The following is a 278,792-nucleotide window of genomic DNA, read 5'->3' on the forward strand; positions in this document are numbered from 1 at the left end:
GAAGGCATTGCGATTGTAACTGGGATTCATTGATAATCAAATGGTTTGAAATAAAGATGTTTATTTTAGACTATGTGTATATTATCAATGCTTAAATAAGATAAATATTAAAAAAAAATCCTATCCCATTTTATAGACAAAATGTTAGACGAGCTCCATGGAGCAAAATATTTCTCAAAATTAGATCTAAGATTAGAATAATATTAAATTCGTGTAAGGTTACAAGATTTGGCAAATACTGCTTTCAAAGCTCATGAAGGTTACTACAAATTTAAGGTGATATTATTCAGGTTAACCAACGCCCTTGCCACCTTCCAAGAAACAATGAATGAACTCTTTAACCTTGCCTAAGAAAGTTTGTACTAGTCCATTTTTATCGTTCTTATCTACACAAGACATGGAAGGAACATCTTAAGCATTTGGAGCAAGTACTTTCTCTCCCCGAAGAAAATCAGTTCTATGCGAAAAACATCAAAATGCACTTTTGGCGAGGAAGAATTTGAATACCTTGGCCATGTCGTATCCAAGGAAAGAGTCCATATTGATTTAACTAAAATCAAAGCAATCATGGAATTTCTAAGGCCATGTAACTTATCAAAACTAAGAGGATTCCTAGGATTAACAGATTATTACAAAAGGTCTATTAAGAACTATGCTCAACCAACAACACCTCCATCTAACTTATTAAGGAAAATTTCCTTCCAATAGAGTAACCATGTAGAGAAGTGTTTTGAAGCACTGAAAAAAGGTATGTCTTCTACACTTGCATTGGAAACACCAGATTTCACAAAGCACTTTGTGGTAGAATGTGATGCTTTAGGGGTTGGGATAGGTGTAATGTTAATGTAAAATGACCAACTAATAGCATTTGAGAGCTGAAAACTCAACAAGAGGGAATGTCTAAAATCTACATATGATAAAGATATGTTGTCCCTTATCCATGCGTTGGCTAAGTGACAACAATACCTCTCAGTTAGAAATATCCTAATACGTCTAGATCAAAATAGAGTCTAATTCTTATTACAACAAAAAACATAATCGAATGAACAACAAAAATGGATGGAAAAACTTTCCACCTTTGACATGGAAATATTACACAAAAAGGGGAAAGATAATGTAGTTGCGTATGCATTCTCATGAAAAGATGATGAAATATGTGCGACAATCATGTTGATTCCTTACTGGTTAGATGAAATTTGTATTGAATATGCCAAGGATCTTGACTCTTATTCCATAATCAATAATTTGGACCAAATTCCAAATTTTGAATGGAAAAATGACATTTTATGGTACAAGAACAAAGTTTACCTAATTCCATCGTCAAAGTTTGAATGGGCAATTTTAAAGGAGGCACATTGTCCCCCAACAACATGACACATTGGATTTTTTAGAACACGCCATGATGCACAACAACCCTTTTTATTGGAAAGGGATGAGTAAAGATGTCTGATTGAAAATATAATATTTTTGTTGTGGTCGACAATTAACTAAATATGCACATTTTATGGCAATAAAAAAAATCAATAAAACATATTTTTGATGTCTTCTATAAAATCATCTATGAATTACATGGTTTTTTGAAGGTCATTGTGGGCGATAGGGATCCAAAATTTAAAGGAAATAATTGGAAATAATTTTGCAAATAAACTGAAATATCCCTTAATATGAGCTTAGATTACCATATACAAACATATGGCAAACAAAAATTGCAAATAAATGCTTGGAAACCTACCTCCGTTGTTTTGTGGCGGATAAATAGAACAAGTGGTTCTAATGGTTCCATTTAGTTGAATTACACCAATTTAATATTTAACCTTAATCTTAAAATTAAATTATTATTATTACTAACCTAGATCCATCATAACTTTGGATCTACCAAGTAGAAATATTTCAATCTCAAGTAATTTGATCCCTCTAAAGCTTAGATCTGGAGTTGATTGATTTAGGTTGGAGTAATTCCCCCCTTTAAATAGGCTATACTCCACATGAATATCAAGGGCAGTACCATGGGTTATTTTTTATTTTAACATAGGGTTATTTTTATTTCTATTTCAATTTTATCTTAACTCTCCCACAAAAAAATAAACAAAGAAAATAATAACATAGAATTTTTAATTTAACATAGATTTATTTATTTATTTTTATTTTATATATATATATATATAGAGAGAGAGAGAGAGAGAGAGAGAGAGAGAGATATTCCTCCTGTAAGCTAAGTAGGACCTTTCTTTCATTCATTCATAATTCAAGCAGGTTACATCATGATGAATCTTCCATGGCCTCAACTTGCCCATTGGGAAACCAGGTTTGTTGGCCATCAGAAGGCATTATAATCCAACCAAAATCAGAAGTCTTTAAGTCTATCAAATTTGGCCTAGTAGGCCTTAATGTCTGAAATCCACAAGATATTTTTCATACTAACTCTAGAGCTACTTATCAATATGGACAACATAAAAAACTATTCAAAAAACTGACATAACAGAAAACGCTAACTAGTCCTCAGAGGACTCAATAGGCGCAGGATCTTTTGCGCTAGACCCTGGGATTTCAGAGTAATGAGAGCACCAGAGGTGTTGTTCAATTCGTCCCAGTCAAACATTCTATTGCTGGACTTGGAACTGGACAAGTTGAAAGTCTTTCTGGATCTCCTACAAGGTAGGATCAATCTGCATGTATTCAGAGGTGTGCATGATGGATTTGGCCACCATATTTTTCATCATCCAGTACAGGTGGATGGTCTGTTTATATTGGGTGACCCTGCCATGGGTATTTCTTGGGTTAGGAACCAGTAACTCATAGTCATCTTCTTGTGCCTCCTCCTCATCTTGGCAAGTAAGATCAGCCTCCCAACGTGCTATAACATATCAGACCTGTTTTGGAATTCCCCTTACAAAAGCATATGCAATGTCCCTATTAAGCTGAGCCTGGGATTTTCGTCCAAATTTCTTGGGTTTTTGAGAGGAGGATTCCCCTCTTATGACCTGGGATCCCATTTTCCAATTCCGCTTGTGGCCATCCACACCCGGATCTCCTTTCATAGCTTATGGTCGAGCCACCTCTGGCACAGTCACCTGGAAAACAATGGAGTATCTCATATAGAACCACGTCCAAGCAGCCACCCACACCACAACGATGGGTTGCCTCTCACGTATTTGACACCTGAGACAATATTCAATAGCAGAAACAGGATTGATAGAACATTAGTCCTTGGGTAATGGAAAATAACATCAAACGAACCAGCCAACCTCCATTAGTGTTTCCTTCCCTGCGTTACTACCCTCGCTTGAACCATTATGTGAAGTAACAGAGTTCGGAGATGAGTCAAATTGTTCTCAAAGGAAGAATCCCCAGCCCCCACCATAGGCCACCCTCCAATTTGGGACATAACAAATATATATATATATATATATATATATATATATAGATATATCATAGCAACAACAATGAGACATAGCATATGTAGCAGCCACGAGGGATTTACATAAATCCATTCATACTCGACATAATTTCTTGCCAAACCACCCAGACAAAAGCAAAAGATTCCCATTCTTTGGAGCAAGATACCATACAAGACAGAGACCGACTCCGAAAACAATAATTCAGAATAGAATGTATGCCACCTGACATTCTCGTTATGCGAAACAACAACAGTAAAAAACAAATGAATCCTTTGAATTACCAAGACCATAGACCTACAGGAAATCTCCATATTTTCAAAACTTCGGTAGGAGAAAGGAAACAACACATACCCTTTACCCTTCACCTGGTTGTCGATGCCAGATCCTCCCATCTGGTCGTAATTGATTGCAAACCACGCCCCCAGAAATCTATCCTCGAGCTGGCTATCGTGCAGAGAGAATGAAACACCCCACGCCAACAATTAACTAGGCACTCAACACTAAGTTCTCTGTATTACTCTATCGACACGAGTTGTCGTCCTTCCACACCATGCACATGTTGTTAGTTATACCCTCACTCTCGCTCCACTTGCTTTCGGTCTAACAGGGCCTCATTCCTTCATAACTCGTATTAATTATCATAATCTTTGTCCTGGATGGCACTCCTGGCTGGATCGCACCCTAATCGGGGTTCAGTTCTGCTGTCAACCGTGGGGTTTTGGGCATTTCGTTGATCATTCTTCGGGATTATGGTTAGAGATCTAGCACTTTCGGGGTACATTATTCTATTATGTTTCTAAGGTTGACCCCATATGAGCACACCCCCAATTAGAAAGAAAGTCAGCCACTTTGTTGCAATTTCTAAGGACACTCGAGGGGATGATGTACTCGAAATCAGTTAGTAGAGTGCTTACTTCTTGAAATATTCATGTTGTTCTCCAATACTGGCTTAACATTTACCAATTTTCTCCCTAATTAAGCCTTTTGATCGTGCCAATGACCAGAGACAATTCACCTTCCACTGTTAGCTTCTGGAATCCCAATCTTCTAACAATGAGGAGAGCTTGCTTTACCACATTATACTTTGCATCATTATTGCTCGCATACCCACAATCCGCTACATAGACATATAACGTCTGGCCCAAGTGATTTTGAAAAATACCCCCAAAAGCAACATCTCGAGGATTACCCTTCGAGGCCCCATCAAAATTTAATTTAATACAAAAAGACTGGAGGAGGCACTAAAATTTAGAAGGAGACGATTGAGGGGGGGTCCATAAGTTCTAGGATGTTGGAGCCAACATTTGGGGAGCCAAGTTTAAGGCTGTAAGGATACCTGCTTCATGCGGTGCCACCTGCCAATCATCCGGAAGCCATTTCTCAGATAGGATTGTTTCGTGAATGTTCTATATGATCCCTTCCCACACCACTTATTGAGGAGTACTTTGAATTTTAAAAATCCTTCAATTCCGTTTCGTCCAGAGAGCCCAAAGGAGGAAACCAAGAATGATATTCCATGCTATGTTTAAAACAGGGCTTAAGAAGAGCCCATCCCTCCCAATCTCAAGAGTTGATTTGATACTGGTGTTGTCTTTGTCCATTCGACCAAATAAATTGGCCAATTTTTTCCAGAAGTGCTCTGCATAGGAACATTGATTTAACAAGTGTTCCCCATATTTAGTGGCAAACTCACACATGCAACACTATGAGGGTCCTTGAAGACCTCGTTTCTGAAGTTGGTCTCAAGTAAGGATTCTTCATCTCTAGACCATCTAGATAAAATGAGTGACTTTCAACCAATATTGACCCGTCCACACCTTTCTCCATATGGGACTACCATAATCCTGCGGTTCTTCCATGGATAATTTATAAGCTTCTTTAATGGTAAACATACCATTAGACATATAGCCCATCTCAAAATGTCTCCTCCTTATGGGACTGTCAGCTTTCCAGATTGTAGTTCTCGATCTAACACCATCCATTGTTTCGAGGTTGGAGGGTTAGGCCAATCTTGCTTCTCTTTCCATTGTCTCCATCCATTGTTCAAATGTTATTTCCATAATTGATTCACCGTGGTGTAGTTCATGCTAAATTTTGGCTCTCTATTGCCAAGAATCCTGCCAGAAGAGGGAAGGCTTCCATCTCGTACTTCCTAGAAGGTATGAGTGTGAATAACATTTATATTAGTTGAGGTTAGATTCCATATTGATGAACCTTTCAAGATTAAATGATTTCTTAATATGCCTTCAGGAGTATGGGGCATTTGATATTTACGGGTCCATATGGTTTTCTAGATATCTTGTCCCCCTTAAATCCATCTCCACCAAAATTTGGTATCCAGGACCTGGTTCCAAACAAAGGGCTCCCGGAGTCTGAGTCCCCCTGTCAGTTTGGGTTTAGTCACTTTTTCCCATGATACTAAAGCCCATTTTTTGGTCTACTGAGCTCCTCTCCACAATATTTTTTTGAAGATCTCCACCATTTTCGCACAGGAAGCTTTAGGAGCAGCTAATGTAGACAACTAATAGATCGACATGGACTGGAGGACTGCTTTAACAAGGACTACTCTACCATCAATGTTAAGGGTCCTAAAAGACCAAGCTAGAAGATGGGATTATAGATCCTTCCAGCAAGACATTTAAGAGATAATTTAAGACAAGGGGGATGCCCAAATACTTATCCGGTAAGAATCCAATACGAAACCCAAGGGTTCTGGCCAAAAAGGATTCGGTGGTAGCGGGGGTGTTAAAAAAGTAAATATTTGACTTGTCACCATTAATCATTGTACCAGAGGCTTGCATGAAGTAGGACATGATTGACTTGAGGGTCTTGGCTTCCCTAAGGGTAACTTGATAGAACAACATGATTTCATCCTCAAATTATTGGTGGGTAAGTGGGACGTCGTCTCCCCAAAGATAGATGCCTCAGAGGGATCCCTAAAGGACTGCTAATTTGATGTATCGACAAAGTCCTTCGACAGCTAGGATGAACAAGAAAGGGAATAAAGGATCTCCTTGTCTCAATCCTATGGACAGGTTAAAGGTGCAGGACGGGGACCCATTGAGAAGAATAGAAAATATGGGGGTAGAGATGAGAGAGGAAACCCAATCGATCCATCAAGAATCGAATACAAAGGCTCACAAAACGCTAAGGAGATAAGGCTAGATAATGCGGTCATAGGCTTTTAACAAATCCAGCTTAATGAGCATTCCTTTGGACTTGAGGTGTTTAAGGGAATGAAAAATCTTCTTGAGAGGTGATAATCCCATCTAGTATCTGACGACCTTGAACAAAACCAGTCTGTTCCAGGGAGATTAAAGTTGGTAGAAGGTGTTTCAGCATTTTAACCATAACCGTGGAAATAATTTTATAAGTGACATTACATAAAGCAATCAGTCGGAAGCCTTGCGGTTCCTCCGACTGGGCTGATTTAAGAATTAAAGCAAGAAACATGGAATTAAGGCAATGATTTACCTGGGGGATTCATCTGGATTCTTCCACAGCCTCAAGGATGTCTTGGCCTATGAAATGCCAGGCCGCTTGAAAAAAATTTGCAAAGAAACCATCAAGTCCTGGTGCTTTATTCCAGGCCATAACTTTAACCACTTCTTCGACTTCCTCCAAGGAGATAGCCCCATGAGAGCCATATTTTGGTCTCTGCTGACAAGACGAGGGATATGCCTAGCAATGCGTTGTATTGCTTCTGATCTGTCCTGATCTGGTTCCAAGAGTAGGGTATGGAAATGGTCGACCATGAGGTCCTCCATTTCCTCATGTTGAACCATCATGTTTCTTGTTGGATCCTTTAAGGAATAGATTTAGTTCTGTTAGTGGTGTTGGATCATGGCTTTGTTGAAGAATTTGGTGTTTCTTCTCCTTCTCTGGGCCACTCGTCCCTAGATTTTTGCTTCTAGAAGATTTCCTCTTGTTTTCTTTTTTCTTCAATTTTAGTTAGGGTTTGTTGTCGCTTCAAATCGCACTAGCAGCATAAGTGCTGCAAGGGAGATAGAAAGCCTCCTAGAGACAACGTTTGGGTTGATTGTAGCCTAGTGCCTAGGACATCTTAAAGAGAGGAGTGCTTAAGAGATAATCTATGAGGGGTTTTCAACACTCCAATTGTCACGTAAAAAGGTAATAGGATGAGCTTGGTTCACTAAGCCTTCAGTGAGTTAGTTTCAAGCCAACACGTGGATCCAAATGCTGGGGGTATATTTGGGAAAATCTCAAAGAGAAATGACCTCTTCTTCTGGTGACCAGCACACAACAATGAGACAACTTAAAATTGAAGTTGTAGAAATGGTGGAGAGGAGGAAAGGAAGGAGGGAAGTAGATGCATAGGGCTATAACAAACAAAATCTCGACCAGCAATGTTCCAACAGAAATATGGAATTCAATGTATAGGGATGTAAACAACACAGAATCCTAAGCAAATATTTTCCAATATAAATATGGAAGAGGGAGGAGGTGGAGTGATAGAAACAACATAGTACTTTTTGAGGTTTCATGTCTATGACATGGGTACCTCTATCACCAAACAATGTGAGAAAGGTTGTGCTCATACAAGTACTGCAGGATAATCTAATAACACAAGTAAATATGTAGTTACTACAGGTATTGTAGGCTATTGAGCAACACAAGTAAATATATAATACACATAGGCATTGTTCTCTATTTAGCAGGCAGGGTAAATACATGAACCAAGGAGAAACCAACAATCTCATTACACTATTTCAAAGAAGGAAAAATGACTTATGAAATGAGGTTATAGAAGGGAAAACATATTGCACATTGATCATGCTCAGAATCATCAAGGAAAGGCCATTTATCTTAAAGGGTCCAAATAATCAGTCCATACATTCAGCACGATATCAGTGAAGCCCCCATGAAAAACAAATTTAACCAAAATGGCATCTCAGAATTCAGACCCTGCGGGTAAAAAAAATCGGAACCAGCCAACCCCTGTTAAAGTGTTGCTTCCCCATTTTTATAAGAAGAAGGGGAGCTGGAATTACAGTTTACAAAATATTTGAGCCAGAGCTCCAACTGTTTGCTAGACTAGCTATCTCAACCCATGTCAGGCATTATTACCAAAACGATTACAATTGGGTTTCAATCCCTTCTTGAAAATAAATAGAAATTGCAAACTAAAAAGAAAACTAGAGGATGATGGAGGAAGTGTCCCTTCTGTTGTCCCTACGAATGGCCTCTGGTCAAGCTACTTCTATGTTGTGATGCGTTCCTCTGCTGCGGAGCTGTTTTCTGTCATTTTTTCCTTTACTACGTGGATGACTAGTTATGTGGAATAGGGAGTGGGTCCATCCAAGTGCATGTCTTGACGGTCCTTTGCTGTGTAAAGGAGTGAGGCTCCATGTCGAGCCATTAATTCTTCCTAAGTTCCCCCCATAGTGATCTACTATTGCGCCATACTTCATTCACTGCTTTAGCTGCCGACCCATATGCCTTCAATGCCCTGTATTGTACTATCGGGGCCTCACTGTAATTGGGGATTTTTCCTTTGAAATATTACGAATCCACGGGCTATGATCCCCGTCAGCCCCTTTAGTTTAGCCCCTTTCCACTTTTATTATCATATGACCGAGGGCTATGGCCAAGGGCTTAGCCCTCGGGTGCTAAGGCCTTTAGGCTCCCGTCTTGGGGGCCTTTTTCCTTTGATACTTGGAATCCTACGTCCCGACGCTTGATATCACTTTAAATTTAGCCTTTTCCCCTTAACACTTGCGATCGTCGATCTGCGGGATAGAGTGATGAATGAGCATGAGACTTTTGAAAGGGATGTACCCGACATCTCCATAACTCCAGTGTATAAAATGTCATGTCGTGGAGTTCCCACATATCACAATCACGGACTGGGAACTTCGGCAGAAGAATGATTTTTTCTATTTGCAATCGTCGATTACCAATCTGTGTGGGGGTGATGTCATCACTTCCATGTGTCACTCGGAAATGCCCCTATAGGACCCTTCAAAATGCCAAATCTGCATGCCACGTGCCACCCGTATTGCCATGTCATTGATGACATCAATTGTCATGTCATACATATGTGCCAATGGGATTGCGCCACATGGCCCCTTGGAAGAGAGAGAAAGGGGGCCGCCCATTCCTTTTTTTGCATGCATTTCCTTTGTTAAATGATTTCGACCTTCCTCGACGATTTAACACTGGCCCAAATTATCAGTGATTTGTGCTATCGACGTGTTTCACCCCCCGCAATTCCTTAAGGATGGCCCATCGCAGGACTATGGGACTGCGGAATCACGAGACTGCGAGATCGCGGTACTACGGGATTGCGGGACTACGATATCCCAGGAATGCAGGATTTGATGTGCCTGGGGCCCTCCAATGTGCTCCTATTTCATTTCAAGGCAACATAACCCCCATCTTCAAACTGCTCTAACTTCTGATCTAGAAGTCCATTTTTGGACTTCTATATATCATTCGAAAACTTATCACAAGCTATGCAGTAGAGAGGGTCCGATTCGACCATGAGAGCTTATGTGGCTTTGGAAATGGCTTTAAAATTCACTATTTTTTTGTACTTTGGGCAACTGATAACCTTATGAAGTAGTGAGTGACAATATTGGCTCCATCTAGGGACAGTGCCTTGATGGCAAGGTGTTAAGAATGAAGAGACTAGTATCCTTCACAATTGGGCATGGAGTCAGAAATATATGAACTTACATAAAATATCCATGAAAATTTGATTGCAGGGAGTCACTTCCACCTCAAATTGAAATGCGTAAATAAAAATTCTAAGAACTAAAAAATAAATGCTCAGCTAGTGAGCTTATTATGTACATTCCTACTTATGCATAGGGCTCAATTCACCTAAATTATTTCAACCCTCCAATGGAGCCAGGCGAACATTTGAGTACTAACCCTTATGCCTTCACGCTGCTTAAAAATAAAAATTAAAACAAGAAAGCACCATGAAAAATATGCAAATGAAAAGATTGATTCATGCTCTAGGCATAACCTCTATTGCTAGCTTAAGAATATGCCCATGTACTTAGCCACAGGGTCATGGAATGGACAAGGAAAGTTTGTAGCTACCTCTTTTTCATGAGCAGTCTGCTGACCAATATCCTCTTGGTTAGGGCAACCACAATTACTTACCAGCTCCGCAATCTTAGGTCTTTCAAGAAAATCTTGTTGTTGATCTTTTACTACCCATTCTTCAAAGGGCCAACCCTCTTGGAAATTTGCAATGGAATCTTCGGCTTTTGAACTGTGAGAGTCATAAACTGTAGGGTCTACTGAGAATTCCTGGCAGTAATCTTTCTATGATAGACAGTAACAGACTCTACGTGGTCTTTCAGCTTTGTGTTCTCCTTGAAAAACCTGTTGTTGGGAGCTTTCTCCCGGCTTGCTGGTAAACATATCCTTCTAGACCTTTGTGACCATCTCATCCTCCTCTAAATAATATGCATCATAAATGGGAGGATATTTTTTTCATCTTGCTCTCCATGTGGAGGGTGTGCATTGTAAACTGGAGCCTCTTTCTTAACCTCCTGGTAGGCCTCCTCTCCTTATGCATCTTCCCATGACTGGGGTTGTGGATCTGCAACTGTTGTTGGGAAAAGTATCCAATATGAAATGACCCTATCCCACTCTAAGGGTGATAGTACCTCAGCAACAATCAAAGCAAAGCTATTTGAGATTACTTCTTTATGAGATGTAAGAGAGGGGAGAAAGAGATCCACTAACCGATGTCTTCCGCTAATGATTGATCCAATCTTCTCTCCTTGCTGCTTGCTCCCAGCTCCTTGCTCTTTCACTGGCCCAGCTACACCAAGATCTTGCAAAATGGCAAGAGAGGGAAACTACAAGAAGCATACATTCATAATTGATTCAAGGATTAGAATAAATCAAATACACAAGTATAACAATACACCATTGAGACACATGCATATAGAAGAACCTCAAATACTTTATTAATGGAAGAAGTAAAGTTCAGGAAGTAATACAACCATAAGAGGCCCAATCCAGCATCACCTCCCAGCAGAAAGAAATCTCCTCTTCACCTCCTTCAAAGCAAATCACTCAATAGTTCTATACTCAAACCAACAACAATTCTTTACATTCACCAGATTCCAGCCTCCCTAGACCTCATGAGAGAGCTCTATATATAGGAGTTTTGGAGAAAGGATGAGTCAGCTTGAGGCTGGCATGAAGCTGACTAGTGTCCTCTCCCACTTCAGTTATTCTTCAGTTCTTGAGTCCACTTGGAGGTTCTTGCTTCCACTTGGAGATCTAGACCCTCTTACTCATCACCAGTCGAATTCCTTGATCCAAGTGTCATTTTGGAAGCTTCCTGGGCATTGACACCTTGAGGAATGACTGTGCCACTTGTCCAAACTCGCCCAGCACAGGTAGCCTTCTTTGCAGTTGACATTCAGCGCAGGTAGACAGTGGAGCAATTGACATTCAGCGCAGATGCTCAGTGGAGCAGTTGACATGATCCAGAATTAGCTTGTTTTTGAGTGTTTTCAGGTGGAGAACTGCTATTCGGTGTTGTGGTTTGCTGACCTTGTTCCTCTAGGGGTAGGAACAACATGTTTAGGGACTTTGGATCCCTTAGATTATGGACATTTCATGCTTCATGCTGTAAGGCACAAAAATGTCTATAACAGCAACACTTGACTCTTCACCAGAGTCGTGTTCATCCTAGGAAGGAGGAACATCAAATTCAGTCAAATCAGACCCCTGAGGGCTTGTTGGCAGCTCAATGATATTTCCTTTTTTTCTTTCTCGCTCATTTGGTGATGCTTCTTGATGCGAGTGGATGTTTTCATGGAGCAGAGGTCCACAAACATATTTAACAGGGTCTTCGACCTCGGGAATGTCTTCATCATTAAAATGTGCACAACAATCTTCAAATAGAGCATTCAGTGGGTAAAATCTTTTGAAATATTGATAGAATGTTGTATGAAAACATTTCAAGGAAGATATACTGCCACTAGGTATCGTTTTAAACCAAACTCTAGCATCCTCTTCTAAAGACAACTTGAACAACTTCATTTGTACATCTTCAAGATAAATACCTTGTTGCTCCAAGCATTCATAAAAATATTTGAGGTGTTGGTCAGGCCTTCTCTCTTTGTTCCCACTGAATCTAGGCAAATAGGCATTCCACACATGAAATGCAGGGACATGATTGGGATAACCAACAATAGAAGAGAAATCTAGTGGGGAAAATTGGTTGGCCAGGAATGCAGGAAGGGCCATCTCAGAAACCTCCCTATATGAGTGATTTCAGTTTCAAAAGTAGGGAAATTTTCGGCTATTGTAGCATCAAAGTAAGTATTGGGCTGCTCGAAAGCGAGGATGATAAACTAGAGAAATGGATAGTGGAGTCACCAAGATGTTTACCATAGAATGAAACAGTGGAGTCGCCAAGATTTTTACCATAAAACGAAACGGTGGAGTCGCTAAGGTGAGAGATCTTCAACCCACACTACCCCTTCTCACCTAACAGAGGGAATGTAAAATTTTTTTATACCCAAGGAAAAATATTCTAATCCGTTCCCTGACAACGGCACCAAAAAGATGTTGTCGCTTCAAATCGCACCAATAGCACAAGTGCTGCAAGGGAGATAGAAAGCCTCCTAGAGACAGCCTCTGGGTTGATTCTAGACCAGTGCCTAGGACATCTTCAAGAGAGAAGTGCTTAAGAGATAATCTGTGAGGGGTTTTCAGCACTCCAATTGTCACGTAAAAAGGGAATAGGATGGGCTTGGTTTAATAAGCCTTCACTGAGGTAATTTCAAGCCAACACATGGATCCAAATGTTGGGAGTATATTTGGAGCAATATCAAAGAGAAATGGTCTCTTCTTCAGGTGGCTGACACACAACAACGAGACAGCTTAAAACTGGAGTTGTAGAAATGGTGGAGAGGAGGAAAGGAATGAGGGAAGTAGATGCATAGGGCTGTAATAAACAGAATCCTAAGCAGCAATGTTCCAGCAGAAATATGGAATTCGATGTATAGGGCTGTAAACAACATAGAATCCTAAGCAAAGATTTTCCAATAGAAATATGGAAGAGGGAGGAGGTGGAGTGATAGAAACAACGGAGTACTTATTGAGGTTTCATGCCTATGACGTGGGTACCTCTATCACCAAACAGTGTGAGAAAGGTCATGCTCATATGGTACTGCAGCCTAATCTAATAATACAAGTAAATCTGTAGTTACTACAGGTACTGTAGGCTATTTAACAACACAATTAAATCTGTAATACACACAAGAATTGTTCTCTATTTAGCAGGTAGGGTAAATCCATGAACCAAGGAGAAACCAACGATCTCATTACACTGTTGCAAAGAAGGAAAAACAACTTATGAAATGAGGTTACATAAGGGAAAACATATTGCACATTAATAATGCTTGGAATCAACAGGGAAATGATATTCATCTTAAAGGGTCCAAATAACCTATCCATACATTCAACATGATATCAGTGAAGACCCCATGAAAAACCAATTGAACCAAAATGACATCTCAGAATTCAGACCCTACGGGTAAAAAATTTCGGAACCAACCAACCCCTATAAAGTGTTGCTTCCCCCTTTTTATAAGAAGAGGGGGAGATGGAATTATAGTTTACAAAATATTTGAGCCAGAGCTCCAACTGTCTGCTAAACTAGTTGTCTCGACCCATGTAAGGCGTTGTTGCCCAAAACGATTACAATTGGAATTAGATCCCTTCTTGGAAAAAAATGGAATATGCATAACTAAAAAGAAAACTAAAGGATGACACAGGAAGTGTCCATTCTGCTATCCCTATGAATGGCCTCTAGTCAAGCCCCTTCCATGTTGTGATGCGTTCCTCTGCTGCAGAGCTATTTTCTATCATTTTTGCCTTTACTGCGTGGACAACCAGTTCTGTGGAATAGGGAGTGGGTCGCTGCAAGTTCCTGTCTCGACGATCCTTTGCTGTGTAGAGGATTGAGGCTCCATGTTGAGTCATTAAGTCTTCCTGAGTCCCCCCCCCATACTGATCTACTGCCGCGCCATACTTCGTTCATTGCTTTAGCTACCGACCCATACACCTTCAATGCCCTGTATTTTACTATCAGGGCATCACTGTAATCGACGCTTTGTCCTTTGAAATATATGAATCTGCGGGCTATGAACCCCCTCAGCCCCCTTTATTTTAGCCCCTTTTCACTTTTCTTATCATATGATTGGGGGCTATGACCGCGGGCTTAGCCGTTGGGCGCTAAGACCTTCAGGCTCACATCCCAGCGGCCTTTTGCCTTTGCTACTTGGAATCTCGCGTCCCAGTGCTTTATAGCACTTTACCTTTAGCCTTTTCCCCTTGAAATTTGCAATCGCCGATCTGTAGGATAGAGTGATGAATGAGCGTGTGACTTTTGAAAGGGAAAAACCCAACATCCCTATAACTCCAGTGTATAAAATGTCACATCCAGGGAGTTCCCGCATATCACAATCGCGGGCCAAGAAGGAACTTTGACAGAAAAATGAATTTTGCTATGTGCGATTGCCAATTGCCAATCTGCGTGGGGGTGATGTCACCACTGCCACGTGTCACCCAGAAATGCCCCTATAGGACCCCTGAAAATGTTGAGTCTGTGTGCCACATGTCACTCGTATTGCCTTGTCATTAATGACGTCAGTTATCATGTCATACATATGGGCCAATGGCATTGCGCCACGTGGCCCCTTGGAAGACAGAGAAAGGGGGGTGCCCGTTCCTGTTTTTGCACGCATTTCCTTTGTTAAATGATTTCGGCCTTCCCTAACAATTTAACATTGAGGGCCCGAATTATCGGTGATTTGCACTATCGACGTGTTTCACCCCCCGCAATTCCTTAAGGATGGCCCATCACAGGACTGCGGGATCATCAGACTGCAGGACTGCAAGACCATGGTACTGCGGGATTACAACACTGTGATATCGTGGGAATGTGGGATTTGTTGTGCCTGAGGCCCTCCAATGTGCTCCTCTTTCATTTCAAGGCAACATAACTCCCATCTTCAAACTGCTCTAACTTTTGATCTAGAATTCCATTTTGGACTTCTATATATCATTGGAAAGCTTATCAAAGGAACCATGCAGTGGAGAGGATCCAATTAGACCTTGAGATATTTTGTGGATTGGGAAATGGCTTCAAAATTCACTATTTTTCTGTACTTTGGGCAACTGATAACCTTATGAAGTAGTGAGTGACAACAAGGTTCTTCCTTCTTCGAGAGCGAGAGGGCTTGTTCTTCCTTCTATAATTATCCTCTGTTGTATTCCTTTCATGCGCTTCTGGAGGTGGACTTGCTCTTTCATGATATTTCTAGACTCTGTTTTATTCCAAGTTTTGATCTGACTTTTCAGGTCTTTCAATCTAAGTTGGAAAGTGTGCATTCAGTTCCTTGCCACCAGTTTTTTAATTTACTCATGAAGGACTGGTCTTGAAGCCAGAACGTTTCAAATTGGAAAGATCAGTTTTGAGGAGCCAGCTTTAGATCCATTTATAAGTGGATTTCCCAATGATACGATTCGAGGCAGGGGAGGATTGAGGCCTCAAGAAATATGTCTTTGCTATTGATACCTTCTGATACAAGGAACCAATCCAACCGTGAAGCAATCTGGTGCGTCCCCCCTCTTCTATTGTTCCATGTATATATCTCGTTAATGGTTGGGATGTTGACCAACTTTAGATCTGAAATAAGGTCTCTGAAGTATTCCATGTCTTGATCTTGGTGTTTGATCCCTCCTTTTTTCTCCTCCAAGTATGTGATGAGGTTGAAATCACCCCCAAAAATCCATAGCTCGTCCAGGCGCACTTCATGGAATGATCTTAGATTCTGGAGGAAGGAGGCTTTTTCTCATGGAATATGACACCCATAGACGGATGAAAGCATCACCCAGTCCTGGGTTCCAGTATGTCAGAAGCGTCCAGATATAATGCGAGGCATGCTTATCCAGTTATCAAAGAGAAGTTCAGCAGGGTTCCAAAGGATTGCAAGACCATCTGCACTTCCTCTTACATATTCTGCCATCACTTCATAGCCTAGCAGATAATTTTTAATGATTTCCTTCAGTTTCTCCTCTCACACCTTTGTTTCCTGAAGGTAGAGGATACTGGGGTTATCTTTCCTCGATCTTTCTTTCAAATAGCACTATTTACCTCGACTATTTAGGCCTCGTACATTCGAAGAGAGTATTATCATTGGGAAGGCTTATTTAAGTGGTGAAAAACCACCAACAATGGTATCACACTGCCTGAGTTCACTATTGATCTAGATGGCTCCAGAGGCACACATAGGACAAAGAGGACTCAGGAATGCTCAAAAATCAAAGTGTTTGGATTATGCTCGAACTAGGACCAGAGTGTAGATCTCGTCATCCTGATCGCGACAGTGTGAACGGTTCGTCAATCTGAGTTCGGATGAAGGAGATGGAAGCAGTCAAAGTTGGGTTGACTTTTGATCACTAGACAGGATTAATGAAGGCATAATTTGAACTTTTTCCCGCGGACGGAATCCGTCCAACTCCGGCCAGATTTCGAGCAAAATTGTTGCCCATTAAAATGACTACTTTAGTCCAAAACTGAATTTTCCAAATTCCAAAATTTGTTATTATATAGAAAAATACATATTAAAAAAAAGAGGGGTGGGGGCCACCAACCCCACCACCCCAAACTCTCATAACTGCATATATTAAATAACATTTGGTGGAGGGGTAGGCCACGACCCTCGGCCCCTCCTACGGAACTATCTGCAAACAACTCGCATCAAAATAAGTGGGTGGTGGGCAGGCTCTTGGGGCATGGACCAAACCACACCCAACCACCACGACGTAGTGGAAGCCAGGTATGGGGGCGGGCCCAACCCAACCCACGAACATTGTTAAAAAATTTAATGTGTAAAAAAAGGAGGAGGCGAGTTTTGACCACCTGACCTCCTCCCTATTAATCAGACTGCCAACAACCGCACCACAACCGTTTTATTGATTAACCTGCCCGAGAATTTATATAAACCTAGCATTTGCCAAGTGCGCCCAGGCATGGGGGAATGAGGAGTGGCCACGGAATTTGAGATGATTATTTGTTAATTAATTTTTTCATGCAGGTGGAACCATGACTAAGCGAAATTTCCATAAGGGTGAAATTTTTGCAGTGTCCAAATTGGACAAATTTTATGTCGATCTTATACCTCTCGGCGACACGAACCCGATGGCGCAATCAATTTCCTGATCTGAGCAGCCAATTTGTAGAGGACTCGGAGGAGGGAATCTTTAAGGAATCTAGGGGAATCTAAAAGATTCTTTAAGCCCCAAAATTCCACTTTCTCAGAATTCAAAAATTTGACAGTCGATTTTGCACTATTCGACACCACAAATCTGATGGTGTGTTCAAATTTTCCATTTTCTCATTCTATTTTTCAGCCACTTTTCTAAGTGGAATGCAAGTGTTAGCATTTATGTGCGAGAAACCATTTACATGCGATTGATGCCATGAGATCGATAGCAGGAACAAATTCAACAGTTTGACATCCACTTCTTGAGATGGCCCCTGGTTATGAGGTATATGCAGTATATTCATGTACTTCTTTTGCTATGCATTGTGCTACACAGATCCATGTTGATGCTTGAAGTGGGATCTTGTTTATTACTTAGTTTCATGATTTCAGATTGATGTGACGCGGAATCATATATGTGATGTACTTGTTGTCATGATTCGTCATGTTATATTTTGAGATCCCTTTGTTGTATGTTGATGGGATAATCGTGTTGTCGTCATGTGTTGAAGCCCCAAAAATCAGGTCTACAACAAGGGGGATAGCCACCGGTTTGGACCTTGAAAGCAGCTCCTTTTCTGTTTGGGATGGTGGGTCCGACTGGGGATAATGGGACCAGTTTCCCAATTTGTGTGTGTGTGATGAGAATTGATATTTCCTTTCTAACGATTTCTAAGTAAAATGCTTTTAATCTAAATCTAATTTAATAACATGCAATTGTATTCTAATGAACAGAAATATCTATTCTAAAACTAACCCGAGATTTAACTTTTCAGCTATGCGATCTCAAATAATTTCTAACAGCAATTGGTAATAAAGATCATTCAATTGCTATGAGAAGAGAATTTGATAAAAATAAATTGTTTCGTATCAAAAGTTAGCCGAAACAATTCTGAGAAGCATATCGCATAATAAGTCATTCATACATTAAGCATAAACAGAATAGTCATCAACGTACAAAAGTGCCAAATGATAACTCAAACATTCAAGCCTTCATATATAAATAACTAAACACAAATATCACTTTAACACATAAGCAGAAATCATTAAGAGATAAAAGTACCATTGATAACAGGTTCTACTCATGAGCTTCAACAATATAGATTTATGTCTTCCTAATTCAACATCTACTAAGAGTACAAAAGTGAATTTCAGTAGCAGACATTAAACACAGATATCAATAAATCTCGTTCCATTCATTCATAAAAACCTCCTCGGAGGGTGCAGAAGTGCATGTTTTGAGGAAATGTTTTTGACAAATTTCAGGACCCCTCTCTAAATGCATGAGAGGGGTTAAAATACTACTAGCTAAATACTAAAAATAGTCTATTACAAAAATATAGGAGAAGGTTTTAAATGACCGTCCTCATCTAAGGCAAAAATAAATCAAAACTAAAACTAAAACTGAATCTAGAAATTAACTATCTATGTATCTATTCTCTGAGATCGCAAGCATTCAGCATCGGCTTGAAGAGCGTCGGTTGGCTAACCTTCGATTTTAGTTGCCCTGCGAAAATAGAATCGGTAAGAGCTGGCACTATCTTCTCGGCAGAGTTCGTAAGGCATTTGAGAGTCATGCATTGATTGTGTGGTTTAACCAATTATTGCCAGTAAGAATCCCAATTCAACTTGGTTAACTTCTTGATGGACTCTGCTCTTTCTTCAGCATTTTGTCTCTAGCTTGTCTGCAGATGTTGTGCCTTTGGGAGAAATCCCGGAGCGGTCTCTGATATGAGATTTGCTCTGTGAATTGTCTGTCTATTATATCAACATTGTCCAGTACCCACTTAATCATGTCTGTGTATGGAAGAATTTTGGGTCTTGCCGCTATCCGGTGCAAGAATGAACATGCAAGTTCTATGATTGATGCCTCAGACGACCCGCGTGAGTCTATTGTTGCTTTAACCTCCATTATTCTGGGAATTTCTTCTTCGAGTAGACTGTATATGCCTTCCCAAGTAGTTATTCTGGCATCTCTGTTATAGGTGGTGTCTGTGTATAAGGGTGTCATTTCTTTGTCCTCAACAACCAGAGCTTTTCCCTTCTTTCCCATTACGCTCTAAACACTACTACTTATATTTTTCTGCTTTCTGCTCCTGCAAATTTACAAGAAAATAATAATGATAAGAGAGAAGGTGACGGGAAATCTCTTAATGCCGAAATTATATAAAATATATCACCCTACGTGAAACAAACTTTCGATCAGATCTAAATCTTATCTCATTAATGACCATCAACTAACCCATTAAATCGACATTAATGCCCATAACATGGGATCGGGTTACAAGATAAACTTTATCTAACGATGAGCCCTGCAGATCTGCGATAAGGTGATTTTGCGATTTGCTTCGCGATATCGTTAGTCTGTTATGTTAACAATCATTTATCACCACATGTTTCTGCGAGATGCGATTTGCGAGACGTCCTACCGCATATCGTTGGATCGGGATACTTTACCTTAAGTGATACTTGCGGCATATGAAAACTGCGACGCGCGATGGGTCTTCAAGGCATGCGATCTCGCATCGCGTTTTCGCAATTTCGGGAGTTTGCTTATATGATGTGCTCCATTACCCTTTGCGATGCGATGTTTTATCGTTGAGAGAACGATTTTATTAGAAACTTATCATAAAACTTATGTTCTTTGGGTTTTGCGGGTGTTTTCCTAAGTTTATGATAGTATGTTTTACTCAAAGGAGAATATAAGCGCTACTTTTATTTTTTTAGAAGGGTCCCCATTTATTTAGTATTAGTAATAAAACTAAATAAAAGGGGGTTTGTTGCTGGCCACAACAATTGGCGATTCACTTGGAAGAACCAGTTATCTCTGATTATCTTTTGAATTTTCTAAACTTCCGAAACAGAAAAGTTTTCTAGAAAATCAAACTTTGTTATAGAAACATAAAGTGCATCATGCTTTCAGCCGTTAATGGTAGTTTTTTTCTCCTGTGTTAACTCATATTATTTTCTTCCCAATGCTAGTCATTGTATTTACATTAGCCAGTACTTGGTTTATAAATATAAAAACAAAGACTTCTCTATAGATCAGTTTTAAGTATGCTCATTTGTCGTAGGTAGAGCCTCTGCTACTAGCAGGCATTCATAGCCTCGACAGGGTTACCTATTACCCAGCAATGATCTTGTATCCTACTTGGAGAAATATACAATTTTCAAAGATAAATCCATATCCACACTTATTGCTTTTGTTTTCTTTTAATTCTTAAAGAACAATGTCTTGGTTTGGTAGCCAAATTATGACAGTGCCATTCACTTGATTTATAACTTTGTTGAACAAGCTGGCTCGTGATGAGAACCCTTGTCTTTTGATTGCGACAATCTTGAGTCATTGCCCTGCTTTGGTATGCAGTTTTGGCAATGTCAGCAAGTTATAAAATCTATGATCATGATAAGTCGGCTCGTGATGAGACCTCTTATTCTTTAATTTTATAGTGTATCGTTGGATTATTCCTTGAAACTCGTAGTTCTCTAGGTGGGGAGGAAGTCATTGGTTCCTTGAGAATAGATTTGGATGACAATTATAGAGTTTTTGGAAAGAGCTTTTCTACAGAGAATTTTGTTTTGTTATTGATGCTTTTCATTGACTGATATAAAACAAATTCCCAACAAAGGTTGCTTTTTATCAAAATTAGTAAGGCTGAAACTATTAACATTTCTAGGCTTATAGCATTTGACTGTATCTTTCGATAATAATGAACAATTTTCCAAATCAGTTCTATTTATACAAGCGAAAAAACAAAATTTAAAAGAAACACTAGTCTTTTTCGTAAATTCCAAATGTAACTATTTACAACTTGTTTTATTATCAAAATAAAGCTATAAACAATAGTTTACAAAAATAGAAGAGGTCATCTCCTATGGAAAGTATTTTTTGAGGATCTACCCATTAACAAGTAAAGCTTCTCTTTTCCTTGCTAAATCTTGCAACATGAAAGTGGATGGACCTATGATTTCCACAATTTGGAATGGGCCAAGCCACATTCGTTGAAATTTTGAATGTTTGCCTTTTTCTTCGTGAGCCTTATCCCATTTTAAAACTAAATCTCCAATTTGAAAGTCCTTTCTAGATACCATGCTTGAATCAAAGGAAGCCTTCACTAATGCTTGATGATGAGTGTGTGTGATTTTAGCCTATTCTCGTTTCTCTTCTAGCTTAAGGATTTGTAGTTGTCTTAGTTGTAAAGATGAAGTTGGTGTTTTGTCAATAAATTGAACTAAGGCCAAAGAAGGAATTTCTAGATGAGTTGGGAGAACCACTTATTTCCCATAAACTAAATTAAAGGGAGAAGTGCCAATGGAGGCTTTCTGCGTTATTTGGTATGCCCAAAGAGCATACATCAAAGATTTGTGCCAATTTTTATGATTCTGATTAATGGTTCACTTAATGATTCTGATTAAGTTTTTATTCGTTGATTCGGCCAACCCGTTCCCTTGTGGGTAATAATTGGCAGAATATTTAAGATTAAATCCTCTTTTAAGTGCAAATTCAGTGATAGCATTGCCAGAAAAATATGATGCATTATCAAACATTAAAGCAGAGGGTAAACCAAACCTGGTGATTATGAACTAATCTATGAAATCGATGATGTGCTCAGCATTAGCTGTCTTGAGAGGAACTGATTCTACCCATTTAGTAAAATAATCTGTAGCTGTAAGGATATACCTATGTTGTTTAGAAGAGTGCGGAACAATCTCACCTATTATATCCAATGCCCATTGATCAAAGGGTTGATCGATATTGACTAATTGTAAAGGTAACGATGGTTTATTTTGTCTCCCAGCAGCAGTTTGACATATTTGACATTTCCTTACATAGCTATGCATATCTTTAAATAGTGTAGGCTAGTAGTATCCTGCGCGCAAAATTTTATGTGTTGTAGCATCTCCTGCATAATGTCCACCTGCTGGTCCATCATGGAGTTCCTGCAACACCTTTTCAGCTTCAGATTTCTCAAGACATCGAAGGAGAACAAAATCATAATTCATCCTAAAAATTACATCGTTTACGAGTTGATACTGCTTAGCCTTCAATCTTAAAGTTGTTTTCTTTGTATAATCCAGATTTGAAGGATCATATCCATTCTTTAGATTAAATATGATATCAGCATATATCGATTCAATATCGTTTAGGCTTACCTCATACATTTGTACTTCTTGATTTGAAGATGGCATTTTGGAAATAAGCGATGCTCCAGCCAACATTTTGCAAAAGCCTTGACCTTTTACAATATTTGTTGGCTTGATCTCAACGTCGTATTCTTGTAAGGCAGTAACCCAATTTGCTCTCTTTTCACCCACATCTTTCTGTACTAAGAGATTTCTTACCGCTAGAAACAGTACTATGATTTTTGTATGGGTTTTAAGAAGAGAGGGTCTAAAATGCTTGATCGCCTTGAAAACAGCATAAGCTTGTTTCTCAACGTCAGAATAATTTAATTCAGTCCCTTGCAAATTTGAACTGAAGAAGGCAATTAGGGATTCCACCTTGTCTTGATTTGCTTGAGTGAGTATCGCAGCATATGATTTATCAGAGGCAAATGTGTACAAAATGAAAGGATCAGAAAAATTTGGAGTTGCTAAGGATGGGGCATTAACAATCGCTTGTTTAATAAGATTGAACACTTCATATTCCTCTTGGCCCCATTTGAAGAGTGAATTTTTCTTAATCATTGCTTGTAATGGTGACACAATCCTTGAGAAGTCTAGAACAAATATTTTAACAAAATTAATCTGGCCATGGAAGGATTGCATGGCTTTCTTGTTATGAGGCAAGGGTATTTCAGAAATCTCCTTAGTTTTGTTGGGATCAATATGGATTCCAGATTTTGACACTATAAATCCAAGAAGTTTTCCTTCACTTAATGCAAAAAAGGACTTTTTTGGATTAAGTGAAATCCCGTACCTTTGGCAACGTTGGAAGATCTGCTTTAAGTCTCTAAGGTGATTACCGTGTTTTTTAGAATATACAGTTATGTCATCCAAGTAAATCACCATTGATTTGTTTACTAATCCCTTAAATGTGATGTCCATGGCCCTTTGAAATGTGGCACCAGCGTTTATCAAACCAAACGACATCTTTTGATATGCGTAAGTACCCCATTTGGTTCTGAACATGGTTTTCAGTTGATCGTCGGGATGGACCAAAACCTGGTTGTAGCCGGAGAAACCATCTAAAAAGGACATTAATTCTAATCCTGCAACCGCTTGCAATATTTGTTCCATAGGAGGCAGGGGAAAATTATCCTTTTGGCAGGCTTTGTTAAGATTTCGAAAGTCAATACAAATTCTAATGTCTCTGTTTTTCTTTCTAACGGGAACGAAGTAGGAAACCCATCTAGAATGTCGAAAAGGAAAAATGATCTTAACTTTCAATAATTTATTGAGCTCAGATTTAATCTGGCTTTCCAGATTAGGATGGATCTTTCTCAGCTTTTGTTGGACAGGTTTTTCATCAGCTATCATTGGGATAGTATGTTGAATGATTGAAGTGTCGTAAGTCTTAAGGTCATCGTAGTTCCAGGCAAAGACACTTTTGTAATGTTTCAGGAGACGAACAAAGGCTGATTTTTCTTCAGGGGCAAGGCCAAGACCTAGCTTGATATTCTGTGGCTTGGTATCAGTTCCTAGATTTACTAATTCATAGTTTAGAGTTGAACTCTGAAGTTTTAAATTGGTAGATCTCTTAAATCGGTCTTTCAGATCATATAGGTCTTTCAATTTGACTATAGATTTTGGTATAGCATTATTAGTGCTTTCTTGTTGTAATTGTTTGTCATGTTGGTCCTCATCGATTATCTGATTAGTGTAAGATCCTTCGGGTGATAAGAAGCTTACAATATCAGGATCATCATTGAAAATTCTCCAGTTTGTAACATTATCAGGGATTGAGGGCCTAAAGATCAATTTGATTGAGAATCTGTCTAGGCTATAGTCTTCTGATGGAATGAGCTTGGAAGCTACGTTTGCCAGGAGGTCAACACTAGCATTTTGGAGTCTGGGAATAGGTGAAATATTAAATGCTATAAAATGTTCAGTCAGATCTTGCACTAAGGATTGATAATGTTTTAAATGACCTGATAGACAATGTATAGTATTTCGTACTTGTTTAATAACAATCTCAAAGTCCCCGAAGACTTGTAGATACTTGATATCTAATCAGATTGCCTTGTACAGTCCTTGGACTAGGGCTTCGTATTCTGCAGTGTTGTTTGTGCAATCAAACTCGAGTCTACATGTTATCATAGTTTTGTTTCCCTTTGGACTAACTAATACACATCATGCTCCTGCTCCATCGTTAGACTTAGAACCATCAAAAAATAATTTCCAAAAGAAAGATTTATTTACAAGACTATCTATAAACTTAACACATTTAGAACTATCTGTTTGAGAAAAGTTTTCTACTTGAGACAGAAAAAAATGTTCTAAGTAAGGTGAAGTATGAGCATTAAAATTTCCTAATAAAGAGTCAACCTGAAAGTTACCAATTATATTGTTGTTGTATGCTACAGGTTCATTTTCTCCTTCTAGTTCCGCCACTATGTATTTTTGGTGTCTTTCTCGCTCAACCTTTATCTGATTTTGTTTACCATTGTAAGGGAGCTACATATGTGACCAGTCAGTCGCAAAGTATCCATGAAGCTTTTCAGACCAATCCCTACTAAGAATTAAGCCATAAAATTCGGGAATGTCTGCAACTAGAATATCAATGACTTGACATACCTTTGGATTAGATGACAACCTTATGGTAACTTGATTTAGTTCACCAATTACTTCAACCTGCGATCAGTCCAGCTGAACTATGCGTACTACAGATTATTGGGGTTGGACATTTGACTTTGCACATATTGTTTTAGGTAAGATATTAGATGAAGCTCCTGAATCTATCAAACTATTATGCAACTTTTTATTGAAAATTTCGTAAGTAAGAAGGAATGGAGGAGTATGAGATTTGACCTACCACTGATTAAAGTAATATCATTCAGATCAACTTTATTTTCCATATTCGTAGGAGGTCTTCCCATCTCATCAGAAGCTTGCGAGATTACAACAGCAGGAAGAGGTGCAACAGGAATTGCATGTAACTCTTTCAAAAGTAGCTTCTGTTGATGTTTTAGTTTGCTCAATTCATAAAGAGTAATGTTAGCCCTAGTCTTCTTCATGTCTTCAATGATATTATACTCCATCTCATCAGAAATAATCAGTGTTTTAGACGAATTTAGTGAATCGGATTGGACTGGGCTTGTTTGAGTCGCTTTTGGTGATGATTTCTTACTTGCGACTTTATCTTTGGATGTCGAGCTTGTGCTCTTTGGTTTCAGACTAGGTTGTGGAGGATCGAGCTGATTTCTACTTCTGGTACTGACTGGTGATGCCTCTTGATCCTCTTCGTCTAGAAGGATGAAGTCCCACATTCCCTATACTTCTACAACTTCATCTTCATCAGAAGGTTCCTCGTTAGAAACTTCCTCTTCTTCTCCTTCAGATTCTGCATTTGTTATAGCATTGGGTGGCTTTGAATCAGTTGAAGGATTTTTCCTATAAGGTTTGTAAGGCTTTTTAGAAGAAGTCTCTGCTACTTGTCTCTTAATTTCAACCATTTCGTTAGACATGGTTTTAGGTCTTTCTGCAATCCTTCTAAATCATATGGGTCTTTTGATTGCTTTTTCTTAAGATCATCTCTAAAAGTAACCTTCTTAGATTTTCTTTCATCGACAACATTTTTCTTTTCTAAAGCTAGATACATTTTTCTACCGCTATCGCTTCCTTCATGTTTTCAGCCAATGTTGTCTTGGCAGCCCTATCAACGAAGATCGTTATGTTTGATGTTAAAGCAGATATGTACCATTCACTTCGAACTTCTTCACTAGGCTTGGAAGTGATTGGAATTTTATTCAAAAGCTTGTTGAAACGTGAATTAAAATCTTTGATAGGTTCTCTCAACTTAGTCTTTACATTCGATATATCATTTATGAGTGTTGCTATAGATCTATCATCACCAAACTTAGTCAAGAATTTCTCTTGGAAAATGTCCCAACTAGTGATGGATCCTGATGGTAATGAAAATTACCAGGATCCGACTGCTCCTTGTAAAGTGTAAGGGAAGAGCTGGACAACAACATCTTCATTAATAACTCCATTTAGATTTACAAATAACATAAAGTTATTTATGTGTTCTTCTGCTAGCTTGCCTGCTTCAGGATTAAACTTAGGCAGCCATTTTTCAGGATGTATCGGTATTTGACTCAAGGGCGCAGGCATTAAGACTGCCCCTGGGTTATTCCATGGGGTGGCCATCGCTAAACTACTAATAGAGGAAAGTGCAGAGGATGTTCCTTGTGGTTGGGAAGATGAGGATATTAAAGTTCCAGATGATTGAGAAGCAGATGTTGAAGTTCCAGTACTCTGATGGACAACAATTTGAAGTGGAGGGGTGGATGGTTGTCTTCGCAATGGAGAAGTTGAGATGGATGATGATGATGAAAGAGTCTCACTATCAGACCCTTTAGGTGACTTCCTTGCTCTTTTCCTTTTAGGTAGAGGTAATTCAGTTGGTTCAATACCAAACTTTTCACTCTGCAATCTGGTAAGAGGATGAGAAGGATTATATTGCGAAGTCACACTACCTTGAGATATTTCAGACCTTTGCGATGATATGGAAAATCCTTGAAGTTTATGAATCAAAGACTCAACTTTAGGAGGTTCAATAGTAGATTTCTTTGAAATTTTTGGGTTTATTGTAGTGGTTGTTGTTTTATCGACTTCTTACTCAAGATTTAAAGATTCGAAGTGCGATGGAGAAGTTGGGGTAGATGTCGAGGGTGATTTACCCTCATAATGATATTTAGATTTGGATTTACTAGCCATTCATATTTCGGGGCCCTCCTTCTAGCACCAAATATGTTGACGCCCCAAAAATTGGGTCTACAACAAGGGGGATACCCACCCGGTCCGAACCTTGAAAGCAGCTCCTTTTCCGTTCGGGATGGTGGGTATGACTGGGGATAATGGGACCAATTTCCCAATTTGTGTGTGTGTGATGAGAATTGATATTTCCTTTCTAATGATTTCTAAGTAAAATGATTTTAATCTAAATCTAATTTAATAACATGCAATTGTATTCTAGTGAACAGAAATATCTATTCTAAAACTAACCCGGGATTTAACTTTTTAGTTATGCGATCTAAAATAATTTCTAACAGCAATTGGTAATAAAGATCATTCAATTGCTACGAGAAGAGAATTCGATAAAAATAAATTGTTTCGTATAAAAAGTTAGCCAAAAAAATTGTGAGAAACATATCGCATAATAAGTCATTCATACGAACTCACGAAGAGGGATGGAGCGCGTCGGTTTAGGGTAAATGTTTAGGGTTTTTTCTGCATAATATTGCAGGCCGACGCTTGTACTGTTCCTGTTTTCACTGCCTTGCCGGTGTTGTTTCGTCGTAACCACACCCGTCGCCATCCGTGTCCAACCACTAGCTGTTATGGAGGGGAATATGGAGACAGAACTCGTGGACTACACCGTGGACCCTTTTCCGGATCAAGTTATCTTCGGTAACCCTAATTTCACTATGTCGGTTTCTGATCCATTTCCGATTTTGGACCTTACCTCGCAAGCCGTTACACCCATGGTCACTTTGCCCGGATATAACTCTGCCCCCTCCTCCTCTGAGCCACCTCATGTGGACTCGTCGGGTCTTGAAGCTACTCCCCTATCTCCGGGTACTCTGCACATTCTATCTACCTACATGCCTCACTCGCTCTCATTCGATCCTCATCCGCCCCTCTCCACTGTTCTCCTCACGCCCCCGGTTGATATTCCCGCGGTTGGATCATACATTCCCCCTGTGCCTGGGCTACGGCCTTCCGGATGCTTCGAAACCCCGACGGTAAATGTTAAACCTGCTAAGAACATCTCTCCTGAGGGTGTCCAAAACCCCTTTGTTGATCACCCTTCGGCCCTCCGTACCAAGAAGAGGAAAACAAGGTGCATTAAGGTGACTGCTAAGGATATCACCATCAGGTTTGGCGAGACCTCGGCCATAGGGGAAGCTGCGGTCATGGCACGCACGGCGCTGGTCGGACATGTGCAAGGTCGTGCATACTCTGCTAACAGGCTGACGCAATGGGTAAAGGAAATTTGGGGTGCCCTACTTAAAGAATTACCAGATGTTCATGTCCTTCCCCGTGGATGGTTCTCCCTCCATTTTGCAAAGGAAATTTACACAAATCTCGTACTGGCAAAGTACTGGCATATTGAGATGGCTCTGGTTCTCCTCAAGAGGTGGAGCCCCCTTTTCGACCCGGAGTGCGAACAGATTGGGGCAAGACCCCTGTGGGTTCGTCTGCCAGGGCTACCTCTACAGTACTAGAGTGAGGATGTACTCATAAGGATTGGAAATGCTCTTGGCACTTACCTAGATCACGATCGCACCTTTGTGGAATCGAAGAATCGAACCCTTGCTCGTGTGCTGGTACACTTGGACACCCGTGAAGGACTGGAGGAAAAGATTACACTACAGTGGGGGAAATACAGCAGGACTCAGATTCTGGATTATGAAGGCGTCCCGTTTCGATGCAGACGGTGTCATCAGGTGGGACACCTCTACAAAGATTGCCCGCTCAAAAAAAAACCAGACGACTCCCCCAAGGCCACTCCCATTCCATCAAGAGGAGCTTCTCCAGTCATTTCTCGTCCACCTCCGGGGTCTTCACCTGCCGCTCAAGCTACTCCATAAAAATCTGGGACGATGGAACTCGACTCTTTCTCTCCGTCGATGACCAGGGCTCATGCTGCAGCAGAAGCCGCACACGCCTCGGGTATCGCTCTTACCCCTACCTCCATTATTCTTGATAGCTCTTCATCTATGGTTGTATCTACTGCACAGATCACTATGGCTCATTGCAACATGTCGACCACCCCCCCATCGTCACTGTTGTTCCATCTTCTTTTCCTCACTCTTCTACCTCCACCTCGTCGTCTTCCTCTGGGAAATCTACCTCCTACCCATATTTTCTCTGTCCTCGTTCCCACTCCATGGATACGCCAAGCCATCAGGTCGAGTTAGGGTTAGCTTCTCCGGGCCCGGGACCTATGACCACCAGAGGTAGAAAGACTGAACTATCCAAAGCTATTCTGCAGGCTGGGGCGGAGGTCGCCTCCGGTCGACAATCCACTCTTAATGGGGTCCTTAGAGAAAATTTTACCCCGCGAAGCGTTCCCCCATGAAATGTTTATCCTTTAATTGTAGGGGCATGGCTAGTGCCCCCAAGAAACTAGCCCTTCGGAGACTCTTTGAGGTTGAGCCGTCTGATATTATTTTGCTTCAAGAGACTCTAGGTCTGGCCGAGAATATCACACACTCTCTACAAGCTCTAGCCCCGAGATGGAAGTTTTTGGCTCTTGATGTTGTTGGGAGATCAGGGGGATTGGCTATTGGATACAACCCTAGAACTATCAGGGTTGATGCATCCTAGGGAGGAACTGGATTCATGGGTATCGATGTTTTCTCTACTGAACTAGGAAAAACCCTCTGAATTGTGAATGTATATGGCCCTTGCCACCAGAGGGAAACGTTTTGGTCTCACCTCTTAAACCTTTCCTTATTGACCCCTGACCACACCATTCTGGGTGGGGATTTAATTTTTCATTGGGCTTTAGTGAATCCTGGGGATCTTCGGCTCAGGTTGATGCCATTACTAAGTTCATGACAAACATCTTGGAACAGACCAATTTTATGGACGTCCCCATGCAAAAGCCTCTGCCCACTTGGAGGAACAGGAGAGTGGGTACAACGGCATTAGCCCGCAGACTTGACAGATTTTTGTTGAAGGGCCCGCTTTTACAGCATCTTCATCATTACAAGCAATGGGTCGGTTCGGGGGGTATATCTGACCACTCCCCTATTTATCTAGAAATCCTTGGCCCTCTCCAGAAGCCGAAAGCTCCTTTCAAATTCAACCATACATGGTTGCAGGACCCGAGCTTCATAAAATTGGTTACTGACTTCTGGGTTGCAAACCCCATCGATAGAGAGGCATCCCTGGCAAAAGGTTTTTGTAAAAACCTCACCATGCTGAAGCATCTGGCTATCAATTGGGCAAAGGATAAGCATAGCAGGGAAAACGCTCAGCTCAACCTCATTGAAGCTGAGCTATGCTCCCTTCTGGATGATCAGAATTTGGGTTTCATCTCAGGAGAAGAAAAGACACGTTTGATCGAGCTGGAAAACCAAAAGGCTCATATTCTCAAATTAAGGGAGGAAACTCAAAGATTGAGAAGCAGATCCATTTGGTTAAAAGCTGGCGATGAAAACTCAAAATTCTTTCAAAATTATGCAAAGGGAAGGAAAGTCACAAATACTATTTGGAATCTCCCTCTCCCAGAGGGAGGATATGCAGACTCTTTCAACAAGCTCTCCCAGCTCGGTACATCTCACTTCAGGAGCATTTACAGGAGTCCACTAGGCACAAATCTGGCTGAGATCATAAATGTGGCAAATCATTTTCCCAGATTTGTAAATGGGGAGGATACTGATGATCTCACGGCTCTTGTCACCACTGGGGAATTGGAAAGCACATTAAAGTGGTTCAACAAAGATAAAAGCCCAGGCCCAGATGGTTGGACAATTGAATTCTATCTAGCTTTCTATGACCTATTGGGACAAGACCTGCTGAGGGTGGTGGAGGAGAGCAGATCATCTGGTTGTCTATATCATGCTATTAACTCTACTTTCATTGCCCTCATTCCTAAGTCTGACACCCCATCCTCCTTTGATGACTATCGCCCCATATCTTTGTGCAATTGCCTCTACAAGATCATCTCCAAGATTATTGCAAATCGCCTCAGACCCATCCTATCTAAGCATATTGCCCCCCAGCAATTTGCTTTTCTTGAAGATCGACAGATCCATGAAGCTATCGGTTCTGCCCAAGAAGCCTTGCATTCCATATGGTCCAAACATCTCAAAAGCATCATCCTTAAGATCGATCTGTCAAAAGCTTTTGACCGGGTCAACTGGATTTATATCAAAATTCTCCTCATTCATCTGGGTTTACCTCTTATTCTCATCAACTGGATCATGGCTTGTGTCACCACCCCTACTTTCAGTGTCCTCATCAATGGATCGGCCTCCCATTTCTTTCACTCTGAAAGGGGTCTCAGACAGGGTTGCCCCCTATCTCCTCTCTTATTCCTCATTGTCATGGAAGGGTTGAGCAGATTAATCATTACAGCTAAGAGAGATGGATCCCTCAGTGGTCTCAAGATCACTGATGACTGTTACCTCACTCATCTGTTATTTGTGGACGATGTTCTTATCCTGCTGGATGGCAACATCAGAGACTCACTGGCTTTCTCCCGAATACTTCATCTTTTCTCGAGTGCTACTGGCATGCTTGTAAACCAACAAAAATCCACTATTACTTTTGCCCGCACCTCAGTCCATGAATCTCAGTATGCTCATCAGGTTTTCCCTTATAGCATCCATCCTATGGACAGAGGACTAAAATATCTGGGGTACTGGTTAAAGCCCTCGTGTCAAAGGATAGCAGATTGGGTCTGGCTTGTCACAAAATTGGAGAAAAGGCTCACCTGTTGGAGTCACAGATACCTATCCAGGGCAGGTCGGTTAGTGCTTATCAAAACTGTCCTGGAAGCAACCCCAGTCTTCTGGATGGCTCTTGCTTGGATCCCCAGACATATTCTAGCTCACCTTCAGAAATTATGCAACAGATATCTCTGGGATGGTAACCAAGACAAACGCATCTTCACCTGGATCGGCTGGCAAAAGATTGCACTACCTAAGAGATGGGGGGGATGGGTTCTAAAAGATCTTCCACTATTTTCACAAGCTCTTGCGACCAAAATGAGTTGGTCCCTGCTGACTAGTCAGAACCTATGGTCCCGACTATCATATCATAAATATATCTGGCCCCAAGACCTGTTGGAATGGGTCAGACTCCCTAGCTGGCAAAAATCAGGCATTTCATCTGTATGGAAGGCGTTGCTACATTCATTACCTCTAATCAGAGACAACCTGATCTGGAGGATCAATGATGGATCCCTGGCTCGAATAGGATTGGATCCTTGGATCGGCAGTGGAGGTAGGCATATCCTATCTCAAGACCTCATCAGATATTTACACTCACGAGAGATCAAATTTTTTGCACATATTGCTGACCAGCAAAACTCAGGCGTTTTTAATCAGGCATGGAGGTCGGTGCATCAAATGGACCTTCCACACAAATGGCATCAGGAATGGCAGGATTTCAGAGCTGCCTTAATTGAATCCCATATCAGAATTAAAGAGGTTCGGACGAACTTATATGGAGTCAGGCTGAGAATGGTATATACACCCCAAAGGTCAGATACATTGTTCTAAACATACATAAAAAACCGGATATCATCCCGTCTTGGTGGTACAGCATCTGGAAGCTTACGGCGCCGCAAAGAACCAAGCTGTTTTTTTGGTGTATGCTAAGGAACAAAGTACCTACAGGGGAGCAACTCTCGCATATAGAGCTTTTCAAGGACCAACCTGGTGCATACTGTGCAAAGGAGCATCAGAATCTACAGAGCACCTCTTCCTGCGCTGCAGAGCTATACTTGCTGGGAGAATAACCTGTTACGCGTTAGAATGGCCGATACTATGGCTAGACGTGTGTGTGGCTAGAGCTGAGTGTGTGTGCCTATCACGTGGGTGGGGCAAGGGGCTAATATCACGAATATGTCCAGCGAATGACTATGTGCAACCCCGGAACGGGACGGGGGGAATAATTGAGTTACCCAAGTTACCACCGGAACAGACCGACCTACACGATAAAGCCAAGACCTAGGGGCACCGAAAGCAGACCTGTGGAGTTCTCTATCAAATTCAATTACATTCAACGGGAATTGGGAAGGAGCAGACCTGAATTCCGCATGGGAATAATGGACGCAGAGGCACAAAGGATCGAAGAGCTTAAACCTTCCGATTCTCGTCAATTGGCATATTTGGAAAGCCCGTAACCGCCATATCTTTGACAACAGGCCTGTTCACTGGCCTCTGATCGAGGCTGGGATTATTGCTGCATTTAGGGAGCTTCCAGACCCCCCGCCACCCAAAGAACGCCATCCACACCCACCCCCGTGTATTGACACAAATACACCTTGGGCCTTCTTTGATGGGGCTGCTAACCAACAGGGTTTCGGTGGAGGTTTCATCTTATACATCAATGCTCGTCGTTACTACAAAGTAAAATTAGGCCTGGGTGTCGGAACCAACAACTATGCTGAGCTCATAACCTTGCGCCACTTACTACATTTCTCTCTGAGTCTCCATTGCACCAGCATAAACATCTTTGGGGATTCAAAAATTATTATAAATTGGTTCAATGGCATATCTGATTGTCACATACACACACTCAGCATCATTCTAAATGAAGTTTTTATTTTCAAAGCAACTTTTAACAACATCACTTGCTCTCATATCTACAGGGAGCATAACAGCCATGCTGACAAATTATCTAAGGAGGTCGCGCTGATGAACAGGGGTGTGTGGGAGATTACCGAGCTGCAAGGGACAAATGAATACCAGTACTATCACCGGCCATACATAGATCAAAGATATCAGCGTGACCCTGGTCACTGAACAGGGTGCATTTTGTTTTGTTTTTTGCTATCTATCTGAACAACACAAATGATATTTTTTGAAATGTCACAGAAAAAACATGTGAGCCTAGAAAGGATAAATGTATATGTATAGACACAGTTTTGACATTATATAATAGCGAACTATAGCAGATTGCCCTACGAGGTATATCTGGCTGATAGATACACATAGCTTATCATATGTATTTTTCTCTTAAGATCATTGTCCATAGTGGCAAACAGCATATGCGTAAAGCATCTACAATATGCAATTTTTCCAATCTAATGAAAAATTACGGATTTTTCCAGAGGAAAAAAAAGAAATAAGTCATTCATACATTAAGCAAAAACATAATGGTCATCACTGTACAAAAGTGCCAAATGATAAATCAAACATTCAAGCCTTCATATATAAATAACTGAACATAAATATCACTTTAACACATAAGCATAAATCATTAAGAGATAAAATTACCATTAATAACAGGTTCTACTCATGAGCTTCAGCAATATAGATTTATCTCTTCATAATTCAACATCTACTAAGAGTAAAAAAGTGCATTTCAGTAGCAGACATTAAACACAGATATCAATAAATCTCGTTCCATTCATTCATCAAAACCTCCTCAGAGGGTGCAGAAGTGCATGTTCTAAGAAATGTTTTTGACAAATTTCAAGACCCCTCTCTAAATGCATGAAAGGGGTTAAAATACTACTAACTAAATACTAAAAATAGTCTATTACAAAAATATAGGAGGAGGTTTAAATGACCGTCCTCATCTAAGGCAAAAATAAATCAAAACTAAAACTAAAACTGAATCTGGAAATTAACTATCTATGTATCTGTTCTCTAAGATCGCAAGCATTCAGCATCGGCTTGAGGAGCGTTGGTTGGCCGACCTCCGATTTTAGTTGCCCTACGAAAACAGAATCGGCAAGTGCTGGCGCTATCTTCTCGGCAGAGTTCGTAAGGCATTTGAGAGTCATGCATTGACTGTGTGGTTTAACCAAGTACTGCCAGTAAGAATCCCAATTCAACTTGGTTAACTTCTTGATGGACTCTGCTCTTTCTTCAGCCTTTTGTCTCCAGCTTGTCTGCAGATGCTGTGCCTTTGGGAGAAATCCCGGAGCGGTCTCTAATATGAGATTTGCTCTGTGAATTGTCTGTCTATTATATCAGCACTATCCAGTACCCACTTAATCATGTCTCTGTATGGAAGAATTTTGGGTCTTGCCGCTATCCAGTGCAAGAATGAACATGCAAGTTTTGTGATTGATGCCTCCGATGACCCGCGTGAGTCTGTTGTTGCTTTAACCTCCATTATTCTTGGACTTTCTTCTTCGACTCGACTGTATATGCCTTCCCAAGTAGTTATTCTGACATCTCTGTTACAAGTGGTGTCTGTGTATAAGGGCGTCATTTCTTTGTCCTCAGCAACCGGAGCTTTTCCCTTCATTCCCATTACGCTCTAAACATTGTTGCGTATATTTTTTTGCTTTCTGCTCCTGCAAATTTACAAGTAAGGAAAGAATAATGATAAGAGAGAAGGTGACGGGCAAGCTCTTAATACCGAAATTATATAAAATATATCACCCTACATGAAACGACCTTTCGATCAGATCTAAATCCTATCTCATTAATGACCATCAACTAACCCATTAAATCGACATTAATACCTATAACTTGGGATCGGGTTACGAGATAAACTTTATCAAATGATGAACCATGCAGATCTGCGATAAAGTGATTTTGCGATTTGCTTCGCAATATCGCTAATCCGTTATGTTAACAATAATTTATCACCACATGTTTCTGCGAGATGCGATTTGCGAGATGTCTTATCACATATCGTTGGGTCGGGATATTTTACCTTAAGTGATACTTGCGGCCTATGAAAATTGCGACGTGCGATGGGTCTTCAAGCCATGCGATCTCGCATTGCGTTTTCGCAATTTCGGGAGTTTGCTTATATGATGTCCTCCGTTACCCTTTGTGATGCGATGTTTTATCGTTGAGAGAACGATTTTATTAGAAACTTATCATAAAACTTATGTTCTTTGGGTTTTGCGGGTGTTTTCCTAAGTTTAGGATAGTATGTTTTATTCAAAGGGGAACATAAGTGCTACTTTTATGTTTTTTAGAAGGGTCCCCATTTATTTAGTATTAGTAATAAAACTAAATAAAAGGGGGGGTTGTTGTTGGCCACAACATCATGCATGTTTACATTGAGATCCCTCTTATGCCATGTTGGCGGGATGCTCATCGTGCATGAGTTTATGTCATACTGATAGGAGTCTTTTGACTGAGAGTTCCTGTAGTGGAACATCTCTTGGAGCCACTCCTGCGTGAGGGCATTTTCCTTGTATGATAGTGAAATCACCTCTATGTACATCTCACTATTGACAACACTTAATGCAGCGGCCTACACCATCTTGACACCGGGGCCTGGAGACGTAGTCCCTCCTGGACGAACTCCGTTATCAACGGCTTATGTTTTCATGTGCTGGTGATTGTCATGTTCCTATTCTTTACAACATGTAAATGTATTCATTGATGCTCTTTTAAAAATTCAATTTACCACATCATGAAAGTAAAAGGTATTGGAAGGGTCCTTTGTCACACCTGGACCTGGATCAAGTGGTATCGGAGCGGTCTTTGCGTGGATGTGAATTTCAGCGTGAGCAATGGAACATGCAGCAACAGAGGATGAAAAAGTGATGTATGAGACCATGCTCAAAATTTTCAAAAGGGTAGAGATAATGTATGAAACTCTACAGAAAGAGACAGAGGAAAAGGAGCAATTGCAGCTTCAATTGCAAGCCACAGAAGAGGCCATGAAAGGACTGAAGCAAAACAAACATAATCTTCAAATAGAGAACGTTGAATTGAAGATGCGTCTACATGAAGAGAAAGAGGAGAAACATAGATTGCTACGATAGCTGCAAGCAAAGGACAAGGCCTTGGAAAAGCTGCAACGTGACCCATGTGAGGTAAAATGTAGTTCTCTAAATTCATGTATGTGTCCTGATGATGATTTCGCTGTTTTTGAAAATCCTACCACAGGAATTGGCTCCAAACTGTTGAAGAGAAAGGGTTATGAAGGAAAAGGCTTGGGCATTAATGGCCAAGGCATTGTCAACCCCATCAAAGTAGAAGAACTACACTGTCAGGTAGGACTTAGGTATGTCAGGAAAGAAGTTGGGGAATGCGTCAAGACAGCTAGTGAACAACCAACAACAGATGATGAGAGGTCCTCATCAGTTCTTTCCAAGTCGACAGAGGAGGTAAAAGATGTTGATTTACTTTTAGTTTCATCGTCACATAATATGATTTCTATTGGAGATTTGGAGATCCCAATTACAGGGACAAACATGAGGCTCCTTACAAGGACGAGGCACGAGGAGGAAGAAGAACTTGGTGTTAATAACCAAGGCATAACTCAACCATTGGAGGTTGTGTAGAGATCTCAATTTGCAGACTTGAGATACACTAAAGGAGAATGCTCGAAGGTGTCAGACTCGTCCGAGACATCGTCGAAATCGTCAAGGAAAGAGAATGATGGGAAACATCCCCATCATCCCATGGTAGTTTCCATTGTAGGGAAAGATTTGAGGCAAGCTCTCATCGCCATACTTACACCAGAGACAGCAAGGAAAGGTATAATCAGTTTTGATATGCGAATGTTCATTTCAATGATAATTATGTTTTTTTATGAACGTAAAACATGGCATCGAAAAACATGTACCTTTCGTGGATTACATAATCATACATTTTCTGAGTGTTGGAAAAGAATGGCAACACACAAAAGGATGAGGCGTGAAAGACCCCTCTCAACAACAGGTAAAGAAACATGTTAAGCAGATCTAGAGGAAGAAAACCTATTGCAGTCATTGCGATAGAAGTGGCCATCAAAGAGCCACTTGTTGGAGGCTCCATCCAGAGCAACACCTTAAAGACAAAGTGTTGGTGCATGAACGAGGTGAAACAATTGTTTGACAAGAAAAACCACCACAAGGAGGTGACCCATTCACCTTGATAAGTGAAAAATGGTTTCTAGATATGTTAGCATTTCATGGTCGTACTTTTGTAAATCATTTGTTGCATTTTAAAATGTAAAAGTGATGATGTTTTTTCCATCACTTATTCAGCAACAATGATGTCTCGTCTTATTTTGTGGTGCACGATAAACTCTGAAAGTGATGTCATGTTTCCATCACTTGTCAGAGAAAAATTAGTGTTTGGCCATATTATTGTAAATCATATGTTGCATTGATGATCTGTTTTCCATCACTTGTTGAAGCAACAATGATATTTCGGTCTTGTTGTCGTAGCTGGAGTATTGTGTCCATCTTGACGTCAACATGACCACCGAGTATGTTTTTAAACTCGTGGCAAGTGCGGGATGCTTGGGTCATTAGTTGGTCATGAAAGTCAAGCATGTAATTTGCAAAAACAATGTACTATAGGTGTCAGAGATTGAAGGTGTCGGCTCATCGCTTAAGGCTCCGAAGAACAAAGGTGAAGGAGATGGAAGCGAGGCCTTTAAGGATGCTTGTGCTGCAGATAAGGTACAAAGAAGTTGCAGATTATTTTTCATGCTTTTGGAGGACCAAAAGCTCCTCATTGGGGAGGATTGATAGAGGTGGCTCCAGAGACACACAAAGGACAAAGAGGACTCAGGAAAGCGCAAAAATCAAAGTGTTTGGATTATGCTCGAACCAGGACCAGAGCATAGATCTCGTCGTCCTAATCGCAGTGGTGCGAACGGTTCATCAATCCGAGTCCAGATGAAGGAGATAGAGGCAGTAAAAGTTGGGTTGACTTTTGATGACTGGGCAGGATTAATGAAGGCATAATTTGAACTTTTTCGGCGGACGGAATCTGGCCAATTCCAGCTAGATACCGAGCAAAATTGTTGACCCGTTAAAATGACTACTTTAGTCCAAAACCGAATTTTCCAAATTCCACAATTTGTTATTATATACAAAAAATATATATATATAAAGAGGGGAGTGGGGACCACCAACCCCACCACCCCCAACTCTCATAACTGCATATCTTAAATAACATTTGGTGGAGGGGCGGGCCATGACCCCCGGCCCCTCCCACGGAACTATCTGCAAACAACTGACACCAAAACAAGTGGGTGGTGGGTCGGCTCTTAGGGCATGGAACCAACCACACCCAACCACCACGACGTAGTGGGAGGCAGGTACCAGGGGTGGGCCGCCCAAGGCGGGCCCAGCCCAATCCACGACCTTTGTTAAAAAAATTAATGTGTAAAAAAAGGAGGAGGCGAGGTTTGACCACCAGACCTCCTCTCTGTAATGCCCTACTTAATCTTATCATGCAAATTTTACTAGTGTATAAATTACCTTAAAATATTGACTTATAATTATCAAGAAGTATTGGTACATACCTACATTGGTGAAACTATAAATTTATTGCTGATATAAATTTCGTTATTATTCAATTCCCAACTTACCTCCTCAAATTTGAATTTTGATAGGATATGGTCTCCTACCATTTATTCCAAATCATATATTCATATCTCATCCCCAAAATGTCCTCTCAAATTTACTTGGGAGAAGACATGGTCCTCTCCAATTAATTACCAATTATATATTTATATCTCATCCCCAAAATGTCCTCTCAAATTTACTTGGGAGAAGACATGGTCCTCTCCAATTAATTACCAAATTATATATTCATATCTCATCCCCAAAATGTCCTCTCAAATTTACTTGGGAGAAGACATGGTCCTCTCCAATTAATTACCAAATTATATATTCATATCTCATCCCCAGAATGTCCTCTCAAATTTACTTGGGAGAAGACATGGCCCTCTCTAATTAATTACCAAATTATATATTCATATCTCATCCCCATAATGTCCTCTCAAATTTACTTGGGAGAAGACATGGTCCTCTTCAATTAATTACCAAATTATATATTCATATCTCATCCCCAAAATGTCCTCTCAAATTACTTGGGAGAAGATAAGTCAAATGTAAGGATGAGGGGGTAGTTATGGCATTAATGAGAGGTGGTTGAGGTGGAGAAGAGAAATGGGCATAAAAGGGGAAGGATGAGGGGAGGATGGGGATCCTTGGTTTTGGTTTGGAGGATTTGTATTGAGAGGAAGGCAGAGAAGAGAGAAGGGAGAGAAGGTGAGTATTGTTTACTACATCTGGTTGGACTTGGGCTTTGAGGTCTAGGGAACCTGTGGAGGTTTCCTGGGCTAGGAAATACTTCCTAGTTGAATGGGAGGTAAATCCAGTCGGTAGTCAAGAGGAGCATCCCAGCAGGATCAGGAGCTCAGGGGCATCTCAACCAGGCTATCGGAACAGGTATTCCTTTGTTTATAGATTACTCATCTGAGTGATTGAAATGAAATGCTTACTATTTAATTGTGGGAAATAAATTTTAAATGGTAAATTATTATCGATTAAATGTTTAGTTAAAAATAAGTTATTTCTCGTTTTATTGTATTTAAAATTAGAGAAATTTAGTTTAGTTAGAGGACCCTAGAAAGGAGTCTCACACGTGGTATCAGAGCCTAGGTTCAAAATCTGGACCTTGAAGGCCTAATGTCATAGTCAATGGCAAACCCTCTGGAATTGCAACTACAATGATTGTCACTGCAGTCGCAACAACAAAAAAAATTCACAATATGAAGTGCATCATCTCGACCATGATTGGTGACTGATTACCTTAGCCACAACCATCCTTCATTTTAAGACAATGAATGTAACTACAATAAAAGTTAATCCTATCTTGTCAATGATTGTTGCAACACCATTAATTTTGACTTGCAACGGAGTTTCATCTTCACCTCCTTCTGTCAACGTTGCCAACAATTTGCCTAGCCAGTTCTCATGCCAACAGTTGTGACTAACATTTTACGAGATCCATTCTAGACCTTTGTTCCTGATGAAAGGAAAGGCTTATCCCTACCCACACTTACGGGTTCGCTCTCTCCCGTTAGGCTCGATTCATTTATAAGTAGAGAATAACCTAAAATGAAAATCCCATCTGCTGGAACTAGATCCGCAATTGATAAATTCACTAAATCTCCAACCACTAAGTCATGCATGGATACCTTATGTCTACGACCATTCCTTGACACCGATACAATTATCTTCTTCTTCCCCTTATCTAAATCTCTGAACTGCAATTATTGCTGGTAATCATTGATTGCAGCCATAAGCACAACTATAAAAATGCTGAGAAGAATGCCTAATCCCTCAAAAGAACCCTTGGGCCAACCTTCAATACTAATTCCAACACCCAAGGTTACCACTGCACAGACTACAAGAATTATGAGTGTCAAATCTTGAGATGCTTCCCACACAAAGACCAAAAGCCTCGAGGTGGTTTTCATCAAATTTGTTCAAACCATAAACCCTTGTTCTTAGCTTTAAAGTATCTTCATTGGCAATAATACCATCTGTGATTGAGGTGGAAAGTTTAGCAGTTATTCCATCAACACCATTGTGCCATTATAACTTTTTAATGTCATGCCTTTTTACTATCAATGCTAATTCATCAGCATCAATATCAAACCCAGTTGCTCTAACATCCTCCGACGCATTGTAAACAATGGGGCTTGAAGGGGCAGATACACCATCAATAAAGTGGAGAGTTGCAGTTGACACCAAAGGAGCCCCTTTAATTTCTCCTGTTAGCTTCATTGTGTTACCTAACCTTCTTTACATCTCAAAATTAGGAACGTCATTTCTTATATCACAATCTTCAATGTCTAGATTTTCTTAGTGCTTGCGGACTCTTCGAATCAATGTACTGAGTCTACGGAACTTTTAAACGGTTGAATCAACCAATTAGTTTTCCAAACGTTTTTGCACGGGGATATCAACTTAGAGGATAAGAGATATCAAATTATGCTGAAATATATTATACATATAAATCGTTCCAAACATTTTTTCTATAGCGCGAACGCATTAAACTCTTATACACGCATAGCTAAGGCCCAGTCTACAGGTCGCCAACCACACAAGCTTTTGTCATCGGGCCTGACTGCTTCGTGTTGCACATAAATATCAGGTGTCAAGATTCTGAACAGTGGAACACCGACAATATGCTAACTATAGGCCGACTTCATGGCCTTGAAGAAAATCAGCTTTTGAGGGCTTTCAATGAGAAAAGTAACACAGATAGCTACAAATCTCACAAACTACCTCTTGTTTATGACATTTAAGGAACTTAAGCACCAGGCAATACACTAACTAGGGATGAGCTTCATAGTTATTTCAGGGAAAAGTCAACTTATAAGGGCTTGAAACTGAGTTTGAATGAGCAATTGACACAGACAGCTGTAAATCTTACAAATTGTCTCTTCTCTTAATAAGCTTTAGAGATCTAAAACACCGAAGAATATACTAACTATGGGATAGCTTCATAAGTTCTTCAAGAGAAATCAATTTCTGAGAGCTTGAGTGAGCAAGAGTTGCGCAAAGAACTATAAATTCTCACAAACTTCATGCAAAGATCTGCAAACTTCATTTATCATACTTTATAAAGATAAAAATTATCTTCAAAAGGAATAACGGTGAGATTAACAACCGATGTCTAGATTAAACGTTTCTGACTCTTGGAAATAGTTCCCTGAGACAATATCAATCACTTGAAAACAATCTTTAAAGAAACAAAAATATGATAGCATTCAAAGCCTTGAAACATAACCTACGGTCTACTCTACCTCGTTTCCATATAGAGTAGCCTTTAGACTGCTACAAGATTCATCACAATCTTGAAAGCACACTGTAAAACAGTCAATCTCTCCGAACTTTACTAACTTTAAGGCTTTGAAGTCAGAGAAATGAAAAGCTCAGAAAAAGCATATTTATTCTCTACAGATTTTCATTCTTGGTATACTGTAGAGCGACTTTCTCCATACTCATTGATTTTCCATGGAAGAAATGCCTAAAAAGACTTAAAGAGATGCTCATACCTTCGCACAAACCCCAAGTAGTAGTCGTCTCTGCCACCATGAATTAATCACATACCAAACCTTGCTTCTTGGAAGCTCCAAACGCTTGCGACCACAGGTGTAGAGCAACAAACTGACAAAACCATTATTGCAGAAAGCGCAGTATGAAATATCACCCATTAAACTACTTAATAAATGGAGAGCATAACATTTGGCCAAACTTGGCCGGTAAAAAATTCTGAAAAGCAACCCCAATTATATAGAGAGAGCGCACATACAACAGACTAATACGGGTCATCCGATGCCACAAATATTTTGACGCCCATTCTCTGGATACATCATCTACCGCTTAACCTTTTCGAGGCGTCGTCAAAACTAACACCAAGCTAACTGCTCCCGACGGACGAACGCGCGGCACTATGAATAGAAATATTTATTGGTGGGCAGGCAGTATCTCTTTCCAACATCATTCCCCCTAATATTAAACATAAATTGCGTTAAATAACTCTTCTTCCCTTACCTTTTAAAAAAATAAATATTTTTTTCTAATATTTAAGCGTGTTATTTAAATTCCGACTTTTTCTATGGTTGTCGTTGCATTTCGTGAAGCAAGAATAATGTGTTATGACATGACCGACACGAGAAACACTCTCAATGCATCACTTCCCTCTCCCACTTTTTTAGACTAAGCCAGAGCTAGAGATTATTATTTTAAATTATAGTTTATGTGTAGCTCCAAAAGATTAAGCTCCTAGAGTTTGTTGGAGGTTGTCCTAGTGAACGTGCAGAACCCTGGTTAGAAGGAATGAGAAGGTGCTTCGCACTAAGGGATTATAATTCCAATTCAAAAGCTAAAATAGCAATATTCAAACTCAGAGATAGTGCTCTGAATTGGTGGGGTAACTTAGAGTGTCAATTACACCTCACTCCGGACACAATTACTTGGGAGTTATTTGAGGAGACATTCAGGAAAAAGTACCTACCAACATATTATGAAGAACAACTGGTAGGAGCCTTCCATCCCTGGTACAGGGAAATCGTACGGTAGAAGAATATGAAATTCAATTCATGGAATTGGTCAAGCATGTCTCCTACATGGATACTGACCAACACCAAGCATATCGCTTTATTTATGGATTAAATCCTAAGATTAGGGCAATGGTGCGGATGTGGAAACCATCCTCAGTTGCAGAAGCTGTGGAACAGGCTCGTTATTTCAAAGAACACTTAGACTTAAAGGGTGGAAACAAAACCATTTTTCCACACCAACCAAGGTTTATGGGGAAGGCCCCTTGTACCTTCCCTAGGGAGGAAGTTTGAGGCCACCACCATATGGAAACAGGGTGGTACCCAGAGCACCGACAGTGGGGATTTCAATGGTTACTAGTACAGCTTCACCTACGGCTCCAAGGGTGCGTGCAAATCAAGGTCATACGCAAGGAGCAACAAGTAGGGGTAGGGGTCCCAAGGGAAGGAACTCTTTCCAAAGAACTCCACAACATTCGGTTCAAGGTCTACCGCGCATCACTTGTTGGGGATGCAGGGGACCTCATTACCAGCGTGACTGCCCTAAGTTACAAGCTGGTAACAACCGTAGAGAGGGAAAAGCACCAATGGGGGGGGGCAAGTAGCCACCATCGAATCTATGCAGCAGTTGATAACGAGCAAGTTGAACACCAGTCTGTTGTGGTAGAAACCTCAGGTATGATAAACAAAGTAAAAGTTAAAATTTTGTTTGATTCTGGTGCTACAGATAGTTTCATTTCACCAAATGCATTAGAAAAATGTGGGTTGGTAGCCTATGAGCACGATGACTTTAAACAAGTTAACATGGCTTCTGGGATAAAACAAGCAGTATGACCTAGTGTTGACCAATGTCAAGTAAACCTCGGGGTGTGTATGACTAAGTTGAAGGCATATGTCATGGCATTGGGGACGTATGATGTAATTATTGGAATGGACTGGCTAGAAGCTCATCGAGCTTTGGTAGATTGTTTCAAGAAGAAGGTGATTTGTTTAGATGATGAAGGTAGGCCAATTGAGATTTTTGGAATCAAGAGAAGAGTGTCGCTACGATTCATATCCATGGTGAAGTAAAACGTTGTCCCCGACAAGGTTGCAAGCTATATGTGGTCGAGGTTGTAATTGACCAGATAGGACCCTCCCTAGATCAACATCCAATTTTGTGAGAATTTAAGGATGTTTTTCCTAAGGAATTGCCTGGATTACCTCCTGTAAGGGAGATTGATTTCACAATCGACCTAAAACCGGGTGCAGAACCAATATCTAAGACACCCTATAGTATGACAACTCCAAGACTTTGTGGGTTGTAGATGTAGTTAAAAGAGCTCTTAGACTTGGGATTTATCAAACCTAGTATTTCACCTTGGGGTGCACCAGTGATTTTTTTCAATAAGGATGGCTCCTTACGGCTATGCATAGATTATAGGGACTTGAATAGAGCCACAATAAAGAATAAGTACCTCATACCTCGAATAGATGACCTATTTGATCAAATGAAGGGAGCAACGGTTTTCTCAAAGATCAATCTACGATCTAGATACAACCAATTGAGGATTAAGGAAGAGGACATCTCGAAAAATGCATTTCGAACTCGGTTTGGGCACTATGAGTTCGTAGTTGTTCCATTTGGTTTGACCAATGCAACAAGCAATATTCATGAGCCTCATGAATGGTGTGTTCAGGAAGTATTTGGACCAATTTGTGCAAGTCTTTTTGGAAGACATTCTTGTGTATTCCAAAAATGAAAAGGAGCATGAAAGGTGCCTAAGGGTTGTATTGACGTGCCTAAGGGAAAATCAATTGTATGGAAAATTGTCAAAATGTTCCTTCTTTCAGAAGAAAGTTTATTACCTTGGTCACATCATTTCAGGAGAAGGGATTTTGGTTGACCCGAAAAAGGTGAAGGCCATAATGGATTGGTGATCCGGATTTAAACAGGAACACAACAAATTACAAAGATAACCATAAACACAAAGATGCAGCAGAAATAATACTTCATTTCATTAATGTAAAACACTGAAATATGCTTACAAACAACAATGGAAATAGACCAGCTAGGGCGATGGTAGCTTATCTCTGAGAAGAGATGTGGCATGTACATGCCTCTGAATTGTGTTACAATTAGGCTCGAAGGCCTATTTATTGTTGAGAAACAATGGAAAACCCTTAACATCCAAAACCTAACCCTAGAAGATGAAACACTAAATTGTGGGCCCTGTTTTGGGTAAGTTGGTACATCAACTTCCCGGGGTCGTAACTTTGGCAACCGATCTCCGTTTGATGCGTACAATAGCTCGTTAGAAAGATCTATCCAAGCACTACAACTTTGGGAAGATCTATCCCAAAAAACATCGTTTAGCGCCTCAAAATGGCTCCGGAAGTTCAGGACCCAAAAAACTGCTAAAAATAGTAAATTGTGCTACAATTACTGAAACTGAGAAACTGAAAGAGATAGATTTGGGGGTCCAAGTGGGATAGGTGGGTGGCCACCAACATCCACCTGAATCATTCCTCCCCCCTTAGGAAGCAATGGTCCCCATTGCATTGAGTTCCTCCATCTGCTGAACTTGGTCCCTGATGAGCTGTTTTGCAATCTTGGATGCGTCCAGTAATGGTGGGAAGCATGGTCGAGGGCGATACACATTGAACACTTGGTGTAGGTGAAGGAATGGAGGAATGTTGTGCTCCAAAGCATTATTTCCCGCAGCCTTGGTAATGGTGTAAGGACCATGTGGGCGTGGTCGAAATTTCTAATGGGCTCTTGTAAGGTGTTCTTTCTGCAGATGCAACCAAACTCTGTTGCCCACCTGAAGCTTGTGTGGTACCCCTGTGGGTGAGGAGAAGTTGTTCCTGTGTTCTGTCATGACCGTATCCCTTTGCTATTACTGTTGCTTGCAGGAACCCTTCACGAGGGTCATGGATGTGGTGATGATCTTCCCCTTACTTTGGAAGCGAACCAGACAGAAAATGAATTTCCTAGTCTGGGAGATGAGCTTGCTGCCTTTCTTGGCAGTGATCAAAGAGGTGGAAGTAGGTGGGGCTACCTCCGGTATCCTGTATAATGAATTACGCAAAGAAATAATGACAGCACGAGGCCTTGACTCATACACAACATGTCGCCTCCACAAGTATGGCTGGCCTAATAGTACATCACAAACATCCAGAGGTGTAACATCACACAATACCTTGTTTGTGAAGGGCTTGATGCTGTAGGGAAGGCGGCACTGCTGGTGAACTTTGAGATCTCGTCCTTCACGAAGCCACCCAATATTGTACAACTGCGGGTGTGGTGCAGTCGGTAGGCCAAACTGCTTCACGACCTCTACTAAAATGAGGTTCTTTTGGCTGCCACTGTCGACAATGAATTGTACCAGTGAACTCTTCACCCACATTTGTGAGTAGAAAAGGCGCTCCCCCTCTTCTGGATCCTCGGGCTCATTCTTCTGGATCTTGGCGGTGGAAATAGTGACGCTAGGCTCCTCATCAATGATCTGCTTCCCTTTGCCATTCCCCTTGTCGGGTTCTAACTTAGGGTTGGAACATGCATCTGATTTGGAAGCCTTCAACTTGGCCACCAGCGACTGCTTAGTTCGACACTCACTTGTGTGGTGAGTAGGGCTCTTGTGGAACTCACACCACTTTCCTACATCCTTCTTCGACTTCGTGGTGTTGTTCTTTTCTTGTAGCTTCGACAGGTTGTCTTAGGTCACCTCGCCTTGGCTTTTTCCTTTGGTCTTTGTATTCGCAGATCCAAAGTCTCGCTTCTTCTGTTTGAAATTTTGCTTGATTTTGATAGCGTATTGATATGTCATGTCGAGCGAGGAGATGTTCAGGAACTCCATCTCTTCCTGGATGTATCTGTGTAGGCAACCGCAGTATTTCAGTACCAGATACAACTAAGAATCTTTGATACCCAACTCTGTGCGAAGGGTATGAAAAATGTTTGTGAACTCTGGCACATCTTGGTCCCTTCCCTGCCGCAGTGTGGCCATTTGATGTATTTGTCCTCATAGCTTTTGACAGGGTAGTACTACTCCTTAATGGCATCCCGAAATGAATCCCAAGTGGGTGCAGTTGAAAACAGTGAGCCCGTACTTCCATTCTTCTGCTTGCAGTAGGTTTCCCACCAGTCCTTGACGTGGGGGGCTGCTTTGAGAAGAGCAAAAATAATCTTTTCCCGACTCGAAAATTCATGAACAGAAAAATATCCTTCTAGCAGATTTAACCATTTATCTACGTCATCTGCATCTATCTGACCCTCGAATATGGGAATTTCAAAATTAACTTGTACCTTAAACGGTGTGGCATTTCCAGAGTAGTTGTTGGAAGCCGATGCGTCGCTTCTGGGTAGCCGCTGAAGGATTTGCGCAAAGTTGTCCATCATCGCATTATTTTGTCGCTCAAGGGCTTCTTCGAGCAATATTTTGATAGGATCTCTTGCCCCCTCGTCTTTCTTCTCATCCGCCATGGGAGGGTGTCGGGATTTGCGAGGCTGGTCTTGCAAAGGTTCGACTAGTTCAAGCCCTAACTCCTTATATCCCGACCTTGTTGGGAACTTGCAAAGAAAAACAGAGAAAAAGTAGACCGCTTTGATACCACTAATATGGATTTAAACATGAACGCAACAAATTATAGAGATAACCATAAACACAAAGATGCAGTGGAAATAATACTTCATTTCATTAATGTAAAATACTAAAATATGCTTACAAATAGCGATGGAAATAGATCAGCAAGGGCGATGGTAGTGTTATCACAAAATCATGCCCCTGATAGGCTGCTGATCAGGAAGACCTTATGTAACTCTTTCAAACCTACTTTAGGCTGAGGCTTAGCCTCCTCAACCTGAGAGGGCTCTCTCACAAGATTAGAGATTTGGATAATGAATAAGATGGCTAACTCTATGGATTGAAATCAAATGAAAATGTATAAATGGTTGAAATTCCAATCAACAAGCATCTATTGGGCTATGGATTCAGAGCATGTTTTAGTACAACAACTGATCAGCTTACATGGAAGTCAGGGCATAAAGAGTTTTAATCTACTAGCAAAACAAAGACATCATATAGGAAACACAGTTTATGAACACATGAAGGAAGTTAGAGCATTATCAATGAATTCTAAGTAACATGTGTTCATACCACTGCAAGTGAGAAAATGAAGAAATCCATGAGGAAATAAAACACATAAAACCCTCTCTGAATCCTGAGTAGTAAAGCCAAAGTTCTGCATTAACATAAAACATACAGTGTTCTGCAATAACATAATATGCATTGTTTCTCTTGAAATTTCCAACCCTTTGTACATCAGATGTTCTGCTATATATAGAGCTCTTTACATGCTTGGATTCCTTCCTCCATCATGAGGGGAATTCGAATTTGCCATCCTTGACACCTATTCTAACCATAAAACAAAACTTTAAATGCATTTGACAACTAACTAGTAGTCCTAGAGACCTAATACAACTAGGAGTGTAACTCCTTATTATGACTAAAACAACCTTATCTAAACATTTAAAGCATTCTTTGACACCTAACACTCCATAAAGTCGAATTTGATGAAGCCCATAACCTTCCATCTGGCCCTTGATGACTCATCCTTTTGCTGTTCCTAGAAACTAGGAGGCTGTCCCTTGCTCTGTTCTGGCTGAAAAATAGGTCTTGGGACAGAGCTCATAACTTCTCGTACAAAATGTATTTGGAAAAACTGAAGGAGGTTTTTGTGAACCAATCCATGCTGAAAAAAAACCTCTTTTGGTTTTTTGAAATACTACTCCAGCTGCTCAGAGTGTGTCTTTGAAAAACAGGTGTAAAACAGAAGATGAAAAATTGCACCTACAGCAGTTTCGTAGCGCAACTTTAGTCACCCATTTCTCCCAGCTCATAATCAATTTGAAGAAAATGAAAGAGGTTTTTCTATTTTAGTATGTTAGGAATAAAAACCTCTTTCAATTTCCAAAAATATGCTTTCCGTTGCTCTAGATACCTCCTGGAAGTTAACTACCTAAAACAGTTTTTCTCCTGAAACAGGCTGCTACAGGGGTTTCGCAGCGCGCTGCGAAACTGCTGTGTAATTTCAAAAACACAGCTTAATGCCAAAATTTGACTATATTGAGCTTCATTATCTTGAAATGTCTCTTTTCATGTGCCCTCTCTTCAATTGATCCCTCCTCATGTTTGTATATCAATAAAGAGATGTCTTTCATCAAATCACCAACTACAATAAAATCTCCACGAGATTGAACATATAGTGCAAGAATATGACCATAATGGCCACATTCAGACTGTAACTCTCTTGAACCATCATCACGGAGCCCCCATTTGTATAACTGAATCTTTTGATTGATACCAGCAAGCAACTTTTCATTAAATGCATTCAGATTGTAAACAGAAACCTTTGTCTCCTTCTCAATCACAAGTTGCAGTTTACCATCTTCAACTGAGAATACTAAAATTCGGCCTTTGTTAGGTTTGTTCTCCTCGGGCAATACATATGCTGTCCCAACACAATAATAAGCATGGATATGAAGTTTCTGAATGTCATCAATTTACCCAATAGTAAGCAGGTTCTCTTTTGCAATTGCAAGGCTGTCTGGAAAGGAAATTGAATTGAAAAGGCACGTGTGATTGACTTCCTTAAGATTCACATTGCTATACAGCAACTTCTGATTGCTACTGTAAATAATTGTCGGCCTGTCTGATGCTGCAAACACATGTGTTGTGTTCTTAGAGTGAAAAGTCCTCAAGGTGATAGCTTTTGTACCCAACAAAATCTTCTTCCATTCAGACAACTCTCCAATGCTCATATTCAATATGAAGTTGAATAGATGCCCATCCCCAAAACCACATAATAAGTATGCAATCCCTTCAAATCTTGTTTGGACCTTCAAAGAACTCTGATGTATGCTGACCCTGAGTTTGGCAATTGCTTCTTATGCATGAAAGGAGCATGAGAATGACCTAGATCAATTCTTCTTTACCTTACCCTTTTCTTTTGAAATCTTTTTAGTGATAACAGGTAGCTTATCTATGAGAAGAGATGTGGCATCTACATGCCTCTGAACTGTGTTACAATGAGGCTCGAAGGCCTATTTATTGTTGAGAAACAATGGAAAACCCTTAACATCCCAAAACCTAACCCTAGAAGATGAAACGCTAAATTGTGGGCCCCGTTTTGGGTAAGTTGGTACATCAACTTCCTGGGGTCGTAAATTTGGCACTCGATCTCCATTTGACACGTACAATAGCTCGTTAGAAAGATCTATCCGAGCACTACAACTTTTGGAAGAACAACATGGACCCAAAAAACATCGTTTAGGGCCTCAAAATGGCTCCGGAAGTTTAGGACCCAAAAAACTGCTAAAAATAGTAAATTGTGCTACAATTACGAAAACTGAGAAACTGGAAGAGATAGTTTTGGGGGTCCAAGTGGGATAGGTGGGTGACCACCAACATCCACCTGGATCAATTGGTTAGTACCGAAAAATGCTCATGAGGTATGTGTCACACGGAATAAGTCGATCTTGCGGACAAGATAGACGTTCCTAGAATCTAAAGAAGACCTAATGACAAGCAAACCAATCAGACACTATCTTTCTCTAAATATGCTTTAATAAACAATAGCAAAAAAGTGTTTTTAGGGCCTACCTTAGATCCAACGCTAGCTTGTGGATGCCCTCGCTCCTTCGATCCAAATGAGCTCCTTTTCGCGAATCTGCAAACACAAACAAGGCAAACAAATTAAATAGCACGTGAAAAGCCAATTGCATAAAACATATTTAACATGAAAGTCAAGGAGTCCATGAAACAAATAACATAAGATACTTGTTGAGAAAAATGAGTTTGATTGTATTGATTCAAAAGAAGAAGAACTTTACAACCTTTGCCTTGACGTTGTACAAGCTCCTCCCAGGGTCCAGCAAGAAGTCTCCTCTACTTTGACAAGTTTCACTCACTCCCCAATGAAGCCAAAAAGATGTGTGATCTCTCCTCTTAAGCTCAACTAGGAAGTCTTGATTTCACCAGCATTTACCCTAAAAAATGTTCAGCTTCTAACCTCTCCAGCAACCAGCCCAATGCCTGTATTTATAGTGCAATGGAGGGAGGTTACTAGGTCCTCCTTCAAAGGGATAGCTCCTCTCATCAAGGGATTAGCTCCTTCTCTTTTGGGATGCATGAACCACCTCAGAGCGAACAATCCACGTCAAAATTCCTTCTAGAAACCTCTAGAATTAACCCAAAGTGAGTTTTTTAAGATAAAACTTGCGCCTTTTGACTTTCACAGGGGTCTGCACCTACACCGTTAGGGACAGAGCGGGCAGGTCCGTAGTTCTTGTACACAGAAGGTGCGGGACCGCAGGTGACCATGAGAGAAAGTGCGGAACCAGAGTTACATTGATTTTTAATGTCTTTCTCTCATTTCCAAAGCTTGATTTGAAGAGCTGAGGTCTGAGACTTGCTTAGGAGGACAGTACAAGTGATGATAGACCCATACTGACAGCAAATAATCATGGTGACGATATTTTTGTGTAACAGATTGCCCCCTAAAGTGCGAAGTCTGTAGTAGATGAGGATTTCTTATCATTTAGGAAGAGTGAAGTACTTTATCATTTCAAGGATCATCTTGTGGATAACTCGGTTAGAACCTGTAAAAACATTCAATGCTAAATATATATATGAGATCATATCATCGCTGAGGTAGGCATTCCCATGCTCAGATCAAAACTGACTAGAAAAACTAACTACTGCTCTGATACAGGAATGATCTTGTAAAACATCACAAGTATAGACTCATGTGGACACAGTATGGACGCAGCCATCTGTTTATGAATAGTCCATTATATAATGAATACAAAATTCCTCGTAGCCTGGATTGTGGAAACTAGATCCAGGGTCTTCATTTCTACTTCCCAAAATAGTACGATTCTATCCATGTGAATGAATGTGTTGATGTCGAACATGGTAGAAACCACTTGATTACCAGTCAATGATGTAAACTGTTAACAAGTGTGAGAGAAACCACCAGTGATGTCAATGGCTCTCAAAATACTCAGTACAATCCATGAGATGCGAATAAATGTGTTGATGTCGAGCATGTCACGGAATCCTTTGATCGAAAGTCAATGATGTAAACTATCGTCAAAGGCGAGAAACCTGCCATTGATGCATGCAGATCTCAAGGTACTGACGATTCCTAGATCATCTTTCTAGATAATGAGCTGATGTCGATAGAAAGCGATCCGTCGTAGGCAAGCCCACAACACAAAATCATAGATCAAGTTGAAGAAATTTAGTTGCAAGAACTGACTCAGGGATGGTCAAGATGGATGACAGATATTTTGCAGATGAATGGCTTATTGGTAGTGACCTCTTGAACACATAACGACACGACAGATGGTTTGGTGTTAATTGACCCAAAGTTAATACCCAGAAACCGGCTGAAGACTTTCAATGTGGTTTGATCAATTGTTAGGCAAAGGATCTCCCAACCCAGGTGAATAAAAATGTCGTGTTCAAGAGTGGTTACAAAGTATGACAAACAGGCTCATTTTTCTCTCTTTTCCCCCACCATTTCTGGCAAGTACCTCTTTATTTTTGACAAGCTTGAGGAGGATAACATTTGCTTGATTATAAGCTCATCCTTCGGATGAGTCCAACTTAGTTTAAATTCGAACCCTAAGAAGGAGTGGTTCGTTCCTGTTTGTAATTGAACAGGTCCTTTACTGTGAAATTTTAACGAGTCCAGTATAGGAGAAACTCAGCGTTTTTCAATTTTAGAGAGTCTGAAAAAACTTAAGAAGACTCCAGGATTGACCTTTTTCGTAAATTTGTGTCTCCCAAGCCCGAAAAAGTATAAAATAATACTTGAGAGAACCGCTTGATCTTTTACGACGAAGGAGTACTTTTCGTCATTAGTGCCTTTGACCCGAAAAAGTAAAAAAGTGATCAATGAAACGTCGTTTTATAACCAATATCGAACTTGAAACGACAAAAATCCGGCAATCTTTTCATGTTTTTACGGTCGGAAAAGAGCTATAAGTGGACCATCTTTTAATTCCGTTTTAACGAGTTTAAAAGAAACACTCGGCAATCTTTTCATGTTTTTAGGAGTCAGAAAAGAGCTTAAAGATGACTCTACATGTTTTTCTGTCGAAAATGATAGATATCGCCTCAATAATCCTTTATTCTGCACAAAAACACAAACATTACTCATACCTGTTTGAAATGGATAAAAACGTCGCAAAATACCTTTTCAAAGTGAAACATAAACAAATTTGCGATTTATTTACTCAAAAAACTTATAAAAAGGGCCTTTGTCAATTCTTTTTTACCGTTTGAGTTTGGGTGAGAAATAGTGCTTTCTCAGAAAACTTCCCGTGAAGATTGCGGAAAATCCAACCGTCGGAATCGAGCATCGTCTTCTCCAGGTAATCCACATCATCCTATTCTTCATTTTCAACCTTTTAGTTTTTGTTTTAGTCCTTCATTTCATTTTTGGGAGGGTTTTTAGGCGCAAAACCCGCGCGCGGGGGCCCGCAGGTTTACCATTGCGGACCTGCGGACCCCGACTTTTTCTCCATTGGGAAAAAGCTCGGGGTCCGCACCTTCCGTGTAGACAAAGTGCGGTCCCACGCACTGTGTCTAACCTGGAGGGTGCGTACCCCGCTGCAAGGGTTTTGAACCCAAAAATTCTCAAAAATGGACCAATCAAAATATTTTCTAGCAATTTAATTAATCTTTATACTTGATGCAGAGAGTACATCATGCTAGATTGGCGTGAACGAGAGCATGAGGACGTGGATGCTGCCGCATGGAATCATCAGCCTTCACTTGATACTTTGAGGGCGTGCAGATTGTACAAATTCTGGGCCATTCCTGGCATGAGGGCTCGGGTGGATTTCTTACAGTGGCTGGTTGACAGATGGAGCATACAGGACCAGTGCTTCTTCATTGGCGGCCACCAGCTCGAAATCGAGCCGACGGAGATATATTTCTTGACTAGCTTGCCTAAGAGAGGCGAAGACTTGACTCTACACGGGACTAGGCCAGGTGGCCAGTCTGTCGATAGCCTCCGGCTAGAGTACTGCAACAGCCAGGCTAGAGACAAAGGGATAGACATAAAGACCATATCCCGTCCTGAACTCATGGTGATTGCGTTTACTGTCACCAGACTTTGCGGAGCTACCGCATTACATATTGCCACCGGATCCCAGATGCGTATGGCAGTTGATTGCTTTCGAGGCACCATCTTCAACTGGTGCGATGCCGTGTTGGCCAATGTGAAAGGCCAACTGACCAGGGCCAAGAACGGACGACTAAAGACCTTTGGTTATGGGGCTTTGGTCGTGAGTTTTGGCCTGCAGAGGGTTCCTATGTTGATCCCACAACACCTTATTGTTGGAGCTGGGCTTCCTCGAGAGCCCAAACTGATGCGATGGGTCGCAGTCATGGCCCGTCACCCGGACGAGAGGACAGAGGTTGCTCGCTTCAAACCTGAGTATTTCCAATGGTTGGAAAACCAGGTCTTTTCCATTCAGGATTTCCCTTACGCTGGGATAGATTTTTGTGGTGACCCAGACATGGTTCTTCCACCAGGAGAGCAGTGGGACAAGTCAGGTAAAATCCTTTTCAACATTTTTCCTATTTTAATTTATTTTATTTTTATTTTTTTCATCGTCTCAAAACTGATAGTAAAAATTTTAAAATGCAGATGTGGGTCCACAGCGACCAGCCGCTCTCCGGCCTTTTGAGAGGAGGCAACCAGTTGCACCCGCGCCAGCCCCACAGGACGAATCAGCAAAGGTTTTGGCCGAGTTGGAGGGTCATCTTGAGCGCTTGACAGGAGATATTCCTGAGACCACTATAGACGACATTCCTCGTCGACTTCAGCGCTATGTGATTGGAGTCCCGAGACCTTTTAGGAGGTTCCTTTGCAAGGTGGCCCGTGCAGTGGTTTCTTATAGAGATCATCACCAGTGATAGGATGATCGCCTATTGTGGGCACATGTGACATTTTTGTTTTTTGTACTTATCATTTTTGCCGATCATAAGGTGTTTTTCAACCTATGATCGAAGACGATGTATTTTTTGACACACTCATATATATATATATATATATATATATATATATATATATATATCACTATTACCGGCTTATCTTGTTAATCATGTTATGGAATGATTTTAAATTTACATGTATGATTATTGCAAATGTCTATTTAACATTCGAGAAGCAATTGCATCTGCTAATGTATTTAAAGACCTTGGAATATGCTGATATTCAATATAATCAAATTCACGTTCCAAGAGACGCACTCTCAACAATAATCTTAATAACACTGGATTTCTAATGGCATACACTCTATTAAGCTGTAATACAACGAGTTCAGAATCTAACCTCACTATCAAACTTCAAATCCCAAATGAAATAGATTCAGACAATAACTCAATCACTGCACTATACTCGACAATGTTGTTCGTTGTTTGACCAAGGCTTACCCCATGCATAGATACTAACTCGTCAGAGGGCGAATAGATAACCCAAGTTGCGGAAGAGATGTTCCGTGTATTACGACAAACACCATCAGCGAAACCAATGTATGTTTGGAGAGGCATCGACATCTGCAATATCAAGAGTAAAACCAAGATAAGCAGGAATAATGACGAAAAAACACTCTCTAAGCTAAGCACATTGTTTAAACTAAAACACACCAGCTATAAAGAAAAACTATCCTAACTAAAAAATCTCCATACCCATTCTTTTAAGCATAATACCTCTTCAAGGCCATTTCTGGGTTTACCCAAAGAGTCCCCATCAAAGTCTACCAATTCATAAGCCCCTTTGGCTAGCTTTCGCTTGACAACATAGGGACCATGCCACATAGGAACGAATTTTCCAGCGCCTAATTTATCATTAGCTTGATCATAAACTAAGACTAGATCCCCTTCCGAAAAATTTCGAGGGGTAACATTTCGATCATACTGAGCTTTCATCCGTTTTGCGTGAGTCTCGATCACCAATGCAGCATCACGTCGATTCTCATCTAAATGAGCCAAGTATAACAAACGCTTCTCCTCTTCGGAAGTGGCTGGAAGTAACTCGATGGCCATTTGCAGTGACGGGATTTCGCATTCAATGGGTAACACGGCTTCCAAACCATAGACTAGTTGGAAAGGAGTGAACCCTGTTGATGTTTTTACTGAAGTTCGGTACGCCCAAAGCGCTGAAAATAGCATGTTGTGTCAATTCAACCGATGAATCCCAACGATTCGTCGGATCATGATAACTAAAACTTTGTTGATGGACTCAACCAAACCATTCGCTTGTGGATAATAAGGGGTTGAACTATCATGACGTAAACCAAGCTGGCCTGTAAGTTCGGTCATCATAACGTTTCGAAAATGACGCCCATGATCAGTGATTATCGCTTGCGGGACACCAAACCTAGAAATTATATGATTGAACATGAAAATTGCAGCTGTCTTGCCGTCTGCCTCGAATGTAGGCATCGCCTCGGCCCACTTAGTAAAATAATCTACCGCAAGGATGATATACGCATGCCCCCCGGCCGAGTGAGGGTTACATGTAATAAAATCGATACCCCATTTGGCAAAAGGACCAACGACAATTATAAGGTGGAGAGGAGCAGGTGGAGCGCGCATCTTACGATAAAAAATCTGGCAGTTGTGGCATTTTCAGACCGCCGTAATACAATCTTTAAACAAGGACGGCCAGAAGTAACCAGCGCGCAATATCTTTTGGGCTGTGGCAAACCCAGACATATGACCGCCACACGCTCCAGAGTGACAGTCATTTAGAACCCTTTCAACTTCCTCGTGAGTTAAGCAACGTCGAAAAACGGAGTCCGCCCCACGACGATAAAGAGTATCTCCAATAATTCTGAATTGTTGGGACTGGAATCGAATTTTCCGACGTTCTGACCTTGAAATTTCTGGCCGAAAGGATTGGGTCTGGAGATAAACGATGATATCCCCATACCACGGATCTAAAGTGCTTATTAGAAACAACGATTCGTCCGCAATGGGCTCCTCCGCCACAGTTTCCGTGTCAGCACGCGGGAAGTCACACATTAACTCCGCAAAAACTAAAGATTTCTTAGACTTAGATTTCTCAAATTCCAAGTCGAACTCTTGCAGGATAACGATCCATTTAGAGTACTTGCCCCCTAGCAATTGCTTGGTCAAAATGTAGATCATAGGGTTGCAATCCGAAATGACTGTAGTTTTACGTAGTAGAATGTAGTGACGAAAACATTGGACAGCTTGGACGGCTACCAATGCCAATTTCTCCACATGTGAGTATTTTAGCTCAGTTGGATTTAACGTTCGACTAAGGTAATATATCACATGTTCAGTTCCTGATTCATCTTCCTGAACTAAGACCATTCCAATGGTGGAATGAGAAGCGGCGAGATACAAGAAGTAATCTTGGTTGTAGTTGGGAGGATGCAACAACGGTGCATCGGTCAACGCGTGTTTGAGTGCATCAAAAAATTTTTGAGCTATCTCATCCCAATAGAATTGAGTGTTTTGCTTCAACAACCGGGTAAAACCCTTTGTAACCTCGGCGTAGTTAGGAATGAATCGTCGTAAAAAGTTTGCTTTCCCCTGCAAACTTTGGAGTTGGCGAAGACTCGAAGGAGGAGGCAATTTGATGATAGCTTCGACCTTTGAGAGATCAACACGAATGCCGGCTTTCGAAACTACAAACCCAAGCAATCGACCTGTTTCTATACAGAAGACACATTTGTGTGGGTTCAACCGAATACGATAATGCCTACACCTCATAAAGATTGCTCGTAAATGGACGAGGTGATCAGCTCGATGTAATGAATGAGCAGGCAAATCATCGAGATACGGTTGCACAATGTTCTTGATGTCATGAAACGCATAAGACCCCTTTGAAAAGTTGCTCCGGCATTCTTAAGTCCAAAAGGTAATTTGCAATAAGCAAATGTCCCCCATGGACAAATGAAAGCCGTTTTTGGTTGATCGGCAGGTAGAATATTGATTTGATTGTATCCGGAAAAACCGTCCATAAAGGAAAATATTTCGTTGCCCGCGCAATCATCAATGATTTGATCAATATAGGGAGTTGGGTAATTGTCCTTTGGACAGGCTCGATTAATGTCCCTATAATCGATGCATATTCTTATTGTTCCCTGCTTTTTGTTAACTGGAACAATATTCGATACCCAATCTGTTAACGGGATCGGATAAATGAAACCTGCTTTCAATAGTTTTTCAACTTCTGCTTTAATTGCGGCAGCTTTTTGTGGGTGAATCTGACACAAACGTTGCCAGACGGGTTTAGCGTCCGGGTAAGTATTGATCTCATGAACAACAATCGCGGGATCAATTCCTGGTATTTCCTCATAGGACCAGGCAAACACGTCGCGGAATTCTTGAAATAGGGCCTTATATAATTGAATTTTGTCATCTGTACACGAGGCACCTATATGAATGTTCTCAACAATTCCGGGCTTAACCGAAATGTCAATAGGAATAGTTCGAGAGATGTTTCCCAAATTTAACTCTGAATCAGATGTTTCATTGGATTCTGAGGTTCCTTGACATATTCAGTTGTAAAAATTGATGAGAAATCGTCTTCAAAACGATCATCCTCAGGTAAAAACGAAGATCTGTGATGGAGATCTTCCCATGGTAAATCATCTACACATAGGATTTCACGAATTTGCTCATCAGAGCGAACAAGTTCAGAAAACGTAGTTAAATCCGAGGTTGATGTGAAAAGTGATTCCTCACGGACCACATTCACTAAGTCATTTTCGGTTGAACACGGGTTGGAAAAAGACTGCACAACTTCATAGGCAATTTCATATGGACTCAAAGGCATGGAATTACCAAATGGGTCTATCTCAGATTCAGAAGGAACGATCCAAGCGTCATCATAAATAATGGTGTCTGATGTAATCATATGAATGGTTGCAAATGAAGATGATGCGTTGATTGGAGGAAAATGAAAATTTCCCAGTAAACCGACATCTTTAACTAATCCTACTCCAACATCCTTATATGGGATAGTCGTTTTACCAACATGCTGAATACTCTCCGAAGAGGCTGGGTCGGATGAAAAGTAAGCCAGCTGGTCTATTGTTACGATCTTTCCATTGTGTGGAAACTTTATTACTCGAAAGACCGATGAAATGACCGCTGTCATAGCGTAAGACCAACTTCGACCCAAGAGAAGGTTGTAGTCTAGAGGGGCATCAACCACCTCCACATCTAGACTAACGGTTTTTCCTTCAACCCCTATAGGCAAATCCTGTAGAATGCCAAAAGGATGAAACCCACGGCCATAAAAGGCCTTTAGAATCGTCGGGGATTGATTTAGTGAAGGAGAACCAAGCGATCTCCAACACTGTATCGACATAATATACGTTGAGGCTCCCTCATCAATTACAGTCCGATGAATAGGCCTGTTTTTTACTATCACTGGAATCTGGAAAGCCATTTGATGAGGCAAACGTGGTGTACTATTTTCTAGATCGAAAATTATTAGGTTCGGGTCGCGAACATCAACAGCTCCTATAGCCGACAAAAGTAATTTACGTTGTGCTGGGCATGATTGCAGCACTTCCAAAGCCGACATTGCTAAGGGTGAAACAGCTAAATCCTCAACAATGTTATAATTCTGAGCCGCTCTCGCATGTGGATTGAAAGCTGACTTTCGAAGTATACCCTTGGCGGGCGGTTTGATTACCAAGTCTGGATTAGGTTTCTCGATCTGTAGTGGATCGGAACCGGGAGCTGAGGTTGATGGATTAGAATGAGAAGATTCTGCTTCTTTACCATCAACAGGACTCTTACTACCATAATCTTGTGATCGAGTCGCAATCCTAACATGGGACATCATCAGTATGGGTTCTTCATTGGCACTTGAGGATGAACCTGTCATCTTATTGTCTTGAGCCGAAAAAGGATCCTTCAAAACAGCAGGAGTTTGAGAACCCTTGACAATCTTCGCAACCTCTGCACGATGAGGGCAGTCTCTTGTAAAATTTTCATCGTCACAAATGAGACAAGGATAACGAGGTTTGCGCTTTTCGTCATTGGATTCTGCCTTTTCAGGTTTCTCCTTTGAACTTTTGTCCGTTTTATTCTTCTTCTTTCCTTTCTTCTTCCCACCGGATTTTGATTTGGCTGTAGATGACTCTACAACGTGAATATCGGCGGAAATCTCTGCAGAAGAATCTCCTGTTGGGGAATCAGGCAAGGTTATAATGGGAGAAGAATCCTTGGAAGACTTCTTCTTACTTTTAGTGTTAACCGTGCCAATCATACCATCAGCGGCATGAGATCCCGAAGGAGCTGCAGCGATTTGATTTTGCTTGGGAACATCGGGGATTTTTTCGTGTAATGTACCCGACTGAGTATAGACCAAGTCAAGGTATTGTACTTGAGCAATGACTTGCTCCTCAGTAACAACTCCGGCTTTAGCAACATCTTCAGTGATCTTTGGCAACAAAGATTTTACAAACCACTCAGCCAAGATTTGATCCGAAATAAATACCTTCACTAAACGACGTCGACGTCTCCACTCGTGAATATGATCTGAAATGTACGTGGATGTCGATTGTTTTAGCGAAGTTAACAATTCCGTGCCATTGTCATATCGGACTGGCAACTGAAAATGAGTTAAAAACGAGGTAGCTAATTGACTAAAATTATAAAAAGTGCCTCTCGGTAACTCAATGTACCACTTGGCTGCGAGACCAATTAGAGTGCGAAAAGTCTATCGAATCATCTGTGATGGAGTTAGACGCACACCAGAGGTGGTAAGTCATTACATGTTTTGACGGGTCCTCTCCTGATTTACCTTCGAATTTGGGAATGTCACTGGGCAACTTATTCGGCATTGGCGGCCAAAACGGAAGATAATTAATGGGATCGTTCGTTAGGCGCGACAAGTCAAGTAAGTCCAAAGTTGCGATAAACGGTAACTGCCGATTAGGATCCCTAAAACTCTGGGTCATGAGACCAGCCCTAGGAGGAGGATATCCAGGATAACTAGGAATAGGAATCGCGTTCGGGATATTGTATCCTCCCGGAAAACCAGGATTAACCGGACCGTACTGGGGTTGTTGAGGTTGTTGATAAGTGTACCCAGGATACGGTTGATACTGATAAACTGGCTGCTGGACAGCAGGACCGAATTGGTACTGTCCCTGGTACGGTTGATAGGTGAATTGTGGTTGACTTGTGACAACCGTACTTAAACCAGGTTGTCCTACAGGCATCTGAACCGAAGTTTGAATCGTAGATCTAGACGGTGGTAAAGATGTCTGAGGAGTAGATACAGGAACAGTAGAAACCGGAGCTGTCGATACTCCAGAAGTAGGTGGGGTAGATTGAACAGATGTTGCGGCAGTTGTAGCAGTCGTTTGAGGCGGAGTACGAGGTGTACTAGGCCCAGGCTGAGAAACTACCGAAGGTACAGAAGTTTGAATGTTAGACTGGAGTGGTTGCTGGGGTGTACCAGAAACTAGGGGTTGTCCAGTCTGAGATGACAATTGTACACTTGGCTGCAATACCTGTTGGGTTTGCGATGGATCCCACACTATATTCATTCCGGGGTACTGACCCATAACTGATTGAGAATATTGAGGACCATAATCGGGTTGAGGGTAGGATTGATAATTGAAAGGTACATTTCCCGTTCCTTGAACAAACGTTTGACCTTGGGGTGGTTGGAAACCTTGGTTCGAGTATTGACCTTGGGGTTGATACCCTTGAGGCACATACTGATACTGGGGTTGACCTTGAGGTATAAATTGATACTGGGGTTGACCTTGGGGTACATATTAAGTCTGGGGTTGACCTTGAGGAACGTACTGTCCCGTAGGTATGTACTGTCCTTGAGGTTGCGCCCAGATGCAAATTGTGTACCTTGAGGTTGCCCCCCAGGCGTTAATTGAGGCTGCTCCCCAGGCGGTAACTGGCCACCTTGAGGTTGAGGATTGGGAATAGAACCTGACATCATAAGAATGTCTTCTACGCTCAATGGTTTATTACCATTGCTTCCAGTTAATAACCCTTGCTCAATGGGTTGAGGAGATGCTCCCAAAAAAGTACCAGAAAGAGACTGATACCCGGAGGGAACAGAAGGACCGTCGTACAAAAAAGATTCGGGCGATTGAGTAAACATGGACGACTGTCCTGCCATATTGACGGGAGTATAAAAACCTCTAGGTGTTGAGTGATAAGGAGCACGAGGTGGTGAAAAACTTAACCCTGAGTTTTCTAAATAATTAGTCAAAGAAAGATACCAAGAACTGCTCCTAGGTGGACTGTAAAAAATTGGTTCACGCTCCCTTAGTTCAATGACAGGTTGATTTTCAGGGATAGGGATGCCTACTTCTTCTTCTTCCAGAGCAAGTTCTTCAATAGAAATAAGTCCAGAAGGAAGATCTTGAGTGATTACTCTTTCTACCCTAGGTGAACCAGGACCACTAAAGGTTGGAGAAACAAACCCCGATGTCGGAGTAGCAGCAAATTCACTTTCAGGCTCGGATATTTCAGGTTCTTCACCTATATCACTAGTAGATGAAAAGCTACCAGTGATTTCGGAGACAGACACTGACTGTGGATTATATTCTGCTACTGGCGTTTGAAAATCAGGATGTACTATCAAAGAAGATTCTCCTTCTTCCGGTGACCCAACTCTTCTGTCTCTAGGAGTTACGAGGACTTTTAAGCCTTCAAGTTGGCTCGATACTTCCTCGGGAGGTTGGCCCCGAAGTCTACGGGACTTCCTCAGTAACTCAGCCACGTTTATAATCTCAAGAAACTGGCCCCGAAGTCTACGGGAATATCTTGGTAATTCAGCCACAGTTAAAAACTTTTAACTACTTCACACGCAAACAAAGTAAAATCTCAAAGAAAAGCACCTAAAGTCTCTAAAGAACCAAACAAATTTGAATCACACGCCTAAAGAATCTAGGAGATCAAACACACACAAACAGTAACCTTCCAGACCGAAAACACTAGTTGGTGATGAAATCCAACGTCACAGAGTTCAGTACAGAAATGGCGATTGGAACAGTTACCCCGGCAACCTGCTTAATGAATAGACTGGCACAAGTTCCTCCACTTAACCGTCTCGAGTGAAGTGAACCCCCCAGAAAATCCAAGTGAGTCTAGTCGACGTCTGCTCCAGGTACAGTGGGATCTTCCCACCACTGTCACCTCAGGAAGAGTCCTAAAGAATATGGCCACTAAGGTTACCAACTGAGACAAATACACCTGGGGGAACAGTCTACGATCCGATACGCATGCAAGGGCAGAGTAGCAAGCTCAATCCCCTTGAAGGCTCCTTGACATAATCCAAGGTTTACCAACAAGTGACCTTAGGCTCCTCGACAATGGTTAATCCGAGGTTTACCATTTTTAATACGTGAATATCTGGCGTCGTTCCCAATGAGGAAGGATTGATTCCCACACTGGTTCGGACACGATCTCGTGCTTCTCCTTTAAGAGGAGCTTTCCCAGAGCATAAATACAACAATTGAATTTCTTCCCTACCATAAGATACAACTACTTGTTTGTTTTTACTGTCTTGGAGAGTTAATTACTCTCCTACTCCAAGACACTAGCCTAAGCTAAGTTGGTGTATCAGAGCCCTAGAAATAAAAATGTTACTAGGTGAATTTTACTTTAAGAGTTAATTTTAGTGGTTTTTGTTTAAGTCCAAATGTGGGGAGATGAAACTCGTGGTATGAAGACTCGACTCAAAATCACTAAAAATGCACCTAAGATCTAAACAATCTTTTTCTCTTCGATGAACTTCTAAACTAAGAAAGAGTTTGAGAATGCAAATACTTTGTAAACACAAATCTTTCTCAATTAAACAATTTAAAAGAAGAGCTTTTCCTTTCCAAAGCACTCAAAACAAGACAACTAATTATTTCACAAAAATTTCCCTTTTTCGTTTCAAAGCATTCAATCACTACAAAAAACAAACTTTTTCAAAAGAGATTTTTTTTATATTTTGTAAATAAAACACTCAAAACTAATGAAAATGACTAACTTTGAGAGCTACAAACTATAAAAACCTATTTGAAGTCAAAGCCTACTAAAAGTCTTTTTTAAGGATGTTTTACTCAGCTAGATGCAATCTAAGGACTAATTTATGCAGAATCACAAATCAGTCAAGAACAACCAATTTCGTTTTCTTTTTGAAAATGAAAATCCAAACTCTCAAATACAAGCTTTTCGAAGTTTTGTAAAGAGAAAACTCAAAGCGGATTCCTCAAACAAGGGGAGATTTCATTAATGGTCAGAATCATAAGAAAGCTAGTAGACACTAAGGTGATCTGAAGTCCCTATAGCCTCTAAGCTCAGAGCCACTACACAACCAAAATGAAAAACAAACCCAACAAGCAAAACTCCTAGGAATTTCACCTAAAACCCTAACACTAACGAAATCAATCCAAGGAAAGCTTCTGACAAGTTATATGTAGGTCTGGGCTGTGGATAACAATTTCTAAAGACAAACTAAGCTGACTGACAGAGGAAATTTTAGGGTTTTCAAAATTTTGACAGGGTCCGCAGGCCCACAGTTGGCACAGGTGCGGTCCCGCTCTGTGCTAAAAGCCAAGCTGCGGGTAAGTACGCACTGTGTCAAACAGCTAGGGTGCGGTCCTCTCCCAAAGCTATGAAAAAACGAAAAATAACCCTAGATCTACAAACTCTACCCAATTTTACACACAACAAGCCAAAAACAGAAACAAAAATAGAGTTTCTCAGGTCAAAGTAAAAACAAGGAAAACAATCAAGTTCCCCAGTGGAGTCGCCATTTTGTCACACGGAATAAGTCGATCTTGCGGACAAGATAGACCTTCCTAGAATCTAAAGAAGACCTAATGACAAGCAAACCAATCAGACACTATCTTTCTCTAAATATGCTTTAATAAACAATAGCAAACAAGTGTTTTTAGGGCCTACCTTAGGTCCAACGCTAGCTTGTGGATGCCCTCGCTCCTTCGATCCAAATGAGCTCCTTTTCGCGAATCTACAAACACAAACAAGGCAAACAAATTAAATAGCACCTGAAAAGCCAATTGCATAAAACATATTTAACATGAAAGTCAAGGAGTCCATGAAACAAATAACATAAGATACTTGTTGAGAAAAATGAGTTTGATTGTATTGATTCAAAAGAAGAAGAACTTTACAACCTTTGCCTTGACGTTGTACAAGCTCCTCCCAGGGTCTAGAAAGAAGTCTCCTCTACTTTGACAAGTTTCACTCACTCCCCAATGAAGCCAAAAAGATGTGTGATCTCTCCTCTTAAGCTCAACTAGGAAGTCTTGGTTTCACCAGCATTTACCCTCAAAAATGTTCAGCTTCTAACCTCTCCAGCAACCAGCCCAATGCCTGTATTTATAGTGCAATGGAGGGAGGTTACTAGGTCCTCCTTCAAAGGGATAAAGCCCTCCTTCAAAGGGATAGCTCCTTCTCTTTTGGGATGCATGAACCACCTCAGAGCGAACAATCCACGTCAAAATTCCTTCTAGAAACCTCTAGAATTAACCCAAAGTGAGTTTTTTAAGATAAAACTTGCGCCTTTTGACTTTCACAGGGGTCCGCACCTACACTGTTAGGGACAGAGCGGGCAGGTCCGCAGTTCTTGTACACAGAAGGTGCGGGACCACAGGTGACCATGAGAGAAAGTGCGGAACCAGAGTTACATTGATTTTTAATGTCTTTCTCTCATTTCCAAAGCTTGATTTGAAGAGCTGAGGTCTGAGACTTGCTTAGGAGGACAGTACAAGTGATGATAGACCCATACTGACTGCAAATAATCATGGTGACGATATTTTTGTGTAACAGTATGTAGTTTTATGGGGCTAGCAAGGTATTATCGTAGGTTTGTGGAAGGGTTTTCAAGGATTGCAAAACCCATCACCACATTACAGCGAAAGGGGGCCAGGTATGAATAGGCATATGAATGTGACACTGCATTCATAGAATTAAAGTGGTTACTAACTAGTGCACCGATCCTTCGAGTACCGGACATGAGAAAAGACTTCACTGTCTGCACTGATGCTTCGAACCAAGGATTGGGTGCAGTATTGATGCAAGAAGGTGGAGTAATAGCTGACGCATCTATAAAATTGAAGAAACATGAAGAGTTGTATGCTACCCATGACTTAGAATTAGCAGCAGTGATGTTAGCTTTGAAACTATGGAGACACTACCTCGTTGGGAGAATATTTGAGTTAAGAACAGATCCTCAAATCCTAAAGCATGTCTTCACTCAAAGGGATTTGAATGCTAGACAAAGGCAGTGGAGCGAATCCATGAGTGAGTATGATTTTGAGATCTCATACATCAAAGGAAAGAAAAATGTGGTGGTTGATGCACTAAGCAAGAGACCACGAACTTTCTCCCTAATAGCCTTAGAGGTAAATTTGAGGGGGAGTGTGTTAGAGAAACTCTTTGAAGATAGTTGGTATCTAAAGGTTATCTCAACACTCCAAAGTGGGAAGCAGATAGAACCAAAGTTTGAGGGATATGTCCTTGAACCAGATGGACTATTGAGATTTCAAGGGAGAATGTACATACCTAAGGAAGGGGGTATAAGAAGGACCTTGAAGAGTCACATAGAGCACTCTATTGTACACATCCTGGAGTAAAGAAGATGTACGCGGACATGAAGGAACTCTTCTTCTGGGTAGGCATTGTTAGCGCTCGAATTTGCCTCAGGCTGAGGAAGGCAAAATCCAAGGCAACATCAAACCACTTAGCCTCATAGCTAGCCCTACGAGGACAGGAGAGGGCTCTCTCCGGGTCTATCTCGGCAAAAGGTCTTCAAAAAGGGGCTGAGATGACTTTAAAAGAAACTGATTTTAGGCTAGTAAATTGATAAAAAAGGGGTTTTTAATAAAATGATAGGGTTTTTCTGGGCTGCATGGGGCAAAGAAACAGCTTGAACAGAGAAATGTAATCAAAAACACAGATTGTCTCCTGAGGCAAGGTAGGCAAGAAAGTTTAACATCAAATTGAGATTGAATGGAATGGCAAGACTGTTGAGGAGCTGACAAGGGCATAGAGGATGAATCCTTGTCAAACAGAAGAAAACATTAAATATGAACAATCTTAAAGGCAGAGCATACAAAATATGAATTCTACCTTAACACTTCATTTGTTCAATTGGAAATGATCATGAAATGAAATGAACACATAACAGGCTATACATGAAACAAAGGAGGACACAAATGTTAAATCTCATACCACAGGAATCTCAGAAGCCAGAGCTGTGTATTTTCATTAAAATATATGTCAAAGACTGTACAATGGAAGCTCTGTTTTCTCTTACATGCACACATCTCAGAATTCTCTCCCTCCCTCTTTACAAAATGTTTTATAATACCATAAACAGCTCAGAATAAAATCGATCCATGAAAAGATGGAACTGTTTCGACTGGCACTATGAAAAATAGTAAAAAGCCACTCATCGGTTCCTAAAGATCAGCGCATACATATCTGTGACCAATACAAAGGCGGACGCTGTAGTGTGAACCCTCCAAATCATAACTAAAGACTAGGATAGGCGATCTGTCCCTATTTTTCTGCTCAGGATCGATGTCTTCGTTCTAATTTTGTTTTCGACCTGGACTGCCACGTTATACTTTCCATTTCCTCTTGCTGTTAGACCAAAATGGCATGTGGAATGTGGAGGTCGCCTTTTTGACAAGCGCATTGCAAAATCAAGCCACGTTACTATTTGAAACAAAACCATTTTTACATACAGTAAATGGACCAAGAACCTTCCCCTACAGGTCGATGAAAAACCATTTTTTCTAAAAACAGAGCATCGTTTCCCTTGAATTCCTCTGATGGCCAATTAAGAGATAAATGCTGGAGCGCAGATCCCTTTGAATCGTTAACTGAAGTCTTGAAATAGGAATCGAATCCTATGTCTTCTGCTGTGATGTATATCTTCGTTCCAATTTAAAGTATTTTGGCTCCGTTTGAATAGCGCTCTTGGGCCATATTCATGAGCCAGTTGTTGCTACCCAAATCACTGCCTCTGCACACGCATAAGGTTATACAAAGATGCATTCATTCCGCACCTTTGTATTTGTTGTCAGAACGACATACTGAAATCAAACATATATGTTTGTATTCCCTATTGGAGCTTTCTTAGTTTCTAATTCGTCCAAAAAGAAGAGCCTCTAGTTCTAAGGCCAACAATATAATGACAGGAAATAACAAGCATGAATGGACGACGTTTGAAATGTGCTCTTTTGTATGCCTTAATTCGGATAGAATATACAAAGCGTTCATTGGAGCAGTCTTGAAGCAACGTTATGGTACATGGAGCAGCGTATTGGAGAGCGTTAATTTGCAAATGTTTTCTCACATATTTGGCAGCATGCTCACTTATTATCGCTTGGATTTGGCATATTATTACTTGCAGTTGGCTTATCGATTCCTTTGTACCCGCGATGGCAAACCAATTGCAGCTGACACCTATGAAATATATCAATGTTTTCGACTATTTGAAGTGTTCACCTTCATTTGCAATGACAGTGAAAAGACCTGATGCCACCGCCACCTGCAGGTCCATTGGTATAAAGAGTTTCAAATTCCTGTGTAAAATGAACTGCATGATCCTTTTCAGTGTAAAACTCGGAAGCAGCTACATCCATGCCAATAACAACCTTGCCAGTATAGCCTGCTTTCTCAATGGAAATCTTCAATAACTCGAGGCCTTCTTTATTCTCCTGAATATTTGGAGCAAAGCCTCCTTCGTCTCCAACATTTGTTGCATCTTGACCATACTTTTTCTTAATTACAGTCTTCAGATGGTGGTAAATGAACCCATCTGCATGGCCTCTTTAAATGAAGAAGCTCCAACGGGTAGAATCATAAACTCCTGCATTGCCAGTTTATTTCCTGCATGTGAACCTCCGTTAATGACATTGAAAGCAGGTACTGGCATCACCAAAGTTTTGTTACCAGCAATGTTTGCAATATGCTGATAAAGAGGTATCTTCTTAACATAAGCCCCTGCTTTACAAACAGCAAGAGATACAGCTAATATAGCATTTGCTCCAAGCTTTTGTTTGCACCAGCCCCATTGATTTTGAGTTCCATCAAGCTCCTGTACCATGAAGTTATCGATTCCAGTCTGATCTACTGGATCCTTGCCAATAAGAGCTGGTCCGATAATTTTATTTACATTTTCAACAGCCTTTGAAACACCCTTTCCCATGTAGTTCTTCCCTCCACCACAAAGCTCCAGTGCTTCATACACACCAGTGGAAGCACCACTTGGAACAACAGCTCTGGAAAGATAACCATCAGAAAGATAAATATCGACCTCGACAGTGGGATTTCCACAGCTGTCAAAAATTGATAATGCCTCTCTTCTCCTTCACTTTACATTGGCTCTCGTCATAGATTTCAACACTGGCACTATCCTGGTTAGAATAACCAAGAAATGTTTAAAAGAGAGGGATGAGTTTGGCGGGACTGAGCCTCTGCAAGCCTTGGAACTTTTTGAGAAGTTCGTATCAGAAGACTAACAATAGTTCCCACTGTGGTGCTTTCTGAATATTCCTTAAGGAAATATTTAAATTTACTATCCAGGTCTCCAATTCTGATGCACCCTTGCTCTGTCTTCCAATTACATTTGTTTTCTCCAACCTATCTGCTTGGTGAGGAACATACCTCCGGAAAAATACAAATATTAATGCTGTTGTTATCGCTCAGAAATTGTCCTGGTTGTGGAAGGAGATCTCTGAGAAGTACACTGGTAGCATGGCAGCGTATTTACAGAAGATTTGAGGAGACGGAGTCTAACATTGGCTCCAATTGGGATGGCAGCTGCCGCTTCGTGGAGGTGCCAAGAACCGCATAACTTTGGGAGAGCAAACAGTGCCTCCATCCATTGGGTAATGGAGTCCATTATTTCAACAAATCAACACAACTGAAGACTCAACTTATTAACTGGAAACTGACTGAATTGATTGAAAGACTAATTCGGCAAACTTCAAACTAAACTGTAATGAAACTGGAACAAAATGATGCCTTTTGGCTGCTTATTTATTTAAAAAATCTACCCTAATTTGCTGTAAAAACACTAGATCAGGTAATACTGAAGTGCCAGATCAACCATTCAAGTAAACCTAAGAATGATGTCGCTTGAGAATGCTTCCACCAGGACACAGATGTAATTGCTGGCAGCCCTTCATGCACGTAATGAGCATGGTTACGTAGAATACAACCTGATCTATCAGTCAAACTGAAAAACATGTCCATGTATGTTGCCATTGGATCGCGGAAGCCAGACTCTGTTGGCTGCCCCAACTCTGCAACACATACCTCCAGCTGCACACTGTCAATGTAAACATCTGTAGGCAATTCTATGATTTCTTGTTTCAATGGAGGAAGGATTTCCAAGAACTTTTTAGGGTCTTGGAAATCATATGACTGGATCTGCTCATCTAAATATTGAATCTCCTTCTCAACTCTTTCAACAACTAACTCACAAAATCTAGTTTTAGTTTCAAAAGGGAACTTTGGAGATTTCAACCAATGAAGCAAGGCACTGAAAAAATCTTCATCAAATTCAGAATCTGCTAACTCATTTCTTACTTCTTCTACAGCTTCACACAGGGCAGGGTTTGCCACATACCCTACCATTGCATGAATGGATCAGCAAGCGTTGGAATGTCTGGATCGAATTGGAGTCGCCAGGTGAATGGTTCAGCCTGCATATGTGTCTGACTGTTGTCCACCATCAGCATCAGATCTGCAATTTGATTTCATGTACTGGGACAAGACAATCAACAAGTCGAATGTTCTCCCCAGTATGGTCGCCAATATGTTAGCGCTCGAATTTGCCTCAGGCTGAGGAAGGCAAAATCCAAGGCAACATCAAACCACTTAGCCTCGTAGCTAGCCCTACGAGGACAGGAGAGGGCTCTCTCCGGGTCTATCTCGGCAAAAGGTCTTCAAAAAGGGGCTGAGATGACTTTAAAAGAAACTGATTTTAGGCTAGTAAATTGATAAAAAAGGGGTTTTTAATAAAATGATAGGGTTTTTCTGGGCTGCATGGGGCAAAGAAACAGCTTGAACAAAGAAATGTAATCAAAAACACAGATTGTCTCCTGAGGCAAGGTAGGCAAGAAAGTTTAACATCAAATTGAGATTAAATGGAATGGCAAGACTGTTGAGGAGCTGACAAGGGCATAGAGGATGAATCCTTGTCAAACAGAAGAAAACATTAAATATGAACAAACTTAAAGGCAGAGCATACAAAATATGAATTCTACCTTAACACTTCATTTGTTCAATTGGAAATAATCATGAAATGAAATGAACACATAACAGGCTATACATGAAACAAAGGAGGACACAAATGTTAAATCTCATACCACAGGAATCTCAGAAGCCAGAGCTGTGTATTTTCATTAAAATCTCTGTCAAAGACTGTACAATGGAAGCTCTGTTTTCTCTTACATGCACACCTCTCAGAATTCTCTCCCTCCCTCTTTACAAAATGTTTTTTAATACCATAAACAGCTCAGAAGAAAACCGATCCATGAAAAGATGGAACTGTTTCGACTGGCACTATGAAAAATAGTAAAAAGCCACTCATCGGTTCCTAAAGATCAGCGCATACATATCTGTGACCAATACAAAGGCGGACGCTGTAGTGTGAACCCTCCAAATCATAATTGAAGACTAGGATATGCGATCTGTCCCTATTTTTCTGCTCAGGATCGATGTCTTCGTTCTAATTTTGTTTTCGACCTGGACTGCCACGTTATACTTTCCATTTCCTCTTGCTGTTAGACCAAATTGGCATGTGGAATGTGGAGGTCGCCTTTTTGACAAGCGCATTGCAAAATCAAGCCACGTTACTATTTGAAACAAAACCATTTTTACATACAGTAAATTGACCAAGAACCTTCCCCTACAGGTCGATGAAAAACCATTTTTTCTAAAAACAGAGCATCGTTTCCCTTGAATTCCTCTGATGGCCAATTAAGAGATAAATGCTGGAGCACAGATCCCTTTGAATCATTAACTGAAGTCTTGAAATAGGAATCGAATCCTATGTCTTCTGTTGTGATGTATATCTTCGTTCCAATTTAAAGTATTTTGGCTCCGTTTGAATAGCGCTCTTGGGCCATATTCATGAGCCAGCTGTTGCTACCCAAATCACTGCCTCTGCACACGCATAAGGTTATACAAAGATGCATTCATTCCGCACCTTTGTATTTGTTGTCAGAACGACATACTGAAATCAAACATATATGTTTGTATTCCCTATTGGAGCTTTCTTAGTTTCTAATTCGTCCAAAAAGAAGAGCCTCTAGTTCTAAGGCCAACAATATAATGACAGGAAATAACAAGCATGAATGGACGATGTTTGAAATGTGCTATTTTGTATGCCTTAATTCGGATAGAATATACAAAGCGTTCATTGGAGCAGTCTTGAAGCAACGTTATGGTACATGGAGCAGCGTATTGGAGAGCGTTAATTTGCAAATGTTTTCTCACATATTTGGCAGCATGCTCACTTATTATCGCTTGGATTTGGCATATTATTACTTGCAGTTGGCTTATCGATTCCTTTGTACCCGCGATGGCAAACCAATTGTAGCTGACACCTATGAAATTTATCAATGTTTTCGACTATTTGAAGTGTTCACCATCATTTGCAATGACAGTGAAAAGACCTGATGCCACCGCCACCTGCAGGTCCATTGGTATAAAGAGTTTCAAATTCCTGTGTAAAATGAACTGCATGATCCTTTTCAGTGTAAAACTCGGAAGCAGCTACATCCATGCCAATAACAACCTTGCCAGTATAGCCTGCTTTCTCAATGGCAATCTTCAATAACTCGAGGCCTTCTTTATTCTCCTGAATATTTGGAGCAAAGCCTCCTTCGTCTCCAACATTTGTTGCATCTTGACCATACTTTTTCTTAATTACAGTCTTCAGATGGTGGTAAATGAACCCATCTGCATGGCCTCTTTAAATGAAGAAGCTCCAACGGGTAGAATCATAAACTCCTGCATTGCCAGTTTATTTCCTGCATGTGAACCTCCGTTAATGACATTGAAAGCAGGTACTGGCATCACCAAAGTTTTGTTACCAGCAATGTTTGCAATATGCTGATAAAGAGGTATCTTCTTAACATAAGCCCTGCTTTACAAACAACAAGAGATACAACTAATATAGCATTTGCTCCAAGCTTTTGTTTGCACCAGCCCCATTGATTTTGAGTTCCATCAAGCTCCTGTACCATGAAGTTATCGATTCCAATCTGATCTACTGGATCCTTGCCAATAAGAGCTGGTCCGATAATTTTATTTACATTTTCAACAGCCTTTGAAACACCCTTTTCCATGTAGTTCTTCCCTCCACCACAAAGCTCCAGTGCTTCATACACACCAGTGGAAGCACCACTTGGAACAACAGCTCTGGAAAGATAACCATCAGAAAGATAAATATCGACCTCGACAGTGGGATTTCCACGGCTGTCAAAAATTGATAATGCCTCTCTTCTCCTTCACTTTACATTGGCTCTCGTCATAGATTTCAACACTGGCACTATCCTGGTTAGAATAACCAAGAAATGTTTAAAAGAGAGGGATGAGTTTGGCGGGATTGAGCCTCTGCAAGCCTTGGAACTTTTTGAGCAGTTCGTATCAGAAGACTAACAACAGTTCCCACTGTGGTACTTTCTGAATATTCCTTAAGGAAATATTTAAATTTACTATCCAGGTCTCCAATTCTGATGCACCCTTGCTCTATCTTCCAATTACATTTGTTTTCTCCAGCCTATCTGCTTGGTGAGGAACATACCTCCGGAAAAATACAAATATTAATGTTGTTGTTATCGCTTAGAAATTGTCCTGGTTGTGGAAGGAGATCTCTGAGAAGTACATTGGTAGCATGGCAACGTATTTACAGAAGATTTGAGGAGACGGAGTCTAACAGGCATGAAGCACGACATAGTTCAGTTTGTCGCCAAATGTCTTGAATGTCAACAAGTGAAGGTTGTTCATCGCCATCCAGCAGGACTCCTACAACCACATGACATCCCTATGTCTGAATGGGAGGTAATTTCCATGGATTTTGTTGTGGGTTTGCTACTCACTTCACAAAGGCACAACGCTATATTGGTTATAGTTGATAAATTGACCAAAAGTGCCCATTTCATTCCTTTAAGAGACACTTAAGATGTTACTGTTGTGGCACGAGTGTTTATAAGTGAAGTTATTCGACTACACAGGTTACCCACAACGATCATTTCTGATAGAGACTCTCGATTTATATCTAGGTTTTGGACAAGTTTGCAGTCAGCACCAGAGACTCAGTTGAACATGAGCACTGCATATCATCTAGAAACAAATGGGCAGACTGAAAGAGTAAATCAGGTTATGGAAGACATGCTTAGGATATATATCATGGATAATCAAACTCAGTGGGAAAGGTACTTACCGTTAGTAGAGTTTGCCTATAATAACAGTTACCATAGTTCAATCAGGATGCCTCCTTATCAAACACTATATGGAAGGCCATGTAGGACGTTGTTGAGTTGGGAAAAGTTGGAGGACCGAGTAATACTTGGGCCAGAATTAGTTCAAGAAATGGAGGAACAAGTAAAGCAGATTCGACAAAGGTTAAACAAAGCACAAGATAGACAAAAGAGTTACGTTGATTCACATAGGATTGATCGCAGTTATAAAGTAGGGGACTAAGTTTTTATTCGTATCCGACCCAACAAAAGCACCATTCGGTTTGGGAAGGGGACGAAGTTGTCACCTCGGTTTGTAGGATCTTTTAGGATCCAGGAGAAGATTGGACTAGTTGCCTATCATCTTGTACTGCCACCCCATTTGCATAAAACTCATGATGTTTTTCATGTATCTGTTTTACGACATTATGTTTTTGATGAATCTCACAAAGTGGATTGGAGGGAATTGCAGGTCTCGGACATGGGAACCATAGTGGTCGAACCATTACGCATATTGGACTATAGAGTTCGACAGCTCAGACATCACATGGTGGACCAAGTTAAGGTCTAGTGGGATAAGTATAGCCTAGGATCTACTACCTGGGAGGATGCAGAGACTATACATCGTAACTACCCCTCACTTTTTGAGCATATGTGATGCCCATTTTGACTTAGACAACTACCTATGCTAAGGTTCTGTTTTGCAGTTCCATGTTATTTATTTATGAACGTTATGTAATATTGATGCATTTAGTTGGACACATGAAACTACTTATATAAATCATTTGATGGATTCAATATTGATGATGGAAATTTTTTTGATGTATGGCCTAGTGTATGATCACTTAGTGATGAATTATCTAGTGCGTGAATTATTAGAATTATTGTTGTTTCATGTATGGCTGAAGTGGATATGATTTATTTAATGGATGACTTAGTGAAATTATGATTTATTTCTAGTGTGAACTGTAAGATTGACACGTGGATACTAAACTTAATAACATGATGTTTAAATATCACTTATCTATATATATCTTGTTGTTATATAAATGCATGAATGAGAGTTAACCCGCAGATTGGAAAGAACTATGTGATAGCTAAGGTATACTCTTCCATTGGGGGAAGGTCGAGAAATCTCATGGGGAAAGGTATAATGTACATTGTTCTATTACATTTTGTATCTACTAGATATGCACTCTTATGACATGGGTAAAATGTGAATGATAGGTGACAAGACTACCTGACTGGATTATTCGATGACAAGTATCCAACTAGCGTTGTAGTGTGGTCCATATTAGGGTGTTGACCCTAGTTGTGAGGACGGGTGGAGGTATTTCCCACCGTGTAACCTCCAAACTTGGAATCGTGGGAGGGCAGTGGTGGACACGCTCCCCTAGACGTGTGATGACTTGCTAGTTGCTTGCTGGGGAAGTTAGGTCGATATAGTTGACGCTTCTGCCATATTGGTTTTATTAGTGGTTAGATTGGTATAGCTGATGCCATTGTATATAGCAGCAGAGGATGGATAATGTGGGAACAGAAGTAGGTCAGGAAGGATAGGAGGATATAGATCAGTTGGAGACTCTTGATGGAACGTGATGTCATTGCCTGACTTATTAAATTTTACTACTATAACTCTCTCTCTCTCTATTTTGTTATGCCTTATTGTCAAACTGCTTCGAACTCCTTGTATATTTTACACTCTAACTTCAGGACGAAGTTTTCTTAAGGAGGAGAGTATGTAATGCCCTACTTAAACTTATCATGAAAATTTTATTAGTGTTTAAATTACCTTAGAATATTGATTTCTAATTGTCAATAAATATTGGTACATACCTACATTGGTGAAACTGTAAATTTATTATTGATATAAATTTCGTTATTATTCAATTCCCAACTTACCTCTTTAAATTTCAATTTTGATAGGATATGGTCTCCTTCCATTTATTCCAAATTATATATTCATATCTCATCCCCAAAATGTTCTCTCAAATTTACTTGGGAGAAGACATGGTCCTCTCCAATTAATTACCAATTATATATTTATATCTCATTCCCAAAATGTCCTCTCAAATTTACTTGGGAGAAGACATGGTCCTCTCCAATTAATTACCAAATTATATATATTCATATCTCATCCAAAAAATGTCCTCTCAAATTTACTTGGGAGAAGACATGGTCCTCTCCAATTAATTACCAAATTATATATATTCATATCTCATCCAAAAATGTCCTCTCAAATTTACTTGGGAGAAGACATGGTCCTCTTTAATTAATTACCAAATTATATATTCATATCTCATCTCCAAAATGTCATCTCAAATTTACTTGGGAAAAGACATGGTCCTCTCTAATTAATTACCAAATTATATATATTCAAATCTCATCCCTAAATTGTCCTCTCATATTTACTTGGGATAAAACATGGTCCTCTCCAATTAATTACCAGATTATATATTCATATCACATCCCCAAAATGTCCTCTCAAATTACTTGGGAGAAGATAAGTCAAATGTAAGGATGAGGGGGTAGTTATGGCATTAATGGGAGGCGGTTGAAGTGGAGAAGAGAAATGGGCATAAAAGGGGAAGGATGAGGGGAGGAAGGGAATCCTTGGTTTTGGTTTCGTTGTGGTTTAGAGGATTTGTATTGAGAGGAAGGTGGAGAAAAGAGAAGGGAGAGAAGGTGAGTATTGTTTATCTTGGACACACTACATTTGGTTGGACTTGGGCTCGGAAGGCTAGAGAACCTGTGGAGGTTTCCTGGGTTATGAAATACTTCCTAGTTGGCTGGGAGGTAAATCCAGTCGATAGTCAAGAGGAGCATCCCAGCAGGATCAGGAACTTAGAGGCATCTCCATCAGGCTATCGGAACAGGTTTTCCTCTGTTTATAGATTACTCATGTAAGTGATTGAAATGAAATGCTTACTATTTAATTGTGGGAAATAAATTTTAAATGGTAAATTATCATCGATTAAATGTTTAGTTAGAAATAAGTTATTTCCCGTTTTATTGTATTTAAAATTAGAGAAATTTAGTTTAGTTAGAGGACCATAGAGAGGAGTCTCACACTCCCTATTAATCAGACCCCCAACCAACGCACCACAACCATTTTATTGATTAATCCGCTTGAGAATTCATATAAACCAAACATTTGCCCAGTGCACCCAGGCATGGGGGAACTAGGAGAGGGCACGGAACTCAAGACGATTATTTGTTAATTAATTTTTTTTTATGCAGGTGGAACCATGACTTAGCGAAATTTCCAGGAGGGTGAAATTTTTGCAATGTCCAAATTGGAAAAAATTTATGTCGATCTTAAACCTCTTGGTGACACAAACCCGATGGCGCAGTCAGTTTCATAATCTAAGCAACCGATTTGCAGAGGTCCCGAAGGAGGGAATCTTTAAGGAATATAGGGGGAATCTAAAAGATTCCTTAAGCCCCAAAATTCCACTTTTTTCAGAATTCAGAAATTTGACAGTCGATTTTGCACTATTCAATGCCAAAAATCTAATGGTGTGTTCAGATTTTCCATTTTCTTATTCTATTTTTCAGCCACTTTTCTAAGTGGAATGCAGGTGTCAGCGTTTATGTGCGATCAACCATTTCCATGTGATTGATGCCGTGAGATCGATGGCACAAACAACTTCAGCAGTTTGACATCCGCTTCTTTAGATGGCCCCTGGTTGTGAGGTATATGCTATATGTTCATGTACTTCTTTTGCTATGCATTGTGCTGCACAGATCCCTGTTGATGCTTGATGTGGGATCTTGTTTACTACTTGTTTTCATGATTCCTACTTGATGTGACATGGAATCGTTTATGTGCTGTACTTGTTGTCATGATTCGTCATGTTATGTTTTGAGATCCCTTTGTCGTATGTTGATGGGATATTCATGTTGTCATCATGCATGTTTTTCATTGAGGTCCCTCTTATGCCATGTTGGCAGGATGTTCATCATGCATGAGTTTATGTCATACTGATAGGAGTCTTTTGACTGAGAGTTCCTGTAGTGGAACATCTCTTGGAGCCACTCCTGTGTGAGGGCATTTTCCTTGTATGATAGTGACATCACCTCTATGTACATCATCACTATTGACAACACTTAATGCAACAACCTACACCATCTTGACACCAGGGCCTGTAGACGTAGTCCCTCCTAGACGAACTCCATTATCAATGGCTTATGTTTTCATGTGCTGATGATTGTCGTGTTCCTCTTCTTTACAACATGCAAATGTATTCATTGATGTTCTTTTAAAAATGCAATTTAACACATCATGAAAGTAAAAGGTCTTGGAAGGGTCCTTTGTCACACCCGGACCTGGATTGGCTAGCAATTCACCCGCCATCTGTATGGATTCCTGTAGGTTCTTTATACCTCTTTTCTTCCCTCCTTTGCCTTGTCCCCCTAGATCCTGGGCATTCCCTGCTTAAGAGCCAAGAATGTCAGGTGGCTCTGGCTACTTTTGAGACTGTTTGGCTTGATAATGTTGGAATGTCTCTCGATAAAGTTTTTTTTGGTCTTCTAGGATGAACCTTTCCTCCAAGTTACACCATTCATGCAACAATCTCTCGAGGACTTGCTCCTCCATGCTCATGTCGTCCTTGTTCCCACTAAGCTCCATGGTGTTCTAATCCTGAGTTGTTTATGTTCCTTCTTGGTCTGTCGGCTCTTCCTGTGCCTTCCTCTTCGCTGCTGGGTTTACTTTCGATATACCTCTCTTCTCCACTTCCTTTCCTTTCACCATTTCTCTTAAACTTTCCCCCTCCTCCCGTAGGATTCCAAATCTATTGGAATTTTATGGGTTTTTCTGATTATGAGTGGTTTGATTTACCTGTGGGGTTTTTGGGGGCCGCTTCTATAAGAAACTTCGTGAAACCCTTCTTCCCCCTCTTGCGTTGGTGCTACCTCTTTTGGTTTTGTCTTCTCCATTTTATTTGCCTAGCTAAGGGGGCACGCCTTGTATAGGTGTCCATATTCGTGACACTGCCTGCATCAAAATAGGATATGTTCGTAGTCCAATGATCGTTTCCATACTTCATCCTGGTATTCAAACTCCATTGACTCTCGTAGTAGTTCTGTGATGTTCATATAGACACAAATCCGCGCATAGGACGTGTATCTTCCTCTTTTGGTAGAATCTACCACTTTAACAAATCTACCTTTGGAGTTGCCAATCCCTTCAAGAATTTCAAGATCCCAGAAGTCCGTTGGCAAAGCGAAAAGATGCACCTAGACTAGGGAAACCATGAATTGTTCTTGGTCTGGGTTATAACACTCTTCCCATAATCGCATAAACAACCCAACATTGTAATAGAAATAGGGTCCATTCTCAAAGAATTGTTCTTTATCTTCCAGAACATGGAAAATGACTGTAAAAAAACCCTTAGCCCCTAACTTAAGGTCAATGTTGCCCTTTGGTTGCCATTTCATTTAGATCCATTGGAGTAATTCTCTTTCTAGAAGCCAGATGCCTATAAATTTGTAGATCAAGGCATGATCTTTCATGTACTTTTTGTAATTCTCGAGTTTGTTAGCAGGGATTACAAATCTTGGTTTCTTTGTTGCTTGTGGGAAGCATTGTCCTCTGAGGCGGTTTTACCATTGGCCCCCCTGGACTGGTTCTCCGCTAGGGCCGATCACATGAGAAGCGGAAAGATTTGCATTGCTCTTACCCTTGAATTTGCCGGCAACTACATTTTTATAGGAGGGGATCTCTCCCCCCTGCGGACGAGCTCATGCTCGGGCTCAATACCACGTAGGTTGTGTGAAGTTGTCAGGAGCAACAGACTAACAACCCTATGTGTCTTCATAAAATCAACCAGAAACCCTAGAAACCCTAACAGAGCAACATTTAACATAATGTTTTTTAATTTATAAGATTTTTTTTTTAATTTATTTTTGATTAAATCAAAATATTTATATAACACCTCTAAAGCTAGTTAAAATATTATATTAAATATATAAAGAAATAACACTTATTTCAGTTTTTCATTAACTAAAAAAATTAAAATATATTCAAAGTTTAACACTATGAAATTAAATTTATTAATTTTAAATAAAATTTATTTCTATTTATCTCAAATATGATTAGTTGAAATGTCTCGCTTCTTATTGTATAATGATGGCAAGCATGGACTTTTGTGTACTCTATTATTAATTACTATGTACATTAAATATAAATAATTTGAAAATTAACAATATATAATAATTACTTTGTACCATAAACACAAATGGTTTGTAATTAAATTCAAAAATTCCATTTCGTCATTAGTGTAATGTATTGAATAAACAATTTTTATGAGTTTTATTTTTTAATTTACAAAAAAATAATTTAAAAAATACAAATTTGAAAAAAATATGTAAAAATAACATGTTTACAATTTGTACAACTCTCATTATATCAATCTATACTCTAATGATATGACATGACTATAATGTCGATTTGACTCATCACCGTTATCAAAAATGATATGACATGTGTACTATAATATGAGCATTTTATAAAAAAATTATCATCATTCAATATTAAATAAATAATTATTAGCTTGTGATCATTCTCTTCAATATCAATTATATATATATATATATATATACCTTATCTACCAAAAAAATGTTTAATTATATTAAAAATTAATAAAAAAAAGGGTCAAACAAATATTCATATAACTCATTTTACAATTTTATTATTGTTTGGAGTACATAAAACACATCACGACATTAGAATATTTTATTAAACTAAGCGGCACATAACGCTAGCTATGCGGCCTTTTTTTTTGCACATTGGAGAAGAAAGAAAGAAAGGAATTATTTTAACATCCACGAGGCTAAAGATAGCCTATGAGATAGATTGCTTCTTTATCTGCTTGATGTATTCGACCCTTTTTCTGTGAAGCTTCAAAATAAATGCTCCCAGCTTCTGGACAAACCCCTTGCTAAATACATTATCATAAGAGCTAACTGCCAGCATAACTTTCCCTGTTGTCTTTGAAGGCCTCACATTCTAAAATGAAATGTTTTTTTGTTTCCACTTTTCCAGAAGAACAAAAAATGCATACTCTTTCCTCCCACACTTCCTTCGGTCTTTTCCAGTGCCCTGTTTCACAATGGGGTTGATGATAATTAGTTTTTAACTGAGTAATAAGAATTTTGGCTCTTTAAGAGGTATTGGTCTCTATGTATGCTTTTGGTTGATGACTATGAGTGGGGATTAAACACTTCAATATAGTACTTTTTCTTTATTCTTAACTCCTTATTCCAAGTACACTTGTGGAACTTTTCCATAACAAAAGATTTTATCTCTTTGCTATTTATGGGACACGCATTCAAGCAAATACCCCATTTAATAAACCATTTGTTATTTTGATGCATCCAAGTTTTTTTGCTTTTGCACAATCTATCATTAAAGACAACCTTAGGGCCATCTACCCTCTTCCATTTGCTCAATTTTTTTTAAATACCTTATGATTCGCACCATAGCGATTGCTTCAATAGGAGCAGTCCTTGTTTCACTTAACAAGATATCATAAGGAACTGCACTTTTAATCTTAAATTTGTTTGTAATCAAATGCTTCTGAATTCTCTCAATTTGTCTCCACTGCATGTTGGATGTACTGTTGGCCCATAGTTCACAACCATAGAGAATCACTAGAATCACTAGAAGCCCAAAAAAAGTTTAAGTGGTTTTCCAGTCCCATAACTCTGTCTCTCTACACCTATTTTGAAAAGCATAAAATGCTTTCCAACCCCCCAAAGTTCTTTTATTTCTACAACCATTCCATCTTAGATTTTTGTTGAAGTCAATTCCGAGGTATTTGTAATCCGCAACTTCTTCTAGAATGTTGCCTTCAAAGTAGAACTTATGCTGGTTATGTTTTATTTTCATAGACAAAACCACTACTTTCGTTTTGCTGATATTGACTTGCATCTACAAAAATACTTATGGGATAGTAAGTGCTCTTGCAGACCAAGAGTCGATTTAGCAATCATAATAAGTTCATCTACATACAAAAGAAGCCTTATAACAAACTTGCCCAAATAGATACATCACCTCCTTGCGAATTTAACACTACTCAAGCTTGTCGATATATAAACCAAAAAGGGTAGGAGACAGTGGGAAACCTTGCTTGACCCCGATTTTGCTTCTAAAATTTTCAGAAATGGCTGCTGAAGTTCTAATTTTGACTTTCACCTCTTCATACAGTCTATGCATCGCTGCTCTCAAATGTTTAGGAACCCCAAGTTCCTCCATTCTGTGCCAAAGATTATCCCTAGGAACAGAGTCAAACACTTTTATAAAATCAACAAAGCAACAAAAGACTTCTTCCTTTTTCTCCCAAACTTTTTCAATGATGTGCCTTAAAGTTATACAATGATCAACTATGGAATGTCTAGGTCTAAAACTTGCTTGCCCTTTAGCACGCTTATTTCTTTCTTCTGCCCACTAGCTAATTTTGTTTTCTAGCATGCTTCCAAATAACTTTGCAAACAAAGGGTTTATCATGACGATCCTATAATTGGAAGGATTATTGACGTCACAGCTCGTGAAAAGAGGTATTGCTTGACTAGTTGTCCAATCTGTGGGGAGCCCCTGTTGTATGATGTTGTTGAATATTTTTGTAATGTGAGGTGCAAGAATATTTGAGCCCCACTTTAGATGTTCTGCTTGTAGTTTAGCTAAGTCTTTTGCTTTTCCACCACCCAACTTCTTGATACCCATCTCTACCTCTTGTACCGTGAAGAGTTCAGTATCAGTGTTGACCAAGGGGGGAGGGTCAACCTTGAGAACCTGCTCATAGAGTTGTCTTGCATAGTCAAACCATTTAGAAGCTGTAATATTATTTCCAATTTGTATCTTTTTCGGTTGGAGCTCCTTCCAAAATAATTTGGGATTATTTTTCCCAAGGAAGATTAGTTCTTCCCTCCTTGAAAATATTAAATCGACCTTTTTCTTACTTAATAACTGTTTGTAAGCTTTGAGCTTTATGTTATCCTTGTTTGACTCTTTCCACATTCTCCTTGTCTTTTTGCATTTCTCGTCAAACCAAGCATTAACCAGAAAGCAATTTGTTTCAAATTTCTTAATTTTTGCTCTTTTGCACTTTGGAACTGCGCATTGAATTAAATGTGTTAATTCATGACTATGAAGGTTGTGAATTGTAATTTTCTCCTTCTCGAAGAGCCTCTCTAGCGTCATTTTGAAGGTATTACAATTTTATGGGGTCAAAGGAATTTAGTCATTTGGGAGATTTTGTTGGACATGCTGAATTTTTTACTCTAATTGTTTCTTTCCAATCCAAGAGAAACATAAATAAATTGGCTTGTGATCTAATTTTAAGTCCCACAGTTGATCTCTAATCAAAATTTCCTCCATTTTCTCACACAAACCATGCGAGCGAATTACATAATCTACCACACTTGCTCCATTGTAAGTATTGCAAGTGAAATTATCAGACTTTGCCCATTTAGTCAAGCCATTACAAATGACTAAATGAAAGGCCCCACATAGAGTAAGCAATTGTTCACCAAAGAGATTGCAACCCTTGTCTTCTGAAATTCTTTCCCACTAATGATTATTTTCCTCTGTAAGCCAAATAGGGTCGTAATCATCTTTACAACAAAGAACGCTAGCTTGCTCACTTGTAGTCCTAGCATTGAAATCGCCCACTATAAGGACTTCACCTAGCTACGAATATGTTGCAATATCCGTTTTTAAGGCTGCAAATGGATTTTTGTCGTCAAGCCCTCTACCTTTGTAGATTTTTAAAACCTGTGGCGCAAAATAGCATGTTGCAATTCTGATGTGGTTTCCATTTTCTGATATTTTAAACCAAATGAATCGCTTATTTGAGTCTTCTTTTTCTAAATGAATGAGACGACCTTCTTTCTCCCTTACTAAAACCATGATACCGCCGTGCCCTTTTCCATTCCCTGCTGCCTTGTTCCACACTGCCATCTTCCAGTGTCCTTCAAACAGAGGTGTCTTGCACCCTTCATGCTCATGTGTTTCTATGAGGCAACTTATGTCTCTATCTTCCGCAATAGACCCTAACCCAGGTCTTCGTCTCCATGGGTAACCTCTGCAGTTCCAACAAGCTAATCTTAAGGAAACTTGGGTATGATTTCATTGCTATTTATTTTGACATGAAAGACTCACATTTGAGTCTTTGTCACTACTTTCCCATACTGACCTTGCTTTCTGATTTCATGTTGAAGACTTTGTTGCCTTTTCTTTATTACCATCTTGTTGCTCTGTTTTGGAAGGAGGTCCAAATCGCACTATCACAACTTTGCCTTTATAAATCCATGCTCTCTTGCCTTCATCTCTTGCTGCCCTAACCTTTAAAATTTCCTCCCTTCTTTTGTCCTGTTGTTTTACAGTTTAATCTTCTTCTAGGAAAAAACAAGAACCCCTCAAGAGATGTTTCTGGCTTAGAATGATATATTTATCATGCAAGCTAGGCATGATGACTTTTATGGGTTTAACTCTCTCCCCGTTAAACTTACCCACTCTCCATGTTTGACATATTTGTCCTTGCCATACCAACTTGTCTTTCAAGAAGTCTCTTGCAAGGTCAAGAGTACATTCATTTTTCCCATAGTCTTTCACCGCTTTAATAGTTATGTTTGATGCCCTATTTTGTTTTTCCTTGCCTTCACTATCTTGCATATTGTCAATCTAAATATTTGTTTCTCCTTTCTTATTAGCAGAATTGCTAATAACTTGAGCCCAAGTTTTGGAAACTTTGGTGGAATATTTTCCCTTTATCTTGGGATGATTTCACATTCATCTCTGTACTTTCCACTACAGATTTTTTTTTTTTTTTTTGCACATTGCCTTCATCCTTTGCCATTATGTCCTCCCTATGAAAACTTCCTGTAACAATGCCATTTGTTCTTTTAAAACTTTATTTCTTTATGCTAAAGCCTTGTTTAACTAAACATAGTAATAATTACTTCAAAATAAACAAATTTAAATATAGTAATAATTACTTCAAAATAAACAAATTTAAACATAGTAATAATTACTTCCAAATAAACAAAATAAAAAAAATGAAGCGGTGAAAGTTGTTAGACATGAAAAAGAAAGGAATCGGTGAGCTTTTTAAGAGTCACATGATGATATGAACTTAATTTTCCCTTGTGAACCAAAAGCGGGGTCGGTTGAACTGAACCACCAGGTAATACATCATAAACAAGCGAAGAAGACGCAGAAATAGCATATACCAAGTAGTCAACCCACCAAAACCATCCTGTGAACTTAATTTTCCCTTGTGAATGTCAAGAAAATCAAAACCGGGGTCGGTTTAACTGAACACCCAGGAAATACATCATACACAAGCGAAGAAGACGCAGAAATAGCATATACCAAGTAGTCAGTGACACACCAAAACCATCACGTGAACTTAATTTTCCCTTGTGAATGTCAAGAAAATAACTGAACCCCCAGGAAATACATCATAAACAAGCGAAGAAGACGCAGAAATAACATATTCCAAGTAGTCAGTGACCCACCTACCGTTTTTCCGAGACATAATAGTAGGGGGTCGTGAGATCGAATCCCCATTTAGAAACGAAGAAGACCAGAACGATGGCGCAGCGTCCTCTTTCTCTGAAGTTATGCGCAGGGGCTTCCATAGACACTTCCTGTTGCCGATATGCCCCCCATCATTTGGTCCCGACACCCAGGATCATGTACAGAACGCCGAGGATCAATTTTCCTGTCCTACAAAGATGCCGTGCCGAGTCTGGAACCCGGGCCAGTGCTGTAGCCCGGGAAATTCCGGCGGAGGTCTCTGGTGCAGATTCATTGGAAAGTAAGAAGAAGAAAAAAGGGCTCGAAACGGATCCTGCGCTCCTATGGCAGCGCTACCTGGAATGGCTTTATCAGCACAAGGAGCTTGGACTTTATGTGGACGTTAGCCGAATCGGATTTACGGAAGAATTCGTGGAGGAAATGGAGCCCAAATTTCAGCGAGCGTTCAAGGCGATGGAGGAGCTCGAGGCCGGTGCCATTGCTAATCCGGACGAGGGACGCATGGTTGGTCATTATTGGCTCAGGGATTCGAAGCGTACGCCAAATCCTTTTCTAAAACAGCAGATTGATAGTACACTCGACGCCATCTGCAATTTTGCGGAGAATATTATCAGTGGAAAGGTCAGTTACTGTGTTCATTTTGCAAATCAGATGGTATTTTGCATAGGGAAATTTAAAAGTTTTATTTTGGGAAATGCTGCAGACTATGAATAAGGATTCAAGAGACATGTACGTTAGATCAGCACATCTGAGATTTTTCTGTTTATTCGTTCCTTTCAAATACGATAATCTTGAAATATTAAGATATCTTATTCTAATGGAATAATCTTCAAAATGAGTTTCTCTGGTTTTGTCTAAGTTTTCGCTTCGAAAATTATTATCTGTTTTCCGTATCAGATAAAAGGAAATAACAACATTGAAACGTCAGGCTTATTTGTTTAAAGAAAAGAATAGTTGAATGACAGAAATTTTCCTTTTTGAATGAAAATAATATTTCATTTCCAGAGGAGGTCCGGCTTTTATTCAAGTTTTAGTTTTCGAAATTAGATCTATTTTGGGTCGTCCTTTTCCTTTTTAAATACGATTTATAAAAGGAATGCTGGAAATATACACAAGCTGATCTCCAGGAGCTGATTTCTCAGCGTCGAGAGGTTTTACTGCTTTTCCTTTAACTTCAAGCTCAAAATTTTTAAATATCTTTGTGATTTAATTGTTCTTTTAATTTGTTTATGGAAGGAAAGCAGGGAACCATATTATGCTGAATTTCACTATGCAGTTTTCGTCAAGGTTCTTTGTTGCTGTATTTAGGTATCAACTATTTTTCATCTCAGGCACTGGTAATGTTTGCATGGAAAATACGGAACAGTCTATATATGCATGTAAAGATGCATTATTTGCAGGCGATTCATTCTGAGTTAGATATACACTTGCATACATCTATGTCTAATCAGATATATAGGGGTAGAAATCTATGTAGACTCTAGAGGTTGTAACTGTTGGTGGAGACAGCCTATTTGTAATTCCTTGTTACTCATTCCTAACTTAGGAAAGTAGGTGATGAGGTGGTTATTTTGATGTGATGTACTTTGAACAAAAAAGAGGGAGCGACACTTCATGTGGTCCTCCATGCCTTGTCTCTAAATGGTCACAGTAGCTTTACAATGTTGATATATGATTCAAAATTCAAATATATCATATTTATGGAGATACAATCCGGAAAAATATCTTGTGAGGTAAAGTGTATTCCAGCCTTTTGTTCCTTTTATTTTCAGGTGAAGGGACTAAGCATGGCTGTTTAAGAATTTTGCAGATCTCTCTATTAAATCTGAAATTCTTTCTTTCGTTTTCTGGGTGTTCCTGCTGTGGTTCACTTTCGTGATTGTCACTTTTGTCATGTAGATGAACTTTTATATTCAAAGTGATGTTAGGGTTAGATTGAGATTGACTAAAGGAATATGCTGTAACCTGAATTATATTAAAGTCAACAATCTATTAATGAATTTAGTATTGGTCTTTCCAACATATTTATTGTTGGCATTAAAGAAAATGAAAATAAATGTTGCCTGGAGATGTGTTCCCTGGCCTGTGGGATGTGTCCTTGAGATGAGGATGCATTACTTGAGATGGGTACAGAAACATTTTAACTCTTGGTCGGCGGACTTCCCCAAGCTTTAGTCTTCAAAATCGGGGGATGTCCACCCAGAAAGGGAAAAAAACAGCAAACATTTAATAAAAAAGCATACCATTGGATGGAAAATTGGTGGGGCCCCAATTGCAATTCCTGGGGCATCTGTGCTGGGTCTAATACTTATGCAAAAGATACCTTAAAACTTGGTATTTAATTTAGTTTTTTTTTTTTAATTTTAGTTTTTATGTGGTTCATGGACTGTGGAGATCAGTGACTGTTACGTCCACGGAATATTTGTACCTGGCAGATCCGCCTGAAGGGATATCTTCCTGCCGGCTCAACCATGTAGCGTGACCCTGAGAGTGTCGAGAGAATTGAATCCGTGACCTCTCAATAGCAAAGGTGCTTTAATGACGGGGACTCGACCAATTGAGCTAACCCATTGGGCTTAAAACTTGTTCTTTAATTATGCAGTTTTTGTCTTGTTTTTCCAGGAGCATCACATAAGGAGACATTTGGAGTTTTGTGGTTTGAGTTTTTAGCAGAAATCCATTGGTTGTGGCCACACTGCCACCATCCAAGTGTTTTTTATTCATTGAGGGACAGTTATTTGAATTTAGCAATAACACCAACCAATAAAAAACAGATATTTTTAGTGTGTATTCAATTTTAGATATTTTCCATTTTTAAGCTCTTCCGTTCCACTGCCACATCATGTTAGAGTTCAAATTTTCCTCTTGATCCTCTGTTGGAAATGCCTTTAAACATCAAAGGGTGAGGGGGAACAATGAAACCCAATGTTCTCTTTGATTTACTCATTGGAAATACAATTATACAAAGGTAAAAGGGCTTTTCATTGAGCAGGACAAAGTAGGTATCATGAATCATGATTGTTGTTGAGTTTTACTGCCAATGAATTGTATTGTTTTTTTTTTTTTTACTTTTTACACATAAATTTCAATTCCATTATTTTTAATATTTTACATACCTTAGATTTTATATGTGAAGAACCTGAACACTCTGGCGCACCCTGGTTTTCAAAAATGGCATATCTGCTCTTGTCCCCTTCAAACCCTTGCAACTGAGGTTAAAGTTCTTATGCGTTGCTGTTGTAGTTTTAAAATTTAAAGTTGGAACTGCTGACAATTAAGTGCTCCATGAACAAGTTACTGATTGTGAAATACCTGTGGAGAATGCCTTGGGATGATTGAAGTGGCTAGTCACTAAGGTTGACTGTGTTTATCTGTAGGAGCTCTGCCAATGGAATTCTTCCATGGCAAAGGATAGTTTTTTTTTCTTTTAGAATTCTGGTGCAAATTGCTCATGTTTAATATTTGGAAGGTTTAACTATGGTTGGATGTTAATTTTAGGTATGTTCTATGCTTAGAGCAATTTATTTCAATTTTCACAGTTAGCTCAATATCTTTTCCAGATTAGCAATCACATCAACATTAAAGTAAACTGCAGATAGAACATAAACATAAATCGCAGAAGACAAGCCAAGACAAGAGGACACATGATGTGGCGCTAGCCAGGGACAAACCCCAATGTGGGGAAACCCTTGATCAATTCTTCTTATATGTTCTTCAATAGTTCAGCAGAGAGAGAGAGAGAGAGTACATTTACAACAGAAGTCAACACTTTGACTTATCTAGATAAGAGCATAGATCATCTCTAAGAAGATGATACATGAGATCAGTTGAAGACAAGCTGCTTCAACTGATTCTCCATCGTGCTGCATCTCGTCATCATGCTGCACCCATTCACTGAGCTGCTCTTGTCACGGAAATGCAACCAGTCATGGTTGTACCCATCACGGTGCACTATGCTGCACCACTCACAGTTGTACCCATACATGCTGCTGTACATACTGCCTCCACTATGCTGCAATCATTACAGTTGTACCTATACATGCTGCTGTACATACTGCCTCCACTATGCAACAGTTGTACCTATACATGCTGCTGTACATACTGCTTCCACTGCAACAGTTGTACCTATACATGCTGCTGTACATACTGCTTCTGTCCCATAATATGTCTAGCATATCATACCCAAACATGGCCCTGCTGTCACCTACAACAACAACAGCTAGGTGACCTTTCAAGACAGCAACCAACTGTAGTATTGATCCTAAACTAGGATCCAACACCCTGCAAAACACTTGTTGAACTGATGTTTTCTTCTGTGTTTGTGACAACCTTGGTTAGGGCACATGCTGCAGCCCTAAACCCTTATGACAGTCCATTAACCAACCTTCAAAAGTTTGTAGCATTCCTAGTGAAGCCTCCTCTTTGTTCACGCTGCCTTCTGAGGGGCTAGTCCACCTTAACAACCCTCTACGCAGCTCTTTCTGTGTGCTAAGGCTTGTTGCCTAGCACTGTCATGAGATAGTCCCTACGCATGCCCAAACACACCTTCTTCTTCTGCGTTTTGTTCCTCTAGCTCTTCGGCCTTCTCTACCTAGCAACTCAGCCCTCGAACAACAACTCGGACTTGTCTTGATAGCCCTCAAACAGTCCTAGGACGGTCCGCAAATCAACCCAGCAAGCTGTCCTCTTCTTGATCATGTCTTGCTGCGGCTAGGGCATCTTCATACTACCCTTAGGTAGGGCAGCGTAGGGCTTCCTCTAGCTACGGATTAGGGCCTTCCCTTTGCTGCGGATTAGGGCTCCATTTAGCTGCGGATTAGAGCTCTTCTAGCTGCGGATTAGGTCTCTTCTAGCTGTGGTTTAGGTCCTCTTAGATCTGCGGCCAGATCTCCTACAAGTTTGCGGCCAGGGCTCTCCTAGATGACCCTTCTTTGGGCTGCATAGAAGGCATCTCCTCTAGACCTCATTTTCCACCAAAAACCCAAAACAAGTGGAGGGTGAGATCACAAGAGATGAGTGTTAAATGACTTGAATTCCTCCTTTATTTATACTAAAACGTTGAGCACAAGTGGGGTTTATTTGGTTGCTGGCGAACCTTGACGAATTGTCCCATAACACTAATAAATTCATATCTCCATGAATACTTATCGTAATCGGATGATCTTTTGATCAATCCTACACCTCTCGATGAGAGGGATCCAAGAAAAATATCAACTGCCATAAATAAGATGACCCACATGGAGTTTGGCCCTAGTTGCCAATTTTAACACTCCCTCTCAACTAGCGAGAACTCCATCCGTTGATCCATATGTCCGACTGTACTATCTCTATCATCAGTGCCCTGCATTGCTCTGCTCTGCTGAACCATGAAGAAGAAGAATTGATCGAGAATGTCTCCTACCATTCTCTACTGACCCGAAGTCAGTTTTATTGATCCCAGATCAATATCACAAGCGAGTGTCTCAAACCACTCATACTGATGCCAGATCAGTTTCGTTGATCCGAGATCAATGGAGGTCATCCTAGCATAGGGAGTACAGTAGTTACAACAATGCGTCCATTGATAGTACTACTATGGTCCCTAAGCCCATTTCCCTGCACATTGATCAAATGAGAGGTACTTCCCATGAGTCCCAGACTGCATGGGTAGGATGCCTCGACAAGAGAACTAATCATCTTGTCCACAGGAGAACGAATCATCCTATCCATTGGTCGCCACAGGAGAACTAATCATCCTGACCCACAGGAGAAATAATCATCCTGGCTCACAGTCACCATGGGAAAACTAATCATCCCAGCCCACAGGAGAACTAATCATCCTGGCTCACAGTCGCCACGGGAGAACTAATCATCCCGGCCCACAGGAGAACTAATCATCCTGTTCCATAGTCGCCACGAGGTATCACAGGGAAAGGTTGAACCTGTCACCCTGTACATAGCGCACCACCAGGGGAGGGTGAGTCGCCCTGTGGTTATATGTCGCGCCAATAAGTACCCCAAGCCCCCCAGAGCTCCTAGAGCTCATTGCATGCAACATGTAGGACCCTTATATGAGGGTCTCTCAACGACTCCAAGTCGTTCAGGAAAATCACAGATTTGACCTTTCCCTGGGGTTTTGACAAAGTGTCTGCGACTTGTGCATTAGTCTCAATGTGATGGAGCCTCTTCGCTCATTGACTTACCATATCCCAGATAAGGTAGTATCTGATGTCTATCTGCTGGAGCAATCATTGAACACGAGATTCCTCAATAATCGAATCCCCCCTAGTTGTCACAAAGAATCACAATGGTATTCATCATGTGTACAAACAGCTCATTGATGAGCTTCCACAACCAGGCAGCTTCACACGAGATCATACTCGTAGCTATGTATTCGGTCTCGACGGTGCTTATAGCAACTGACTTCTCCTTCCTTCTCATCCATGTATATCGAAGCAGAATCCAGAGAGAACCAATGCTGAGAAGTGCTCTAGCGATCCTCCACACTGCCCGCCTAGTCAACATTCGAATAATCATGCAGCTTCATTGTTCCGGTAGTGTATCTCAATCCATGAGAGATTGTGCCCTGAAGATATCTCAGAATATTCTTGGCACCAATCTAGTGAGGTTCAACCAAATTTGAGCTCACCATGCTAACTGCAAAGCATATATACGAACGGAAGTTCACCATGAACATCAATGCAGATGAGTTTATGAAACTCAAAGGCATTTCCCAAATCTGCTCCGACATCACCATCATATAACTTCTGAAAATTAAGATCCTTGAGGTAGTCACGAGCTTGCAATTTACCATTTCATATCTGGAATCCAACTCCCTCTTACTTCTGCAAGTGAGAGTGTCTGCACTTGTCAGAAATAGGTCGTTTCTCAGAAGGTGCCGATATGAGAGGTCTATCATCCACAATATTCAAACAATGGTTTGGTTCGGCTTCACTTTTAGTGAATCTCAACTTCATCAGACAGCTATCAATCCTCTCATATTAGGCCCGGGATGTTTTAATTCAAGCCATAGAGGACTTTCTTCCACTTGTATACATGAGATTCCCAATCATGAATCTCAAACCCCTCGGGTTGTTCCAAACCTGTGGACCTGCTACATGAGGGGAATGGTCCCCTTGTAGGATTTTCCTTCGGTACATCTCAGACATGTACCTTCATGCTCTTCTTGAATTCAGGTATCTGAGTCACCATCTGACTCACATCGGTTAGGGCCTCATAAAGTAGATCTCAAGTGTTATAGATGAGATATGTCATGATCTCCAATGGACCATCTTGCAACTTGACACAAATTGCCAACCCTGAAGCCATGAGTAAAAGCATCTTTGAAAATTTCATTTTCAAACATGTACCTTTCCATCAATGAATGCCACCCGGTAACCTTTGATTTCCATTGTCGAAATGGACACCAGATTCTTCTTGTGATCAGGTACATAAAAGAGATACTGTAAATGAATCGGGTTACTCTCATTCAATTGAGGGGTAACATTCACTACACCCTTTCCGGGATAGGTGGCATCGGCTCCAAGTATAATCCCACGATTGTTTCCATCTCTACCAAATTAGAGAGAGCACCCTTCTATCCGATGAAGTGCCTTGAAGCACTATAATCGATAAGCCAGATTCCCAAAGAATCTGAAGGAGAGGGCCAATACAAGATAGCGCTTCTTTATCTTATCAGAAACAACATTTGATTCTTCATACTTGGGGTTCCTTGCTTTCTCTGAAGAGTCGGTCGTTTCCTTGATGACCTGCATTACCTGTCATTCCTCTGGCCCAGTGTTACTTGGGAGCGGGAGCAACATTTTCAGAAGCTCCCAGTTTGGGAGCGAATCCCGGAGCGATTTTTTAAAAATATATATATTTTTTATATTTTGATACATATATGTCAACAAAAACATGTAGAATGATGAATTAGATATAAAAAACATAAAAAAACATAGATTGATCATTGAACCATATCACATCAATCATCTAGAAGTTATAATCTTCATCAACCATTTCCACAAGTTAGTAACATACATATTACAACTGCAACATATTGACTCTTGTGAATCATGATTCATCAAATTCAATCTTAAAGTTTCAACTTCAAGCTTTCAAAATTGAAAATTCATAATATAACATTTATCATCATTGATCACCAAAGTTGTACTTGTAAGCTAAGTTTAACCATTACAAGAAATAATATCTTAGATATTTCTAAGTTCTAACTGTTAGCATGAAATTAAATGTTATAAAATGAATTATGCATAATGAAATGAAACAACTTTAGTCTTTCACGAAGCATCATATTCATAATTCACAATCATTACCAATGAGTTATAATTGCCAACTTCAAACTTCAAACTTTCATTGTCACAGTCATATATTGTTTACAAAAAATATCATTATGATATGAAAGAGTCAAGAGTCAAGAGTCAAGGACTCAAGACTCAACAGTTATGAAAACTAATAGAAACTAGAAAAGACAAGTAAACTGTAAATCTACATGTGGCCCTTGCCACGAGAGTCTCCTGTATGAGCAGGTCGTGGTGGTCTTCTAGGAGTCTCCCGCACAGACCGATGACCAGAACTAGAAGGCACATGCCCTCCACGTGAGGGTGTAGATGGAGGTGGCGACAACAAAGGAACAAGACTCGAAACTCGAGCACTGCTACTGGATGGTGGAGGTGGCATGGCTGCTGCAACTGTTTCATCTTCATCCCTTATAAGTTTCTCTTCCTGTTCTTCAAGATGTATAGTGCCATCCTCTAAATTGTCATTCTCTGGGTGGTTGTCCCAAATTTTATATGTTGGATCCTCATAAGCCTGATCACAGTAATGACTTAACAACCTCAAGTTGTAGTGCACATAAACCAAGCTTTCTGCCCGGTTTTCATTGAGTCTGTTTCTTTTCACATTATGTATGAAGCTGTAGGTGCTCCAACACCTCTCTGCAGAAGAAGTATTTACAACCTGCGATAGAACTTTTTTTGCCAATTTTGGCAAAAGTCCCTGGCCGCCATATGTTTCCCACCATGTGAGAGAATCAAATTTGTCTCTATCTTCCATTGCATGGAAGGTACCAAACAAATTAGTGCCACTGAAGTATTTGCCTATTTCAAGGCGCACAACTGCACATGCCTCCCTGTCAGGTATCAACTTTTCTAATGCATCCAAATATCCAAATATCTAAATGGGGTTGGTCCTAATCCCACCCCCTGGTGCAGGTTGGCCCAACCAAGATGTAGAGTAGTATTTTGGCGCAAGGATATATGCCAAGCAATGTAGTGGAAGATTAAGTTTATTCCACCGTGCACACACACAATCGTGAATCAGTTTGTACAAGTCAGGATCTTTGCTATGAACAATATCTTTTATTTGTCCCAACATGGTATCCATCTGCTCATACACCTCGCCAATCACTGGTTTATCTGTATCTGCAAATCGAATCATGTGATAAATGGGCTTGGTGAAATTCAATACTTGCCTCACACTTGACCAAAACATACCATCAAGAGCGGCCTCCTGCACTAGTTCAAAACCTCGTCTGTCAGCTGCATTTGTAGCCCTTTCCTTTAATATCTGCCAGTGTGGACTTGATACCATGCTAGCCAATGACTCTCTTACCTTCAAAAGGCGCCTGAAGGTGAGGTAATAGTTACCAAATCTAGTCTTCGCGTTCTTCAACAACTCCAATTTTGAGTGACTGTGGAAAAGGCCATGGGTATTGCTATGATTTGTAATAAATTTTATCATTTGTTTGCCTTTCTTGTACAAATCACCAATCCATTTATATTGTTCATTTTTGTTCTTAACAACATCATGCATCAAAAGGTTCAATGTGTGAACCAAACACCCAGACCAAAATATGTTGGGGTATTTATCCTCAATAATTGCTCCCACTGCCTTGCAATTAGGAGCATTATCAGTGATGACTTGGATGACATTGTATGGCCAAATACGGTCAATTGTTTCAAGTAATGCTTCTGCAATGTTGATGCCGGTCTTGAACTTCTCTGAGTAATCATATGCATTTAGAAAGATGGCACCACTAACAGACACAGCAAGAACACTTATCAGTGGCTTATATTATACATTTGTCCATCCATCAGATACAATGGACACCCCATGGTCAGTCCAAGAACTTGTCATTCTATTCAAAGAATGTGATATTTTTGCTTTTTCATGATCAAGTCCAACGGTTCTTGCCTTGTCATACCCAGGGCTCTTGTATCCTTTAGGGGCATCATTTATGGCAGAAACCATTTCGTGCCAATAAGGTGAGCGAAGAACATTGAATGGTATCCCACATGCATAGAGAAACCTGTAAACTTTTGAATCCACATCATTCCTACACCCTTCATCAAGGAAATCTGATATGGTTCTACGCCTTAAAGCTGGTGACCCTATGCCTCCATATCCACTGCCTTGGGAGGATGTTGAAGGAGTTCTTTGTGCTTGTGATTGTGAGCTTGGTTCAAAGAAACCCCTTGATTTTTTAGATTTGTATTGGGCTTCCTCCTCTTCCCTTATGTATTTGGCTCTATCTGCTGCTGACGCAGCTGCACAAGTTTTGATTCCTATTTGTTTATCTCCATCCCATGGCCTTTTCCCGCAGAGGTGTTTTCTGGAACGGGTGTATGGACCTGTGTAATTATTGTTGCAATGGGGGCAATGAAATTTAATGCTTCCACCCCCTTTCCCTGCTTCAGGCCTGTTAACCTTTTTCCACAATGGGGTTTGGTCTTGTTTAGTTTTTTGAGAGTCATGTTCACCCTCCTCCAGCTCCTCTTCACCGGGGTTTTCATCAAATCCACTTTCTCTAGCTTCTTCATTCCCCTCTTCATTTTGACCCCTCCTTTTCCTACTCTCCAGCACCATAATAACCAGAAAAGGGACCAAGAAGAAGAAAATGCCAAGAAATATAACCAGGTCCATGATGTTTGAAATTTGTAGACTTTTGAATCTGCCAAAATTTAATGGGAATGGGAATGGGAATGGGAATGAGAATGAGAAAATTAAAAATGTATTTAGTTTTACTATTTATTAATTTAATTTATTTAGATTCATGATTCATCATTCTAGAATCTAGAAATAAGTTATACATTTACTAAATTACTAACTAAATTACTAAATTACTAAGTAACTAAAGTTTAAACTACTAAATTACTAAGTTACTAACCTCCTTGCAGGCTTGCTCCTTGCTCTTCGGCGCTCGCTCCTCGCTCCTTTGCACAATCTCCTTGGCTCTCCCCCAACTTATTCAAGTCACAATGAACTAAAAATGACCCCCAAGCCCTTATAAAACCAAATTTTATTTTTTTTTTTTTTTTTTTTTTTTTTTTTTTTTTTTTTTAAATTAATTTTTTTTGGCGTCCGATTTTTTTTTTTTGGTTTGCTTGCGCGCTTTTCGCTCCAGGAGGCAGCGTGCGTTGCCCCCGGAGCGAAAATTAAAGCCCTGGAGTGATCTCTCCCTGATCGCTCTCGGGCTTTATTTTTGCTCCGGGATTGACGGGAGCGAAGTCGCTCCCTGTTTTGGTAGGGAGCGATTTCAGGAGCTCGCTCTCGACCTGCTCCCGAAATCGCTCCCGTTTGGGAGCAATTTCAGGAGCGTGCTCTCGACCCGCTCGGAGCGCGGATTGGGAGCGGGTTCGAGGGGGGGTGCTCCCCCGCAACTCTGCTCTGACCATTAAAGATGTCCCTGGATTGATTGTTATCATCATCAAGTGACATGTCCCTGCCATTTAGACACTCCTTCGCATAATGGCTGAACTAGTTATTTGCCTTTCCTTCCACCCTAAGATTTGGTCTTCCCAATGAAGTGATTTTTAGGTAGGCCATATTCCACTGCGCCATTCTGATAATATTCTCTGCTTCGATTTCACCCTCGGTGAATTTGAAGAGGGATGAGGAACCCATTGATCCTTTTGTCCTTTCCTAACTGTCTTCGGTGATTGCTCTTTCACTCTTGCTTGGACATTGTCTTCACCTTAGCTCTGATACCATGTTAATTTTAGGTATGTTCTATGCTGAGAGCAATTTATTTCAATTTTCACAGTTAGCTCAATATCTTTTCCAGATTAGCAATCACATCAACATTAAAGTAAACTGCAGATAGAACATAAACATAAATCGCAGAAGACAAGAGGACACAAGATGTGGCGCTAGCTAGGGACAAACCCTAATGTGGGGAAACCCTTGATCAATTCTTCTTATATGTTCATCAATAGCTCAACAGAGAGAGAGAGAGAGAGATAATACATTTACAACAGAAGTCAACACTTTGACTTATCTAGATAAGAGCATAGATCATCTCTAAGAAGATGATACATGAGATTAGTTGAAGACAAGCTGCTTCAACTGATTCTCCATCGTGTTGCATCTCGTCATCATGCTGCACCCATTCACTGAGCTGCTCTTGTCACGGAAATACAACCAGTGATGGTTGTACCCATCACAGTGCACTATGTTGCACCACTCATAGTTGTACCCATACATGCTGCTGTACATACTACCTCCACTATGCTGCAATAATTACAGTTGTACCTATAAATGTTGCTGTACATACTGCCTCCACTATGCAACAATTGTACCTATACATGCTGCTGTACATACTGCTTCCACTGCAACAGTTGTACCTATACATGCTGCTATACATACTGCTTCCACTGCAATAGTTGTACCTATACATGCTGCTGTACATACTGCTTCTGTCCCATAATATGTCCAGCATATCATACCCAAACATGGCTCTGTTGTCACCTACAACAATAGTATCTAGGTGACCTTTCAGGACAACAACCAACTGTAGTATTGATCCTAAACTAGGATCCAACGCCCCTGCAAAATACTTGTTGAACTGATGTTTGCTTTTGTGTCTGTGACAACCCTGGTTAGGGCATGTGTTGCAGCCCTAAACCTTATGACAGTCCACAAACCAACTTTCAAAGGTTTGCAACATTCCTAGTGAAGTCTCCTCGTTGTCCACGCTGCCTTTTGAGCGGCTAGTCCACCTTAACAACCCTCTACGTAGCTCTTTCCGTGTGCTAAGGCCTACGGCCTGGCACTGTCATGAGACAGTCCCTACGCATGCCCAAACACACCTTCTTCTTTAGCGTTTTGCCCCTCTAGCTCTTCGGCTTTCTCTACTCAGCAACTCAGCCCTTGAACAACAACTCAGACTTGTCTTGATAGCCCTCAAATAGTCCTAGGACAATTCGCAAATCAACCCAGCAAACTGTCCTCTTCTTGATCATGTCTTGCTGCGGCTAGGGCATCTTCATACCACCCTTAGGTAGGGCAGCGTAGGGCTTCCTCTAGCTGCAGATTAGGGCCTTCCCTTTGTTGTGGATTAGGGCTCCCTTTAGTTGCGGATTAGGGCTCTTCTAGCTGTGGATTAGGGCTATTCTAGCTGCGGATTAGGGCCTCCTAGATCTGTGGTCAAATCTCCTACAAGTCTGCGTCTAGGGCTCTCCTAGATGACCCTTCTTTGGGCTGCGTAGAAGGCATCTCCTCTAGACCTCCTCTTCCACCAAAAACCCAAAACAAGTGGAGAGTGAGATCACTCTCCTAGATGACCCTTCTTTGGGCTGCGTAGAAGGCATCTCCTCTAGACCTCCTCTTCCACCAAAAACCCAAAACAAGTGGAGAGTGAGATCACAAGAGATGAGTGTTAAATGACTTGAAGTCCTCCTTTATTTATACTAAAACGTTGAGCACAAGTGGGGTTTATTTGGTTGCTGGCCGACTTTGACGAATTGTCCCATAACACTAATAAATTCATGTCTCCATGAATATTTATCGGAATCGGATGATCTTTAGATCAATCCTACAGCTATCGATGAGAGGGATCCAAGAAAAATATCAACTGCCATAAATAAGATGACCCACATGGAGTTTGGCCCTAGTTGCCAATTTTAACATTGGAAGATCAGATTTTGGCAGTAGCTTATAAATTTAAGTGACAGGTTATAAGTCACACTGAGTTGTCTCTCCATTGGTAAATGTGAACATTTAATTATGCTTAAAATATGTAATATGACTGACTGCTGGACATGTACTAGTTGCACATGGGTGATGTATTTGTAAATACCTGTAGCACATGATATGGTCCAGTGTTGCAGGAACTGCACTCCCCCAACTTTCGACCCGAGAACCTTGCTCCGAGTAGGAGCACTATAGCTGTGCCCGTCAAAGCGTGCCCCCATAAGGCGGAATTGTACTCCAGTCTTGATTTTTTTTACTCTTGGAAGGTTGGAACTGACATGCTCCCATACGCGCTCCCACAAATTGGAATGCGCTCCTGTACATGCTCCCTAGATGCTCCCTAATGATAATGTTTAAGAATTTAAATGTCTTTTTTTGTTCTTAAATTTTTAACATTACGATTAATTGTTTTAGAATGTTTAAAAGTGGTTCCAAACTCAATTGGACTTCAAATGGAGAAAATAGTATTTGATATCCCATTCAAAATTCAGAGGTCTTAAATAGTTTTTAGGATAGATAGGATTGCGACATTTCATTGGATTTTATCATGTATAAGGGTATGCGATTGGCATTTAATCATGAGAACCAAGCCCTATATGTACCCCATTGTTGGTGGTGTTGATTGTTGAACTCCTTTGACATGGTCTTAGCAAAAATGTAACCTTCACTAAAAGCAAAATCAGTGATTAGGCATGTTAAGATTTTTATACCATATCTTATGGTTTGGATAGGTAGTTTCTTCGACATTTGATTGTGTCCACTAATGTCTCTAGAGGATTTAGGTAGATCCAAAGGCTAAACAAGTGGAAAAGAAAGAATTGTGATAATGATTATGAGGATCTTGACATAAGTGATGGTGGAACATTGCTTGTCAAGGAGTGGTGGAACATTCATGGCAATGCAACCCCACAACAATAACATTTGGCAACATGTGTGCTTTCACAATTGGTGAACACTTATTTTGTAGAGTTTAGCAACTAGCTTAGTTTTTTTGGACCTTTTGCTCTTCAAATTTAGGTGTAGATGACCTATTTTGTAAACATAACTATTTGGTCATGTTATTGTTGATGGTTGCTAGATAACCTATTTCATTCCATAAGTTAATGGTCTATTTTTTATTATATGCCTTGGAAATGTGTATGTTTGTTTGTAATTTATATAATCTAGGTTCCAGAGGGATGATGCTTGAATGGTTAATCATGCTTGAATGGTTAATCATTGGTGTACTATGGATGCCATTTCTCTCTTCATTGATGTACAAATATGCATATTTTCCTATATTCTGCAACTAATTTTGCATTCTAGATGTTATTTTTTGAATATAAATGCATTATATATATGTGTGTGTGCTCCTTGGGCTCTTTGCTGCCAAGGAGTTTTGGAAAATGAAGCTCTCAACGCTCCCACTCTCAAAAATGCTCTTGCTCTGTGCAACTTTGATATGATCAAAATCAAATTTAAATATTGTTGATTTTGAACTGAATATGGTGCCATCATCCATTTTCATACATTTGCAAGGTGTCATTCATGAATTATAAAGTGCCTTATTACATGTGTAGGATTGGTAAATCTAGTTTCATATTGATGGTTATATATTTCTTATATGCATGCTAATAGGTGAGCAAGTCATCACGAAGAGGGAGCAATTTTCTCTAAGTGTGTGTGGCTCTATGGACCATGTGTGCAAAGAAGGAGAAGTGCGAGTGGATTTGGGTGAATCTAGGAGGGCTAAGTAAGAGGAGATTGTAGGGCCGAGTTGTTGGAAGGAGATTGATTTTAGCTAGAGGAGGCTGAGTTGCTGGAGGCTGAGTTTTCCCTAGTGCATCATAGTCAATATTGCAGAGAACAATTCTTCAGTGATTTGAAAACGAGGGGAAAAAACCATCCTTCTTCCAACAAAAGAAGGGGCGTGATCTAATAGTAGAACTATTGAAGTTTGTGGTAGCCTCAGAAGGTCTTTTGCATAAGCTTGATGTCTTAGCATGTGGAAGACATTATTTGCCTCTTCTAGGTGCTTGCTTGGTAAGTAAGTGATTTATGTCCTCTTTCCTAAGTCTAACTTAAGAAAAGTACAATAATTTAAAATCAATTAATTATTGTGGACTATTGAGTCCATTTCTAAGGATAAATAATTTAATTATTTAAGTGACTTAGATCGTTGATCTCCAAGATTCGTTCTAGAAGGGAGATTAGGGTTTAGGGATTTGCACTCAATGAAGATTATAAAGGGAGCCTAACAAGGAGGTGAAGACACAAGTTGTGTGAACGAGTCATCATGAAGAGGGGGCGATTTTCTCTAAGTGTGTGTGGCTCCATGTGTGCAGAGAAGGAGAAGTGTGAGTGGATTTGGGTGAATCCTGGAGGGCTGAGTAAGAGGAGATTGCAAAATCGAGTTGTTGAAAGAAGATCCATTTTATCTGGGGGAGGTCGAGTTGCTGGAGGGTTGAGTTTTCCCTAGTGCGCATTAGTGGCATGCAAGGAATGTGTAGGTCGAGTTGCTGGCTAAGTATTTGGGTTGTGTTCTTGTTGAAAAATAAAATTTCATTTCTGACAATTATGGAGTGACTTTCTAAAGTTAGAAAGTCATGTCTAGCATCTCAAGCATGACTTTCCAAAAATAGTAAATCACCTTGCATCAATTGGTAATCAAGTATAGATGTTGGAAAATCACTTAACTTATATGTCATAAAAGATTCCTCTTATACTCCCTTAATGACATGAGTTATAAAGGCATGCGTACCTCCTTAATGGCATGTGTTATAAAGGCATGTGTACCTCCCTAAATGGCATATGTAACTCCTCCTCAACGCATGCGTATTGCTCCTTCTTTATGACTAGAATTTGTTGCTTCTCCTATATATGTATCTCATATCATCTCATTCTCACTACTTGTGCATTGTGAAAGAAGGATTTCAACTTGAGAGAGAGAGTTGGAGAGTCTTGAAGAAGATTGTGAGAGAGAGACACTTGGAGAGTAAGAGTAGAACCTAAAGGTTGATTCATTGTTTGCATCAGTGGTTGCTAGCAGTGATCTTCATGCTACAAACAATGTTTTTAAAACCAGAACCGGTGACCGGACCGGTCCACCTAATGAACCGGGTTATCGACCGGAACCGGTCGAACCAGGGTTGGTTAGGTCTAAACGAACCGGTTTTAGAAAAATACATTAAATAACTATTTTTTAATGAAACAAAGCTTTTTTTAAGATTTGAAACCATGATTCCAAGCCAATAGAGACAAAATCTGCAAAGTTTACTCATTTATATACCATGTAAAGGTGAATATATCAAAATGGCATCGAGTGCAATGCATATCATCGACAAAATAGTAAAATACATAAGCAATGAGGCTCTAAATGGCATATAAAGTCCAAAAACAATGCTGCAAGCTATGAGGCCATTGGCCTACTACAAGTCTACAGTGTACACATGATCAATCATCAAGTTCATCATCACTACTAGACACAAGATCATCATTAGGAGTTACATAGACATCATCTGGTTCAGAGTCTGAGGATGCCTCAGCCTGATTTGCAACCTCAGTAGAAATGCCACCAATAACAATAGAAGTGGACCTAATGGAAGCACGAGTTTGTCGACTTGCACGACTAGTGCCTTCCATCGGTTCTTTGCTTTTCCTTTGATACCGCTACTGATCTTGGTTCTGGTGTTGCCACAAAATATGCTTCATCCCCCGCTAATGCCATGTCGATATCAAATCAACCTCAAACACATGATCTTCAGTCTCCTTCACCCATTATGATGTTGGATCAATATCGTCCAACACAATGGGATCTAGATCAGGTGTTTTGTTCATCATTTGGTTCCTCCTTAGTCGAAGGTTGTATTGCATGAAAACAAGATCATTTAATCGTTTTTGTTCCAAATGATTTCTCTTCTTCATGTGTATGCACTCAAAAGCAAACCAATTGCGCTCACAACCTGAAGCACTGCAAGTTTGGCTGAAGACTCTAATTGCAAACCTTTGCAATTGAGGACACTGGCCACCAATTGACTCCCACCAATGTGCTGCAAAGAAAAAGACATTAATTAGTAACTTAGTTTATAATTTGAATTGTAAAGAACGTAAACAATTTTAACTTGAAAAGAAAAACAAATTGGAAATTGGAATTGCTTACCTACTTGATCCACATCTCTTGCCATCTTTGCCAAGTTTTTGCCAAAGTTACCACCTACCATATTGAAAACAGTAAGTTGTCCATGTATTTCCAACTGGTCTGCAACTTGCGCTCCAAGTAATCAATCAATCCAGCTCTGACCTCCCCATCCTACAGATCTCCTAGCCGATCTTTATAATGGTACTTTGGGTTAAAAAAATATCCAGCTGCATGTATAGGACGATGGAGTTGATTGTTCCATCTGTTATCAATGATCTCCCATATACGACCATATTTAGCTAACCTGTCCTTGTAAGCTGCCCGTATCTGCTCCTTTGCCTGATCCATAGCCTCATAAATGTAGCCCATGGCCAATTTTAACCCATCCACTGTCCTTAGCACCTTAACAAGGGGCTCGATAATTTTCACAAGCTCTATAGACTTTTTCCAAAAATAATTGTCAAACACTTTCTTTTTGGTGTCTTTTCCATCTTGTGTATGAGTCCACCGAGATTCAGACCATTCTTCAGAAGAAAACATTTTCTGCAAGTTTTTATGTTGACCATTGAGACATTGCAACGTGAGGAAGTGAATTGCAAATCTCGTAATTGCAGGCTTAACAAGCTCTTTGCCCCCAATGTTTTGCCTCATTAGGTTCAATACCCATGAGTGGTTGTAAATGTATTTTGTAATGCACTTGGCATGCTCTACAACGTTTTTTACTCACTCCACTTTGCCTATGCCCTCAAGCTGGAGGTCTATGCAATGTGCAGCACATGGAGTTGAAAATATGGTCTTATATTTGGACTCAAGCATCTTTCTAGCAAGAACATGGTTTGAGGCATTATCGGTGAGGACCTACACAACATTCTGCTCCCCAACTTCCTGAATAATGTCATCCAAAAGCTCAAATAGAAGGGCTGCATCCTTCACCTTATCAGATGCATCAATTAATCTCAAAAACATGGTTCCTTGAGGGCAAGAAACAAGGAAAGTAATGATAGTGCAGTTCTTTCCATCGGTCCATCCATCTGACATGATGGAATAACCTGTTTTGAGCCAGGAATCTTTAAACTCAACCAAATACTCATCAATGGAAGATATCTCTTTTTGCAAAAGAGATCCCCTCAAGTCATGCATACTAGGGCCTTTGAAGCCCTTAACTACAGCTATAACAGAGTCCCACATAGCTTGGTAATAAGGTGAGCGAGCAACTTTAAATGGGATATCTGAATCATACCACCCTCTAGCAATGTATTGATGAGAAGTTTCTTTGCATTGCTTTTTCCAATGTTGATCCAAAGTGGGTTGACGACTTGGCTGGGAGGAAGTGGGATTAGAAGGGGCAACGTTGGCAGAAGATGAGAAATAATTTTGGATGTTTATTCTCTTTGTTCCTTTTGATGGTTGGCCACAAGAAGGATGAACATAGTGAAAGGGGTCATTGGTGGAAGGGTTAGAAGTTGAGTCTTGAATCTCATAATCATTATACCCACTCTCTTTCATGGCTTCTAATAATTCCTTCTTCCTTGCAATGTCATCTTGGATGACCTTCTCCCTAGCCTTGTCCTCATAAAACTTTTCAAGCTTGGAAATGTATTCTGCCCTAATAGGACCTATTGTGGCACAAAGTGTTTAGGCATCGCGACAACGACTCAGATCGGGGGCTATCACCCTGATCCCAAATCTCTCCATTTAAGCTTTCTCCCTACATCATGCTAAGGGGATTAGACCCTACGAAAATGGAATGAAGGAGAACTAGTTGGAACCAACCAGTTCGGGAGACATAGTGAAGAGATCAAGTACTTGATTAAGATTTAGCAAGACTTGTAGGATTTGATTAAATTTTAAACGATTGATATCGGTGCCTCATGGAGTCAACGATCTTTAGGGAAATGAAGACCACGTAATCGATTAACAACTGCTGTTTAGATGAATGACTATCTTATATGAAATGTAGATCCTAAAACTAATGTGAGATGTAAGAATCTTGGTTAATTTTAGTTAAATACCTATTTAAATGTGAATCCTTCAATTCTTTCTGTATTGAGCCTGATTTCGTAGTAATTGGCAGAAAGTAGATAAGGTGAAGCACACTAAGGTGTGATTAACTATACCTCCCCTGAAAATCTAACATATCCGGTGCCTCCGGCGCTGTAGAGAGCTGTGGTTTTGACGACTGCAAGGTCACCATTTTAAGTACTATTAAAAACAGGCATCTCAAGCAAAGATGGATGGATACCTATCTCTCTATCGACCAAGCTTATGCATGGAAGTAAATTTTATTTATGCATAACTAACTTATATGCAAATGCACCAGATGATGAGAATAAGCTAGACCTGAGGATTAGAAACACTTGTGTCGCGAAAGCCTTTAATCACCAAAATAAAATGCTCGCTTTATTCGATGAAGACTTAAAAATAAACCCCTGAAAGTATTACAATTAAACCACAAGCTTATTTCAAATCTTTTTTTGATACAATTATAGCTCAAAGAAAATAAAAACTTCTTTGCAATCAATGTCAACAGATGCCAAAAAATACTCTGTTTATGAAACAAAAGATCTGTATTTTATCACAATTCCATGACATAGTACTTAGTTTTCAAAAATTAGTTTTTAGGACAGCAATAAGAAAAAGTTTATGACAACAACAATATGACAATGAAAACATTAAACTATCAATGATATCTTTATGCCAAAAATTTACTGAAAAGTTTCTAAACTTGCCCACATGAATTATATATTTTTTTCACTCTGTTATGATGTGATTTCTAGAATTATATCAGATCTGATATACTTATTACAACCAACAATTAGAACATGAAATAAGCCTAATGATGAATGCCCAACTCAAGAAATTAATTCCTTAATGTATTAGACACATTAGGAACTGATTTTAGGCTAACCCACATGAAATTTTACTACTGTTATATTTCAGACTTCAGAAACAGAATTACGCAGAGATAACAGTGGCCCAAAATGTAGATCTAGGCCAATTTCTTGATACACATCAAACATAAATGACTTATTAATGTATTTAGCAATTTTTTTAGTTAATTTCAAACCACTTAGATGTGTTTTTCACCACTATTAGAAAGGGATATGACTGTTGTAGCAAACAGTGAGGAAAACGATGGTTTAGAGATCAAACCCTTAGGCCTTAAGCCTTGAAGATCACTTGCCGAAGTTGACAAAAAAAATTTCAATACTTGAAACACAAATTTTTACCAAATTTTCTGTAAAACCCACCAATGATTAGCTTCAGAAAATCAAATATTCAAATAAAAAATGGAGCAAGGGGAATCTAGGGCCAATGAGAGCTAGCATTAGGCCCAATAGAACTAGCGTTGGGCTAGAAGAAGGCAGATTTGGGCTTAGGAGCCCCAAAACTTGAAACCCTTGTTCTGAAAAAGTTATTCTACTTTAGATCTTCAAATTTATTGCAAAATCTTTAATGACTGGCCTTGCAAAAATATTTGGGAAAAGATATTGCCCTCCAAGGCATAGATCTGTCTCAAAACCCGCAGATTTTCTTGAAAAAATCTTAGATCTGAAGATTTTCTTGGCTGATTTCTCAGATCTATTTCTGCACAAGTGAAAAGAGAAAAACCCAATACCAAATATGTACAAAAATAGAGAAAATCCCAAAACCCAAGTGTTAAAATTCAAAATTATGTTACAAAATTTCAGATCTACACAAGTAAATAACATATCTATACAAATAATTTACAGATCTATACAAATAATTTACATATCTATCAAATCTGAGGAGTATGGGTCCAACTCTGCTCTTAGATCTAATAATCTAAGGCTCTTAATAGCAAGATTTATCAAAATTTCTACAAAATATTTAAAAGATTTTGAAATTTTAGAGAGACACTAGCCCAAAAATACCCTACAGAAAAAACATTATCGTTAGATAAATCCTGAGGTTTATATGAAGTAGGCTATTCAGAAAATATGGGTTGAGAGTTGGCTGGTCCAACCGTAGACTATCCCCAAACGCTCAATGAGAACCTGAGAGATCTTCTGCAAACACTAAATCAACTATCAAATCAAGTAGAGAAATAGAACAATAATAAAATTTTGAAGAAATAGAGATACCTGCTACTTCAATCAAAATTAAAAATGTTACCCTATATTTAACAAACTGAATAAGATACTTGTATTCAGATTATTCTAAGAGAGCTATTGATTGATAGTTTTCACATAATATTAAGCAGAAATTAAAACAATGTTACCATAAATTCATGAAGAGGAACACTACAGCACATTAAAACCCCAAAGACTTTTGCATTAATTCAAAAAATTATACAAGAGAGCTTGAAAGCTTAGTACACGATCCAAAGATCGGATGAATTGACTGACAAATGACTTCCTATTTAAAGATAAATCCTCCAACGGCTAGTTCGAGTGATCCTTGTCAAAGCTATCTCGATCATTGATGAGGATCAAAATTTCTTTTAATTTTATTTGTCAAAATTTTAAAATTTTGAGGAAATTTGATTTTTTCAATTAAATGCATTTTAATTAATTCAAAAATTAAATTTTTGAATTAATTTCTTCAAAATTTGACTTTGACTTAACCCAAGGACCAAAGACTTAAAATATAGCAAAGTAATCAATTTACCTTAGTCCCAGGATCCCTTAAAATTTAATTTTTAAGGACCGATGAATTTTGCGTTTGGAGAATTTAAATTTATTTAGGAACTAGAATTAATTAAACTTTTGGCTTAGGATTTTAATTAATTTTGGAAAGAAAATTTAATTAATTAACCTATGAGGGGATACATTATTTTTCTAACCCTCAAGACACTTTACATCAAGATTTTTACATTTTTACATCTCAAGGGGGAAGATCCATTTGCAAAAGACCCTCACAGACTATCCAGTTTTGTGACACAAAATATAATCTAGCAGATCAAACAATTTGTAATAAAATAACCTAACCAAATAGTTAGGATTATTCTCTAATCACTTTTACATAGACTTGATCTAGAACACTAGGACTCCCTTAAGATTCCAGTGACACAATCCATTTCGTCTTTTGGGTAAGACTGAAGGAAAACTTTGTCGACCATCTAAGAATGGGTCGGTGAGACAAAAAACCTCCCAGAATGTAGATTGTTACCAGAAAAGTAGGTTTACCTAGGCAATTACATACATGACACAGATTTGCTGAGACTATTTACATCACATACATGCGGAATGGGTTTACATTGTAACATTATAATCAAGTTGATGATGATAGCTGAACGGAACAGACACATTGATCACACATTATCCTTTTTGCGAAAAAAGGGGGTATAATGCTATGGGTCGTTGACACGTAGTGGTCAACTTAACACTGTATTTGGTGCGTCACATGGCTTTAATTGGCCTCTTACCCTAGCCAAGTGTTGTTTCAATCTAAGAATACCCCCACCTCCAATAGATTTATAGCATAATTTGGATATCATTTTTCCATCAATTACATCACAATGAGCCCATGCACTGTCCTTTCCTTTTGGAGCCATGTTTGCTTGAAATAATTACAATTTGCAAAGAAATCTGCCATTTAAAAGAAATTGCAACGAAGAAACATGGAAAACCAAGGCTAAATTTAGGAAAACAAATGCACATGTAGGCTACAAAGTTTGATAGCATAGAACTATAGATTTGATAGCATAGATGATAGAAGTGAAAAGTTTATAAATTTATAACACATAAAAAAATTAATACATGGACAACAGTTAAATGAGGAATTTTCAAGTGAAAATCCTTACCTGGAAATGCAAACTAGCTTCCTTAGCCTCCCCTTGAAGATGCCAATTCCACTGACAGCTACAAACTATCTCCAAAATAGTTCCAACTCCAACTCCAAGCCTCCAAGATGACTACTCCAGCAAAAACTCAACACTCTCCAAGCTCCCAAGCAAACTCACAAACACTCTAAATGAGATGTGAAATAGATGAGAGGGCGAAGGGCCTCTTAAAGGCTTGGAGAGGGTGTTTTTGGAGTGAAAGGACCCTTACTTTCCCTCCAAAAACCCTAAACTACCTTGGATAAGCTGTTGCGTGGGTCCTCCGCGGGCATGGCAGGTAACTGGCCGGTTTAGAACGGAATTGGACGGTTTGACCACAAACAGGCCGGTTAGAACCGGTTAGGGCTAAAAATCGGCCAAATGATCTTGCTGACCGGGTTCGGACCGATGGCCTTGTTGACCGGCCGGTTTGTCTGGATACCGGTTAGGACCTGCTGATTTTAAAAACACTGGCTACAACTTGTTCAAATTTGGATGAACTGACTCATTCTCTTGCTGTCATTGTACTTTGTATCTCTGCTGAACAATTGATATCTAATAGAAGAAGAATTTCACTGGGTTTTCCCCTTGTAGGTTTTGCCTTGGTCATTGGACCTAAATTCTTTGAATTTTATCTTGTTCTTGGCTGTCTTCAATTGTCCATTTGGTTTATGTATGTTCTATCTATGATTGCTTAACTAATGTTGCAATATTTTTTTTTGGAATAAGTTATTGTTACAACATAGAACATCACAATTTTATCATGGTATTAGAGCTTTGGTGAAGACAAGCTCAAGAGGATAACAATTGTCATCCTTCTATCTTCTACTGAAATATCACTTGTTGCTCCTATTTACTGTTGAAATATCACTTGATGCTGAAATTTGTTTGACTAGATCAAGATGTCTTCTTCTTACTTTAAGAATGAAGAGAAATTGAATAATGCTTCGGATTTTGGTCCATGGAAGACAAGATTGGATATTACTCTTGAGGAACATGATATACTGGAATATGTGAAGGTGAGATAGCAAAATCACCATAAAATTCGAATGTTGTTATCAAGGCTAGATATAAGAAAGGAGAAGTCAAGGCTAAAAAGATTATCCTTGATTATCTTGGAGACCACTTCATTACCTATGTTTCCAATTTGAAGAAATATCAGGAAATGCATGACAAGCTAATTTGAATGTATCAAGTAAACAACTTGAGTCAAATCCTTGCTTTGAAGAATCAACTCAAGGACATTAAGATGAACAAAGAAGAGACCATTCAAGCATACTTCATAAGGATATCAAAAATCAAGGATCCACTGTTAACTGTGGGTGAAATTGTATCTGATAAAGAGTTGGTGTTGATTATGCTTGGAGGTCATTCTTCTACTTGGGAGACTTTTATTATTACCATCAACAACAATGATATGTTTCCCGCATTTGATGAGCTCTTGGGAAAGTTTAGTCAAGAAGAGGCCAAAATGATTTCCAGAGGAAGAATTCTCAAGCATGAAGAGGGAGAACCTACTGCCTTTGCTGTCCCAGGAAAGACGCAGTAAGGAAGAAGAGGTCATCAATTTTCAAGAAAGCCTGCTCCTAGATCCAACAGTTCCTATAAATGGAACAATATCAGAAGTTCAATGCTACAACTACCATAAGCATGGCCACTATGCCCCTGACTGTCCTGAAAACAAAAGAGCACCAAGATCCAACTTCAACAATTGTAGCAACAACTTCAGATCTGATTATAGAAGAAGAAGAGAAACTCATGCTGTTCGTAAAGAAAACCACTATTCTTCCAAGACTTCAAGGAACCCAAGGTATGATAATAATGTAGCTGAGACATAGTTAGAGTAATTTCTTGTTTCTACTCTTTCTAGTTCCTCTCCTGCAGGTTCTTGTGATAGCTGATTGATTGATAGTGGCGCTTTAAGGCACTTTACTGGTTATAAAGAAATTCTCTCATATCTGGTTGAGAGGGAGATGGATTTGAAATCATACTTGGAGATAACTCTACATATCCTAGAAAGGGATCTAGTTCTGTTTCTTTTTATCTGGATGAAGGTAAAACTATTTCTCTTCAAGAAGTTTTGTATGTATTTGGGCCAAAAAAGAATCTTTTATCTATATTTGCTTTAGAAGATAAATGAATGAAGGTTGCTTTCGTAACTGGAAATGTTCTCACTTGGCCAATGAGATCTAGCATGAGAGATGCCTTCACTCTAGAGTCGAGGTTTGAACATTTCTATAAAGTCAATGGAAGACCAATGCATGCGCTGATTAATGACAACAATCATCAATGTGAATTTTGGTACTAAAGGTTAGCTGATTTGCACTATAAAGCATTGCCCCATGTGAGAAAGATGGTTTCTCGAATTCCGGAGATAGATTGGATCATGATGGAGTTTTCCAAGGGTGTGCAAGTGGAAAGCATGTAAAGGGACCATTCCCTTCAAGCAAAAGCAAAACCAGTCAGGTGCATTTTGATTTTTGTGGACTTATGCCTGTAATTTCTCTTGGTGGCTATTTGTATTATATAATATTTGTGGATGATTTTTCTCACAAAACTTGGATTTTCTTTTTGAAAAACAAAAGTCAAGCATTTAACATGTTCAAAGAATTTAAAACTTCGGTAGAAAAACAAACTGGAAAGTAGATCAAAATCTTTAGATCAAACAATGGAGGAGAGTTCACTTCAAATGATTTCAATGACTTTTGCAAAGAAGCTGGAAGCGGGAAAGAGACCACTGTACCATATAACTCAGAACAAAATGGTGTGGCCGAAAGAAAGAACAAAACCATCATGGAAGCAGTTAAAGCTATGTTGTATGATCAAAAGCTACCAAAGTTTCTTTTGGGAGAAGCTGCTAACATTGATGTTTATGTCCAAAATGAAACTCCACACCGAACCTCGAAGAACAAGACTCTTGAAGAAGTCTTGACCTGAAGTTGGGCACTTGAGGATCTTTGGCTGCCCTGTCTATATTCACGTGCCAGAGAAAGAGAGGATCAAGCTGAAAACTTTAGGTAAGAGAAGGGTACGTTTGTTGGTTATTATGAAAATTCTAAAACTTAAAAAATATACGTGTCTGGTCAAAGAACTACAACGTTTAGTGGGGATGTAACATTTGATGAAGATGCAACTCTTTGAAAGGCAAGGGACACTCCTCGTCATGCTAATGTTGAAAGTCAAGATGATGTTTGGGATGCTCAAGAAGATCTTGAGCCTAAGCTTCAGGTAAGAAAGGTACATTTGTTGGTTATTGTGAAAATTGTAAGGCTTACAAAATATATGTGCCTCGTCAAAGAATTATAGAGTTTAATAGGGATGTAAAATTTGATTAAGATGCAACTCTTGGAAAGACAAAAGGCACTCCTCCTCCTACTAATGTTGAAAGTCAGGATGATGCCTTAGATGCTCAAGAAGATCCTGAGCCTAAGCTTGATCTTGTTGATGAACCCATGGAGCCCATGGACCCTTGAGATCCTTTTCCAAGCGATCCTCCTGCTAGAAAGAGGCCATTATGGCTTCATGATGCTCTATAGGATGGTGATAGACATGCTACCCCTAGAGGAACCTTTTGAGAAAGTAAGAAACCTTGTTGGTTCTAGGGATACGCTGTAGCCATGAGCAACATTATTCAGGCTTGACCATGTTCTTTTGAAGAAGCAGTGAAAGATCAACTATGGAAAGATGCAATGGCTGAAGAATATGAGTCCATCATACATAATGATGCATGGGAAGTAGTTCCAAGACCCAAAGGTAAGTTTGTTGTGACTTCCAGATGGTTGTATAAAATCAAACATGGTGTGGATGGCAGTATTGAAAAATATAAAACTAGATTTGTGGCTAGAGGCTTTTCTCAGAAAGAGAGAGAAGACTATGATGAGATTTTTGCACATGTTACTCGATATAGTACCATCTGATCCATTGTGGCTCTCGCTGCTAGCCAGGGATGGACTCTTCACCAAATGGACGTGAAAACTACTTTTCTGCATGGCTTCCTCAACAAAGTATTTGTGGAGCAACCACAAGGCTTTGAAGTGCATGATAGGAAAACTCATGTGTGTAGACTAAAGAAAGCTCTGTATGGATTTGAGCAAGCCCTAAGAGCTTGGTATGCCCACATTGATAACTTCTTTATGAAATCTGGTTTTACCAAAAGAAAAGCTAATCCAAATCTCTATTTCAAGACGGTCCAAGGTATGCCTTTGATGTTGGTATTATATGTTGATGACTTATTCTTGACTGGTGGAGAACCTCTTATCCTCCAGCGTAAGAGGGAGTTAGCTTTTGAATTTGAAATGAAAGATCTTCATTTGATGTATTAATTTTTGGGCCTAGAGGTATGGCAGAGACTTGGTGAGATTTTCCTTTCTCAAGGAAAATATGTTGTCAAGCTTCTGGAAAGATTTGGTATGACAAAATGTAAGTCCATGAACACACCAATGGAAATGAATTTCAAAAAGTTATGTGGTGAAGTTGCAAGACTTGATTTGGCTAATCCTTCTGAGTATCGACAAATGATTGGGGCACTAATGTTCTTAGTGAGCACTAAATTGGAAATATGTTTTTCGGTCAATACTCTGAGCCAATATATGATTAAGCCATCACATGCACACTGAATTGCTGCAAAGCATGTGTTGAGATACCTGCATGGGACCATCAATCTTGGATTGATATATACTGCCAGAGATGTGAGACTACATGGGTACTCTGATGGTGATTGGGTTGGTAACTATGCTGACAGAAAGAGCACAATTGGATGTTGTGTTAGCTTGGGATCTGCCATGATATCTTGGATGAGCAGAAAATAGGAGTTTGTAGCCTTTGGAATGACTGAAGTCGAGTATGTTGTTGCTAGCATGGTTAGCTGTGAGGTGGTATGTCTGAGGAAGTTCTTTGGAGAGTTGTTTAAGCATGTGGTAGATACGACAATAATATACTGTGAAAATAAGAGTGGGATTCGTCTTTTTGAAAATCCTATGTTCCATGACAAGTCCGATTACATCTAGATCAAATATCATTATATCTAGGATATTGTGCAGAGAGGAGAAGTAAGACTCCATCGTATTGCAATTGATGATCAAATAACTAACATACTTACCACACCTTTGCCCAAATGGAAGTTCTTGGTATTCAAAGAGCATGTTGGACTAATGGATGTGACCCTTCCTAGTGGGGGCGGGAAAACTGAGCTATGCTCTTCCCTCTTGTTTCACCTCACAAGTTGGGAATGGAGCTAAGAGAGCTCCTGGGGTTGAGGAAACTCTTGAATATAATGTGTGTGTGATCCTTGTCTTGTGTTGACAAGTAGTAATCTCCCTTATCATCAAGTCTTGGACTTGCCAAGAGTATACCCCAGTATGCATCCTACCCACAAGCTAGGCTTGTTGGGAGTACCACCCATCTAGCCAATTGGTGTGTTAAAGCTTGGTTGTGTGCGATCCTTGACAAATGATAATCCCCCTAAGCAGAGGTGAGACTTGGTTGTACTTGTGCATGATCCTTGTCAAGTGGTAATCCCCCCAAGCATATATTAGACTTAGTTGTGCATGATCCTTGTCATGTGTTGACAAGTGGTAATCCCCCCAAAGTCTGTGGAGTCAAGTGTTCTACCACTTGACTCTTATGGTAAAGCTTGGTTGAACATGATCCTTTTCATGTGTTGACAAGTGGTAATCCACCCACGCAAAAGTGAGACTTTAGTTCTGCGTGACCTTGTCATGTGTTGACAAGCGCTAATCCCCCCAAACCTGTGTCATGATGGGAAGATCAGTGGATATAGGGTGATAGATGAACCTCCCCTATGATGATTCTTGTTCATTAGATTGTGACATCATTGTTCCAAAGCAAGGATGATAAAAAATGAGCAGAGAAAGCATAGATCTTTGTTACAGAAATAAATTCATCCCTAGCTGAGAGGAAGTGTTGAAAATTGGCAGGTCAGGGATTTTCTGACAATTTTGGAGTGACTTTCTAAAATTAGAAAGTCACATCTAATATCTCAAGCATGACTTTCCAAAAATAGTAAATCACCTTGCATCATTGGTAATCAAGTATAGATGTTGGAAAATCACTTAGCTTATCATTAATTAATCTTAATCGTTCAATTTTTGATTAATCATCAATATTATCATTACCTTTATTATTATCCTATATATGACATTATTATTATTAAAAGGAACTTCAAGTCACCTTGCCTTCATCACTCTCATTAAAATCTTGTCATACAAGATTCTTTTACACTTTCATTAATGCAAACGTTACTCTTTCTATTACGCACTCATTAAGACTTGACGTAGTCCTCCTACTCACAATAACAACATGTCATAAAAATTTCTTCTTACACTCCCTTAATGTCCTGTGTTACAAAGGCATGTGTACCTCCTTAATGGCATGAGTTACAAAGGCATGTGTACCTCCCTAAATGGCATATGCAGCTCCTCCTCAATGCATGCGTACTGCTCCTTTATGACCAAAATTTGTTACTCCTCCTATATATGTATCTCATATCATCTCATTCTCACTACTTGTGTATTGTGAAAGAAGGATTCGAACTTGAGAGAGAGAGTTGGAGACTTGAAGAATATTGTGAGAGAGAGAGACTTGGACAGTAAGAGAAAAACTTGAAGGTTGATTCAGGGTTTGCATTTGCTGCTACAACCAGTGATCTTCATGCTACAACTTGTTCAGATTTGGGTGAACTTACTCATTCTCTTGATCTATCATTGTACTTTGTATCTCTGCTAAACAATTGATATCTAATAGAAGAAGAATCAGGGTGGGTTTTCCCCTTGTGGGTTTTGCCCTGGTCATTGGACCTAATTTCTGTCTTATCTTGTTCTTGGTTGTCTTCAATTGTCCATTTGATTTATGTTTTATCTACAATTGCTTAACTAATATTGCAACAAAAAGAAGTTTTGGATTAGGTAATTGTTTTTTTGTGAGGAAATATATGGGCAGATCCACCCAAAAGGATCACATCCTGTCGACTTATTACGAAAGCCTAACCTTGACTGTGTTGAGGAGAATTGACCCTGTGACCTCCCATTAGCGAGGTGCTTTAGTGACAAGAATTCGACCAATTGAGCTAACCTTCGGGGTTTGGATTAAGTAATTGTTAGAGCATAGAACATCACAATTTTATCAGTTCTCTGGGCCGATTTCATCCAGGTGCTAACTTCCTAGAGGCTGAGTTCCTTGGGACAAATTCATTATGAGGGAGTCGTGTTATAGGTTTAAGAGTTTTGTATTTTTCCTTGTATCTATGTGGGTTGAAAAACCCAGATTTTCCAAATAATTAAATGATGGGGAATTATTGTGGGTGACTTTATTTTGCAATATGTGATTGATCTCTCTAGTTTATTTCCACTGCATATATTTAATTCTAGAAGTTGAAAACACCAATGATTTTATTTTTCAGTGATTAAGTATTTATTTGGGTAAATAAAGAAGTTGTTGGGGGTAAAATAAATTTGCTGTGAGAAAATAAATTTGGTTGGTATTATAAATTGAACATAGTATCATAACTATCTAAAAGACTGAGAGAGGTTTGAAATCATGTTTGTGGAAGCATAATTATTTCTGAAAATTGTATCGCTAGGTTTTGTGGCTGTGGTTGATTTGTGGAGATGGCATCATTGAGCAGTTTGAGATATGAAGACAGGTTGAACGAGGTACTGAATTTCAGTCTCTGGAAGGAGCGAATTCCATGATTTTGAAGATGAATGGTCTCTGGGATCTAGTAAGTAGAGATGTGTAGGTTCCTTCAGATCTGAATCTTGTAGTGGAGCATAAGCTCAAGGACATGAAAGTAAGCTGCATAATCTTGAATTGTGTGAGGGATTGTATAATTTCTCACATATCAGGGAAGGATACTGGAAGGAAGATGTGGGTAGCTCTGATTAGTATTTATAAGAGTACAAATGAGAACAGAAAAATGGTGTCGTGAGAAAAGTTAAATAATGTTAAAATGAATAGATTTGAGACTATTGCTGGGTTTTGTGGCTGTGGTTGATTTGTGGAGATGGCATCATTGAGCAGTTTGAGATATTAAGATAGGTTGAACGAGGTATCGAATTTCAGTCTTTGGAAGGAGCGAATTATTATGATTTTGAAGATGAATGGTCTCTGGGATCTAGTAAGCAGAGATGTGTAGGTTCCTTCAGATCTGAATCTTGTAGTGGAGCATAAGCTCAAGGACATGAAAGTAAGCTGCATAATCTTGAATTGTGTGAGGGATTGAATAATTTCTCACATATCAGGGAAGGACACTGGAAGAAAGATGTTGGTAGCTCTGATTAGTCTTTATAAGAGTACAAATGAGAACAGAAAAAATGGTGTCGTGAGAAAAGTTAAATAATGTTAAAATGAATAGATTTGAGACTGTGATGTCTTATCGCACGAGGGCCTACTGTATGTCTTATCGCACGAGGGCCTAGTAGGCTCGTGATGAGCTTGCAGATGTTGGGAAAACTGTGCGTGATTTAGAGCTAGATAAAATTGCTCTGAACGGGTGCAAAAAGCATTGGTCCACTTTGGTGGATGGGGTTCTTGCTCTTGGTGCACAAGCAAAAAAGGGCAAAGCAAAGGCCAAGTAGAACCAGGGTGGAGGAAGACCTTCATAGCTTAAGAAGGAAAAGGACATGAGCAAAGTTTGAGAAAAACTTTTCCTTAGTGTCTTGCCTTTTTGGAACCATCATGAGAGGTTTTTGGTTCATGGACAATGGAGCATTTCATCGGATCTCGAGACTTCTTCACCAACATGACCAGGGGGCCTAGAGATGTACATGTGGAGCTTGGTGATAAGGCCAAGTATGCAGTCGAGGGCAGTGGAAGTATCGAGTTCTAGATGGACCCAGGTGGCATCATGGAGGTGAACAAGGTATTATATGCACTGTGTTTGTAGAAAATCTCCTTTAAGTTTCAACTATATAAGACAAAGGATTGGAGGTTAGCTTTACGAGAGGTGAAGTGGTTGTTGGGTCAAAAGGGAACGATTCCAACAAGAAGCAGGTTATTGGTAGATGGGAGAGGGATCTCTATTTGTTGAGAGGACAACTGGTGAAGGCTTTCATACCTGAGAGTGACAACCAGAGCGAGATTTAACATAGAAGGATGTGGTACCTACACTATAGAGTTCTTCCTATGGTGCAAATGATGGTTACTGGGTTTCTAGACATCTGGGCAAAGTAGGATGGAGTGTGTAAAGGGTGTGTGCTTGGCAAGCAGGCCAAAGTGGCATAACCTCACAACGAAACCAGGTCAAAGGGCGTGTTAGACTTGGTGCACTCAGATAGTTGTGGTCCTATGCATGTGACATCAATCAGAGGGTCCTTATAATTTGCGACCTTCATAGATGATTATTCTAGGAATACTTGGATCTACATCTTGAAGACGAAGGAAGAGGTCTTCGATTAATTTCAAGAGTTCGAAGCTCTTGTGGAGAACTAGATTGGGAAGAAGATTAACGGTGTTGAGATTAGATAATGGGGGTGAGTATACATCGAATGAGTTCTAGGATTTTCGCAGGGAAGTGGGGATTAAGAAGGAACTCACCATACCTTGCAACTCTCAACAGAATGGGGTTGTTGAGAGGAGAAATGGGACCATCATGGAGGCAACAAGGGCAATGATCTATGATCAGGAGTTGCCTATGTTCTTTTTGGTCGGAGGCCTGCAATACAACTGTATATGTGAAGAACAACCGTCCTCATAGGGTATTGGAGGACGAGACTCCTGAAGAGCTGTTGACATTAGTGAAACTGGATGTGAGCCATTTGGCGTATTCACTAGTCTAGTTTATGTTCATGCTCCTACAAAGAAGAGGACTAAGCTGGAGCCCTTGTTTGAGAGGGGCGTATTTGTGGGCTACAACGTGGTCTCAAAGGCTTGCCGAGTCTACATTCCAGGACAAAGGATGGTGATATTGAGTCGAGATGTCAGATTTGATCAAGGTAGGACCCTTACAAAATCTCATTGGAAGGAGCCAACAATGGTAGAGGATCAAGAGCAAGAGGCTCCTAAGGTTGAGCAGGGACACAATCAACAAATTTGGAGGAGGAGTTAGATATTACTTCGAGCTCTACTAGGAGGAGGTTGAGATGGGCTGAGAAGACCTTGAGAGATGTCGAGGAGCATGTGGAGGTTCCTAGCAACACCTTTTAGGCAAAGCAAACCACCGACGATATTTTCCAGTTATTTGGGACGACGAGCAGCACTAGCAAATTTGAACCTTTCACTTTTGAGGAAGCTATAGATGAGTAGGTCTGGAGAGATGCCATGATAAACGAGTATAGCTCCATCATGAGCAATGATGTATGGGAAATCATGTCGAGGCCAAATGGAAAGTTTGTGGTCACTTTTCGATGAATCTATAAGATCAAACATGCAGCTGATGGCAGTGTTGAGAAGTATAAAGTGAGGTTCGCGGTGAGAGGGTTCTCCCAAAAGGAGGGAGTGGACTATGAGGGGACATTTACACCCATCTCCAGATATGCATCCATTAGAGCAGTTATGTCCATTGTTTCAGAGACGACGTGGAGCATACATCAAATGGATGTGAAGACTACTTTTCTCAATAGAGTGATTGAGGAGGAGGTGTATATTGAGCAACCTTAGGGTTTTGATGTATATGGGAGAGATTTCCATGTACGCATATTGAAGAAGGCCCTTTATGGGCTGAAGTAGGCTCTGTGCGTATGGTATGCCAAGATCGATGGATATCTTCTTAGTTTGGGCTTCACCAAGAGTGAGGTGGATCCCAACTTGTACTATGTACTTGTTGAGGGTGAACCACTCATCTTTGTATTATATATGGATGATCTATTTTTGACAGGATTGAAGAAACTCATAGGGATGTGTAAGGAGGATCTTGCTTCAGAATTCGACATGAAGGACATCAGGTTGATGCATTACATTTTTGGGATTGAATGTGTGGCAACAAGTAGGAGAGATTTTCCTTGGACAAGGCATGTATGTAGTTAAGATCTTGAGGAGGTTCAAGATGGAGGATTGCAGACCTATGTCTACATCGATGATCACTAACCTGAAGAAGATGGGCGCTTTTGAAGGTGAATTAGTGGTTCCCACAGTGTATAGGCAACTAATAGGTTCCTTTATGTATCTGGTCAACACTAGGCTGAATATATGTTTTGTTGTGAACACACTCAACTAGTTCATGGTGGAGCCAGTTTTGGTGTTGAGTTTGTTGAACTTGTTCTTTTGTTTGGTCAATTTTACTACATGCCTGGCATCCTCAATTGTTTTAGGCTTCCATAGCTTTACTTCACTATGGATATAATATTTTAATCCACAAATGTACATGTTTAGCAATTGTTCCTCTGTGAGTCCATTTTTTCTAGTTGCCAAAACTTTCCATTTGTGTGTAGCCATTTACATTTTCCTCGGACGATGGCCTTATTTCTGATGCCTACCATTTAATCGGTAGTGCTGTTCCATCTCCCAGGTTGCTACCACTCAATCAATAGTTGCCGTGTAGCCAGCCTGCTATGGCGGCAAGTAATTTTTATTTTCAGTCTATGGAACGATTGTCGGGGTTCACTATTTCATTCTGCTATGGTGGTTCCCAAGGCCAAATCTCTTTCCCTCTCCCAATCCAAGGCCCTCGTATCCCTATCATCGGTATTTGTGTCCTTATTGGCTCAACTATAGGTCAAGTGCAAATAAGGGTTCTTTCACTGGTCGGGTTGGGAAAGTGCCTAACTCTACTCTAAATATTGTGATGTGTCATTATCTTTTCTCTTTCACCTAATGGGTGGTTTGATTAAAAAATTTAAAAATCCCTTCCATTTTATTGACCCAAACAACTGCTCCTCTATGGTCCTTGCCATCGTTATTTGGTAATTCCTTCTTAATATGTTGGTGATTTCTGTGTGGAATTCTTTTGTGATATTGACTGCTTGAAGAAACTATTTTAGGTGGTTCTTGATGGTCTCGTTCACTTGTATTTTGTGGACTAGGTATCGGTCTTTGATAGACTAAGGGTTGTATAGTTAATTAATCTCAACTAGTTAATTAACTTCTCAACTAGTTGATTAATCTGTTTGCCATGGTAGTTAAGCATACTGGTAGTTTTGTCCTTTATTCTTAGTGTAGATTGCCATCGATCTTCAGATTCTGTGAGTTGATTATCAATTTTGTTCCTTCTCTCTATTAGCTGATTCATCTCCCCAATCAACAACTTTTGTCCTTCCTTGATTTTTGTTTGTGCCTTTTCCATGTTGTTGAGATGATATCTCTCACTCTTGAATTCGTCTCCACATTTATTGACTTTGGTATGTAGATCATCATTGTTAACCATTTTGGGGTTGCCCTGTTTACTCGTGGACCCCACCTTCTATTTTTTCGTTTTAACCCTTATAATTTTTTTAAATGACTTCAAAATAAATAATTTTTTATTAATGTATTTTTTTATTATTATAATTTTGAGTTTTTTCTTGATAGTTTAGTATTTTAGAAACTTCAATAGTTTTTTTTAAAACAATCCCTTATAAAATTTGATTGATGACCTTTATATATATATATATCATTTCTGTCACCTAAAAAATAGAACTTATGATTTATCAAGCTGAATACTTGGCCTTATGGCAAGGATTAGAATGAGTTATTGCTAGAAGAATCAGTCGATTGATGGTTTATGGGGACTAAATGTTATTAAATAGGTAGTGGAGCTTAAAAACAATCGTAGCCTCCCTAGCCCCTCCATTGTTTAAAGGATAAATCTACAGTTAAAACACTATAAAGTAATTGAATTCTACCATGTAAAGCGGCACCTGAATACAACGGCAGATGCTCTAGCCAATAAGGGTGTGGATATGCAACAAGGCAAGCTGGATTTGGATCAAGGCCTTATAACTGATAATCCTCTTGCATGCAAAGCGACACTAACCATTATGTAAACCAAAATGAGCATAATGGTGTTAAGGGCCATGGAACTTTTTACTCGACAACTGGTTGGCATATCAAATTTTCCTCTTATTACCATTTCGTGGTGACATCTAATTGTTCCTTTAATGAGCAAGAAAAATGGCAGCTCATCATTAAAGGATCTTGTGCTACAAAGTAGCTTATAATGCTAAAAAAAACAACTCTCCTAGCTTTATCCACGCCATCCCAAGGAAGGACACCTGAAGGCTTGCCAATCCCTTTCAAGGAGATGCATGGAGAAAATGTTGTATAAATTTAAATACTTCACAAGGGATCACATGTAATCGCTGTGATGAATTATTGGAGAAATTTCAAGCGATCTCAAGGTTTTTTCACAGGCGTACTATTCCGACGGTGTCATGAATAAGGCAGGATAGGATTGTAACTCCATTAAATGGTAGTCTTGACAAGGGAGAGTGGAAAAGCAAGGCTGACATATCTATAAATGTCTGCAGTTTCATATTTGCTGCAACTCTCAGGAGAAATCACTGGGAACTTGGGTCTAAGTCTTGTTATAATAGCTGAGATGTGTATGCAAATTAACACGGCGACAAACACTCCGACTTCTCACGTTCAAGAGCAGGACATAATGAATAAGTTGTTGGACCGTTTAATGGAGATTGTGGAGTACATATTGACCCTTCTAAATCGCAGAAGTGAACTGGATGCTTAGGATAAACATGCGCATTTGGTACTTCTTGATAAAAAAATGTGAGCTACTGTAAAGCAAATTTGAAAAGCTGCAGGAAATTATGGAGGTGGATGGAGCTGTCTCGGATATTAGGATGAACAGGCTGGAAGCTAACATCCGGATAGGAGCCAGAGGCACTCATTAAGATATGGATTGCAGTGCAACTTTGCTAGGAAGAGAGCAACTTAGCAGAATCGAACAAGCACAGATGGAGCAGGGTGAAGTAACAGAACATGCCAAGGTATCTTTTGAAGTTGGCCCATCAGTCTCAGGCTAGATGTATTGCTCACTGTTAATGTTCTGCAAATAGATTTTGTTATTAGGAGCATATTGCAAACTCTATAGTAGATAGTAGTATAGAATTATAGTTAGAAGAAAGCCTGGGCATAGAAAATATGTCTTGTGGATATGTAAGCCTTCTGAAGGAACAAAAATAGCTGAACTATGTAAAGGTGCTGGCCTTGAAACCAATTTTTCCTTTTAATACAAAACCATTAACCTTTTCTTAAAAAAATAAAGCTTAAGATTCAAATGAAGATAGATTGTATTTCTTTTGTTTTTCTTTACTTTGCAAATATCATGGGAAATTACCACCTTTAATTCCTTGGATAATTTCCTCTACATAAAAAGATAAAAGTTATCACATGTAAAGATAATATTTGTATGATATTTGTATTTCTTTTGCTTTTCTTTATCCTGCAAATACCATGGGTTGCCAAAACCATGAGCTTGTTGAGCTGAGAGGCTCATTCTACAGCCCAATGTGAAAGTGATGTGTAAGTATGTCTGTCCCTCTTAAAATAAAAATAAAATATTCTCTAAATAGAAAAACAATGTCGGCTATATTAAAAAAGAAAAAAAAAATATGCTATGCATATTTAATTAGTTGTTCATATGACCTAATATAATTTCATGTAAAGTAATTAGAAGTAAAAAAAGATATGTGATTAAGATGTTAAAACCTTATACTTTTCAAAAATATTTTAACATGTGATATCAAAATCATATATATCTATATATAGAAAAAAATGTTAAAATATTTTAATGTTAGAACCTCCTACTTGTGCCCTTCCTGGACAGTGAAAGAAAGGCCCCAAGGAAGGTCACACTAGACTAGGGACAAGTGATAACCACCAAGGTGTAAGGGAACAAGTGTAAAACTAATTGCGGGCAATCTTCCAATTCAGCTTGTGACCCATACTAGAATGTATTTAAATATTAAATGAAAGCACTCGAGTACAAAAATCATGATAGAGGACCCACCTTCATCAAATGAGTAAGCTAGATGAATGAATGCACTAATCAAATAATAGCTAAGGGGCATTTAAGGCAGGCTATTTGTGGATCATGTTAGGGTTGTTGGTTGGAAAATTGCATCGTAGGAGAAAGATTCTCTTCGAGTTACCCAAACGTGTGGGTGGTTGACAATATTGATTCCCATGGTTAAAAAAATGATCGTGTATATTAGACACTTCCATTGTTGATTCTTTGAATTTAGCACTTAAATCTGTTGATTTGGATGTTGTATGGATGGGGTCTCTCATTGATGATGCCTATCATATCTACAATTTTGCACAAAACCATACTAATGCCCTCACAATCTACAAAGAGTAACAAATCTATTATTGTGAATATTGGGGCCATTGTTATTTGAGTTTTGGTCTTTTTGAAGAGAGATCAAATTGCTTAAGAAAAAAGTCAAGGATACATTGTTAGATGATGGTTGGGTGGGAGAGGGTAGATCTTATCGATAATATCATGTATGCTATCATTTCTTTGTTGTGGTTTGTAGGCATGGACAGACTCCTTGATTGAGGTAGTGAAGATTGTTATTGTAGAGAATGAGTGACGTTGACCGAAAGTTTGAGAGGAGGTTGATTGCTTTGAATCATTAATTCATTGCCAAATATGGCTTGAAACCAATTTTTTATTATCTAATGAATCTTTGACAAGTGTTTTTGTATTGGATAACCACATCCTCAAGCTCTAGGTTGAATCCTTTTAAAAACAACTTCCTCCTTCACTTTGACTCTACCAATGAGTAAAAGGGCTTTGTTCGAACACATTGTGATTTGCATTCACTGCCAGATAATTAATTGGGATATGGGATAACAGGTCCCATAAGGCATCAATTCCAATACTATAAGTGCTTTTCCATATGAAGGACCACAAATTTCATCTTGTACCCCACCATCTTGTTCACCACCATATGGAATTCTTTTATCACTAAGTGGGAAAAGAATTGCAAACCTTTTCCTTGCTTGGCTTATTTTTTGAATTCCAAGTACTACAATATTGATTGTCTCAATGGCGGGTCTTTTGTTAGATTCCCTTCTTACATGGATAGATAGTTTTTCAAAGGAGAGGAAGGAAGCATTTAGAAGGATATGAAGACATATCATCCCTTAATGAGGTGGATGGGGACATATTCCATGGGCATTGGGATATTTGGATGCTATGATGTGCTTGTGGTCCTTCATATGGACAAGCACTTATGATATTGTAAATGATGCCTTATGGGGCCTTGGTGGGGAAGCAATGGAGCAACATTCTCTCTTCTATAGTAGTTAGCCATGAGGCTCTTCTATCAAGTTCTTCATCCGCTTGTTTTGAGAGGAATTCGAGCACACGTGAGAATTTTCACAACTCGAAAAAAGAGTAGGCTTGAGTAGATAAGAGAAGACAAATGAATAAATGTTAGACAAGTGACCAATAAAGTAGGTCAATGGGACTATTAGCTACAAAGATGTTCATACTAATTTGAAGCACTAAAGCGTCTCCTTTATAAAAGCAAGACGTGGAAAGTAAACTAGGATTCTAACCTATATCTTGGAAAGCCAACTTTGGAGACGGTTGACAATCTAGGAGAATGATGTACAAGGTGAGTAGATCTAGAGTCTATGATATGAATGGCACAAAGCCTATCCTAGTTTATTGGAACCCTCTCTCCTAAGTTCTTAACATTTGAGGCCAAATGGAGAAGCCCAAAATAGATGTTTGTATTGAAGAAGTACTGGATGAGAAGAGATAAATTGAGTGTTCTATTGCTGCTTGGAAGGGAGAACTCATCACTGTGATATAGAAGATATCATTTAGCTATTGGTTTGTCTGCTAATTTATAAGACGAGGGACAAGTGGTTGAAGGGAAATATAAAGATGTTGGATATATTTCCTGATGATATGGTTTTGTTACCCACCATTTTGTGGGTGATATCCCTAGGAGATTCTTTTTTTTCTCCAAGATGGCCCTCAACTGGTAGCCAACAACCCCTTGTAGCCACTGGCTAGCTCATTGTGCCATTTTTTCGCCACTTGACCCAACCATGTGGTCCCTTGCTCATTTGCCATGATCGTATGTTTGAAGGTGGGCCTCTCGAATCTAAAGGTATGCCTTGTCATTTGGAAATTGAGTATTGTAGTTTGCTTATCATGGACACTTTTGGGCATGGATTAATGGGGGGATTCGACGAAAAGAATGGGCTAGGTCTGTGCTTTTGTCCCCTAGCCCCCTTTTAGGAATTAACCTTGGATTCTAGTCCCTGGGATCTCTTTCACTGACCATTTGGTTACAAGGATGGTGTTTCACGAGAAATCCCGATTTTGGTTGCATGGTCTCGCTCCCTTATATGATTATATTACCCCCCTTTCCATTTATTATTACCCCATTCATCATTTCTCCCACCTGGGTCATCATTATGCCTTGTCATTTGGAAATTGAGTATTGTAGTTTGCTTATCATGGACACTTTTGGGCATGGGTTAATGGGGGGATTCGACGAAAAGAATGGGCTAGGTCTGTGCTTTTGTCCCCTAGCCCCCTTTTAGGAATTAACCTTGGATTCTAGTCCCGTGGGATCTCTTTTACTGACCATTTGGTTATAAGGATGCTGTTTGACAGGAAATCCCGATTTTGGTTACATGGTCTCGCTCCCTTATATGATTATATTACCCCCCTTTCCATTCATTATTACCCCATTCATCATTTCTCCCACCCGGGTCCACATTCCTCCATTGGATCCACATAGGGTTTGCTTGCCCCTTCTCCTTGCCCTCAACTTGGGTCATGGCCTGGAATGAAGCCCGGAGGTTGATGCAACTGAAAAGAAAGATAAAAGCATATATGGCCACATTCAATAGGAAAATGTACCACAAACTGCAAAAATATGGCTGAGACAAATACATTTAGCACGTGGGCAAAAACCAATACATGAGCTCTACCCTATCATCATGGCCATCACCATGGTTCCTATAGGTTTTATGAACCTCATTTGTCATATAGGAACCCATGATTGTCCCAACCCTTGGAGGGCAATGAACCGCCACACTTTAAAAGGGGGTATTCAGTGCTATATCTTATACATCATGCTCTTACCCCTTGAGCCCGAGCAGTTAATCAAAGAAAATCATAAAAAGACAAAAGGAATATAAAATAGGGTGGAAAAATCAAGGCCGCAACACCTCATGTACCACGATTGCTCCCTCCTATACATTATAAACCCAAGTGTGGGCTTCCCTCTTATTAGTTACCCTTGTACCCCGACATGTGACCCAGGGCTGCCCCTCCTCATTCCTTACTTCATTCACCTATCTGTCACATGCCACCACCTTTGAAGGATGTACCTTGACTATATTATCCCCTTTAGAAGTAGAAACCACCTAATAGGATTATTGGTTGACCCCATTTGGAGTTTAGGGGAAATTGGCACATGCCGAAGCCATTATGGAAAAGCAAGCCGTTATGAAGTCCCCACCTGTGGTCTATGATTAGGTAAGCTCATTTAGTTGATTTCTTTAAATGACTTTTTGTACTAGAAGGCTAAGGGACACATTGGATCTTATACGGGATTGCAGATGGTTTCCATTTTGGGTTTGGTCTCCCTATATGGGGTCCTAACCCTCCAGAGGGTTACATTGGCACATGTAGGGTGAGCGTTGAGAGCCATGGGCCTCCACTGCAACAGATTGCGCTCCATGGATCTGCAAAATCATCCAGAGATTGCTCGTGGTTCACTTATTGGACGAGGAGGATACACCTCATCCATTATGCCCAGTTGGCCCAGACTTACACCATACACTTGGCAGATGATTCAGGACTTGCACGATGATGTGCCATCACCTAAACCATCATCCTAGCCCTTGCAAGCGATCTAAAAGCGTCTTCGATTTGTTTGGAGACCCATGAGGGTACTTGTGTGACCTCACATGCCATGTGGAGCACCACAGGTTATTACAAGGGTCCAACCCCTTTTCCTCTGCTTTTGAGGGTCCTATTCTTCATTGTGGCACCCATGGACCTCATCATATCTCTTAGAGGTCCGTACGACATGCATAGATTATTATTTGACCTTTTTAGAGGCTTACTTTTTCATTTATGAGCTAGTTTGGTGGGCTTGTCACCAAATGTTACAATATTAGAACATTATTTTATTTTTGAGGCTTATGTAGGCCAAGGAGGCTAATTCGAACTCCTAAGTTGTATATAAATACAAGTGAGATGAGCAAATGCTCATTTGCTCATCATCACTTTGGTTTGGATCTCTTATCTCTCTTGAGCTTTTCGCACTTTTTCTAGAGGATGAATTGGAAATTTATGTATGAGTTTTGATAGGTAATTCTATCAAAGAATTTGACCTTGATAAGCCATTTCTTTTGCACATCGAAATATAAAAGCTGCAAGATTGCTTCTTCTTGACCTAGAAGGCCAACGAAGTGATCCTGAGGCATCCTTGAATGGGAACCAAGAAATCCTATTCATATTCATCATAGACTCCATTCTCCCAAAGATTAAGGCACTGATCTACCAAGAGTGGTCACTAAAACTCATATTCTTTCACCTCCTTCTAGGTCTAGCCAAGTTGGGGTACCTAGGGCATCAATTTCCCGACAATCTAGCTATCCAAAAAATTCGATCTCCTAGGGTCTCTTGCGTTGGCCTTTCCTCAAGCTCTCCTCCAATTTTGAAGCCATTCCGATGGTGGAGTTGGGAGAAAAGCTAAGCCCTAGATTTGGGATCAAATCTTGCCTTGCCATCCCCAAGGCTAGTACCTCATAGGGTCAAAACATCTTCAAGTGAAATTCTTTCTTTGACCCTTTTTGCCTACCTTGTTTAGGGTAAGAATACCATTGGTTTCCATATACTTTCCTCCTACCCTAGATCGGGTCCACTTGACCCTGTGTGGTCCCGCTTCTTTGAAAGATCAATCTTCAAGAAGCATTTGGGATACCAATTCTAGTAAGGATTTTAGGGATTGGGGAACTCCTTCACAAGTCTTATCCCGTAAATCTAACCCTCAAATCCTCTCTTCCTTTCCTTAGAATACATCGTACCTTGCTTAGAAAGCAACCAAGCTCCATCCTTCAAACTCTTTTGGGAAAGGGTTTATTTGGGTCACTCATATCCGTTGACTTATCCTTTATTGGTGATTCCATACATACTGGGTCTCCTCCCATTGGTGAAAGTCCGTAAATATAAGGGAGCCTTATCTGAGGTGACAGTGGGCTAAGTGTCCATTTGTTGCCCTTGGCCTAGCATTTGCCCTTTAGGGATCCCCCTTAGGTCCCCTGCTAGTTTGAGTGGTAACAGGACCGCAAATTTGAGTTGGCATTAACTAACTTAGATCTTAATGAATTAGTGCTACAGCTTATTGCTTTTGATGATGGTGATCCTCTCAAAGTGTCATCCTCCACACTAGTAGATGCAAATCTTGGATTGGGTATAGAGGAGGAGGAGAGAGCAGTGACAATGGTGATGATTTTGATGATCTTGACATGGAGGGGGATCGACAATGACAAGCTATGAGATCGAGATGCTTCCATCTATGGTTCTAGGATCTAGCTTATTTTGTATTTCCCTTTGGCATTCCAACCTATAGTATCGGTGATTAGTATCTATGTAATAAATTTTGATTTTTATGTGACTTCTAAATTTTTATTTTTTTGTGTATTATATCTAATTTTTTGCGTGTTTGAATTTTAGTCATTATTGATGTAGTAACTAGTTGTTTCAATATTTTGTAAATGTTCTAATTTAAAAAAAATTGGATTTGGTCTTTCTATATATATATATATATATAGATATATATAAAATGTGATCCCCATGTCCTGTTTCTAGGGTCAAAGTGTTCCATATTGGAATCTCAAATCTGTGTGTCCTGCGTGTTGAAATTTGGGCAGCTTCAGGATAAATTTCCCCAAGAAAAGCCCAACTACCCGAAGGAGAAACCATCTTGCCCCAAAAGGAGAATATAAATTTGATAAAAGAAAATTATCAATAAAATGTTCAAATTGGATTGGTGACTCAAATTAATGTGGGACACACAATTAACAAGTCGGCCTCATAATAGTTCAAGTCAGCCCGGCCAAATGACGTGACCCTTCGCATGGAGAATCAACTTTAAATTGGTGCCTATCCTCCACCATTTGCATTCAAATTTCACTTCACATGTGGAAGATTTCAGATGCTCTGTGGCTAGTTCTGAGGCAGCTCGCATGGTTGGCATACAAAGATCCATCTTTGCGGCCTATTCTCCTAATCAATGCAACCTACTCTCTGTCATCAAATGCGGCCTATCTCTGTGATCAATGCGGCCTTCTGTGGCCCTATCAGTGACCTTTCTTTAAGCTATTTGTAGAGAAGAAATGGACGGATTTTTGGACACATCTTTTATGTTTGAAAGGCCTAGCTTGGTTAGTGTACAAGGCTGAGTTTGGAGACATTCCTGGGCGGTTTTCTGAGGATGGTTTGGTGACAAAATCTCTGTGACGAGGGCCGCTATATTTCTATGTAATTGTAGGTAGGGTGGAGCCCTTGTTTATGTGTGAACAATGATCATATGATCTATGAAGAAGGGATCGGGATACCTTGAAGAATAGTGCAGGAGAAGAGGCTTGTAAAAGGTGGAACAACGCTGCTTTTGAGGAGGTTTTGAGGCATGTATCCCTAAGCAGGGCTGAAAAACGCAGGTTCACGTAGAGAGGTTGAGGAATATTTGGGGACATAATCATGTCATTTCTCAGAGGTATGGTTGGTCTTTCTATATTGATGTTTTGCCAGGAATGTAGAAAGCTGTTTAGATAGTGGCTGGTTTGGTGAATGCTAGAACAATAGACAAAAGGGCAAATTTCGTTAAAATTTGGGTACCAGAGGACAAGTGGTTCCTTAAGGCTTTGATCTTTTGGCCTAGGGAAAAATGTCCAAATTTATTTTTACTTTTCTCCTAAAGTGACTTTATAAGTGGTAAAGTCAATTTAATTTAAAAGTGACTTTATAAGTGGTAAAGTTACATTCTAATTTAAAGGTGACTTTATTAAAGTCAATGAAGAATTAGAAAGTGAAAAAAGTGACTATGGAAATAAAAGAGTAAGTGGGTGAGTAAAAAAATAGAAAGTGAGAATTAAATGCACATTTATTCTCATCCGTAGATCTAAATGAATCTTAGCCATTAGATCTTAGGGTAACCCAAAAGGTCATTTAGAGAGTAAAAGGAGAAGAGAAGAGGAAAAGATCAATTCATTCTTTCATGAGCATTTGAGAGAGAGAAGGGAGGGCAAGGAGAAAATTTCTAGTAGTGAGGAAGTGAAGGAGAGCAGCAAGAAGACATTTCAACAAATCTGGGCAGCAACATTTATTGGCACACATCCCAAGGCAAAACTGTACAGTAGGAGAAAGACAAAAAAATTGAGGAAGAGGGACATTGGCAAGGGCACGATTTTCAAGGCAGGTTTTGGGCACGATTTTCGAGGCAACTAGACTATTGAAATCTATACGATTTGTACAATCTGTACAACATGTTCTAGGCACGATTTTCGAGGTAGGTTGTAGAGCATTTAATGCTGTTTTATTGTTGTAAAAATTTCTGTTTTGGCTGTTTGTTGATTGGCACTATTTTCGAGGTGGAGTTCAAGGACGAAAGTCGCGATAAGTTGTAATTTGTACTGTGTATTTCAGTTTCTCTGTAAAAACATTCTCAGAAATAAAGAGCTCTCAAACTGGTTTTCCCTAAGAGTTGTAGGGTGTTTTTCCAGGGTCACATTGACCAAAAATCACTGTGTTATTTTCTGTGTGTGACTGTCATAATTTTGCTGTGTTTTATTTCTGCAATTTTAGCAGTTGTGAAATCTCTAAATTTGTGTTACCAGAAAATATTGTCATTTCCAAATTTTAGAATTTTTATCATGCTTGGATTTAAAACTAAATGCATGGAGTGATAAGGAAAACTGATAACCGGGGTGGGGGTTGAAATTTCTTCATGGTATCAGAGCTTGGTTGGCTGAAAAGTGCAGTTTGGGACAACAAAGTGAAAATTACAACGCGCTGATTTTTACACAGAAAACATAAACCTTTACCATAGATTTGAAAATTTCAGTTTGGTAGGACAATGAAACATGTCTTTGAGTTTGAGAGTTGAAGACAGTTTGGATGGCAGAACAACTACAGTGCATGGAAGGAGAGAATCCAGAGCATCTTTGAGGAAACAAAAGTCTGGTGCATTATGGTAAATACCACATAGAACCAGTGTTGTGAAAATCGCGATATTATCGCGATTTTATCGTTTTATCGCGAGTTTTTCATTAGAACGAGAATATCGCGAGTAGTACTCGGAATTTTTTTTTTGCTCGATTTTTTGGGAAAAAATCGTGGGAATTTTTTTGTTTTGTTTTGTTTTTGTTGAGGAGGAGGAGGTGACCCAAGCTACCGCTGTCACACGTAGAAGACGTGGTCTACCTCCTGTAGCTCCTAGTTCTTCAACTTCTAGAGCACAACAAACTCCATAGTCTACTGCGGCCTGCCAACTCCACCGACATCTACATCTGGAGGGGCAAAGGAAATCAGTGGTATTTAGTTATTTGATTCATTTCATTGTATATGACATTATGACTCTTGATATGAGATACATTATTATATTTTTTGTTGATATTTTGAGGTTGAGTTGGGACTCAGGAGTCAGGACTTACTATGCAGGACACAATTCACTGTTTTGTGTGATTTTAGCACTAGAAATGATATTAAACATCTTATATATTAGTTCTTTTATCATATTTATGTGTCAATGTATTTATTTTATGTTGTAGATGCTTTAGATATTAAAAAAATTGAAAAAAAAATGAAAAAAAAATGAATATTTTTGTACCAAACGATTTTTTCTTGATCATTTCCGATTTTCTAGATAATTATGATTTTTTCCGATTTTTTCCTCGCGCTGATATTATCCCGATAACGATTAATGCAACATTGCATAAAACCCAGTAGTAGTACTTGCTGACCCTGTATAGTTGCCAGAGTTTAACAAAAAGAATGCTAAGGCAAAAAGATTGATTCTGGAAGGAATCAAAGACCATGTCATTCCTCATGTGAGAGGAAAGACTCATGCACATGAGATGTGGACAACCTTGACCAGTCTTTACCAGAGCTCAAATGAAAACAGAAAAGTGGTCCTAAAGGAGAAACTGAAGGCCATTAAAATGACTAAGGCTGACAGTGCTACAACATACCTCACAAAGATCACTTCAGTGAGAGATGAGTTGACAGCCGTAGGTGAGATCATTGCACCCACTCAGTTGGTGAGGATTGATTTGAATGATCTTCTCAAGACTAGGGAGAATTTTGTGGATGACATTGTTGCACGGGAAAACCTTCCTGATTGGGAGAGGTTGTGGGATGATTGCATTCAAAATGAGATCAGAAAGAACCATCTTCGGGCAGCCAAACAGGTGGATGAGGATGACAATGTGGCATTGTTAGCAAGAGGCAAGAAGGGCAGAGCAAAGGAGCAAGCTTCCAATAGTGGAGACAAAGGCAAAGGTAAAGGCAAGCAACAAAACAAGGAGAAGGACTATTCCATAGTCAAATGTTGGAATTGTCAAAAGTTGGGACACTATGTTGTTGTGTGTTCGGAGAAGAAGAACAAGAAAGGGAAAGACAAACCCATGGTAGCTTTTGCAGAGATAGAGAGCTTCTCAGAGAGCTTTGATCGAGAGTTTGGGTTCATAGCTTGTGAGGCCACTAGTGCAGGATCACCTTCCATACAGGTTCAGAGGGAGTGTGCATTCCCCGCTACTAGCAGAGCATCTTCTAGCATTTGGTATGTTGACAGTGGCGATTCCCGCCACATGAAAGGAGTTAGAGAGTACTTCTCAGAGATTTCAGAGGATGATATTGATATGGATGTAGTACTTGGTGATTACAACATTGTTAGAGCAATCAATGTGGGGACATTGACATTTGATAGGGGACCCAAACCTCCCTTGAAAGTGTCAGATGTGACAGAGGGTATGATGTGTTGTTCAGGAGAGGGCAAGTGCTTATATATCTTAGGTGAACTCCAACTTCTTCAGCTAGAGAGATTGGTGTGCGCCATGCCAAGATGTACAAGTTCTCATTCCAGCCCCTGATGGCATTGAGTAGCAGCACTCGAGACAGGACCGACAACAGATCTAGCAGTTCAGAGTTGTGTGAGATTTGGCACCGCAGGATGGGGCACATGTATCATGGGGCCTTGAGTAAATTGCGGGAGATCAGCACTGGTGTGCCAGATTTCAGTGCTGATCACCTTGATGTATGCAGAGGATGTGCTATGGGGAAGTTTGCCAGATCCCATTTTCCCAGAAGTGACAGCAGAGCGACCGAGATCCTTGACTTGTTTCATATCGATGTGAGTGGTCAGATGTCTCATGTATCCTTGAGTGGCTATGAATACTATGTTTTATTCATTGGTGACCACTCCAGGAAAACTTGGATTTATTTCTTGAAGACCAAGAGTGAGGTCTTCAAGCGGTTTCAAGAGTTTAAAGCTCTTGTGGAGACCCAGACAAGTAGGAAGATCAAGGTCCTCAGGTCAGACAATGGAGGGGGGTATACCCTTGGTGAGTTTGTTGATTTTTGTGTTGAGACAGGCATTAGGAGGGAGTTCACAGTTCCTTACAACCCCCAACAGAATGGGGTTGCGGAGAGGAAGAACAGATCCATTGTAGGGGATGCCAAAGCCATGCTTCATGATCAAGGGTTACCTTTATTTTTGTGGCCAGAGGCTTGCAACATGGCTGTGTACTTGCAGAACAGGAGTCCACATCGTGCCTTGGGGAATGTGACTCCGGAGGAGGCTTTTTCTAGGAAGAAGCCTGATGTTGGGCACTTTCGTATCTTTGGGTGCCTTATATATTCCCATGTCCTCAAGGAGAACAAGACCAAGCTAGAGCCCACTGCAGACAAGGACATCTTTGTGGGTTATAGTGAGACCTCGAAAGCTTATTGGATTTATATTCCTGCATAGAGGAAAGTGGTTATCAGGCGGGATGTGAAGTTCGAGGAGGAGAGAGCTTTCAGGAGGTCATAGGAGTTAGAGTATCCAAAGTCACCAGACCCTCAGGGGCAGCTGAGTTGGTCACAGGGATCAGGAGGTACGTCGATTACAGTGTCAGGCCCATCAGTGAGAAGTGGCTCTCAGAGTTAGGTGGGTGGTTCTTCGGACAACATGCAGGGTAGTTCGCAGAGCAGTTCACAGGGTAGTCCACTAATGGACAGTTCGCACGGTACTTCAGCATCTACAGGCACAGATTCATGCATGAGGTCAGTTGGCAAGCCTTCAGGAGTTTAGGCTTCTGATGATGATGAGGATTCTTGCACTCTGGTGGGAGAAGTATGCTTAGGGAAGAGGAAGCCCAAGTGGGTTCAAGATACCATGCGCGAGGCCACATCAGTTGCTGGGCCAAAGAGACAGGTTAGAGAGAGTAAACCAAACGGTTTTGTAGTTACATGGCATTGGTAACAGGCATTGTTGACTCCGAGCCTTCTAATTATGAGGAAGTTGCCAGCCAGTAGGTCTAGAGAGAGGCCATGATGGAGGAGTATTCTTCTATGATGAAGAACGATGTTTGGGAGGTAGTGCTGAGGCTTGAAGGTAAATCTGTTGTTACTTCCAGATGGCTCTACAAGATAAAGCATGCTGCAGATGGCAGCATTGAGATGTTCAAGGCTCGATTTGTGGCCAAGAGGGTTCTCACAAGTAGAGGGAGTTGACTATGAGGAGACGTTCGCTCCTATAGCTCAGTATACATCTATTCGCTCCATTATATCGGTTGCAGCAGATATGGGTTGGAAGATCCACCAGATGGATGTGAAGACCGCATTTCTCAATGGCTTCATTCAGGAGGATGTTTATATTAAGTAGCTACAAGACTTTGAGGTGCATGGGAAGGAGTCCCATGTATGCAGATTGAAAAAAGGCACTTTTGGCCTGAAGCAAGCTCTTAGATCTTGGTAGTCGAGGATTGATACATACTTACAACAGTTGGGTTTCACAAAGAGTGAGGCTGATCCAAACCTATACTTCATTGTGGTGGGTGAGGAGCCTCTCATTCTGGTGTTGTTTGTTGATGACTTGATCATCACTGGTGCAAAGAGACTCATTGAGGGCTGCAAGAGAGATATTGCTTCAGAGATTGAGATGAAGGATATCGGCTTGATGCATTATTTTCTGGGATTGGAGGTGTGGCAGGAGGAGGGGTATTTCTTCTTGGGACAAGGGAAGTAAATTGTGGATATTCTTAGCAGATTTCACATTGAGAACTGCAAACCCATGTCTACACCTATGATCACTAAGTGGAAGAAGCTTCACGCTTCTGATTCCGAGTTGGTGGATCCTACTCTATACAAATAGTGGGTTGGTTATTTGATGTATTTGGTCAACACTCGACTAGATATATGTTTTGCAGTTAACACTGAGTCAGTTCATGTGTGAGTCCAGGAGAGTGCACTGGGTGGCTGCAAAACACATTCTACGTTACTTGCAGGGGACTGTGGATTTTGGTCTCGATTATAGACAGGGTGATGGAGTGAGATTGGCAGGGTACACAGATTCAGATTGGGCAGGTTGTGCTTCAGATTGGAAGAGTATTTCTAGGTGTTGTTTTGGGTTGGGTTCGACAGTTGTGTCGTGGATTAGCTGAAAACAACAATCAGTTGCATTGAGCTTAGATGAGGCAGAGTATATGGCTGCTGGTTTGGCTAGTTGTGAGGCCATATGGGTTCGCAAGATGTTGTTTGGTCTATTTGGTCAGGCATTGAGACCTTCAGTAATTTACTGTGATAATCAGAGTTGCATAAAACTCACGGAGAATCCAATTTTTCATGACAGGTCAAAGCATATTGAGATCAAGTATCACTTCATTAGAGACTATGTCCCAAAGGGCACTGTCAAGCTTGAGTACATTTCCACAAATGAGCAAGTAGTGGACATTTTCGCCAAAGCCTCACCACGGGGCAAGAATGTCTATTTCAGAGACAAGATGGGAGTGGTGAGGAACAGTTTCCTTGGTAAGAGGGAGTGTTAAAATTTGGGTACCAGAGGACAAATGGTTTCCTAAGGCTTTGATCTTTGGCATAGGGAAAAGTGTCCAAATTTATTTTTTACTTTTCTCCTAAAGTGACTTTATAAGTGGTAAAGTCAATTTAATTTAAAAGTGACTTTATAAGTGGTAAAGTTAAATTCTAATTTAAAATTGACTTTATAAGTTGTAAAGTCACCTCTTTATTAAAGTCAATGAAGAATTAGAAAGTGAAAAAAGTGACTATGGAAATAAAAGGCTAAGTGGGTGAGTTAAAAAATAGAAAGTGAGAACTAAATGCACATTTATTCTCATCGCTAAATCAATGAATCTCAGCCATTAGATCTTAGGGTAATCCAAAAGGCCATTTAGAGAGTAAAAGGAGAAGAGGAGGAAAGATCAATTCATTCATTTCATGAGCATTTGAGAGAGAGAAGAGAGAGCAAAGAGAAAATTTTTGAGCAGTGAGGAAGTGAAGGAGAACAACAAGAAGACATTTCAGCAAATCTGGGCAGCAACATTTTTTGGCACGCAACCCAAGGCAAAACCGTACAACAGGAGAAAGACATAGCAATCGAAGAAGAGTGACAGCAGCAAGGGCACAAATTTCAAGGTAGCTGTACTGCTGAAATCTGTGCGGTCTGGAACGATTTTCAAGGCAGGCCGTACAACATTTAATGCTGTATTATTGTTGGAAAAAGTTCTGTTTTGACTGTTTGTTGATTGGCACAATTTTTGAAGCGGAGTTCAAGCACGAAAATCGAGATAAGTTGTAATTTGTGGTTGCTGGAATTTTTACTGTGTATTTTAGTTTCTATGTAAAAGCATTTTCAGAAATAAAGAAGAGCTCTCAAACTGGTTTTCCCAAGAGTGTTAGGGGGTTTTTTCAAGGTCACATTGACAAAAAATCAATGTGTTATTTTTTGTGTGTGGCTGTCATAATTTTGTTGTGTTTTATTTCTGCAATCTCAGCAGTCGTGAAATCTCTAAATTTGTGTTTTCAAAAAATATTTTCATTTCCAGATTTTAGAATTCTTATTATGCTTGGATTTAAAACTAAATGCATGGAGTGATAAGGAAAACTGATAATCAGAGTGTGGGTTGAAATTTCTTCAGATTTGTCACTGTGTGTGATGCCCTTAGGATGACTCTTTGAGGATGTAAAGAACAGTCAAGAGAGCTACTTATCAAGCCCTAATTTATGGAGTTACAGAGAGGTAATCTTCAGTGATATGACAGTGATGTATGGCCATGATACTTGTCCTTAACATTGTGATATATGTATGGCTGTGATACTTATGTGATACATTGATACTTGACAGTGTTATGACCTTGATACATAACAGTGACACGTGCTGCTATCGCAGTCATATGGATGCTACTTGAGTCAGAAATATATGCTACTTGTGACAGTGATATGGAGGCAGCCCTTATGGTTTCATCTGTTAATTAGAGGTTTTGTGGCAGGCTTGTGAATGCCTCCTTGATAGACTTGTCTGCTGCCATCTCATGAGGTTGTTGTATGATCCAGGGTTGGCCCTAGGTGGCCCAATGTGATTGATGAAGCTTATAATTGTACTATTTGATTGTATCTCAGCTGAATATCTAAGAAGAAGAAGAAGAATTGATTTTGGGTTTTCCCCTTTGTGGGGTTTTGCCCCGGTCTCTGACCAAAAAACCTGGTGTCTCTATTGTGTATGCTTTTGTTTTGTTCCTTTCTGTTCCATTGTGTTGTTTATGTTCTCTCTATATAATTGCTTATGATGATATGAGGTGAATGTAATGTGAAAACTGTCGAAAAAGGTTCAAAATGCAATTCTCTACAGCAGAGAACAATGTAGCCCTTAAAACTTTAACACCGTGTGTACAGTGTCATGTGACTTAGGGTACATTAGTAATAACCATGTATGTATAGAAACTGCCTGTCTTCCAAATACATTTCCATTTTGCCAACTTCTCCTATATAATTTTGCAGCAGGTTGCTTATTCATATTTCTGAACTCACTCTTATATGCTAGCCACCTTTCCGTTTGTTGATGACTGCATGTTTCACTGTAACAGATCAAGCCACCATCCTCTCCAACAGGTCGCTTTACTCATGTGCTATCTGTGGGAATTGGAGGGTCAGCTTTGGGTCCAGAATTTGTTGCAGAGGCATTGGCTCCAGATAATCCTCCTCTAAAGGTATTTCATTTGTCTTCATAGGTTACTGCCTTTATTTGGGGTTAAAGTCATGTGTAGCCCATGAGGAGTTTGCTATAAAAGATTAGTTGTGTAATTAAATGTTTGATCACGTCAAAAACCTACCATTTGATGTACTGTCCATGTTGTCTTCGCAACAATGGGTTTATTTAGATTTTTGGAAGTGAATCTCATTTAGCCTCTGTTCTTTGATTTGTTTTCATCTCTGTTTCTATGTCTCCTTCTGAATGGTGGTTGCAAACTTAAATGTTATTAGCAGGGATAATTCTGTTTGTTTTTCAACAATTTTATTTTTTGTTTTTTTATTATTTATATTATTATTTAATTTTATTTCTAAAACATCTTTATGCTATTCAATGCAATTGGAAATGGTCATACAGTGGCTTTCCTCTTAGCTATTTCCTAAATGCCTGTTCATGCATGGGTATGTATCTTGAGTTTAAGCTTTACCCTCCATCAAACATAGCAGATATGGTAGCAGCTCAATCGATTTGTTTATATATTTTCTTTTTTCTTTTTTAATTAATGTTATGCTATTAGGCTTATAGTCTGTGATGCAAATACATATGACAATGCTACAGGGTCTGTATTATACTTAATGTTTTCTCCCTTTTGCAGATAAGATTTATTGATAACACAGACCCTGCAGGCATTGATCACCAAATTGCCCAGCTTGGACCAGAACTTGCTTCAACCCTTGTGATTGTTATCTCAAAGGTTTGTTGATTTCGCAGGGCTCTTAGACCAAGATATTATAGCAATATAAAGACTTACCCTTTTCAATAGAAATCATAATTAGAATATTTCATGAGGGCATTGAGATGGAGCAATCTTGCTTCCTGCAGAGTGGAGGCACTCCAGAAACTAGAAATGGATTGTTGGAAGTGCAGAAAGCCTTCCGTGAAGCAGGCCTTGATTTTTCCAAGCAGGTTTGAATTCTTAGTTTCTCTATCTTTTTTCACTTTTGGAAGGACTTTGCAGGTGAGAGAAATAAACTTCATACTTAATGTATAGATTGCCTTTGAACTCAGCTATACAGGGTCACGAGCACTACAAATTGGAACTGCTTTAGCCCTGATAGATGATTTTGCATGCCATGTTAGTTTGTAGTGTTATTGGACACATTAGTGAAAGAGTTAAATGGAATATTGAAGGCTGTCCTGATCTGTTTAGCAAATCCTACTAATTAAAAGAGTGTATGTCACGGGATTACTTGGATTCCTACACTGCTGATTGATATGATCTTCCTTTTGGTGGAATTCTGTAATGATGGAATGAATTTGTTGAATTATTATCTATGTTGCTAGGGTACTTTGGTTCAGGGATGGGGGCAGTGATGGCTTTTGAAATTGGAGACTTTGGTTTGTCAAGTATATTTGTATATATGCATATATTAATTAATAGGAAAAAAATTAAAAATATGCACATTGCTTAATATCATTTTCAGCAAGTAGCAACCAAAACATGCACACTGCTTCATTGAGGTGTTGAATAATCACACAATGATTATAAAAACGCTGAACAATCAACTTGATCATGATCGCTTGAAGATTGAAATTGACATTAATAGGCCTGGACTCTTGTGTCAAGTTAAAGTTTTAAACCAAGCGGCAACTACATATGTCGTGCTGCATTCAGATCTCCTCACCATATCATTGTCTTTTATTGTACACATATGTTTAGCAAGAATAGAGCGCCGAAATTCCTTCACTGCTATACTGTTTCTCCTTTCTGAGTTGTAATGGTAAAACAATACGGCGAGTTAGTGTTTTGAGTGAAAACGCACGTGAAGTAATTGAAGGATTAGGAATTTGGGGTACCTGTTTGGTGCCATCTTTCCCACTCACTTGCTGGGAAGAACCTGGTTCTTCAGTGAAGAGCCTGTTTTTTTCTGGGTTTGTGATATGATGTCCCCATTCCTGAATCTTATACAGGAAATGGGAACCCGGAATGGTTTCAGGCACCCTTTCACCAGGTCTGGGTACACTCATGCAACTTAGATTATCATCCATTTGCTTTAAATAATGGCATAAGTATGACGAGATTTAATTATTCTGAGCTTATGCTTCTTAAGTTGATTTCAGTTTCAAGTTTGTTCAAGCTTTATGAATTTCTTGAATAAAAGTGAATTGAATAAACTCTTTTGGCCCTCTTTGTTTAGGGTGTGGCCATTACTCAGGAGAATTCATTACTGGACAACACTGCTAGGATAGAAAGATGGGTGGCAAGATTTCCAATGTTTGATTGGGTTGGAGGTCGAACATCTGAAATGTCAGCTGTTGGACTGCTTCCAGCAGCTCTTCAGGCCTGTTTCTTCAATTCATGGGCTAGTTCCAATTTTCTTTTTGCTTGTTATGCTGTCCATACAGTTTCTCAGAGCCTTTGTTTTTCATGCTCAGGGTATTGATATCAGGGAAATGCTTACCGGTGCATCTATTATGGATGAAGCAACAAGGATTCCTGTGGTATGTATCAATTAGTTGAATCACCACACATGGATAATTCCATTTGTTTCTTTATCTCATGAAACATTTAAAACTAACTTTTTTTTGGATGCATTTTGTTCAGGTTAAAACCAATCCTGCAGCCTTGTTGGCACTATGCTGGTATTGGGCCTCTGATGGTAAAGGTTTCAAGGTTTGTTCCATTAGAGCTTCAGGCTTCAAAGCATTGTTGTACTACGTTACTGTATTTCTTGCTGTTAATCCCATTATGTATAATTTGTTTTAGCATATTAATGTACCACCCTGTTTTCCTCAGGATATGGTTGTTCTTCCTTATAAAGATAGCCTGCTTTTATTTAGCCGCTATCTGCAACAGCTTGTCATGGAATCTCTTGGAAAAGAGTTTGATTTAGATGGGAACCGGGTAATTATAGGACAGACTATTTGTTAATTTTATTGCTGTTAATTTTTAGATATTTGGATGAGATGCCACATCTCGCTGATATTTTGAAGAACTATTAACGTTTGGAATTATATTATTATAATATCGTATTATCAGGTCAACCAAGGCCTAACTGTATATGGGAACAAAGGAAGCACAGATCAACATGCGTAAGTTCTTAATGCTTTTCATATATGGCCTCAGTAGGGTCTCATTGTTATTCTATCAAGCCTTAACAGTAACTGCCATTAACTCTGATTTATTTGTTTCTGTAGCTATATTCAACAACTGAGAGAAGGAGTTCACAACTTCTTTGTAACCTTTATTGAGGTGCTCCGCGACAGACCACCAGGCCATGACTGGGAACTTGAACCTGGTGTTACTTGTGGGGACTACCTTTTTGGTATGCTGCAGGTTAGTGAATTTATGATAAGCCTCTGGGTACATATCTTCACCTATTGGTGCTAAGTATGGTTCTTCCATAGAAAAATAATCTTTACAATCAACATGTTAAAATTAAATATCAGCTTATAATGGTCAATATTAGATTTAGGCATCAATAGAGTCATTTTGACTCTAGGTTACTTTAGTGGGCCTAATGGTTAAGAGCATTTGTTCCCTCCCAAGAGCTCACAGGTTCAAATCCATAGGGTGGTAGAGGATGTACACCTTGTAGGCTTTAGCAGTCAAATCACTGCGTGGAGGTGGGTCCCTTGTCCCACAAATAAGGAGGTCACATGCACCAATTTGGTATCTGGCTTGGCTGTGACCTTAAAATTAGTTTATTATTATTATTTTATGCTTTTATGCTTTCTGTCACTTTATTTTTTTGGTTTATTCCACATTTATAAAGTGGATTGATGACTCAAGGAAACTTTTGCTTTAACATTACGATATACAATACAAAAAATTCTTTCGAGTTATCTTGGTTTCTATATATGCTCAATTTTCATAATATGGTGTATTGGAGCGTAGCTTGGCTGGGGCCATGGAATTTGTGAGAGTGTTAAGATATAAGGATTGCTGTTAGTAGAGATGGACTGAGAGTTTGCTAGCAATGAGCATATAGCTCATCAAAGAGTCAAGAGAACTAGTTATTGTTTCATTTTTAAAATTCAGTAGCAAGGTCAATTTTTTTAAATTGGGGTTCCATTTTCAGCCACCATACAATGTTTTTCAGTGGCTGTTTTCAGCGGCCATTCTTAACTGTTGTATGGTACAGCAGTACAATCATACGTGTCTGCACAGTTGTAAGGAATCATATGGAGCCCATGTGCAAATAAGGAAATGCTCAAAAAAGTGCTGTAAAAATCAATTCACAGCCCAGATTAGTCTTATTTCTCAGTTTTCTGACAGTATAGACGAATTGGAAGCAGATTGAAGCTTCCTATATTGTTGCTTAGATTTGCAAAACTAGAAGTTTTAGCTGCTGATTTGTTATTTTTCAGCAGATCCAATGAAAAATTCATTGTGTTGGTGCTATTTATTAATAGATCTGAGTGATTTCATGCTGATGCTGAGCAGACTTGACTCTATCTACATGATTTTCAGCTGGTTGAGAGAGATCTGTCTTTTTGGCTGGTGGTGAGCAGGTTTGCCTAGATCTATCATTTTTAGCATCTGGTTAAGAGCAGATTCAAGTCTTATTGGGCTGGTGGTGAGCATATTTGTGATGTTTGTTCGGCAAATTTATAGTAAATATGCAAGTTTTTTATCATATAACCCTATTCATTGGTTATTTTTAAATTTGAACCTTCACCTAGGACATTTTTACCGAACACCATGTTGGAAGGGAGTTAGAGGTTCACGGGCAAGAAGTACAACATATGCAAGCAATGGATGCTGACAAATTTTGAGTGTAGGGGCCTAGCGAATGCTGTCATTGATAAAGTTACCTGGCCTACAGTGGTGGGTAAAGACTGAAGACCCAGAATAGTTTGATGAGAAAGACAGAGAAGCTGTGATGCTGATTAAGCTGTTCGTATTATATGAGATACCTAGCGGATATTCTTATTGGTAAAGTTACCTGGCCTACGGTGGTGGGTAAAGACCCAAATAAGTTTGATGAGAAAGACAGAGAAGTTGTGATGTTGATTGAGTTGTTTGTATTAGATGAGATGTTTCCATAGGTCAAGATATGAAAGGCTTCCTTAGAGATTCAGAAATATTTGTATGAGACATCGGACAAAGCAAGAGCTTTCTTTGTGAAGAGCATGTTGTTTTCAATGATGATGGATGTGTATGCATTCCTTCAGGAGAGTTCTCAAGATCAAATATATCTTAGGGCAGTTGATGGCTGTTGTTTGGAAGATTGAGGAAGACATGGGGGTAATCACATTGAAAAGTTTATGACATGCGTACAAGCACTTTATTGGTCCCCGTAACATCACTTCTATGAATGTTGACTTGATGAGCTTTGCGATAAGTTCTGACAATAGGACAAATGGAAGAAATAGTTTAGTAGTAGCGAGACATAGGGGTTTCGAGCAAGGCTTTGTTTCCAAATTAAAGGGAAAAAGGCAAATGGACCAAACAAAAAGTATAGGGTAGTGGTGATGATGTCACCAAAGATGAGGTGATGTGGTGTTCTTTGTTACTAAATTGAGATATAGAACATAAGTAACATATTTTAACTATATTTACTACAAAAATATAGATTTCAACCACAATAGAGAAATAAAGAACTAAGATAGCATTGGAATGTTAAACCCTTATTATTGGAAGCAATGTTCACTTGCCTCATGGAATGGGCAACCTCCAATTGAGTAGATATTCGATTAAAAATAACTTCATAAGGCATCTTTTAAATTGCTTCTACGTCTTTATATAGTACTTTCTACCTCTTAGGAACATTCTAGAGAATGATCTTGCTAATAGGCAGAACATTCTAGTAAGCCTTCTTACATTTATTGCTTTCACACTACTATATGGGCCTTATTTACTGGAGATGGCCTCCATACATAGAAAGACAAAGCAACATATCTATCTGCTTAGGGGATTAGGGAAGTTATGACTCTAATGTGTGCCCTTAAAAGAACGACATTGTCCTTAAGGTTGGAAATGAGGGAATGGTTGAAGGGTTGCTGCTGGTTCCCATGTGACATCCTCAAGTCGTGTAGCCTTCCATTTTATTTGGACCTTTGGATGGTGCATTTATGAAGATGATGCTTTCTTTTATCTAGGACAACCTCATCCAAATGGAACCTTGTTAGGGGCTTAGGGAAGTTATGACTCTAATGTGTGCCCTTAAGAGAACGACATTGTCCTCAAGGTTGGAAATGAGGGAATGGTTGGAGGGTTGCTGCTGGTTCCCATGTGACATCCTCAAGTCGTGTAGCCTTCCATTTTATTTGGACCTCTTGGATAGTGCATTTATGAAGATGATGCTTTCTTTTATGTAGGACAACCTCATCCAAATGGAACCTTGTTCATCTAATTCGGGAATGCTAGTTTGAACATGGGAATTAGATCTAACCACTCCTAAAGTAGGCGACATGAAGGATTAGATGGATTTTAGGGTGGCTTGAAAGTTTTAATTTCCAAGCTATTGGCCCATTATGTTTGAGGACCTTATAGGGGCCATAAATCTTTGAAGCATGCTTTTGGTGGTGGATTTCTTTGAGGGAGGTCCACTTATATAAGGGCTTCAAATGAAGTAGCAGTTGTTCCCTGGAGCAATGTTGATTACCCTGTTGCTTCATCTAATTTTGAGCTATGACTAGATTAACTTTAAGAGTGCGAAGAATATTCACTTTGGCTATGAGGGTTTTGTCGACCTCCTATATTTGGGAGACTCTTAGTAAGTAGGATAACATTGATGGGGGCTACTGGCCATAGATAGCCTCAAAGGGGGTCATTTGATTGGCACCATGATAAGTTGTATTATACCACATTTTGCTAGGGGTAACCATTGAACCCATTGGGAGAGTCGTTCAAAAGTAAAACACCACAAATATGCTTCCAAACACTTATTGGGAGTCTTGGTATGACCATTAGTCTAGGGGTGATGAGCTGTGCTAAAATACAATTGTTCTGCAACCTAAACAATTTTTCCATGGAAACCTTGTAAACTTTTAAGAGTCCTAGGATGCGATCAATCCTTCATTTGCTTCAAATTTCTATAAGTCCACTCGTATACCGTCATTATTAATAATATGACCCAACTATTCTACTTTAGAGACACCAAAGGCACTTTTGGACCTCCTGAGAAAGTTGATGATGAGAAAGTAGTTGTAAGACTTGTTTCACATGGGTGACATGATCATGCGAAGTTTTGCTATAGATTATGATGTCATCAAAAAAGATGGTCAAAATGACATAGAAAGGGTTGAAAAATGTTGCTAATGAGACTTTGGAAGGTGGAATCTGCATTGGAAAGGCTAAAGGGTATCACCTAAGAACTCATAATGGCCTTCATGAGTGTTAAAAGTAGTTTTGGGAATATTGGTCCCTCCATAAGAATTTGGTGATAGTCGTATCGAGATCAAGCTTGGTAAAGAATTGAGCACCCTCTAGCTCTTCCAAAATATTGCCAATGAACATAATCCTTGATGGTTATTCTGTTGAGTGTGAAAGAGAGGACACATCCACCAACTACCTTCTTTTTTGAAACCATGATAAGTGGGGATGAATAAGGATTAGTACTAGGGTGGATGACACCAATAGCTAACAAGTTTTGAACTATCTTTTCAATTTCATTTTTTTGAGAAAATGGGTGAGAGGCATACATTAAGTGGGGAGCTACTTGGCATGAGAAAAATAGAATGATCATGCACACTGGAGGAGGATGGGAGGCCTTGGGAGTTTTCAAACACTGATTGGTGTTTGGCCAAGACAAGCTACGTGTTACGATGGATGGCATTGAATTGGGCAACAATGTTATGCAAAAAACTAGTTAATTTTAGGTTATTATTTAATTTTAGGTTTAGTTAGACGAAAGGGCACGATCATAAGATCATGCCCTTTCCCAAAGGGTGTCCATGGCGGTATATAAGCCAGGCATCTGCAATTGTAATATCATCATCTGTAATTTCATCTTTTTAATAAATATTTATATATAAATTTCTGCATATATCTTAAGTTTTCTGTTCCATTGGTATCAGAGCGGTCGAATCCTCTCGCCTGTGCTGGTCACACATCCATCTACTGCAGTCACTGTACATATCACTATTTTGTCCGTTGCCATACTCACTACCTAAACGCTGTCTACGCACTTCCCGCCTCACTGCGGTCCATACTCCCGCTGACCACACTTCCGCTATTTTTTTTCACGGCCCACGTGTTACACAGGTTGCGCTCTGCTTGGATATTTGAAGTCCATTGCAGACTGTATTTCAGAGTGTAGAGGGAGTGCCAACGGAAGGTTAAAGGGGCTTCACACTTTACTGGTTTTGCTTCTTACCAAAAGATCACGTTACGCTTCCGCATCCGGCGTCCCCGTTGCGTCCATCCTATACACCCCCGACCCCCGTCCACTGCAATCCGGTCCCTGCAAGTCGTCTGCCACACGCTTCCGCCTTCCGAAATTGTTATAGTCGCCACTGTCCGATATTCCTCATCGTTCTGTTCCTTAACCTTTATTACTGCCCACGTCTGTCTTGTTGATCCGCTCAAACCGTCATGTCGCTCCAAGTTAAAGTCGATAAATGTTTTATTATATATATGTATAATATATATAATTAAATTATATTAAAAATTATATATTATATAATATATATAATTATATTATATTAAAAAATTATATATATAACGTTTGTTTATATATAATATTAAAAAAAATATATATATATATAATATAATATAATTATATATATATGTTATATATAATACATAATTTAATTTAGTTATAAGTTTTATATATATATATATATATAAAGTTAATTTAATTAATTAAAAAGTTATATATATATATATATAATTTAATTAATTAAAAGTTATATATATATATATATATATATATATATATATATGTTAATTTAATTAATTAAATTTATTTTAATTAATTAAAATTTATATGTATAAAATTTATTTTAGCTAATAGAGAAAAAAAAGAGGGAGGAAAAATATTTTAGCTGGCAAATAAATACACGCCCCCGCAAACCCGCTCAATGTCGACAATGACAATGGCGGATTTCCAAAAAAAATTGTTGGATGCAGAGCATAAGATAAATAGCAACCACGATGAGGTCAATAAAAGACTAAATGAATTCGAGATCAAGCTTGGGGAGCAAGCGGACAAAATAAAAAATCTTCAAGATACGACAAATCGAATAGAGATAAAGATGGAAAGTCAACATGTCCAAACAGAAACAAACATCAGAGATGCCTTAACAATGTTGAGACTTTTGTGTAAAAGGTCGAATTGTACACCCGAAGAGCTATTAAAAGAAAGTGAAGAGAATCAAGAACACCTCTCATCAGATTCAACAAAGTCAACACATTCTCATGAAAAGGTTGAATCCTCAAGAAAATCAGCGACACCCCACCAAGAAGCTAGTAACACGGCCTTTACAAACAAGCAACTTTGGGATACCCTTACTAATCAACACCCTCTTTTTGCTCAACCATTAGCCACATACCAGAAGAGGGCAAAGGTTGAGATGCCTAAATTCGATGGAAACAAAAAAAACAATGTTGCATGGATAAATAAAGCAGAAGAATACTTTGAGATATATGACATCACTGACGATGACGAAAAGCTCAAACATGCATCTATGAAAATGGAGGGAGAAGCATATAACTGGTATATGTGGTGGAAAAAGACAACACATGTCATTAGCTGGAGGAAATTTAAAGATGCATTCTTCAAAAGATTCCAAGGTGTAAAGGAAGAAGAGTTCTTTTCAAAACTCATCAAACTACGACAAAAAGGAAGTGTGGACGAATACACTCAAGAATGGGAGACCTTAGTAACACGAGTACCTGGGTTATCAGAATCTTGTCTAATTCAGTCATACATCTCGGGACTCAAAACCCATTTACAAGCAAAACTTGAGATGCATGATATTACATCTATAGAAGTAGCAAGACGAAAAGCAAAAACAATCGAAAAGAAATCCGAACCAATATTTTGGTCAAAAGCGGAAAAAACTTATGCAAGACGAAGGATACCCCAGTATATGGACTCCAATAATACAAGATATGTTCCACCACATCGTCGTGAAGATGAAAAATCTAATGTGGAAATGCAAAGGATAAAAGAGGGTAAATGTAAACGTTGTGGTGAGAAGTGGGACCCCAAACATAGATGTGCTAAAGGAAAAGAACTAAAGAACCTATATAATTGTGAAGCAACCAATGATTCAAACAGTGAAGATTATGACATAGAAGACACAAAAGACGCCCCAGAATTCTCACCAGAATTAGATGACGGAAGTATTCCACAAGTGTCATTATCAGCGATGACAGGTATATCACAACCTCAGACTTTAAAGTTAAAAGGACACATAAAGAAGAACAACGTAGTGGTTCTCATCGACTCTGGAAGCACACACAATTTTTTAGATGCAACCGTGGCAAAGAGACTCAATATCTTTTCATTTCCCTTACCAAACATGAAAGTGATGGTAGCTAATGGTAAGAAGATTGAAAAGGTGGGGAAATGCCATAAGGTCAATTTGCAGATTCAAGACTTTAATTTAGAGTCTCCGTTCTTCACGGTACCGTTAGGAGGAGGAGATGTAGTTTTAGGTATTCAATGGCTACGAACTTTAGGTACTTATGCCGCCAACCATCAAGTACAATTTATAAAATTCAAATGGGGAGGTCAAAAGTACAAACTACATGGATTCCAAGCACCAGAAAATCAAGTAGTATCATCATCTCAGATGATGAAGCTAAGTCGAAAAGGAGCACCCGCTTATGTAGTACAATGTCACCAGTTAGAGATGTTATCTGCAACTATGACCAGAGAAGAGTCACCAGAGATACAAGATCTGATTCGGAAGCATGAAAAAGTATTTCAAGACCTACCTATGAAGATGTTGCCTAATAGGGAAATTGAGCATAGAATAGAAGTCAAGGCAGGGTCAGACCCCGTCAACATCAAGCCATACCGATATCCACATCTCCAAAAAGCGGAAATTGAGAGATTAATCCAAGATCTTTTAAAGTGTGTGACTTTGATCATCTTAGAGTATCGGATCAAGTGGAAGAACTTACCTGAAGAAAACACTTCTTTGGAAAATGAAGCATTTTGTCAACAACATCCGTCGTTACATGTGCTTTGAGGACAAAGCATTCTTTCGAGAGGAAGGCAATGTTATGTAAAAAACTAGTTAATTTTAGGTTATTATTTAATTTTAGGTTTAGTTAGACGAAAGGGCACGATCATAAGATCATGCCCTTTCCGAAAGGGTGTCCATGGCGGTATATAAGCCAGACATCCGCAATTGTAATATCATCATCTGTAATTTCATATTTTTAATAAATATTTATATATAAATTTCTGCATATATCTTAAGTTTTCTGTTCCAAACAATGTTGGAATGTCCCCTTTAAATAAGTTTTTCCATGCAGTGTGAGCCAATATTGCATGAAGCAGGGACACTTTTTGGAAGCGGGGACGCAAAAGCATCACTTCCCAGAAATCTAGGAAGCGAAGCATCTTAGAAGCGTCTACTATATATATATATATTTTATATATTTTTTTGCATTTATATTAAAAAAATATCAATCAAGACATGAAAACATGCATATTTTTACATAAATTAAGATAGATATGGCATCCATTGTACATCAATGATTAATTATTTGCTAATTTTAGGCAACAATGGTGTGTTCTATATGCTTTATAGCAATTTTACTTCAAATTCTCAATCAGCCCAATATCAATATCCCGTTTTGCAATCACATCAACATGATAGTAAAATGTAGATATAACATAAACATAAACAATAGAAGACAAGACAAGACAAGAGGACACAAGATGTGGCACCAGCCAGGGATAAACCCCAATGTGGGGAATCCCTTGATCAATTTTTCTTATAGTCTTGAATAGTTTAGTAGAGAGAGATAGTACACTTTACAAATCTGATAATTTTATGACAGCAGCAAAAGAGACCTAACCAAAAAAGTGAATGCTTGTCAATAGGGCAGATTTGACCCTCAACAAATTTGTCAACTTCAGTCAACTTCCTCCTCCAAACAACAAGATGAACTAGCTGTCAAAACAACCCATAAAAAACCCAGTCATAATCTGGTCAAACAACCCACTTGCGGTTAGCCCTAGTTGCAGTCAACGCTGGTCAAAGTCAACGTCCTGAAATTTCGGTCACCTGAAATTTCGGCCTCTTGAATTTTCGACATCTTGAAATTTCGGCCTCCTGAAATTTCGGTCAAATCTGGTCAACGCCCAAAACAAAAAATCACTATCTTCTTCGAACGTGTGGAGAGGCTGCCCAGAAATCCATACCCAATCATGTGAGGAGAGAGAGATGTGTGAGAAGTGAAGTGTGTCCAAATGAGGCTTAAGGTATCATGTATTTATAGCAAACATTGAGAATGAATAGACGTGACTGTTGGGTTTCTGAGCCTACATAAGTTTGTTGGCCGACCTTGACAATTTGTCCATAATCAAAATAAATTCATAACTTAATTTGTACATGTCGGAATCAGATGATCTTTAGATCAATCCTACACCTCTCGGAGAGAGGAATCCGAAAAAAAATCAGCTGTCATAAATAAGATGACCCATGTGGAGTTTGGCCCTAGTTGCCAAATTTAACATTATTCCAACATCAACCATCTAGAATCTAGATTCCTCTTCTCTTGTCTAGCCTTTGCCTCTACTTCGATTCTCTAGGGATTTTAGTCAACAATGCCCATTTTTGATCAAACAACCTAATCCAAGCCTTATAATATGGTATAAAAAGCTTAACACGCTTGATCAATGATTTTGACTTGAGTGAAGGGTACATTTTTGCTTAAGGCCATGACAAAGGAGTTCAGCAATCAACAACACCAACACTGGGGCACATATAGGGCTTGGTGCTCTTGATTAAATGCCAATCACATGCCCTCATACATGATATAATCCAATGAAATGCCACAATCCCATTGATCTTGAAAATTGTTAAGTTTGTTGAATTTTGAATGGGATATGAAACTCTATTTTCTCCATATGAAGTCTGATGAGGTTGGAACCGCTCTCAAACATCTTGAGTCATTTTATGGTAATGTTAAAAATTCAAGTAAAAGGATGGAAATGAAAGATAATGGAGAATGTCACTTTTACTTTAAGAATTTAACATTACCATTAGGGAGCATCTAGGAAGCGTCTAGGGAGCATCAAGGGGCACCTTAGGAGTATTTAGAAAGTGTAGTTCCTCACATAACAGTTCAAAATTTCAAAAAGCAAAAAACAAAAAAAGCCACACAGAATTGTGTGAACCATCCACCTTCTCTCGGAACCACTTGCGATCCATGCTGGATACACGCCTGAACCTCCACAGATATGCACCCGATCCTTTCTAGATCCATAGATCAGGAAACCAAAACCAGGGATCGAGCCTCTGCGGATCCGATTTTCTAGGAATTGCCAAAAAAAGGCGGAACTGTGGATATGATTTTCGGATCCGTGGTTTCGCCGAAGGAATGGTGGCAGATATGTACGGGACATGATTCCACCTCTGGATCCTTGGGGGGGAGATGGATCTTGCAACATTGGTGTGAGCTAATGATATTTAGAGAAGCTGTTGTGATTTATTGGAAAGTGGAGTAGCTTCCTCTTTTCTAGAAACACACGTATCATCTTGGAAATCCATGGTGATGGGTTCTAGTGTCTTAATCATTCATCACCTAAAATAATGTCATAACCACACATTAAGAGGGAGGCTACTTGGTATGAGTAGAATCGAATGATCATGTGCACTGCAGTAGGGTGGGAGGCCTTGGAGTTTGGCCAAGGTAAACATGTTAAGATGGATGGGTTGTGAAGGGGCAAAGGCTTGAGTGGCAGCAAGGAATTGGGCAACAATGTTGGATTGTTCCTTTTTAAGAAGTTTTTCCATGCTATGTGAGCTAATAATCATTGAAGAACCTAATATGTTTTCTTCGGAAGTATAGGAATGTCCTTGCCAGAAGCGCATGTATATCTCCTGGAAATTTGTGGTGATGGGGTTTAGTGTCCATAATCATTCAACACCCAAACAACCCATTTCAATAGCAAACATATGGGTTTTCAACGAATAATCATCCATATGAAGATGCACATTTTCACAACCACCCCCATATTTCATGGAACCTCCATTAGCAATCATGGTTTAGAAGTTGTTCATTTCATGGAGATAATAGTGTGTTTTTTGGGCTACACGATGGTGAATAAAGTTATGGGTACTATCATTATCAATTAAGATAATAACTTTAAGATGTTTGATGCAACCAACCACTTTGAAGGTTTTGGGAGATGAAATATCCGTTAAGGCAGGTTGGGAGATTTGGGGTTTCATATTTGGCTGATCAAAGGGAGGAATGAAGAAATTTCAACCCCCACTCTGGTTATCAGTTTTCCTTATCACTCCATGCATTTAGTTTTAAATCCAAGCATGATAAAAATTCTAAAATCTGGAAATGACAATAATTTTCTGAAAACACATTTAGAGATTTCATAACTGCTGAAATTGCAGAAATAAAACACAACAAAATTATGACAGCCACACATAGAAAATAACACAGTGATTTTTGGTCAATGTGACCTTGGAAAACCCCCCTACAACAATTGGGGAAAACCAGTCTAAGAGCTCTTCTTTATTTTTGAAAATGCTTTTACAGAGAAACTGAAATACACAGTGAAAATTCCAGCAACCACAAATTACAACTTATCTCGATTGTTGTGCTTGAACTCCACCATGAAAATCGTGCCAATCAGGGAACAACCAAAACATAATTTTTTCTAGCAATAAAACAACATTAAACGCTGTACGACCTAGCTCGAAAAACATGTCCAGAACTTGCTGTACAGACTGTACGGTCCATACGAATTTCAGCAGTACAACTGCCTCGAAATTCGTGCCCAAATCTACCTCGAAATTTGTGCCCTTTTTGCTGTCGCTCTTCCACGATTTCTATGTTGTCCTTCTTCCTCGATATCTGTGCCTCTCCTGTTGTACGGTTTTTCCTTGGGAAGTGTGCCAATAAATGTTGCTGCCCAGATTCCCTGAAATGTCTTCTCGCTGCTCTCCTTCACTTCCTCACTGTTCAGAAATTTTCTCCTTGCTCTCTCTTCACTTTCTCTCAAATGCTCATGAAAGAATGAATGATCTTTTCCTCTTCTCTTCTCCTTTTATTCTCTAAATGACCTTTTGGGGTACCCTAAGATCTAATGGTTGAGATTCATTTAGATCTAGGGATGAGAATAAATGTTCATTTAATTCTCACTTTCTATTTGTTAACTCACCCACTTAAATAAAGACCCACTTAGCCTTTTATTTCCATAGCCACTTTTTCACTTTCTAATTCTTCATTGAGTTTAATAAAGTCACCTTTAAATTAGAATGTAACTTTACCACTTATAAAGTCACTTTTAAATTAGAATGTAACTTTACCACTTTGAAATTAAATTGACTTTACCACTTATAAAGTCACTTTAGGAGAAAAGTAAAAAATAAATTTGGACACTTTTCCCTAGGCCAAAGATCAAAGCCTTAGAGAACCACTTGTCCTCTGGTACCCAAACACTCTCTCTTATCGAGGAAAGTGTTCCTCACCACTCCCATCTTGTCTTTGAAGTAGACATGCTTGCCCCGTGGTAAGGCTTTGGTGAAAATGTTTGCTACCTGCTCATTTGTAGAAATGTACTCAAGCTTGACAGCTCCATTTTGGACATAGTCTCTAATGAAGTGATATTTGATCTCAATATGCTTTGACCGTCATGAAAAACTAGATTCTCCGTGAGTTTTATGCAACTCTGATTATCACAGTAAATTACTGAAGGTCTCAATCCCTGACCAAATAGACCAAACAACATCTTGTGAAGCCATATGGCCTTACAACTAGCCAAACTAGCAGCCATATACTCTGCCTTAGCTGAGCTCAATGCAACTGACTGTTGTTTCTGTTGGAAATAATACTGAGAGGGGGGGGGGGGTGAATCAGTATTATCACATTAATATAACTTTTCCATTTCCATATTACGATTCATATATGCTACTTCCGTTAAGGCAACAAGCGTATATCCAGTAAACTTATGATTCAGTTAGTTGATCCTTAATGAGTGCATCAGAACATTATTAACCATAAGAACAGTAAATAGGAGCAGTAAAACAGAACAGATCATCACACACAAGAAGCACACATGAACACCATGATGTAAGGTGGAAACCCAATGTGGGTGAAAACCACCTGCTGCAAGTCGTCTCAATCTTCTTTTTAATAAGAAACTTCTTTTACAATGATTCTGTACTGGTGCAGTCTTATACCAGTACGCAGGCTACTACCTGCAGAAGGCTACAACCTTCTCTCGTTCTTCAGCTTCTCTTGGAAGGGAGCTACAACCCCCATAGTTCTTGTACTAGCCGATCCATTTACTAGTACGCAGGCTGCTACTTGCAGAAATGCTCCAACCTTTACTCGTTTTCCAACTGCTACTGGAAGGGAGCTACCACCCCCTTTGCTCTTGTACTAGCTGAGATACTAGTACGTAGGCGCCGACTTACAATCTTCTCTCATCCGCGTACCACATTTCATACATTTTCAGACTGGATACTCCTGAAGCACAACACATAATCTGAAGGCCACGTTTCATCACATTTTCATACTGGACCCATCAATATTATTGAAGCACATAATCAACCAACATCAATCTTTACATCACTCAAAACTGAATCACTACTTTCACCAAAACCAACCTGCGTTCAGATCTGCAAGTTGTTCCATACATCGGTCATACTCAAATCATACCGTTCATAAACCTATGCCAATAATTCAGATCTAATTTATCAAACCAGATAATGATAAACATTTCAATCCTTGAGATCCCGATCCATCAAGTATCAAATGAATCTGCAATCAACCAACTTCCTTGTGCACAAACTGAATCAATACTTTCTCAGCACACAACAACCAAATATCAAATCAGAACCCTGAACACCGCAGTAATAGACAAAAACAACTAAACCATATTTCAAGAAAAGTCCGCAACTTCACCAATAGAAACCTGCGAATGTCCGCACTTCTTCTGTGTTGGGACTGCGCACCTCCGCCCCTGCTTCTACGGATCGCCTGTGCACCTCCGCACCTGCTCCTACTACGCACCTGCTCTTGCGTCTCGCCTGTGCACCTGCTCTTGCGTCTCGCCTGCGCACCTTCGCACGTGCGCCTGTTGCTCACCTGCGCACCTGCTCCTGCGGCTCGCCTGCGCACCTCCGCACCTGCTCCTGCGGCTCGCCTGCGCACCTCCGCACCTTCTCCTGCGGCTCGCTTGCGCACCTCCGCACCTGCGCTGTGTCTCACCTGCGGTCCTGCGGTTATAGAGTTTTTCAGACTTCAAGTATACCCTAGACTATCAGATTTACAGATCTGATCATGCGCCAAGGAGATCTCGACCCATCAGTAGATCTTCCTTATAAAGCTCAGGTTTCTCCTTGATTCAGATCCAGCTATCATTCACCAACCGATCACCAGAATTTCAGATCTTGTTCTCCTTAAGATATTCAACACATGAGTGCTCAGCCAAATGATCTCCTTTCCTTTTTATAGACAAGCCCTTACTCAAACCATGGACCAAAACCATAGAGATCCAATACTAGGGATCCAAAATCGGGGTTCAAACCTTTAGATGCAAAACCACGGACCAAACCATAGGTTCAAAAAGCGTCGGACTAAATACCATGGACTGCCCGTAAGATTTCCCACGTGCGCGCGATTTTCTCTGCCTGAAAGTGTGTGAATTGGGTCTGCACCTTTTGAACTATGAACCTGCGAACATGTCCGCACCTTCTAAACGATGCACATGCGGAACCTGCCGATGACCGCACCTTTTGATTGGCGCACCTGCGAACTTTTTATTTCCTTCATTCTTTGTAGGCTGATCATCAATCTTTGCTACTGACCTGTTGCACTATGATCTGTCATCTGTATGAGTTGCCATCAAGGACAACACTTGAGCCATAATGCCAACAATCTCCCCCTTTGGACTTGATGGCAAAGCTAACTTGTCATACTAAGGACTGTCATTTGATTCCTTTGAGCTGTCCTGCATCCCATGTATTATGTCACATCTGATATCTCTTCTGTAGATTCATCTGATTGTATATAAGTGAGATGTTCTTCTATGAGTGGGTTGCCATCAAGTACAACACATGCATCATAATGCCAACAATCTCCCCCTTTGGACTTGATGGCAACAACCCAACTCACTCTCCCCCTTTGACATCAAGGGCAAAGGGCGGACCAAGATATTCTCTTTCCTTGATAAACATTCTACTGTCCACACTCCCCCTGAGTATCTGTTGAAATCTCTGAATGAGCTCCCCCTTTGTATATGCCAAGGTGTACCAATCTGACCATACTCCCTCTGAGTATTGTTGAAGTCTCTGTTCTGTTGAAGAGTGCTGTTCATGCTCCCCCTGACTGTAAGCAATGTCTGCAAAAAGATGTTCTTCAAGACGAACATGACTCTATACATCATAAATGACCTTCCTATCACCTAAGACTCATACATACATCCATCTCCCACGAAAATGGGGATATACCAAACTTGAGTCATCCACCCAATCAAGTGGGGATACATGATAGCACAAGAGTATAACATCATCCATCCCAGGCATAGTGGGGAAACCAACATAGGCCGTTACATGACCTTGATAATGACTGAAATATTTCATCATCCTTCTTATGCATGGGGGTACAAATTACATCATATGACCAGAAGAGATTTCATCAAGTGACTACAATAGATAGAGACACACTATTACATCATGACCTTTACATCGAATGAAATACATGACATTTATAACAGAGATCAAACATCTAAATAAGACCATGATAGTCATCAGCAACTATCATACATAGTGAATGATCAGCTCCATAAGCATCTGCCAATAGCATCTAGACCAGCAACCTGTATTAGTGTATAAGTCATCAAGGTATGTCTGCACCAATTCATCCTTTTGAACAGAATTCTGTATATAAAGAATCATTCACATTCTATCATATGTGAGAAACACCATAGCCATCCAGATCTGCATGAACCAAGTATCATCAATTGGGAACATCTGCATCAATCAACATATGTAAGTATCAACCTATCATCATATAGGTAAGAACTCATCATCATCATGTCTCCAACAATGCAACTTTGAATAATCATCCATGTATCCAGTACAATGTATCTTGAGCTCAAAATGACTCCTTGATATCATCAACAACAACCATCCTCTTCCACATGAGCGCTAAGAACTATAGGAATCCTGCATCATAACTGTATTATATGATCTTTATGCATATGACGACAGCAACATATGAGTGACTCATCATCAAGCAATGAAGATGTGTATTCAAGCTTTGTACTTCTCCTTATCCTTATGAAGATCACCATGTAAACACCATATATGTATCATCAAAGAATCAACCATAAATCTGATCAACTATGTAACCCCAAGAATCATATGACAACAATATATAAGCATCATCACCAAGGACCATAATGCCAACAATGCATTATTAAAAGCATAAACTCCCCCTGAACTTGTGCCATCTGTTTATTGTCAGATTTGAACATTCATATATCAGCAAGAATTATTAAGACATCATCATCATCAAGTTAGGCGCAAAAACACTTCTAAACATCTTACAAGTGTCAAGACATTTCCACACATCATCAGCAAATTGTAACCATTATCAAACAGAGCAAATAATAAACTGAATCATATCAGACCCTGCTAACATATACGCGACTGTGCAGTGACTAACTCGCGTATATACGCATCTTCCCTTTATCAAACTTGCGTATGAGATTTAGGACACTGAAGTTTTACACTTTCAGCTCCCTCTGAGTCTGTATATTGAGCTGTACCACATCTTTCTATCTGTACTTCCTTCTTCTTCCATATCTTCAAGTGTGATGATGTTTTCTTCTTTTGGTATGGTGTCCATACTTTGTTCCTGCATTCCTTAGCTATATGTCCAAGCTTGTTACATGCATAACATCTTACATGTCTCATATTCCTTCTATAGCAATCAACAGCTCTGTGACCAAACATATTGCAAGCAAAGCAATATCCATTAAAGTACCTGGAGTGTGATGATCTTTCTGCATGATGACCTTGACCCATTCTGCATCTGGCTGCAACATGTCCATAGCATTCAACCTTATTCATAGGAGGAGTAAAAGATTTTCTTTGAAGAATTTCTTTCCTTGGTTGACCTTTCATCTCCTTGTTGAGCATTTCAGATTTTGCATTAGAGTCCCTTGTCTTACTAGATTCACCTTTAATAGATTCATGAAAACCAAGACCAGCTTTGATAGCAGGAGACCTTTGACTACTAAGAATATCATCCAAAATCTTAGTACTATTTTGAAATCGTAAGAGCTTATCTTTTTCTTCTAACTTATCTTTTAGCATATTTACCTTAACCTGATGTTGCTCTTCCTTTTCAAGATACCGCTTCTTCATGTTTTCTTCAGCTTTTTTTCCTTCTTCCAACTGATGTCTTAGGTTGAGAACTTCATTTTCTTGTTTTTCATGAGCTTGGAGAAGTTCGCTATTTTGCTTCTTTGATTCTTCAAGATCTTCCTTTAGCGAGAGGATCGTAGCTTCAAGACTTTCATAGTAACTGGATCTATCTCTGAGATTCTTGATTGTTGTGCTCCCTTCATTGACTTCATCTCTTAGTGATGTTACTTCATCCTGCAACTTTTGATATTTGTCCTTGAATAACTTCCTTACCTTGTTTCCTTCCTCTAGTTGAGCTTTTAGTTTGGTAGCTTCTTCTTCGAAGGCACATTCCCTTTTGTTCAATAGATCTTGTTGATCTCTAATTTTGTCTGTAAGCCTTTTAAATTCTGGCTCTATTTGATATCTTTCTTGCTCACCCATAAGAGCAAATTCAGTTGTTTCGCTATCACTTTCATCATTTCCAAATGGATAGATACCTGTATCACCAGAGGATAACAAATTCATACCTGATAGATCATTTGCTTGTTCATCTTCATCATGAAGTGATTCTGAATCTGAAGCGCTTCTTCCACATATTTCCCAATCAATTCTCCCACTGTCATAATATTTCTGAGATGTCTTCTTTTTAGGTGCTTTCTTCTTGAGCTTCTTTCCCATTGTTCTACGGATCTCCTTCAAGCGATCAAGCTTCAATCAAAGGACCTGCTCTGATACCAATTGTTGGAAATAACACTTAGAGGGGGGTGAATCAGTATTATCACATTAATATAAATTTTCCATTTCCATATTACGATTCATATATGCTACTTCCGTTAAGGCAACAAGCGTATATCCAGTAAACTTATGATTCAGTTAGTTGATCCTTAATGAGTGCATCAGAACATTATTAACCATAAGAACAGTAAACAGGAGCAGTAAAACAGAACAGATCATCGCACACAAGAAGCACACATGAACACCATGATATAAGGTGGAAACCCAATGTGGGTGAAAACCACCTGCTGCAAGTCGTCTCAATCTTCTTTTTAATAAGAAACTTCTTTTACAATGATTTTGTACTAGTGCAGTCTTATACCAATACGCAGGCTACTACCTGCAGAAGGCTACAACCTTCTCTCGTTCTTCAGCTTTTCTTGGAAGGGAGTTACAACCCCCATAGTTCTTGTACTAGCCGATCCATTTACTAGTACGCAGGCTGCTACCTGCAGAAATGCTCCAACCTTTACTCGTTTTCCAACTGCTACTGGAAGGGAGCTACCACCCCCTTTGCTCTTGTACTAGCTGAGATACTAGTACGTAGGCGCCGGCCTACAATCTTCTCTCATCCGGGTACCACGTTTCATACATTTTCAGACTGGATACTCCTGAAGCACAACACATAATCTGAAGGCCATGTTTCATCACATTTTCATACTGGACCTATCAATATTATTGAAGCACATAATCAACCAACATCAATCTTTACATCACTCAAAACTGAATCACTGCTTTCACCAAAACCAACCTGCGTTCAGATCTGCAAGTTGTTCCATACATCGGTCATACCCAAATCATACCATTCATAAACATATGCCAATAATTCAGATCTAATTTATCAAACCAGATAATGATAAACATTTCAATCCTTAAGATCCCGATCCATCAAGTATCAAATGAATCTGCAATCAACCAACTTCCTTGTGCACAAACTGAATCAATACTTTCTCAGCACACAACAACCAAATATCAAATCAGAACCCTGAACACCGCAGTAATAGACAAAAACAGCTAAACCATATTTCAAGAAAAGTCCACAACTTCACCAATAGAAACTTGCGGATGTCCGCACTTCTTCTGTGTCGGGACTGCGCACCTCCGCACCTGCTTCTACGGATCGCCTGCGCACCTCTGCACCTGCTCCTACTGCTCACCTACACATCTGCGCACCTGCTCCTGCGGCTCGCCTGCGCACCTTCGCACATGCGCCTGCTGCTCAGCTGCGCACCTGCTCCTGCGGCTCGCATGCGCACCTGCTCCTGCGGCTCGCTTGCGCACCTCCGCACCTGCTCCCGCGGCTCGCCTGCGCACCTCCGCACCTGCTCCTGTGGCTCGCCTGCACACCTTCGCGCCTGCTCCTGCGGCTCGCCTGCACACCTTTGCACCTTCTCCTGCGGCTCACTTGCGCACCTCCGTACCTTCTCCTGCGGCTCGCTTGCGCACCTGCGCTGTGTCCCACCTGCGGTCCTGCGGTTATAGAGTTTTTCAGACTTCAAGTATACCTTAGACTATCAGATTTACAGATCTTATCATGCGCCAAGGAGATCTCGACCCATCAGTAGATCCGCCTTATAAAGCTCAGGTTTCTCCTTGATTCAGATCCAGCTATCACTCACCAACCGATCACCAGAATTTCAGATCTTGCTCTCCTTAAGATATTCAACACATGAGTGCTCAGCCAAATGATCTCCTTTCCTTTTTATAGACAAGCCCTTACTCAAGCCATGGACCAAAACCATAGAGATCCAATACTAGGGATCCAAAACTGGGGTTCAAACCTTTAGATGCAAAACCACGGACCAAACCATAGGTTCAAAAAGCGTCGGACTAAATACCATGGACCGCCCGTAAGATTTCCCACGTGCATGCGATTTTCTCTGCATGAAAGTGTGTGAACTGGGGTCTGCACCTTTTGAACTCTGAACCTGCGAACATGTCCGCACCTTCTAAACGATGCGCATGCGGAACCTGCCGATGACCGCACCTTTCGATCGACGCACCTGCGAATTTTTTTTCCTTCATTCTTTGTAGGCTGATCATCAATCTTTGCTACTGACTTGTTGCACTATGATCTGTCATCTGTATGAGTTTCCATCAAGGACAACACTTGAGCCATAATGCCAACAGTTTCCGGCTGATCCACGACACAACTATCGAACCCAACCCAAAACAACACCCGGAAGCAATGTTGCAGTAATCTTTATTGGGATAATATCGGCCAGGGAAAAAATCGGGAAAAAATCATAAAAATCGGGAAAAAAATCGTAAAATACAAAAATATTCAATTTTTTCAAATTTTTAATATTTAAAGCATCTACAACATAAATAAATACTTTGACACATAAATATGATAAAATAACTAATATATAAGATGTCTAATATCATTTCTAGTGCTACATCACACATAACAGTGAATCATGTCCTGAATAGTCAATCCTGACTCCTGAGTCCCAACTCAACCTCAAAATATCAACAAAAAATATAATAATGTATCTTATATCATTAGTCATAATGTCATATACAATGAAATGAACCAAATAACTAATACCATTGATTTCCTCTGCCCCTCTTGTGAGAAAATGCAATAGCTTTCCCTCTAGATGTAGATGCCAGTGGAGTTGGCAGTGGGCTCTGTTGTGCTCTAGAAGCTGAAGACATAATGTCATATACAATGAAATGAACCAAATAACGAATACCATTGATTTCCTCTGCCCCTCTTGTGAGAAAATGCAATAGCTTTCCTTCTAGATGTAGGTGCCGGTGGAGTTGGCAGTGGGCTCTGTTGTGCTCTAGAAGCTGAAGAACTAGGAGCTATAGGACATAGACCACGTCCTCTACTAGTGACAGGGGTAGCCTGGGTAGGTTGTGTCACTTCCTCCTCCTCATCAAAAAATCGGCAAAAAAAAAAATCAAGATTTTTTCCCAAAAAATCTCGATCTTTTCGTAAAAATCACGATTATTTCAAGTTATTGCGATTTTTTGCAAAAAAAAAAATTAATGTAAAAATCGGGCGATAATATCACCAAACTCAAAAAATCGCGATTTTCGCAACACTACCCGAAAGTACTCTTCCTATCTGAAGCACAACCTGCCCAATCTGAATCTGTGTATCCTGCAAGTCTCACTCCATCACACTGTCTATAATCTAGACCAAAATCCACAGTCCCCTGCAAGTAAGAAAGAATGTGTTTTGTAGCCACCCAATGCACTCTCCTAGGCTCACACATGAACGACTCAGTGTGTTAACTGCGAAACATATGTCTGGTCGAGTGTTGACCAAATACATCAAACAACCAATCAACTGTGTGTATGGACTATAGAGTAGGATCCACCAACTCAGAATCAAAAGCGTAAAGCTTCTTCCAGTTAGTGATCATAGGTGTAGACGTGTGTTTGTAGTCCCCCATGTGAAATCTGCTAAGAGTATCCACAATGTACTTCCCTTGTCCCAGGAAGAAATGCCCTTCCTCCTGCCACACCTCCAATCCCAGAAAATAATGCATCAAGCCGATATCCTTCATCTCAAACTCTGAAGCAAGATCTCTCTTGCAGCCCTCAATGAGTCTCTCTGCACCAGTGATGATCAAGTCATCAACATACAACTCCAGAATGAGAGGCTCCTCACCCACCACAATGAAGTATAGGTTTGGATCAACCTCACTTTTTGTGAAACCCAACTGCTGCAAGTATGTATCAATCCTAGAGTACCAAGCTCTAGGAGCTTTCTTCAGGCCATAGAGTGCCTTTTTCAATCTGCATACATGGTACTCCTTCCCATGCACCTCAAAGCCCTGCGGCTGCTCAATATAAACCTCCTCCTAAATGAAGCCATTGGGAAATGCGATCTTCACATTCATTTGGGGGATCTTCCAACCCATCTCTGTTGCAATCGATATAATGGAGCGAATAGATGTATACTGAGCTACGAGAGCGAAGGTCACCTCATAGTCAACTCCCTCTACCTGTGAGAACCCTCTTGCCACAAATCGAGCCTTGAAATTCTCGATGCTGCCATCTGCAACATGCTTTATCTTGTAGAGTCATCTGGGAGTAACAACTGATTTACCTTCAGGCCTCGGCACTACCTCTCAAAAATTGTTCTTCATAACAGAAGAATACTCCTCCATCATGGCCTCTCTCCAAACCTGCTGGCTGGCTGCCTCCTCATAACTAGAAGGCTCAGAGTCAACAATGCTTGTTACCAATGGTATGTAGCTACAGAACCGCTCAGGTGATTTATTCTCTCTAACTTGTCTCTTTGGCCCAACAACTGATGTGGCCTCGCGCGAGGTATCTTGCAGCCACTTGGGCTTCCTCTTCCCTGAGCATACTTCTCCCACCAGAGTGAAAGAATCCTCATCATCATCAGAAGCCTGAACTCCTGAAGGCCTGCCAACTGACTTCATGCTTGAATCTGTGCCTGTAGATGCTGAAGTACTGTGTGAACTGTCCATTAGTGGACTACCTTGTGAATTGCTTTCAGACTGCCCTGCATGCTACCCGAAGAACCACCCACTTGACTCTAAGATTCACTGCTCACTGATGGACCTGACACTTGAATCGATGTACCTCCTGATCCCTGACCACTGGATCCCTGTGACTGACTCCACTGCTGCTGAGGGTCTAGTGACTCTGGATACTCCCGTGACCTCCTGAAAGCTCTCTCCTCCTTAAACTTCACATCCTGCTTGACAACCACTTTCCTCTACGCAGGAATATAAATCCGATAAGCTTTCGAGGTCTCGCTATAACCCACAAAGATGCCCTTGTCTGTAGTGGGCTCTAGCTTGGTCATGTTCTCCTTGGGGACATAAGAATATGTAAGGCACCCAAAGATACGAAAGTGCCCAACATCAAGCTTCTTCCTAGAAAAAGCCTCCTCCGGAGTTACATTCCCCAAGGCACGATGTGGACTCTTGTTTTGCAAGTACACTGTTGCAAGCCTTTGCCCACAAAAATAAAGTAACCCCTGATCATGAAGCATGGCTTTCGCAGCCCCTGCAATGGCTCTGTCCTTCCTCTCTGCAACACCATTCTGCTGGGGGTAGTAAGGAACTGTGAACTCCCTCCTAATGCCTGCCTCAGCACAAAAATCAACAAACTCACCAAGGGTATACTCCCCTCCATTGTTCGACCTGAGGACCTTGATCTTCCTACTTGTCTGGGTCTCCACAAGAGCTTTGAACTCTTGAAACCGCTTGAAGACCTTACTCTTGGTCTTCAAGAAATAAATCCAGGTCTTCTTGGAGTAGTCATCAATGAATAAAACATAGTACTCATAGCCACTCAAGGATACATGAGACATCCGAACACTCACATCGGTATGAATCAAGTCAAGGATCCGGGTCGCTCTGCTGTCACTGCTGGGAAAAGGGGATTTGGCAAACATCCCCATAACACATCCTCTCCATACATCAAGGTGATCAGAACTGAAATCTGGCACACCAGCGGTGATCTCCCGCAATGTACTGAAGGCCCCATGATACATGTGCCCCATCTTGCGATGCCAAATCTTACACAACTCTGAATTGCTAGATCTGATGTCGGTCCTGTCTTGGTTGCTGCTACTCAATGCCATCAGGGGCTGGAATGAGAACTTGTACACCTTGGCATAACGCACACCAATCACTCTAGCTAAAGACGCTGGAGTGCCCCTAGGATATATAAGCACCTTCCCTCTCCTGAATAACACATCATACCCTCTGCGCTTAAGTGCTGAGACGGATATCAGGTTCTTCTTCGTTCCAGGCACATATAGAACATCTGACACTTTCAAGGGAGGTTTGGGTCCCCTATCAAATGTCAATGTCCCCACACCGACTGCTCTAACAACAATGTGATCACCAAGTACTACCTCCATATTAGTATCACCCTTTGAAAGCTCTGAGAAGTACTTTCTGACTCTTGTCATGTGGCGGGAAGCGCCACTGTCAACATACCAAATGCTAGAAGATGATCTACTAGTAGCAGGGAATGCACACTCCCTCTAAACCTGTATGGTAGGTGATTCTGCACTAGTGGCCTCACAAGCTATGAACCCAAACTCCCGATCAAAGCTCTCTAAGAAGCTCTCTATCTCTGCAGAAGCTGCCATGGGTTTGTCTTTCCCTTTCTTGTTCTTCTTCTCCGGACACACAACAACATAGTGTCCCAACTTTTGACAATTCCAACATTTGACTTTGGAATAGTCCTTCTCCATGTTTTGTTGCTTGCCTTTACCTTTGCCTTTGCCTTTGCCTCCACTGTTGGAAGCTTGCTTCTTTACTCTGCCCTTCTTGCCTTTTGCTAACAATGCCACATTGTCATCCTCCTCCACTTGTTTGGCTGCCCCAGGATGGTTCTTTTTGATCTCATTTTGAATGCAATCATCCCACAACCTCTCCCAATTGGGGAGGTTTTCTCGTGCAACAATGCCATCCACAAAGTTCTCCCAAGTCTTGGGAAGACCATTCAAAGCAATCCTCACCAACTTAGTGGGTGCAATGATCTCACCTATCACTGCCAACTCATCTCTCACTGAAGTGATCTTTGTGAGGTATGCTATAGCACTGTCAGCCTTAACCATTTTAATGACCTTCAGTTTCTCCTTTAGGACCATTTTTCTATTTTCATTTGAGGATAAAGACTGGTCAAGGTTGTACACATCTCATGTGCATAAGTCTTTCCTCTCACATGAGGAATGACATGGTCTTTGATTCCTTCCAGAATCAATCTTTGTCTTAGCAATCCTTTTGTTAAACTCTGCCAAATTGTACAGGGCCAACAGGTACTACTAATGGGTTCTGTGTGGTATAATGCCCCAGACTTTCACAACACTGGTTCTATGTGGTATTTACCATAATGCACCAGACTTTTGTTTCCTCAAAGATGCTCTGGATTCTCTCTTTCCATGCACTGTAGTTGTTTTGCCATCCAACCTGTCTTCAACTCTCAAACTCAAAGACATGTCTCACTGCCCTACCAAATTGAAAATTTCAAATCTGTGGTAAAGGTTTCTGTTTTCTATGTAAAAATCAGCTTGCTATAATTTTCACGTTGTTGTCCCAAATTGCACTTTTCAGCCAACCAAGCTCCGATACCATGAAGAAATTTCAAACCCCACTTCGATTATATCAGTTTTCCTTATCACTCCATGCATTTAGTTTTAAACCCAAGCATGATAAAAATTCTAAAATCTGGAAATGACAATAATTTTTTGGAAACACAAATTTAGAGATTTCACAATTGCTGAAATTGCAGAAATAAAACATAGCAAAATTATGACAGCCACACACAAAATATAACACAACGACTTTTGGTCATTGTGACCCTGGGAAAACCCCTACAACTCTTGGGGAAACCAGTTTGAGAGCTTTTCTTTATTTCTGAAAATGTTATTACAGAGAAACTGAAATACAAAGTAAAAATTCCGGCAACCACAAATTACAACTTATCTCGATTTTCGTGCTTGAACTCCACCTAGAAAATCGTGCCAATCAGCAAACAACGAAAACAAATTTTTTCCTAGCAATAAAACAACATTAAATGCTATACGGCCTGCCTCGAAAAACATATCCAGAACTTGCTGTACGGACTGTACAGACAGTACGAATTTCAGCAATACGATTGCCTCGAAATTTGTGCCCAAATCTGCCTCTAAATTTGTGCCCTTGCTGTTGTCCCTCTTTCGATTTCTATTCTATCTCTCTCCCTTGATATCTGTGCCTTTCTCCCGCTGTACGATTTTGCCTTGGGATGTGTGCCAATAAATGCTGTTGCTCAGATTTGCTGAAATGTCTTCTTGCTGCTCTCCTTCACTTCCTCACTACTCAGAAATTTTCTCCTTGCTCTCTCTTCTCTTTCTCTCAAATGCTTATGAAAGAATGAATGATCTTTTTCTCTTCTCTTCTCCTTTTATTCTCTAAATGACCTTTTGGGTTACCCTAAGATCTAATGGCTGAGATTAATTTAGATCTAGGGATGAGAATAAATGTGCATTTAATTCTCACTTTCTATTTTTTAACTCACCCACTTAAATAAAGACCCACTTAGCCTTTTATTTCCATAGTCACTTTTTCACTTTCTAATTCTTCATTGAGTTTAATAAAGTCACCTTTAAATTAGAATGTAACTTTACCTCTTATAAAGTCACTTTTAAATTAGAATGTAACTTTACCACTTATAAATTCACTTTGAAATTAAATTGACTTTACCACTTATAAAGTCACTTTAGGAGAAAAGTAAAAAATAAATTTGGACACTTTTCCCTAGGCCAATGATCAAAGCCTTAGAGAACCACTTGTCCTCTGGTACCCAAATTTTAACAAGGAATGTTGTCAATTGGTGGAGATGGAGGTTCGTAAGGTATAACATTAATGTTGTTCTCTTAGATGGCCATACATATTTACTGCTGCTTACATTTATGCCTAGGAAAATGATTTTCATCATAATTGTAGCAGAGACCTTTAAGTTGGTGGTGCACCATTTCAGCATGGGTTAATTTGTGGATCTTGAGAGGATGAGAGGGATTGGTGGGTTGGGGATGGGGGAGTAAAGAATGGTCTTTTGATTTGGGAATTCACTACCTGTTGCACTTCCCAAGCTCTTTAATAGGCTTCTAACAAATTAGTAGAGTGAGCCACTAAGACACAAGGACATGTCTCTTCCCTTAGACCACTAATAAAAGACTCCATGTAGAAGGTATTTGACATGCGTTTGATGTGGAAAGGAAGTTTCCTAAAAGCAAAGATGAACGATTCAATTGTGTTGGATTGCTTAAGCTTGGTTAGGCAACCTAAATAATGAGTGTCTTGTTCAAAATGTTCATAGAGATTTGCTGCAAATTGAGTCCAAGCAATATAAACCCTTGTAGGAGATCTTATGCCATTACCACTATTTCCAGTCCACAAGATCTAAATAAAAGATAACACACAAAGTTTGATTAAGTCATCAATGATGCCATGTAGGGAACAATAGTGTTTTGTTTGAGTGGCCCAATTTGTGGGGTTAGAGCCATTAGATTTATTTAGATCTGCCTTAGGGAGTCTTAGATCACAAACAAATTGGTGAGGGTGTGGCTTCATAGGATTAGATGATTCAAATCCCTTTGGCTAGGACAAATTTTGCTTGAATTGACTATACATTGTCATGAGTTGGGTCAGTTGATTTGGGACTGAGTCTAGTTTGTTGATCGTGGCATTGATGGAGGCAAAGTTTTGTTGTATAGAGGAGTGGGTATGGTTGAGTTGAGGGTGAAACCCGTCACAAATGCTTTCCAAGGTGGAGACACAATGGGCGATATCCTAGTTCTTTTATAGCTAGACATAACGGGGATAATAGAAAAAGTTAACCAAAGAGTGGTACCAATGTGATCAATGTTGCTTTCTAGGGCTATTGAGATAGTTGTTGAGTTATGGGCAAGTGGGTCCACCAAAAAGGCTTACTGGAGAGTAGTATCAATGTGATCAATGCTACTTTCTAGAGCTAGCATGAGTTGGGTTAACTAATTTGGGACTGCGTCTAGTTTTTTGAGATTGGCATTGATGTAAGCAAAGTTTTGTTCACTAGAGGTGTGGGTGCAGTTGAGTTGATTGTGCAACTCCTCACAGTTTCTAGGGTGGAGACATTGTGGGTGAGATCCTATTTTCTAGTAGCCATAAGGATGGGGGTTCACAAAACCTTGGAGAGTGGTACCAATGTGATCAATGTTGCTTTTCAGGGCTATTGAGATAGTTGTTCAATGACAGTGCAAGTGGATCTACCAAGAAAGGCTTACTAGAGAGTTGTACCAGTGTAATTAGTGTTTCTTTCTGGAGTTATTGAGCTAGCTGTTGCATAATGGCTCAACTAGTTCCACCAAAAAAGGCTTATTAGAGAGTTAGGCCACAGTGATTAACATGACACAGACTCAAATAAAATAAGTCCCAAATAAAGCTCTGTTGGGGACCTTGATTCTTTAATTTTTATTTACTCCTGTAGAGTTATATTGCATTGACAGAATGTTGTATTCTCAATATGTAGATTATGTAGGAATTTTGTGGCCATGTTGCAACAACTAGTCGAGTGACTAGATGCGAATATTTTCAAGAGAACTTTTGTGAGAGATTTCAATATTGATGACAATGAATAGGGTTTTGAGGGTCCTAAGAACAAGTGAATTCTAGGTGTTGTAGCCTTTGATACACATGAGGGGTCTAATAATAGTACTTGGCCCAATTTCTCAAGGCTCTAAGGATGCTTGACTATACCCTTAGCCATTCTACTTGATTACCCAAGTACTAGAGAGTAATCATCCCAAGTGTTGTTCTTGATGCTACTATAACATCCAAACGATTGATTGGCTTATCTAAGGCTGGTTTCAAGAATCCTTGAGGATTCTAATATACTCAAGGGTACATGGAAGTGAAATGCATTTGATACACAAATGAATTTGATATATATCTACTATAATGAAAATGATTGATAGAGGGAGGCTTCAGGATTTAATATAAATCAAGGTATACAAATTAGGTTTAAGGTTAGACACAAAGGATTGGATCTCTCTCTCTCTCTCTATGCACACGCACGCGCGCGCACAGACACACACAAGATTACTTGGAAGTGGGAATGAAAGCGACAATTTTCAGAAGCTTCTGAGTCAAGAGCATTTTTAGGATCATTTTTTATAAAATATATATTTTTATATATTTTGATGCATATATGTCAACAAAAGCATGTAGAATGATGAATTAGTTATAAAAAACATAAAAACATGGATTAAACCATATAACATCAATCATCTAGTAGTTATAATCTTCATCAACCACAGGTCCACAACATCTCGATTCTCATCAACCTTAAAGTTTCAAAGTTTCAAAATTCAATATATAACATTTGTCATCACTAAAGTTGTACTTGTAACCATTACCAAACTATAACAAAGAATATCAAACATGAAGTGAAACATTTCACGAAGCATCATATTCTTAATTAATTACTAATGAGTTATAATTGCCAACTTCAAACTTCAAACTTAATTGTCGTATATTGTTTACAAAAAATACCATAATAAATATGAAAGAGTCAATAGTTATAACAAGTACTAGAGACTAGAAAAATCAACTATCTACTAAAATTTCTTCTTGCCACGAGAAACTTCAAATTTCTTTTCTAGTGATTCTTGAACAATGGGAGTTTCCTTGCATAGTTTGGCTTTGTAATGGTTGTGAACCACATCTAGAACCAAAAGGCACATGACATCCTCGCAATGCTGCAAATTGATGTGGCGACAAAGTTGGTGCAACTTGAGCCTTGCTAGTGGATGGTTGTAGCATTGGTGCTTGATGTTGTTGTTATTGTTGCTTGATGACTGCCATCCTCATCGTCCAAAAGTTCTGCTTCCAATTGTTCTAAATGTAAGGGTCCATCCTCTAAATTATCCTTCTCGGGGTTGTTCCCCCAAGTGATATATGCTCTATCAAATCGAGTCTGCTCACAATGATGTGTTAACAACCTCAATTTGTATTGTACATAAACCAATCTTTCTGCTCAATTTTCATTGAGGCAATTTCTTTTGACATTGTGGATGAAGCTATAGATGCTCCAACACGTCTCTGCAAAAGAAGTATTAACCAACTGTGAAAGCACTTTCACTATCAATTTCGCCAAAGGTCCCTCAGAGCCATACATGTTCTACCATTCAACAACATCCAATCTTTCTTGTTGGGGACCAACTTGTCTATTGCTACCATGTACCCATTTTGTACCACTAGATTTGTATTGGGTTTTCTCCTAACCCCTATAGGTTTTAACCCCATATAGAAATTACTTGCATACGAATTCTAAAGCACAAAAAATAAACAATGCGAGAGCATAACACATATACACAGAGATTTCCCCTGGATCCCAAAATCAGGACTACCAGCTTGATTTTTTATTATATTCCTTTCAATGTTACAATACATATTTATACATGCCAAAGCATCCAATACCATGGACCGAAAACCATCACGTCCAAAACCATGGACCAAAAACCATCGCGTCCAAAACCATGTGCGTCCAAAACCATGTGCACATGCACAAAACCATAGGTAGGTCTGCCCAACCTAATATAGGGTCCAAATCATGAACAACAGTATGGTAAAGCATGGACAACGACAAGTACAATGCAACAAGTACATTGGGACAATAGTAAGCATGGTGCAATAGTGGCACTATGTACAACAATGCTAAACACTGGGACAACAACGGCATGAGGTCCAACATTGTGATGATGGGTGCAGCATGGTGCAACATAGTGAGGTGCAGCACGATAACGAGTTGCAGCAGTATGATAGGTGAAGGAGTCACCTTGGAGAATCAGTTGAAGCAACATGTCTTCAACTGATCTCATGTATCATCATCCTAGGAGATGATTTATGCTCTTATCTAGATAAGTCAAAGTGTTGACTTCTATTGTAAATGTACTATCTCTCTCTCTCTCTCTCTCTCTGCTGAACTATTGAAGATCATATAAGAAGAATTGATGAAGGGTTTCCCCACAGTGGGGTTTGTCCCTGGCTAGTGCCACATGTTGTGTCCTCTTGTCTTGGCTTGTCTTCTGTGATTTATATTTATGTTCTATCTACAATTTACTTTAACGCTGATGTGAATGCTATAATCAATGAATGAATTGAATTTATTTACAATGAGCAATGAAGCTCAATAAATAATACAAAGGTATTTACAGAAATAGAAACAACAAGTTTCTATCAAGAAATAGAAACAACAAGTTTCTTCTAAGAAACTGCTAATAAGATCACAGACGATCTTATCTGAATGAGCATTAAACACTAAATAGCATTATTCTAATACCCTCCCTTAATGCTTAATATATTTACAACACGTATAGACCCTCTGAATTTTACAAATTTATCAGGACCAAGGGGCTTGGTGAAGATGTCTGCTCACTGCTCCGTTGTGGGAACATACAACAACTGAATGGATCTGTCTTCAACAAGCTGTCAAATGTAGTGACAATGGGTTTCCACATGCTTTGTTCGTTCATGGAAGACTGGATTCTTGGCAAGTTTGAGCACTCCCTGATTATCACAGAACAAGGGAGTAGGACCTGCCTGGGAAACATGCATATCCGCAAGCATACGTTGAAGCCAAACTGCCTCACAAAATGCCTTAACTGCTTCCTGATACTCTGCGTCTGTCGAGGAGAGAGCCACTGCTTGCTGCTTCTTACTAGTCCATGTGACAGCACCGAATCCCAGACTGAACACATACCCAGCTGTAGATTTACGGTCATCAACTGAACTGGCCTAGTCAGAATCTGTGTAACCACTGAGTGTCGGATCGGAACTCCGAGTGTACAGAAGTCCATAAGCAGGGGTGCCACGCACATAACGAAACACACGCTTTGTTGCTATCCAATGATCAACCTTAGGAGTTGACATGAAGCGTGAAATGTAGCTCACTGCAAAACTGATGTCAGGTCTAGTGGCAGTAAGGTAGATGAGGCTGCCCACTAATTGCCTGAATAAAGTTTCATGCACAAGGGTTGAGGATGATTGAGCTGAAAGTTTGAACCCTGGTTCCATAGGAGTTGTGGCAGGTTTGCAATCCTGCATTCTGAACCCGTCCACAAGATTTCTGGCATACTTGGACTGAGAGAGAAAGATGTTGTTCTCAGTCTGCCAGACTTCAACCCCCAAACAGTAATGAAGAAGTCCCAAATTTGTCATATCAAAGGTGCTGCACAAATCTTGTTTGATCCCATGGATCAAATGTGCTAAACTGCCAGTAATGATAAGGTCATCCACATAGACAACCACAAACAGAATATCATCACCAGTATGCTTGATATACAGGTTTGCATTAGAGGGACTCCGTTGAAAGCCATGATCTGTTAGGTACTTATCAATTTTCATGTACCAATCCCGAGGAGCTTGTTTCAAACCATAGAGTACTTTGACTAATCTACAAACTTTCTGTTCTTGACCGGCAACCTTGAATCCTGGAGGCTGCGTCATGTAGACTTCTTCCTGTAAGTCACCATTTAGAAAAGCACTCTTTACATCCATCTAATGGACTTTCCAACTGAACTGAGCTGCTAAGGCAAGGACGAGCGGTATGGTACTCATCTTGGCTGTAGGATCAAAGGTCTTCTCATAGTCTATGCCTTCCCTCTGTGAGAACCCTCAAGCAACAAGGCAAGCCTTATACTTGTCTAGGGTTCCGTTAGCTTCTATTTCACTTTATACACCCATGTGCAGCGAATGGGCTTCTTCCCTGTAGGAAGATTAGAAAGGGTCCAAGTGTGATTCTTCTGAAGACTTTGGAATTCAGCGTCCATAGCCTGTTTCCACTCAGGTATACCCTTAGCCTTTGAATAGCTTTGAGGCTCAAAAACACTGTGTAGGTTAGCCATAAGAGCAAAATTGACTGTAGGTTGTTGTTTGCTCTTATTTTTGGATGTTCTACCTTCAAGGAGCTCATTATCCTGGAGATCACCAATAGTTTTAGCCCACCATTTAGGCCGGAGAGTAGAAGAATCAATATCAGGAGTAGGTAGAGGAGGCTCAGGAACAACAGGAGCAACAAGAGGAGGATTATTTTCCGGAGGAAGTTCAGGTAGTGCATCATCAAACATTGATGCTGCATCATCCCTCCCATCAGGTGGACCTAACGGAAGAACACTGTGAGGTTGATCCTCAGAGCACTGCTCAGAAGGAGGAGATTGAAAGAACCCTCTGTCTTCATCAAATACTACGTCCCGACTGAAGCTAAGACGACTAGTGTCTATATCTATCAGCCTATAGGCCTTGTGGTGATCACTGTACCCTGTCATCATGAGTTTCTGGCTTTTGGAATCCAACTTAGAGCGCTTAGTAGCTGGAATCCAAACATATGCAATCAAGCCAAACACTTTGAGGTGACTGATCTTAGGCTTACGGCCAGACCAAACCTCTTCTGGAGTCTTCCCCTTAGCAGCTTGAGTAGGTGATCGGTTAAGAAGATAGACAACAGTAAACACTGCTTCAACCCAAAATTTGTTCGGAACACTCCTGTGTTGTAACATGAAACGAGCCATTTCAACAACCGTACGGTTGCGACATTCGACAACACTGTTCTGCTGAGGAGTGTAGGGTGTAGTTAACTGGCGTTTGATGCCATGGGTATCACAGAAGTTGGAGAAAGCAGAAGAACAAAATTCCCCCTCGTTATCTGTCCTAAGAGTTATGATATTACAACCAGACTCTTTTTCAACTAAGGACTTAAACTTCTGAAAGATACTAAATACATCACATTTATGTTTTAGAAAGTACACCCACATCTTTCTACTGAAATCATCTACAATAAGCAAAAAATATATGCAACCAGTAACTGAAGATGTATTCATTGGTCCACAAATATCAACATGAATTAACTAGAGTACCTTAGATGAACGCCAAGATTCTCCATCCTTGAATGAAGACCGATGTTGCTTGCCAGTTTGACAGGCGCCACACACTCCCAACTGTTGAGTCTGAATATCAGGTAACCTTGACACAAGTCCCTCCCGAGATAGCTAAGAGAGATACTGAATGTTTAGATGCCCATATCTCTGATGCCACAGAGTGCTGATGGGAGAAACACGAGCTGCTAGAGCCACTTTTGGAGAATAACCAATGTCAAGAAGCCTGTATAGGCCAGTCTTCATTGAATAGTGTAAATAGTTGCTTAAATAATTTGCAGTTTGATTCCAGCATGACTCACTCTTATACCAGAGAATCATTGAGCAAGATAGAAGAAGTTGGAGAAAACTTAGTTGGACACATAGGTGTAACTAAGACTCTCCTTATTAGCTTAACTGCAAAGATTGAAAGGATACAGTTGAAAAAATTTGAAAAGCCAGTTCCAAATTCTTTCTTGGTAAAGAGAAACATAAAAATTGAAAATCCTGTGAGAAATGTCCAGAAATTCCCTCTGTTGTTTCCTAAGGAGATTTCTTCAGAAGCTGATGAATCATAACATATTAATATTGCTTCTTTGTTTAAGGAAACAAAAACAAAACCAGAGCAGAAATCACAAGAGACAGATTCTTCCAATCCATGAACCTCTAGAACATAGATTTTCCAGATATTCTGCTCCTGATATTGAAGGAAAAGGAAAATTGCCTGAAGCCCATACTTTCTTTCCTGACTCTCACAGAGAATGGAACATTGATAACATGAGCATTGGCCAAGTCCGCCAAATGATAGATTTGATGTATACAAAATATAAGCTCATGTGTCTCAGAGGCAAATCTGAAATAGATGCCTGTAGAACTATCGTTCAATGTTTTACAAGTACTCTCCTAAGGTGGTGGGAGACTGAATCTTCTCCTAAACTCATTGAAACCATGGAAGCAGAAGTTCTCGAGGATGAGAAAGGAGATGTTATTCACAATCCAGATGGCATTGTCATCAGCAATATGATTGGCGCACTGACATCAATGATTCTGGAGCATTGGTGCGGCAGTGAGACAGAGATAGCAAATAAACATGAGGTTATCCTGATGAACCTCAAGTGCCATAAGATGTCACAGTTTGATGATTTCCATAGAGACTGGATGCAACGGATCTATGAGGTCAAAGACTCCAAGAACCTGTTGTGGAAACAGGTATACCTTGCTGCTCTACCTTCTAGATTTGTTGATTATATTAGAATGCAAGAGATTTTCCAGTTACCTTTTGAATCTTACACATGGGGTGAGATATATTCCCATATTACAAAGACATTGGTGAGTCTTTGTACCAGTTCAAAGGTGAACAAGTCACTGGAAAAATTATCAAGACTGCCAGACAAAAAGTCCATCTGCAGCAAGTATGGACTCACAGTAGATGATCCTTTGGTGAGAAAAAGAAAGTCCAGAAAGAGAGCCAAAAGAGAATTTAAAGAAACTTTCTACAAGAATAAAAGAAATTATCCAAAGGACAGAAGAAGATATCCTGCAAAGGATAAAAATCAGAGGAACAAAAAGAAGGGTTATTACAGATGTTCCGAAGACTCACTACTACAACCCCTCTGATATTCATTTGCACTCCAACAAAAAAGAAAAGTGGAATAAAATCACTTGTTCGTTGTGTGGCCAGAATGGGCATACAGCGTCCAGATGTCCTCAAGGGGAAGAATCAAAGCTAAATAAAGGAAAGAAAACAGCTGTATATGCTCAGAAGTCCAAACAAGTCAAGCAAGAACATTCAGGACCTATTTTTTGTCGTAGATGCAAATCCAAGACACATGTTATAGAAAGATGCCCAAATCTTTCCATCAGGGACACAACCCAGCAACACCAACTAGAAGAATCTTCTCTTGATTCTTTTAGTTCTACATCACAAGAAGAGTTGCAGGCAAATATTGGCCAGTGTTATGAATCAGATTCACCAGAATGTTCATGCTCAGATTCAGATGAGTGTGTTTGCCATGCCATATATGAAAATGATTCAGAATATTACACCAGCTCCAGTGAAGAAGAAAAGCCTAAGTCTCTGAAAGAAAAAGTTCTCATGGCATCTACTGAAGAAGAAGCAGAATTACAGATTTTGTCTCAGATCAGGGCAATGGAGGAAGGAAACATGAAGAATTGCCTGATTGAAGCTTTCACTGACCAGCTCAAAACCAAAGCTTCTAAAGAATCAGATAAGAAGCCTTTGTTTATTGATGCATCCTACGAAAGAAATACTAAGTCATTTCAAATGCATCATCAAAAATCAGGAAGAGTAAGGTCACTTACTCTTGGAGAAGTAAGTGGTGAAATTCACCATCTTAAAGCATAAATCTCTGCAATTAAAGCTCAGATTGCAGAAATACAAAAAGGAAAAAGAAATGCAGAAGAGAAAGAAGAAGATTCCTGGAATCCTACAACATATCATCAAGAAATGCAAGTTGCTGAAGAAATGCAAGACCCAAATTTTGGTTTCAAAGATATGAGGTTGTTCACCATCACCTACCAGCAACACCATAAGGTAAAAATCTGTATCCAAGGACAAATCTTTCACATGATTGCATTATTAGATTCTGGTGCAGATATTAACATTCTTAACATTAAGAATGTTCCAGCCAAATATTGGATTTCAACTGAAAGGGAAGTTGTAGGACTAGGAAAAAAAAACTCAAATATGAAATTCCTAGAGCGTCATTATGTTTTGATACCCACTGTGTATATATGAAGTTTGCCATTGCAGACATCCTTGTCGATTGTATATTAGGAAATGTCTAATTAGCTGCAATAGAACCCCATGGCTCAGCCAGGCTGAAAGGAAGAAGAGCTGGCTATTTCATTTCAGTACCCACATCAAAAGGCAAAAGAAAAAGAATTGAACTTCCTTATGTTTCAAGTCCAAGGATTTCAACAATGGTCCAAGCTATGCAAAAATTGGACAGATCAGAATCTCTATTGTCAGATCTCAAGGATCTGAACGACACACTGAGGATTGAAGAACAACTAAAACTTCCACAAGTCAAAACAAAAATCCAGGACCTGAAAGAAAAATTGGAGGAAACATGCTGTTCAGAAGAACCAAATGCTTTATGGCATAGAAAACAACATACTATCAAATTGCCTTACAAAGAAGGGTATACTGAAAACCCTGTAAGAGCAGAGCCATCCCAATGAGCAAAGACTATAGAAAACTTTGCCAAGAAGAAATCCAGCAATTGCTTAACAGAAAATTAATCAGAGAATCCAATAGCCCCTGGAATTGCTATGGATTCTATGTGAATAAAAGAGCTGAACAGATTAGAGGTATTCCTAGACTTGTAATAAATTATAAGCCTCTAAATTCAGTTCTGGTAGATGACACCTACCCAATTCCGCACAAGGGGATATTTGATCAGGAGAATTGCAGGTGCCAAGATATTTTCAAAGTTTGATTTAAAAGCAGGATTTTGGTAGGTTGCCATTGATGAAGCTGATAAATTTAAGACTGCTTTTAGCATTCCAGCAAGGCATTATGAATGCAATGTCATGCCATTTGGTCTCAAAAATGCTCCCTCAAAGTTTCAGAAAGTCATGGATGATATCTTCAAGCCATATTTTGACTGGTTGATTGTTTATATTGATGATGTTTTAATTTTTTCCAAAAACATTGATGACTATTTTAAACATGTAAATACTTTTATGAAATTAGTTCAGAGAAATGGACTAGTACTAAGCAAGAAGAAAATAGAAGTGTTTTAGACTTCTATAAAATTCTTGGGACACACAATTTGTAATGGGCAAATTTCTCTGCAACAACATGCCATTGAATTTGCAGACAAATTCCCGGATGTGCTTAAAAATAAGACACAGTTGCAAAGGTTTCTGGGATGCCTAAATTATGTCAGCAATTTCTACCAGGATTGTGCCAGCGACAGGAAGGTGCTCAACAAAAGGCTTGGTAAAAATCCCCCTGAATGGTCAGACAAGGCAGTCCAAGAAATTAAAGCCAAGGTAAAATCTTTACCTATATTATATGTAGCTGATGACCAGGCTTTTAAGATAGTCCAATCTGATGCTAGTAATATTGGGTGGGGAGGAATCCTGAAACAAAGAATTGGCAAAGAAGAACAAGTCGTGCAATTTGCATCAAGGGTCTGGAATTCAGCAGAACAAAACTATTCTGTCATTGAAAGAGAAGTAAAGGCAACATGGAATTGTATAAGCAAATTCGAAGTATATCTGATAAACAAGCCTTTTCTTCTTAGAACAGATGCTTCAGCACTGCAGAAGGTTTTATCCAAAGATATCAAAAAAGTTGGAGAAGCAAAGTTTGCTAGATGGCAGGCACTCTTTGCAAATTTTGATTTTTCAGTAGAACATATCAAAGGTAAAGATAACAGTCTTCCTGACTTTCTTAGCCGAGAATACATTGATCAAAAGGAAGCACATGTTATGATGATTATTACTGAATGGGACCAGCAGCAAAAGCAAGAAGTCTTGAGAACCATCCTAGATGATCAAGACTGGGAAACATACAAAAATAACTGGAGACCCACATGGAAACTAAGGAATACAAAAGTCCTTGATGCAAATTTGCAGCCTCACACTGACCTTCAACACTATGTACTTGAAAGAAAAGTCTACCCTAAGGGCAGAAAATGGATCCATGATATGATATATGACAAAGCAAAAGCAGACGCCGGGACTGCTCGTCGGGTCCTAGAACAAAATTTTCATGATATTGCCGGCATTTGGTACCATGGAGGCCGCAGTACAGGAGTTTATGAAAGCTACTATTGTATCTACCGGACAAGAGATTTGTGGAATGAACCAGGGCAATTCCCTGTCCAACCATGTGCTAGGTGGCCCAGAAATGATCCCAGGGTAATTTTTCCTGACACCGTTTATGATTTTGCAGACTACAAGAAGTTATGGTGGGACTTCCTAAATGTTGATGATAAAGAGGAGACCCATTATACAAAGCTGAAATTTAGTACGCTGGCAGCATCCCAACGAAATCAACAATGTCAGTGGTTTCAGAATTGGTGGACAAATTATGGAATAAGCAGGACCGCTATGGACCCAATATATCATGAAAATTACGAAAGAAAATACTGTGACAAATGTTTTGAAAATAATATTGGGGAATGTTTTCATAGCATCTATAAGACGGTCAAAGAAATGACAGTCGAGGAGTGGAATCCATTTCATAGAATAAATTATTCACTCCAAGAGTATATGAGAGAGCATTTAGAATGGTATATCCTAACCAAAGTTCAACATCAAATTATCCTTGGGAAACCAATGATAGTTCGCCGGATCTACACCAAAGCATGTGATGATATACTTTACAAAAGAGGCAATTTCCCTGATCTGACTGTATTTTGATTCGTACCAGTCACAAGGGCTTAATTGTGGCCAGTTTCTCGTGAGCTTTGCTGTTCCAAAGCATTCACTATGTAATTAGTCTTTTCTCGTGGACTTTTAGCACAAAAAGCATCCACTGTGTAGAGAGTCATGATGTCTGTCAGATTTGCTTTAGGTATAAGAATCTACTTTACAGACAATATCTTAGCGTTACCCGAAAGCAATTATTCGGTCCATTCGAATGACTCGAATATTTGTGCGGATGTCGCTCTGATAAAGGCTGAAAAGCAATGATTCCTTTAGCTTTAAGTCTTTTTCTTTGTTCCGACCAACAATAATGTTTGTCCCCCCTCGCTTCCTATATAAAGAGGGTAAGGCTAATTTGTTGGGCATCAGAGTTTAGAGAGTCGAAGAGTCTTGTGTAAGTTTTGTGAGTCTTCAGAGTCGAGTGTATTTCCTGATCTGCATCTGCGGACCTAAGGGTCTGATCTGCTTGCACCACGAAAGAATCACTGAAGCCCTTAGGTGGTTTGGAAGCCTGCGCATCAGTGTGCTCGGCACTGGTGAGAACCTAAAGTGGCTGAACCATTAGAAGAGTCTTTCAGTTTGTAAATGTCTGTTAAAGATTTCTGAGGCAGAGTCTATCTATCGCCAAGTAGCCTCCGATAATACTTGTTCTTCTTGAACAGTAGAAAGTCCAGTAAAAGCGACGACAGTCAATCTATGTAAAGAAATTCTCTCTTTGTAATACTATGAGTTTCTGCAATAAAATGAGTACACCATATTTCTGCACTCGAGTATCTCTGTGATTTTAAAGGTCTGCTGTGATAGTAGTTCTTTTGAGATTTCGTCCGAAGTTCGCAGGAAGTTCGCCAAAGGATCGAAAGGACACCAAGGCTGTTGTAAGGCGTGGAAGCCGTTGTGTAAGCCACAAGCGTGTGAAAGATCTGAGTAGGTTCATCACTGGTTCACCAGGATTTGGCCATCAACACTAACGAAGACGCGCAGCAAGTTGCAAGCTCGCGACAGGAGCCCCTGAGGCAAATCTGAAATAGATGCTTGTAGAACTATCATTCAATGTTTTACAGGTACTCTCCTCTGGTGGTGGGAGACTGAATCTTCTCCTAAACTCATTGAAACCATGGAAGCAGAAGTTCTCAAGGATGAGAAAGGAGATGTTATTCACAATCCAGATGGCACTGTCATCAGCAATATGATTGGCGCACTGACATCAATGATTCTGGAGCATTGGTGCGGCAGTGAGACAAAGATAGCAAATAAACATGAGGTTATCCTGATGAACCTCAAGTGCCATAAGATGTCACAGTTTGATGATTTCCATAGAGACTGGATGCAGCGGATCTATGAGGTCAAAGACTCCAAGAACCTGTTGTGGAAACAGGTATACCTTGCTGCTCTACCTTCTAGATTTGTTGATTATATTAGAATGCAAGAGATTTGCCAGTTACTTTTTGAATTTTACACATGGGGTGAGATATATTCCCATATTACAAAGACATTGGTGAGTCTTTGTACCAGTTCAAAGGCGAACAAGTCACTGGAAAAATTATCAAGACTGTCAGACAAAAAGTCCATCTGCAGCAAGTATGGACTCACAGTAGATGATCCTTTGGTGAGAAAAAGAAAGTCGAGAAAGAGAGCCAAAAGAGAATTTAAAGAAACTTTCTACAAGAATAAAAGAAATTATCCAAAGGACAGAAGAAGATATCCTGCAAAGGATAAAAATCAGAGGAACAAAAAGAAGGGTTATTACAGATGTGTTCCGAAGACTCACTACTACAACCCCTCTGATATTCATTTGCACTCCAACAAACAAGAAAAGTGGAATAAAATCACTTGTTGGTTGTGTGGCCAGAATGGGCATACAGCTTCCAGATGTCCTCAAGGGGAATAATCAAAGCTAAATAAAGGAAAGAAAACAGTTGTATATGCTCAGAAGTCCAAACAAGTCTAGCAAGAACATTCAGGACCTATTTTTTGTCTTAGATGCAAATCCAAGACACATGTTACAGAAAGATGACCAAATCTTTCCATCAGGGACACAACCCAGCAACACCAACTAGAAGAATCTTCTCTTGATTCTTTTAGTTCTACATCACAAGAAGAGTTGCAGACAAATATTGGCCAGTGTTATGAATCAGATTCACCAGAATGTTCATGCTCAGATTCAGATGAGTGTGTTTGCCATGCCATATATGAAAATGATTCAGAATATTACACCAACTCCAGTGAAGAAGAAAAGCCTAAGCCTCTGAAAGAAAAAGTTCTCATGGCATCTACTGAAGAAGAAGCAGAATTACAGATTTTGTCTCAGATCAGGGCAATGGAGGAAGGAAACATGAAGAATTGCCTGATTGAAGCTTTCACTGACCAGCTCAAAACCAAAGCTTCTAAAGAATCAGGTAAGAAGCCTTTGTTTATTGATGCATCTTAGGAAAGAAATACTAAGTCATTTCAAATGCATCATCAAAAACCAGGAAGAGTAAGGTCACTTACTCTTGGAGAAGTAAGTGGTGAAATTCACCATCTTAAAGCAGAAATATCTGCAATTAAAGCTCAGATTGCAGAAATACAAAAAGGAAAAAGAAATGCAGAAGAGAAAGAAGAAGATTCCTGGAATCCTACAACATATCATCAAGAAATGCAAGTTGCTGAAGGAATGCAAGACCCAAATTTTGGTTTCAAAGATATGAGGTTGTTCACCATCACCTACCAGCAACACCATAAGGTAAAAATCTGTATCCAAGGACAAATCTTTCACATGATTGCATTATTAGATTCTGGTGCAGATATTAACATTCTTAACATTAAGAATGTTCCAGCCAAATATTGGGTTTCAGCTGAAATGGAAGTTGTAGGACTAGGAAACAAAAAACTCAAATATGAAATTCCTAGAGCGTCATTATGTTTTGATACCCACTGTGTATATATGAAGTTTGCCATTGCAAACATCCCTGTCGATTGTATATTAGGAAATGCCTTTTTAGCTGCAGTAGAACCCCATGGCTCAGCCAGGCTGAAAGGAAGAAGAGCTGGCTATTTCATTTCGGTACCCACATCAAAAGGCAAAAGAAAAAGAATTGAACTTCCTTATGTTTCAAGTCCAAGGATTTCAACAATGGTCCAAGCTATCCAAAAACTGGATAGAGCAGAATCTCTATTGTCAGATCTCAAGGATCTGAAAGGCACACTGAGGATTGAAGAACAGCTAAAACTTCCACAAGTCAAAACAAAAATCCAGGACCTGAAAGAAAAATTGGAGGAAACATGCTGTTCAGAAGAAGCAAATGCTTTCTGGCATAGAAAACAACATACTATCAAATTGCCTTACAAAGAAGGGTATACTGGAAAACCCTGTAAGAGCAGAGCCATCCCAATGATCTAAGAATATAGAAAACTTTGCCAAGAAGAAATCCAACAATTGCTTAACAGAAAATTAATCAGAGAATCCAATAGCCCCTGGAATTGCTATGGATTCTATGTGAATAAAAGAGCTGAACAGATTAGAGGTATTCCTAGACTTGTAATAAATTAAAAGCCTCTAAATTCAGTTCTGGCAGATGACACCTACCCAATTCTGCACAAGGGAGATTTGATCAGGAGAATTGCAAGTGCCAAGATATTTTTAAAGTTTGATTTAAAAGTAGGATTTTGGCAGGTTGCCATTGATGAAGCTGATAAATTTAAGACTGCTTTTAGCATTCCAGCAGGGCATTATGAATGGAATGTCATGCCATTCGGTCTCAAAAATGCTCCCTCAAAGTTTCAGAAAGTCATGGATGATATCTTCAAGCCATATTTTGACTGGCTAATTGTTTATATTGATGATGTTTTAATTTTTTCCAAAAACATTGATGACCATTTTAAACATGTAAATACTTTTATGAAATTAGTTCAGAGAAATGGACTAGTAGTGAGCAAGAAGGAAATAGAACTGTTCCAGACTTCTATAAAATTCTTGGGACACACAATTTGTAACGAGCAAATTTTTCTGCAACAACATGCCATTGAATTTGCAGACAAATTCCCAGATGTGCTTAAAGATAAGACACAGTTGCAAAGTTTTCTGGGATGCCTAAATTATGTCAGCAATTTCTACCAGGATTGTGCCAGTGACAGGAAGGTGCTCAACAAAAGGCTTGGTAAAAATCCCCCTGAATGGTTAGACCTCCACACCAAGGCAGTCCAAGAAATTAAAGCCAAGGTAAAATCTTTACCTACATATGAAAGGTAAAGATAACAGTCTTCTTGACTTTCTTAGCCGAGAATACATTGATCAAAAGGAAGCACATGTTATGATGATTATTACTGAATGAGACCAGCAGCAAAAGCAAGAAGTCTTGAGAACCATCCCAGATGATCAAGACTGGGAAACATACAAAAGTAACTGGAGACCCACATGGCAACTAAGGAATACAAAAGTCCTTGATGCAAATTTGCAGCCTCACACTGACCTTCAGCACTATGTACCTGAAAGAAAAGTCTACCCTAAAGGCAGAAAATGGATCCATGATATGACAAAGCAAAAGCAGATGCTGGGACTGCTCGTCGGGTCCTAGAACAAAATTTTCATGATATTGCCGGCATTTGGTACCATGGAGGCCGCAGTACAGGAGTTTATGAAAGCTACTATTGTATCTACCAGACAAGAGATTTGTGGAATGAACCAGGGCAATTCCTTGTCCAACCATGTGCCAGGTGGCCCAGAAATGATCCCAGGGTAATTTTTCCTGACACCGTTTATGATTTTGCAGACTACAAGAAGTTATGGTGGGACTTCCTAAATGTTGATGATAAAGAGGAGACCCATTATACAAAGCTGAAATTTAGTACGCTGGCAGCATCCCAACGAAATCAACAATGTTAGTGGTTTCAGAATTGGTGGACAGATTATGGAATAAGCAGGACCACTATGGACCCAATATATCATGAAAATTACGAAAGAAAATACTGTGACAAATGTTTTGAAAATAATATTGGGGAATGTTTTCATAGCATCTATAAGACGGTCAAAGAAATGACAGTCAAGGAGTGGGATCCATTTCATAGAATAAATTATTCACTCCAAGAGTATATGAGAGAGCATTTAGAATGGTATATCCTAACCAAAGTTCAACATCAAATTATCCTTGGGAAACCAATGATAGTTCGCCGGATCTACACCAAAGCATGTGATGATATACTTTACAAAAGAGGCAGATTCCCTGATCTGACTGTATTTTGATTCGTACCAGTCACAAGGGCTTAATTGTGGCCAGTTTCTCGTGAGCTTTGCTGTTCCAAAGCATTCACTATGTAATTAGTCTTTTCTCGTGGGCTTTTAGTACAAAAAGCATCCACTGTGTAGAGAGTCATGATGTCTGTCAGATTTGCTTTAGGTACAAGAATCTATTTTACAGACAATATCTTAGTGTTACCCGAAAGCAATTATTCAGTCCATTCGAATGACTCGAATATTTTTGCGGATGTCACTCTGATAAAGGCTGAAAAGCAATGATTCCTTTAGCTTTAAGTCTTTTTCTTTGTTCCGACCAACAATAATGTTTGTCCCCCCTCGCTTCCTATATAAAGAGGGTAAGGCTCATTTGTTGGGCATCGGAGTTTAGAGAGTCGAAGAGTCCTTTGTAAGTTTTGTGAGTCTTCAGAGTCGAGTGTATTTCCTGCTCTGCATCTGCGGACCTAAGGGTCTGATCTGCTTGCACCACGAAAGAATCACTCAAGTCCTTAGGTGGTTTTGAAGCCTGCGCATCAGTGTGCTCGGCACTAGTGAGAACCTAAAGTGGCTAAACCATTAGAAGAGTCTTTCAGTTTGTAAATGTTTGTTAAAGATTTATGAGGCAGAGTCTGTCTATCGCCAGGTAGCCTCCGATAATACTTGTTCTTCTTGACAGTAGAAAGTCCGGTAAAAGCGACGACAGTCAATCTCTGTAAAGAAATTCTCTCTCTGTAATACTATGAGTTTCTGCAATAAAATGAGTACACCATATTTCTGCAATCGAGTATCTCTGTGATTTTAAGACAACAACCGTAAGACGAGTTTCCCTGTCAATAATGGAGCACTTGTGTGCCCTGAACACCACATCGAGCTAAGGAGAGTTCCTCATAATCTGGCTGACAGACAACATATTAATTTCTATACCAGGAACATAGTACACATTCAGGAAGACAAGTGTGCGCCCACCAGACTGGATCTGAACTGTACCTTTGCCAACCACTGTGTACTCCTCACCTCCACCGAATACCATGAAATCACTGAAAGATGAGAAGTCAAAAAACCAGTCACGCCTGTGAGAGAAATGACGTGATGCACCAGAGTCAATGTACTAGGCAGAAAACGGGGCATGATCTGAGGACCTCTTAGCCATAAAGGCGTAAAAGGCAGATTCCTTCTGCTCATAATGTTCTGCAACATTCGCTCGCTGATGAGACCCTCTCTGCTTCTTCTGTTCAGAAGCAATTCTTTGTCGGCAATCTTTCTTCATGTGGCCGAACTTGTGACAGTAATTACACTGCACAATTTTCTTCTTAGCAGGACCAGAAGGCTGAGAAGAACCTTTCTGCTGAAAGGATTGAGAGGATTGATATTTGGCAGCAAAAGCATTTTCTGAGGAGGCTGATGAAGCACCACTACCAAACTGTTGTTTTCAACTATCCTGCTGCATGAGTTTGGTGCATAACTCCGGAAACTTCAGATCAACATTAGTGGAGGTAATGTTGAGTGTTTCTATGAAGTGCTCATAAGGTTTTGATAGACTTTTCAGAGTGATGACTACCATATCTTCTTCCTCCATGGTCCGACCAATAGCTTCGAGCTGGTCTCGATTGTCTTTAATCTTGTTAAGATGTTCCTTTAAAGACATATAGTTCGTTCATCATGATGGAGAACAACTGATTCTTTAGAAAGAAAGCTCTGCTCTTGTCGGATGTCTCATGCAATTCCTTCAAATGTTGCGAGAATTCAGCAGCTGTCTTGTCGGAAGGAATCTGTGGTAACTGATCATTAGTCACAGAAAGTTTGAGAAGCATAACAACCTCTCGATTTCGATCATCAAACTTATTTTGATCGGCACCAGCTGTACCGGGGCTGAGCTCTTTGCCCAAAATGAGCTAGTCAAGACGCCTATATTAAAAAATGGTCAACATTCTCTGTTTCCGGATGTTATAATTGGTGCCATTAAAGCGCTGGCCGCCTTCCAACATCAGATTGGCTAGCGAAGCCATCTGCATGTTGTAACAACCCAAAATAAACATGTAATTAACCAAGAAATTTATATTAAACATGCAATTATCACTAATTAACTTCAAGTTGAAAACTATGGGTAGCACCCTTACCTGTGATTTCGGTTGAAGTCTGCTAATTGCAACAAGGTTTTGGGGATGACTCTCCACCCAATCGTAGGCTCAATTGCGTAAGGTCATGCTACAACTGGCCACCCCCGAGCCCTCAATCAACGTACTACTGCCAGTGAATTCTCCGTCTTGTGTAGCTCTTGATGGATAGCTCTTGAAGGGCTATGGGACCATCTTGAGGAGGCCAAGTGCCTGATGTTCTAGGCTAGGTGCCTAGTATTGTAATGGGATGCCGAAGTCTGGTGGGGGTGTAAGGACTTCGATGCTTGGGGTTGTGCGCCTTAGTGAGTTGTGGAGGGAGTGGGCCAACCTTGCAAGATGCCGGTGACATTGAGCACTGTAGCGGATGTCTGCCTTGGGGCAGATGAGGTCTGAGTCAGGCTCGAGCCTTTGGGCCAACCTTGGACTAGGATACAGACCGAGGAGGCTTATGTCTGATTCCGAAAGTGGGAAAAAGGACAAAGATTCCTTGGGATTTCCCAGGGGTTGTGAAACTTTTGATGCCTGCTGGTTATACTAGTTCAACAGAGGGTGCTCAGATTGTTACATGAAGTAATAAATAATAAAATAAATGTAATGTCCCTTAAAAAAAAACACTTAACTTTGGGACGAAGTTCCAAGTGGGCGAGTATGTAATGTCCCTTGATAATAAATAATAAAAAAAAAAAATAATAATATTAAATATTAAATATTAAATAATAAACAATAAATAAAATAATAAATAATAATAAATAAATAAAATAATAATAAATTAATAAATTAATTACATGCTCTAAACAAATATAAATAAAAGAAATAAAACAAGAAAAATAGTAAAAATTAGTAAAACTATCAAAAAGTAAAAACAAAAGAAATAAAACAACAAAAATATTAAAAATTAGTATATCAAAAAGTAAAAACAAAAGAATAAAACAAGAAAGCAGTAAGTTGCATGTTGACACATGGAGTGTGTGCATTTGGTCCCCCTTCTAATGTTTGCTCTATTTAATAGATGGTGAGGAAGATGAGAGGCATTCCATCATTCCAAGATTCTATCATTCATTCTCTTGGGAGAATAGTGTTCTAAGATAGAGAATTCACTGGCAGTGGTACGTTGATTGAGGGCTCGAAGGTGGCCAGTTGTCGCAAGACCTTGCGCAATTGAGCCTATGGTTGGGTGGAGAGTTGTCCCCAAAACTTTGTTGCAGTTAGCAGACTTCAACCGAAATCACAGGTAAGGGTGCTACCCATAGTTTTCAACTTGAAGTTAATTAGTGATAATTGCATGTTTAATATAAATTTCTTGGTTAATTACATGTTTATTTTGGGCTGTTACACACGTTTCCCAAGACACTGAAAACAACAAAGGTGTCTGGCACGACGTTCAATGCAGATGCCGGCTGATCTAGACAAAATTTGACAGGTGCTGGAAACAAATTCAAATCAGCTGACTCGAAAAATTGAGGCACGGAAAATGATGCACCCAAAAAATTCTGATGACTACCTAGTTGAGATATCACAAAACCCACATCAAATCTGTACTCATAAATTTTTTTTGACATGAAAAAAGTAAAATACCTTGGTCGAAAAAAACGAGCCACCGAAAAATTTCTCCATATTGATTTGTCAAGGAAAAAAAACGGTGGTCTGTATTTCACACGAACTTGAGCAATGGCTCCCAAGGCAGAGAAGAAACCAGTAGCGGAGGAGGCACCAATACTTAACAAAATAAGTAGAATCTCCTGAAAAAAACTACTCTCTGCAGAAGAATGTCATAGAACTGTTCAAAGCTATCGTTTTCATTTCAGATGGAAACAATTCTGAGACCTCCGACGGCTGCTAGACCAAAAATTGAAGCCCTTCACACCTCAAGAAACTAGCAAATTTCAAGTTGGACCCATGCTAGTAGCGGGTTCCATACAACAGATTCGGTAAAAGTTACTCAAAATTCTTTCAGAACAAATGGTTGAAGCCGTAGCACAACAATACTAATAGCGATCGCTCAGGTGTAAACGGTGCGAGAAAATTGAAAAAAATTGGGCTTTAACTGCTCTTTGTGTATCCTTCCATGTGTAGATGGAAGGAATAGTGTGATAGAGAAATCAATGATATATTTGAAAAAATGGTCACCGAGGCATCGAAGCTCGCACGCTACAACAAGAAGCCGACCATTACCTCGCGGGAAATCCAGACTGCTGTAAAGCTTGTTCTTCCTGGGGAACTCGCCAAGCACGCTGTCTTTGTGGGCACCAAAGCGGTTGCTAAGTTCAACAACGCTTGATTTCTGTGAATTTGACACTGTGTTACAGATTGCAATAATGGACGGTAAAATCTGTCTTGGTTCAGTGGAAGCAATAGGGAGGCATTGTACTTCAAATAATTGTGACCAATGCTCGAATTCGACGGACATACATTCCTTCCACAGGTGAGAAGTTCCATCGTCGGAAAGAGTGCGTAGAGACTTGGCGTCGGGCAGAGACTGTGATAGGTCTCAAGAAATGGGTAATAATAAACCGAAAGTCGCTATTTCACTCACAAAGAAGAATGTCAAAGATTAAGATGAAAGTCCTCCGCAGCGGCGGGCGACAGCCTGATGCATCTCCGGCCCAGTAGTATTCTTAAACGCAATATCCCACGCCACAAAACTGTCCGCGTTCTCCCCTACAGTTACCCAGACTGGTGAAATTGTATCAACCAGAGAAAACCCCAAATCCTAACTCGAAATAATCACAAAGGCAATTTCGAAATGAAGCACGAAATTTTTCAAACAATGAAAAATTTCGAATAATTACCCGAGCTCCAATACCATAATCAATGAATGAATTGAATTTATTTACAATGAGCAATGAAGCTCAATAAATAATACAAAGGTATTTACAGAAATAGAAACAACAAGTTTCTACTAAGAAATAGAAACAACAAGTTTCTTCTAAGAAACTGCTAATAAGATCACAGACGATCTTTTATCCGAATGAGCAGTAAACACTAAAATAACATTATTCTAATATTCTAATCTGGAAAAGATATTGAGCTAATTGTGAAAATTGAAATAAATTGCTCTAGAATAGAACATACCTAAAATTAACATGGTATCAGAGCTGAGGTGAAGACAAAGCCCAAGCAAGAGTGAAAGAGCAATCACTGAAGACAGTTGGAAAAGGACAAAAGGATCAATAGATTCCTCATCGCTCTTCTAATTCACCAAGGGTGAAGTCGAAGCAGAGAATATTATCAGAATGGCGCAACGGAAGTTTTTGATGGCCTACCTATAGATCATTTCAAAGGGAAGTCCAGATCTAAGGGTAGAAGGAAAGGCAAATGCCTTGGTTGTAATAAGTTCGGCCATTATGCGAAGGAGTGTTCGAGGTAGGGACACATCACTTGATGATGATAACAATCATTCCAGGGACATCTTCAATGATCAAAGGAATGAGAGGTAATGCACGTCATCAAGGAAACAACCGACTCTTCAGAGAAAGCAAGGAACCCCAGGTATGAAGAATCAAATGTTGTTTCTGATAAGATAAAGAAGAGTTATCTTGTATTGGCCCTCTCCTTCAGATTCTTTGGGAATCTGGCTTATTGATTGTAGTGCTTCGAGGAACCTCATCGGATAGAAGGGTGCTCTGTCGAATCTAGTAGAGATGGAAACAACCGTGGAATTATACTTGGAGTTGATGCCACCTATCCCGGAAAGGGTGTAGGGAATGTTACCCCTCAATTGAATGAGGGTAACTCGATTCTTTTACAAGAATCTCTTTTATGTACCTGATCGCAAGAAGAACTTGGTGTCCATTTCGGCAATGGAAGTCAAAGGTTTCAAGGTGGCATTCATCGATGGAAAGGTACGTGTTTGAAAATAGAATTTTCAAAAGATGCTTTTTCTCATGGGTTCAGGGTTGGCAATTTGTATCAAGTTGCAGGATGGTCCATTAGGGATCATGTCAATTGACATATCTCATCTATAACACTGGAGGTCTACTTATGGGGCCCTACCCGATGTGAGTCAGATGGTGATAGGGATGCTTGAATTCAAGAAGAGCATGAAGGTACATGTTTGAGATGTACTGAAGGAAAATCCTACAAGGGGACCATCCCCCTCATGTGGCATGTCCACAGGTTTGGAACAGCCCAGGGAATTTGAGATTCATGATTGAGAATCTCATGTATAAAGGTGGAAGAAAGCCCTCTATGGCTTGAAGCAAATCACCCCAAGTTTGATATGAGAGGATTGATAGCTGTCAAATGAAGTTGAGATTCACTAAGAGTGAAGCAGATCCAAACCATTGTTTGAAGGTTGTGGATGATAGACCTCTCATACTGACACCTTCTATGAATGATCTATTTCTAATAGGTGCTGACCCTCTCACTTGTAGAAGTAAGAGCGAGTTGGATTCCGGATGTGGAATGGTAAATTGAAAGTTCGTGACTACCTCGAGGATCTTAACTTTTAGAAGTTATATGGTGATGATGCCGAACCAGATTTGGAAATACCGACACCTTCTATGAACGATCTATTTCTAATAGGTGCTGACCCTCTCACTTGTAGAAGTAAGAGGGAGTTGGATTCCGGATGTGGAATGGTAAACTGAAAGTCCGTGACTACCTCGAGGATCTTAACTTTCGGAAGTTATATGATGATGATGCCGAACCAGATTTGGGAAATGCCTTTGAGTTTTATAAACTCATTTGCATTGATGTTCTTGGTGAACTTCCGTCCGGATATATGTTTTGCAGTTAGCATGGTGAGCTCATATTTGGTTGAGCCTCACTGGATTGGTGCCAAGAATATTCTGAGATATCTTCGAGGCACAATCTCTCATGGATTGAGATACATTGCTGGAAATATGAAGCTGCATGATTATTCGAATGCCGACTGGGTAGGCAGTGTGGAGGATCACTAGAGCACTTCTTAGTGCTGGTTCTCTTTGGATTCTGCTTCGATATCATGGATGAGAAGGAAGCGGAAGTCGGTTGCTATAAGGACTCGATACATAGCTACGAGTATGATCTCGTGTGAAGATGCTTGGTTGTGGAAGCTCTTCAGTGACTTTTTTGTACACATGATGAATACCACTGTGATTCTCTGTGACAACCAGGGGGGATTCAATTGTTGAGGAATCTCGTATTCGATGATTGCTCCAGCAGATAGACATCAGATACTACCTTATTTGAGATATGGTAAGTCGATGAGTGAGGAGGCTCCATCGCATTGAGACTGATGTATAGGTCGCAGACATTTTGAGCCTCACTGGATTGGTGCCAAGAATATTCTGAGATATCTTCGGGGCACAATCTCTCATGGATTGAGATACATTGCTGGAAATATGAAGCTGCATGATTATTCGAATGCCCACTGGGCAGGCAGTGTGGAGGATCACTAGAGCACTTCTTAGTGCTGGTTCTCTTTGGATTCTGCTTCGATATCATGGATGAGCAGGAAGCGGAAGTTGGTTGCTATAAGGACTCGATACATAGCTACAAGTATGATCTCGTGTGAAGATGCCTGGTTGTGGAAGCTCTTCAGTGACTTTTTTGTACACATGATGAATACCACTGTGATTCTCTGTGACAACCAGGGGGGATTCAATTGTTGAGGAATCTCGTATTCGATGATTGCTCCAGCAGATAGACATCAGATACTACCTTATTTGAGATATGGTAAGTCGATGAGTGAGGAGGCTCCATCGCATTGAGACTGATGTACAGGGCGCAGACATTTTGTCAAAGCCTTGGGGAAAGGTCAAATCTATGACTTTCCCGAACGACTTGGAGTCGTTGAGAGACCTTCTTATAAGGGTCCTGCATGTTGCATGCATTGTGCTTTGGGGGGCTTGGGGTACTTAATGGAGCAACACACAACAATAGGGTGACTCACCCTCCCCTAATGGTGCGCTGTGTACAGGGTGAATGGCTCAACCTTCCCTTGTGATACCCCTGAGGCGACTTTGGGTGAAGCATAAAAACTGATAGCTTGTTGACTCAATGTAAAAATGCACGAGGTATTTTGTAATAATAATTTATTATATAAATGTACAAGTGATGAATGTTACAATGAGGACCCGCTTATATATACCTAAGCAGGTCTCCTTCTGTGACTGGGCATGCCTTTTAGACATGCCTTTTCACTTAACTTAATGACTATTTAACATAACCTATATTTAGTTATTTAATATTTATATTAATTTTATTTATCTCACTTGTTATGAATTATATTCATAACATAGCCCTTCCCTTCGGAAGCTTTGTCCTCAAAGCTTTAATGTTGTCGATTTTCTTCACTTAGTGTCCGGCGTCTCGATGTATACAATCTGGTCATTGTTTCATCATGTAGCTCATCAGTAATATTCCCTATAATTAATTTTTTTTTTCATTTTTTTAATAATAATGTTGTTTTTATTTTTTCATTTTTTTATATAATAATGTTTTTTTTAAATAATATTTTTTTTAATAATATATATATATTTAATTAATTAAAATATATTAATTAATTAAATTATAATTACATATATATTTGTTATATAATTATATATTATATATTTATGTATTATATATAACTATAATTATATAGTATATAGTATTCGATTAAATTAGTTTAACTCCAATTCTTTGATTCAATTAATTTAACTCCAACTCTGCTGAACGATTGCATCAACAAATCCTTGGTCATGACAGTTGACCTTGACCTTGACCTTGACCGTGTTAATACCGTGGCTCCTGCTACGTCTACCAATCATGGCATCATGGCTCCATGGGGACAAAGGCACTAGTTGCAACGACGGGAGGTTGTTCGATTGGAAGGCGACACACAAAAGCGAGAGGGTTTTTCTTGTCTGGAACGTGGCAGCAGTCCTCGACGACAGACAAGGATTTGCGAGTAACAGAGGTGGGATTGGACGTGTCAAGAAGGGTGACGGGAATAGGGATGCATGAATGATGTGGTCAGGGACAAAGGATTCAACGGGAAATTGGTCAGCGACACAGGGACGCGTGATGGAGAATACGGGTGAAGGTATGGCGGCTTGGTCGAAAGTTTTCGACCATGGTTTTCGCTGTTGGAGGTGGAACCACATGCGAATTGCGGCTGGGTTTGGATGGACATGAGGATGACAGTGACTGTAGACATTGTTTTTCCTGTAGCAAGCTCCCATAACTTAATTGTAATATCATGAGACCCGGTCACAATTTGAGGATTTGTTACTTGGGTAAAAACTGAACACACAGTGTTCTGATGGCCAGAGTGCAAATATTTGAGCTTTGGTGCGGATATCACATACTCGGCAGACAGAATCACGACCACCAGTACAAAGAATATCCAATGTCGGGTGAAGTGCCCAACATAAAACTCCACTTAAATGTCCATGGTAAGAGTGAATAGCTTGGTTATAATCCAGGTCCCAGCATTTGACCTGCTTATCATCACCGACAGAAAACATATGTGGATGTCGAGAACTTACAACCAAACCTCGTATCTGCTCAATATCCAAGTTTTCTAGATTTGTCAGAACCCTCACTTGAGGACCCCTCATAATGTTCATAACACCAACCAAAGACCCATAAGATCCTGGTGGTAGCTCACATCACTCATCTGCCACTCTTTCTGCAATAGAATTTGCTGCAATTATCTGTGGATGTGTATATATGATGTTACAAAAACCCCCTTGACCTGATAAATTTAGGCTATCTAATATATATTGAGGAACCTGAGTTGTTTTCCCACACCTAATCTCGCCACTAATAACAACAACACCATCATTATTTCTCATCAATTCAAGCAATTGCGCCTTTGATTTTGCCATAGGGAGGGGCTGCGCTACATTCCAACATCATCTTGAACTCGTTCATTTTCATTTTTCCCTCAAATTCTTGCTTCAAAGAGTAGCTTTCAGCCTTTTTGTCTGAACCAGATCTCTCCTCTCTTAGTGTGTTTGATACCAAAGTGAAAGGCCAAGGCTTGTGTCACCTGATAGACCCAACTCCATTAGTACCAACAACAGTATGCATAGCAACCCACTGAATAGTTGCAAGCTGTGAAGTATTAAATGTCCTATGAAGATATTCTACAAAATTTGATGTAAAATATTCAGGCATTTTTGGAGGCTGCTCCTCATACTTAGGAAGATGCTTATGGCTAGGATAAAAAATTGCTCTTTGCATCTGGGTATTAAGACGCTCAAAAGCATGCAAAGCCACATATTCACCTTCACTATCATAATCCATATTTGACATAACCTCTTCTTCAAAATTTTCCATATTCATATCAGTTTCTTCATCAGAATCATTATCTTGATCATTTTCAACAACATTTTCATTTTCATTATCATCATTCTGGTCAAAATCTTCTTCTCCTGCTTTACCTTGTTCTGTTTTGTTACTGTTGCTATCATCTTCCTTACTATTGATTTCCTTTAGACATGCTTTAACTTTTGCACTTGATTTTTCTGATTGCTGAAATACTTCTTGAATTTTATTAAACTGCTCAACGCAATCAGGATGTGAACGTAATGGCACATTGTGTGGTGAACAACGTTCAAAGACCCACATGATTATATTGTGTTCCATGGCTTCGATACCATTGAAGCATAAAAATTGATAGCTTGTTGACTTAATGTAAAAATGCACGAGGTATTTTGTAATAATATTTTATTATATATATATAAATGTACAAGTGATGAATGTTACAATGAGGACCCACCTATATATACCTAAGCAGTTGTCCTTTCGTGACTGGGCATGTCTTTTAGACATGCCTTTTCACTTAACTGAATGACTATTAAACATAACCAATATTTAATTATTTAATATTTATATTAATTTTATTTATTTCACTTGTTATGAATTATATTCATAACATTGGGACAAGATGATTAGTTCTCTTGTGGGATAGGGTGTTTAGTTCTCCTGTCGAGGCATCCTACCCATGCAGTTTGGGACTCATGGGAAGTACCTCTCATCTGATTTATATATAAATGTACAAGTGATGAATGTTACAATGAGGACCCACCTATATATACCGAAGCAGGTGTCCTTTCGTGACTGGGCATGTCTTTTAGACATGCCTTTTCACTTAACTTAATGACTATTAAACATAACCAATATTTAATTATTTAATATTCATATTAATTTTATTTATCTCACTTGTTATAATTCATAACATTGGGACAAGATGATTAGTTCTCATGTGGGACAGGATGATTAGTTCTCTTGTGGGACATGATGATTAGTTCTCCTGTCGAGGCATCCTACCCATGCAGTCTGGGACTCATGGGAAGTACCTCTCATCTGATCAATGAGTAGGGAAATGGGGTTAGGGACCATTAGTAGTACTATCGATGGACGCATCGTTGTATCTACCATACTCCCTATGCTAGGATGACCTCCATTGATCTGGGATCAGTATGAGTGGTTTGAGACACTCTTGTGATATTGATCTGGGATCAATGAAACTGACTTTGGGTCAATAAGAGTTGTATGACACACTCTCCTCATATGAAACTGACTTCAGGTTAGTAGAGAATGGTATGCGATATTCTCGATCAATTCTTCTTCTTCATGGTTCAACAAAGTAGAGCGAAGTAGAGCAGAGCAGTGCAAGGCACTGATGGCAGAGATAGTATAGTCGGACAGATGGATCAACGGATGGAGTTCTCCCTAGTTGAGAGGGAGTGTTAAAATTGGCAACTAGGGCCAAACTCCATGTGGGTCATCTTATTAATGGCAAACGATATTTTTCTTGGATTCCTCTCATCGAGAGGTGCAGGATTGATCTAAAGATCATCCGATTCCGATAAGTATTCGTGGAGATATGAATTTATTTATGTTATGGGACAATTTGCCAGGGTCGGCCAGCAACCCAACTGCCCCCACTTGTGCTCCACGTTTTAGTATAAATACAAGTGCCTTGCAAGTCATTTGAACATATAACTCTTTTGAGATTTCTTCTTCTCCACTTGTTTTGGGTTTTAGTGGAAAGAAGAATCTCTAAGGTCTAAACCACAGACATGAAGATGATAATGATGCCCTAGCTATGCATTGTCCAGAGGAAGCCTAAAACACAGTCACGAAGGAGATCTGGCTGTAGTAAAAAGGATCCTCTACCATTGTTTAGGAGAGCTTCTATATGCAACAATATCCACTGTCATGTGGAGGGCTTAAAGAGCCCTAGCCGCAGATCTAGTAGACCTAGCTGCAACAAAGTAAAATGCCCTAGTCGCAACAAGAAGAGACAACGTGAGGACAACGAGGAGAGCCTAGATTGGAGGCTGAGTTGTTGTGGGGATGCGGATTGGTTTGAGGGCTGTTTGAGGGTGCAAACAAGCCCAAGAACAGGGTTGTCTCAAGGGACAAGGCGCTGGAGTTTAGGCCGAGTTAAGATAGTTAGGGTACTTCTATTTGAGCCGTAGAGAGAGGCTACTATTGCGTGGGAAAAAAGGATGCGTAGGAGCTGTGTGTAGGGCTGTTAGGCCAAGTATCTACAAGAGCCTAATCAAGGTTGTTTGGACAACAATCAAGGTAAGGAAATCTGTTTTTAGGTGAGCTGTAGATGACAACTGAACTGTGATAGGCAGCGGGCCAATTCGTTAGGACTATTGCAGCAATCCTAACTCAAACTAGTTACATTGGCATTGCTATGTGCTAGGCTGCAGGCCATAGCTCCATATCAAGCAACCTTGGTATCTTAGGATGAACGTTATAATGCATAGTACAACAGTATGAAAGATACAGCTCTGTGAGACTCAATGAAGGTGCAATATGAGGGACAATAAACATGTAATGGGACAACAAGCTTATACATGGGACAACTGCAATGACACTAGGACAGTTGCAAGCTTGGTGACACATGGGACAGCTGCAACATGGGACAACTGCAAACATGAAGAATCATGGATAGTAGCAGCATGGTAAAGCATGGACATTAGCAAGTACAATGCAACAAGTACATTGGGACAACAGTAAGCATGGTGCAGCAGTGGCACTATGTACAACAGTGCTAAACACTGGGACAACAACATCATGATGTCCAACATTGTGATGATGGGTGCAACATGGTGCAACACGATAAGGTGCAACATGATGACGAGATGCAGTAGTATGATAGGTGAAGGAGTCACCTTGGAGAATCAGTTGAAGCAACATGTCTTCAACTGATCTCATGTATCATCATCCTAGGAGATGATCTATCCTCTTATCTAGATAAGTCAAAGTGTCGACTTTTGTTGTAAATGTACCATCTCTATCTCTCTCTCTCTCTGCTGAACTATTGAAGATCATATAAGAAGAATTGACGAAGGGTTTCCCCACATTGGGGTTTGTCCCTGGCTAGCGCCACATCTTGTGTCCTCTTGTCTTGGTTTGTCTTCTGCAATTTATATTTATGTTCTATCTGCAATTTACTTTAACGCTGATGTGATTGCTAATCTCGAAAAGATATTGAGCTAACTGTGAAAATTGAAATAAATTGCTCTAGCATAGAACATACCTAAAATTAACACTCTTGTACCATTTTGGGCTTCATTCATCGCTTTTATCATCTTTCCCCAGTAAGGAGATCACACAAGGTTAAAGGGAAGGCCTTTTGCATAAATGCATTGACCTATAGTTGTATCTACTGCCTCTCAAGCATCATTATTAAAACTCTTTTTAGGCGGGCCCAGATTAGACCGCTTTGAACCAGGGTTGCCAAGTCCATGAGAGAGAATTGGAGGCCTTGATGAAGATGATCCCAACCTTGTTGGTTGTTTGAATTGAGAGACGAGATATGCTTGAGCATCTGCCTCATCTTGTTGTTTTTTATATTTTACGAGTTTTTCCTTGCTTAAACCTTTTCCCTCTGTCCCATTCTCTTTAGGTGGGCCAGTGCATATTCAAATCCCATTACCTTTTAACCCAATTAAATGTGTTTTAACCTGAGTGTATGATCCCTTAAACTCCTTTTGACACTCATTGCAAACCCATATTAGTGACCCCCCTCCTTGGATCTTCCTTACAACAGTTACATATTTCCAAATTCATGACTTTGGATCAACTTTAGAGATAGATTCAGTTTCATGTTCCTCTTCCTCATGAATGAGTGAACTTGAAGTTGCCATGATGATGATGTAAATGAAACTGCAAAATAAAATTTACATTACAAATTCAAAATCAAATAATTTTAAAATTTATAATTGTTATTTGTTTTAACTTTTCACGCTAGATTCTAGAACTTATAAGATATTTGCAATTTTGCCCCCTTCAGTGAAACTTGTTTTAACTTGATGTGAAGTCATCTAAGATTGGATATCAGAGAAATCTTGATGTGAAGTTCCAACTGATAGCATACTTCTATTGTGGTTAATACTCCAAATTTTGCCCCCTTCAATGAAACTTGTTTTAACTTGATGTGAAGTCATCTAAGATTGGATATGAGAGAAATCTTGATGTGAAGTTCCAATTGATAGCATACTTCTATTGTGGTTAATACTCTGATACCCATATTAAGATAAACTTTTCAAATAACAATCTTTCGGAACTTCCCAAATGTTGCCTAGAAGTCTCCTGTATAGAAAAATCTAGGAAATGTTTCTAAGAAATTTCAAATTCAATTCCAGTACAGAAATGCCATTTCCACGTGATAAAATTATAGTTCTTTCAATGATTATGAAAGGGCAAGCCCCCAAATTTAAAAACTATAAATAACAATTCTAACAAAACAATAAATAAATTTCAGTTTAGGGAGAATCAAAGATCAAAAGTTCGTCGATACATCTATATGCACATTATGTATAGAAAAAATATCTTTCCTGCTCATACATAAAAACATAGATATTGTTACTGTTTCCTAAAATTTGGGAGTGTCTTTTTCAAAACCCATTTCCACGTTCCAAGTGACATAAGTTTAAGGAAAGTATCCCAATTTCACTGTCAGGCCTGAGCCATGTGAATCTAAGATGTTGCCATGCAATATGGACAAGAAACTTTTTCACCTCTAAGCATTTGATATAGAAAACACGTCTTTCCAGGAAAGATTTGTCAGATTCCATTCCTAGGGGGCAGTAGCCATATGCCTGTTGCAATGCTTTCATTTGCAAACATTGATAAGCTGGTTATAACAAGAAAGAATTAAATCAGGCAGGTGTCCACACAAATTCTGACATTTGACACTCTTTGAATATAGCCAATGCACATTTCATATCCTTTCAATATATGTTTTATGCAGTTTAACAGGAATGAGACTCACTTCAGGCTCATGCTCACAAGGTCCACTGCCCGATGTCCGAGTCACCAACAGGCTCGAGGCCTTGGGCTCATGCTTGTGCTCTACTCGTTGACCAACAAGGTCGGGGCCTTAGGCTCTTGCAACTCGCACCATGCCGCCACGGTATACAAACTCCAAAAGTTGAAACTTGAAACTAGTGCTCGCACCACGGTTTCCCTGCTCGGGCCTCAAACCACTGACCAGTTATCACAAACGTCCACGGGGCTGCACCACAGTGCTCGGGCTACTCCAAAAACTTGAGTGTTCTAACAGCTAACTTCTCATCGTCAAGTGGGTATTAGGTAAATAAGTGGTTTGATCCCTAAAGGCGGTAAAAAGGCTCAATCACTTTACATAACTGTTCCCAACGTTTGAGGGCAAAGTCGTTTCTAGCGTTGTTGGATGTTCAAAATCTGTTCCCGGAAGTTTGCACACAAAATATTTGGATCTGTTTCTAGAATCATGTGATCCGTATCATGTTTTTTGGATCTGTATGACGTTTTTCCTGATACGGATCCATAATTCCCGAAACAGATAAAAAAACAAAAAACTCTCCGGATTTGTATCTGATTGAAACAATAGAAGACAAGCCAAGACAAGAGGACACAAGATGTGGCACCAGCCAGGGACAAACCCCAATGTGGGGAAACCCTTGATCAAATCTTCTTTTAGTCTTCAATAGTTCAGCGGAGAGAGATAGTACAATTTACAAATTTGAGAATTTATAATAGTAGCAAAATAGCCCTAACTAGAAAAGTCAATGCTGGTCAACAGGGCAGATTTGACCCTCGACAAATTTGTCAACTTCAGTCAACTTCGGCCTCCAAACAACAAGATGAATCAGCCCTCAAAACAGCCCTAAAATTGCCTAGCCAAATCTGGTCAAACAGCCAACCTGCGGTCAGCCCTAGCTGCAGTCAATGCTGGTCAAAGTCAATGTTTGGCCTCGATTTCTGTGCCCAGAAATGCAGCCCGTCCAAACAGAAATACCTCATCCAAAAACGCAGTCAAACAGGTCAACACTGCTGGTCAATGCATGGTCAAACTGTCCCAGAATGTAGTCAACGCCCAAAACAGAAATTTCATCCTGAAATTTCAGCCTCCTGAAATTTCGGCTGTGTGGAGAGAGAAAGGCGCAGAAATCCGTACCCAATCAATGAGGAGAGAGGGAGAGAAGTGCGAAGATGAGTGTGTCCAAATGAGCCTACATAAGTTTGCTGGCCGACCTTGACAATTTGACCATAATCAAAATAAATTCATAACTTCATTTATACATGTCAGAATCAGATGATCTTTAGATCAATCCTACACCTCTCAGAGAGAGGAATCCAAGAAAAATATCAGCTGTCATAAATAAGATGACCCATGTGAAGTTTGGCCCTAGTTGCCAATTTTAACATGAACACTGTTTCAGAGGGTGAAGGATGGCATTTCCGGCAACATAGATTTCAGGTTTTGTTGGCTATGTGCTGTTGCTGCTATTATGTTTGGAACAAATGGTAGAGCAATTTACAGGATTTTTGTCACAAGGATAATAGTGTTAGTAATCCTGCATAGTCAAAGCACTATCTTCTCTTTATAGAGTAATTGTATCATATTTCTGAGTTGGAAGATGACACAAATGATCAAGCAAGTCAAGTTTGATTTTAGGGTCTTTTTTTCATTGTTGTTTTTCATGTCCGAAGATTACTTTTCAGGTTGGAAACCTGCTTTGTAACATCTGAAATGTTTCACAAAATTGGGATATGTTTCACTCTCATACTGAAAATTGAGTTACCCATTTCAGTTTTCAGAAACATTACAGAACCTGAAGTGGAGGTGATACACTTGGAAACATCATTGAAAATCATTGTGTTTTTGGAGATGACGTTGCAATGTCTCAGTGCTGTTTCCAAGTGCATCCCCTCCTCTTCAGGTTCTATGATGGGGAACAATGTGTCTACTTTCCTCTCAGACATTTTGGTATCTTAGCTAACATACTCCTTTGGAGGTTGGAACCTCGCATTTCGTGGTTGTACTTGTTAGGTCTAATAGTTTATTGATGGAATTAAGTTTGGGTAAAAATGAAATAATATTTGTTTGACATAGTGCATGCAATAAAAGGTGTTTGCCCTGAGAGGGATTCAAATTATTGTGATTTTCATGCATGATCTGTAAGAATTCTTTCTAAGTTTTTATTAATTTCTTTTTCAAAAGTATTCTAGATTTGCCATGGTTAATGTGCTTAATTGAGGAACACCAATGTTGGTCATTGTAATGGAGGCAAGATAAACTTCTCCTTGGAGTATGAAGAGTTATGATCTTTTTATACTTTTTTGTCAGCTATTTTTCATGTTTGATTTGTGTTATAGTATGCAAGCCGATTTATACTGTAAGGACCTTACATGCTCTGTGGACTATAAGAAGAGGTGATTAAACATGCTTTTTGCTAGGATCCCTTTGGAATTGTTCCCATATTTCTTGCTCATTAATACTCTTTAAATTACTATAGTTTGAATGAGATGTCTATATTTTCTCAGGGGACAAGGTCTGCACTTTACTCAAACAATCGAGAGTCTCTGACAGTGACAGTGCAGGAAGTAACTCCTCGATCAGTGGGTGCCATGATTGCGCTGTATGAGCGTGCAGTAGGGCTCTATGCTAGCTTAATCAATGTCAATGCTTATCATCAACCTGGTAAGATCATTTAATATCATTTCTTTTTTACATTGAACTTTCATGTAATGGACTTGCTCATTTTCCTTCTAATTCGTTGGTGAATTTTCAGCTATTGCACCAATAAATAAAAAAATTTCATTCAGTTTGTTTGATGTAATTGATAGTTAAAGAATGGATAAATTCTTTTTGTTTTGTTTTTTTGCGTTACACAATTTATTGAGGGAAACATGCTGTAGAACATGTGTAGGGACATTTATTATATTTGTACTTTTGTACACTTTGTGTCGAGCTACTTGTATAGTCACTAGGTTTTTTCCCCTACCATAGGATCTCCATGGATGTAATTTCGAGTCCCATTGGCTTGCTTTGATCATTTGTGGAAATATATATATATATATATATATATATTTATATATTATATTTTTTTGAAATCCTAGTCTCTTTGGCTGACTTGACTAAGTTTATCACTCACCCACTTGTTGTATTTTTATTGGAGACGTTGTCAACTTTGTTCACTCATCCCACTATTTTTGACTCTATAGGAAAATTTAAAATTATAGTGAGTTTACAAGAAGTATAAATTTTCAGCAATTCTCTTTTATTTACACAGTCTTTGATTATTCACTCACGTGTGAGTCTCTTCCATTGCTGGTATTATGATCGTGTCAATTATATCCTTAAGATTAGGGTTTGTTTAGAGCATTGCCATTCCAACTCCCTTTGGATTATTCCTTATACCCAAAATCTTTCCTCGAGTGATTTGGGTTATATACAAAAGACAAACTGGGAGCTTTAGAATATGATTTCGTTTCAAGCTGTGGGACTACCACTGGAAATTAAAATTTGTCTTGTAAAGTGATTAAGGGGTTGAGAGCTTCTAAAACTTTCTTGAGTGGTAAATTGCAATTTTTACCAGTTCTGGTGATTGATTTTTGAATTTCTTTCTTCTTATATGTATTCTCTTAATCGGTTGTACAAGGCCTATTGTTCATCCATTTCCCAAGTCTTATGGATCCTCTTAAAATCTCTAGTAATTTAGGAAACTCTTTAGACTCCATCGTTGCCCAAATATTCATTGAACAACAGCAACAACACCTCATGCTAAAACCCCCTTTCTACTCAACAGCAACAACATGTCCAATAATGGCAATTTTAGAAATGTTGCATGATATGTTGAGGATGTTCCTATAACTTAGCATTGCACAACAATGAGCCTGACAACAACCTCAATGTTACCATCTACTATCACTAAGTGATGTTTATTTGCCCTTCAAGCTAATAACCAGAACCTAGACTCTACAATCCAATCATGTGATAAAATCATTTGAATTTGCACCCCCCACATCCTCAATGTGAGTAGACTCTGAAATGGGATTTCGAGTTGATTCCTGTGGGCCTAAAGGTAGTTGTTCATCAACAATGCTAAGATCCTTTACCTCTAGGGGTGGGTTGAAGGCCATCCAGGATAGGTCTTTGTTGTCAAATGTTGTTTGTCAAGTCTTGACAACCCGCTCTGATGAGGGATCGATAACATCCCAAGTCTATGGTTGTTGAGTTACTGATCTTGTTCAACAACGTGATTGTGCCTAAATCTTAAGTTGCATTGAACATAGACCATATCATTCAACTAACTTTGATTCAAACGATTTTGCTTCTTTGTGTGGATGTTCTCAAAACTCTCCAATTGCTTTCACACCCATAAACATTGCATGTATGGCTCAAGATCCCAATTGCAAATTAGGGCACTAGCGACCAAATTGCACCCACCAATACGCTGCAACAAGAGTTGAACAGAAAGAACTTAAGGAGCTGCAATAAATGAGTTTGAACTTCGATGTTTTGACTAAATTTTTGCAATGAATAATATAACATAAGATCTTTAAAATGACTTAGCTTGTGAGTCCTTGGATTTGCTTCGGATTGCCAGAGACATGCAAAAGGTACCCATATGCACATGGAAATGCAAGAGATTACTGTGTATCTCATCTTGTACCTCTGGATTAGGCACCATGCAGTCAATGCATTTGTAAAATCCTTATTTTATTTCCCTGTCTGCTTCAAAATCTTTTGTATAATGGTACCTTTAGAAGACAAAGAGACTTCATCAAATGAGTTTTGAACTTTAAAATTTTGGCTAGCAGCCAAACTTTTGCAATGCATAAATTCTAGAATAATGAATAAGATAACTTAAAAGCCATAAATTACTTACCTTGGGTTCATGAATAGCCAGTTACATGTAAAGGTTGATGTAGTTGTTTTGTTCCAGCTAGAGTCAATGATTTTACAGAGGGGAAGATACATTTCTCTTTTATCATGATATGCTCCCTTTATTGCCTCTTTGGCTTCATCTAACGCCTCATAACTAAAATGCATGGTGGGATAAAGAAAAATACCATATTGAAGTGTTTAATCCCACTCATAGTCATCAACCAAAAGCATACATAGAGGCCAATATTTCTTGGAGAGCCAAAATCCTTATTGCTTAGTTAAGGACTAATTCTCATCAACTCCGTTGTGAAGCAAGGCATTGGAAAAGGCCAAAAAAAGTGTGGGAGGAAAGAGCATGCATTTTTTGTTCTTCCGGAAAAGTAGGAACATAAAAACATTTCATTTTAGAATGTGAGGTCTTCAAAGACAATAGAGAAAATTATGCAGATATGTTGGCAGCTAGCTCTTGGGATAATCTATTTAGCGAGGGGTTTGTCAAGAAACTGGGAGCATTTATTTTGAAGCTTCACATAAAAAGGGCCGAATACATCAAGCAGATGAAGAAGCAATCTATCCCATAGGCTATCTTTAGCCTCGTGGACGTTAAAATAATTTCTTTCTTTCTTTCACCATTCACAACACTTTCACAAGATGCTCATTGAATAATACTATCTCATTTGCCTTTTCCAAAAATGTCTCTCAGAAGTCTTGTCAGCGATGTCTTTCCCTTCAACCTTTTTGTTCCATTGAGATGCATTCCACTCGTCACAACAATTTTTTTTCTTGCAAATTGGCCTTTTGGTCAGGAATGTATTGCAAGTTGCAACGTAAGAAATTTCATTGCGAATTGTGTATTAGCTGACTGAACAAGTTCTTCTCCCCTAGTGTTTTTGCTGATAAGGTTTGTTGAAAATGTACCAAGGAGGTGTTTCCTAGGCTTTTCTCATTTTGGTCTAGGGAAACACATAAATCACCTTTTGTCTAAGTTGTATTATGAGTTTATTAATATCAAGGGGGCTAATGTACTTTTTATGTGGAGATGTACTAGGTACTTTATTATTAAAGTCACATGTGATATAAAAGGTACTTTATGTGAAAAAGTACTAAGTACACTTTCTTTTATTAAAGTGACTTTTATAATGTAAAGTGACTATAAGGAAAAAGTGACCATGGTACTAAAACATTAAAAGTACTAGGAAGTCTTTTTAAAGAAGGGGACCACATGTATGAGGGGTCAAGTGGGGATTGATCCTAGCCATTGGTCTAATGGCTTGAGATTAAATGAGATATGAAGAAAAAGTCAAATTTATGTGGCCTCTTCAAAATGAGTGTACTAGGATCAGAAACAATCTCTTCTCTAGGCGAGTTCATTTGAAACATTTCTATTTTGGATTGTATAGGGATCGCCACCAGGAAAATAAGAGGATTCTTCAAAATTAGGGATTTGATTTTCATTCAGATTTGAACATGAAGTTCTCCCTATCTCTTATCTCATCATTTTATTAATAGTTTTTCTGGTTGGAAGGCCTCAATATGACCTAGCATCTTGGCTTTTAGCTCTTTAGAGATTTTTAGTGAAGGCTTAAAAGTTAACATTCCTTTTGACAATAGTTGCATACCATTTCGGTCCCAATCAACTGGCAATGGTCCCATATCAGATCCCTGTTGTCTTTTGTAGGCATGTCAACCTTTTTACCAACAAAAACAAATATGCAAATAAAAGCATAGGCCATTCTAATTTCTAGGGAAAGCAGCAATTTTGTTGACAATTGTAAAGAAAAAGAGGCTTCAAGGAATGTTTTACATACCTTCAACAACACCGAAACAGTAGAAGACAAGAGAAGAAGAGCAGCTCCAAAACAACAGAGAAACAGTTCTATAACAGCCCAAGTTCTTCAAAGAAACCTTTGAATGAGCATAATACATTCTCTAAAACAACCCTTCAATCAACTCTCCAAATTGATCCAACAAATCCTTTTCAGATTCAATGCTAGAAATCAGCACAAGAAAAAGGTCTAAACCAGCAGAAGGAATGATGCCGAATGGAAATGAACCCTCAAACTCCAAATGGATGAAGTTAAGCGTGTGAGAAAAATGGAGGGTGGGGACCTCCTTAAATATCAAAGGAAGGGATCTAGGGTTCACTTTAGGGTTTTGTTTTATTTTTTTTTAATAATTTTTTTTAATGATTTAAAAATGGGGTCCCACTAGCCAGTGTATGAAGAAATTTCAACCCCCACTCCGGTTATCAGTTTTCTTTATAGAGATTTCACAACTGCTGAAATTGTAGAAATAAAACACAGCAAAATTATGTCAGCCCCACACAGAAAATAACATAGTGATTTTTGGTCAGTGTGACCCTGAAAAACCCCCTACAAATCTTGTGGAAAACTAGTTTGAGAGCTCTTCTTTATTTTTGAAAATTCTTTTACAGAGAAACTGAAATACACAGTAAAAATTCCAGCAACCACAAATTACAACTTATCTCGATTTCCATGCTTGAACTCCACCTCGAAAATCGTGCCAATTAGCAAACAACCAAAACAGAAATTTTTACAGCAATAAAACAACATTAAACGCTGTACGACCAACCTCGAAAAACATGCCCAGAACTTGTTGTCCTTCTTCCCGATTTCTATGCCTTTCCCCTGTTCATGTTGTACGGTTTTTCCTTGGGATGCGTGCCAATAAATGTTGTTGCCCAGATTCGCTGAAATGTTTTCTTGCTGCTCTCCTTCACTTCCTCACTGCTCAGAAATTCTCCTTGCTCTCTCTTCTCTTTCTCTCAAATGCTCATGAAAGAATGAATGATCTTTTCCTCTTCTCTTCTCCCTTTATTCTTTAAATGACCTTTTGGGTTACCCCAAGATCTAATGGCTGAGATTCATTTAGATCTAGGGATGAGAATAAATGTGCATTTAATTCTCACTTTCTATTTTTTAATTCACCCACTTAAATAAAGACCCACTTAGCCTTTTATTTCCATAGTCACTTTTTCACTTTATAATTCTTCATTGACTTTAATAAAGTCACCTTTAAATTAGAATGTAACTTTACCACTTATAAAGTCACTTTTAAATTAGAATGTGACTTTACCACTTATAAAGTCACTTTTAAATTAAATTGATTTTACCACTTATAAAGTCACTTTAGGGGAAAAGTACAAATAAATTTGGACACTTTTCCCTAGGCCAAAGATCAAAGCCTTAGGGAACCACTTGTCCTCCGGTACCCAAATTTTAATAGTGTATGGATTGTATAGAATTGGATGATTTAGGCATTTAAGGCTGGTTCTCATATAGAACCAGTCATTTCTGTCTTGGGTGCCTGATTTGGACTGGTTGGCCTTTTAAATTGGTAAAACTGGTTCAGTTCTTATAACATTCACTGGGAGGACTTCAAAGATGATGTTCACAAGTAATTCTGCCCATTAGGGTACATTGATGCATTGCTGATAAGATGGCTACAACTTCAACTTATCCTAGGATAGACCCTCCAATAGTTCATTAATACTTTCAATTGAATGTCCATCAAGTGAATGGTCAGTGAGTTTGAAGACACTATCCACGTTTACTTTATTTGTAGCTTCTTATCTCATCTTTGCAAGGAACTAAACTCTTTCTCATGACATTAAAGGAGCATGCTTCCAACTAGCCATAATGATTGGAGCTAGGCTACATAAACTCAACCCTCATCTAAAGGAAGTTCTTTTCCTAACACTTTCATTCCTTTGCCTCTTCGGGGAAACCCATCAGTAGTACTGAGAATGTAGGCACCCCTATTTTCTCTCTTATTGAGGAGACCTAGAAGAAGCAAACGTGGTGTTCATACCACATGAAGTATGGACACTAAGATGATGAGTGTTGGGTGCTACAAGCTAAAATCCCCGAGAAGCAGCTTCCACGGGGATGCATCCCCTAGTGTGGCGTGCATGCATCCCATGCTTCCAACGCACCTAGGACGGGGGGACATTTGTGGAAACGCAGGGGGAAAGGCTTCCCCAATGTGGGGGACATGTCTCCCCAAAAGGGGTGCTTCTGGGCGCACCCCTGCAAAAGGGAGATGCCTAGAAGCACCCTTTTTAAGGGGGGTGCCTAGAAGCACTCCTTTTGAGTTTTAAGAAATTGTGTGGGGAAGCCTAATATTCAAGCCTATGGCCATATTATTGTTACACAATTCATAGTAATGTTAAATTCTTAAAGTAAGAGTGACATTCTCCTTTATCTTTCATTTTCATCCTTTTACTTAAACGTTTAACATTACCATGAAATGACTTGGGATTTTTGAGAGTGGTTCCGACCTCATTGGATTTCATATCAAGAAAGTAGAATTTTAGATCTCATTCAAAATCCAACAAACTTAACAATTTTTCAGGGTTTCAAGTTCGGTGGGATTGCAACGTTTCCATTGGATTTTGTCATGTACGAGGATATGGAACTAGCATTTAGTCAAGAGAACCAAGCCATCTATGTTCCTTGATGTTAGTGGCATTGGTTGTCGAACTCCTCGATCATGACCCTACTAAAAATATACCCATCACTTAAACAAAATCTTGACTTGACATGCTACATTTTTATATCTTATTTTAATGCTTAGAGGGTGATATTGATGACGAAGATCACAATATAGGTAATGATTTTGATGATATATAGGTATTTGTTGTAGCATGATTTTCTTGGATGTTAAAGGCCATCTAGAGCATATTTGTTGATGTATTTTCGGTTCAAAAATAGATAACACTCGGTGTTATTTTGTTTATGTGGACCTTTACATGCCATATAAATGAGAACTTTTGCTTATTTGTGTATAAATGGTTTGGATTCATTTAGTCAAGAGAACCAAGCCATCTATGCATGTTAATGCTAGTGGCATTGGTTGTCGAACTCCTCTATCATGACCCTACTAAAAATATGCCCATCACTTAAACAAAATCTCGACTTGACATGCTACATTTTTTATATATTATTTTAATGTTTAGAGGTTGATATTGATGACGGAGATCACAATATGGGTAATGATTTTGATGATATATATGTATTTGTTGTAGCATGATTTTCTTGGATGTTAGAGGCCATCTAGACCATATTTGTTGATGTATTTTCGGTTCAAAAATGGATTGCACTCGGTGTTATTTTGTTTATGTGGACCTTTACATGCCATATAATGAGAACTTTTGCTTATTTTTGTATAAATGGTTTGGATTCATATGGATGCACATGAATATATGCGTTTTTCATTAAAAATTGAATGTTTTATATATTTTTGGTCCAATTTTTTACCAGTTTCGACTGATTCTCGGTTCAGAGGGTTTTTCGGTTCTTTTCTGGTTCAATTTCGATAACATTTCTATCTATTATAGTAGTATGAACGATGAATATGGATCAATGTATTTCATTATTTAATTCAATTATATATGGATCAATATATTTATGCCTTCATTATTGAATATGAATATGAATTATAATTCAAATTCATATTCAATAATGAAGGCATAAATATGTTGATCCATATATATATATATATATATTATGTATATGTATGTATATATGAATGTATATATATTAAAAAATTATATATCCGACATCTCCACATCCCCCCTAAATTTCCCTAAAATTTGAGGGTATTACTCCCACATGTCGCCTTTGTGTGTCTCCCTATCCCGGAGTCTTGGTGGAACATTGCCAAGAAGTTTTAGGATCTTCTCAATTGTGCCACCTTGACCATTCCGTATTCAATGTTGATGGTCACACAATACACATAAATTGGTGAAGATGCTTTGTTCACAACCTCGTCTCAAAGTTGCTAGGTCAAGGACTAGTTAGCTTCCATCTTTATGGATATTGACATGCATAATTTTCTAGTATTCCAACAATTAGGTGCAAAACTAAAGCTGCCAATCACAACTCAACCCAAATCGTAGGAAATTGGATGGGTCAAGGAGTTTTGACAACCTATCCTCATCACTTGAAAGTGTTCTACAACCTTTGCCATTTGATCGATTTCTAATTCTAACTGTTAGAAATCCTTCTTGTACTTTTTGATTTATTTCTTCCTACTTGTTTTATTAATTAACAAGTTATTTACCATGTAAACACTGAAAATAAATACAAGTACAGTCCCAACACATACAAATCATCAACTGAAGGAAGAACAAGCAGCACACAAGTGACACCGTTGTTTTTGGACTAATGTCCCCGGAAAAACCCAATGCGGGAAAACAGGTGCAGCTATCTGAGGGTTTTATTATTAAGCAGTGTCAGAATACAATCAGGGTGTCAAACCGACTCACCCAACAGAGAATGATCTCAGGAGTAGTACCTCTCAGTTGGAGACATATTCCGGCTAAAACCCCGAATGAACAATCCCACAGCTCTCAGCTCCAATCTGCCCCGCAAAATCTCCAACGTCTGCCTCTAGGGATTGTGTCAGCCTCTTTGGCCTAGTGTCACTCCAACTCACCCTGTGTTAGCCTCTGGAGGCCCTGTGTCAGCCTCTAGAGCCTCTGCATCACCCACACTAGCACTCTCTGGCACTGCGCAACGCCTGGATGCCTTTGCGTGGGCCTTGACTGGTTCCGCGTCCCTCTCTCCTGACTTTTGCGCTGATGCTCCTAGTACCCTCTCTGCCTCTCTGCTTCTGTATTCACTGCCCCTTAGCTACAACTCTGATCACTCCTTTGATTTCCTCAGCAAGCCCTACCCCAAAAAATCGAATTCTTGGTCAACTCGGTGTGTTCTCCAACTGACCCTCAAGCCTCTTCTTATACTTTTCCTGTTGACAATTCAACGACCGAGATTAAGTCCCTAATCAATGGCTAAGATTAGATCTGGCTTGATCCATGACTTTTGGACCATTCTAACTCAGTTTTATATTAATTCACATTAATATTTTATTTTCCCTAAGTTTAGACTTAGGGACTCCATTAAAAATATTAATTATTTTAATATCTCCCAAACTTGTTAGATTCTACCCAAATCATTTCTGGGTCTTGGAGATCTCCACCAATTTTCAAGGCTAGAGCACATCCAATGCTACCCCAAATCAACACATGACACAATGGAGTTTGATGTCACTCCACTTATTTGTTATTGTACTCGTTTGTTCTTTGTTAGGCCATACCATTGAGTAGGCATTCACAATATGATGGAAACTTAAAGACTTACAAGTTGCATAAGGAGAATGAGAAATGAAAAATTAGCTCCACTTCTTATATTGATCCACTTGTTCTTTTTGGGAAATGAGTTGTTAAATAGGCCACTTGATTTTTTTGTCACCATGTTTAATTGGACATGTCAAGGATCATTGACTCATACATGTTAGTTTTTGTGATTTCTTGAAAAGTGTTTTCACCTAGCTAGGAGAGGGCTAGCTCTCCTACACCCTTGGTGATGCTTGATGAACATGTGGATGGCTAAGGCAATACTTGCCTTTGAATAGAGTGCTAGCATTGCACACTTACCTAGGATTACTGACCCACGTAATGACTAACCCATTGATTGTACACATTGGCAAGATTTGATTGCTTGTTTAGGAGAGGTGGCTACCTAGGAGGATGAACTCTAAGCACTTAGCCTTAAGAGCACGAGACCATCTATCATACACCTTGGAGGCTGGATACTATTGGGAAATATAGGGGGCAACTACAGTTAGGAGATTTCTTGAACTTTGATAACTACTTGTGATATATTTTTACTTAACTTGGTTAACTTCTTCTTTAACTTGATTATTATTAGTGTTCTCTATCATCAAATAGCTACCAAAAATAAAATCAACAAGACAATGGGACACAAGATGTAGGCGATTAGCCAGGGCCAAAACCTCTCCAACTTGAGAGGAAAACCCACCAAAATTCTGTCTTCTTATAGAGCTTCAGTTGACAAATTCCAAGACCTTTGACCCTTGCCCAAGACCCTCCAAAACCAAGTCAAACATTGCTTCCAACAACTTCTGTAATTTTGACTTCTAGCAACTTCTTCTACAATTTCAACTTCCCTAGAATATTCTTCTGCAACTTTGACCTATCCAGCAGATTTTTCTACAACTTCGTCCTGCCTAGTAGATTCTTTTGCAACTTTTATTTTCCTAGAAAAGTCTTTTGGATAAAACCTAACCCTTGCACCTGTGAGAGATAATGGAGAGTTCTTGCTCCTTTTTTCTTCGCTTCGATAAATTCTCTCTCCTAGAGAATTTTGGCTTCCAAATAGCTTTTCTTGATGACCTAACTTTGCTTCTGCAGCTAAGCTTCTACTGTTGTAATTGGAGACCTATTTTCTTCGCACGTGTGGAGAGTATTAGCCCAGAAACAATCCAAAAAATACGATTTTCTCTCTCTACTTCGTCCTCTTCTCCTTCACACTCCTTTTTCTTTCTTGTGATCGAACTTGAGTGTGTGAAGTGTGTCCTCCAAGTGAGGTCGAGGTCTCCTTTATAGAGGCTTCTCCCTGTGTTGAATTGCTCCTTTTAGGCCGACTTGTGTATGAGTGTGGGACAACTTGAATATTGCATCATGACGAGGTCTTCGAGGGTCTTTTGACTCAAATAAAATTTTCTTTTACATGACAATGACTTAATGACTTGTAGACTTAATGAAAGCCCTAGGAGCTCACAATGGGAGCGTGACCTAAAAATAAATTTCCCTTGAACATGAAACCCATGCCTCAAGAATAAAAATAATAAATTTATTTTTCTCATTACATCAAAGACATAAAATCATGAATACACGTGTCATTATGAAGACCGAACCTAGTTACATATTTCAACAAATATTTGACTTGATGATTCTTGGGTTGAGGAGCATGCTTCATGGAGTTTTGTTGTGGTAAGTCAAGGAGAATAATTAGAGCAAAGAGTTTCCATATAATACATGTTGAGGAGAATTGGGCACAAGAGGATCTATAGGTGGAGCACCTTGTAGGAGGGCAATTGGAGAACAAACCACCATGTAAGAGGGAGCATTGGGCTAATAGCTTGTTGGATAGCACACCATCTTAGAGGAGTGTTGGTTGATGGAGCTAAAAAAAGTAAAAAGCATGTAATGGCCACAAAAATAGTAAAAGAAAGAACATTAAAATGCAAAATATGGTTGGGACTAGTGTTATGATAATAAGACTGAATCGGTCTGAACTAGCTGGTCTAATTAGTTTGAGGCCAAAACTGGTTCGGACTGATGACCTAAATCGTTTTTGGCCGGTTTGGTGCTGAATTGACCAATTCTTGTACGAAATCGACCTGTTTGGTACCAAACTGACCTTTATTCATTGAACTGGCTAGTTTTGTACATTGCTGCCAAGGACCCTTTGAACGCAGCGTAATATTTGACATTATTGTCCTACTAATGTTAAATTCTTAAAGTAAAAGGATGAAAATGAAAGGATGTTAAATTCTCCTTATCTTTCATTCTCATCCTTTTACTTAAATTTTTAACATTACCATGAAATGACTCGGGATGTTTGAGAGTGGTTCTGACCTTAATGGATTTCATATGGAGAAAGGAGAATTTTAGATCTCACTCAAAATTCAGTAGACTTAATAGTGTCGTAGCATTTCAGGATTGGGGAGATTGCAATGCTACATTCAATTTTGTCATGTATAAGGGGTGGAACTAGTATTTAATCAAGAGCACTGAGCCCTCTATGTACCTTGATGTTAGTGGCATTGGTTGCCGAATTCCTCTATAATGAGCATACTAAAAAAAGTGCCGATCACTACAATGTCCTAGCATTTCAGGCTTGGGGAGATTACAACGCTACATTCGATTTTGTCATGTATAAGGGGATGGAACTAGTATTTAATCGAGAACACTGAGCCCTCTATGTACCTTGATTTTAGTAGCATTGGTTGTCGAACTCCTCTATAATGAGCATACTAAAAAAAGTGCTCCTCACTCAAACAAAATTTTGACTTGACATGCTATGCTTTTTCTATCTTATTTTAATGCTTAGAGGGTGATATTCATGATGAAGATCCCAATATAGGCAATGATTTTGATGATATGTAGGTATTTGTTGTAGCATAATGTTTTTTGAATGTTAGAAGCATAATGTTTTTTGAATGTTAGAAGCATAATGTTAGAAGCATAATGTTTTTTGAATGTAGAGCTTGTTTGCTAATGTATTTTTGGTTTAGAGATGGATTGCACTTGGTGCTATTTTGGTTACGTGCACCCTTACATGCTATATAAATGAGAACTTTTGCTTATTTGTGTGTAAATGGTTTGGATTCATATGGATGCACATGAATATATATTTTTTTCTTTAAAATATGAATATTTTATGTGTTTTTGGTTGAACGGTTTTTTAATCGGTTTCTGTGTGGTTCAAACTGGTTCTTGGTCCGGGGGATCTACTGGTTCAATGATCGGTCCGATTCTAGTAACTATGGTTGGGACATACACATTAGCACGAGGGAAAAAGCCTAGCATGAGCTCTACGTCACTCATTATGGCCATCACCCCAGTTCCTGAGCACATGTTGCTCCTATACATCATAAACAAAGCCCTTGCATGTCCCAACCCCAATGGGCAATGAGCTGCGTCATCATTAAGGGGTATTATAACTATTATACATCATACAAAGCAAGCTCTAGCCCTTGAGCTACGAGTATTAATACAAAGAAAAATAAAAAAAAGTAAAAGGCACACAAGAGGGGTGGAAAAACAAAGGCCGAGTCGGTAAGTCATGCATCCATGCTTGCCCCCTCCTCACATCTATACACTCAAGATGTGGATCCCCATTATGCTGGTCCCTATGATCATGGAACTTGGCCATGAATTCTTCTCTCCTCATTACCATCATTATTCAATAATGCCTATCGATTGAAGGGTGGATTGAGGAAAAGTTACTTCCCCCTCCTCACATCTATACACTCAAGATGTGGATCCTCATTATGCCGGTCCCTATGATCATGGAACTTGGCCATGAATTCTTCTCTCCTCGATACCATCATTATTCAATGATGCCAATCAATTGAAGGGTGGACTGAGGAAAAGTTACTTCCCCTTAGGGGGTGGAAAACACCTAATAGGTTTATCCTTTAGCCACTCCTTCAGTCTACCTAAGGGGGGAACACCATTGTGAGTTCAAGGCTTGGAAGGGTGGGTTGAGGAAATGTTATTTCCCCTTGGGGGCTGGAAACACCTAACAAGGTTGTCCTTTAGCCACTCCTACCTAAGGGGAGAACACCATTGTGAGTTCAAAGCCTTGAATTTGGAAGGGAAGTCTTGTTAGAGTATGAAATAGCCCTTTACATCAAGCTTGGTCCACTTAGATGCAAAAATGATTATTGTACCTGATGACTAGGTGCTGTCACTAAACTTTATGTTGTAATTATCAAGTGGTTTCGCAACCCAGGCTTTGGACACCTTCCCATAGGATGGTCTCACCCCTTGAGACATGGGAGGGCTAGCACCACCTTGGAATCCCTCAACGTTGTAGTAGGTACTGACACTATGGTCATTTGGAGACACATGAGTACCATCCTATGGTGCCCAAACTGAATTCTGGGATTGCAGTGAGCCATTGGTAGAGATTTGAGGGCCAATCCTCAAAGGATGAATTTTAGATGCTTCTACATCAAGTTTGGCACCTCAAAGCAACAATGCTTGACACTTGGAGCTCATTTGATGCATGACCTCAACCTAGAAGGCTTCACGACTCACACGTGTGGGCTCTTTGTAATGCCCCCAATTAAATTGATTTTGCTAAGAAGGATTTCCATTTTTGTAATTGGGCGTTGGGAAATATTTTGGCATGTAAACTTAGGAAAAAGTGGGTGGAGGGAGTCCCCATTTAATTTTCGGAGAGATGGAGGTCACCAACATTGAGAAAAGGAAAGATTAAATTGGTAGTGGGATGTGGGCCATCCAAAAAGGGGAATTCAAGCCCCTTAGAAAAATTGAGCTAGGGAAAAGGAGGTCGAATTAATGGGGCCCACAAGGAGAGAAAGGGGCAGCAAGGATAAATAGAAGGAAGAGGCATCATTTTGGGGGATTTTGACAAATTGAATTTATGATTTAGAGTACTCTTGTGCTGTTTAGCGAAGACTACCAGTGTTGCTTAGCACAAGCTCAACCTTTTGTTCGGTGGACTTAGAGTCCCACCCTAGGAGAGAATTTCAATGTTTATTGAAGAGGAGATTACTGGAGTTTGTGGGCCATTTCCAGTGGTAACTCAACCAGTTTGAATCTCCAAGAGGATGTAGGGCCAAAAGTTCGTACCACTGATTTGAGGAGTTTCCAAGGGAGTTTCAACTGGAGAAATTAGGAGAAAATTTCTTGAGGGTGGACGAGAATTTGTGGTAATTTGCAGAGGTGGATACTACAACTACAAAGAGAACCCAAATTTGTCCTCTAGGGCCTACACAATAGTTTTCTGGGCAAAATTCGTGGGCCAGATTTGCAGTAGGGAGGAGTTAGTGGAGCTGGGTTTTTGGGCCTAAAGCGAGTTGCCTTCATTTGTTGATTGGAACTTTGTGCTTAAGTTGAGGCATTCTCGTGGGAGCCTATTGGTCATCCTAAGCCCTTATACTTAGAATTAGTGTTTTAAAATTTGGGCGGACCGGATTGGAATCCGCTAAGCCGACCGTGCCAGACCCTTGCCTGGGCCAACTCGGTACAAAAACCGGTTCATTGGCCGGTCTGTTACCAAACCGATCGAGCCGATCACCAACTCGATCGATTCGGTAACAGAATGGCCGACTTGGCGAAGTCCGACTTAAACCAACCGAGCCAATCAAACTCAGTCAATGACGCATTTTGGAGGGGAATGCGGACCCCAAACTCACTTAAATTTTGGTTTTAGGTTTTCTGTTTGCCCATATAATCTCTCCCAAGCCTATAAAAGCTACCCAACCCCCTCACATTTCCTCACAGCTATCTCATTGCATTTGTGTGAGAATTTGTGAGGAGTTTGTGAAGAGTTGTGGAGTTGGTTTTTGGAGCAGCAGTGAGGAGTCTTGGGCAATCATTGGAGCAGCAGTGAGGAGCTTCTTGGGCAGCCATTGGAGCAACATTGAGGAGGCTAGAGCCTAGAGGTATTTTTTTTTCACTTCTAAAATCTGCCTTTGCTTGTTTTTTTTTTTTTGCAAATCTGGAAATTGAAAAGAGTAATTTTTGTAAAAGAAATGAACATTGAAGAGTTGTTTTTTTTTTCTTTTCATTTTCAGATTTGTTTCCTTTCATTTCCAAGTCCAAATATCAAAAAATGGCTCCTAGAATGAAAGATGCTGCTTGGGCATATGCTGAGATGATTGATAATCAAATGCATTGCAAATTTTGTCATAGAAAAATTAAGGGAGGTGGAGGGGGCATTCATAGGCTGAAACAACACTTGGCTGGTATTAGAGGCCAAATTGCTCCATGTGCAACACCAACAGAACAAATTGGGGAGATTAGGAAGGAGTTGATAGAAAAAACTGAGAAGTTGAGGAAGAAAAAGCTAGGCAAAAAGAAATAGTGGCTGAAATTAGGAGGAAGAGGAGTATAAAACACAAGATGGCTGCCAACCCCAATTTTGATTATGAGGGCTCTTCATCTATCCCTTGCACTGATGCATCCAACCCCTTTCGCTATGTTCCTCTCTCTTTGGAGTCTATTGAGGAAAAGGGTAAGGGTAAAATGAAAAAGAAGGGTGATATCAAAAGATATTTCACACCCTCCTCTCCCTCTGATAGTGCACATGGTCCTCAAGCTAATAGAGGTCAAATGGAACCCACTTTAGATGACCATTGGAAGAAAGAATTGAGAGAAACTGCTTGTGATTACATAGTTGAATGGTGGTATGACGCTGATATCCCCTTCAATGTTTCTCGTTCACCATATTATGAACCTATGTTTGATGCCATATTCGCTATTGGAAAGGGCTTCAAAGGCCCTACTATGCATAAGTTAAGGGTATCTCTTTTGCAAAAAGAGGTTTTTTCCATTAATCAATATTTGAAAGATTTCAAAAGCTCGTGGGAAAAAACAAGATGTAGCATCATGTCAGATGGATGGACTAATCAAAGGAATCATACCATCATGAACTTTCTTATCTTTTGCCCACAGGGAACCATGTTTCTAGAATCAGTTGATGCATCTGATAGGGTGAAAGATGTACATTTGTTTAAGCTTTTGGATGAGGTTGTTGAAGAGGTGGGAGTGGCTAATGCTGTTCAAATCATCATAGATAATGCCCCTAACTATGTTCTTGTTGGTAAAATGTTAGAGGAAGAACACAAATATCCCATTTGCTGCACATTGCATAGATATCATGCTTGAGGATAATGGTAAAATAGATTGGATCAAGAACACTGTAGAGCATGCCAAAAGCATAACAAAATATATTTATAATCACTCATGGATTTTGTCCTTGATGAGGAAACACACGCAAGGACATTATTAGGCCTGCCATCACTGGATTTGCAACTCATTTTTTGACATTGCAATCTATGCTTTCCTAACATAGAAACTTGCAAAGGATGTTTTCTAGTGATGAATGGAATGAATGTCAATGGTCTCGCAAACAAGATGGCAAAGATGTGAGAAAGAAAGTTAATGAAGAAATATTTTGGAAAAAGGCAACAAAGATTATGAAGGTTTCTGAGCCACTAGTTAAGGTGTTGTAGTTGGTGGATGGGGAAAGATTGGCTATGGGCTCTATTTATGAGGCTATGGATCAAGCAAAGGAGCAAATGAAGGTAACATACAAGGATAGAGTGGCTAATCTTGGGCACATTTGGGAAATCATTGATCAAATATAGAAAAATCAACTCCATCGCCCTACACATGCAGTTGGGTATTTTCTGAACCCAAGGTATCATTATAAAGCTCTGGAGGCAGAAGCTTTGACTGGGGAGTTTAGAGATGGATTGATTGGCTGCATTGATTGCATGGTCCCTAAGGAGAGTGACCAGTTGGAGATACACAGACATATCACTTGTTTCAGAGAGCCACAGGTACCTTTGGTAAGAACCTAGCAAGGATTGCAAGGGAAGCAGAGGAGCCAGGTAAACAAACAATTTCAATTTTCAAATTCTTATTTTGTTAAATTGTTTATAATTTGAAAGTTGGATATAATTTGTTGAGCTAACTCATTACACAACTATGTTTTTTGTAGCACAATGTGGGAGGCATTTTGGTAGCCATTGTCCTCTATTGCAGAAGTTTGCAATCTGTATTTTGAGTGAAACTCGAAGTGCTAGTGGGTGTGAGCGCAATTGGTTTGTCTTCGAAAGGATTCACACAAAGAAGAGAAACCGTTTGGAACAAAAATGGTTAAATGATCTAGTCTATGTCCAATACAACCTTCGGCTAAGACGCAACCAATTGCTGAACAAAAGACCTAATACAAATCCCATTGTGTTGGAAGATATTGATCCAACATCAGATTGGGCAGTGGAGAGTCATCCAATAGAGTTTGATTCTGATGATATTGGTATTGATTTGGATTTACAGATGGAGGCAGTAGCTGAACATTACGTTCAATTAAATGCAGATCCACTAGTTTCAGGCCCAACCCCAAGTCCTCCAGTTGCAAGCACTTCCTATACTCAACGTGCAACTGTTGCGCCTGCTAGTGCTACTACTTCTACAGTTGCAGTTGGATGGTGATGAGGAGGAGCCATGGGTTTCACTGTCTGACTCTGATTCAGAGTCTGAGCCAGATGATGTTGGCTTCTCTAACAATAGCTAGTAGTGACTAGTGACTAGTGATGTTTTACTTTTGTTGTAGAGGCCATTTAGAGCCTCCTTGGTTATGTGTTTTTGTTTTGATCTCTATATCATGTATGTATTGGATAATGCCCTACGTGTCATTTTGATATAATGGATATATTCATGAACCTACTTTGATCATATGTTGTCTTCTCTCTATATTCTAATGCTTTTTGTTTGGAAACATGAATGAAAATCTTTAAAATTATGTTTTTCATTAAAAAATAAATATTTAATGTATTTTTTACAATGGTTGAGTCGATACCGAGTCAGAGTTAGAGTCGACCCTCGGCCGGTTCCAAATCCGAGTCAGAGTTTTAAAACATTGCTTAGAATATCCATCATAGTTGACCTAATATCGGGACTCCTCCCATTGGTGAAAGTCCATAAAGAGCAGGGAGTTTTGGTTGTGGTGATAGTTGGCCATTACCCCATTGTTGTCACTTGGTCTAGTAATAGCCTTGTAGGGTACCCCTCTCCACGACCTGCTAGATTATGTGGCAACATTCCATATAAGGGTAGGGCAGTGCCTTTGTCATTATTTACTACTGATGTACTCATCATTTTACCTTCAAAATCGTCTTCGATAAATCTTGTAGGGAGCAAGACCTAGGGTATGTGATGTAAACGCTTTATGAGATGTAAAAATGGATGCTAGTGGTTTAGGATGTTCTTGGTGTCCTTGTAAACATAAGGGGATGCTAGTGGTTTAGGATGTTCTTGGTGTCCTTGTAAACATAAGAGGATGCTAGGGCTTGTGCATATTGTAGACAAGAACATGAGTGTTAGAGGAGTTGATGACTTCGTTGCAAGCCTTGCTTGTTGTCGCTACTTGTTCTTTGTATGTCCATGGAGAAGCTTTGGTTGTCGTGTGGATTGAATAGAGGTAGGTCTAGGGTTTATGATAGAAACCCTAGGAGAGACATGATGAAAGAATATTAGTGCTTGGGATGATCTTGGAGCCTTGTAGTTGTGTGATGCATGGAGGCTAGAGTAAGAGCATGGAGTGCTAAAGGAGTAGAGGAATCTTGAGGTTGGTTTGATGTTTAGCTTAGAGGAAGACCTATTGATATTCCATTGATGATCTTCTTCGAAGGTCTTGGAGCTTGTGTCAATGCTAGACATAAAGACCTAGGGTTTTCTCAACTCAAATCCTAGGATGGACAAGGAACTTTAAAGACATCACTAGGGTTTCCTAGTAAGGTTTGTACTTGTTTGATGCAAAAGCCTAGGGTTTGTGTGATATAAACCTAAATCAAGATGATCACTGGAGTGAAGTAAGAAGATCAATGGTGGACTTGTTTGTGTTGATGCTAGTTTTTGTTCAGCTTTTGGGGTGTATTGGAGGCTTAGGTGTGATAGCTTGAAGGACTATCTTGTATCAACTTGTGATAAGCTGTTGGTATGTACTTGTAACTGCACTCTTATGTATATATGATGTGCACTTTGTTGTCTACACTTTGTGTATTTGCAGATCTGATTTTAAACTTGTGTTCTCATGCTTATTGAGTAGTTTCTAGTGTTGGTTATGTATGCTGATTTAACATAATATTGAACATGTTTTGTTCTTTTTTGTCAAGTAAATAGACATAAAAGAGGGTATGTTTGGGGCTGCAAAAATTCTGCTGTTCATAAGTTATCTTTGGAATTGTTATATGTTAGGGTATGTGTCCTTAGGCTTGGAAACATAGTTTTAGTGTAGTTCCATTCAAGGATTATTGGTCATTTGTGCATTTGTAATATGTGGATATTGTGCTTTGTATTCTTTGTATGTGGTATGCTTTTTACTTTCATCTTGGAGTGCTAGGTTTTGGGAAAAACCCTACAAAGACAAAGGATCCACTAGGTTGTGGATTTACTCTAGAAGAGTAATTGGCATTTAAGAAGGTTGTGGAAGACTAACATGGAGATAGTCTCATAACCCATGGTGGTGGAATTAATGATTGATTCTAAAGTTGTAATTGATGGGCATAGTGATGAGTAAGAATGATAGGGTTGTTGGATTCTCTTATGAAGAGGGAGTTGGCATTGAGTTTAAGATGTTGACGAGGAAACTTGATTTGGTGGAGAACACCTTCCTTGCAATGTTGGAGTGTTGGTTTTATCTATTGCTTTGAGATGATTCTCCTTCACCATGATGCATTCAATGGGCCCATTGCAATGCTCAACCTATATGTAGATTGATGAATGCATGCACTATCTTTAGATCAATGAGGGGTATTTCCCTATGCATGGTGGTGCATGTTCTAGATTTAGGTGGTCACATATCTCAAGAGAGATAGCTGCACACCATAGGAGATTTTCTATTTTAGGTGGGCACAAAACCCTAGGTAATTTGGGCACATGCTTGCATGCATTCACTCAACTTCAGTGGGTGTTTTATTCCAGGGAAATTTATCCATGCAGCTAGGTGCATTCTCCTAGGCACATTAGAGTTAGGTTTATAGCTAGTGATGTAAGGTAAATCATTGTAACCCTAGTCTTCTCCTATTCCATAAAAGAGAGATAGGGCCTTTTATTGAAGGGGCTAGACACTAGAAGCTTTGGAGTTAGGTTTTGTTTGACATTATACTAGTTGCAGATGCAATTTTATTTCCCAGTAAGAGAGAGATACATGATTGGTTGCTGCAAATTGTTGTGTATATACTATATATATCTAGCATTCAGATTTTTTCTGTTTTGATGGCAGTCAATTAGTTTTCAGACTCCTAATTTTCGTTTTTTGTTTTTATGAGAAATATAACCAATTATAATTATTTTTGTTGAGGATTGACAAAATAAATGATCTTTGTATACTAATATTTTCCTATTTTAGGGTTTGAACTTTGATTTAACAAACTTTTTGCTGACATCAAGTTTTTTCTTGTATTACTTGAAGGCACATTCATTTGATTCTCTTTTTTTATTATTATCTAAAGTTGCTTTGAAAAACACATCCTGAGGTCAGGGGCTACACCACCCTTTAGCTTAGGTGTAGATCTGATGGGTATCTAGTCTGCCATTGTCTAGGACATGCACTTGGCTCATCCATTTGGGCGGGGGAAATCAGAGCGAGAATGGAATCCCAACTTATAGCTTAACAATTGGTGGATTTCACCAGTGAACCAAGTCTATATTGGCAAATTAAATGATACCTGAGTTCAAGATATTTCATTTGTTCTTGTTTTGGTGATGTAGCCATGTTTTTATTCTTTGGGTTGTGGAGAAATTTCTTTGAAAGTTTAGAGAAGCTATGAAATTTATATGTTTTAAGATGACCCATGCAAATGTGGATATCCCTGTCCAACTTGGGCAATCCATCTAGAATGGGGCCCTAAGCTCACGAGGTTTGAGCTTGGGTCTTTGGCATGACAAACTTCATCTCAACCACTCACCACAGAGCTGTGGACTTGTGTGGGCTGTTATTTACTAAAATGCATTTTGTAGACATTATTCTTATCTCTTTTTTTTTTTTTTTTAATTTGAGACTTGATTATGGAGACTGTAAAACCTGCATTTATTTTGCTAAAGATCTTTGTCCACATTGAAATCCATTTTAATGTTTCATTTGGAATGAATATTTCTGCATTTGAGAACTTCAGTTGTGAACAACCGAATCCCTTGGGTTTTTCTTCCCAATGGTGTGATGAGTCGTAAGAAAAATAAAAGAAACACTAGTCTGGCTAGTCAGACCCCCTTGGATCAGTCAAACATACTGTCTTTCTTTGGATTCCTTCTTTTTCTTTGCGGGATGGCAGACTTATATATGGATTTAATTTTACTAATGTTATTATTATTTGTGTTGGAATCTGGATTATTTGTTCAGGCGTGGAAGCGGGAAAGAAGGCAGCTGGAGAAGTATTGGCTCTTCAAAAGAGGGTCCTTTCTGTTCTGAATGAGGCCAGGTGGGTGATTTCTAGTGGGTTTTGTTTTGTTTAATTTCTCCACATTGACACTATTCAAATTTCAAACCTCGTTCTGGTGGTTTAACATATTTGGTTTATCCCTAAATTGCTTGTGGGTAATTTGTGAGTGGGTTTTATTTTGTGTGTTTCTATTCATATTTGCCCCTATTCAAACCATGTTTTAGCGGTTTACCATATTTTGGTTTGTCCCTGCTTTCAGCTGCAAAGAACCCATCGAGCCTTTGACATTGGCCCAGATAGCAGAACGATGCCATTCTGTAGAACAGGCATGCAACTCTATGTGCTTTTAGCAGTTTGTGTTAAAAGTTTTGTTATCTTTTGCCTATTGGTTAAGTTCCCAGCTAAACAGTTTTCCCTTGTCATAAAATATCTGATTTGTATTCTGCCTTTTAATCTCGATGCAGATTGAGATGATATATAAAATTGTCACACATATAGCGGCAAATGACCGGGCACTGATTGCTGAAGGTAGCTGCGGGTCCCCTTCCAGCATCAAGGTATTTAGTGAAGAGTGCAATGTTGAAGACTTGTACACGGAGGTTTAATTTTTTAGGAATGAACTACATTTTTTTGCAGAAAAGAGCTGAAGGTTTCTAATATTGTAAATGATTCATTTTCGGGACAGTTTGTTTGTTGTCACTGGCTGGATGTGTTTGCTAGTGATTGTAAGTTTAAGCAAACCTCAAATCAAAAATAATTCATTGGTTGGGGACTTTAATCATATCTATGTTTACACATATGTAATTGGATTAGAAGCAGCGACAATAATACAATGCAATGTGAAATCAGTTGGTTGCACTAGGCCTTTACTTGTATTTGGCATGCACATATTAAGTGATATTATTTGCATTCACTACATGGGTAAAGTTGAATACATTACAGAGTTTATGCTTATTTCAATTCTGAAAGGTCCACAATGTTATTTTTCTAAATAGACAAGAAAGCTTGCAAACATAATTAGCAATGGACTTAAAGGACTAACGTAACAGATTTGCTTTTATTACAATGAAGTCAATTGACAGAATTGGTTTGATCCCCTTTTATGTCATTGGCTAGATAGTTGTATTACTGTCGCAGTGTAACTTATTTATTTAAATGCTATCTATTATTTTATTAGTCAGTTGTATGAACACAAATTTATTACATCAAGTAAGCCTTATACTTGAACATCCACTCTTTAGATGCTTCTCTTTGATAAACACTACTTGAACCAAGTAGGGCTCCATATCCTTGTAAATATGTAGCTGCTGAGTTGACTTTTCCAAGTTTCCAGATTCCTTCTTTTGATTCCTGAATTAGAAATCTTTTAATTTAAACCAATGGACAACAATCTACTTGCATGCCTCAGATCCCTGTTATCGAGGGATAATTCCTGATATTCATAAACTTGCAAACTGGGGAACAATCCATGTCAAGCATCGCTCACACTTGATCCCTTCATTGTCTGCAAAGATTGGGCTTCTTAAATCATGAGAGCATCATTTATTTTTATTGTACTCTTGTTCTAATCATGTATAGCGGTAAAGGTTTATCTGCTACAAATTTAGAATTGTCTGTTCTTCCTTTGTTTGAATAATCACTTCATGAATATATCTTTAATTCTGCAACCATTTTCCTGTGTGGTTCAATTCTATACGCCTGTATGCTTATATTCTATATGCCTGTCTATACATTTTTTATGTATGGCAACTTGTGCCTTTCTCATAAAATCTTTACATAAATCATATTGTAAATACCTTTCTGCTTGCATCTTCAAAGAACAGTTTTTCTATTCATGGATTTAAAAGTTCTTTTTTTCAAAAACATATACGTAAAAGGTTTTGAATAATTGAACATCGTCGGTTGATAACATCATACCTCAAATTGACCTCAAATTGTTGGAATTAACGTGTTTGTGACAACTCTTCCTCTGTTGAATGAAGGTTTCATTAAATAAAATTGACACTTCCCCCGTATATCCAGTGCACATATTTTCTTTAGGGAATCACATGAACTATTATATCTCTTTCCTCCAATTCATCTTTTTCTAACATTATCTACTTCAATCACCACTCTTTGGAGCCTTTCCTGACCTGCTATAATGTTATTTTTCTAAATATACAAGAATCTTATAAACATGATTACAAGGTCACTTAGGTACGCTCTTTGATATATGTGGTATATTTCTTAATAGTTTAAAATCATTTTAAGATAGTGTTTCTAGTGGTGATTTAAGTACCTCTAAGTGTATTCGAACTCTTATTCAAGCTGTATACTTTGATGTATGTGGTACATTTCTTAATATGATTTAAAAACATTTTAAGATTGTGTTTCTTAAGGTGGTCTAAGTATGCTTGTTTATTAGAGCTCTTATTCAAGCTATATGGCATTTATACAATTTATTTTATATTTTTGTAAAAACATTTCATTCTGTACCTTTATTCTATTTCATTATATGATTTATCTACACCAAGCAAAATAATGGCACCTTCTCATGTTTGATACTTTATGGTGCCTTCCTATTTTGAAATCCTTCTTATCCACAATGCATATTTTTGTATGTTCATTTAACCTCTTGTTTTTTCTGATTTCATTTTTGCCACGGCTATACAACATGTGAGATGTAAGGGAAACAACTTTTTCAGAATTAATTTTTAGTTATTCTTTTCATGTCCTTACGTTATGGATGGATAATTTAGTACATTGTCTTTATGGTGCCCCCATCCCCATCTTTCCTTGCAACTTTATTTCCATTTGTGGACAATAGAAATGGTGATCTTCAAGTCTCATGTGGAGGGCGTTTTGTTGGATTCTGAAAGTGTAAGATGTGTATATGTAACAAGTCCTGTTACCCACCACTTGTGGGTAGTGTATATAGGAGAAATTTTTCTCCTAGATGGTCCTCAATCGGTAGCCAACAACCCCTTGCAGCGACCAGATAGCTCAATGTGCCGTTGTTTCTGTCACCGCCACCTGAGCCAACTATGTGGCCTCTCAACTACTTGTCATGATTGTATGTTTGAAGGTGGGCCTCCCGATCCCGAAGGTATGGCTTTCCATTGATATAGTTGATTAATTTTCCTTATCATGGGCACTTTGGGGCATGGATTGGTGGGGGGGATTCGGTGGAAAGAGTGGGTTTGGTTTGTATTTTTGTCTTCACTCCCTAATTCCGTGGTTACCTTTGTATAATTGTCTCGTGGGATCAACTCTACTGAGCATTGGCTTTAGGGTTGGCACTACATGGGGAAATCCCGATTTTGGTTGTGTGGTCTTGCTTCATGATATCACCTACATCACTTTCCTTCCACTCATTTTATCCCCATTCGTCTATTTTCTGTCTGGGTCCACATGTGTCCATTGGGTCCACATAGGGTTAGCCTTCCCCTCCCCTACTCCACACCTTGGATCGGGCTTGGAATTATACCTTGAAGGTTGATACAACTAAAAAGAAAAGAAAATGCACAATTTGGCCACTCTCAATCATAAATGTACCATAAGATGCAAAAGATGGCCATGACATACAAATTTAGCACGTGGGCAAAAGACAAACATGAGTTCTACCCCTTATCTATAACCATCGCCCTGGTTCCTATGGGCCCTAGATGAGCCCCCTTTATCATTACGGAATCCATGATTGTCCCAACCCCAGGTGGGCGATGAACTGCCCCACCTTAAGGGGGTATCCAATGCTATATATTACACATCATGCTCTCATCCCCTGGAGCCTCGAGCAGTTATGAAGAAAAATCAATAAAAGAGAAGTTTTATGAAGAAGGGTGGAAAAAAAGGCCGAGGTAACTCATGTACCGTGATTTTCTCTCTCCTACACTCACACAAGTGTGGGATCCCTTATTGTAGCTACCCATGAACACATGTGGTCTGAATGATTTCCCTTGATCCTCTATCTGTTCCATTATTATATCATTGCCACCCACCATTTGAAGGATGTACCATGGACATGTCACAGCCTTTAGAGGTTGAAACCACCTAATAGGGTCTTTAATTAGCCCCCAATTGAGCTTGGAGACACTTGTACATACCAAAGACCATTATGGAAAGGTATGCCACCATGGAGTTGGGATTGGAATTATACCCTGAAGGTTGATATAGCTAAAAAGAAAAGAAAAGGCACACTTTGGCTACTTTCAATAGGGGATGTACCATAAGATGCAAAACATGGCCAGGACATACAAATTTAGCACTTGGGCAAAAGACAAACATGAGCTCTACCCCTTATCCATAGCCATCACCATGGTTCCTATGGGCCCTAGATGAGTCCCCTTTATCATTATGGAATCCATGATTGTCCCAACCCTGGTGGGCAATGAATCACCCCACCTTAAAGGGTATCCAATGCTACATATTACACATCATGCTCTCACCTCCTGGAGCCTGAGTAATTATGAAGAAAAATCACTAAGAGACAAAAGTCTTACGAAGAAGGATGGAAAGACAAAGGCCGGGGTGACTCATGTACCACGATTTGCTCCCTCCTACACTCTCATACCAAGTGTGGGCTTCCCTTATTGTAGCTACCCGTTAACCATGACATGTGGTTTGAATGATTTCCCCTGATCCTCTCTCTGTTCCATTATTATATCATTGACACCCACCATTTGAAGGATGTACCATGGACATATCACCCCCTTTAGAGGTTGAAACCACCTAATAGGGTTTTTGGTTAACCCCCAATTGAGCTTGGAGATAGTTGTACATACCAAAACCCATTATGGAAGGGCATGCCACCATGGAGTGCTCCATTGATCAAATGACTTGTAAGTTTTATTACTTGATTATTCTAATGACTCGTTGTATTGGAGGGCAAGGGGATGCATTGGATCTTATGCAGGATCACAAGTGGGTCTTCATTTGGGGTTTGGTCTCCCTATACGTGGTCCTAGCCCTCTAAAGGGTCACATTGGCATTTGTAGGGTGAACGTTGAGAGCCATGGAACCCCAGCATAGCAAAGATTATTTCATGGATTCTTAGTGACACTCGTGGATTGCTCGTGTTCCACCTTCTAGATGAGGACAATGCACCTGGTTCACCATGCCTCGTTGACTCCACACTTGCACCATGCACTTGACAGATGTTCAAGGATCTAGAGGATCACTCCTGTTGCAGAGGGAGGGCTTATGTCATCATTCTAGCCCTTGCAGATGATTCACAGGCATTTTGGATCCATTTGGAGACCCATGAGGATGTCATTGTGCCTCCACACCCACTTGGGAGCACCATAGGTTCTTGCTTGGAAAACAAGGGGCCACCCCTCGTCCACTATGTTTGGAGTCCATTTCTACATCATGATACCTCTTGGACTTCATTAGGCTTCCTCGAAGGCCCAATGCCTCACTTTATTGATCATTCGACCCTTTTGAGAGGCTTATTCTTGTATTATTGAGCTACTTGGTGGGCTTGTCACCAAAAATATTGTTATTATGCACATTATTTTATTTTAGGGGCTCAATCAAGCAAACTTAGCTAAATCGAATTCATTAGAGAGTGTATAAATAGAAGTGTGATGATTCATTTTTATCGTCACTTGGATTGGGTTCTTATCTCTTGTGAGATTTTTGCTATCCCTCTTGGAGGAAGATTTGGGGATGTAATGGATGAACTTTGATTTTTGGATATTTCTCTCTTGTCTTGGAGCCTTCATTATTGGCTTAATTTTGGTGATTGGATATACTCTTTGCACATGTAAGTAATCTTTTCATGATTATTATTATTTGCTTTAATACATTGATGTTCTTGGGATTTTCACTATACTAGATATGCAATTCGCTGCTTTTGTTACGTGAAATTGAAATTTAGTCTTTTGTAGTGTTGCATCATCTCATGTATGAAAGGGTGAATGTTCTTAGTGTTTCTATTAAACATATATTGATAAGTCATCAATCATTGCAAATTCAAGTATAAATTCTTCTAGCAGTTGCTCTCATGACCTAATTGCCATTCGAAGTTGTCTAGAAAGCTCCTTGAGTGGGTGTAGTTCCTCTAGATCATAAATTTCATATTGACTCCATCTTCCCCAAAGGATAAGACATTGATTCTTCCATAGGTGATCAATTTCAAAACTTATTTTTCTCACCTTCTCCTCTTTTTCTAGGCCTAACCTCCATAGGTCACCTAGGGCATCACTTTCTCATGATTTAGCCATCAAAAGAATTCGATCTCTTTCCCACAACTGAAATGGTGTGTCCTCTAGAAGCCCTGCAAATTTGAAGCAATTTCGATGATGGGATCGAGATATTTTAAGCCGTAGCTCGAAGATTGATTCTTGCCCTTGGTTTCCCATTGGCTAGTAACCTCATTAGGATCATAACATTAAATTATCACGAGAATATTCTTTCTTTGATCCTCTTCCCTTCCCTAATTAGGTCAAGTACATCCTTGGTTGATCAACTCCATATCCTTGACCTAACTGTGGGCCCACTTGGTCTTTTGTGGTCCCACAACTTGTTGACCCCAATTTCACAAAGATCATTCAAAAACCAAGTATCCATAAGGCTTTATGAGACTAGGGGTTGCCGTGATAAGACATATTTTCAAACCCTAACCTCAAAAGCCCTCTTAGCATTTCCTAGAGAGTTCATCACCTTGCTTCCAAAGCAAGCAGGCCATACAATTGAGTCTCTCTTGTGACTAGGCCTTAGGAATCATCCCTTATCTCTCCATTGGTCCATTCATCTTGTGATTCCTCATATAATGAGTCCCCTCCCATCGGTGAAAGTTTGTAAAGAGCAGAGGGCCTTAGCTGAGGTGACAGTGGGCTATCGCTCCATTGTTGCCCTAAATTTAGTAGTTTCCTTATAGGATCCCCTCCTAGTTTGAGCAGTAACAAATCCTTAGGTACAAATTTTGAACGAGGATGTACCATGTTCATATTTTCTAAAGTGGCTTGTAAATATTTATTGGTTATTTATTTGCTAGCAACCAATTATATGTTTTTTCATTTTCCATGTTTTAGATGTTCTTAAGGTATATCTCGCATATAATTTTATATCCCCAGTGTATCGTGCTTCTTCATTCTCCATGCCTTAACGTACTATATCTAAAAATATGTTACAACAAAGTTAAGCTAAATGTGTAGTATAATTTTAAGAAGATTATTATGTAATAATGAAAGTCACACACTTTGCCAAGGACATGACATACCATACATGTATTTATATGTACGTCCGATGTAATTTATGATGGATCAAAAAACTACACACACAATTGGTATCAAAATGTTCCATTTCTTGGAAATTCCAGATATATGATTGTTACTTTTAATAGAGAATGTTGTAAAAGTTATTGCTTTAAAGAATTACATGTTTACATGTGAAAACCAGATATATGATTGCCCCTTTTAATTGACAATGTTGTAAAAATTTATTGCTTTGAATTAGTTAACCTCTCACTGCACGTGGGAGCCAAATATATGAGAATGCACACTTTACCATATTATCATGTATCATATATCTAGAATTTTGAAGCAATTTTGACAGTGGGATCTTAAGATATTCCCTTGTCCTCCAACATTCTTTCAACATCTTGTCCACTCCCATTCCATTCTCCCACATACTTTTGCATTCATTCTCGCATCTAGCTTGTCCTCATGACCTATCCACTGCACATACCCTCTCCACTATTGCACACTCTTCATACTCGCCCTTAGCTCTTCTACTTTGCATCTCTTCATTCTCACTCTTGCTGCTAATCCACACTCATTTGAGCTCCTTTCATTCTCACTTTTGTTGCTAATTCATCATGTCTCCATCATTATCTCATCTAGGCACACCCTACTACACCCCCTACACCATATGTAGGTTGTATGCCATCCTCTCCACAATTTTGTATGCCATATGCCATAAGGCCATAAATTTGTATGTCCCATTGAATATTCTTTGTAATTATCATTGAAGTAAAGAGAAAATTCCAAAAATTCCTCCAGGGATACGAGAAATCTAAGCATTATGTCACCTACTAAAGACTTCAATAGTGAACTAAAATAATTATAAGATTCAATAACAAATATGTCCAACAAGTTTATGGATCAATAGATATAAAATTATTTAAGGATTAAGTGAATGGGATATTCAACAGGCTAGGTGGTTTTGATACAAGTATTTTTAACACACTAGCTAAGAAAATATGATAAAATGGATGATATTTCCAAAAGATGTGAAGCTATGGAAAGCAAGGTGAGTAGGAACACGAACAAGGGATTGAGTAGCCCAAATTCACAATCTTCTTTTCCAATTTCAACCTTTCATGTAATCTTTGATCCTTTAATGGATTTACAAACAAACTAAAAATTATTGTACCTAGATTTGATTGGGAGGATGGCAAAGAGATCAAAAGATGGATAAATCAACTTGAGCTCTGTTTTCAGTTGCACCAGATGTATGACGATGAAGAAAAATAAATTTCGTTTCATTTCACCTAGATGGAACAACATGCAATTGGTTTTCTTGGGTAGCACTCAAAAGCCTAGTCAAGAAATCGGGATACATTCAACTATCATTTTTTCAAGAAGTTTCAAACACCCACAAAATATAGTTTTCTCTAGACTCTATTACCATATTTGGGTTTGGTCGAAGAGTTTTAGCTATTTACATATGTTAGCCACTGGCATTCTTGAACTACCAAATGGTTCTCTCTTAAAAATATCCATATCAGGATTGAGAGAAAACGTAAGGAATGAACTCAAATAATATAAGCAAGCATGCCTAAAGGCCATAATTGTTGAAAAATGAACATCCCCACAAGAAGTTACTTGGTCTCATTCCAAGGATCCGAGTAGTGTATTCCCCATACTAAAATAAATTTACCATTTTAACAAAGGAGATAAAAAATGGTGCTTTAGATGTCATGCTCTCAATTGGATGTTAGACCACAATGCAAAGAAAATAAATTATATGTAAGTGATAGTAACAAGGAGATAGGAAATTTGTATTTAACTAACACAAATTTAAAAAAAATTAAGTTGAAAGTTTAAAAATGCTATAGAATTTAATTATTCACATTCCACGCCAACACTTGTTGTCATCTAATAGATAGTGGGAGTTCTCATAATTTCATTGAATGCATGGAGAAATGCCATAAGGTTAGATTATTAGTTAATGATTACCAATTACGATCCCCAATATATGCCATGGAAATAAGCGGAGTGGATGTATTAGGTGCCCAATGGTTGTCCATTATTGGTATAGTTGTCAATATTAGGAAGATTATCAATTTTAGAAAGATTATTATGTAATAATGATAAGTTACTCCCTTTGTCAAAGACATGATGCATCATCACTACATGCAATTTTCTTTTTCTTAACCAAAAAAGCTTTGTCAAAAACGCATCAAAATACTTCCCCATGATCCATGGAACCTAAGTAGGGTAAACTGTTGACCCTTCCAATCGGGGCCTAACCCAAAGAAGCAATAGAGTCGAACCCCCAATCTTAGAGAGAATATGCACGTCTAACATTAAACCCAATTGAGTGTGTGTGTGTGTGTAATCAATCAAGGTATCCTTCATTAGACATTTTGAATTGTATATCTTGCAAATAATTAAGTCCTCAATTTGTCTTGTTTTTCATTAATATCTTGTTTACTTCTATTTGATCTAATGAACATCATTTCTTGTTCAATCTTTATGTAAATTGAAAAGCATCATTTTTTTTTGCTTAACTCTCTATTATTAAAATTATCTTATAATCCATGGGGTGTAGAATAGAAGATGATAGGGCGTTTTGTTAAGGCACTCCATGGTCGAAAATGTCACTGGTTCGAAACTTTTGTGGGCAAAAATCTAGTCATGTTAAGGGCTAGTGTGGCCCAAGTTGGGTGCAATCCCCAAGTGATTACAATGACTTAGATGCAACTAGGTCACAACTACTGATGCCACAGGTTAGGCATGCTAATCATCTCAGACCTTACATTACCTAAAAAAATAAAAAATTATCTTATAAATTTTAATAAAGAATGAGCCACTTTTGTAACGGTTGTTCTTAGAAGTTATTGTTTCAAATTAGTTAACCTTTACTCATGAATAGCATGTGGAAGCCATATATATGATTGTCACTTTTAATAGAGATTGAATTACTTCTAGTAGACATCATTTCTTATTCAAGCTCTATGTGAATTAAAAAACACCATTTTCATTTAATTTAGCTCCCTACTATCAAAATTCCCTTGATCACTTTTAATAGAGAATGGACCAAGAATGGACCACTTTTGCAAATTTTTGTCAGAAATAACTACTTCAAATTAGTTAATATCTACTAATGACAATCGTGCAATTCTAATTTACATGTGAAAACCATATATGTTTACCACTTTTAATAAAAAATACTGTAAAAAGTTATTGCCATAAAGAATTACATGTGAAAACCAGTTATATGATTGCAACTTTTAATAGAAAATGTTGTAAAATTTTATTGCTTTAAACTAGTTAACCTCTAACTGCTAAATATATGAGAATGCACACGTTACCATATTATACATGTTCCCAAGTTTCAACATGCTTGTTCCTTTTCGTTTGTGATTCAAAACAAGTGTGTTAATTCATTGTCGACATAGCCCATTTTCTAGAAGAGCCCCTAGTCACGTGTGCTAGGCAGATACAACACCATCTCTAAAATAGAACATAATTGTTGTGACTTGGGGCATGCTTGCACATGAACCAGAGTGATTGTAATGCTTTCATGGAGGTCCTCAATATAAAATTCTAATTCACTTCATGTTCATAACAAAATTTATTAATTATTCTTTCACCACCATTGCACATGTCAATATGTATATCTTAAATGGAGGTTAAACAAATGAAGGTGTTAGCTTTTTATTTGGAAAGTTGAAATGTTTAAGATTCTCTCTCGCCATGTTAGAGTGGTTTGTTGTACTATATTAATGTGGAGTATGCCAAAAGATACAAAAAAACTTGTGAAATTGTATGGAGATTGTGTTGACAGGCGGAAAATTCCTCTTTTAACGAGTGAATATTTGCTTGATCAGAGTCCTAATTAGACTCTTTTGTTTAAGTAGTCGTATACCCTCCGGAAAGATTTGCTTGATCAGAGTCCTAATTAGACTCTTTTGTTTAAGTAGTCGTATACCTCCGGAAAGAAGGACCGGTTGCCTATGTTATCTAAAACTACAAATAAATTATGTAAAAATTATATATATATATATATATATGAACACAATCTTATTATACTATATGATCAATATAAATAACAGAAATTAAAGGATTTAAATGAGCATAATACCATGTCAAATATCATGTGATTTAAAATCCTAATTGAATATTGAATCCATAAAATTGAACATATGAGTTTTGGTTGAAGTTTTATGGAAAAACTTCAGAAAATATACTTTCAAGTTTTCATCCTATTAAAACAGATTTTTTGGTATTTTCTGAAATATAAATATATATATAGATATGCATGTAATATCTAACGGAAATAAATGACAAATTATATCTCGCAAACAAGAGAAAATATACCTATTCTTTGAACATTCGATCTCAATGATCAACCAATAATGAAAACATTAACAATTTTTTAATCCCTGATGATAAAAGATTGTATGTAACAAGTCACAAGAAATATTAAGCAAAATAATCAAACATTCATTCAAAATCAAATAGCAAAGTTATAGAGCAATACCAAAGACATCCATTAAGCAATTAAAATGATGTCCTGACATAAGCCTAATAGCTTATCAAACATCAAAACTAAAAATGGTCTTCAAAAAGTTGTTACTTCAAAACTGATTCAAAATTACATGTCTGTAAATACTAATAGGAAATAAGATAAGTTCTGAAACAAGAAAATCAACATATTTTCTAAAAGTAAATATCTAACTCTAAAAATATAAATTCAATCTTTGTTCAGCGGATATCTGCCTAAGAAATAGGCAATCAATCAACCCTTGGAAAATTTTCTTTTTCTTCTAATATTTGATTTCAAATTTAGAAGTTAGCTTGATTTGTTCAAAAGGCAGTTGTAGAAATTTATGGAAAATTTTTTGTTCCCACACTTTAATCCTTTTGATCTCTACCTGATCCTTTGTGATAAGATCCTATGTTGGTTGCTTTCATTCTCTTGGAACGGTTTCCGTCAGTGGTTTGGAACTTGACAAATCATATTCTTCTATAAAGTATGTGCCTTTCTCCCAGATTATTCAGCACTGTCCTTGTGTTGTTTTTATCCATTTTTGATCTCTACCTGATCCTTTGTGATAAGATACTATGTTGGTTGCTTTCATTCTCTTGGAACGGTTTCCGTCAGTGGTTTGGAACTTGACAAATCATATTCTTCTATAAAGTGTGCCTTTCTCCCAGATTATTAAACACCGTTCTTGTGTTGTTTTTATCCATTTTTTGATTTCTTTGGCTTCATCTTCCCTACGGCTTAAAGATGCAATCATCAATCTCATATCTGTCTTTGAAACTATTCGAATTTCATCAGATTGAAATTCTTTTTCCAAATCCATAATAGACAAAAAAAAATTGTTCTTGATGGATTTGTCCTTTTCTATTAATGAATCAATCTGTTGATTTAAGTCTATAATTTCTTTATAAAAACTTGACTGATTTTTCCTTAATATTAGACAAATCTGTAAAACTTTCTCTCTAAAGACTTCCAAACTCTGTGTAGCTTCTTGATTATGACTAAGTTTATTCTTAAGAGATCCAATTTGCTCTTTCAAGGCTGCACTCATGACTTCAGAATTGCTTTCAGATTCTTTCAAAATTTGAGTTTGGTCCTCGTGCAATTTTCTTAATTCCCAAATGTACTGTTCATGCTTTGAATTCATCTCCTTTAATTTTTATTTATTTATTTTAATTTTTATTTATTTATTTATTTATTATTATTATTATTATTATTATTTTTTTTTTCTGAAAATTCTTCTGTAGATTTTCTCTTTCTACAACAAATCTTTGAATTAAAATGCATAATATTTCTGCCAATTCTCTTCATTAAACAATTCATTTTTCTCCAATTTCTTCTCTAAGACTTCAATTTTGTTAACACTGCTATTATATGAATTTGCAATCTCATTCAAAAGATATTGGTTATAATTAACAAAAGTTCCTAGAGCCTTAGAGGATTCTTGAGCTTTTTCTTTCACATCTCCATGTGCCTGCCAACTAAATTCGGAAATAGTCTCCAAAGCATCATGTTTCCTTTTCTTTGTTCTCCTAACAACTCATTTTGTTTCAGTATTGAAATAATAATCTGTTAAAGAAGGAACTATATCTGGAAGTGCCTCGAACTTAGAAACTGGTTTAAAAAAATGATTCCCAAGGAATCTTGGTAGAAATGGGTGTCACTGATGTCTGAGGGGATGTAGTAGAGACAATATCCATTTTTGGATGTGATTCCAATTTATCCTCATTCTTCTTGGTGGTGGTTTCACTAGATACTTGTTTGTCTTTCTCCTCATCTACCTCCATTTCTTTGGCTACTGTGGTCTCTGGTTCCTTATGTTCTATCTCTTCTGGGGAATTAATTACAATAACTTCTTGTCCATTTGTTTTTTCCTTTTCTGTTGTTTCTGATGTTTCTTACTTCTCCTTTGGAATTTCCACTACTGTCCTCAACTTCATTACTAGTTACAATAAAATCTTTCTGTTTTTCAATTTCAACCCTTTGTTCCTTTTGAAAAACAATAGAAGGATCTGAAGTGATTTGGTTGAAACTAAGCTGAAAAAATTGAGAAGGCTTTAACTGTTCAAATGAATTGCTGAGATGGAGACCCTTTTATTTTAGGAATTTTTCCAACAGTTTTTTCTTAAACTTTTGCAATTGGTCTCTTGTTTCACTATTTAAGAGTTTGTCTCTTTCAACATCAATATCTATAAAAATTTCGTCAAAAGGGCGTTCCTGATGAGTAAAATTTTTCATGTAGTTGTCTGCTATATAATGACTGCTAATAATTCCATTAGGATCATAGTCATAATGATGCAAAGAAAATAACCAAACTTTTTGAAGCTCTTCATCTTCTTTGAATTCATGCCCTCTGTCTCGAATATTTATGTCGCCAAACTTGATTGGAAAACTAGGCCATATTTTCTTTTGCAGTTTACTCAATTTTTTGGCTTGGCTATTTAATACAACTTTATTAGCAACTTATATCAAAGAAAGCATTTTTGGGATATATCGGGGCAGAAGGTGGGGACCAACCTCACTTCCAAAAACTCTGACATACGAAAATAATTCCTCCACAAACCAATCACCAATTGACTCTAGGCCTTCTCTTAAAATTTGACTAATTATGGGAGGTATTTTTCCAAACATGATTTCATGGAAAGGAATCAAAACATAATGACAAATACCATAAAAATGGTATTTAAAATTAGAATGGGATGGGAAACTGATGATCAAACATATAGTTCCATTTCATGAGCGGGAATGGAACCGAGGCAATGATAACATCAAATAAGCAGACTTGCAGAAAATATGTTTGTAGCCAGGGGGAGATGATAATGACAACTTTAATGAATTTGTGATATTTTGTGACAAGATTTCAAACCATTCTAGATGTTTCCTCTCATTTAAAATGCTATGGATTATTGGAATCCATTTGATTCTTGTTCCCCATATAATTTGGTTAGCATTTTGATAAGAAATCTTATGGGTTTCTTAAAAATAGCTATGTGATATTGCTTATTTGCTCTGAGCCTGAAACCTTGATTTTCTTCCCTTAACCAATCTTCAATCACTCTGTCATAACTCTCTCCACATTTCTTGAAGACATTGCTTTGAAAGTTCTTAAGGAAATCAACATTAAGGTGGATTTCTAGGGGACTGAGTTTATAGATAGCCGATAAGACTTCAACTTTCCATGAGGCTATGGAAATTTGTTGATGATATGATATTGTTCGGGTTTTAATATCAACTTAAGAGAAAAACCACGAAACCATGTCATAATAAGGAAACATTCTAGCCCTAACTGCTACTTTATGTAACTCTGTTGGTTTGATTGCTTCAAACTAATTGTTATTTTTTTGAGAAGATCTTGTGTTGTTTAACCATTCTCTTTCTTGAAAGAAACCAAAAATTTCCTCGTAGCTCATCGTACTTGCGTTTTGTGTTTTGTAAGTTGAGTCTGAGATGAGGAACGAGTTGAAGCCGACTTCCTCTAGTACCAGGCTCTCCATTTCTTTAAGTTTCTCCCTTATTTGCTCCATTTGTTGCTTTGCTGTTAGAGATTTTCCATTTTTCCCCATTTTATGACATGTGAAAAAAACAGAGCATATATAAGCTTTCCTTATTTAGAATTTGAAAATTGAATTTAGGAATTTGTATAATATCATCCTGCTTACACAAAATTTATGAAAATGGTATCACATTTCCTTAATTCAATCTTTCTCCAAACTAGGCTTACGGGAACAACATGCAGGCATAATACTCTAAAAAATTAAGAATTTTGATTAGAAATACGAGAAAAGTGTGAATTAACATGTTCATTAATTTCTCGTAGAGAAAGCCAACTATTTTCTTTTCATGAATCGAGAAAGGATTAGAAAAATTAAATGATGATTTAACAAACAAATTAATTAAACGTGAAACGAAGAAATTTTTTAAAATTTTATTTCAAAAAGCGAGTTGCATGCAAATCAAGAAAATCCAATATTTTATTTGCATAGTCAGAAAGTCAGAAAGTGAGGAGGTCAGGCGATCAAATGATTTGTTCCATTTATTGTTGCTTTATTTCATCCAAACTTTGACTACACTATAGTAGGGTTTTGTCTTGAAGATGGGGATAATATTTACATAGGTAATTTGTAGCTGGCCACCTGTTAGTCGGGTGATCAGATGGTTGGGTAGTCGGGTAGTAAGGCATTTATTTACAAAAACCTTTATAAATCCGACTTCTAACCTAAAACTTCAATTTTTTTTTGGTTTTTTATGAAAAACAAAAAATTGTTTAGGGTCTTTTGTTTTTATTTATTATTCATTTTTCTTATGTATAAAATAAAAAAAGGATGCTGTAAACCTGAAAATAAATGGCGACACACTGGAAGAAGCAATTATCTGTCAAGTTAAAATTTATACTTTAAAATAAAATAAAATTTTCAGATTTGTTAGATCTGATACTTCTGTGATCCAAAAGACATTCATCTATAATATGGATCACAAAATAAATTCATTGTAATAAGAGTCAAACAATGAATTTATTTGGTATTTCTTAAAACTTTATAATTCAATCATCATCTGAAATTTTAAACACTAATTTTAGGATTTTAATATTGTCAAAGTATTTTATGCTTTGCGTTATAATCATCTCTCTTTGAAACTTTAAATTTCTTCACTTTTTGTGAATGCAAATATCCCTTTTATTTGGATTACAAACATGGATCTGTTGCTAGCAAGCATTCATAGCTCTGATGGGTTTGTTCATTCTCCTTTTAATGTAAAACTTCATGTTTTCACTTTTTGGTTTATGATTGATTTTGAAATTTATCACATGTAGCTAAGTGACAGAAGCAAAGTTTTTTAAAGAGTTGCTTTGATAGAAAATACTTTGATGTATTAAAATAAACTCAAACTCTGTATTATATTATTCATCTTTTGGTTTATTTCTTTAAATTATTTGAAGATGATGAAAATCTCATAACATAAAACAACCAATTTAATCATTTTCCATACTATCAAGAGTTTAAACAAAAGTTAAAATAACATCAAGTATTTCTATATTTGTCATATTTTGAGAATACTTTGTCCTTAAACTTTAGCATATTTTATTAAAACATAAGATAATATATGGTAAAAATATGCTTCTTGAAGTATGCGATCACAATTGTAATTCTACAACTAAAGAAATAAATTTAAAGAAGGAATAGGTATACAAATTCGAAGGAATGTGAATAGGAATTTCAGCCATCAGACATTCGTGATTTTTCAGCCTTACCAATATCTGAGCCACTATCACTACCCAGTCTCCACAAATGACATATCCTCTTTAACAAATTTCCCAATATAATTTCCAATAGCTTTCAGTCGGTCCAGCTCACAGAATCCACTAGGAAGACACGATAGGCATACCTAGACCAATTCCTCAAAAACCTTAGCCCTCTTGGCATCAAATAGTGCAGACCACCTTGAGAAACACACAGGCACCTCGACCATCTGCTACTTCATATTAATCACCCATTTTGCATCATCTTTGGTTTGCATGAAGAAAGAAAACCAACCTTTTTCCAGCCTCTGAACCCTAGGGGCATATGAAACCTTAGAACCCCAGTTCTCCTTAATCGAGTCCCTAAGAAAAGGGACCCACAAATGTCTACCATGAGCCCGACCTACAACAACCAATTCTTAATATTCCACCAACTTGGACATAGGCACATCCTCCCTGAAAATTAACCCTTCACCACATTCTTTAATCTGCACTGCAATGAATTTATGCTTCTTATGTCCCTCCAGCTTGGTAGCCTCGAACCTATATTTCAAAATTGACTCTGGTCCTAAAGTCAAAAGTAGTCATTAATCTAGATAGCCGTTGGAGGCTCTGCTTAGACTATTTAACATGCTAAGCTAGATATGTCTCTTCAACTTGTCCTGACGATGAACCACAGTTGTTGGTTCGAAATGCGTCGACAAATCATTTATCTTGTGATTTTGGCCGAAGAATTTCTCTTAAACTTGATATGGATCACAAGAGCCTCAATTCAATGATTGTAAACCCCCCAAGCTAGGGAGAGAAAATGCAGCACAACCAACCTCCACACTCGAACCAATCATACAATTTCTTGATGCCTCACAAATAGAAGGACAAGTAGCATTCACCTCCACCACCCGTGCATGCCCAACTAATGAAGACTCCCCAGAACACTTCCCTCCACAGATATCATATGAGACAATAGTATCAACTGGAAAATGCTCCAGATCCTCATATACATTGACTGATTTAGAGGTTTGTTCCACTACCAACCCTGCAAATGATTTTGCTCCAAAATCCCTTGCCCTTAAATTAAGAGAAGACCCTGTAACAACACATAACCTTGATTTCCCTTACAAGGATAAAAAAAGTCTAAGGGAGGTCCTAAATGTGAGGAATAACCAATACTGACAACAAAAGTCCCAAAACCCCCTGATACCCCCCAATTATTCCCCTAACTGACCATCAGAGAGTAACACCCCAGCCTGTGAAAACCTGTCCCTCCAATAGTCCTTCCACATCACTGGTAGCCCAACCCCATGGAAGCCACGTTTAGTTTCCCCTGTAAAAGACAGTCCCAAGGCTGTATCCCCACCCACCTTCATTGATTGAACCCTAGCCGCATCAAAAAATATGTCAATTGACTCCTATGGATCCGACGAGTAATTCCTTCAGGATCCTTCAATCAAAAGTTATATTATGAAGGTATACCATTTCGATGTTTCAAATGTCATACCTATGGCCATTCGGTTGATCAGTGTATGCTACAGTTTCATCCTAGGTTTGTGGGGGCAAATCCTGGGAGATGCAAAGTGGGTGTGTCGGGAGCTGCTCCAGTTGAGACAAGTGGTGGTGTTAGTCGGGATATGGAACATTTGGGGGTTTCATCGGAGAATAATACTCCTATTATTGATATGGAGGAGGTTTTGAAGGAGAGGGAGACTTCTTGCAGGGAGGAAGGGATGCATATTTTAGAGGAGTTGGTCACTTATGCTATTGTGAACGGTTCTCATGGTATGTATCCATCTGTTTCTATAGTTCATAGCTCATTGTCATGCAATAAATCTGTTAATATTTTTCCATATTTTGCATCAACTTTGTTTCTTCCCTCTCCGACAATGGTGAATTGTATCATTCAGTGTAATGAGCAATGTATCCCGACTCCAAGAGTTACATCTATGTTTTTGCTCTCGAGCAATTCTGAAGAACAATGTATTAGATACTCGTTGTTTAATCAGGTGATAATGGATAGTGATGGTATATGTTCTTCTTCTAGCCTGGGATTGGCCTCCTCCATACCTTTTTTCTCCAGGGGTAGGGGTAGGAAATCTCTACTTTCTCATGCATAGGCTCGGGCGAAATTGGATTTAGCTTATGGGGGACAGTCTTCTATTGAATGGGCACTTAGAGTAGTGAAACCCAGGATTGGGGTTTCCTGATGAAGCTTCTATCTTTTAATTGTCGTGGGTTGGCGAGCCCATAAAAAAAATCGTCACTTCGAAGACTGGTAATGGATACTAAGCCGAATATTATTTTCCTTCAAGAGACTTTGGGTATTGGTTCGTGGGTGAAGGCGACATTGGATTCATTACTCTGGGGTTGGAAATTTGAGGCTAATGATGTTTGTGGCTGATCTGGTGGCTTGGCGGTGGGTTGGCTTAATAGGACTTGTTGTGAGACCATATGGGGTTTTGAATCAGTTATGGGACTGGAATTTTTCTCGACGGAATTGGCTACCTCTCTGTTAGCTGTTAATGTATATGGTCCTTATATTGATCGGATCCCATTCTGGGAGAACCTGTTTCGTAAATCATTTTTAAAAAATAGGAAGGTGATCTTGGGTGGGGATTTGAATTTTACTCTAGGGGATTTTGAGGTGTGGGGTGAAAATGCTAATCCTGATGCACGTTATCCTTTCTTCATCAATCTAATGGACTCTCATGGGCTGGTGGATATTGAACCTATAAAATTGAATCCTACTTGGAGGAATCGTTGCTCGGGTGAGAATGTTATTGCTAAGCAATTGGATCGCTTTTGGTGGCTGAGGATGTTGCATAATCTTTGTTTTGTTTGAGGTAATGGGTGGTTTTTGGTGGGGAATCAGATCATAACCCAATTCTGTTGGAATGCAAAGGGTGGGGGAGGAAACCTCTGAGCCCATTCAAATTCAATGCTGAATGGCTGAAGGATGTGCACTTTGTTGATCTAGTTACAAAAAATTGGATTCCTTATTGTCACCATGGTGGTCATGCGGAGGTACAATTTGTGAATAATCTGAGGAAGATCAAGAAACTATCTATGGCTTGGGCTCATGATAAGAGATGTAAGGATTATTGCGTATTAAAATAAATAGTGTAGGACCTTTATTTTAATGGAGGGGAATGGTAGGGGTTTTCATTCGAAAGTGGATGAGTTGGAGGTAATAAGGCTTGAGCACAGAAGGAGGGTTCTACTGGCTGAGAAGTAGTCCATATGGTGTTTAAAAATCTGGGCCATTTCGATGCACAATGGTGATGAGAAGACAAAATTCTTCCAAGTAGTTGCTCGAGGCAAGAAAATAAATAATACAATATGGGAGCTAGTCGATGAGGCTAGGACTAGGCTTTCATCTTTTGAAGATCTTGCTCATTTGGGAGTGAAACATTTCAGTGATCTTTTCAAAGAGTAGGGGGGACATCCATTGGGGAAATTATATAGGTATCACAAATTTTCCCTAGTTTTGTGGAGGATAATGACAATGTGAAGCTGATGGCCAAGGTAACTATGGAGGCGCTGAAGACTGTTCTTGCATCCTTCCGAAAGGATAAGAGCCCTAGTCTAGATGGGTGGTCGGTCAAATTTTTTCTGGGCTTTATAGAGTTGATTAGAGTGGATCTCCTTTGGGTGATGGAGGAATCTCATTCAAAAGGATTTATTCACCCTCCTATGAATGCTACATTTATTGCATTGTTACTGAACGCTGATAATATGGGCACACTTGACAAGTATCGACCTATCTCACTATGTAATTCTTTATACATGATTATATCCAAGGTTATTGCACGACAACTAAAGGTGGTTCTTTCTGAGAGGATATCAGGGGAACAATTTGGTTTTTTGGCTGGAAGGCAAATTCATGAGGCTGTTGGGGTGGCACAAGAGGGTTTACACAATTTAAAGACTAGGGGTTTAAAAGGTGCCGTGATTAAACTGGATTGGTCAAAGCCCTATGATCGGTTCAATTAGATTTATCTCAGACTTATCTGTGAGCTTCATTCGTTGGGTAATGAGATGTGTGACCTCAGTATCATTTCCTGTGCTAATCAATGGGGTGACTTCTCCCCTTTTCACTCCGGGGAGGGGTCTTCGTCAGGGGTGTCCACTGTCCCCTCTACTGTTTTTGTTGGTGGTGGAAAGTTTGAGCCCTTTTCTAAAGCAAGCTAAAATATCTGGCAACTACAAAGGGGTCCCTATTTCTCAGGTTTTGTACGTATCCCATATTATGTTTATTGATGATATTTTGCTATTTTGTGTAAAAATTCTGTCTACAAATCCAGCTTTGTAGATCTGCTACAAGTTAACCCGATAATGCAATATAACCAAAGAAAAATACTTTAACTTACTTCTACAATCAATTTTCGGAAGCTTAAATGTTTGAGCAAGAATGAGTTAAACACATATAACCAGAAGAAGAATCAATGCACATGAAACACATAAAATACTCAGGGGAAAGCCTTAGCTAAAAATTCCACTATTTGTATTATCATACAAGGTGGAAATCTATCAGAATTACACAAAGCCTTAGCTCTCACAGCTAGCCAACTCTCAGTACAATCCTCCTAGATTCTCACAGGCAAACAAGGCTTCTCACAAACCTTCTCCTTTGCCCTCCAAGCCTCCTATTTCCTTGCACAGTTTCTCCTGGGTGATCCTCCTGTTACCAAGTGTAACATTGATCTCTCACACTGATCTCACGCCCTGTAAAACTGCGCAATCCTCAAGGAACATTATTCCTTCTACATGCATGAGTTTCCTTTATAGGAGAAAACATGCAATTGATAGTACACTGTCCTTGACATATAGCTCAACTAGGTCTTTCTCAGAATAGACATGCATGAGTTAATGATGAGAGAATCTTCAGTTATCTGGGGTACACTAGTTGAGTGCATGCACGCATCAACTGACTGATAACTCACAACTAGTTCCTCAAATAGTTTGGAACTAATTTAATTCAACTTAACTCAGTAAACTGAGTTAACTAATTACAACTCAAATATAACTCAATCTTATCTCCTTAATTAAGGGATAATCTCCTCAATTTAAGGGATAACTGTTGCATGACTTCATAAATACTTCTAACTTGAATTTCTCCAACTAATTAACTCAATATGAATTAATTAATTATTTTTCAAGCAACTAGTGAGACTAAATTCGAATTTTAATTCACAATTTTAATTCAAGGACAAATTAAAATTGGAATATTCTGGATTCTATTTTTATCATTTCTTGTTGCTATTTTCAACACTCCCTCTCAACAAGAAAGGAATTCAACTTGATCCTGATCGTGAACCTTTGGAATGCTATGCATGCAACACTTCTCTCTAGTGTTGTTGCTCCAGCAACTCCAGAAACAAAAAAACCATCCAACTTGAATCAATAAGATGCATCTGTCATCAAAATCTTTGACTGCTATTGCTTCTATAAACTAAAAACTTTGCGCTTCTGCTGACACTGCCTTTCTACACTATTTTCAATCCTTCTCTGCACTCTTAGGCATCTGACTACTCTAGCCTTTGTCACTTTGATCACTGACTGCATCAATCCCACTGATTCCTCCCGCTATTATGTACTTTGGGCTCTTGTAGCAAGGTACGATCCATGAGATAAAACCTCTCAATGGACCCTCCCAATTTCAGCCTTCTTGGGACTATCACTTCACATTACCCCACCTCACACTTGGAGGTATGGCTGCATATGATCCCTCTGCTAACTCTAGTTATGGCTCCTCTACAATTGTCTGAGACTTCTTCTAGGACTGCATGTTGAGAGGTAATTTACTCCCCGTCTCAACCACCAAGTCTCTAACATTTTCCTTTCTCCTCAAGGCTTTGCATGCATCTTGAACTTGAAGAGAATATAGGTTCTTAACTTGTGAACCAATCTGTTTCACCTGTCCCGTGGTGATGTGTCTAAGGAAAACCTTTCCCTTACTGAAGACAACAATGTAGCCTTTGTCCTCCAACATCGTGATCGATACCAAATTCTTCTTCAGTCCAGGCACATACTTCACATCTGCCAAGGTGATAAGATATCCATGCTCCATCTGAAAAGCAACTGTGCCCACTCCTGAAACACTATACCTTTCATCGTCACCCATCTCCATGCACATCTTGAGGTCTTTCTCCTCCAAGGTACTGAATAAACTTTTATCACCGATCATGTGGAATGAGGCTCCACTGTCAAGATATCAACGACAACCCATGATCGATGACACCATGCATGCGATGAGGGTGAAGTCCATCTCGAATTGAGAGGCCAATGCCTCACCTTTAGATCCTTCCGAGGATCCCTTCATGGACTTCTTCGATGGAAAATTAGTTGCATAATGATCCATTTCGTGACAATTTAAAGTGTCTCACTTTAGACTTGTCAACCTTCTTCCCTCCATGAGAAGAATTCGATTTGGAATGGGAATCCTTCCCCTTCCATTTCCTTGCCTTACTCGCTAAGGCCAAATCTTCTTCTTCATCATCCTTGTATGAAGAACCATCTTGAGTGCTCCTCTTGATCTCCTCCTGCATGAGATCTGACCACAGTCATTCCCAATCCGGCAGTTTCTCCCTTCCATTCACAGAGTCCTGGTAGCTATTCCAAATTTTTGGAAGCCCGAGGAGAGCGAGGCTCACCATATCATCATCGGCAGTAGTTATTCCCACACTACCAAGCTCATCTCAGTAGGTTGTGAGCTTGTTCAGATATGTGGAAATAGTATCGCCGTTCTCCATCTTGATTCTTAGAAGCTTATCCTTGAGCGCCAATTTCCTCTGGTCGCTACTGTTCTGGTAGAGGTCCTTCTATGTCTTCCACATTGAATATGGAGTATCCTTCCCATGGAGACTCGAGGAGATATGGTCTCGAACTCCCTCAAGGATGATCCGTCTCACCCTTTCCACACACTTCTTCCACTCAGCCAACTCTTGTGCATTAGTTGAATCTGGCTTTGTGATTTCTTGATCAATGAAATCCTTCAAGCCATTGTCTTATAATATAGCCTCCATGCGATCTTTCCATGCTATGTAATTCGAGCTTCCATCCAAGGCATACTCGAGTCTCAAGCCATAGAATGCCATTGACCAACCTGGAGTATGATATGAATTTGATTTGCACCCGCAACCCCGAACTTCAAACTTCGAATTCTCTTCTAAGTATACTGTTCACAGCTCTGATAACCTTTGCTTTGATACCATGTAAAAATTCTGTCTACAAATCCAGCTTTGTAGATTTTCTACAAGTTAACCCGATAATGCAATATAACCAAAGAAAAATACTTTAACTTACTTCTACAATCAATTTGCGGAAGCTTAAATGTTTGAGAAAGAACGAGCTGAACACATATAACCAAAAGAAGAATAAATGCACATGAAACACATAAAATACTCAGGGGAAAGCCTCAGCTAAAAACCCCACTATTTGTATTATCATACAAGGTGGAAATATATCAAAATTACACAAAGCCTTAGCTCTCACAGCTAGCTAGCTCTCAGTACAATCCTCCTGGATGCTCACAGGCAAACAAGGCTTCTCACAAACCTTCTTCTCTGCCCTCCAAGCCTCCTATTTCCTTGCGCAGTTTCTCTTGGGTGATCCTCATGTTACCAAGTGTAACATTGATCTCTCACACTGATCTCACACCCTGTAAAACTGCACAATCCTCAAGGAACCTTATTCCTTCTGCATGCATGAGTTTCCTTCATAGGAGAAAACATGCAAGTGATAGTACACCGTCCTTGACATTTAGCTCAACTGGGTCTTTCTCAGAATAGACATGCATGAGTTAATGATGAGATAAGCTTCAGTTATCTGGAGTACACTAGTTGAGTGCATGCATGCATCAATTGACTAATAACTCACAATTAGTTCCTCAAATAATTTGGGACTAATTTAACTGGACTTAACTCAATAAAATGAGTTAACTACTTGCAACTCAAATATAACTCAATCTTATCTCCTTAATTAAGGGATAATCTCCTTAATTTAAGGGATAACTGTTGCATGACTTCATAAATACTTCTAACTTGAATTTCTCCAACTAATTAACACAAGGTGAATTATTAATTATTTTTCAAGCAGCTGGCGAGACTAAATTCGAATTTTAATTCAAGGATAAATTAAAATTGGAATATTCTAGATTCTATTTTTATCATTTCTTGTTGCTATTTTCAACATTTTGTGATGGGTCATGTAGAGATGTTGATAAATTGTGTAGGGTGTTAGAGTTGTTTATGAAAGCTACTTGTATGGTTATTAACTTGGGTAAATCCTCCATTACTTGTTCCAATCTTGAGGCAATGAAAATTGAATATTTGTCTTCTAAGTGATTATTCTATATTGGATATTGATGAGGGCCTCAAGTATCTAGGGTTCTATTTGAAGCCCAATGATTATCTAAAAGCTGATTTGAAGTGGTTAGTTTCCAAGATTGAGAAGCGTTTGAAAGTATGGTGCCATCAGTGGTGTTGGGTTGTTAATATACCATTATTATTGTCACTTTTGAATGCTTATTCCACCCATTTCTACTATTCTTCATCACGTCATTTATCATAATTTATCATATAATTCTATTTTACAATGATTTATGCTCTTATGTAAAAATATTATTTATTCTCCTTTATTTCTAATAAATTGACGATTATGCATGATTTTATCAATGAAATTTTAATAAATTGGTTATAACATTATTCACAATTTTTAACCTCCAAGATAATTTCCAGATTGAAGATTTGATCATTAAAAGTGCCAACTCAGAAATGTGCTGGAATAAGAAGTGATAGATTTGCGGTTGCGATTATGAGCAAATGAAGATGAATCTAGAAAATCTAGAACACGGGTTTTGTCCAGAACAGACCAAATTAACTTTAATGAGGAACGTTTTTCCCAAATTCAGCGTGTATTGAGAGAAACGCAGGGTTCTTTGAGCACAATGTTTTCAGATTCGCTGTGTGGCCGTTTTCCAAATCTCAGCTGCAAAGCCAAATTCGCCTTGCTCTTGTTGAAAGATGGATGGAAATATATCTTCTTGTTGATCAATTGGTTGGAAAAAATCTAATTTTGTAATATAAATCATGTTGTAATTATCTCTGTTGTAACTTCTCTCTGATCTCTCTCTATTTAAATGAAAATAAAGATCAGAGAGGGGGATGGAAAAAATGATGGAGAATTGAGGATTTAGAATTACAGATTCAAGAATGATGATGGATAGGATAGAATAGGAGGAAAAGGAGATTGTTGCATTGCCATTGTAATTCTCAAAGCTTTAGCTGTTGTAATAATTTCACAGTTTGATGATGAATAAATAAAAGGGTTGTTGTTCACTCTTCTCATATGAAGTAGCCCTGCAGCATCTGCTGGCGGCTAAGGGCCTAGCCACTGGTGGATTATGCTGCTGCTATGTATTATATATTTCCAATTTTTGCCGTGTGATGGTTCGATTTAATTCTTATTTCTTTGAATCGTATTGCCTTACAGTTTCATGTTTTTGCAGCGAGCTGTTATAATATTTTATGAAATTGTTTTATTGCACAAGCTCAAATGTAAAGCTTTGTTGTTCATTTCAGACCTTGATATTCATTATAGACTGTTGGTTATTCGATTCCTTTAATTACAGTTTGATTTCCATTTACTTTGTTGTTCATTTCTGTTGATTAATTGCAATAGTTTGCTTTTAAAGAGTTTTCCTAGTTTACTTTCAATGGCAGCTTTAGTTCAATTTCTATTTCCTTTTAATTGCTTTAAAGAAGGATTGTCAACTGTAGAGAACATTGGTTATTGCTTCCTCATTTCCAGATTGATTGTCTTGTTCTAGTTTGATTTCAATTGCATCAATCTCTAGAGGAATGAGTTATTGCTACTGTATCCTCAATTGATGTTTCTGAGTGAATAGTTGGATTTCAGAGCATTTGAGTTTATGTTATTGTTAGATTTCTTTTTCAAGCATTCATTTACTTTTGGATTTTAAGCACTATACTGCAAAACATTACTCTTGAGTAAATAGCCGCCTCAGACTGAGTACACTCTTGAAATAAAAAGTCGTCCCTGGGTTGATAATTAATGTGAAGGTAATTAGGAGTTAAAAAAAACCTTTTTATCGCTCGACATTTTGCCGCCGTTTCCGGGTAGAGTGTAGCCATTTTTAAAAGAGTAGTGTGCATCCAATGAGTGTCTATTAGGAAGGAATTGGGTATTAAAAACGGAAGGTAATAACCTACGTATGGAGCATGTAAAAGCCCTGCTCCCCCGCCCGCTTTTCAGGACTGTTAAAGAACTTAGGGTAGAAATATATGTTTGAATTTTTGTGTGAATGGCTATGAAAAAAAATAGAAATTTTGAAAAATGAATCACATGATTTCACTCAAGTGGTGATGTAAGCACCACCCATTTCACTAACTAATTGAAAGAAACGACTTTTTTCATTTTTGCTGTTCCTTTTCCAAAGTAACGGCACTTGCGTTTTTGCTGTTCCTTTTCCAAAGGAGCGACACTTTTCATTTTTGCTGTTCCTTTTCCAAAGGTACGACATTTGCGTCTTTGCTGTTCCTTTTCCAAAGGAACGACACTTTTCATTTTTTTTGTTCATTTTCTAAAGGAACGACACTTGCGTTTTTAATGTTCATTTTCCAAAGGAATGAAACTTTTCATTTTTTCTGTTCCTTTTCTAAAGGAACGACACTTTTAATTTTTACTGTTCCTTTTTCCAAAGGAACGACATTTGCGTTTTCACACTTTTTTATGTGTATTTTTGCTTTTTGGTGTGCATTTCCTTTGCTGTTCCCTACAAGGAACACCACTTTTTTGAGTGTTTTTGCTGTTCCTTCAAAATAGAAACACTTTGGGAATATTTTTGAGAGCAACCCTTTCTTCCTCTTGTAGGATTATTCCTAGTTCATCTCAACCACATTTTACTGATTCCCCTTCATGGCATGAAGTACACTACTTTTATGAGGACAAGAATTATGGATTATTTTGAAGCGAGTTAATATCATTCACGTTATGATCTTTAATAGGACAACTCCTTGATGATAAAATCTTTTCAAAAGGGACACAATTATTTATATATTACTTTACTGCATTATTTTCTGCTGTACATGATTCAGATTGATCATCTTAATACCATGCTGGTTCCATCCTTCCTGGTTATAATCTTCTCTGTCTATAATAAATGAGATTATGGGTATATTTTTTTCTACTGACATGTTCAACTTCTTCCACCATCCCTGCTCTTAAGGAGTACTGAGCCTCCCTCTTTTTATCATAAAAATGTGTAATAACAACAAAATTTTGTTCGCAGATAGAGGATAGGGGGTCTCATTACGAGCCAACCTACCATGTTCATAAGGCTGTAACAAAGTGACGTTCCCATTATGGCCACCACACCAGGGTTATGATCCATTGGATAGCCAAATTATCCTTGGAACAAGAGGTCTCATCACGAGCCGGCCTGAACACTTTTGCTACATCCTAGTGAATGGTAGTGTGGTTATCTGGTTACCACGCTAGCACACTGATCTCTTCTATGGAATAGCATTGTAACTCTCCATTTATAAATTGAGGATCCTGGCTCATATGGGTTAAAAAGCAACCCTGCCGAGGCTATGGACGCCTGCTGGCAGCAGAGGCTCTGCTTATGGTATTGAAGTTATATTTTATCGTCAATTATCACTATAATACCCTTTTCTTACTCTTTCTTTTTATTAGAGAAGTTATTTCCTTAATTTTTTTCCCTGTTTTGAACCTTTATGCATGAGAAATTGTTTTATGATCAATCACATCATTTTCAGGTAGAATACCATCAGTAAAGCATCTTTTTTGCATATTGCTGTCCTTTTTCTTTTTTCATAACTTATCATCAATCCAAAGCGTCCTATCTCTTATTCATAACTATCTTTACACACTCTGCTGTCATTATAACCATAACTCCCACTGTCCTATCATTGATATGTGTACTCTGCTTCATTTACTGTTATATTGTTCATTCCCTTGCCTTTCTCTCAGCACAACACCTTTCATATGCTGTATGGTCATGGAATCCATTTTCCAATTGGAGGGGGGAATGTATGCATTATGGGCTAGCATGCGATATGATTAGTGTACTCTGTCATAACTTGTTGATTTGACAAAATATTACTGTTGCCTGTATACACAAGTTTTTCTGATTGAAATTTTTGCATACATCTTAATCTATTGCTATTCAAAACTAACACTATGGATTCAAGAACATTGTATGCAAAATAGTGCTTTGTTTACAGGAAAACAACAAGTATGGGCAGAATTCTATTCACAGCATGACCACACTATTGCAACTAACAGAAGAGGCTCGAGCAACTCGCAAACGTGAACAATTCTTCAGACATGATGTGCTTACCTGGATTCCACCTTTTGCATCACTTTCAGCACCAACTCTGCCTACATCAGCTTCAACAACTGTCAGTCCATATATGTCATTCCACATTTTTCTTTTTGGAGGTAAAACTTGAGGTAAAATAGCATAATTTTTTGATTTATTACGAATTTAGGAGAATTTAACGAAATCCTTTTTGAGCATTGTTTATCATCCTTCATTCCACATCTTTACCACTTTCCCTTTTTCAGCGACATATCATATTTCAGTTTGGGGGAGTGTTGCTTTCATTCATTTCTTTCTTATGACCATGTCATTCATATTCTTTATCATCCATTGCTATTCTTATTCGTTCTCAACACCTCCCTTATTCCATGTTGTTTTACACCAGGCATAGAATTCAACATCTGGTAGCAACCACCTCTATTTGTCTTCTAGCATTGCATGAGGACATGCTAATTATTCAGAGAGGGGGAGTAATTGCTACACATGATGGATGTTTTCTACTTTCTTCCTCATTTAAGACATACAATTTCATTTTTACACAGTGCAAAAATTGATTTCCATAATACTTTTAAAACTATGAAATCAATTCTTGTGATTTCTGGATAACATAGATGTATCATTAAAATACACATACCCAGATAATTTCAAGATAAATTGGTTCATTCGGAAATCATGCACTCTCACCTACAACCATTTTGTTTATATCTCATGATCCGTGCATCAAAATGATCTGATTTTTGAAGCATTAATATATTTCAACAAAATCTGGTTTGTAGTTTTTGGGAAAATGGTTAATGAAGGTTGATGTCACTTATATCATATTTTGCTGCAACTTCATATGCACATAAATTGAACGTCAATGTAAAAATTGTTATGCCTTCATCAAGAGTGCTAAAAGTGAATATTCATTAATTAAGGAAGAATTCATTTGTTCTATCCATTTCATGAGCTGGGATGAACAAACTTTTTTATTGCTTGGTTAACCCATGGGTTTTGTCTTTAGGTTGCATGAGGACATGCAACAAATTGAGTGTGGGGGTATGTTGGGTCGTTAATATACCAGTATTGTTGTCACTTTTGAACGCTTATTCCACCCATTTCTACCATTCTTCATCACATCATTTATCATAATTAATCATATAATTCTATTTTACAATGATTTATGCTCTTATGTAAAAATATTATTTATTCTCCTTTATTTCTAATAAATTGATGATTATGCATGATTTTATCAATGAAAGTTTAATAAATTGGTTATAACATTATTCACCATTTTTAGCCTCCAAAATATTTTCCAGATTTAAGGTTTGATCATTAAACGTGCCAACTCAGAAATGCGCTGGAATAAGAAGTGACAGTTTTGCGGTTGATATTCTGAGCAAATGAAGATGAATCTAGAAAATCTAGAACATGGGTTTTGTCCAGAACGGACCAAATTAACTATAATGAGGAACGTTTTTCCCAAATTCAGCTTGTATTGGGAGAAACACATGGTTCTTTGAGCACGATTTTCTCAGATTCGCTGTGTGGCCGTTTTCCAAATCTCAGCTGCAAAGCCAAATTCGCCTTGCTCTTGTTGAAAGATGGATGGAAATATATCTTCTTGTTGATCAATTGGTTGGAAACAATCTAATTTTGTAATAGAAATCATGTTGTAATTATCTCTGTTGTAACTTCTCTCTGATCTCTCTCTATTTAAATGAAAACAGAGATCAGAGAGGGGGATGGAAAAAATGATGGAGAATTGAGGATTCAGAATTAGAGATTCAAGAATGATGATGGGATAGGATAGAATAGGAGGAAAAGGAGATTGTTGCATTTCCATTGTAATTCTCAAAGCTTTAGCTGTTGTAATAATTTCACAGTTTGATGATGAATAAATAAAAGGGTTGTTGTTCACTCTTCTCATCTGAAGTAGCCCAGCAGCATCCGCTGGCGGCTAAGGGCCTAGCCACTGGTGGATTATGCTGCTGCTATGTATTATATATTTCCAATTTCCGCTGTGTGATGGTTTGATTTAATTCTTATTTCTTTGAATCGTATTGCCTTACAGTTTCATGTTTTTGCAGCGAGCTGTTATAATATTTTATGAAATTGTTTTATTGCACAAGCTGAGATTGAATCGCGTGGCTGTTCTTTTCCATCATGACAGAGGTTATCATCCTTCTCAATGTATATTTTTATGCAGTTCATTTCAAATGTAAAGCTTCGTTGTTCATTCCAGACCTTGATATTCATTATAGACTGTTGGTTATTCGTTTCCTTTAATTACAGTTTGCTTTCCATTTACTTTGTTGTTAATTTTTGTTGATTAATTGCAATAGTTTGCTTTTAAAGAGTTTTCCTAGTTTACTTTCAATGGCAGCTTTATTTCAATTTCTATTTCCTTTTAATTGCTTTAAAGCAGGACTGTCAACTATAGAGAACATTGGTTATTGCTTCCTCGTTCCCAGATTGATTGTCTTGTTCTAGTTTGATTTCAATTGCATCAATCTCTAGAGGAATGAGTTATTGCTACTGTATCCTCAATTGATGTTTGCTGAGTGAATAGTTGGATTTCAAAGCATTTGAGTTTATGTTATTGTTAGATTTCTTTTTCAAGCATTCATTTACTTTTGGATTTTGAGCACTATACTGCAAAACATTACTCTTGAGTAAATAACTGCCTCAGACTGAGTACACTCTTGAAATAAAAAGTCGTCCTTGGGTTGATAATTAATGTGAAGGTAATTAGGAGTTAAAAAAACACCTTTTTATCGCTCGACAAGTGGCTCTTGAGGGCTGGTAGGTTGGTGATGGTCAAATTTGTCCCGGAGGCTATACCAGTTTACTGGTTGTCTCTCACTTGGATCCCAATAGGGACTCTGGAGAAGATTCATCGGCTATGTCTTTAATATTTGTGGAGGGGACACAAGGAGTAGGGCCTACCTTGGGTTTGATGCAACACTATCTTGATGCCAAAAGCGCTGGGAGGTTGGGGACCGAAAAACTTTTTTCATTTTTCTAAGGCATTGGCAGCTAAGGTTGGGTGGCGAATCATCTCCACAGACACTATTTGGACTTTTGTGATGTATGAGAAATATATTAAACCATATTCAATGACTAAATGGTTGAGGCTATCATCATGGACTGCTGGGAATTCCTCTGTGATGTGGAAGGCATTGTTGAGATCATTGGAGATTATTAGGAGTGGTTTGGCGTGGAAGGTAGGAGATGGGAAGTCAATTCAGGTGGGTTTGGACCCATGGTCGGGGAGTAGAAATGATCATACAATTCCTGAGGAATTATGCATACTTCTTGTAGAGGCTGGAAATAGAGCTCTACATCAGATTCAAGATCATGTAACAACTACTATATGGAAACAGGGGTGGATTTCTAGGGAGCGCCTCAATTTGCTGCGTGTACATCTTGCATGCTAGAATATATTTTCAAGTGCGGTCTCTTCTGCACACATTTTGATCACAGATCATGTAGATACGTTGGTTTGGGACTTTGTTTTGTTTGGCATTTATACAATGAAGGCAAGTTATATTAAGCTCTGCGTGGATGTTCTAGTGCGTAATCTCAAATTGTGGTAGCTTACATGGGATTTTATGCAGAAAAGATAGTTTAATGGTCCAAGTTGGTGCTTCTTGTGCAAATTGTCATCGGATGATATTCCTCATTTATTTGTTATGTGTCCAATTTCCCGCGCTGTTTTGTTGGAGGTTTCATGGCTGTTGGGTATGCAATTTGTTTGGGTGGGTAACTCCTTTGATGAGGCATAATAGAAATGGTATTATGAAGGTCCCTATATGCAATTTTGTGCTCTTCTTATGATTATTGCCTAGGGTATATGGCTAGTGAGGAATGCAGCCATTTTTACTGATAAACTATTGACTTCTTCGGTGGTGGTTGTTCAAGATATTGGTGTATTCTCATATTTTACATCCATTCCTTCTGTGGGGTGGATCTGTGATGTTTAGATGGAATTCATTGACTATAATATCCCATGGGGTTTTTTGCTGGTTCATCCAGGGGGAACCCTATAGTTGGGGGGGCAGGGGCAATCCTATATATTTATGCAAATCAATACTTTTATTTTTCTGCAGGTTTAGGGGAGGGGAGTACAATTTTCCTGAATTGATGGACCTGTACATTCTTCATCAACAGGAAATTCTAAAAGGTTGTTGAGCTATTCAATTATTTGGGGACACTCAGGTAGTCGTGCACTTGGTGAATAAGATTCATCACTGTCATATAATTCGATATTTTCCAATCATTGAAGATATATTTCTCTTCATTCAACAATTTGATAGTTTTACTATTACACATGTCTATAGGGAAAGGAATTATCTTGCTGATGAGGCTGCCAAGAAGGGTTCGGTGCTTCAAATGGGGATGATGCAGATTGAAGAATTCCTTCCATATGGGTGGAGGGGTTCTTATGAACGACCCTTTCATGAGAGGGGCTCAATATAATTTTGTTGATATGATTTAGGGACGCAGTTTGGACATGATTTTGGTAAAATTTTGTTATTTTTATATCTTCAATATATATGTAATATTCGATATACATAGACGATATATAGCACATATGATTTATGAAATGTATGCAATGCATATATATACAAGTTTAATTTCTACTTTGTTTCCGAAGCAATGAAATTATGACTTTTTCCGAGGAAAACAATGTATAAAAATTCGAAAACATAAAATAAAATAGAATAAAAAATGATAAAAATGATTTTTTAAGGATAATAACAACCTTAGTAAAACAAAATATTTACATATGTTCTTGGACGATTTTCATTTATGAAAAATATCTTTTCAAAATTTTCCCATTTACTGGCATATTTTCTTCTTGGCCTTCTAATGTTTGAAGAATATAAGTTGACGGGCCAGGTTTTGGAAAGATTTGAAAACAAGCGTTCCAAAGATGTTGAAACTTAGAATGCTTACCTTTTTCTTCATGGCTTTTATCCCATTTGAGAACTAGGTCACCAAAAACAAATTCTCTATAGTTGCTAAATGTCTATCAAACCATCTTTTGATAATTTGTTGATGTTTGTGAAACTTAAATTTTTCTTTTTGTTGTTCCTCTTCTAATTTCAACAATGTATATAATCTAACATCCATATCTTTGATTGAATTATGCCTTACAGATTGAGCTAACTGAATGGATGGTAAGAAAATATTTGGTGGAAAAATGGCTTCCTTACCATATACCAGAAAGTATGGAGAATTTCCTAATGCTCGTTTAGGAGTGACTCTATCTGCGCAAAGGGCGTTAGATAACTGGCTATGCCAATTCCTTTGGTGATTTTGGACAACCTTTTTAGGGATTCTAATTAGGTTTTTGTTTGTAGATTCTGCTAAACCAGTACCTTGAGGGTAATAGTTAACATAGAATTTAATTTTAATACCTTTTTCTAGGCAGAATTCAATCATCTTAAGAGAAGAAAAATATGAAGCATTATCAAATACAAAAGATAATGGAACTCCAAACCTTGTGATAATATGGGTTTCCAAGAATGAACATACCTATTCATCATTGAATTTTTTCAAAGCAATTGCTTCTTTCCATCTTGTGAAGTAATCAGTGGTTGTGAAAATTTATTTATGTAACTTTGAAGAGTTCAAATTAATATCACCAATTATATCTAATACACATTGTTCATATGGTCCTTCGACATCGACAAGTTGAAGAATAAGAGTTGGTCTTTTTCTTTTCTTGCCGCAGTTTGACATTCTTTACACTTTCTTGCGTATGCAAAAGAATCCTTGAATAGGGTAATAGTCTGCTCGTAAAACTTTATGTGTAGTGGTTTCTCCACCAAAATTACCACCAGAAGGTCCATCGTGTAACTCCATCAACACCTCTTCTGCATAATATTTCTCAAGGCATCTAAGTAAAACATCATCATAATTTTTTCTAAAAAGAATGCCATCAATGAATTGATATTTAGAACATTTCAACCATAAAGCTCTTTTTTGTCTAATTGATAGATGGTTTGGAGCAGTACCATGAATTAAGAAACATTTTATATCAACATAACACATATTTTTTGGCATAGGTGTTATCACTCTGAATTTTTGAGGTTGTGGAAAAAATCACAAAGGTAACCACATAACCACTTTTGAAACTGGGAATCTAGCGCTTCTAGTTTCATAGAAGGATCTCTCTTTATGATTTAGCTTTGTTTGATTGAAGGTATTAGGCTAGCTATTAAGTTCAGGTTTGGATTTTTTGTGTTGTTGGGTTGAAATTAGGAAGAAAGGCCATTGGGAAAATGGAGTCACAGGTTTGAGGTGATCAAATACAAGGTTTATAGGCTAAACTTACAGGGTAGGGTAGGAAAATTCACTGGATCCTTTAAGATCTATGATGTGAAGGAGAGGAAAATATTTAGAGATCCAATTAAAAACAAAGCAGTTAAGAATTCTGATTTTAATCTTCAGTGGAAAACATAAAAATGATTCTTAAGCCAGAGACAGAGTGTACATTCAAAAAAAATTTGTTCTTTATCTTCTTAGAATAATTTAGATTTTAGAGTCACATATGATAATAAAGAGAAAACAAATTGACAAAGAGAGATGCACTTCACGAATAAAAATGACACAAGAATCCTATAATGATTGCACTGTATTACTGAAAATATGATCAATGGTGGCTTTGTGAGCTGCTTTACAATACAATTAATTTTCTTCAAACAAGTCCCAACACCTATTGCTTCAATTGATGAAGTATTTATACAAATTCTTCACAAAATATCTTGATTCAAAATATCAAGATTTATTACAAATATCTTAAAATTGTTTACAAAAATAGGACTAAAATATAGGACATTCAAAACTAATGAATTTTCTTGGCACTATCTTTGATGATTTTTGGTGGTAAGGAACAACAATTCGAATTTGATAGCAAGTCTTATTTGATTAGGTGACATCCAAGTCACTAACTGCCCATGAGATTTTTCCTCACGAAATTATGAAAAATAGGGTCCAATGATCCCTTTGAATATCTCAACCCATGACAGATGTACAAAAACTGAGAGAGGTTTTTGTAGAGGAGGATGTTACCAACAAAAATCTCTTTCATTTTTTGAAAATTCATTTTCATATGTTTGGAAAATACATTTAAAACAATGACTTAAAACAGGAAATTTCTGGAAAATATGCCTTCAAAGATTCATGCGAATCTCCTAAACCATAATAACTGTTAGAAAACCGACATAGGTTTTTTAAATGGGTCCGTTCTTGATAAAAACCTATTTCATTTTTGAGAAATTCATTCTTTTTTGTTTGGAAACCATGCTCGAAATCACTGTGTTGTATACAGAAAACATAGTTTTAACTAATTATTTTTCCAATTCAGTGATGACTTTAATTTTCCAATATTCACTATTGATCTGGCGGGAGTGGGATGGAATGGATATATGACGTGGAAGCAGGAGGTGACATGGAGGTGGGGGATAGTGTGGAGGCACATGGTTTGTGGAAATAGTTGACATGTGAGCACGGAAGGAAGGCACGAGAATGGAGTAGTGAGCAAGAGTGGGGTCGAGCGGGAGGAGGTACGTGGTAGTAGGGGAGTGGATGTGATGAAGGGATGTGGAGGTTAGAATGAAATGGAGGGAGATAGGAGTGGTTTTCGGAAGAGGGGTCGTGATGAGTGGAAAGGAAAGGGGGGGTGTGAAGCATGGTGAGGGTGACACGTAGTGGAGCCTTTCGGACCCCCCACCATGGGTAAAGTGGGATGGAGCTCGGGGGGACCGGAAGCACTCCCTCGCCATTGATCTAGGCGGGGGAGATCTCAACCATTGATTCTTGCGTAATTGATAATCACATGCCGATACACCTTATTTGTCGCATTCCAACTTTATTAAAACCTTTGAAACATTTATGAATAATATATTCTACTACAAATAATTAGTCACATTTAACCACATAATTAATTTATTTCAAATCAAATTAACTAATCTAAACCAAATTAATCAAATCTAGGGCACATTTGATTTTGCAAGCCCCTTATTTACTTTTTCTATTTTTTTTCTTGGAAATACTTTGCAGAATACAATATTAATTACAATTCCATCAATTGAAAGATAATAGCTAGTCATCATTTGATCCTACGAATCATAGGACTCTAACAATAGGTACATACAAAATTTGTTCTTGATTCATTTCAAATTCATTGTACCATCCTACTTCAGATTTGGCACTTTGATCTTCTTCTAGGTGATATCCTTTGCTTCAACTGATAATTTACACAGACCTTGTCCTCTTACGGATTTGGATGGTTTAATTTATAAATCATATTCTTGCAACGTAGTCCTCTGGTTTGCTCTTCTTTTCTCCTAAATCCTTTTGAACTAATAAATTTCTAAGTGCAGGATGAGGAACTATCACTTTAGTTATGGGATTTGAATAAAAAGGTCTAAAGTGTCTGACTGATTTATAGACAACATAATCTTGCTTATCTATTTTTAGATAGTTTAGTTCAACACCTTGCAAGCCATAACTCATGAATGAAATACAAATTTCAGTATTTTCAAAATTCTTTTGAGTAAGAACAACTACATAAGAGATATTAGATGCAAATGTATGCATCAAGAATTCTTTATCAAAATTTGGACTAATTAGTGATGGAGCATTAACAATGGCTTCTTTAATCTTTTGAAAAGAATTTTTTTTTCTAGAGATTCCGAGTTAAAAACATGATCTTTATTAATCATATCTTGCATTGGTTTAACCATTTCAACAAAACTTGGAACAAATCTTCGAACAAAATTAATCTTTCCAAGAAAAGATTGCATGGATTTTTTACTATGTGGGAGAGAAATTTGGAAGATTGATTTGATTCTTCCTCGATCGATAACAATAACTTATTTGGAAACTACAAATCCCAATAATTTACCTTCATTGACAACAAATATTGTCTTTTTGGGATTTAATGAGATTCTATATTTTCGACATATTTCAAGTATTTTTCTCAAATGATCAACATATTGAATTCTTTTCTTTGAATAAACTGTGATATAATCTAGGTATACCACCATGAATTTATTTATAAGTCCATTAAAATAAATATCCATGGATCATTGAAAAGTAGCCCCAACATTGATTAATCCAAATGGCATTTTTTTATAAGCATATGTGCCCCATTTAGTTCAAAAAGTGGTTTTAATTTGATCTTCCAGTGCAACCAAAATGTGATTATAGCCAGAGGATTTGTCAAGAAGAGAGAAATTTCCGATCCTCTGACTAATTGAAGAATCTGTTCCATTGGAGGGACAATATAATAGCCTTTTTTCAAATGATTTATTCAGATTTCGAAAATCAATGCAAATTCTAATATCTCCAATTTTCTTTCGAACTGGTACTAAATTTGATGCCCATTGGAAATGCCTGACTGGAAAAATAATCCAAGATTTTAAAATTTTATTACGCTCTTCTTTGATTTTTCCTTCAAGTATAAGATGATTTTTCCTTAATTTTTGTTGAAACGATTGAGTGTTAGATTTGATTGGAATTACATGTTGTATGATTTTAGTATCGTAAATCTTCAAATCATCATAAATCCAAGAAAAAACATCCTTGTATTTCTTGAATAATTTGATAAATCTGGATCTTTCTGTAGGTGTACAATTTATTCCCAGATTAACATTTTGAGGTTGTTTTTATGTTCTCAGATTAACTACTTCAAATTGCATTGAAGAACTATTGGTTTTGCAATTTCTACTCCCTTCGAATTTATTTTGAAAATCATATAAATTTTCCAATCGGACTATAGAGTTTGGAATACAGTTTTGATTTCTTGAATCATATGGAGAGTCAGATTGTAATTAAGAAATATGTTTATATTCATCAACAATTGATCCTTGGAAAGTATCTTCTAAGGTTAAGAAATCTTTGATTTTATCATCATCATCAAACACTCTCCAATTTTGAATATTATAAGGAATTGAAGGTCTAAGCATAATTTCGAATGAAAAGCGGTCTAGAGAAATATTTTCAACATGCAGTACCTTTGATGCAACATTAGCAAGTAGATTGACATCATAATTTTGAGAGCGAGGCATAGAATCTAACTCAAATTTATCAAATTGTTGAGAAAAGTCCCATACTTCTTCTCTGCAATTCTTTGAAAGGTTGGATACATAATGAATGGTTTTATTGGATTGTTTTACAATAATTCCTGAATCACCTAAAACTATGATATTTTTAATGTCCATTTCAATAACTTTACGAAAACCTTGTAATCAAGCCTCGTATTTAGCTACATTATTTGTACAAGGGAAATTAAATCTGCAAGAAAGAATAAATTTATTCCTTTTTGGGTAAATTAAGACACATCCAATACCAACTCCTTCATTTGATTTGGATCAATAAAAAAATAATGTCCAACTATGAGTTTGATCAGTTGTAAATATGGATGAAGCCTCTGTATAAGGAGTTTTTCTTGTATTTGATGTTGGTATTTGGAGAAAGTTCAGACATTCAATTTGAGTTTATGATGTAGATGATTCTTTAGATGAAAAATTACTAGGATATGTATTAAATGTATAATTAATTAATGAAGATTCAGGAGTATTTATCAGTTCATTGGAATTTTCAAGGCCGGTAATTGTATGTTTCATATGCTAATCTCGATTAACCTTGATTTTATTTGGTTTCCCATTTAAAGGTAACCATAAATGATACCAATCCATAAAAAAATAACCATTAAGTTTTTCTGACCAATCTTGGCTAAGAATGAAACCATAAGATCCTGGAATATCCGTGACAATAATGCCAATGATTTTTTTTTTTTGGGATTTGAGGCAAGTCTGGTTAAAACATTTTTGATTTCCCCTAAAACTTCTACACTTGATCTATCCAGTTGGAAAATTTGGGTAGATGAATTTGTATGATACATATTTAATTTTTGAACAACAAATAAGGGAATTACATTAGATGAAGCCCCCTGAATCGACTAAGCAATTATGTACATTTTTGTTTCATATTTCAAAAGTTAATAAGAAAGGAGGAGTATGAGAGGATTACCTATCTCTAATCAAATCTGAATTAATGTTTTAAATATTTTTAGACGGGGCTTTGTTGGAATTAGGATTTTCAGATGAATCATTTGATAGAGCTCTTATCAGTTTGTCTCTTTGCTGAGTAAGTTTTGATAATTCAAATAAAGAGATATTTGCTCTAGTTTTCTTCATATGTTCAACTAAATCTAATCTAAATGATCTGTAATGGGAAGATAATTAGATGTAGAAGTAACTTTATCAACAATTTTAGTTTTCTTGGTTTGAGCCAAATAATTAGGATTTGATGTGGATGATTGATTTGGGGAAGCATTTTGGATTTTACATCTAGTTTGTATACTGTTAATTTTTTCTTCGTCTTCAATCAAGTCATTATAAATTAGTCCTCCTTGAGAAACATCCCATAAAACATTAATTTTACTAGATTATTCTTCTTGTTTTCCTTCATTCTTTCGTTGACTTTTATTCTCCCCTTCAACAACCACTTTAAACATGTTTATAAAAGAAGAACAAGTTTTTTCAGAATGTTTTTGATTATGAGCTCGAAAAAACTCATCATGAGCATAATCATCAATGTTGAATTCTTCTAGAGTATTTTGATTAGGATTGGGAGGTGGATTCCTTCTAAAATGTCTCCATGGTTTTTCAATTGTAGGAGTTTCAGAAAGGGCATTTTTCACATCTGTTATCTCATTAGACATTTTAGTGATTACTTTTTGAATAGAGTCTAAATAGATATTTTCTTTTTCTTTTTTGTCATCAACTATTTTACTAGTTGAAGGCTTTTTAGAAGAAGACACCGTTTTACTTCTTTCTTGTCCTAGTGCTTGTTTCACAACAATTTTTAATATTTTTTCAACATTTAAAGCTTCTTCCATGTTTAAGGCTAATGTGGATTTTTCTTCTCAATAATAACAAATGCGATATCATAAGGTAGATAAGTAGTATAGGACTAATTTAGGACATCATGACCTGGCCTGGAAGCTACAAGGATTCTGTTAAGGCTAGAAAAAGAATATTTGATTAAAATATTTAATAGACTCTCTTGAATTCATTTTGATATTTGATAATTTAACAACTAATGTTGCCTTGGTTTTATCCTCTCCATACTTTTTAATAAACAATTTTTCAAAGGATTCCAAGGATGTAATAGTGTCATTTACTATCGTGAAATGCCACACAATTGTTTTTCCTTCAAAAATGAAAGGGAACAATTTACAGACTTGGTCTTCGTGTTGTAACACACCTAACTTAAGAGATTACATGAATTGATTAACACGTTATTCGACAATAATAGGACCATCAAGACTATATTTTAGAAGCCATATTTCAGAATGTTTAGGTAGATCATGTTGATCTCCTGCAACGACAATAGCTGCAACAGATAGTCAGGGTTGACCTTCCATAGGTGACTTTGGAGATGAAAAAATTGAACTTGATGAATGAGGAGAAGGAATGCCTTGAATAGGAGGACTTGAAGGAGGGATAGTCGGAGGTGGAGGGACTGCTATATGAAGAACAGATGAAGTGGATGAAATTGGAATCTGAACTGAAGTAGTTTAGGGGATTTCTATTTGAGATGCAATAGGATTGGTTTACTAATCAACTTCTGATGAAAACTTACTAAAATGAGAGGGGGTGGTGAATTAGTTTAGTACATTCATGGAAATTAATTTTATTTTATTTTACTCATTAACTAAACCATTAAATGAGCAAATTTACATATAATGACCAACATATTTAACATGAAAACAACTAGTAATAAGTAAACCAAAACATCACATCAACACACAATAGCAACACATATGGGCACCGAATATAAGTGGAAACTCATAAAGGGACAAAATCATGATTTTGTTATTGTTGTGATACAAAGGAAAGCTCCTACTTCCTTATTACAATTGATTTTATATAGGCTCCAACCTACAGGAGGCTACTGCCTTAATTTTTATGGAAGCGACAACATGGAAGGAAGCTCTAACTCCCATATGTTTTTTGCAGGCTATAAACCACATGAGACTCCTACCTTAACTAATTCCAATTGGATATTTATCAAGCCACAACTTGAAAGGAGACCACAATTGTGAGGCTCCCTCCTAAGGTCCTCTAGCTAAAAACTAAATTTCTTTGATTTTAAACACTATAAAATGGGAAAGAACTTATTTATATCTAAACATTTATTTGATGATAATATACCATTAAAATTTATTTACCAAAAATTAAATAAGTAAGAATTTCATTTTAAACATTTACATAAGTAATCAATAAACGGAGGAATACCTGTTCCAATAGCTTAGTTGAGATTCTCCTGAGCTCCTGACTCCGTTGGGATGCTCCTCTTGAATACCCGACTGGATTTGCCTCCGAGCCAACTAGGAAGTATTTCCTAGCCCAGGGAACCTCCATAGGTTCCCTAGCCCTCCGAGCCCAAATCCAACCAGATGTAGTGTGTCCAAGTTAAACAAACACTCTCCTTCTCTCCCTTTTCTTTTCTCCACCTTCCTCCCAAAACAAAATCCTCCAAAACCACAACCAAAACCAAAAGAAAGACCAAGGATACCCCCCTCCTCTCATCATCCTTCCCATTTTATGTATCTTCTTCCCATCCACCTTAACCACCTATCATTAATGTCATAACTACCCCCTCATCCTTTCATTTGATTTTTCTTATCATATGTTCTCCTAAGTAAATTTGAGAGGAGATTTTGGGGATAAGATATGGATATTTAATTTGGTGATTAATTGAGAATAACCATATCTTCTTCCAAGTAGATTTGAGAGGACATTTTGGGGATAAGATATGGATATATAATCTGGTAATTAATTGGATAGGACCATATCTTCTCCCAAGGAGATTTTGAGAAGACACCTTGGGATATGGATATTTAAATTGGAATAAATGGAAGGAGACCATATCCTATCAGAATTTAAATTTGATAGGACAAGTTGGGAATTTAATAATAATAATAATAATAATAAAATTTATATCAGTAAATAAATTTACAGTTCCACCAATGTAGGTATGTACCAATATTTCTTGATAATTATAAGTCAATATTTTCAGGTAATTTAAACACTAACAAAATTTGCATGATAAGATTAAGTAGGGCATTACATACACCCCTCCTTCAGAAAACTTCGTCCCGAAGTTAGAGTGAAAAATATACAAGGAGTTCGAAAGCAATTTGACAATAAGGCATAACAAAATAGATAGAGAGTTATAGTAGTAAAATTTAATAAGTTAGGCAATGATACCACTTCCCATCAAGAGTCTCCAACTAATCTGTATCCTCATATCCTTCCTCACCAACTTCCATTCCCACCCTGTCCATAATCTACTATTATATACTATGGCATCGACTATACTAATCTAACCACTGATAAAACCAATATGGTGAAAGAGTCAACTATATCGACCTAACTTCCCCAGTAGGCAACTGGTAATCTTCATCACACGTCTAGGGGAGCGTGTCCATCACTTCCCTCCCATGATTCCAGGTTTGGAGGTTACATGGTGGGAAATACCTCCACCCCTCCTTACAACTAGGGTCAATACCAACTGGAAATCATCATCACACGTCTAAGGGAGTGTGTCCATCACTGCATTCCCACGATTCTAATTTTGGAGGTTACACAGTGGGAAATACCTCCACCCCTCCTTACACTAGGGTTAACACCCTAATATGGACCACACTACAGTGCTGGTTGGATACTTGTCATTGAATAACCCAGTCAGGTAGTATTTTCACCTGCCATCTACATTTTACCTATGTCATAAGGGTGCATACCAAGTAGATACAACATGTAATAGAAAAATGTACATCATACCTTTCCACATTAGATGTGTCGACCTTCCCCAATGGAAGAGTAGATCTTGGTTATCATATAGTTATTTACAATCTGCAGGTTAGTTCTAATTCATGCATATATATAACAACAATAAATCATATCCACTTAAGCCATACATGAAACAAAAATAACTCTGATAATCTATGCACTAGATAAATCATAACCAAGTAAGGCATACATTAGGTCATACATCAAACATTTCCATCATCAATACCTAATCCATCTAATGATTTATATAAGTAGTTTCACTTGTCCAAATAAATGCATCAATATTACATAGCGTTCATAGATAAATAACATGGAACTGAAAAATAGAGCCTTAACATAGGTAGCAATCGAAGTCAAAATGGACATCATAAATGGTCAAAAGTGGGGGGTAATTGTGACATATAGTCTTTGCATCCTCCCGGGTAGCAGATCTTGGGTTATACTTGTCCCATTGTATCTTAACTTGGTCCACCAAGTGATGCCTAAGCTATTAAATCTTATGGTATAATATGCATATTGGTTCGATCATTATGGTTCCCACGTCTGATACCTATACTTACCTCCAGTTGAGTTTATGGGATTCATTAGAAACATAATGTTATAGGACAGATACAAAAAACATCATGAGTTTTATACAAGTGGGGTGGTAGTACAAGACAATAGGACACTGGTCCAATTTTCTCTTTGATTCTAAAAGGTCCTATAAATCGAGGTGAAAACTTTGTCCCTTTCCCAAACCGAATGGTGCTAGGAATAACTAAAAAATAAAAATAAAAACTCGGTCCCCCACTTTAAAACTTCGATCGGTACTATGTGCATCAACATAACTCTTTTTCCTATCTTGTGGATCCTTTAAACTTCATTGAATCTACCTTACCTATTCCTCCATTTTTTGAAACAATCCTATCGTGACTATTATTGTGTCTTCCATCCTTTCGTCGATTCCATGATGTATAGCATGGTACCCCATATAGATCTTGATAAGGAGGCATCCTAATCTATAGGAAAACTCTACCAATGGTAAGTACCTTTCCCATCGAGTCTAATTATCCATGACATACATTATAGGCATATATTCCATAACACAATTTACTCTTTTAGTCTTTCCATCTATTTATAGACGATATCCAATGCTAAGGTTTAACTAAGTCCCCAACACTAACTGCAAACTTGTCCAAAATTTATATGTAAAGCGAGAGTCCCTATCAAAATGATATTTGTGGGTAACCCATGTAGCTAGATAACTTCACCTATAAATACTCAAGCCAAAATGGGAGCAGTCTCTTAAACAAGGTAGTTAGCCACCTAGAGATACCAAATACATGGCCAAAATAGAATACGTTAAGGTTGTTTCTCCAAGAGAAGAGAAACTCATCCTTCAAGAGTAATAAAAATAAAATAAAATATTTTTGCAATTAATGGTCATGACCACCTTTACAAGTGGAGTGACTTCAAAGAATATCCCAAGGTAATTAGAGTCTTGTAGACAAAAAACATAACTCCTCCAAATGGAAATGGTATAAAGATGTTAGGGAATTATCTCCCAGGATCAACCAAATTGGCCATAAATAGTAATCCCATAGAACATGTGCCATAATTGTCCATACAGTTGTTATAACCTCCTCAAAGAAGTAGGGTGTCCTCAATCGATGTGCCAAAGTTGTTAAATGTACATGTACCAACACCTCTCCACCAAGGAATATGATAAATAGTTCACCCTAAGATATTGTGTAATGAGGCTAGGAAGCTCTCCAATATAGTAATAAAGGATCCCCCCAAACCAAGAGAAACTATATGATACAATGTGAAATAACATACCAAGTGACCAAAACCATGGGTGTCAATGTAGAAGACCACCCAAGAAAGGTCTGAATGCCACCAAATGCATGAGAAGATGCCAAATAAGGGGAGTGATTTCCTCTATCAAGAAAATAACTACTCGCAACATACCACATCATAGCCAAACTATAAATATCCATTGGCATTCTTCTAACAAACCACAACCACTTTTCCATGTCATCAAGACATCCACCAAAATGGACATCACTTATGCAACAAGGGTGGGTGTACTACTTCAAGGTTCACCAACCAAAATCATGAAACAATAATCCAAGTGAAACCCTATGAACACATGCAAACATGCCCAACAACTAATTCACTATGTAAAGGAGCAATAATTAACCAACAATATTTAAGGAAACTCTTAGTTGATGGATATCCCTCATCATAAATGTGCTAAGGGTAAATCAAATGTTTGAGCAATGTTATGCAAGGCCCTCAATCACATTTCAAACAACATATGTGCGAGATGCAAGCCTCCAAACAAGAAATGATGACACAAACCAAGGACATAATTTGCATTATCGAACATGGGATATCAATAATAAATCATAGTAACAGACCCCCATGGTTATGTGATTTTGAGGGCAACGACACTAGGTAAGTGCACATAAGAACAACTTTCATTAAGGCACCTTAACACTAACCAGAGGTGATCAACAATGTCATGGATTCATTATGTAAGGAGGCTAATTTGCAGGATGGATTCATAGTTATAGAGTGCTTGGAAGCTGAACTTTTGGGTGATTATATTCATGGAGAAACACACCACCTCCATCCGCTAGCAGTTTTCCGGATGTAGGGGATTTGCCTTTAGCTTCACAATGTTTAGCGTTACATGGGGGCCATGTAGTTGTTGGTCATGTTCCATGAACACTTTCACCTACTCTTGCTCCTCTTCCTCATATATCATGGGAAAAGAAATTAGAAGTTTCTTGTGGCAAGAAGAAAGCTTAGTAGATACTAGATCTCTCTCTTTTTGTTGTTTAAAAGCAGTCCCTAGAAATTAGTAATTTGTTTTGATTATGGCCTATTTCATAAATATTATATGACTTTTTAAGATTGAACTTTGAACTTGCCTTTAAAGTTTGAATTGTTGACTAAATCTAACAACTCTTTGGTAATGAATATGATGCTTTGCTTCATTTCATGGTTGATGTTATTTATTAGCTTTTGTCGATGAAAAATTTCATATGTTGAAACTTGAAGGTTGATGTTGTGGAATGTGGTTGATGATAATGCTATAACTACTAAATTATTGATGTTATTTGTGTACCAAATAGTTGGTGCTTTAATGATCATCATTAATCTAGTAGTTAAATATATGTTTTCATGTTTTCTATAGTTGACTCAACTTTTTGCATGTTTTCTTTTGAATATATATATATATATATATATATATATATATATATATATATATATATATATATATATATGCAACAATTATATTAAAATATGTATATATAAAAATGATTTTGAAACATTCCTCTACTGGAAGAATTTTGCTTCCATCAACCTTGGGAGGGGGGATTTTGATAAGCAACTAAACTAGGGCTAAGGTATCGACCAAACCCCTCCCATGATTAATAATTAATGGAGGTCATTTAAAAAGTTTTTTTTTTTTTTAATATATCAATTTTCGATTCCCATGTGTGAAACTTGATGGCCTTACCCAGGGTTAATGGATATCATTTCTAGATTTTAAATTGGCTTCTTAATAAGGGTTATCAGTATGTTGAAACATAAGCATGATCATTCTTGTTTGGATTGAGAGTTTAGTTTGGAGCTCCGCATTTTTGTGGAGGGCCTGACACTGAGTGACCCAACTGGTTCCCTGGGATCAAGGCAACTCTATTGGTCCTTATCTGAGAGCCTCCAAGTCTCACTACTGCTGCTGCATTTTCAGGGAGATTTGTGGTTTAAAGAAGTGCCTTCACAAATGTGATAAATACATTGTGGATGCCCATGGTAGTTTAATTTACTTGGAACTAGCATTGGAAGCATAGTTTTGAGGAGCACTCAGAGGCCAACAAGGCTGGGGTCTAGTTCACCCTTGAGGCTATATATGTCATTAGCCCTTGAGACTGGTAAGAGGAACCGTGGGCCACTGCGGATTTTGCACATGAAACATACAAAGTTGTCCACCATTCTGGACACCATATCTGACCTGGTAGTGTGTATTTCAGCTCACATAAATCTTGACCCTACACTTGGCCTGCCTGATCACTTTGTTGATTTTGCTGCATCTGGCCTCACATAAGAGTCTAATATTGCTGGTGAAAATGGAAGTTTGGAGACCACGTTGACTTTGTAGATGACGCCCATTCTGCGCTTTAATTATCTGTTAAAATTTGTTTGTTTTGTCTAATTACATTTTTGTTAATCATGTAAGATAGTATAGTTGCAAATTCATAAGCAGGCTGGTTTGGTGCCATAATCTAGTGGCTGTATATGTAATTTGAGCTTATCGCTGCTGTCTCTGTGTCTGTTAATTTCGCTAGTGAGCATTTGGATCAATCATATAACTCTCTGCACCACTTTCCAGTAATGAGTTTGTTGTGCTATTTATAACCTTCGTAAGTCTAATTTTATTAATTTGTTAACTCTACTTTTACCTTCTAAAATGATGGGTGTCCATCTTAATCTATAGGTGGATATCTATCTATTTGTTTATCTATCTTAGTTCCAATTTCCTTATCAATCCAACAGATTCCTTCTTTAGGATACTATATGTGGAATCCCTTCAATTTGTTGAGAAGGATGTCTAGATATGTCCAGATTCTAGTATCCTAGTGACATTGGCCATCTACCTGCGCAAAAGGTATCCTTTGTTGTAGTTTCCCTTTATGTTTCCATGCCCTTCTTGAATTATTGGTGCTTTTGTTTGAACATTTTGAAATACCTTGTCAACAAAGCTCATAATGAAACGACTACATGAGTTATGTGGAGTCTGGACATCTATTAGTTCTCTTGCAGCATCTTTAAATGTATAGGTTGTTTGTTGCAGGCAGATGGGATGATGTAGCAAAGGTCAAAGCAATGATGCAAGGCAGCGGCTTGATAAAAAGGCTAGGATGTAGTTGGATTGAAGTCAATACTATGAACCATGTGTTCTTTGGAGGAGAATGATTGCACCCATAGTCATAGAACATATCTGCCATGTTGAGAATCTCCACGTAGATGAAGAATTCAGGGTATGTTTCTGTTGCTTTGCGATATTAAATGGGAAGAGGTTAAGGTCTATATTCGATTGCACATGAGCTTACAATATATGCCCTATAGAAATAGTTTAAATCAACTGCGTGAAGGGTGACATCCACAGTGCCACTACACTCATCTAATTGTTGGGTGAGAATTTTTGTAATGGATTCTCACAGTTTTCAACATTTCAGGGCTACATTATGTCATTGTGGGGACAATTTGTGAAGCTTCTTGAACAAACAACATAATAAAATACCAGAGTACTCTCTTTTGAAATTGTGTTACAAGTCATCTAGTCAAAAGATGAGAGGTGATGAGTTGGCTTCTGGAATTTTTTTGAAAGAAAGGCTCCAGTTCAAGTGATTTTTCCAAAATCACAAGTGGAGGAGGATTTCCTATTTTCCATGCATCTATGAGTAGGTGGCAAGCCTGCTGGATCTACAATGATATTATCTGGAGATGGAACAACAACCGTTACTCACTATTGGAATGAAAGTACATCCCTATATCAGTTTGAGTTACCGTGGGATGCAAGGAAGGTTCTAAATGCCTCAATGGTGGTGAGGAAGTAGGTTTATTAGCAATCCCTTAAAAAGTCATTCTACTGGGTGGTGTTGAACCACCAAAATGAAGTTTGTCTCGCAAAAGGGACCTCCAATGAAGGAGTTGTAGATGTAGAAAGGCAAAACCTCGTGGTTGGAGGTAATTTTTCTCTTCGAAGAGAAAGTATCGATGCATGGATTGCCAGAGATAATGGAGAAAGGGTTGTAATGAAAGGAGTTGGCTAGCATATTGCCCAAGATGAGGAAGCAAAAAGTTTAATTGGGCATCTATTTCAAAATTTTCTTAACTCATGGAAAATTGAAGGAGAATTTGAAAAGCTCCATTAGGCTAGTGCATTTGAAAGAGATGGGGAAATGAATGTATTTACCCGTGCAAGTCGAGCTATTGTTGACACACTTGCAAAACACTAGAAAACAAGCAGAGGAGAAAATATAGCAGTAATGGCTGCTGTATCTTCCCAACTTTTAGAAAAGCAGCACCGACATCAACAATTTTTGCAGTTTCTTGCTGCCTCCAAGTGTCATGAAGAGCTTCAGATGAGGCAGAGAGAAGATTTACAATCCATCATGGGACATGGTGTAAAAATTTCTACCATGATTCGATTCAGGGAACTGCATAATGCATCTACCCGGGCTAGGCC

General features: G+C 38.8%; 1 protein-coding gene and 2 pseudogenes across 1 annotated transcript; 1 reads left to right on the plus strand and 2 right to left on the minus strand.

Annotated features, from left to right (window-relative positions):
• Positions 1–50,387: 50,387 nt before the first annotated feature.
• LOC149251086 (enolase 1 pseudogene) lies at positions 50,388–71,243 on the minus strand (annotated as a pseudogene).
• A 2,774-nt stretch (positions 71,244–74,017) lies between these two features.
• LOC149251087 (enolase 1 pseudogene) lies at positions 74,018–80,463 on the minus strand (annotated as a pseudogene).
• A 6,510-nt stretch (positions 80,464–86,973) lies between these two features.
• PGI1 (phosphoglucose isomerase 1) lies at positions 86,974–229,254 on the plus strand. The gene is made up of 14 exons (XM_089459301.1): positions 86,974–87,996; positions 141,261–141,383; positions 142,020–142,118; positions 142,247–142,330; positions 143,563–143,706; positions 143,801–143,866; positions 143,970–144,038; positions 144,162–144,269; positions 144,405–144,457; positions 144,563–144,701; positions 206,517–206,673; positions 228,357–228,435; positions 228,656–228,722; positions 228,861–229,254. The coding sequence occupies exons 1-14, from the start codon at positions 87,430–87,432 to the stop codon at positions 228,999–229,001; spliced, it is 1,896 nt and encodes a 631-aa protein (XP_089315427.1). The 5' UTR covers positions 86,974–87,429; the 3' UTR covers positions 229,002–229,254.
• Positions 229,255–278,792: the final 49,538 nt, after the last annotated feature.

The sequence above is a fragment of the Pinus tabuliformis genome, chromosome 7 (genome assembly GCF_031772625.1).
Source record: "Pinus tabuliformis cultivar Carrire ecotype Pingquan chromosome 7, CPIR1, whole genome shotgun sequence".
Classification (NCBI taxonomy): Eukaryota; Viridiplantae; Streptophyta; class Pinopsida; order Pinales; family Pinaceae; genus Pinus; species Pinus tabuliformis.

What these genes read in the sequence shown, in the direction of transcription:
- PGI1 (XM_089459301.1), top strand. Translation starts at nt 87,430, where the DNA reads ATGGCGCAGCGTCCTCTTTCTCTGAAGTTATGCGCAGGGGCTTCCATA. An exon ending in AGAATATTATCAGTGGAAAG is followed by an intron (nt 87,997 to 141,260) that starts GTCAGTTACTGT and finishes TCACTGTAACAG; the next exon opens with ATCAAGCCACCATCCTCTCC. An exon ending in CAGATAATCCTCCTCTAAAG is followed by an intron (nt 141,384 to 142,019) that starts GTATTTCATTTG and finishes TCCCTTTTGCAG; the next exon opens with ATAAGATTTATTGATAACAC.